The following is a 288,358-nucleotide window of genomic DNA, read 5'->3' as shown; positions in this document are numbered from 1 at the left end:
GATTAGCCCCTAGTGTTAGTAGGCAACACGGTAGCTTAGTGGTTTGTATTGTTGCCTCATAGCAAGAAGTTTCCTAGTTTGCCTCCCTGCAGTAGTCTTTCTGTGTGAAGTTTGCATGTTTTCCTTGTGCTTGGATGGGTTTTCTTCAGGTACTACACCTTCCTCCCATGATTCAAAAACATGTATGTTAGGTTGATTAATGATTTTAAAGTTGGTTGGATTATTTTACCTTTATGTGGCCATGCAACAGACTGGCAACCTGTCCACAAATGGATGGAATTTGGTTAAGCTCATGCTATGGTGCGTTGCTAACTATTGTCCAAAGTCGGTCTTCGAGTGCCGCTGCCCTACATGTTTTAGATCAGGAGTGTCCAATTTCGGTACTCGTGGGCTACAGTCCTGACTTCGGGCATCCCTGATCTAAAACATGTAGGACGGCAACCCTTAAGGTCTGACTTTGGACACCCCTGTTCTAAGTCATTCTAAGCTACCTCTGAACTGTCTTTGCCATGACCTTCCATTTCAACTAGTTAAACTCGGAGCTAGCGTTAATGTTAATATTGCTAATTAAAGTGTGTGCTAGTTTTTGTGTTTTGTTTTGACATTCCATTACGACTAGTAGTGAGTGTTAGATTTAGTGATTTTGATTTTCCATTATACAGTAGCTACTTAAAATAAGCACTAGCCTTTGTGTCACATTTAAGCCTTCTGTTATAGGGATTAAGTGTGCGTGCTAGCTACCCTGTTGTCTTATGACCTTATATTACAGGTAGTTAAAGTGATTGCAAGCTTTTATGTCGTCTTTTGACTTTATATTGCCGCTTGTCAAAATGAATGCTTCAGTAAAGCTTGTTAGAATGAGTGCTAGCTTTTGTGTGTTTGGCTTTCAATTACAAATCAGCTTAAAAGCTAAATGTTTAACCAATCTGAAGAACCATGGGTTTCTCAGTTTTATTTAGTGTATGAAACTAAAGTTATATCATTTACCATATTAAACATAATCTTACTGTTTCAATTCTAGCAAGCGGTGTTGTGGTTGTAGACACAGAAATAGAACAAGAGAAGACTAGTCGGGAAAAGATAATGGAATCAAAAACCATTGGAAGGTAAATCTGCAATGATGAGGTGTATCTTGACCCTTTCAAGGGTGTGTGATTCCAGTCCTTGGGCCACTATCTAGAATGTTTTAGGTGTTCCCCTGTTTCAACACACCCAATACAAATGACTGTGTCATAAATAGACTTTTGGAGACCTTGATGACAACCTGATGATGACCCATGATGACTCATGATCCTTTTGACACCTTTCTACTGGGTTGGCCTGCAGATAACGAGTTTCATGAAAAATCGGTTGAATACCTCAGTCTGGTTCTTCTGACTTTAAACTTTTAGAAAATGTCAGGAACATTTTAATGATTAAAACTGCAGAGATGTGATGGGTTTGACTTGTGAGCTTCAAATGTTAGCTTTAGCACACTGAAGCTCACAATATGCAGTATATTTTTTGTTTGAGCCCATATAGTTGTCAAGATATGAGACAAAATGTAAATCTTCTGTACTGAACCACTATCAGGCCTCATTATATACATGTATGTAAGATATCTCTAGGATCCTGAATCTCTCTTGATTAGTGGGACACTGGGCTACAATTATTGTCATTCTGAGCTACAGTTTTTGCTGTTTTATGGAAGAAAAACCTGGAGGAAAATTATGATAATTCTGAATACAAAACCATTCAGATTCACTGTTTGGAACCCAATTGAATAATAAAAGAATTACACTTTAATTTTGTATTTTTTAATTATATTTCCATTCTAGTCTTTCTTTACAGCATAAAAGACCTGACTGATCTCTGTCAGCATCATTGTTTCCACAGAAGAAGCCAGTAAAACTATGGGGGGAAAACCTGTCTGTGCTTCAGAGGGTTAAAACAGACACTGAAAACGTTTTACTTTATCCTGATTTTTTTCTTTCCATTCATTCTGCTGCTTCGATTTATGTCCCCATATGAAAAAAAATCATCAACTGACTTCAAAAGTTTCCAACTTCCTCCCTCAATTTTCCTGCCAACCCCAGCTCTGATCTTTGCAGCTGATAAGAGTACACAAGAAAAATTGGAAAATACTCTGAAGGGGACAGTTTCCGGTGAAGCAGTTTTGTTGATTCAGAGCTTCTTTATTCAGCTTGACATTTATAAGACCAGGCAGCTATTTTCCAAGATTATACCATGGAAACATGTGCAAACCAGAAAGAAGAGGAAAACCTTCCATTTAAGGAATCTAGAGTTATTTCAGTGTGTTAACGAGAGCAAGACTAAGATTTGTGTTATGTTTAGCAAAGTAAATGTTGTTATGTTAGGTTGGTTGTACCATGGTAGAGCTCATGATGTAATGTTAACTTCAGTGGACTAAAGCCCTGGGAGTAATATTAGCTTTACCATGCTTGAGCCCATGCTACAAAATTAGCTTCAGCACACATAAGCTCACAATGTTATAATAGCTTTAACATGCCAAAAGTCCCTAAAATCCGGATATGTGCCGCAGGTTTTTAATGCCATTTTAAAAACAGAAACTAATTCATTAATGTCAGGCACTGTTACTCTGGAACCAACTTCCAGTTTGCGTTAAAGAGGTTGACACCACCTCCACCTTTGAAACCAAATTCAAAACATTTCTGTTTATTAAAGCCTAGTCTGAGCTTTAGTGTGTCAGGGTCAGTAGTCATAGCATCAGCTACAGGACCAGACTAGAGCAGCTCGTCTTAAACATAGCTTCATCCTGGATATGCGGCTATATGCCGTTGCTGCTGGGGGACACCAACATGATCCACGTATTGTGATGTGTGTGCATGTGTATATGATGTATATTTTTATATACAGTTGAAACCAAAAGTTTACATACACAGCAAAAAGACACATTACATTTTTCGTCTCACTGTTAAATCAGACTAAACCTTTCCTGTCTCAGGTAAGTCAGGATTAACAAAATTATTTCACTTTGCTAAATGCCACAATAATGATAGAGATAATTTCTTAGAGAATTTTATATTACTTTCTTCAAGGTCAAAAATGTACATACATTTTTCTTACTATTTAGTAGCATTGCCTTTGAACTGCATGACTTGGGTAAGACGTTTTGGGTAACCTTCCACAAGTTTCTGACAGTATTCTGCTGGAATTCTGGCCCATTCCTCCTGACAGAACTGGTATAACTAAGTCAGGTTTGTCGGTCGTCTCATTTCAGATCTGCCCACAAATTTTCTCTAGGTGGTGATCTAGAGCTGCCGGCAATGAAGACAGGTAGCCAGGGAGAATTAGCAGCTCAGGTGTTAGGAAGGGAGGCGAGTCATCTTCTGTAGCTAGACCAGGGAGAGTGATGTGTCGTCATCGCTCCCTGTGTGGCCACTATAGCACACCACCAGCTACCAGCAGTTCCTGTCCTCACTGTCCAGCAAAGCCTTTACCCCGGGGAGTTGGACGGCAGCACAAGCTCGGACACCGGGGGAGGGTCTCGCCGAGCGGACAAGCTAAGTTCACTTGTCCATTTAGCTTTTGCATTTATTTATAGTTTTATGTATATAGGTCAGCCTATTTTTATATGGTATATTAAGTAGTGGGGTTGCTGAGGGAGGAGTGACAGGTCTATGGTTGGGTGGTCCACAGTTGCCATAGCTACCGGTTAGTCGTGTGTTACTGTGTGCCATTTAAAAGGCGAGCCTGTTGTTTGTTGTGATCCAAGGAGGTTTCTGCGGGAACTCTAGTTCCCTCCCACCAAAAAACATACTGTTTAGGGATATTTGGTAATACCTATGCCTAGACTTCACGATAGACATAACAATAATGAAAATTGATTTATATCGGTAATGATAAGAAAAATAGGAGTAACTATAAGAATAACTCGGTCTAGTAAATAAATTAATGTTATTAATGTGTGTGAGAGAGAGTGCATGTGTGGCAGTAAGATAAATCTGCCTGTGTTGTAAAAGCACCTTGAGGGATTGTTGAACTAAAAAGACTATATGTAAGCACGTTGTTGTTGTTAAAAAGGAAACCTTTGATTTTTGCCATGAAATTCTGGCAAACTCAACGTACATACATCATATATAAATCATTATATAAAAGCAACATATGCATAATTATTGCAGGAAAAGCCCATAACCCCACAATACGGTTTGACGTACATGCACGAAAATCGGTACATACCTGTATCATGTCGCAACTTAAAGAAAAGTCTCTTGGCACCATGGCCAAAACCGAACAGGAAGTCGGCCATTTTGAATTAATCATGTAATTTTGCCGTAATTTATGCCATGTCTTCGGCCGTTAATACAGCCCGAACCTTAACGTGCACCCAGGTGTGTTATACATCAAAATGTGCGTCTCGATCCTGCAACGATGCACATTACTTTTCTCAGTCAAAAGCATTACCATGGCGACAATGGATGCCAAAAAGCGCGCCCCCACTTCATTTGGTTGCTCCATATTTGATAGGCCCTATTTTCTGCTATAACTTTTGAATGGTTTGACATAGTCGTGAGTGGTGTCATCAGACTCGTTTTTGAGTACTTGACCGTCATTGGCATGAATTAGCCCCGACCGTTTTTCTGATTGGTCGATATGTGATAGTTCCCATTTTCTGCCATAACTTTTGAATGGTTTGACATAAAGAGTCGTGGGTGGTGTCATCGGACTCGGTTTTGAGTCCTTGAACATAATTGGTGCAAATCAGCCCTTCTTCTGATTGGTAAACATTTGATAGTGCCTATTCTCTGCCATAACTTTCGAATGGTTTGACATAAAGACTCGTGGGTGGTGTCGTCGGACTCGGTATTGAGTACTTGACCTTCATTGGCCTTAATTAACCCCACCCCTTCTTCTGATTGGTCAATATTTGATAGGCCCTATTTTCTGCTATAACCTTTGAATGGTTTGACATAGAGTCGTGAGTGGTATCATCGGACTTGGTTTTGAGTACTTGACCTTCATTGGCATGAATTAGCCCCGACCGTTTTTCTGATTGGTCGATATGTGATAGTTCCCATTTTTTGCCATAACTTTTGAATGGTTTGACATAAAGAGTCGTGGGTGGTGTCATCGGACTCGGTTTTGAGTCCTTGAACATAATTGGTGCAAATCAGCGCTGCCCCTTCTTCTGATTGGTCAATATTTGATAGTCCCTATTCTCTGCCATAACTTTTGAATGGTTTGACATAAAGAGTCGTGGGTGGTGTCATCGGACTCTGTTTTGAGTCCTTGAACATAATTGGTGCAAATCAGCAAATCAGCCCTTCTTCTGATTGGTAAACATTTGATAGTGCCTATTCTCTGCCATAACTTTCGAATGGTTTGACATAAAGACTCGTGGGTGGTGTCGTCGGACTCGGTATTGAGTACTTGACCTTCATTGGCCTTAATTAACCCCACCCCTTCTTCTGATTCGTCAATATTTGATAGTCCCTATTCTCTGCCATAACTTTTGAATGGTTTGACATAAAGACTTGTGGGTGGTGTCGTCGGACTCGGTATTGAGTACTTGACCTTCATTGGCCTTAATTAGCCCCACCCCTTCTTCTGATTGGTCAAAATTTGATAGGCCCTATTTTCTGCTATAACTTTTGAATGGTTTGACATAGAGTCGTGAGTGGTGTCATCGGACTCGGTTTTGAGTACTTGACCTTCATTGGCATGAATTAGCCCCGACCCTTTTTCTGATTGGTTGATATTTGATAGATCCTATTTCCACAATAACTTTTGAATGGTTTGACATAAAGACTCGTGGGTGGTGTCATCGGACTCAGGTTTGAGTGCTTGAACATAATTGCTGCAAATTAGCCCCGTCCCTTCATCTGATTGGTCGATATCTGATAGTTCCTACTTTCTGCCATAACTTTCGAATGGTTTGACATAAAGACTCGTGGGTGGTGTCGTCGGACTCGGTATTGAGTACTTGACCTTCATTGGCCTTAATTAACCCCACCCCTTCTTCTGATTGGTCAATATTTGATAGGCCCTATTTTCTGCTATAACCTTTGAATGGTTTGACATAGAGTCGTGAGTGGTATCATCGGACTTGGTTTTGAGTACTTGACCTTCATTGGCATGAATTAGCCCCGACCGTTTTTCTGATTGGTCGATATGTGATAGTTCCCATTTTTTGCCATAACTTTTGAATGGTTTGACATAAAGAGTCGTGGGTGGTGTCATCGGACTCGGTTTTGAGTCCTTGAACATAATTGGTGCAAATCAGCGCTGCCCCTTCTTCTGATTGGTCAATATTTGATAGTCCCTATTCTCTGCCATAACTTTTGAATGGTTTGACATAAAGAGTCGTGGGTGGTGTCATCGGACTCTGTTTTGAGTCCTTGAACATAATTGGTGCAAATCAGCAAATCAGCCCTTCTTCTGATTGGTAAACATTTGATAGTGCCTATTCTCTGCCATAACTTTCGAATGGTTTGACATAAAGACTCGTGGGTGGTGTCGTCGGACTCGGTATTGAGTACTTGACCTTCATTGGCCTTAATAAACCCCACCCCTTCTTCTGATTCGTCAATATTTGATAGTCCCTATTCTCTGCCATAACTTTTGAATGGTTTGACATAAAGACTTGTGGGTGGTGTCGTCGGACTCGGTATTGAGTACTTGACCTTCATTGGCCTTAATTAGCCCCACCCCTTCTTCTGATTGGTCAAAATTTGATAGGCCCTATTTTCTGCTATAACTTTTGAATGGTTTGACATAGAGTCGTGAGTGGTGTCATCGGACTCGGTTTTGAGTACTTGACCTTCATTGGCATGAATTAGCCCCGACCCTTTTTCTGATTGGTTGATATTTGATAGATCCTATTTCCACAATAACTTTTGAATGGTTTGACATAAAGACTCGTGGGTGGTGTCATCGGACTCAGGTTTGAGTGCTTGAACATAATTGCTGCAAATTAGCCCCGCCCCTTCATCTGATTGGTCGATATCTGATAGTTCCTACTTTCTGCCATAACTTTTGAATGGTTTGAGAGAGTCGTGGCTGGTGTCATCCGCTAAATGTCCAGGCCTGAAGACATCTACATGCAAGTCATACAAGCGCTTCCACTGCAGCATGCCTGAACGGGCACAAGGGTGCGAGGGCCCGTTCATGCTTGCAGCTTTAATTCGTTTTAATTTTTCCCATTCTTTTCTGTTCCCAAGATGAGGATATTTGCATATTTGCTGAACATTTGGGAGCTGTCTGATGAGTTCAAATGTGTGGCAAATGTCCAGGACATCTGCTGATGCCAAAATGAGCAAATGTTTGTCATGAAATTTTTAAATGTCTCACAATAAACATTGGTTGTTTTCTATGCTCAGTTGTCATTAAAATGTTGAGTTGCTTTGTTTTCCATTTTTATTTTACACCGTAATAATCATTGCTAGTAATGTTAAGATATAACTTTTTAGGATTAGTTTTATTTTAAAATGTGACACAAAATCCTCTTCAACACACTCAAAGTAATTTAAAGACGAAAAATGGTTGGAAACGCAGATGGAAATGAGGAGTTAGACAAAAAACAAGTGCCTTATCATGTCTACAGGCTGTAATTTAAGATAAAATAAGAAGATTTTATCTTCTTATTCTCTGTTTTTTTAGTCTTAATAAGGGGGAAAGAAAGCATTGATCCAGCATTAATCCATCTGTTTCCTGCAGATTTCCCCCCTCTTATTATATTTTCTTTTTGTTAAATTTGCCTGTAGCAGACGAACAATGGAGCACTAAAATCTGGGCTCGTTAATGTAAATTTAGCTTAAATTAAGTATCTCCCAGCTAACCGGGTGATCTGCTCAGACCTGTTAATTACAGCGTGTTCGTCATCCACATTAAACTAAAAGGCTTTCTGTTTAATTCTTCTTCATCTCCCTCAGATATAATTTCATGCTTGAGAAAGTGCCGCATCTTTAATTCAGCTTGCGAATGTAACCTCCAGCATTTTCGTCTCGTTTATGGACAGCAACAGGTTGTGAGTCGTAAAAACCTAAGAGGAGATCACAACAGAGTGAAAATTACATGACAAGGGTGGAGAAACGACCAATAGTCTTCATTGAGGGTGTTTTTGTCAGCTGACAGCAGCCTGCAGATGATTTAAACTCATTACAAAGTGAATGTGTTTACACACTCCAGTCATTCAGCTGTTTTCATTAGCTCATGCACACAGTCATGGGAAAAAGTTAGTATCCCCTGTTTTTATCCTGTGTTTTTTATTAAAAATATGATAAAAATAAAAATAAAAAAAAACATCTAGTCACAACGGGCCGGAGAATAAGATAATGTTGGCTCGGTCATGACAGGACCTGGTTGCTGGTGAAAACTTTCAGTGATCTTTTTATTATGTTTTTTTATTACCATATTTTGCGGACCATTATGGAGGACCAAAACTGACATAGGCTAATTAAAAATAAAAGCAGAAATGTATATTTTTAGTTTTTCCTCTTCCTTATACATGCATTCCTTGTTTTTTCAATCTCGTCTCCTCTTTCGAATTTAGATATGTATGCCATATGTATGTTTATACATTAAATACTTTTTACAGATGTGAAATCAATCAGAATGTTGCCAATATGGTTGAGGCAGGTACCGTATTTTCGCCACTATAATGCACTTAAAATCCTTAATTTTTCCTTATTTGACCTTAACGAATAACCAACGTCCATCCATCCATTATCCATACCTGCTTTATCCTTTCCAGGGTCACGGGGGTCTGCTGGAGTCTATCCCAGCTCATTTCAGGCGAGAGGCAGGGGTTCACCCTGCACAGGTCGCCAGTCCATCGCAGGGCCAATGGATAACATGGATGTGAAATATTGTTGTTGTTTGGAAGCATACACTTACCTCTGTCGCTTCTCTTCTTTTCAGAGTGTCCGAACGAAAGAGTTCCCCGGGGGACCATGCCTATTTATCAGTTCGTACCTTTTAGCAGGAGGTATCAAGTGCGAGGTAGACAGAGGGGTAGTTAACTGCTTATTTTAATTTGGTAAATATTTGTAAAGTGTTTATGGTTATTTATTCAAATGTTTTTTATTTGGATATATTTATGGCAGGGGTAGGGAACCCTGGTCCTAGAGACCTGTAGTCCTGCATGTTTTGGATATCTCCTTGCATCAACACACCTGATTCTAATTAATGATCGTCACACTTGTGCAGACCTGAATGAGAAGCTGGTGACGATCATTAATTAGAATCAGGTGTGTTGATGCAAGGAGATATCCAAAACATGCAGGACTACAGGTCTCTAGGACCAGGGTTCCCTACCCCTTCTGTATATAGAGCTCATTTGTTGGAGGTGAGGGCCTAGAGAGGTTGCATGTCATGTTTGAGGTGCTGCAAACAAAATAAATACAAAAAGAAATTCCTTTGCTGAATATTTCGTCTGGGTCTCCTCATTTTGGTCACCTCAGCCGCTCAGACCAGCTGACATAGAGTAAACCCAATTTTCAAATCTATATCATAATCCAGTTATATCAAATGTTGGAATACAAGGTCGTTCCAACCTCACACTAACTTCAGATGTCGCTGGCAATGATGAACCAATCAGAGAACAACGTTTACCTCCTCCACTTTTCATTTGTGGATTAGTGGAAGATGAATGATTTTAAATTGTTTTTTTTGTTAGTATTTTTCTGTTTTAGTTACAACTGAACAATATTCAGAGTTATTGTGAATGAGTTGAGTAAAATTCGACTTACCAGACTGTTTTGTTTCGCTTTATGTATGTTTTATCTTGCGCCTTATAACCCGGTGCTCCTTATGTTTGAAAATAAAACCGTTCATTGATATTGTGCCTTATAATGCGGTGCCCCTAATGGTCCATAAAATACGGTACATCCTAGGTACTATCCATGTTTTCACTAACTCTAATTAAAATCGATTAGCCTCCATTACAACAACATAAACATAGGTAGTTAACCTTTATATTGCAGTTTTTTTTCTCCTCCTTCAGACTGTTTTATTGCTAGACAGATAAATAGTTTTTTTGAGTCATGCTCTAAACCACAGCAGAGTTTTGTTTGACTTTTACTCTCAATAAACCTCAAAAAACTATTTGCTGTAAATGCCCTGTATGCCAGAGGTCACCAAGACACTGCAGGTATTGGTTAAAACAATATTATTTGTGTGCTAACAATTAATATAGTGTAAAATGTTTTTTATTTACATTATTCAATGATATTTTTGTAACTATTATACCTTTTTGAAACCAGACAATGACGTTTCAAGTGTGAAAATAGGCTTTATTTGCAATGGGGATGGGAAGGATTATGTTCGCCCCATTTTTCAAAATCATGATAGTTTTTACGCTTTATTGACTCTTTGAAAAGATTTAAATCATGACCACTGCATCAATACATTTTCCTTCAGGGATTAATTAAGTATTTTTGAACTGAACTGAGTGGAATTTGAATTAGGATTCTGTCTTTATTGTTAGTGGACAGATGAGGAGGAGCTGGATCAAAACACAGAGTTTGAAACAAGAAGAAGCAGAAGCAACAAAGTTATATTGACCCTTGCAAGTTATAATGCAAATTTTTAAAAAAAAATCGATTTCAACTGAATAAACTACGGTCAGAGAGATATGAGTGAAACCAGTCTTGGGGTATGTCAGTTATACCAATGGATGGTAATCTGTAAAGGACGATGGGATGTGACATGGTGTTGACGGCAGGGGCACCGGATTCATTTCAGAAGTGCGGGGGCCAAAAAGTGTGTAAGTGTTTGCGTGCGTGCGTATGTGCGTATGTGCGTGCGTGTGTGTGTGTGTGTGTGTGTGTGTGTGTGGCGGTAGATAGACCTCACTTAACCTCTGTGAAGTAACTATAGCTTGTTTGCATCACAGGGTGGCGGTATAACAGATCTTAAGAGAGACAGAAATTACTTTTCAGTTGCCTCTCCGCCGTCGTCCAGTTCAGCACCGCGGACAGCGCCGTGCTGCAACGCGGCGCTGTCCACGGTGCTGAAAGGGAACCTTGTTGCAGAGAAACCCTGGTAACACTTTACAATAAAGTACACAACATTTTGACTAGGCTAGTTACCAAAACCCTCATTAACATTAAGGCATTTTGCTTTGCAAATAAATGAATCTATTTAAACGAGATATTTGCAAAAAAACTATTTTCTGAACTGACAAGGAAAGAAATAATAATAATGGGCATAAAATAATAATAATAATAGTAAAGTAAGGAAATTTCACTAACAAAAAAGTCAAAACTAATGGCTTTTTACTGAATTATGATTTTCCTTGTGTTTATGAATTTCTTTCTCCCGCCGGGTCTGCTCTACCTAGAAACAGGAGTGTAAAGGTAGGTTTGTGATTGGCCAGCACACAGCATGCTCTCATTACCCCCGAATGGCAAGCACACAGAGAGGGCCGGTAAAAACAGGTTTTTGACCATATGCCCGATGGCCAGTACACCACTACTCAGAAATGAAGTTGCCACAGCACGTCAGCTGGTCCTCTCTCATGAAGAAGATGGTGAAGGAAGAAAATTATTCAGGTACGTAACGTATTTAACAACAAACTTTATCAAGCAAACAGAAATGGCTCATATATAGCTCATGGCTTATTTTCTAACTCTGCTGGCACGAAACCTCAATACTTTGACAACACTGGATATTACATTAATTAACAACACTGAAGAGAAAAAATAGCCTAACAGCATTTGTAAAAGTTCAAAGTGCCCCTCAAACTGGGGCATATCGCCAACTCTGAACTGTTACTAATAAAGTTTATTCATCTTCCCCTCAGACTTTGCCAAAGTAAACCTCCCTTCGCTCACTGGCAAAGCAGAAACTGCGGAGCACTTTTCGGAGGTCCAGGCCATCGGTCAAGTCTTTGTGGATGTGGAGGAAGAGGAGGTGATTTAGGCGTCGCTCAGACATTGTTGAGCGAAAGAAAGTTTTCAACCGACAGAGGCTGGAGAAGCTCCGCTCAGCTGTCGCATTTGACATGGGCACCGTCAAATACAGCCGAAGAAGCCTGTCCACTTCACTGAGGAGGGACTGTGTGCCTCGTCCCTGTGCTGCCAGCATGTTGTGGCCACTTTCGTCTTTTTACCGTAAGTGTAATATAGGGGCATTTGAGGAGTGATTCACGACTTAAAAAGAATGTGAGAGGAGGGAAAAGTGGGGGAGCCAATGGCCCCCTGGCCCCCCCACTTCCGGCGCCATTGGTTGACAGCCTCGCTCAAGTCAAGAAGGATGAGAATGGATAATAGTTCAGAGTCAGCTGCCATTAGGAGGTCATTTGTAATTTGAAGGAGGGCCGTTTCTGTGCTGTGGTGGGGGCGAAAGCCGGACTGGAATTGTTCATAGAGGTGATTGTTGGAGACATGAGCCTGAACCTGTGATGCAACTGCCTTTTCTGGCAGAGGCAGAGGAGAGTTGGAAGCATGAGAGAGGTGCAGTGAGGGGTGCGAGGAGAACTAGTGGAGATGGACAGCTGGATGTGACTGAGTTCAGGTACTGGTGGATAGTAGTTATTTTTAATAAAATATACATGACTTCCAGGAGTTACAGTGGTCAGTGGAGTAGAAGTAAGCAGGGAGGGAATCTGGGGGACAGAGTGTGTTGTTGAGCACTGAGAACAAGGCGCTAGTGTTCCCAGTGCCAGCAATGATTATTTCAGTGGTGTTTTGTGATTTGGCTGAGGAGAGGGCATCTTTTTACTGGAGAATGTGATCATGGTACATCTGCTTGTGAACAATGAGTCCGGATTTTCTGGAAAGTCGCTTCAGCTGACATCCTTTGGCCTTCAAAAGGGGAATGGGGAGAGTATAGTCATGGCCTGTGAAAATAATATACCAAATGTGAAGCCCATTGGCCAGTAGAGGGTACTATAATTAGAACATCTTGAGCTAAGTCTCTAGAGAGCTAGAAATGTGAGATTTGGGTGTTGTGTCAGCATGCGTCAGCTGCAATCAGTCATTGCCTATATTTAACAGGTATGCTGCGTACCTCGAAACCTCCCGTAAGATTTTAGAACTGAAGGATCTTTGCTTGGTTTAATTCAGGGCCACTGTCCTGCATGTTTTAAGAATTTCGGTGTTTTCGTGTGACCTGTGTTTTCCTGTGAGTCTCATTTTAAGAAATGAGACTCTCTAGCGCCACCCTTCACCACGACGGCCGTCGGGGGTACTGCAGCCAACAGTGGAGCCGGCACGGGAGAACGGGGAGAACGTGCATGCAGCGTCATGTGACGTCACATCCTCAGCCCAGCGCGGGAAATTCGGGACCGAATTGCAGCACATTTTGCAGCACACAGCCTGTTCAAGGCAACGGAGAGATACACTAGAGGGCTCATTCTTTTGGGTTTGGAACGCTTCATCTGACATTATTACTAGAAAACTTAAAATGTATACGGATTTTTTTCATAAATCTTGCCTCAATCCTGCCTCAAGCTCCTTTAATGCTCGTCATCAGCTTGACTTCAAGGTCTGCATAACGCTGTTAATGACACAGCCATGTCTGTCAGGGGGCTTTAAAGCAGGGGCTCTCAACACTGGGCCTCCAGACCCCCTGCCCTGCATGTTTTAGATCAGTGGTCTTCAACCCTGGTCCTCAAGTTCTACCGTCCTGCATGTGTTGGATGTTTCCCGGCCTCAGCACAGCTGATTCTAATTAACAGTCCTCATTAGATTGTCATCAAGGTCTGCACATCTCTGTTGATGACGCAGCTCCTTGTATCACGGTGTGCTGAAGCAGGGAAACATCTAAGACATGCAGGGCAGGGGGTCCCGAGGACCGGAGTTGAGAACCCCTGCTTTAAAGCATGAAAAAAGATCAAAAACCTTCAAGACGCCAGCCCTCAAGGACCGGCTTTGGAGACCCCTGGTTTAATTTGAAAAACATAAAAGAGCTAATGAATTAAATTAGGCTATTCCATAAACTGAATCAAATATTTACTCTCAGTGAAACAAACAACACTTTGTACAATCTGCAAAGACAGATCATAACAGAAGGGAGACATTTTATGAATTAACTCTGGTGCATCTTCCTCGTTAGCATGTAAGACTCTGGGGGGAGGCGGCGCTGTAAACTCAACTCTGACAGATGTTAGCTGCAGATTAAAGTCAACAACATCCTGAAATTAATTACTGCTGTAAATTAATTTGTAATAAATTAATGAACACTGGAAAAGAATCTGTAGATTAATTAGAGAACAGACGCCTCCTACATTAAACAATATAAACCGACTGAAAACACAACTTCAGCAGTCAGGAAGGTTTTCTTGATCCATACACTAAGTGGATTAGTGGATGGATGGAGTCTGACAAGGTACCCATTAATTCCAATAAAGGCACACCAAGACTCACTTACTGAACTGAGTAACTGAACCGAACAGTAAATTAACAGCACGTCAGTCATGCAGTACATAACTTTTATTCCTTTATTTATCCGTTGTCCTGATGTAGATTTACTGATGATCAGCACCATCTGGCTGCAGCTCTTTAAATCCTGCTCTGTTGAATTTATACCACCTCGAGTCCATCCTTCCATCCATTTTCTATACCCGCTTTATCCTTTGCAGGGTCACAGGGGTCTGCTGGAGCCTATCCCAGCTCATCACAGACGGTAGGCAGCGGTTCACCCTGTCACCAGTCCATCGCAGGGCCACATGTACAGACATACTCACACTCACACCTACACCTACGGGCAATTTATAATCACCAATTAACCTAGTATGCATGTTTTTGGACTGTGGGAGGAAGCCACGCAAGCACGGGGAGAACATGCAAACTCCACACAGAAAGACCCCCGCCTGGCCAGGGAGTCGAACCAGGAACCTTCTCGCTGTGAGGCAACAGTGCTAACCACTAAGCCAGGGGTCGGCAACCCAAAATGTTGAAAGAGCCGTATTGGACCAAAAACACAAAAAACAAATATGTCTGGAGCCGCAAAAAATGAAAAGACTTGTATCAGCCTTAGAATGAAGGCAACACATGCTGCATGTGTCTATATTACTTATAACTGGGGTAAGATTTTTTTTTCATTATGCACTTCGAGAAAAAAGTGGAAATGTCGAGAAAAAAGTCAAAATGTTGAGAGAAAAGTCGAAATGTCGAGCAAAAAGTTGAAATGTTGAGAAAAAAGTCAAAACTTTGAGAGAAAAAGGTCAAAATGTTGAGATTAAAAAGGAAAGGGAAAAAGAAGAAAAAAGAGAAAAAAAGGAAAAAGAGTGAAAAAAAGGAAAAAGGAAAAAAAAGAAAAAAAGGAAGAGAAAAAAAGGAAAGAGAAGAAAAAAGGAAAATAAGAAAAAAGAAGACAAAAGAAATAGAGTAAAAAAGAAAAAAAAGGAGAAAAAAAAAGAAAAAAAGATGAAAAAAAGAAAAACAAGGAAAAAAAAGGTCAAACATTTTTGAAAAAGCTCCAGGAGCCACTAGGGCAGCGCTAAAGAGCCGCATGCGGCTCTAGAGCCGCGGGTTGCCGACCCCTGCACTAAACCATTGTGTTGCCTCCACCTTGAGTTGTCGGGTCAGAAACAAATAACAGCCTTCATTAACTGCAGGTGTGAATGTAAAACAATGTTTGACCTTGACATTTCCAAGCAGAATACTGTCTTCTCGGTTGCTGACTTTAACACTCTGTCATTTCATCAGCTGTTTAATACTGTATGCTGTGTGTGAATGTGTGTGTGTCGTCTTGGAGCAAGATTGTAGCAGCCTTTTGGAGGCTGATAAATCTGCAGAGACGAGCATTAAACAACAGCAGAAGAAGATAAGTGAGGTCGGCGTGAAACGTGATTAAAGCACAGCCTTTGATTTAAAGGAGCAAACAACTCGTCTCCTCCACCCACACTCACCAATGAGCCACTTCAGAGGAAAAAGGATGAAACCCACCCTAAAAAAGAGCATAAAAGCAGTAAGATGAAAGAAAAACAGCCTTCTCAGCGATCTGAGAGGACAAATTTGATTTCAAGTCTCACTGTCGCCTCAAACATTGATAGGAAATGTCCCCATGGGAAACAAAGACAAAACAGCTAGTTTGTGAAACTAAAATTGTACAACTGTTTCTTGAGATGTTTTTCTGAAGAAAAAAATGCAGCAGAACATGAAATCTGTTTATGCGTATACAGAATTGATCCCTACAGATTGTCGTGGACCCGTGGATGACATAATATCCACCTAATGGAGTTCAGTCAGAGACATCACAGTCCATATTTCGGCTCTAGCAGTTCTTATTTCAGATGTTGTTTCACTAGCAACCAGTGCTTTAAGTGGGAAAAAATAAGTGTACTCTCCCCCTCCAGCCATACAAATATGGGACTATGTAAATTTGTATATATATATATATATATATATATATATATATATATATATATATATATATATATATATATATATATATATATATATATACAGTGGTGGACAGTAACGGAGTAAATTTACTTGAGTACTGTACTTAAGTACATATCCAGAGGATTTGTACTTTACTTGAGTATTAGATTTCTTTGGTACTTATTACTCTTACTTGAATACATTTCCACGACAAATATTTTTACTTTTACTCGAGTAAATTTCTAGGAAGGCTGAAAAGTACTCGTTACTTTCAGGTCTGCTCTTTTTTCTTCTTCCCTAAAATCCTATTGGACACAAGCTGTTTTTGTCAAAGGAGGAGACCTATCACAGTGCACGCTCTCCACTGGGATGTACGTAAAGCGGAAATACGTCAAGCCTCCTCAAAACGATACTGCCAAAGTAGCCTGCGTTTGTCAAGACAGAGCCGCAACAAGTCAAGACATACTGTAGCCGCAACAATGGCTACAACAGTGAGTTATTGAAAGCAGAGATGTAGGTTTTTGTAAACAGTGGTCTTTGAGGGGGATCCAGACTTAGTAGGATGGTGCAGGTTCATTTGGTTTCAGTTCATGATTGTTAATAAACTCTGCATCATCTGCTGTCCTCTTATGATGCCATTCATTTGATTTGTTTTTGGTGTTTCTGCAGGTTTTATATAACATTGTGGTTCTAAAAGCAGCACAACAGTGCAGCTGGTTTCAAAGAGTTAATTCTCAGAAACAAGAGTTAAAAGATCCTTAAATTAATTTAGAAAAAATATAGTAATTTACTGATGTGGAAAATAAGAAATTTACTCTTACTCTTACTTTTACTTAAAGTAAATTTAAAAGCATTTACTTTTGGATACTTAAGTACCTTTAAAAGCAAGTACTTTTCTACTCTTACTCGAGTAATATTTTGACTGAGCTACTTTTACTTGTAACGGAGTAAATTTTGACCAGTAGTATTTGTACTCTTACTCAAGTACTGGGGTCGAGTACTCTGTCCACCTCTGTATATATATAAAACTCTCCCACTCTGTTAAAAATCTCCTGTGTTTACCTTCATATTTCCGTTTGGCCGTGCATTTTGTCGCTCCAAGTTATTTCCGTCACAACCACGAGCGTGCCCGTATAGCTCAACGGGATGAGCGGGCGAACAGCGAACGCAGGTTGGATTCCAGTCGCGGCATATTTTGCACCCACTTCCTACGAGTCTGTCTTTCACTGCACCTATCAAATAAAGTTGCAAGAGCCGCATGACGCCGGCCAAAGAGCCGCATGCGGCTCGCGAGCCGCGGGTTGGCCAAGCGCGCCTTTACGTCTGTACGGCAAGCTTTGAGCATCAAAACACCTTAATCAACAAATCCAACCTGTAGACTTTGGGGAGATCAGGGGGAGGTTACTGACTGATGGGGAATCTGGGAAGAACAGTACCGGTACGCGCCGCACACAGTAAATAATTTCCGGTACGCTGATGGGTAAAATTTAGAAGTGCCGGTAATGCGTACCGCTCCGTACCGGCCCACTTAAAGCACTGCTAGCAACATCTGAAACAAGGATGGAGTCAATCAGAATGAATGTATGGTAATCTCAGTTAGCATCAGAGGTTAGCATAAGCTAGCTAACTTGTGGTAATTTAGTTTAAGTGGGTGTTTTCCAACGAACTGCCAGGTTTGTTTGTTCCTCCCATTTGGCCATTTTTGGATCAACCAGGGCTGGGCAGAGTTAGCTCCTGTCAAGAAAAAATGGGTTTCAAAAGCACTCTTCAGGAACCTGCATGTTGTCACAGAGGACTCGTCCAGTTCTGTTAATAGTCTGTTGTTGGTGTTGAAGAATAATATCAAATCCAGTTCAGAAGTTTGCAGTGGTGGAGTGAGTTTTATTCAGTTAGCCGACGGTGAGCAGACCCACACAGATCGTGTCTGGGTTGGTGTGCTGACCCAGAATGGCTGAAATCATGACTTTTTATACAGTAGGTTCAAAGCAATACACAAAAGGCACAAATCAACAAGCCAAAGGTGAAAGTAAAACAATACAATAAAAGGGTTTGAAGCAGATGTGATCTGTGGCCAAATGCTGTTCTCGGGCATTCGACATGAATATCAGTAAGTTGGAAACTACCCCATATGGCATTCCCGTGGTTCAAGTCTGTGGCGAGGCCACTTCAAAGGTGTGGGCCCTGCAGGGGGTAGGAAGCTGGGGCCTCACGTCTGCAACGGTGTCACAATGTCTCAACATTGGCATACGCCCACAAGTTTTCGGGGCACACCGTCCTTCATGTAGGACAGCGGCCCTCAAGGACCGACTTTGGACACCCCTGCTAGAGCATTTCCGAGCAAAACATGGACCCCCAACTGGGTGTACAACGTAGAATAATCAAGGTAATATTGTTCTGCTTCTGTATGCCTCTCTTCAGTCTTCTTATTATGCAGTAAACAAACAAACAACCATTACAAGAAAATTATAGTTGAAAAGGATAGTTTATATCCTTATAAGTTACATGATCTAATCATCAAAATGTCTGCTGCTCTGTAATCTTGCGTTCCTTTTAACTTCAGCCACTTTTTTTGAACGATGCTTCAGTGTTGGTCAGGGATTTGACTGCAGCTAATTTACGTTTAACAAAACTGTAGAAATGGAAGTTAGAACATGACTGAATACTTGTGAGGAGCTCTGCATCTCGCTGCTTGTGTGGGACGATGAGAAGCTGCAGTCTTTTTGTTGATGCCGTTTTCCCGAGCGATGGGAATCTGCCAGCTGCCGCGCTTCTCTTGGCTCTGTTTGAGCCTAAGTGTTTCATGTAAAGATTTCAGGCCCTCAACATGAGGGCGCTTCGGTTGCTCTTTACTTCATCAGAAAAACCAGTGCCAGATCCGTGTTTTATGTTTGTAGAAACCGAGTTTCTGGGCTTTTTTATTTATTTTTTATTCACTTCTCCTCCTCAGCTCCTCACAACCCTTCCACCCTCTTGCCTCCTCCCTTACCTACTCCCTCATTCACGTGTGGGGATGCTTCCAGTGAGCAGGTGAAGGGGACGATGATTGAGACGGATGTTCAACCCCAACGGCTGAAGGACAGAGACTCAGACCGACTGCGTTGGTCTCAGAGTCGACGCTTTAAGATGCTCATCAACTTAGTAGGTGAGTGATGTTGTTTGACAAAAGTGAAGAAAGGTGTGAAGACAGATGTCCAACATGGGACAGCAACCACACATGTTGGACTTCAACACAGACCAGAGTTCCTGTGTTGTTGTTTTTTGCTGTAAAGATATTTCTACATGGAGGTCAATGGAGATGGATTTACTTTAGGAGCCAGCTTCTAGTGATCATTCGAGTAACTGCAATTTCCTGCATTTCAATAAATGTTTCCACTCTGTAATGGTCCATCCTAGATCCCTCTGAGTCCAGAGAAGTCTCCACTGGACAAAGTTAAGGGTTCCTTCAAAACGGTTTTGAGCAGTGCTTCTCAACCCTGGTCCTCGTGGGCCCCTGTCCTGCATGTTTTAGATGTTTCCCTGCACCAACACACCTGATTCTAATTAAAGGTCCTCATTAGCTTGTCACCAAGGTCTGCACAGTTCTGTTTATGACACAGGTACTTTTATCACGGTGTGCTGAAGCAGGGTAGCATCTAAAACATGCAGGACTGGGGCCCACGAGGACCAGGATTGAGATGCACTGGTTTTGCACTGAGTGACATTACTGACAGAAATGGTCTAAAATTCCTCCTACATTGTTGAAGACATTGCTGTTTGTTTTATTGAGACTTACATGAAGATTATGTGACTTTTTTTTCTTTTATCAAAGCAGAAAAAGCACCGAATTCCAACTGGGCCCTACACTCTTTCTTGCTTCTTTTTAAATGATTAGATATAGAGGTCATACAACCTGTTGCAAAATAATATTAACTTCCTCCACTGTCAAATTTAAAGCATCTTTATCAGAAAAAATTTATTTTCCATGTGAAAAACTGAATGATAGTGAGCAGCTGTGAGCACAGACTAGATTAATTTTGCTCTTCAGCAGCAGAACTCAGACCTGCAGGCAGCTTTTGGACCTCTCTAAACTCTAAGATAATTTCAAACGTATGTGTCTTTTCTCAGTCATTTATATTTCTGACAGGTACATCAAGCTTTCTTGTATTACAGCCAGTGGAACGTATTCATCTCAGGGAACAATGAGTGTTTCATTTGAAATATATGGATTCTGGCGTGTCTGCACTGCTGCTTTTGAAAAAAGGGTTGAGGGGAGGAGAGGTGGCCAGCTGGGATCAAGGTGGCAATCATTTATTTCATGACATCCTATTCTCTACTAGAGAGGGTGAAGTTGTTGTGACAAATGGCTTTCACTGCTGTCACTCACAACAAAAGAAGCGCAGCTGGCATTCCTCCTCAATAAGCGATGAAGAGGAGGCAGCTAAGGTGATGGACGACCGGCACTCTGGGAGGAAGAGGCGGCATGAAAGCCACAAAGGAAGCCATAAGGAGGCTGGATGATGGCTGGGAAGAATGTTTTTTATTAATAATGGACATGCAACCCTCTGAAGCATGTACAATATGGTGGACTTGTGCCATTGATGGTCATGTGGTGAATGGACAGGTTTGCAGACGAAGAACAGAACACAAGAGTATAAGGATGTTTTCACTGCAATTTTAGAGAGTTTATGCATTAGCTTCCTCCTAACATGACCTGTGTTTGAGATTCCTGCTTGAAAATACATCATCTTAAATTAGTAGATTAATTTTTGTACTTACAAACCTAAACAAATCAGTTGGCTTCTGGTGAACCTACATAGAATATCTATCTTCTTGTTTTAATAAAAATCCTACATTTATTAGCTGTTTCCTAGTTGTCATTTAGAAAATGTTTGCAGATCAGCTGTCTTCTAGTGAATTTATATTGAATAAGTGTCTTCTAGTTGTCATAGTAGTGAATTAACACAGGTTAGCTGTCTTTTAATTCATGTATTAGTAGTGAACCTTCTTGGATTGGTTTTCCTGGTTCAGAAAGCGTTAATATTCTATATTCGCTAATATTACTGAATTGAAGCCAATGAGGAGCTTGGGAAAGTTGCAGTTCTATATGTGACCACTGGAGGCTGACTCTAAAAGAGAGTCAGTCTCTATTGACTGCAACTCTTAAATCCTGAGGGAGCAATAAGGTGGTACACAGGATTATCCACATGGTTGTGGCAGAGTTTTCAGTCACTAAAATGCTGCTTCAGTTCGTTGAGGTTGTTACGTGCAGACATTCTGCACTTCTGGATAGCCACTGGCTGTCCTTTTGATTACCTGGATGGGTTGCACCTGGGAACCCTACTTCAAAAGCAGCTCAATTGGGAGGCTGTCGTCATGGGTCACTCAAACATCTCTCTATGACAGTCTCCGTGTTTGATTTGGCTGTGCTGGATGCTGCTAAACACAAGCCAATCATGGTAAGGAAAAAGTCACCGGAGCCCCTCCCTGGAGCCAGGCCTGGGGTTGGGGCTCGAAGATGAGCGACTGGTGGCCGGGTCTTTTTTTTTGATTGATATATTTTATTTCGAACATAAGCAAAAAATAAATAAATAAAACAGCAGAACATTAAACCAGTACCATAGTATACAAAGTAAACGAGAATTAATAAATATAATAGCAAATGTGTTATGCTCAAAAAAGGAGTAGGAAGAAGTTAAAACTTATGAACTACTACCCCTTGAAGTCACAATTTTTTTCAGTTGTACCATCGTTGTTAAATACGAAAGAAAAGAAAAAAACTGGTTTATATCAATTGATGTTGTTAAGAAATGTTTGACATGGTTAAAGGTTGCACAAATTAACATTAAGAATTTTATAAATATAAATTGTGGTATACCCGAGTATTAATCACCTGAGTCCTTGTATTCATATACGAATGTGTGAATTTATATACACCCGTGTACAATCTTATTCATTACAAACATTCTTACTCAAAGATATATCAAGCAGACATACGCACATGTACTTGTTTCTGTTCATATATGTATAGATACCTGCGTTGGTAACACTTTATAATAACTATCCGTTATAACTAGTTAATGGATCAATAGTGAGCTGTTAATTGATGAGTTACTAATGACTTGTTAAATAACAGTTAACAGCTTGTTCAGAATTTATAACTCTGCTTATAGATGGACAATAGATAACTTACAAGCTGTTAGTTGACGAGTTATAAATTACTCATTAACTGTATTTTAATGTTACATAACTATACCTTATAAATTAGCAAGCTTGCTAAATTTGCAAGCTATTAGTAAATGACTTACTGATGACTTAAGTATCAGTTAATAGTTTATATATGTTATTGGGACGTTATTCTAAAGTTGCAACCTTTCCCCGTCATAACCCAAATGAGGAATAGCTGCAACTTTAAAATAACGTCCCTATAACATACATAAGCTAATAAGTAATACGTAACTCATACTTTACAGATCAATTGTTAACAGTTTAACCATCTAATACCAGTGAAACTTTGTAGTACAGCACATGAGTTGAAGGTATATACGTTTGATGTGAATTTTGAAAATATCAAATTTTTGTACCTCAACCTTGTTCCACCCATAGGCTTTTCTGTGTACTGTATTTTACCTTCTAAAAATCCCCACCATTGATGAAATGTTGAACACTGTGTTTAATGTATAGAAACACATACTGAGCCATCACATGGCGGAAGAGCAGTATACAATAGTATACAAAAGAATACAAACCCTGAACACTTTTTGTGCTAAACACTGGATAAATAGACTTTAAGAGGGACATTTAATGTCCATACATCACAGCAATGTCATGGATTATCCGTCCTAACGGCCCTTTGCGATGCTTACGGGCAAGCCACTCATGCCATTCAATAACTCTGAGATGGTCTACCAGTAACTCCTCTGTACGATTCCCCCTAAGTCTCAACACATTTTCCTTAACCGTTTTCCAGGCCCTCTCTATATGCTGAGTATGGGCCCTTGTTTGGTCATCGACATATGACACACTGTGATTGACAGTGAAATGGGTGTAACCTAGCTGAGGTAAAGCATTGCCATAAGACTGCCACTCATCACTTATTATTGTAGATCCCACTTTAACATGGTGAGCTATAAGTGGCACTAGATCTCTCCTTCTTCTCTCGACTAAGCGAAGAACAGGCTTTTAATGTCTTCTCCCTCCGGTTCACACCTGGCATCCCAAACACCCACTTCTTCCTCTTCCAGCCACCAGCCATTTGTTCCTGTCCGTACTGTTGAAAACATAAAGTATTAGGAATTCTTCTTCTTTAAACAACATGATTAATCTGTCATTCATAGGAAGTTGCACTATTATTTTGATAATAGTGCTTGCTGCTTACCTTTCTTTTGTGTATGAAGTGGCTCTCATCAACGGTGACAAACTCCTGCCGCCCCCCAATGCAGGGCCGGTTCTAGAAAATGATGACTAGGGCTGCATCTCAGATCACATGCCTGGCACGTTATTCAACACTAAATTATGCATTTTCCCATAATTTCTACTAGCAAAACAAGAATATTTAAAGTGTATTTCAAATGCTTTATTGCAGCAATATTGCTGAAGAACAAAGAAAATGCTACATTTAGTCTGGGCTACCTCACCCATCAGACAATCTAGCAACAGATGTTTCTTACCCTGAAAATAAAACATAGAAATTCAAACAAATTTTATCTATACAGCTCAAAACCATCACTAAGCATGACAGTCATTTCAAGTGGAATGATACCAGTCAAACAATAATATGTAAAGTGTCTTTCAAGTGCATTTTTGCAGTAATATCGCTGCAGAACAAAGAAAATGCTACATTTAGTCTGGGCTACCTCACCCATCAGACAATCTAGCAACAGAAAATAAAACATAGAAAAATAAATAACAAACGCAACCAACGGAGAGCCTACGGCATAGGTGCGCGTCGCGGCGTACCCTACGCCGTAGGCTCTGTTTCGATTTAACGCAGAACCATAATTCAGGCTTTAAGCCTGAATCACTTTAAAGCGCGCGCACTTGTCAGTTTTTTTTTCGTCTTTTCAACTGAGCATGCAAACACATAAACTGAGGGTGCAGTGCATGCTTATGCACCCTCGTAGAACCGGGCCTGCCCCAATGTACTGGCCTCTTGCTTGCTGGTATCTGTTCATCGCAGTAGTGCACACATCTCACAGCTTATGAGCCATCTTGGACAGGGTTGCTGAGCTTCCAGAAATGTCATCATGTCCACTTGACGTAGACTCAGGCCTTGTGCAAATAATTATTACAATAATTATTATACCACAGTTGTTTTGCTTTTTGGTTTGATACACAAAGTCTACTGCACCCCAGGATATATAAATTGTTCACTACCGTGTAGACAAAAACAGCAGTAATGATGGGAAATATGTTTTGTTGTATTTTATACAGAGCTCTGTCAATACATTTGGGATTAATAATACGGTAGGATATTTGTAAAATCCTATTTCTAATATTAACTGCCAGAGGCTATAGATTGAGAGAGCCAATTGCCACTGAGCTTCAAGAGGCACTCATGTTTCTCCCCCAGGCCTAAAGCTGACCAACATAGGATAGGCAGTATTCGCATATTAGCATTGATTTTTACAGAATGAATACTCGGTCTGGTAAAATGTCCGATACGAGTCTTCCCAGCGGGGATGCGCAAAATACCGAGATAAATCCGGGTACTGTCGGGAGAAAGAAAAATAAGTCAACAGCTGGTACTTCCAATAAAAAGAAAACTACACTTGTGGACCATGCTGAGCACATGGACAATAACGGTGACGTAAGCAAGCCTGCATGTTATCTAATAAAGGTGTTTGATCAAGATTACACGGACTGATATATTTGTAGCCTACTACATAATTCAACCAGATTAGGGAATTGTCCAATAATTAATTTTGTGTGTGTGTGTGTAAATGCGTGTGTGTGTGCGGGCGCGCGCGCACGACCAAACATGCACATGTGTGCGTGTTAAGCCTCTTGCCAAAAGAGATCTGATATGAGTTGTAAGACTATATAGTAGAATAGTAGAGAGAGCAACACAGGCTGCATACAAAGTATTAATCAATGTTCATTGAATGTTACAGCTGTGAAATGTATATAAGGGCTGAGTAATATATCGATATTGTTGTATAGCATGATAGTTTTCCTTTTTCTGGTTTTAAAAGCTATTACAGTAAAGTGATCTCATTTTCTGAATTTACTAGACTGGTCTAGCTGGTAAAACTCAGTCTACAATAACTGAATTGGCGACAAAATAGTCAAAAAGTCATCATACGTCATACAAAAGTCATCAGTCAAGAATCATCATACTGATGGGATTGTACACATCAAAACTTTAATTCAAGGCTGAGGCAGCATATCAAGATACATATCGTGCCATGACATAAGTTAAAAATATTATGATATTTCAAAAAGGCCATATCGGCCATCCCTATGTGTGGGTAAATATGTACAGTATATAAGCATAGTCTGTACATTATTGGTTGATGTTATACAATTATGTTCACTCATTCAGAGATCCAGTGTAGATATCAAAAGCGAGCTGCTCATTCTTTAATTTTACTTGGCTTTTATCATTAGAGCTTTTTTAATTCTCTATCCTATCGTTCCAGATACCGAAGCAACTGGAGCTCCAACAGCAGTTTTACATATTAAGAGGAAGCAGCCTAAGCTCCGCGAGGCCAACAAGAAGCACCACATAGTCAGTGACCTGACTAAGAGGAGAGACTCCCTACACCAACAAGTTGGTCAAAGTAAATAGGCCTAACACTTTCTTGGGAAAACATGTTTGCACAATGATGACAATGATGCTTGGGGGCTTTGTAATATATATATATATATATATATATATATACAATTGAGTCACTGAAAGACCAACATTTCACGATTAAAAATACCTTCATCAGAGCATGAGAATGTTATTACCCAAACAATACACATGTACACTCAATACCTTGAAGATAATATGTGTAGCATGGATGGACAGCAGACAAATATGTCCAACTGATAAGATCAAGATTTAATCTAGAGGGCTGCATTGGGACCCAACGCAAATCTCCCAGGAGCTGGCGGTTGGAACTTTGCTGCGGGCGGGAGCGGGCCTAGTGACAAGATGGAAATCAATGACGTGGAAAAGAACCTCAAACAAGGTCTTTACAAAGCAAAGACAAAGCAAGGCAAGTCAGATATTTGGAGAAACTGCGGTTTAGTGTCTGTGGCACATCTTGGAAGAGAGACGAGGGATTAGGACCTCAGTCGGTCAGCAACATTCTCTTCCTCCACAGCAATGTAATGGCAAAGCGTTTCATTTGTTGAATTAATTTGTTTCATTCGTTGACTTTGTTTATTTTATGTTATTTATTAGTGTTATTTGAGCCACTCACAGCCTACTCTCGTTGCTATAACCTCAGTCACATAATGTATGCGTGCGCGAAAGGCGAAATAGCTTGTGCGATGATGACAATGATGGATTTGCATCTAACTTTCTGTCAGACGGCCTATGAACTGTCAATTATCCATCAAGCTCCACAATTACCATGTTAACATTAACTCAGATAGATTTGTCCAGGACATTTCTCTTGCGGGACGGGAGACACAAAATCAATGCATCTCTATTATTGTGCGGGCATGAATTCTCAGAGTTTTGCGGGAGCGGGCAGGAGTGGAAACACTGCGGGAGCAGGCGGTAATTCAGCGGGAGCGGGATGAAGAAAACAGTCCCGTGCAGGGCTCTAAGTTGATCAATGGGTCAAACTGAAAGTCTTAATAAATGCAAATGTTGATAAGTTGTATGTGAGTTGACTTGTATCATCATAGTTAGAAATGCATTTGCTTTTGTATTTTCTATTTTGTTGTAGGTACAGACAGTGAGACAATTGACACGTCTTCCTCGGCCAACTCGTCACCTGGTGTATCTTCTTTCTCTTCATTCCCCAGTCCATCCAATTCCTTTTCATCCAGCTCCTCATCCTCATCAACAGATTCTTCCGATTCAGACAAGAAATCGAAGAAAAGATGCAAGAAGAAAAAGAAGCAACACCAGAGTCACAAGAAAAGGGACAAGATGAAGAAAAAAGAGAATAAAAATAGGCAACGTGGCAAACAGAGAGGTAAATGTGAAGAGACGAAGGCAATAAGGCTGCTCCTCTCATGTGTGTCAGTCATGTAGACATCACAATGTCTGTCTGTCTGTGTTTATGTCTCTATGTGTGTGTGTGTGTGTGTGTGTGTGTGTGTGTGTGTGTGTGTGTGTGTGTGTGTATATATATATATATATATATATATATATATATATATATATATATATATATATATATATGCTATATAAAAATGTACTTCCTGGTGGTACTTAACTAACTTTATTTATGTTTCATCATGTCATCTTGTACACAGCAACTCCTTGTATTGGTTACAGCTCCTTACCTTCCGCAGGGTGCTTGTGGGTTCATGGAAATTTGCCCAACCAGTCCACATGTGGTTTGTGGATTCCTTGTGCCATTCTGTGGGGGGCTCGGTGAGTATGGGTTCCAGGGCCCTCTATTAAGGGCTGTTTGGTTTGCAGTAAGTCAGACTTGTTCCCAGTGCATGTTGGACTTCGGCAGGGCTGCTTTTTGACACCAGTTCTGTTCATGATTTTTATGGACAGGATTTCTAGGCGTAGCCAGGGGCCGAAAAGCATTCGGTTTAGGAACCACAGGATTTCATCTCTGCTTTTTGCAGATGATGTTGTCCTGTTGGCTTCATCAAACTTTCAGCATGTGCGGGGGTGGTTTGAGGCCGAGTGCAACGCAGCAGGGATGAAAATCAGCACCTCCAAAACCGAGGCCATGGTTCTCCACCGGGAAAGGGTGGCGTGCCTTCTCCGGGTGGGTGGAGAAGTCCTGCCTCAGGTGGAGTAGTTCAAGTATCTCAGGGTCTTGTTCACAAGTGAGGGAACGATGGAGCGTGAGATTGACAGATGGATTTGTGCAGCCTCCGGTGTACCAGACCGTCATGGTGAAGAAGGAGCTGAGTCGAAAGGCAAAGCTCTCGATTTACCGGTCAATCTACGCACCTACCCTCACCTATGGTCATGAACTTCGGGTAGTGACTGAAAGGCCCAATCTCAATACTCCCCCTACTTTTCTTTTTTTTTTTTTTTTTTTTCTACCTTGTCTGCACACATATTATTGATTGATACCATGACGGTAGAAACCAAAAGTGTATATATGTGCATTATTACTATATGTAATATTATGTAATATATACATATATATACGCACACATATGCGTACACATACATAAATATACACATACAAACCCAGTGTTTTTTTTGTTTTTTTTTTTTTTTTTGGGGGGGGGGAGGGGGTGGGGGTGGGGGGTGACGACATCCACTGCCAATCCAGGAAGCAGGAACACACGGAGACACACGTCAAGCACTGGAAATCTGCAACAAAAAAACCACAAACAAAGCACGAAACCGGCACGGAGCCATCCAAAACACGAACAGCAATCGACCTAAATCTTGAGATCTGAACGCAGTCTGAGCTAAGCTATCGCTACCGCTACCTAAACCCAAAAACTAGAGAGCCAGCATGCAGGTGAACAAGCCAGTGTGTATGTCTATGTGTGTGTGTGTGTATGTATATGATCATGCATGTGTGTGTGTGTGTGTGTGTGTGTGTGTGTGTGTGTGTGTGTGTGTGTGTGTGTGTGTGTGTGTGTGTGTGTGTGTGTGTGTGTGTGTGTGTGTATGCATGTGACTAATAAACCAAACAAAGCTCCACCTGAAGTGTATCTATAGTGGGGGAGGGGGGGGAGCAACCCCGCCACCCGCGAGACCAGAGGCCGACAAGGAAGAGCCCGGAACCCAGGCCACCGGCAACCCCATAGAGGGGAGAAGTAGGAGGGAGGCAACCCACCGCCTGCGAGGACCCCCCCCCACCCGGCGGCGGCCGAGGGGGCCCGCGGGCGGGGCCCCCACGGCGCGGAAAGAAGCAGCCAGGGATCCCGCGGCGGCGGGCCGCGACCCAGGCAATCCCCGGCCACCCGGTCCGGGCCGGACACGCGGCCAGGAGGCCCTCACCCTTCAGGCCAACGACCCCCATCCAGCAGGGGGCCAGCCTGCCCGGAGAGACAGAGCCGCCCCGGCCGCCGACGCGGGCAGGCGCACCCGTCCCCCACGAAAGTGGCCCTCCAAGACCAGAGATTATATTTGTATAATATAATATTGATAAATTATTAAGTTTTTGATGTCCTGCCAATGGAGGCTCAAATCCTCCATGGCAGGACCCTTCCATACCGCATTCTCACCGACACAGACATACAATCACGCACCGTTTCCCCCTCCCCGGGGGGGTCCAGCACCGCCAGAAGGCACCCCAGGCTGCACGGCGGGCCCCGCCAGGCCCGGGTAACCCGACCCACCCGTCCCAGGCCCAGGCCGGTGAGGGAACGCGGGTGATGTGGGACCCCCTCCCGCCCCTTGTGTTGAGTGCATGTGATTAATGCCATAAAAACAGGGAGGAGGGAGGGCCAAGTATCGATTGACACCGACCCCCCCCCCCCCTCCCGAACTACGTGTCCTTGTCAAGTGTATTTATAAAGTGTTGAATGTGCAGTGTCTATTTTGCTGTTAAAACCGTGAGGCGGGGAGTGCCAGGCCCCACGGGACAGTGCCCCCCACGACCCGGACCCCCCGCCTTTCGCCTATGTGCGTATGAATCGTGTAGGGGGGGCAAGAGGGGGAGCGGAGGCCGAAGCCAGGAAGCAGGACCAGCAAAGCCGGCCCTGATAAGACACCCGCGTCCCCCCACCGGCCGTCCAGTAGACGGGGGCCGGCCCCCCGAGCCGGGCAAGGGCCCCACCGTACCTCCAAGGGCGACCCCGGCGCCGCCGGAGCCCCCAGACGGAGGGGGAAACGGTCCAACATCCTCCCATTCATACTGACAACATAAGACATAGATACCTGGGAATGGTGCCACCCCGCCGTCGCGCCCGCCCGTGCACCCCCCGGTCAGGGGAGGCCCGCTCCCCGGACCCGGCCCCACCCCCCCCCCCGAGGCCACCCCGGCGGACACCCCAAGGGTCCCGGAGTCCCCACATCCGCAGGGGCACTTGGCCCCCGCCCAGCGACGGAGGACCAAGGCAGCAATGCCCCCCCAGCGCAGACAGCCACCCCCCACCCAGGCAGGGCCGGGCCCTCCGGGTGGGACCCCCACGTCCACGGCCCCGCCTCCCCCGGGAGGCCCGGAGACGCCCCAGCCACAGTCCCCCGCCCGAGCCCTCCCCAGCCACCCCCCCCCACTGCCATGAGGTAACCCCCCCCACAGGCCCCCAAGGCCCCCACCGGCTAGGGACAGGGCCCCGCGGCCCCCCCCACCGCCCCCCAGGGGCCACCAGAGGCCCGCGCCCCAGACCCCCCAAGCCGACCCCCAACCCCAAGGGCTACGAGATCACCACCCCCCCGCCCCCACTAGGTAACGAAGCCAATAAACGGGGACCACAGAGAGTGCAATTCAGCCGAATGTTGTTCAGTGGAGGCAGACATTATCTCACTACTAATATGATCTGATAAAAGATTCCTAAAATGGTTGATACATAAACTGGATTTTTGTTTCCAATTTACTAGAATGGTTTTCTTTGCGATACATAAGGCAGTGAGAACCCGGTGTGTCCAATTAGGATCTATTTGAGTGTCTCCCAGGTGACCTAATATACATACCGTGGGGCACACTGGGATTCTGTGGTTGATCCATGTGGATAGATCCTCACAAATCTCCTTCCAGAACCTCTGTACCGGTGTACAGAACCATAAAGCATGCATATAATTATCTGGGGTGTTCTCTGTGCACTGTGAACAGATATTAGAGGTGACAAAGCCCATCTGGAACATCCTTTGTCCAGTATAATGTATTCTATGAAGAACTTTGTACTGTATAAGTTGTAGGTTTGGGTTTTTAGTCATAGTAAACGTATTTAAGCATATTTGTGACCAAGAAAACTGGTCGGTATTAAGAGAGAGATCCGCCTCCCACTTAGAGATCGGGAGAGAGACTGAATCGTCCAGTTTAGACACTAACCTGTAGAGTTTTGATAACAACTTTAAAGTGCTTAGATTCAATAAATCTATTATCTTAGCGGGAAGTTGTAAATCTAATTGGCTAATTTTGTATGTTTTATTTATTATTGCCTTAAGTTGTTGATACTCTAAAAATGTATTCCTGCTAACTCCGTATTGAACAATAAGTGTATTGAAAGGTACAAACTGTCCTCCTACAATTACGTGCTGTAAGTACCGTATTCCTTGATCTCTCCATTGAACGAAGTTAACCATCTTTTTATCATTTTTCACGATGTCTGGGTTGTTCCATATGGGTGTACGGTCACATGGAAAAAGTGAAATTTTAGCTATTTTAAGAAATTCCCACCAAGCTGATAAAGTTGTGCTAATATTAATGCTTTTGAAACATTGATGACGTTTGATACTTTGACTAATAAATGGTAACTCTGAGATTTCTAGTTCATTACAAAACACTTGCTCTGAATCCAGCCATTGACTATCTAAAGGATGATCTTTTGACCCTTTTACAATATACTGTAACTTACTGGCTATGAAGTAATACTGAAAATTAGGTAATTCTAAACCTCCATATTCTTTGGATTTTTGCAATGTCTTTAAACTAATACATGGAGTTTTATTTTTCCACAGAAATTTTGATACATATGAGTCCAACGATTTAAACCAGGAAAGAGGGGGTTTGCATGGTATCATTGAGAAAAAATAATTTACTTTTGGTAAAACCATCATTTTAATGGTGGCTATTCTACCCATGAGCGAAATGGGGAGAGAGCTCCATCTGGAAAGATCATCTTCTATTTTCTTTATAAGCTGAACATGATTTAATTTTATTAACTCTGACAGCCTAGGGGAGATGTTTATGCCTAAATATCTAATGTTCCCTGATTGTAATTGAGTATTTGTTATATTCCTAAAATTGCAGTTAACACACAAAACAGTGGATTTAGACCAATTAATAGAATAATCAGACAGAGATGAAAATCCCTCTATAAGTGCAATTGTCTGTGATAGTGAAGATCGTGAGTTCTGGAGGAAGAGGAGTACGTCATCCGCATAAAGACTTATTTTGTGCTCTAATATTTTACATTGTATACCTTTAATATTTTGATTTTGTCTAATAGCTGCTGCTAAAGGTTCAATAAATATTGCAAATAATGAGGGAGAGAGAGGGCAACCCTGTCTAGTGCCTCTTTGCAAGGTAAAACTTGTAGAGATTTGATCATTTGTCCTTACACGTGCCTTGGGAGAGCTGTATAATATTTTTATCCAGTCAATGAAAGATTCGCCAAATCCAAATTTATGCAAAGTTGCCAATAGAAACTTGCAATTTACCTTATCAAATGCTTTTTCCGCGTCTAAGGATATAATAGTAGTCTCCTGTTTATTGATACTCGAATAGTCTATAATATTTAATAATCTGCTAATATTAGTAGACGAATGTCTACCTTTAATGAAGCCTGTTTGATCCGGATGTATAATAGAAGGGGTGACTCTTTTCAGACGTTCAGTAATGGCCTTGCTAATTATTTTAAGGTCTACATTTATCAATGAAATTGGGCGGTAGCTCGATGGGAGCAAGGGATCCTTGTCCGGTTTTAATAAAAGACTAATATTAGCAGAGTTCATATTTAAGGGTAAGCTTTTATTCTCCCTAGCATTTAGAATCATTTTATAAAATGTTGGTGCTAATATGCTCCAGAATTCCTTGTAAAATTCGGCTGGGAAACCATCTGGGCCCGGAGCTTTATTATTGGGCATATGTTGAAGAGCTTCATGGAGTTCTCCTATTGAGAGCGGTGAGTCTAAATTCGTAACCTGTTCCTGATGTAACTTCGGCAGATTAATGTCTCCAAGAAACTCATTAATGGATTGATCAGATGGTTCAATTTGTGACGAGTATAATTTATAGTAAAAGTCTCTAAAGACTGAATTTATTAAACAGGGGTCATGTGTAACTCCCCCTGACTGGTCCTTAATGGATGTTATGGTTGTTTTTTCTTTGTTTATTTTTAATTGATTGGCTAAGTATTTTCCCGATCTGTTAGCATGTGCAAAGTTTTCCAGGCGAAGCCTTTGTACTAGAAACTGTGTTTTTGCGTCAATTATTTTATTTAATTCTATTTTAGTTTTCCTTATTCTGTTAAGGATACGTTCGTCTGCAGAGGTCTGGAAGGCCTCCTCTAGCGTCTTTATTTCACATTCTAATTCTTTTGTTTTTAAGTTGTCTTTTTTTTTCTTATTTGAAGAAAAGGAAATTATTTTGCCTTGCATTACTGCTTTTCCTGCTTTTCCTGCTTCCCATAGAATGCTCGCTGATATTTCCGGCTGGTCGTTATTTTGTAAAAATATATCCCATTCTTTCTTAAAAAAATTAATAAAGTCGGGGTCTTTGAGCAATGATGTATTAAATCTCCAAACTTTGGAGGATGATACGCTCCCCCTCTTCCCCAGAGTGAAAGAAACAGGTGCGTGATCGCTAATAATGATTGGGTGAATTTGTGATTCTGAGATATCTCTCATCAGAGAGCTACTGACTAAAAAATAATCTAACCTAGAATATGAGTGATGAACGGCTGAGAAAAAAGTGTAGTTCCTAAGGGTTGGGTGTAGAGAGCGCCATGTATCGCAAAGACCCAGATCATTCATGTATTGCTTAACAATACTTGCTGACTGCCAACTCCTGTGTCCGCCTGCATTACTGAGCCTGTCCACTCCAGGGTCCAGAACCATGTTGAAGTCTCCTCCGATGATGACTGTGTTGTCTAGGTGAGCAGAAAGTGAGGTGAAAAAAGAGTGAAAAAACGAGGAGTCATCAACATTTGGACCATATACATTAGAAATACATAAATTCAAGCTTTGAATTTGCAAGACTAAAATTAAATATCTACCCTCTGAGTCAATGTGAGTGTCCTTTACGGTGAAATTTACTCTTTTATTAATGAGAATTGCTACCCCTCTTTGTCTGGAGTTGTAACAGGCGGAGAAAACATGCGGAAATTGTGCCGTGGCCAATGCATCTACCGAAGCTTTAACTAAATGAGTTACTTGCAGTAGGACAATGTCTGCCTGCAGAGTTTGTATCTGGTTAAGAAGTTTTAATCTCTTTGCCGTGTTCCCGGCTCCGTTTACGTTCCAGGTGACAAACTTTAATTTATCCATAATCCAATCATTGAAAGTAACATTATATGTAAGTGGTAATGTTGCATGAAAAGCTGTTGTATGTGTGTGTGCCATGTTATTCTAGATGTGTGAAATGTGTGTTTGTACCAATTTACCAAACCGAGAAAGAAAGTGCAGCAGAGTGGGACATAGAGGGAAAAAAGAAAAAAAAAGGGGAAAGGGAGTGAGGTGGGGGGGAGGGAGATAATTCTAAACATGATAGAAAAAAAAATAGAGAAAATAAAAAAAAGAGAGAGAAAGGCAATCACCAGTGTGAGCCTATAACTTACCGAGACTAGCAGAGCAAGAATTATTAATACATTAATATATACCGAGAATATTTTATGAAACTATATCTAATCTAATCACCAAGTGTTTATGTAACTATATCTAACCTAATCACCAGTTAGTAAGAAAGAAAGAGAGGAAAAGAAAGTAAATTTTGTACTCATCCTTTTTAGAAGAGCCAGGGCGTGATGTTGGAGTCGCGGTACAGTTGTCCGTTCACGTACAGCTTGTCCACGGTGATGACAGCACGAGATCCCTCCGTCATGAACCTCCTCCGGACCGGGAAGAGGACTCGGCGACGGTCCAGGATCTCCCGGGGGAACTGGTCGTTCACGGAGAACGGCAATCCGCGTAGCTGTGGCCCCCGTCTTCTCACAAGCTCTTTGTCTTTATAGTGTTCGAATTTAGCAACAATGGGCCTGGGTCTCTGGGCTTCGGGTCTTCTTCCTCCTAGGCGATGGACGCGGTGAAACGTGATGGAGTTCGCCAGGTCTTCTGGAAGCTTCAGGTGGTTCCGGATGAAATCCTGGACGGATTGTTCAGGATCTTCATCAGGTTTCTCCGGGATCCCCGAGAACACCAAGTTGTCCCTCATGGAACGAGCTTGAAGGTCTAAAACGGCCTCCTTTAAAGATTTATTTTCATTTTGGAGTCGGCTAAAACCCTCTGACATGGATTTCATCGACTTCTTCAGATTGGTGTTTTCAGCCATCAATTTTTCCACCTGCTGGTTACCGTATTCCACAGCTTCTCTTAATGACTGGAATTCCTTGTGCAGGACTTCCACCAGGGATAAACGGGAGTCATGGGAGGCCAAGCGGGTGTCAATGGACCTCAGAATGTCCTCGGTGGTATTTCCTGGAGGAGAGATTGCTCCAGGGGAATCCTCAGGACGGCAACGCTTCGGCGTGGAGGAAGCGCCGGAGGACGCGCCCCCAGACTTCTTCACCATGACAAATCTCTCAAAATACTCGTCTATAGATGCGTCTAAAGATTCACTTTGCTCCAGGTTGGGTTCGGAATTATATAATCTAACTATAAACTACCCTTTCGTTATTTTAAACTGAGAATATAATCGTTTTTAAAGCATTTATTGAAAACGAAAGTATTACCTCGCCATGTTGAATTCTGCTGCCTCGTTCTCGCGATACTACCACATCTCGTGGTGCGTTCCCCCCTACTTTTCTTCACTCGCCCTTCTTTTCTCCACTCGCCCTTCTTTTCTTCCCTAACCCCTAAAAAAGAAGGGGGAGATTTTAGGGCACTTGAGATCTAGGGCACTTGGCCCAGGTGCCTGTCCCAATTCTCCTACTCCCCCTCGTTTTCATCCCTAACCTGAACAGGAAGCAGAGAGCCAAAAGCTGTTTTAATTTCAGCTGTAGCGCTGTTAATATGGCACTTTATTAAGTTTTAATATTTTTTCAGGTATAAAGGTAACCTTAAGATCCACAACCGGGGCTCAGTTTATCCAAATAACGCCTGTTAAGAAATTTGACCCGATGTTTTCGGAGATGAGAAGAGCCGCCGCCCCCGGGGAGCAGCCTCAGCTCACAGCCGGAGAAGAGACGTGTCACGCCGGCTGAAATAAATCATTTAGGAAGATGTTGGTTTAATAGATGAAATCTAACAGTTGTAGCTACGCCTGTTAAGAAATTTGCTCCGAAATTTAGAGATTTGTCTGCCGGCTCCGGAGCTTATGGGTCCGCGTTAAATAGACGCAGAGCCTACGGCGTAGGGTACGGCGTACAGCGCGCGTCGCCGCGTACATCGACGCAGACAATACGGCGTAGGTTACGTAACCTACGCCGTAGGCTCTGCGTTGGTGTAACGCGGAACCATAAATCTCTTTATTCTGGCGTGATTTTCGGCAACTTTATCTGAAAGTGTGTAAATTACCCAGATAACAGCTGGATTACTTTGTGGTTTCTGAAGACTATTATATCAGAAACATCCAAAACAAATCTGACGAGTCACAGGATTATTTCTCTCTATTTCTCTGAGACGAGTCTGCCTGTTTGCCTTCGGTCGGCGAGTCAAATCGACGCAGAGCCTACGGCAAAAGCATTCTGGGAAATCTTCATACCCCCTCGCTCGCCAAGTGAGCATCTGAAATCCCTCGATTTGAAGGGGCTATTCTCAGCCCCTAGCCCTCGTTATGCCCCCTCCCCCTAGGTGAAAAGAGGAATTGGGACACCACTACCTTCACGGGAACGCGCAAAAGTTAGGGTTAGTGGGGGCGCTGTTGAGCAGTCAATGGAGTGAGACGTACTTTTTTTTGGCTCCTGCCAACTTCTGATATAATTGTTATTTAGTAGTGCAATTTTTTGAAAAAAAATAGTGTTTTTGGTTGCTCCTTTTCATCGACCTCCACAAGATATTTTTTCTTCATTTTTGGATTGCGTTATGATGGCGGGGAGAGGAAAAAGCCGCACGATCCAGACGCAGCTGAGGGCTCACGCACAGGCCTCGACGCCCGAGTCACCAGCTCAAGATACCGAGCCAGCCCCCGTTTTGGACGCTGCGACCCTGAAATTGGAGCTCCTATCCTCCCTTAAAGAAGATATCGCTGGTATCATTAAGAAGGAGCTCCAAGAGGTTATCGGTGACGCTTTGGCCCCTCTTCGACTCGAGATGCAGTCCGTTAAACTGCAGATGGCGAGCGACAGCGCTGCCATCGATGCTAAGTTGGCTAAGCTAACGGCTACTTTGGGTGAGATGGAGGGGGCCCTGACCGGGTGTTCAGATGATGTGGCTGCCATGAAACCAAGCATTGACCGCCTTACTGCCAGGGTTGCCATGCTTGAGGACAAGTGTGAAGACTTAGAATCGAGATCGCGACGGAATAATATAAGGATTATTGGAGTGGAGGAGGGCCCTGGCTCGTGCTCTCCCACCGCGGTGGCTGCGCTGCTAAAGGATGCATTCTCCCTGGATAAAGAACCGCTGGTGGACCGGTCTCATCGGACTCTTCAGCCTAAACCTAAGACCGGGGATCGACCACGGGCCATTGTGTGCAGGCTTCACTACTATGGTGATTGTGTGGACATTTTGCGGCGGGCCCGGGAGCTGCAGCGGATCAAGGTGGGAAATGTGACGGTGTCGGTGTTTCCAGACTACACGGCAAAGATAGCACGGGCCCGGGCGGCGTTCAACGAGGTCAGGCGGCAGCTCCGTGGCATCGAGGGGGTGAAATATGGACTGTTTCACCCGGCACAGCTACGCGTTACCTACCAGGGGGCCGAAAAGAAGTTTACTTCACCAGAAGAAGCCATGGTATATGTCAAGACTTTGATCTCCAGCTGAGCGGCGGACTAATTGTATAATTAATATGTCGGCAGGGTCTTTTGAAGTTTTATTATTACCATCTGGACATTTGCGGTTATTCGTGATATGCTGGAGGTGATTTAAGGAGTGGTGAGTTTAATTTTGACATTACCAGCAATTTTTTCCTTTTTTTTTTTTTTTTTTGTTCAGATGGTTATACTGGAGCAATGCAGTATTTAACTATTTTTGCACACATGTTTTTTTTTTCTTTCTATTTTTGGAAGTTGGCGGAGTCAATTTCTTTCTGTTTTTTCGTTGACTCTTTTCCTCTTTGGGTGCTTGGCACTACCTCCGAGTTGTTCCTAGTTTATTGTGAACAACTTTTTTTTGGGGTATGTTTATCACTGCTGTCTCCGTTGTTTTTTGGTTAAATGGAGACTTTGGGTGTACTTTTGTTTGGGGTTTTCTTTTTTGTTTTGTTTTTTTTGGGTGGGTGGTGGTTTTTTTTTTTTTTTTTTTTTTTTTTTTTTTTATTACCTCAGCTCACAACAGCGGTTCTGTTTTTATTTTTATTTTGTAAATGACTAGTACCAATAAAGGCCCTGGTTCAACTCCATTAGGCGCATCTTTAAGATTCATCAGTTGGAATATCAAGGGCATGGGTCACCCTGTCAAAAGATCAAAAGTTTTTTCTCACTTAAAACAACTAAAATCTTCCATAGTGTTCCTACAGGAGACCCATCTTCGGATGAAAGATCATAATCGGTTGCGCTGCTCATGGGTAAGCCAAGTTTTCCATTCTGAGTTTAATTCTAAATCAAGAGGGGTTGCTATTCTCATACATAAAAATGTACAATTCTCAGCTAGTAACATCATAGCAGATAAAAACGGCAGGTATGTGATAGTTTCCGGGACTTTGATGCAGAAAAAGGTTCTCTTAGTTAATGTATATGCCCCGAATATAGATGACCCAGATTTTGCGAACAAACTACTAAGTAGCCTACCGTGTTTGAATTCATGTTTACTAATTCTTGGGGGTGACCTAAACTGTGTTTTTCAGCCATCACTAGATAGATCTAATCCCCGTAATCTAAATAAATCTTTAATGTCTCAAACATTTTCCGATTTCATGACACAGAATGGCCTTGTTGATCCTTGGAGATTCCGCAACCCAACTAGTAAAAAATTCTCCTTTTTTTCTAAGGTACATCACTCTTACTCCAGGATTGATTACTTTTTTATTGACTGCTCTCTGAATTCCTGTGTAGCTGCCTGCGATTATCAAAGTATAATAATTTCTGATCATGCACCACTACTTTTAGATATTCAGTTGGGCACCCATAAACGTAATCTTCCTTCATGGAGGTTCAACTCTCTTCTTTTGGCAGATAAAGAGTTTTGTGATTTTATTTCTAACTCAATTGACGATTTTTTATTGTTTAATAAGGATGAGTCTACCTCATATTCACTACTCTGGGAGACGCTTAAATCCTACCTCAGGGGGCAAATCATTTATTACACTGCACTTGCTAATAAGAGACGGTATGCTAGGCTTGCTGAACTCACTTTGGCTATAAGCAATATAGATCAAAGGTATGCTTCAAATCCTACACCAGAATTATTTAAACAGCGCATAGAGGTACAATCAGAAGTTGATCTAATTTCGACTCAAGAAGCTGAACGATTATTACTACAAAGTCGGGGTACTCATTATGAATATGGAGATAAAGCGAGCCGTCTTTTAGCTCATCAGCTGCGGCGTCAGGCGAACTCTCGAATTATTAGTAGCGTTCAGAATGCCCAGCGTACAATTACGACGGATCCTGGTGAAATTAATGCTGCATTCAGATCATTTTATTCTTCTCTGTACACGTCGGAATTTCCGAAAGATTCAAATACCATGTACACGTTTCTCAGGGACCTTTCAAATCCGGTAATTGACTCAGAGACAGCAATGGAACTAGATTCTCCACTCGGCCTGGCTGAAATAAATAATTCAATTAAAGCAATGCAATCAAACAAAGCACCTGGCCCGGATGGGTTCCCTATCGAATTCTATAAGAAGTTTATAGAGAAATTGTCGCCCTTGCTTTTAGCTACATTTGATGAATCATTAGAACGTGGTACCCTCCCTCCGACTTTAACGCAAGCCTCTATTGTTTTACTTCAAAAAAAAGACAAAGATCCAACTCTATGTGGCTCCTATAGACCATTATCATTGCTTAATGCTGATGTGAAAGTGTTAGCTAAAGTAATTTCTTCCCGGTTGGAGAAGGTTCTTCCCCTAATCATATCAGAGGAGCAGAATGGTTTTGTCAGGGGTCGACAGTTATTTTATAATGTTCGTACCCTTTTGGATATTATTTATACAAAAAAGCAATCTGATTCACCAGAAATAGTCATTTCGCTTGATGCGGAAAAAGCATTTGACAGGGTAGAATATGAGTATTTGTTTGCTGTTCTGAGGAAATTTGGATTCAATGAGAAATTTGTTACCTGGATTCGTCTCCTTTATACTTCTCCGAAAGCTAGAGTTCAAACGAACGATATTTTTTCTGATTATTTTCCTCTCGGACGTGGCACACGACAAGGCTGTCCACTATCACCCCTGCTTTTCGCTATTGCCATTGAGCCTTTGTCCATTGCTTTGCGCTCGCCTGATTTATTCAGTGGGATTGTCCGGAATGGAACCGAACACAAGCTATCGTTATATGCGGATGATTTATTATTATACGTGTCGAGTCCAGTTAGTTCTATCCCCAACGTTTTGAACATTTTAAATATTTTCAGCTCCTTTTCCAGTTATAAATTAAATTTGGAGAAAAGCGAATGCTTTCCTGTTAATACGACTGCCTGTGGTCTTCAACAATCTGATATACCTTTCAAACTTTGTCACTCGGGTTTCAAGTATCTTGGCGTAAATGTAACACGCTCTTTCTCGGGTCTAGCTTCAGCAAACTTTTCCCCTCTCATTTCAAAAATAACTTCTGACGTTCAGCACTGGCGAAATCTGCCTCTCTCCCTTCTGGGCAGGATTAATGTTGTTAAAATGAATATCTTACCTAAGTTTCTTTTTTTATTCCAGACAATCCCCCTTTTTCTGCCAAAAAATTTTTTTGATTCTATAGATAAGATTATAACTGGCTTCATTTGGAATGGGAAACCGCCTAGAGTTCGTAAAAAATTATTGCAAAGATGCAGACTTAGTGGGGGACTGGCACTGCCGGATTTTCAATCTTATTATTGGGCGGCACATATACAGAAAATTTGCTATTGGTTGAAGCTTCCTCTCTCCCCATGGTGTAGAATGGAACTGTCATCCTGTCATGGTTCATCATTACCTGCATTAATTTACTCATCACTACCTATAAAACCATCTTTGTATACGGACAGTCACGTGGTTCTCAACACTTTAAAAATTTGGTTCCAATTTAGGCGGCGTTTCGGCTTTGTAGCTGCCTCCTCTCTGTGTCCTTTAACTAAAAATCATTTGTTTCCCCCTTCTCTCTCAGATTCATCATTCACCATTTGGCATGACAAGGGTATTAAACAAATAAGACAACTATATAGGTCCGGCCTCTTTGATAGCTTCTCCAATTTATCTTCCAACTATGACTTACCTGGCACCCATCTTTTTCGTTATTTTCAAATCCGTAACTTTGTCACCAAGTGTTTTGCCAACTTCCCCTCTATACCTCCCCTTCAACCCTGGGAAAGTATGGTTACATATGGTCCACAACAAAGAGGGGTGATATCCAAGCTTTATAATTCTATTTTAATATTGAATGATGAATCAAGTCAGAAGTATAAAAATTCATGGGAGAAAGAATTGGGGATACAAATAACGGAAGAACTTTGGGAGGATGCCATTACGAGAATTAGAACGTCCTCTTCATGTGCTCGTCTTAGCTTGATTCAATTTAAGGTATTGTATAGAGTCCATTTCTCAAAATTAAGACTCTTTGAAATTTACCCGGGAGTGGATGGGAGTTGTGATAAATGTAAGGGCTCTCCCTGTCATCTTGGGCACATGTTTTTTTTCTGTCCGGAATTATATAATTTCTGGTCTAATTACTTTACAATTATCTCCACAGTTCTCAAAGTGACCCTGCTGCCTTCTCCATTTATTGCCATATTTGGAATTCCGGACTCCTCCTTAGTCTTGAGTTCAGCACAAAGGGATATTGTGGCCTTTACGTCCTTAATAGCAAGGCGTACTTTATTGCTGCGTTGGAAATCTGCCAGATATCCCTCGATTTCATTGTGGCTTAAGGATATGATGTTTTTTTTAAAACTGGAGAAAATAAAATATACAATGAGAGGATGCACAGAAAGGTTTTATCAGAAATGGCAATGCTTTCTATCTGTTTTTTCTGAGTTAAAAGTGCTACCTGACTAACTTTGACAGTTTGCGCCTAGTCATACGAATGTGTATATGCATATATATGTGTATGTATATATACATTTATTTATGTTTTATTTTTTGCAAGTTCTTTTTTTATCCTATTATACATTGTTTGCGGTACTTTCTTTGTTGTCTTGTTGTGAGCTGGGGTGGGGTGGGGGGGTTTTTCTAGGGTGGGAGGGAAAAAAAATTTTAAAAAAAAATGAACACAGTGGAATGTGAAGTACTGTATCAAGTGTTGCACTTTCAGACCAGATGCACGTATTTTTATTTGTGCTCGACGATTGTATTATTATTGTTTATTTGTATTAATACTGTTACTATTGATGTTATCTTTTTCTATAAGCAGTACACTTGAAGTTTTTTGTAATTTCTGAAACTGGTTCTAATAAAAACACTTTGAAAAAAAAAAAAAAAAGTTAGGGTTAGTGAAGAAAACGAGGGCGAGGGCGAGTATTGGGACGCAGCCAAATATTAGATTCCCTTAGCATTTCAGTAAACTCCCATAATACACTGCAACCTTTATTTCTTGCATATCAGTTGTTTAATTATTTTTAACTGATGTCTGTCTGTCTTTAATTACTGCTTTTAAACTCTTTGTTTGTTTGGTTCTATTTTGTTTAATTTTATTGCTTTTTTGTTTAAACTTAAATCATGCTTTTTATTTCTACTATGTGATGTTTTAATGTCTCTGTAAAGCACTTTTGAGTTTTTGATTGTGTTATACAAATTAACTTCCCTTGCCTTGCCTTGTATGAACCCAGCGTCGGCTAAGTGATACAAATATTTTTGATTTCACTGTTGAGTCAATATATCAAATGGTGTATCCCACTGTAAGGGTCTGACGGCATCTCTGCAGATATTTCGGTGGGATTCGGCTGAAGAAGCTGGAAACAAAGCTAACTTTAATTGATGTGCCCTGTGCTCTGTACAAAGGAAAACAGGCTTCCAAGCCGGTCTTCAGAAACCAATGGGTCATGTGACCAAATGCTTTGTCCATTGTTATATACAGTCTATGGTTGCAACTTTCTGCCTCAACGTCATGGTGGAAATTTTCTGAGCCAAAACACAAAGCGTGTACATGATGTTATCATGCAAATGCATCAGATACTGGCAGAACCTATAAACGGCATCATTATGCTGGTGAATTAACGATTCCACTAAATCCTACTACTGGGATCTGGTTCTATTCCAGGACCGGTTCATGATTGCCATCCCACAGCTGAATCTCCAGAACAGGAAACGGCCAAAATATCTGCTTTTATAGAGGTATGCCTAGCTGCTGAGGATTAGTTTATCAAGAGCAGGGGCCTCATTTATAAAGCTTGCTTGCGCACAAAACAGGGCTTGAAAGATGCGCAATCCACCTTCCACGCAGAGGTTGGGATTTAAAAAGAAAAAACTAACCGAAAAATCTGCGTATCTCTACGGCAACCCTGACCCTCCCGTAGGAACATACTTAAACGAGCATGAGGCAGGATTGAGGCAGGATTTATGAAAAAAAATCCGTACACGTTTTAAGTTTTCTAGTAATAATGTCAGATGAAGCGTTCCAAAGCAAAAACGAATGAGCCCTCTAGTGTATCTCTCCATTGCCTTGAACAGGCTGTGTGCTGCAAAATGTGCTGCAATTCGGAGGCCGAATTTCCCGCGCTGTCCTGCAGATGTGACGTCACATGACGCTGCATGCGCGTTCTCCCCGTTCTCCCGTGCCGGCTTCACTGTTGGCTGCAGTACCCCCGACGGCCGTCGTGGTGAAGGGTGGCGCTAGAGAGTCTCATTTCTTAAAAGGAGCCTCAAGCTCCTTTAAGACATGGGGAACTGGCAACGCAGGCTGTGAGGTGGTGAAATGAAGCCAGATTCATGTCATACTCTTAATAATGTCATCACATATCACAACATATATCATACTTATAATATAATAGCGCTGATCGTGTCCCTCTGTGTGTGAAGCTCAGCGTCAGTCAGGACTCTGGTGCTGCAGCCGCAGTGCCAGGACACGCCGGGAACCTCCTCTTCACCCACCGCTTCTAACCGTAGAGTGACTGAGGACAGAAGAAATGAGGGGCTTCATAGAGCGTTTAGGGGCTCTACAGAGTCCCTAAAGGGACACAGATTTTTCGATATATATAATGAGTTTTACGCGCGTGTGAAACCTTTACGTGCGGGTGTAAGCCTAAATTATGGTTCCGCGTTAAAACGATGCAGAGCCTATGCCGTAGGTTACGCGGCGACGCGCACCTACGCCGTAGGCTCTGCGTTGGTGTGACGCGGAACCATAAAACAGCCTTGAGCAGCACTGAGGGGAGACGGGAGGGAGGAGGGGGAGCGGGGCTGCCGGGCCGTCTTCGCATCGCCTTCGCACAGTGTCTTGATGATTTGCAATTACAGGCTGAGCCTACCGCTAGTTTTTAAACTGTAAAAAGTGGGGGTGGGCAAAAACATGATTTTGAAAAGACGGGGGGACATGTCCCCCCTGTTGCGCCGGGGCACTCACGGCGTTTAGCGCAGCAACGCCGTGCTGCCACTCACTCGCTTTATTTTATACTATATATATACTTTTTCTACTTTTACTGTGAGCCACCAAATAATGTGGTTTTCCTGTCCTCCACATCATCTACAACATCTCCCTCTCAGTCTCCGTGAAATTTAGTGGCACGGTGGCTCGACACGTTCATTCATCCTGACGCACAAACAGGCTACAGGAAGCCGCTGCGCATGCTCAGCAGGCTCAGCAGGCTCATTCATATGCAAATACTACTTTGCATTGCCCATATATGGTAAAAAGTGGCCGTGTAGAGGGCGGGATATGAGGCGAATTCAGCTGCGCAACCTTCCAGCTGGACTGTGATTTATAAAGCGAACATTGCGTGCAAGGGTGCGTGCACACGGTTTTATAAATCCGGATTGTTTTTGCGTCCGCCATTTTCGCCTTTTGGCTTTACGTGCACTTTTAGTATGAATCCTACGCACTCTTTTATAAATGAGGCCCCTGATGATTAGCTGCCCCCTAATTGCAGTTCTTAAATCCTATGAAAGCAGTCAGGGGGGTTTTGTGGTATTTCTTTACATGAAGACCCACTATGTTCAGATTAATTCTAATTACAAAAAAACAGGATCAAAATAGGGATTTCTGACTCATCATACCTTGTTAATCTCCCAGGTCTCTAACTTCTGCTCATTGAACATATTGAGATAAAATAACTGTTGACAAAAATAAACAAAAACATTTCTATGAAGCACAATGTTATTCAGTCAGAGAGTAAAAAGTTGGAAATTATGCCCTGAGAGACTGTTAACAAGGTCCGATCTGTGGTGTTGTTAATCGAGCTCTGAAGAATGGAACATTCAAGTCTTACAGGAAAATGGAAATACATTAACATTTTTAAAATGAGGCTGGGACTGATGAACGTGATCAGATTCTTTGTTCAGGATGTAGATGTGGAGTCATCCCTAAGGCAATGCAAACAAAACTGATTGGTTTTTATTCCAAATACGCTGGAAAGAAGCCAGGACTTTGAGCTGTTAGCACACCATTTCTGCCTCTGGTGTTTCTGACATGCTTCACTGATGCTTGTTCACTCATTCAGTCAATTTTCAAATCAATTTCATGTTTACATAACAACAAACATGAAGTTATTACTTTTGCTTGATCAGCTTCTACTCATTATTTCTCTCTTTTTCTTTCAATATCAAATTTGGGAAAACTGGCATGCTGGTCTGAATTTCCCCCCCGGATTTTTAAGATTTTAATGTTTGGGAAATGCAACTTCTAAGGTTCAACTCTTTGAAAAAATCTACATGAGAAACTGACATAGGTACAAAAATAGCTTGGCTATGTTAATCTTAGTTGTTTTCCTGTTCCAGATAACTAATCAATCTGGTTCCTCCGCATCCAACTTTGAGTTCAAAGGGATGGTACCAAAAGACGCAGAAGAAACTGAATGTGGCTACTGGCATAGCCACATGGTTGCCTGACCTCCTCCTCCCTGTTTTAACTGCATTAGTCACGCCCACACATACTCATCACCAGGGGGCAGGAGTGAGGTCCTCCTCCACCCATGTTTCCTGCATTCGGCCTGGGGCGGGGGGACCATGATGATAGCCAGACCCAGGTATGGGCCCGCCATGCTGCCTGGGGGTGGCTGTGCCGGGTCTCCGGGGGGAGATGGGAGTGGTGAGAGAATGTTTCTGCATGTCTTTGTCAGTGAGTGCATGTTAGTGTCTCTGTGTGAATGGGTGTCCGTTGTCTAACCTGGGTTTGGGACTCTTTGTTGGTTGTTGGGCGTGTCTGGGTGGCTCCTTGTCGGGGGGTTCTCGCGCTCCGTACCCGTCTCTGCTTCCCCCCCGCTGCCCTTGCAGCTGGGCACGGCTTTGGCTGTGGGGTTCCAGCATTCTCCAGAGCGGGTGTCGGCCTGCCGCGTCGACTGTCGGGGTGGCACCGTCTCTCTGGGCGAGCTGATCTCTTGCCGGGCGAGGGTTATGGGCCTGGAGGGTGTGGACCTCCTGGCCACATGATCAGCCTATGCCGGATGGCTGGTGCTTGGCTGGGTCCTGGTCTATCACCAGGGGTTTCTTGGCTGCCTCCTCCCGTGGTCATGGGGGCTCAACCAGGGCTTCCCTCTGTCGCCTGCTGGGAGGGGGCGGGGCTTGCTGGCGGGGAGTTTCCTCCTGCCCTCTTCTGGTCCTCCGTGGGGCTGCTGGTGGCCTGGGTTCTGGTTTCTTCCTTGTCGGCTTCTGGTCTCTTGCGTGGCGGGGTTGTGCCCTCCCTCCTCCACTATAGTTACAGTTCAGGTAGAGCCTTGTTTTTACTTTGCACACACACAGTTACACAGACATACACACCTGCTCACTCACCCCACAGTTTTGGGGACAGATAATTGCAGTAGCCAAGTATTGATTTAGTTTTAGAGACTTGGAATGGTTGCTGTTTGTGTCTCTGCCTGTTCCCGTTTCTGTTTGTTTGTTTTCTCTCTTGCAGATTCCAAAGGCTTGTGTTTTCCTATGTTTCTCTCATTTCAGACTTGAAATGATCCCCCTTATATATATAAATGTTTAAAAAAAAAGACTTCATACAATGATGAGAAAACTGGCTTATAAGCTTCTGGCTTGTTATTGCTGGTGCCTCCGAGTATTAAAAAAGAAAGAAATTGAGTGTGGACGCCTAGACCAGCGGTCTTCAACCTTGGTCCTCGGGACCCCCTGTCCTGGATGTTTTACATGTTTCCCTGCTTCCTCACACCTCATTCAAATTAATCGTCATCATCAGCTTGTCATAAAGGTGTGTAGACAACTCTGTTGATGACACAGATACTTTTATCATGGTGTGCTGAAGCAGGGAAACATCTAAAACAGGCTGGATAGGGCTCTCGAGGACCAGGGTTGGCCACACTTGTAATATAGAGCAAGTGATGTCGGTATTGTTTTACCTCCTTCTTCCCTGAAGGGACTGAAGGACTGAACATGGTTCAGTCCATGGTTCCATCAATTTATGCTCCTGATTTGGGTATTTTTGACTTTTCAGTTTCTGGTGGTCAATTATGTTCTGCTGAGGATGGTACAACAAATCAATTTAGATCCGTTTTCACACCAAGAGAAGATAATAACCGTGAATGGCAATGAAAGATTACTGTGACGCACAACAACACACAAAGAGAAATGTAATGGCATACAAAATGCAAAAAGAAAAGAAAAAGGCTTTGGCTCCGACGACACTGGGAAGCCTTCTTTTGTGTTTGTCATATTTTAAACACAATAGAGCCACAGCATCCTCCATGTGAAACATGGATGTTCTGATTAGTTTGTGCCACTTTTTTTTCTTTTTAAATAATTGTGTGCCAACAACAGCTTCTCATTTGTGTTTCCTTTTGGCAGCCTGGCAGTTTTTGATAAAAGAAAATATGAACCATTAAATATATAAAAGAATTCCAAAGAATGAGAGTCTTGAAAATCATTTAGCCATTTATCAATATACCTCATCTGGAGTGGTCCCGACTCCCTACTCCCTACCAAACAGAAACAGTGCCATGGACACTCCCATGGACGACGTACCTGTTGATAAACACTTATATTATATATTATTATATTTTAAGAGTTTCATCCTTGATATGCTGGTATAGACCTACGCTGCAGGGGGACACCAACATTATCCACTGAGTGGTGCCCATCACCCTTCCTTCTCTACCTTATCTTTTTTTTTCTTAAGCTCAATCCACAGTTATTAATTATATGTATCTTAATAACAATAAAGCTACTTTCACATAGAACGCGGCAACACCGCCGGGGTGGCGCAGACTCGGCACAGAGTCGGCGCAGGTGGAGCAGAGTCGGCGGTGAGTGGGCGCAGACTCGGCGCAGAGCAGCGCGCATATTCGTTGCAAGGTGCTTGGCGAATGAAAAAAGGTTTTTCTGGTCTGGCAACGTTTTCCCATTCATTGTGTATGTGCTGCCGCTGTGCACAGGGCTCTGCACCGAGGTCGCCGGTGCGCAACAGGGCGCACACAGCCGGGTTGCCGCCGGGTTGCCGCCGGGTTGCCGCGGCAGCAAGAGCGCAACACGGCGCAAGACGGCGCAAGACGGCCCAAGCTGCCGCTGCGAATTGAAAATTTTTTAATTTCACCATGCGCCCTGTGTCGGGCTTGTAGATCAGAGACGATCAAGATGGAAGAAAGAATGATCTTGGCTGTGAGTCTCTGTGAGGAGCTGTGGGATGCGAAACTGCAGGCCTATCGGGACATCAATAAAAAGGTACAAAAGTGGAGAGAAATCTCCCAGAATTTGGACATACCTGGTGTGTTTAAAAGTGGTAGAAATGTGATATTCTTTTGCTCTTTTAACAATAAAATGTTAATTTAAAATAAAATATAGCATTTCCATGACTCATATCAGGATCCATTGAATCATTTATCAATATATTTATTTTATCTATTTATTTAAAGGACAATGTGCAGGTACATTAAAAAGATGGCTGCACCAGAGTTAGCCACAAGCTAATTTCCATCTGTAGTCCTTGACAAACATAAATACTACACATTAGGGTTTACAATGACAGTGTTCAAATACAAATACAAGAGAACAACAGACTACTGTACAATGTCCTGAAACCACAATAAAAGGTTAACATTTAAAGCACTTAGTGCAAGTACAAAATACAGACTGATTAAAATAACATAGATTAGAATAATTGAACCTAAAATAAGGTTGGGTCAAGATAAATAAATCAGAAAATCCAAATGCCATCAGATGGTACCCACAAAGGAACCATCGGATGGCCAAATACCCGTACGGTATTGTCAATGAGAACAGGACTGACTATCCAAAAGCCACTTTTTGACGGCCCTAGAAAAACTACGGAAGTCAGCCATGTTCATTAGATTGTCCGGGAGCCCATTCCATTCCTTAATAGCTTTATATGAAAAAGCTGATTGAGAAAAGGTGGACTTCCTTTTTGGAACATTGCACTCACCCCTGGAGACAGACCTTAGCACTCTACTGGTGGATTGAGAGCGTGGCAGAACATAGGCCTTTAGGGGGGGTGGGGCAGCATCGTGCAGGATTTTGTGTACCAGGCGGATATTGGAGTACCTGATTAAATTATCAAAGCTTAAAATTTTAAGTTTTAACAATATGTGGCAATGATGGAAACGTTGTGGCTTTCTATCAACAATTTTCAAAGCCTGATTGTGCAAAGATCTAAGAGGGTTTAAAACTGATGATCTGGCCTGAGACCATGAAGACAAACAGTAAAAAATATGGGATAAAATCATGGAATTAAAATAGGATTTAGCTGCTTCTAAAGATAGGGAGTTCCTAATGTGACGGAAGTTGGCAATATTAAATTTTAAAATATGAGAGGTCTTTTTAATATGTTTCTTAAAACTAAGATTTGGGTCCAAAATGACCCCCAAATATTTAAACTCTTCAACATTTTTCACTATGAAACTACCCACCAATATACTGGGACGGACGCTATGGCATTGTTTGTTTGAAAAGTACATTGCAACCGTTTTTTCTGTATTCAGTGTAAGACAGGACTTGTTAAGCCACTTCATTGCCTTTTCCATGGCCACCGAGAGTTTCTGAGCGACGACGTTTGCGTCGGTGCCATGCGTGAAGAGAACTGTGTCATCTGCATACATTAGGACTTCCACACCATCACAGATGGAGGGAAAGTCATTAATATACAGACTAAAAAGCAACAGTCCCAGGATAGACCCTTGGGGCACCCCTGAAGTACAGGCTGTGACAGGCAAAATTTTGTTGCTAACTCTCACGTATTGAAAACGATCCGTGAGGTAAGAATTAATCCAGCTGATGGTGTTAGAGGAAAGATTGAAATTTTGTAGTTTCTCTAAGAGCACATAGTGGTGGACCGTGTCTGGTTATGAAACTTTTTTTCGGTCGCCAAGCAACTTGCAACAAATATGTACGCGATGCGCGCAGGCGCGCCCTGCTCCGCTCCCTGCTCTGCTCCCTGCTCTGCGCCGAGTCTGCGCCCACCCCGGCGGTGTGCGCGGCGAAAACCGCATTCTAGGTGAAAGCCGCTTTGCGCCCTTGCTGCCGCGGCAACCCGGCGGCGTGCGTCCACTTGCGCCCTATTCCGCCGCGCAAACCCGGCGGCGTGCACCCTGTTGCGCGCCGCCGACCTCGGTGGCAGACCCTGCGTCCTTGCGCGGAGGCAGCACATACACAATGAATGGGAAAGCCGCCGCCGGCTACCGCTGGGCGCCCTCTATGTGAAAGTAGCTTAATTATTCTCCATTGTTCCTGTAGTTTGTTGTGCTGGTCTGTCTCCTTTTCTCTACTGTACATGTTTGGAGGCCAGAGCCCCCCCTCTGACCACCACAGTGTTTGCTGTACACCTGTTTATATAGTCGTCTCTGTAGTCCATCAACTAACCATGTATCAGTCATATGTACATAGAACTTCTAGTTCTCCATGGATAATTTATAGTATGTCTTGTGTTTTGTACTTTTGACAATATATCTGTGTCTCTCCTTTTTCTGTTCTTCATTCTCTCTTTCTGATCTCCCTTTTCCTGCTCTACCCAGATGGTCATGGGGGATCAGGGGTCATGTTCTGGGCCTCTGGAAAGCGCCAAGAGACAACAAAATGAATTTAATTGAATGTGAGCTCCCATTAGAAAACATACTTTATCCAATAATAAGCATTAGAACATTCAAACAAACATTAATAAAAGCTAAATCTATCTTAGTAAGTTATGACAGAGCTATGGAAGTTTGCAGATTTGTACGTTTTCCACCCAGCAACAGCAGAACTGTTTATAAGCTTCCAACTGACATACAGCTTTTAAACTCTTGCATTTTGTGGACACTCAAATGTTAAACCAGATAAATTAGCTATGTTCAGGTATGTGTGAGGTGGGTCTTCCCCCATTCTGCACACTGCAGAATGATCTTACTGATCTATGTTATTGATCTCAAGCGGTTTGTAAAATGCCGCTGTTTGGTGTTGATATTTAGCTTCTCCCTGTAAAGTCCCTTTCTTTTAGTTTTTTCCTTCTACATTTCTTCCCAGGAAACCTCCGTATTGTAAAAAAATCAAAGAAATAACAAGATGTGAGCTCTCGCTCTTGTTGTCTCACTGTTGAAATAAACATGGCAATGGACACATTTCCTTCCCAAATAAAAACATCATATGTAGACTAGTCCTGTGTAATATTAATAAACATTCATGTTAAAAATCTCCATTTTACGTGAAAATGTCACAAATTACTTGAAAGGCTGCAATTGTACATGAAAAAAGTTGAGCTTTGATGATAAAATATAAACTATTTTATGAAAAAAAATTGCAATTTGATTTAAAAAGTCACCATTTTTTGAGAAAAAACGTTTCACTTTTGCATTATAAAGTCACAATTTTACAAATAAATTGGATTTCAGATAAAAAATACTTATTTACTAAGCAAAAAGGCTCAATTTTTATGACAAAAATTTTGGTTTGATGAGATTTTTGAAATTTTTTGTTCCCTATGAATCATTTAATTTTGGTAGGAAGGACATTTTTTACCGTTGATAAATCTATTGATCAAGCATCACAACAGAGTTGTTTTACTCTGATCATGACTCAAAACCCCATGTGGAAATAGATATAGGGTTAAACTGCTCATGGAGTTTCCAGAACTAATCTGCAGATGCAAATGGTGCATGTGTCAAAAAACAAAACAAAAAAAACCCTGAAAAGCAAATATATTTAATGCCCAACCTATACAGAGGACTGCTACTATTTAACCTTGGTGTGATGGAATACTCTTGTTTTGTTAAATATATACCTACATTGTCATGCTCAGAGTAGGTCTTGTTTGTTATCTAGTTTATTCAGATTTTCCGAGTCCACCTCCTCCCTCTCTGCAGCAGCGGAATTGATTTCTGCTTTAACAAAACACCAGCAGCTTGAAGTCTCGTTGTTGCTCCTCTGAAGTCACAATAAGCACAACAAAGTGGGCGATGGATGTTTCCTTTCATCAAACGACAACCTCTTCCTTCCAGCCACAGATCTGAATGCGAATAATCTGCACGTAACTTTAAAGGAATCAATTTCATGGTGCCTAATGATGCTCAGAGGGCGAAACTGTCAGACAGGAAGACAAAACAATGTAGCTGCAGAGTCATTATGGGCTGCCAGAGTGATAAAATCCTACATTTATCCATTTACACTTACCCAGGTTTGCACATAAAATGTTTGATAAGTTCTCTTTAGTACTGAGGAAGAAAGAATACAATTATTAAATCTGTTTGTCAGGCAGACAGATTGTATAACAACAACCAAATGCCCCGCACTGGTTCTGAAGAGAGCTTTTGAAGCCTCTTTTTGTCTCCCTGCACAGCGCCATGTTGGAGGATTCCACCCAACTCTACTTAATCTAAACCTAATTTATATAGCACAATTCAACAAGGTGAGTCAAAGTGCTTTACAGAGACATTAAAACATCACATAGTAGAAATAAAAAGCATAATTTAAGTTTAAAGATCTTAATCTAAAGCTATGATGCTAACTAATATAACCATACATTTATCCTGATAAATCCTTATTCAAATTTCACTACTGAAATGACATCCAAAGGAAGTGTTACTGGAACTGAAACAAGGACTAGCAGAGCTCCAATCAAGGACCAGTAGGACCTCTTGACGAGCTGAGACTGGCTTAAAGGAGCATGAGGCAGGATTGAGGCAGGATTTATGAAAAAAAATCATATACGTTTTAAGTTTTCTAGTAATAATGTCAGATGAAGCGTTCCAAACCAAAAAGAATGAGCCCTCTAGTGTATCTCTCCGTTGCCTTGAACAGGCTGTGTGCTGCAAAATGTGCTGCAATTCGGACTCCGAATTTCCCGCGCTGGGCTGTGGATGTGACGTCACATGACGCTGCATGCACGTTCTCCCCGTTCTCCCTGCCGGCTTCACTGTTGGCTGCAGTACCCCCGACGGCCGTCGTGGCGAAGGGTGGCGCTAGAGAGTCTCATTTCTTAAAAGGAGCCTCATGCTCCTTTAACTAAACACAACCTTTTTTACCTTGGTGCCTTTCTGAGTTGGGTCCATGTGAATGTCCAGGTGGACTCCAGGCAAAGTTCATCAGGCTGAAAGGGTGTAGGCCAGTGTTTCCCAATCCTGGTCCCCGGGGGCCCCTGACCTGCATGTTTAGATGTTTCCTGGCTTCAACACACCTGATTCTAATAAACGATCCTCATTAGTTTGTCTTCCAGGTTTGCATAACTCTGTCAATGACACAGCCATGTCTGTCAGGGTGCCTTATGCATGGAAACATCTAAAACCTGCAGGAAACCGGCCCTCGAACACCGACTTTGGAGACATCTGCTGTAGATGAAGATAGCTCCTGCCTGCCACCTAGCTCAGCTTCTTCCTCCCTTCCAGACCAACTCACAGTCTGTCGCAACAGTCTCTTGATATAATAAACGGCACAAAAAAACACATCATCTTTGAAATAAGAAGACAGTAGTCTTTTCAGCTCAGAAATCAAGACAGTGCTGATCATGGTCCACCAAGCCTTTAGTAGCCAAGTGTGGCAGAGCACCATCCGCTTCATATCCAGTTGTTCAACTTGGGAGGGTCTTCAAATGATCACACGCAGCTTCCGTGATGGCACCAGTAGGTTTGGCCTGCTGCCAGCTGCTGTCAGCCCTGTTGTCTCTGTCTGTGTTTGTCCTGGTTTTGACTCTTGTGACCAGCAAACGTTAAATGTCTTCGGATCTATGCCCGACAGTCAGTCCTCAGCATCCATGTGTCTTATGAAACCCTGGCGTATCCTGACCATGATGGTTAGATCCTACCTAACAGACAGAAGTTTCTCTGTCTGCCGGGAGGGATCGGTATCCCCCTCTGCTCCTCTCCCTTTTGGCGTTCCTCAAGGGTCTACTATTTTCCCTACATCACAGGTGTCAAACTGAGTCCACCTGAGTCCGGTAATTATCCTTTTATTCCTGACTGTTTCAGTTTTTAAATTGATTAGCGTTAGCGTCATAATTTTTCAAGTGTTTTTGATTTATATTTTGATTCTTTGTAGTAAATAAACATTTTAAAAACATCTGAGTCAGTTTCCAGAGCTGATCTTATCATTTTATTTTGAAAAAATGATGAATGTGCATTCCAGTGGAAATTAGGAAACTGACATTAATGTTTGTTTCCCTTTTTTTGTTTTAGATGACAGTCCTATGACACAGGCTGAGAGGCTTCCTTACAGATTCATCGAGGGAGATTCAAACATATTTTTCAAAGTATGAACATTGAAAAAAATTGAAAAATTAGGCAATTTTCCTATGTGCATCCTTTAAAGGGCATGAGGCTCCTTTTAAGAAATGAGACTCATTAGCGCCACCTTCGCCACGACGGCCGTCGGGGGTACTGCAGCCAACAGCGAAGCCGGCACAGGAGAACGGGGAGAACGTGCATGAAGCGTCATGTGACGTCACATCCGCAGCCCAGCGCGGGAAATTCCGGCCCGGAATTGCAGCACATTTTGCAGCACACAGCCTGTTCAAGGCAAAGGAGAGATACACTAGAGGGCTCATTCTTTTTGGTTTGGAACGCTTCATCTGACATTATTACTAGAAAACTTAAAACGTATACGAATTTTTTTCATAAATCCTGCCTCAATCCTGCCTCATGCTCCTTTAATCATTCACATTTAACCCCCCCGAGTCTCTTGAGGATAAAGTTGGACAGTTGGAGTTCAATGGCGTGCCTTTCAGAGCCAGCTCGTAGTGGTCAGTAAAGTAATTGTAATTTCCTTTTCTTTAGATCACAGGTGTCAAACTGAATCCCAGAAGGGCCGCTGTCCTGCATGTTAGATGGTTGTAACCTCTTGGACCAAACCCACTGGTGAGGGTTTCATGAGACGTGCTAATTCTGCTGAGTCAAAACACCAAAAAGAAACGGCAGGGTGAAGCACTTTTTCCTTCAAAGTCAAAGTGACAATGACAGAAACCAGATGGTGAGTCCTGCTGTTTCTGTTCTGCTCTGTGATTTCTGAACATTTTCCAGTGCAAATATTTAGCCTCTTTCTGCCAACAGTGCCTCATTTTTTTCCTAAGATAAGAGGACATAAGTAGTCCGTTCCAGCGGGGCTTTTCTGGCTTATTTTTCTTTAGCATTCCCCAGCTGTGGGAGTTGTTTAATACACTGCGCTTTCCTAAGGAATGAGTATTGTCCGTTGGCAGTCAGACAGAGAGGATCATGTTGCCTATACAGGCAGTATTCACCCAGATCACCTCGAACAGCCTTGAACTTTATCAGTCTACCCACCCTCCTCCACCTCAGACGTGATCCGGTAGGAGGGCCACTGGGGATTAATGATGGGAGGACAGAGACTTTGAATCTGAGCGGAAGAGGAAGAACAATCTTTAATAGATAAACAAGCCACAAGAGCATATTAACGAGACAAGAACAAACTGCCTCACGTCAGATCCAGGAGGAGTTTAGTTTGTAAATGAAGGTTCCAGAGTATGTCGAGGGGAGGACGATGACGGAAAGGACAGAGAGGTCTGCTCAATTCAATTCAATTTTATTTATATAGCGTCTAATACAACATATGTTGTCTCTAGACGCTTTCCAGAGACCCAGAACATAAACATAAACCCCCGAGCAATTATTACATAAACAATGGCAGGTAAAAACTCCCATAGTGGGAGAAAAGCCTTAAGCCAAACAGTGGCAAGGAAAAACTCCCCTTTAGGAGGGAAGAAACCTTGAGCAGGACCTGGATCATAAAGGGGGACCCTCCTGCCAAAGGCAGGAGGGTCCCCCCCATGAAGCATGCCACACATCAGCATGCTTCATGTTGCCAAAACCTTTTCAGGGTAGAGTGGTTAAGAAAATCTTATTTAGTCCTCAAATTTTACATTAATTATCTGAAAACCATACCTGTCCTAACTTCATTAATATACACTATATCAGTCATTTAAGACTTTTAAGCTGTGATCACTTTGAGAAACAATAATTAGGGCCCGAGCACTGACAGTGCGAAGGCCCTATTCAATAGGGCCTATTGTATGTGTATATGTTCTCATTCTCGTTCTCGTTTTTCTCGTTTTTCTTCTGACAAAATGAGGGCCTTTTTGCCCCCCTAAATGTGCCCCAAAAGTCACCAAAATTTGCACGCAAGCCAGGCCTGACGAAAAATTTTATATTTAACCTCTTCCCACACTTGTAAAAGTGTGTAAAAAAAAAAACGCCTATCCAAGGCGTACCTAAAGTAAATTGAAAGCTATTCTTGATCCGTTTAAAGTATATGGATGGTTCTGGTCTCTTTTGAAAGGTAACACTCTGAAGTTTTTTCTCCAACTGTCAGAATCACTGTAACTGCTACTATAATTGAATAATCTAACTTTGAACACACTGAAATAGAAGGTTTTTATTTCAGCCGGAAATTATTTTCGTAATCAGATGTCTGCAGATGAGTGAATCTGTTACTTATTAGCTGGAAAACACAATGGGACCAAAGCCTGAAGCCTTATCTAGTGCAACATCAAATTTGATAAAAAATAGCACAGAAAATGAGTATTTTACACTTGTTTTTGTCAGACTATGTCTAGGCGTTTCCAAAAATGCCCATTGGGAGACGCTCAGTTTTGCTCACTGAAAGTTTTCAGACTGCGCTCAGCGCTCAGGCTGCAGGTTTTTATACAGACCCCGTGGTGTCATACGTCGTTGTATTCAGGATCTCATTGGCTATAGAATGTGCCTGTCATCAGCATGATTGGCTGCAATTGGCTCATTTTTTTCATGACAAAAGGGGGGCATGAGCCTATTTCCAACACAGACGGTCATTGGCTGTTGATGGCTGTGGACGGCCAGAGGAATGGTCTTATTGGTCCAAATCGGTGTCAATCAATAGGACACGACCCCGACTCCATCTTGAGAAAAGAATTTCTATAGGAAAGCCCCGAAAACAAGAATTACAGTGAATTAAATTTGGAAATGTGGTAAATGGAGCGGCTAATTTCTAATGATGCAGCGGCTGTTTGTGGCTATTTACAGTTATAATGATAACCCCCCCCCGCCCACTGGATGAGGTTAATGGTTTGTATTAATGGGCGTGGCCTAATGGCTCAACAGCGCCCCACAATACGGTTTGACGTACATCGACGAAAATCGGTAAACACCTGTAACATGTCGCAACTTAAAGAAAAGTCTCATGGCGCCATGGCGGAAACCGAACAGGAAGTCGGCCATTTTGAATTAACCATGTAATTTTGGCGCAATTTATGCCATTTCTTCGGCCGCTTCTTCGCCTGAACCGTAATGTGCACTCAGGTGTGTTATACATCAAAATGTGCGTCTCGATCCTGCGGCGATGGGCATTACTTTTCTCAGTCAAAAGCGTTACCGTGGCGACGATAGATGCCAAAAAGCGCGCCCCCCCTTCATCTGATTGGTCCATATTTTTCCTACTTTCTGCCATAACTTTTGAATGGTTTGACATAAAGACTCGTGAGTGGTGTCATCTGACTCGGTTTTGAGTACTTGACCTTCATTGGCATGAATTAGCCCCGCCCATTCTTCTGATTGGTCGATATTTGATAGATCCTATTTTCTGCTATAACTTTTGAATGGTTTGACATAAAGAGTTGTGGGTGGTGTCATCGGTTTTGAGTCCTTGACCTTTATTGGTGAAACTTGTACGTTCGAGGGCCCGTTCATCGCTGCTTGCAGCTTTAATTATCATTGTTTTTTTTATTGGTTTTGCTTTGCTTTAATTGAGGTTATTTAGAATTGTACTATTGAAGTGATTTGTCGTGATTTGGTGTTACATAAATAAAGCTGAGTTTAATTTAATTGGGGGGGTAATTAGGGTGACTTGTTAAATTGGCTATGTTGTGGAAAAACCTGAAAAACCTGCTAAACAAGATTTTTCCAACTAGGTGAATAACTGGACTGAAAACTGAGTGTCTAAATTACCAAGAATAGAACTTGAGAGACGATCCAGATTTCGGTATATTTAATTAAGCAGTTCCATGCAAAAGGGTCAGAACATACATCAGGCGTCTCGATGCAGAATGACAATGAAACAGAGGAGTGTACTAATATTAAAGCGTAGACTCAGAGGATGATACATTGTAGTAGAGAAAACATTGGTGTTCCCACCGCTAATCTTTGTCTGGGCAGAGTACCACAAGCTTCATTCTTGTGAAATAGATAATGACGTGGTATAAAGTTGTATGTTGTTATTTGAGGTTATATTTGCCCCATACTAAGACCCTCTATGATGATTTTTACTATGTTTTTACACATAAAAGATCAAATAAGGCGGCACTAACCTTTGAACAAAACTGTGTTAAGGTTTAAGATGTCTTCTTTCAGAAGTGGTTTTGAACTTCAGTCTCACCCATTTATCTTAACCGAAACTCATAAAATATCCAAAAACTATGGGCTGAATGACATTAAGTATTTTTTTAAAAGGTACCACATGAACATAAATATAGTTTGTTAGCTATTGAGTTAGTTAAAAACAGAAAATCCAATTATATTAATAAGTTATACGAGGAAGATGAGAGAGGAAAAGGGAGGAGGAAGAGACAGAGGGTCTCAGAGTGTGGTGAAGACAGGGTCTTTCATGGTGTGGGTGGACATTGGGGTTGGTGGTGTCTGCAGAGCCTCACTGTGGTTCCTGGACAACATTCCTCCTTAATGGGCCCCTTAGGGAGCAGAACACACACATGTTGGTCTAATCACACAACTCCCTCACAGAAATGGCCAGCTCATATTGATTTCTGTACTGAGATGTTTACGAGGAGAACAGAAATAAAGTTCTTGTCCTGAGGGGCTGGGGTCCATAAATATTCTTTAACTGACTTTGGGGTTATTTTCAGCACCGCAGTGCTAAATAGATTGTCACAGACGTCAGTAGTGAGAGATCCAAGTTTACACAGTTAATGATCTATCTCCTGAGCGAGGGATACTGACAGAGGAGAGGGAGAGGAAAAGAGCGGCGTCAGGACAGCGAGTCCTAGCAGAGGTGATAAGTCCATCCAAGTGTGCAGCTCTGGAGTCGGTACTGGTGGCACGGTGTGATCATGTGACGACAAACTCTTTCCTTTTTGTGACCTAAAGTTCGATCCTCCGTGTTTTATTTTTTCATCATTGTTTTCTGCTCCTTTCTCTAGCTACCTTTTGTTCTGATTATTCTATAACTTTGCCTGTTCATTCTTAATCTTCTTCTAAATGTAAAGTATAGTGTAAAGTATAAGTGTGCATCACCTCCATTGTCATCTTTTTCTTTCCCACTGTTGTTTTCCTTGTGTTTTACTTTAACATCTTTGATCGTGCCTGTATTTTGTTCATCCTCATCTTCTCTGTTGTCATCTGTATCTTTTCATTTGTGGTTTTCTTCCTTCATCTTCTTTTCTGTATTCCATTAAGATATAGGCTATATTTTAAATATGTTATTTTAGTTCATGCTTACATAATCAATAAGTCAATCAATGAAACTGTTTCAATTGTAGAAAAATCGAATACAAAGACAAAAGAAAAGTGCAGACAAGGAATCTTCAAACACCAGCGATAGTCATGGTGTTCCACATGTAGCCCTGTGGAAATTCATGAGGGAAAAAAAGGCATGAGTTAACTTAAATAAGTTCGAATAAGTTTGAAAGATAAAAAAGTTCATGGTTAATAAATGTTATTTGTGTATTAAAAATTGCATTTGATATGTTAACTATTTCATGATTGTAAATGTTGTAAATGTTGTTAAAATGTTTAACTGATATTGAAAGTACAGAAAGAAACACACATGTTGGTTAATGTATTGTATTTGGAAAATGGTACGTTATGTTGTTTAGAAGTAAGCTTTCACATAGAACGCGGCAACACCGCCGGGGTGGCGCAGTCTCGACGCAGAGTCCGCGCAGGTTGGAGCAGAGTCGGCGGCGAGTGGGCGCAGACTCGGCGCAGAGCAGCGCGCATATTCGTTGCAAGTTGGTTGGCGACCGAAAAAAAGCTTTTCCGGTCTGGCGCCGTTTTCCCATTCATTGGCCCGGTTTCACAGACAAGGCTTAAGCCTGGTCTCAGACTAAAATGCTGTTTGAGCTGGCTTAACTTTAAGTCACTTGCACAGACATATCTTAAAATAGTCATAGATTTAGTCTGTTCTGGATTAAACAAAGCCAATTGCAAGAGGGTGGATTACAGCTACTCTAGGACTAAATTTAAGTTTATATTAATCCTGCAAAGAGGCAGGTTTAACTTCGGCTTAGTACTTTTTGTGAAAGGGAGCACAGATGGTTTGGGAGCATGGAGTATTTGGAATATCTAAATGAAGACCAATATTCGCTACAGAGGCCAGCCAGACAAATACTTGTGGATAGGAGTAATCCATTGAATCAGTTTGATGAAATAACTTTCCGAGACCGCTTTCGTATGTACAAAGAAGATGTACTGGAGATAATTACTTTGCTTGAGCCTAGACTTTCCTCCATGTCTCAAAGAGGAAGGCCTGTACCCAGTTCTCTCCAAGTTCTGATCACTTTGAGATTCTTGGGATCTGGAACCTTTCATCGTGAAACTGGTGATTTGTTAGGTGTCAGCAAAGCAACAGCGTGTAGAATAGTTCACAATGTCTGCAGTGCCATTTGTGAACTGAGAAATCTGTACATTAAGTTCCCTGATGCTGCTGAGCAAGCCAACTATAAATCGCGATTCTACGAATATGGAATATGGACTATGGAACTTCCCAGGAGTGATTGGCTGTATCGATGGATGTCATGTTGAAATCAAGTGTCCATCAACTCCTGATGCTGAGGAGTACAGGAACCGTAAGAACTGGTTTTCCATCAATGTTCAGGCTGTATGCACTCCCAATTTAGAGTTTTCAAACATTGTTGCCCGTTTGAAGGGAGCAACACATGACTCAAGGATTTTTCACAACTCTTCATTGTGTGCTCAGTTTGAGAGAGGGCAACATAGTGGAATACTACTTGGTGACAGTGGATATGCTCAGAGTTCCTATTTATTCACGCCTTGGCCACATCCCACAACAACTGAGCAGCAAAGATATAACAGAGCTCATATTTGCACTAGAGGGATGGTCAAGCGTAAGTTTGGAGTGTGGAAAAATCAATTCCAGTGTTTATGCAATACACTTCGTTTTGAGCCAAGAAGATGCTGCAAGGTGATCATTGCTACAACTGTTCTGCACAACTACCTAAAGCAGTATAATTGTCCTGACCCTCCAATGGAAGACCAGAATGATTCAGATGTGCCCATGCCAGTCCAATGAGGACTTGCACTCAGAGCTGCTTTCACATTGCAGTGCAATATTGCAGTGCAATAGTGTGCTGAAAAATTAAATGAGAAACTCAGCCAAGGCTGTCCTAAAATTTAGGTTGTGGTGACTACAATACTGACACTCTTGTCAAGTGTATTTCATTACATTACATAGCTATCTCATGCATCTTTCTTTGAACAACTCTCTCTTCTAATTTCATATCCAATTCGACCTGTAGAATTCTCATTTTCATGTCATGCTCTTCTTTCAGATATTTCATTTTCTGCTCATGAACTTCTAAGGTTAACTTTTCATGCATTGACATCCTTTTTGGTCTCTGCTGGAAGGTTTTGGCAGCATCTTTTCTCTGGGATGCCATGCCAGATGTGGAGGGTGCACAGTCATACATTTTCATTTGCATTGAATTCACTGCAAATGGCAGCCCAGGCATTGTTCGTCTTATGTTCAACAGCAGCACTATGCCCTTTACTTTCAATAACAGCATGATTTCCCAAAATTTGTTTAAGTAGAGTTTTTTTTCATACATAGTATAGTTCTTTGAGTGTGTTCTTTTAGCTTCAACCATGTTTGGTGTCAAAATTCCCTCCAGCAAAACTGTCCTCAATTCCGTTCCAGGTTTTTATGAACACCATTAGGCTAACAGACTGTGCTCCCACTTGGGCTAATGAGGCGTTCTCATTTAAGCTTACTCCAGGACTCCACAGTCTGGGACTAACTAAGACAAATATAAGCCACGCTCATGCAAGCCACTTAAATTACCTAGCTTTACTAGTCTGACTTAGGCCTACTCCTGGCTTGATATAAGCCTTGTCTGTGAAACCGGGCCATTGTGTATGTGCTGCCGCTGCGCAAGGGCGCAGGGATTTGCACCAAGGTCAGCGGCACGCAACAGGGCGCACACTGCCGGGTTGCCGCAGCAGCAAGAGCGCAACACGGCGCAAGACGGCCCAAGCTGCCGCTGCAAATTGAAAATTTTTTAATTTCACCCTGCGCCCTGTGACGACATCTCGGCGGTGTCCAATAGGAGAGAAGGTGCTGGAGGGAGAAAAAAAAACTGGTAGCTTGTAGATCAGAGACGATCAAGATGGAAGAAATAATGATCTTGGCTGTGAGTCTCTGTGAGGAGCTGTGGGATGCGAGACTGCAGGCCTATCGGGACATCAATAAAAAGGTACAAAAGTGGAGAGAAATCTCCCAGAATTTGGACATACCTGGTGTGTTTAAAATAGAAATGTGATATTCTTTTGCTCTTTTAACAATAAAATGTTCATTTAAAATAAAATATAGCATTTGAATCATTTATCAATATATGGTTATGAAACTTTTTTTCGGTCGCCAAGCAACTTGCAACAAATTGCAACAAATATGTGCGGGATGCACGCAGGCGCGCCCTGCTCTGCTCCCTGCTCTGCTCCCTGCTCTGCGCCGAGTCTGTGCCCATCCCGGGGGTGTGCACGGCGCAAACCGCGTTCTATGTGAAAGCCGCTTTGCGCCCTTGCTGCCGCGGCAACCCGGCGGCGTGCGTCCACATGCGCCCTATGCCGCCACGCAAACTCGGCGGCAGACCCTGCGCCCTTGCGCGGAGGCAGCACATACACAATGAATGGGAAAGACGGCCGCGGCTGCCGCTGTGCACCCTCTATGTGAAAGTAGCTGTAAACTGGGAGAAAGAGAAAAAAGATGGGAGAGGAAGAATGGACGACGCAGGAGACGAGCGAAGCGTGTTGTAACAGTATTGAAAAAAGACTGTCGAGTTTATATTTGTCACCAGGGTCGTACAAGAGTTCGACCAGGACTCTTCAAAAGACTGTGGGTGATTTTCCTCTCTGGTTGAGTGGAATATTCAACCTGAGAAAAGGCGAAGCAGCAAAGCTAGCAGCTAGTCCAGCAGCTCATAGTTTCCCGGGACTTTGCTGAGTTAGCGGCCAGCTACCTGGACGGCAGTGACCGCAGAAAGAGCAGCGTGGAGCTGCAGAGACGGAGCCGAGCAGCGCGGCATCTGCAGTGGCGTTTCCTCTGGGCCGGTCCTCTTCTCACCTCTTCTCATCCCCTCATCTCTCCTCCTGCCGTCAGTCCGTGTGTGTGTGGATACGACACTCGGGGGGGTAAGGTACCTTTTTTTCTTTTATCGCTCTGTTGTGGTGAAGCAGCCATATTGTTTTAGGCTTCACGAACCCGAGCTGCATTCAGGCCTGCAACGTTTGGACGGTAAATTGATAATGATTCACTTTAATTGCCAAGTTTTTTAGTTTTGTTTTCAGGGGCCCATTTAAAGTGTCATATTTGATATTTTTCATTTAGCGAAGGTCTGTGGAAAAGAAGTGTTGAATTCACCTGTTGAAATCAATCTTTGAGTAAAAGATTCATTTTTTTGATAAACTGGTTTGATCATTGAGTTTAACATTCTGATTACATTAAGGTGATAAGTTTGAGTTAAAAAGTGGTTAAAAAAAATATTATAGTTTAAAGGGTATTTCAGTTCATGAGAGTAAAATGTGCTTCAAAAAACTTGATTTAAAGGCGAAGTTACCTAATATTGAAAAATAACTTTTCACAAGCACTTTTGAGGTACTCTTTTAAGTTTATTATAAAAACCCAATAGAGTAAAAAAGACATCAGGTTAGGCACCTCTCACTAATTGTTCAATACACTAGAAAGGCGCTCCACTACTATTATAAGGCAGTATTTCTATTCAGATGATACTCAGCTATACCTAGCTAGCCAGATGAGATCAACAATCTAGCTTAGTGTTTCCCAACCCTGGTCCTCAGGGCACACTGTCCTGCATGTTTTATGTTTCCCTGCTTCAGAACACCCTGATACAAAGGACTGTATCATTAACACACTTTTACAGACCTGGATGACAAGCTGATGATGACCATTAATTACAATCAGATGTGATGATGCAAGGCAGCATCTAAAAAATGCAGGACAGGTCGTCCCGAGGACCAGGGATGAAGACCACTGATCTAAAACATGCAGGAGACTGAATTGATGACTGCTGATTTACTGCTACTAAACTCGGATCTGGGCACTTCAGAAGTACTAGTACCTTAGTAGCTCTCAATGCCACTACTTTGATTTCTGCTGTTACTGTGAGGAAATCTGATGTTATTTCTGGCCAGGATTTGTCCTAATGACCAGCAGCTACATGTTACAAAGACCAGCATGTTATCATTTAAAGCTCAGAATTCACAGATTAAGGGCGACCACTCCGAGACAGCCACTACAGAAAGCAACATCCCTTTCTGCAGCCCAGCCCATTGCCGTCTTTTGAGTTAGCTTTAGGTAATATTTTTAGTGTGTTGCTCTCAGGTTGCCATTTAATAAAATGTTTAATAATTTCCTTGTTCTGATTGGATAATGCCTGAAGTGACGTGGATTTGTGAACCATCTGTCAATTCTGTTGGCTGTATAGCTCCCATAGAGGTGTCGATCTACCAAGCTGTTCTTGAGATGTGACTTTGACTCACAGGTCTGAGCTGTGAGTCATATTCTTCATATGACTCACAGCTCAGCAGCTGTTTGCCATGATGGAGCACAGCCTTCATACTGACAAGGTCATCGGATACAAACAAACCCCAAACAGTTCTATTTGAAAGGTATTATTACATCTAGAGACATACTTATCAACTAAAACCAGTTTTATAGTTTGGTACCTCAAAAACATCAGTTGCACAGGTATATGTACTTATGTGGCTGATTTGGAGAGTCTGTGTAAACATTCCTCTTAAAAAAAAATCTTTAAAAAATGTTATTCAACAGGAAAATCTATCTTGGTACATTGATTTTGATTTGGTAAATTGATTTTGGCCAATAAGCCACTGTGGAAAGAGTAATTTCCACAGACAAACCGAAGCGCTGTAGCCAAGAATGGACTACAGCTCATGCCAAGTTCCTCTGAGACAGAATAAATCAGTATTATGATGTCAAATCAAGTCTTAACCAGCAACGATTTAGAGCTCCATGCCCAAGTGTGCCAAAATGGAAGTCTGTAAACCAAGAAGGGAGTCCGTCTCTATTGATCCCTGTGTGAAAATGTCCAATGTTTCAGCAAAAATAAACATACAGTCTGCTACCAAAAGAAAAACGTTCATATCCATGACAACTGTGTGGGTGTACATTTTTATGTTCCTCATCAGATATTTTAAAAAAAAGACTGCTTCTGGGTTGGCCCGTGAGGGTCCGGTGGCAAAGCTTAGCTAAGCCACCAGCTACCGTTGCCTCCTGCCTAAGGCAGACACACAGCTGGCTGCTCTGGCTGAGCCACCTTTTGGCCTGGACCCTAATGTCAGCTTCCATGAGTTCACTAAATTACTAAATACCTCTGCCTTTAGCCAAGGATCTCAGCTGAATTTGTTTGGATTTCAGTTAGAGCCATTTTAAGGCAGGGATCTCAAAAATTAGCCTGGATTGAAGGGGTTAAAGACTCAATACTGAGTACTTTCTCACATACATGTCAGATCTAGAAACTCAACTCTACTGATGCTTCTGATATTTTATCAATAACTGCCAATTTTTATGAAATTGGCATTGCTGTTGATGATATTGGTTCAATGTTGTTGAAGACATTGGACTATTGCTGGCTAATTATGTAAATCTACTTTGATTTAGTTTTTCCTTTCACTGATGCCAGTGTCAAGAATATTCTGGATGAAACACAGTTCCTCTCCATTGATCCGGGTTTCATTGATAAAATATATTTTGATTCATGTTTGCTGACAGGTGTTCTCTGGCAATCAAGGGATGTAAAGTCTGGCCAAAGAAGATGAGACGGAGAGCAATGACCTTCTTCCTGTCAGTTGGCAGAGAAACAAAGAGAAAAGGCTGCATGGATCAATGAGCTACTGCAGACGATTAGGAAATGGATACCAGACAGATGTACCTGCGCACACACACACACACACACATACCTGTTTGTGTGTTTCTTTCTGCTGACTCAGACATCAATAAACACAGCCGTGGGAAGAAATCTGGGCTTTTAAAAGATGGAGAAGATGGTATCTCCCTGTGATGTGACTGACTGAGACTGATGGTATCGTCCTCCGGGGGCTCTGATCTTTTTCAGAGTGCTGGCAGAGATGAGGATCAGTAAATGAGTCTGCATTTAAAAGAAATGTGAACAATTGGACTGCCTCACCACATCCAGAACCTTCTCCCATCAACAAACCACGACTGGAATCACAAAGAAGAAATCATTTACAAAAAAAAGCAAAAGAAGGGTCAAAACTGGAGTTGTTTCTCCCTAATGGAAAAAAAAACTCTTAACTACTAAAGTGAGTACACAGACTTACAAGAGTGCCACAGAAAGCGCAAGTCCTCCTCTTCCGGTGATACTTCTGTGAAAAATGCAGCCTTCACTGCCCCAGGGCGAGTAACACAAGCAACACTTGACAAGCTGGTGCTAAATTTTGTATGTGAGGCCAACCAACTATTTTCCGTGGTTGAGACACCATCCTTCAAGACTTTGATTGAAACCTTACAACCTCATACAGTATTGACAAGGAAAACATTATGCACAAGAATACAGGAAGCTGCAAAACACAAGAACAGCTTAATCATCAAAAAGCTGAGTGCCGTGAACTATGTTGCTACTACAACAGACTGCTGGTCTGCCAGACAACATAGCCACTTAGGTGTCACCTGTCACTGGATAGACAACACCTCACTGGAGAAGCACTCTGCTGCATTGGCTTGTAAACCTGTCAAAGGCTCGCACACCTTTGACGTCCTTGCTGCTGCATTAGAGGAAATACATTCTGAGTACCACATCAGGGAAAAAGTGATCAGGACGACAACAGACAGTGGCTCAAACTTCCTAAAAGCCTTTCAATTATATGGTAAGAAAGAGGAGGAAGCCACCGATGTACAAGAGGAGAGTGACTCCATCCTTGATGATGCGAGTGATGATGAGAGTGAGCCAGAGTTGGAGTTTCAAGATGTGTCTGCTATTCTGGATGACAACACAGGCCTTGAGTACCAACTTCCAAGGCACCAAAAGTGTGCATGCCATCTCCGCAATCTTATATCTACAGTCTACAGCTACTGCTACTGCTGCAGGAGGAGCTGCGAACGAAACCTACAAGAAACTGTTTCGGTCTACTTTTGCAAAATGTGCTCTGTGGAATAAAACCAGCAGATCAACCATGGCTCATGAAACAGTGGAACGTGAATGCAAGCTGCAGTTTCTCCGACCCAATCAGACACGTTGGACCTCCCTGTTCCTCACTGTAGAAAGGATTGTGCGTATTCATCGAGAGCAAGGAGAACAAGCCATTCGCAATGTCTGCACAGCATTAAAGATAAAGATGTAAGTTGACAAAATGTACAGTATCGTTTGTTTTTAAAGAATAATAAAAATGTATTAGCCTTGCTGATTAACGGGTGAATCCACTTGTCTCAAGTAACTAAGTTTTCTTTGCATGGTGGTGTAACAATGACTTGAATTAAATAATTTAACTATTTTTTTTTTCATTTGTGTATTTAACATGTACAATGCATAATAAAGACATTGTAAGTAATTTTTTTTATCATTACATCTTTTATAGGTTCAATCCGGCTGAAATGGGGTTTTTGGTGGAGTATGCTGCTGTGATGAAGCCTGTTTCCATGGCTCTTAATATCCTCCAAGGGGAATCATCTTTGCATATGGGCCTCCTGCTGCCAACGCTTTACCAGTTGCGGGACAAGCTGAAGAGGTTGGAGTCATCTTGCAAAATGTGTACACCTCTTGTTCACGCCCTGCAGCAAGGCACCCAGAAACGTTTTGATGACGTCATGAAAGAGCCTGAGCTGATTGCAGCAGCAATACTCCTACCAAGATTCAGAACCTCCTGGACTACAAAGGAGAACATCTTAAATTCTGGTAAATATAGTTTATCAATTCAAATGTGACTTATATACATTTTAGGATTATAGTGTGTCAGTGACCAACCACAGTGTGGCAATATAGTTAGAAGGTAGCCTTTAATGTCAAACATCAGCAGCTTGACAGCCTATACAGTAGAAGGGTAAGAATAATGTGCAGATTAATTATTTTGAAAACGATTTATCTTGCCACAGGTCTTGACTACATCAGAAATCACCTCGAGATCGACTTGGATGATGTCACCAGCACAAACAGCAGCTTCTCTGATGAAGATGACTTCTTTGCATCCATGGAGTTGGGAAAATCAGAAGTAGGAGAGCTGGAGAGGTACCTTTCATGTCTGTCCCCTGCAGGTAGGGATCTACTCCACACCTTTCCTCACATCAAGAAGCTGTCACTCAAAGTCAACACAGGTCTTCCTGCATCTGCAGCCTGTGAGAGACTTTTCAGTCATGCTGGACTCCTGTTCACTGCTAAAGGATCACAGCTTCACTGCAAGAACCTTGAGAGCCAACTACTGTTGAAGCTTAATAGTGACATTTGTGTGATGATGCCGGAGATCCATGGTCATAGTGGCTGAGTCAATGCTTTTCCAGCTCCGGAAAGACATTTGACGCTTGGGTCTAATCTAGTCTAGTCTAATCTAATCTAATCTAATCTAATCTAGATCTACTGCCCTTCCACCACTAGGAGTATCAGACCACAACCTCATCTGGCTTGCACCATCATACAGGCCTCTCATCAAGAGACTGCCAGCCACCACCAGGACCATCCAGCAGTGGTCGGAGGAGGTGGAGGAGGAGCTGAGGTTCTGCCTCAGTACAACCGACAGGGAGATGTTCCAGAGTGTCCACGGGGAGGACATCGATGGTCTTGTGGACTGTGTGACGGATTACATCAGGTTCTGTGAGGCGAGTATAGTGCCCACTAAGAGAGTAAGGTGTTTTCTAAACAATAAACCGTGGATTACTGGACACATCAAATCCCTGGTGAGGGAGAAGAGGAGGAGGTTCAAGGCGGGAGACACGGAGGGAGCCAGGATGGTACAAAAGCAACTGAAGAAGGAGCTGAGGGCGGCAAAAGAGGAGTATGAGGAGAAGCTGGAGGGAGGACTTGTGGCCCACAGCTCCAAGGAGTTGTGGGGAGGGTTCAGGAAGATAACTGGCTATAAGCAGCTTAGGGTTGCTGTGGAGGGAAATCTAGAACGGGCAAATAAGATGAACTCGTACTTTAAAAGGTTCGACCAACCATCCAACAGGGAGCAGCCCGGGTCATCAACAGGACAGTCAGGGTCACCCTGTGTAGCCCTCTCAACAACAGGACAACTCTTTTTTTTTTTAATATTTCACATCACACCTCTGTAAATTGTAATATCTGAAATCTTTTGCTGCCTCTTGGCCAGGACACCCAAAATAGATTTTTAATCTCAATGGCTTTCTTTTCCTGGTTAAATAAAGGTTAAATAAAAAAATAAAAATACAATAAAGGTATTCATTCATTCATTCATTCATTCATTCATTAATAGTAGGCAGCATGAAGGTTAAGGTCATTGAGACCACTTTGTGGTCGGACACACCGAGATCATAGACCTGTAGGTTACTGATGGAAGTAGAGTCCGTGAAAACCAGATCCAGAGTGTGCCCTTTGGTGTGGATAGGAACCTCAACATGCTGCTGCAGCCCAAGGTACTCAAGCACACTCAAGAAATTGCTGTAAACTGACAGGAGGGGTTGTCGACATGGATATTTAAATTAACAACAATGACAATGTTAGTTGACATGGTGCAGAGAGATGTAAGGAGATCACTTATCTCAGGTAGAAAAGATGGGTTTGGTTTTGGAGGACGGTATATGAGAAGCACTGTCATGGAGTATGGAGATATGCACTTGAAGGTCAGGCATTCCATAGAGGAAAGATTAGGCATTGACAAAGGAGACAGTTTTAGTTCAGCCCGGTGCATGATGGCTGGTCCACCACCATGACCAGAGCAGCGGGCTTTCTCCATGTAGTTATAGCCAGGAGGGCATGCTTCATTAAGCATAGAGTAGTTCCCTGGTTTATGCCAGGTTTCGGTTAGGCACATGAAGTCAAGCCCTTTGTCCAGAATATGGTTGTATATGAGGGATTTATTAGTGAGGGATTGTGTGTTTAGCAGCTCCATGGTAGTAGGAGACAGAGCTTGAGTTGGAAATCCCTGAAAGCTCCGTAATACACTGCGATCCTCTCCGTGTCTTCTGTTGTGTCTAGTATTGGGTAGTCTCGCAATGTTTCCGATGATGACTCCGAGGCTTGTTTTATTTTCTGATTCCATGTTGAAGCCGCGGCACGAGCCTCTATGGATGTAGCAAGGTCTGTTTTTCAAAATCCCACACTCTTGACAGCAGGCTATAAACCCTTTGTCAGAGGGAGCCATGAAGCTGCGCCAACGCCGTAGCTGCGGGGCGGTGTATGAGATCATTTCCAGCACCGATGTAAAAAAAAAAACACAAAACAAGCAGTGCCGTCTGGCTACAGTCATCATAGAATCAGGTTTCCAGTAGAGCAGGTAGGCTCTATTAATACAAAGTCTGTCGAGTGAAGTAGCTTTAATAAGTCACATAAATCACAAAAACTGTAACAAAGTGTCAAGAGGAGCTGCAGCCAGCATGCACCAGCGTACCCTCGTTAGTTGTCTCAACTTCCTGCTTCCTCCTTCCTCCCCGCCATGTTTCTGTGTTCTTTTCAGACAGAAGAGGCTTTTTTCTCCTCCAAACATTCTTGGCTGTCTGTGTATTGAGTGGCAGTCAGCCTCAGACAGACAGATAATGTGGTAAAGTGGCTGAATGACTGCTGAGGAGCACCTCAGTGATCACTAACTCATTAATAAAGCTGTGAACAAGCAGTGGAGGTAACTGACTCCCTCTGAAGAGCTCCATCAATTAATCAATCAGTTAAATGTTTGGGACTCAGCAGGAGTGGTTTGGAGTGAATGTTCACTGCTCACAAATACACTGAATTACCGACTGTAGACGGCACAAGCCCGTTTCTATATCAGACTTTATCCACCCACCCGTCCATCCATTAACTCAGCTTATCTGAAATCGGGTCCAGGAGTAGGCAACCCTGGTCCTAGAGAGCCACAGTCCTGCATGTTTTAGATTCTACAACATGCAGGACTGCGGCTCTCTAGGACCAGGGTTGCCTACCCTGCCATAGCCCATCCCAACGATCTTCACATGAAAGGCATCTACATTTGTCACTGAAAAGAAATGTTCTGGAAAACGTTGTCTGGCATATTTATTTTCTTTGGTCCAAGTCTGCTGGATGAGTGGGATGAAGACAGCAGCAAATGTGGTCCATGTTTAAACTGAACAATCTCCATCTTCCATGGATCAGTAATCTTCCAGAAACACAGGTGTGCATGCATCTCTGTGTACGTGATTACCGGGGAAACCTTCATGATCAGAATCACAATTCAGGACTGAGATGAATCAAACACACAAACTATCCAATCACTGCGTGTGTGTGTGTATGTGTGTGTGTGTGTGTGTGTGTGTGTGTGTGTGTGTGTGTGTGTGTGTGTGTGTGTGTGTGTGTGTGTGTGTGTGTGTGTGTGTGTGTGTGTGTGTGTGTGTGTGTGTGTGTGTGGTGTTATGATGTGTTTAAAGAATGAAATGAGCTGTCAATCTGTCATTTTAAGATGCTTTGCAGAGGAAGCATCAGAGGAATGAAAATACGTAAAGCCAAGAGATTCCAACACACACACACACACACACACACACACACACACACACACACACACACACACACACACACACACACACACACACACTCTCACACACACACACACACACACAGTACAGCCATTCAGAATAATTGAAGCTTCTCTTCAGTCAAGCTCAACACTTCCTCCTGCTGGTGGGATTATGCAAATACTCAGACACACACATACATATACAAACAACATTTATCTTTAAAGTAATTTCTTAAATATACTGAAAGGAAAAAAATTACACCAATTTCTTCAGAACTCACAATTTGGAATAAATTAATTGGAAAAGGGGGAAAAGAAAAAAGAACAGAAATGCTGCCTTACCCATAGATCAGTCTTTCCCAACCCTAGTCCTCAGGGCACACTGTCCTGTAGGTTTTACATGTCTCCTTGCATCAACACACCTGATTCTAATTAACGTTCATCATCAGCTTCTCATCCAGGTCTGTACAAGTGTGTTAATACCACAGTCCTTTGTATTAGGGTGTGATGAAGCAGAGAAACATCTAAAACAGGGGTGTCCAAAGTCGGTCCTCGAGGGCCACAGTCCTGCATGTTTTTAAAACATGCCGGACTGCGGATCTTTAGGACCAGGGTTCCCTACCCCTGATCCAAGACATGCAGGACAGTGTGCCCCGAAGACCAGGGTTGGGAAACACTGCCATATATTATGTCACGTAAGACAAACAAGAAATACTTGAATGCCGCCACCTTCTGGAACAACAGAAGAAGTAATAATGATTAATAAAAATAATGTGCAAAGTACCCCCTTACTGATTCAGTAGGTGTAGCGATCATCAGCACTTTGTGAATTCAACAAAGCTGACATTTTGGAAGTTTAACGGTGAGGGGCATTCAGGTCCATGTTAACACCATGGAGCTCCGAACCCAGGGCTCCGGGGGAGCCGGCGGCTCAGTACCGTAATACATTTTTCTTCTGTGGTTTCAGATCTTTCAAGCACCTGGAGCTGTTCACATTCAGAAGACGCGCGGTCCTTCCTTGAGCCAGCAATAGTGCATACATTTTATTTATATATTTTAACAATAAATTATATTTGTGCATGTTAAATAAATAAGAAATAATAATATAAACCTAATGGAATACTGTAATCTAAGTCTGAATGTGTAAATGCTCCCGGGGGAGCTGCGATGCGGAAGCGGGCTGAAGGCTGGAGGAACCAAGGATCGAGCGGCGGGGACGCGTCCCCGCGGGCTGGGAGCAGGCTGGAAGCGGGCTGGGAGGCATTCCCGCGGGCCGGGAACCCGCCGATCGAGCGGCAGCCCCGCCTCCAAGCCCGCTGGGAAGCGTCCCAGGGCTGGAACGCTTCCCAGCGGGCTGGGACGCGGGCTGGGAGGCGTCCCCGCGGGCCGGGAATTTTTATTAAATAAATCTGCTAAATAAGTCTGCTAACTTAACCGCCGTCTTCAACGCTCGATCGGCGGGCTGAAGGCTGGAGGACGGATCGAGCGGCGGGGGACGCGTCCCCGCGGGCTGGGACGCGGGCTGGGAGCGGGCTGGGAGGCGTCCCCGCGGGCCGGGAACCCGCCGATGTTACTGTTGATGGATTGTACCGTAGACCACTGCTGCTTCTGTTTTACATCCATTATTAAATAAATGGATGTAATAATAAAAGAGTCTGCTAACTTAACCGCCGTCTTCAACGCTCCGTTGTTTAAAAACGGCACTCTTCCGTGTTTATTCTGCTTTGGTTGTTCAGTAACACCGTCCCCAGCCCTTGACGTAAGCACGTAGCCCCCAACGTAACGTGGTTCTTAAGTTGGACCAGCAAAGAGTTGGTTCTTGTCTAGCACCAGTTTTGAGAGCCAGGAGCCGGTGCTTAGGCTGTGTAAAACCAAAGAACTGGTGCTAAGTCTGGCTCTAGCCCAGAACCAGCCCTGGAACGAACTTGGTGTAAAAGGGGTATGTGAGCTACAAATGCCACATGCTCGCCCACACGGAGATGAGGAGAGCACGTATCCTCCACCTGTGTTACAACGGAGTGACCCACAAACGTTTAGATGCTTTGACGAGCGGAACGGGGAGCCGTGTGCAACGAGAGCTACAATGACCAGGAAAAAGGGGACAGCCCGGCTGCCAGCACCGCTGCATATGCCGTCCCCGAGAGGCAGAGAGAGAGAGAGGACAAGGGAGCCGCTCACAGCTGAATCACCAGCGGACCATAAAACCAGCAACCTGTGGACCGAGACCAGAACCAAGAGTTCCACAATCACCAGGAAGCTGCCGACTACCTCCAGAACAGCTCAAAGTAAGAGGCTTGTATCTGGGCAGAGTTAGTTAGCGATACCGTTACCTTTGTATTATTATATCGTTACGTTTGTATTGTTATATTGTAAGTGGACCCATATAATGTGTTCCCTCACTACCGAAGCGGTTTGTGCTCCTGTTTCCCCGCCAAAGGCTTAGAGGGAGTGTGTTGGATTTAGCTCCACACACAGGCTCCTGAGTGGGAAACAGCAGAACGATAAAGGTACCGGTGGTGAGAGATCATGCCAGTTTTCCTTCCCTCCTTATTAACCCACACGAACAAGTTGGTTTCCCGGCCATCAGGCGTCCAATACTTCCAGTTACCACTGGGCGGAGGAAACCTCCCCCGAAGTTTTGAAAAACCCAAAGCCCCCAAAAATGCACAGAAGGGCACGGTAGAATGCCTTTTCCAAGTCCGCAAAACACGTGTTAACTGGTTCAGCAACCTGACAAGGCCCCTCCAGGATCCCAGTGAGGGTATAGAGCTGGTTCAGTGTTCCACAACCAGGGTGGGATCCACTTTGATCCTCCTAAATCTGAAGTCCACTCATCGATTGGGCTCTCCTTTCCAGTACCCATGCATAGACCTTTATTAGGGAGGCTGAGAAGTGTTATTCAGGTATAACATAAAGCATACTCTGGTTTCCCCTCTTAAAAAGGGGTACCACCACCCCTGATGGGCTGCTTCCCATGTCCATGCAATGTTCCAGAGACATGCGAGCCAAGACAGCCTTACAACATCCAGAGCCTTAAGGCCGGACACACCAACCCGACAGCTGACCGTTGGCAGAAAAGCTGAAAGTCGGCTCGCGTTTCCCTGAGTTGATCAAAAAAATACTCCTGAACACACCAACCTAACGCTGACTGGAGCATACATTCTGCGCATCAGAACGTACGCCATGATAGAGTGTAGTGTAGCGTCTGTGCCATCCCTGTTTATCTAGTATGTTTACTATCGTCATTTCCGGTGAACTCTGATTCGCTAGTCAAGGGCTAGCACTCCACCAATCAGATTGGTCGTAGAGGCCGACAGCTAGTGGCCGTCTACTGTACATGTCGAATCAGCCATGCTGACGCAGACGGACGACTCCAAAATGACATTTGAAACAGGATATTCTGGTGCAGTGTTTGCTGGCAATTCTGCAGCAGAAAGTTATGACTAACTTTGACTGACATAAGGTGGATGTGCTCCAGCTGGCTTCCCGGGCCTGTTTGTTCTGCCTATTTACATCACTGCATCATGCAGAAGGAGGAAAAAGAGGGTTCAAAAACACTCTTCAGAAAATCTATGGGTGATGTCAGGGAGGGTTTATATAGTTATCATATTCATTAGATTTATGTTATGTCTGTAATTTGACAGGTATAAGGAAATGGATATTCTTAAAACCCTCAGATGAATCTGGAACACGAAAGAACTTAAATTTAGCTAAATGATCACATTTTTTTGCTGCATTCACAGGGTGTTTGTCTGAGATATCTCAGCCTGTATGGGTAAATGTGTACACTGAAAAACTACATCATGTAAACCAATTAAAACTTTACCACTGGGGGGCAACATTTAACCACAAATATCCACTATTATCCTGTCGTCTCTACCAGTGTGGTTGATAAATTAATCCTTTCTAACAAGGCTTATTTTTTAAATTTCTGCCTGAAAATGACATGGTTAATTTAAAATGAGCTCATCAATAGCTTCCATGCTAAAATGTTGAATGTTATGGACACTATTGCTGCCATTAAAGTGAAGGTTATCTCTGGAAGGAAGAAGTCTCCATGACGAAATTGCGCACTGGAAAATGGGAAAAGAGTGTTGGAAAGCGCAGATGGAAAAAAGGTCCAGGTTCATTATGACATCTATAAAGAGAAACTCAGTGTCATCAGACAGATCAGAGATTGCAAGTGTTGAGGTTAGACTTGCATCCTGGTCCTTCACATACTGAAATTCTTACAGATTCCTGGATTAGTTCAATGATATTCTGAACTGTAAAAATAACACTGCAATTCTTACTTTTTTATGATTATGATTCCTTGATTAAACCCAAGATGTTTTTTTTTCTCATCAACATTTATCAATATAAATTCAATTTAGCATTTCTGAGTTGTAAATTATTCAACAAAAAGTTGGAACTGGTATTCATCATTTGGTGGTACACGCTCAGGTTCAGAAATCCTTTTTTTATGATTTAGCCTTTAGACCACCACAAATAATTTAAAATTAAACAGTCATGAAGTTATCACAGTGTACGAACTTTCACTCGTACACTGTCACTTCTTATTTTAAAAGATTTTTAAAAAATGTGGCAGTTACTAGTAGGAATTACAATCATTTTAAGCAAAGTATCTTCAGGGGCTCAAAAGAATTTGGACTATTAAAAAGAAGTTAAATAACAAGGTGTGGTCAATTCCCTCATTACTTCAAGCTCAATGAAGCAGATAAAAGGTCTGGAGTTGATGTTTGTTTGTTTGACTACTAGAGCAGGAGTAGGTAACCCCGGTCCAAGAGCAGGGGTGTCCAAAGTCGGCCCTCAAGGGCCGCAGTCCTGCAGATTTGAGGTGTTTCCCTGCTTCAACACACCCTGATGCAAAGGACTGTGTCATTAACAGACTTGTACAGACATGGAAGAGAACCCGATGATGGCCATTAATTAGAATCAGGTGTGGTGATGCAAGGAGATATCTAAAACATGCAGGACTGTTTTACGCTCTCTAGGACCCTGGACTAGAGCTACCAACAGGAAGTCCAAGGAGATGTCAAAGCAAGTGACAGAGGGCATCATTAAGCTGATAAAACAACATAAATCTGTAAGAGAGAAAGAGTTCAAACCTTAGATGTGGTCATTTCAACAGTTTGGCACATTCGTAAAAAGTAAAAAAGCTCTAGTGAACTCAACATTAAAATACCTGGAATATATAGCAAACAGATGATCACAGAATCCTTTCCTCGCTGAAAAAAACTCTTCACAACATCACAATTCAATTCAATAAAATTTTATTTATATATTCTATTACAACAGAAGTTGGGGGGGCGCAGGACAGGTCACCATGCAGCTCCCGAAGCTCTGGCCTGCAAAACATACACAAAAGAGGAAAAAAAGGGGGCCAGCACGGACTTCCGGTGACGTCATGGAGGTGCTTGCAGCATAGCAGCCGAGCTCCGCTGGATAAAATTATAGATAAGAGTGACAACAATAGTATTTTGACCCTGAAACGCAAAATATATATTCATGAAACATGAGATCCGCCGCGGGTCAAAGGAGACAGGATCAATCTGACTCCTCGCGAGGAAAAGAAGAAGATAAGTCAAAACAACCAAGCCCAGCTAGCGAAAACAAGGCTAGCAGCAACATGTGTCAGTCTGATACACCGGTACCTGAGGAGCTGAGGAAACTCCGAAAGGAAAACCAAGACGTGCACAATTACACCAAACTGTCCCTTGGGCGAGTTGAACAAACTGTTTCAAACGTAAAAAGACCAACTGGCCGAACACGAAAAGAGAATCGGAAAATTGGAGGAGAGAATTAGTGCGACCGAGGATGCGGAGATGCGCCACCGCGATATCCATCTCTTGGCAAAATGCGACGACCTGCAAAACAGGCTGAGAAGAAAAAATATCAGGATTTTTAAAATCCCGGAAGACAGTGAAGGGAAAGAAATGGCTGGATTTCTTGGTGACTTGCTTCAGAAGGAACTCAAGTTACCACCAGACCTGGACATGAAGATTGAAAGGGCATATCGTTCCTTTGTGGCCAAACCTAAAGACGCTACTGCTCCCCCAAGATCGATCATTGTGAGGTTTCTGAACGCAGCGGCAAAGGACACAATCATGAAACAGGCATGGAACCAGGGTCCAGTCCTCTTTCAAGGCAAGCGGATCTACTTTGATCAGGACTACTCTCCTGATTTACAGCAGAAACGAACGAGAGTCCACGAAGTTATTAAACTACTTAAAAAGAAAGACATACAGGCGAGATGTCTATATCCAGCACGACTGGGAATCAAGTTGAACGCGGGAAAGAAGACATCAATAACGGGCACCACAACGTTGTTAAAGGAGCTGGGGGTCGACGTGCGCTGAGAGGAGAGGGAGCGCATCGAGGAAGAACTGAAGGATGGATGGAAGAGCCAAGAGAGGAGAAGGAAAGCGTTTCCGTCACCAGCTGATTTCAAGGCCCTTCTGCAGGAAGAGGATTGAAGGGACTATGCCATTAGGAGGGATAAAAAACTAGTTTCAGCTAAACCAGGGGTAAGGTTGCCAGCCTCACTTCAGCCTATATAACTAACGGACCTGTAAAAATACCACAAGCTAGGTTTTCTTTTTGTAAGTTTTACTTAAATATACATTGTTGTCATATAATAAGGTTATGTAGTGTATGCAAATACATAAAAGTAAATAAAAGAAAATGTATTTGAATTTTCCATATAATCACAAACTTTTTTCATTTGGGTTTTTATTAAGTTCTGCAGCCTTAAGCTGTTTGGGAAAACTGAAATGTTTTCCAGTGTGTGTCATTGACCCACTTATTGGATCTCTTACACACTTGTCTGTTCATGTGCTGCATCGATCAGGGCAGAAATGAAAGCTTCTGTTCTAGTATAAATATATTCATGGCATCAGTGTCCTTGGCAGCCCGCCTCCTTCTCCTCATCTTCATCTGCAGGTCTCTCCGGTGCAGCTATTTCTGTCTCAGTCTATACTCTGATCAACTGGCCTGGTGTCAGGTTGTTGGACTGAACTAACGGATGAAAGATACAGAAGTTTACACAGCTATCCGTATTAGGACTCCATTTGCCACACATTGCTCTGTAGTTTTTGGGGTTAGTTAGTCGTGGTAGCTTAGCTCAGATTGTGATTGGATCTCGAGATTTGGGACGGTTGCTGCTCGTGGTTTGGCCGGTTCCGTGTCGGTTTTGTGTTTCGTTTGTGGTTTTTGTTGCAGATTTCCAGTGCTTGACATGTGCCTCCATGTGTTCTTGTTTCCTGGGTTAGCAGTGGATGTCACCCCCCCCCCCAAAAAAAAGAAAAAAAAAACTCAATGGGTTTGTATGTGTATGCGTATGTACAGTATGCGTATGTATGTATATATATTAAATATAGTAATAATGCACATATATATGCCTTAGGTTTTTACCAGCATGGTATTAACCATTAATGTGTGTGCAGACAAGGTAAAAAAAAAAAAAAAGGATGTAGCGGATGGGAGAGAGGGTCATACTACTGATAAATATATTTAGGCTAGCGTTAACTATTGTGACACTACCACAGGTTACAGTGAGGGTGGCGATGGTTATAGTTAGCGTTGGGGGTCACGGCTATGTGAGTCTTACGATCCAAACACATGTTGATGGCTAATTAAACCAAACTAGCTTGCATAAATTTGGCTAAGACTTGCACGCATGATGGTGTGGAGTGGGACAACTTGAGGGAAAATGCACACAAGTTGAATGACTGTAGACTGGACTGGTTATACCACTTTTACAAAAGTAGAGGTTGTGAATACTTCTCCCAGCTCTTAGGCAGATCCACCAAGGCAAGGTTTGATAATGTTACAGCAATTTAAAGATTTTCAAGTATCTCATTTCTTAGTAGTGAATACAGTTCTGCTTCAGCATATGCATCCAAAGGAGCATCCCAGCTATTTTCATCCATAAGGAGAACGCAAAGCTCAAGAAGTTTCATCCCCTCGCCCACGTACCACACACAAAGTGTAGAGTAACGGGCTAATAAACATTTTTTTAATGGCAAAATAAGTGCTTCCCTCTGTGGAAGACCCTTGCCTAATATGTGTGGTTCATCACATAAATCTGCCATAGTCTAAGAAAACAATAAAAGCCCATTAAAAATCAGTGTCCACAAGCACTGTAAGAGAAACCAGACACTTTTAGGTGACAAGGCACATCCACATTTTACCAGGTTTTCTTTCCATCTCTACTCAAAACAATTTGCAGTATTGATGCCTGTCCCTTGTATTTATTGCTGTTACTTTCTTTTCTTGACATCTTTAGCTTGCTTTTCTGGAGAAAACAAAAACAGACATTGGTCTGGAAATGCACAAATATTTATTTACTATCCAGACAATAAGCATCCTGTCGTCATGGCTACAAAAGATTTAACAGCCCTTCATGCACACACCAGCACGCTTTGTTAAGTACACTCAAGTAGTAATAGTCAATGTTCTGTTGACAGTCAGATTGTACATTACATTTGTACATGTTTCCCACTTAGTTCAACTTCCATGTCTCAATTATTTCACTCACACCATTTTACAATTTTCATTGTTCTGCCAACCTGTGTAGGCATCATAAGAGGAACATTTAGAGACAACTAGTGAACAACAGCAGGGCACAAGGGAGGCAGCACAACCTGAGCCAGTAACACCAGCTCCTGAGCTCCTTTACTGTCTTTATAGAGAAGGAAAAAAGAAAGATTCAGGAACAGTCTGTGCAGCAATTTGCCAGCTCATCCTGGACTCTTCTTCAAAACAGGGAGATGACAGCCCTAGCAGAGGGGATCCTGAGTGGAGCATCCATTCATTTGGTTTTGTGCCTGAATTATGATTCATGGAAAATAAACATATTCTTCATGTGGAACTCGCTTCCCTGTTTCTGCATTGGCTTCTTTGACCCAGAGAAAAGCCCCGGATCAATACTTAATGAGGCCCAACTCTGCACCATACAACAATGACGCAAAATTATAATGCACTGAAGAATGCACAATACACCTATAAACCTGAATGAGTAAAGTAATCTTTGTTTCTCTCTCACTCACTCACACACACAAGTTTCTTTCTTTTTTTTAAATATGCATATCCATGAATGTAAAGAAATGCATATGTGCCGACAACGTGGTGTCCTAATATCAGTCCTCTGCGGCCAATGACCAGATTGTGCATAATCATATTAATTACAAGACGTGCTGTGCCTGTCAACTTACCAGTCAAATTAAAATCTGAGTTTGATCAAACAGAGGTGAAAGAGAATGAAATGAAGGGAAATGAATAAAGTCATGGATGAGTGAGCGAGAGTGGACCGAGGAGGAAAAACTGGACTTAGGAGAAGGAAGGAAAGGAGAACATGAGAAGTCAGGAAAATAGAGTGCAAGAGAGCAAAGGGAGGAAGTCTAATCAATTGTTCATCTTACAAAGTCACTGAGATGTGTCAGCAGTGTCAATTAATTAATTCATCTGTGAGTCTGTGGAGCATGACACCATCACCCTGTTCCCTTTAGGCAAGCTGGACCTGTCTAACCTAACCTTCTAAAAACCGTCCCATACAGCAGGGGTCTTCAACCGGGGGTCCCCGGCCCCTAGGGGGGCCGCGGAGGTACTACAGGGGGTCCTTCAACTTAAAAAGAAATAAAGTGCAATTTTAACCAAAATAATTTGTCAGAGTTAAAAAAAAAGGCTATATATATATATATATATGTATATATATATATATATATATATATATATATATATATATATATATATATATATATATATATATGATTGAGAAAACTCCATTAACAGGCGATAATAATCTAATTTTCAAAATAACTATTTAGTCTACAACTCTACATAAATGATTCCCACGTGAGTCATGTGACTAATGTCAACTTTAGAGTGGAAAAACGAGCTAGCTAGCTGTTTAAGAAAGGAAAATTCGTTGCGAAATTGACTTGGCTATTTCATATTTAACGCTAGTTAGACCTGATGGATACATTTGTAACAATAACAAAGCGTAAAGCTGGAGATTGTAACATTACAGCTCAGCCGTAATTTATAGTAAAATGCAGTTAAGTGGAATACATTTTCTCTATGCTCATACACAGGCACATATACACAAATATGGTGTGCCTATTATTATCCTTCTCCATCAGACCACCATCCAGGGGAAGGCAGTTGTTGGCTGGTGCTGACATCAGTTAGCCACAAAGAGGGACCCGCAACCACTGGTGCATGTGGTTGATGCTTATATGAACTTATATGAACTGTGTGCATGTGCAGTACACACCTTTACTTTTATCTCTAAGAGTTTCACCTCAGCCCCGACTAACCAAGGCAAGTTTATTTGTACAACAAATCAATTCAAGGTACTTTACATAATGAAAACATGTAAAGTAACTAGGAAAAAAAAGATGAGTGACAGTGCAGTGGCATAATAAAGAAAAGTTAAACTTAAGCTAGAGTTACAATGTAGTTAAAGTGTAGTACTGAAATTAATGTTGTTTAAATTTAACTTCAGAATGTTTTAAATAATTCAATCAAAGGCGGCTGTAAACAAATGAGCGTTTAACCTCCTCCCACACTCCTCCCTGCAGAAACTTTTCTATTACCCGCTGATACAGTCGTGTTCTCAACTCAGTTAACACAAACATTGTGCCCTGACTTTATTTCTTGCATTTCTCTTGTTTTTTTAATCTACACCTCCTCTCAACGGTCCACTTCCACGCTTCCATGCCCTCCCTCACGTACGGTTAAAGCCACTTCCCCTTTCATGAGCTGCAGCCCTTTTGGGAGCTGGTGTGATGACGGCCCCAGGCTCTGCCCCCACCGCAACGCTTCCTTGTTTCACGTTCAACTTGGACCCACGGAGCAGAATGGAGCTGTTCTGAGTCCCACAAACACACTGCCACTGTTGCTCATGGCTACCAGCACATCTGCCAGCTGGGAAAGAGACAGGGATGCACTATCTCATGAAGCAACACACAGAAATGGGCATTTACACACATAAATGCATGTACAAAAACATGAATGGAAGCAGCAGATTGTATCCAAGGTGACGGAGCATTGGAGGAAGAAACGCTGCCTCTTCAATTCATCAACCACCGTTACTATCACTTATGGAGATTTGTCATGGACAAAGTGAGGCAGTGCTGATGAGAAAATCACCTTGAGGCCTGGGAATCACTGTTTTTTTTTTTCGGGACATGATTATGACACTAAAGACTTTCTTTTGAGTGGAAAAGACTCACATCTAATATGAATAAATTCCATCAAATATCCCTACAGATGTTTAAAAAAGGGGGGGAATTAACTCAGTGATACGTTACTGACTCTGAATCTGTTGAAGTTTTCCAAACCAGCAGTTGTTTTTTCTCTATGTGGAAATGTGTGTGTGTGCAGAACTGTGTGCGTGCAGAAGTGTGTGTGCACGCGTGAGTCTGCGTTTACATGCACTCAATAACCCTTTTAAAACCCGAATATTGGCAATAACCCGAGTTTGCACGGCCATGTAAACACCAATAACCCCTTTGAATAACCCGAATTTGCTCATATTCTGGTTTTTAAAAACCTGAATATGACCCCTGGGTTACTCCTTTTAAAACCCGAATATTGGGTCATGTAAACGCCAAACAGAATATCCCCATCAAACGGAACATGAATTTGTTTTCTGTGCATGCTCTGTTCACAAGGAATCCTGGTCTTTTGAGTCCAGGAAGTTCTTATAAACACGGAGAAACACAAGACCAGGAGGAGACTAATCACTTCATAAATGTAATGAAGGATATGAACATTTCTATATTTGTAGACGGTAGAAAGTACGGGGATAGCCAGATTTACAAGAAGGTGAGTGAAAAGTTGCGCGAAGCAGCATTTGTTTTGAATTTGGATACAGGAAGAGGAAGCGGAAATGACGGTAATTGCGTCATCCCGTTCTCTGTGCGTCGCTGGTTTGATCCAGATATACCAAATGATTAATTACCATGTATACAGGGATAACCCTGTTAGCGCACGCATGAAAACGGAATATTCCGAATGTTTCAGTAACCGGAATATTAGCAATAACCCAAATTTTGACTGCATGTAAACGTAATCAGTGTGTGCATGTGTGTGTGTGTGAGTGAGAGAGAGAGAAAGAGAGAGAGTATAGTCAGAGTTGAGAACTATTCAACCAATTCTTAATTACTAATAGAGAGCAGAGGGTAAAACATACATTCACACTCACACATATGTGAGGTTACCATGACAACACAAGAACTCTACAAGAACTCTGCTGTGGACGAGCTGGAACCTGTGTTTGAATTGTCTCACAAATGTTGCTACAGGTACCTTTTATTGTGATTTGAGGGTTTAATTGAGTCATTTTTGAATACGTACAGTGCTTAGTCTAAATCCTCTCATGTCCCCACTGTGTGTTGGTACTGATGAAAAGGAAGATGATGATATATGTGTTTCTTTCATTGTTAATAGAAGCCTACACTTGAAATCACACACAGTCAGCCAGGTATCACATCTTTTACTCCTGGCTACCGCAGATCATGACCCTGTCGAGCTGTGGTTTACCCATTGTGACTAGAAGCAAATATACACCCCACACTCACTCATAGATCCATTAATGCTCTTTCTACGATTTAAGTCATAGATCTACTGTTGTAGATGTGACTTCATTTCTTTCATGTTTATTTTCCTCTTTATTTCTATTTTTTTTAGCCCATTTCCATGCAAATGAGTGGTATTTTCCACTGGTATTGCATGATACAATGGTAGGTCTCGGATTCAATACACCCAGAAACTCTGACATGAAAGGTTGTTAAGACACTGTCATTTCAAAACGTGAGCCCCCCCCCACCCCCCTTACTTCCTCCCTGTACATGAAATAATTACTTTTTCTTCCACCCTTCTCTCATTCCTTTTCTCTTTGCCTCTTTATTGTACTGCTGCCACTTCATCAATCATCCGTGACCAATTCCTGGTCATTTATCTAGTGTATCACCTACAGAACCAATTACTCACACATAAAACCATCTAACGTTTGCACTGTTTCTTTTTCTCCCACCACAAATGTTCCAGGGTTTAGAATCTTAGATATATCAGCCACAAAGACACACACAATTGGGGTGTGAGTGTGTGTGTGTTCTAATAAGATACTGAAGTAATTATGTGTATTACTTCAGATATATCTGTGCCACACACAGACACTCCTACAGGCACCAGAATCTGTGTTGTGTCTGAGAGTGAGTTTTGATGGCTACAGCTGCCAGGGCGTCCGGTTGGAGAGAACAGCCTTATCTCCCAAGGATTAGTGGTGCTCCTCTTGCGTTAATGTGGCTGTCAATGAGAATTAAGTTTGTGGACCGATCCTTTCTACCCGCTTCTCTTCTTCCCCCTGTCTCTCCTCCCCCGCCCTAAGGACACCACTCTCTGGGAGAGAGAGAGAGAGAGAGAGAGAGAGAGAGAGAGAGAGAGAGAGAGAGAGAGAGAGAGAGAGAGAGAGAGAGAGAGAGAGAGAGAGAGAGAGAGAGAGATGAGGGGTTGGAGCTGGAGGGAGGAGACAAGGATGACTAACAGTTATAATACAATAGGTGTTGGGCCTTATTACTGAGCCCATTAACGTGCACTAAGTTATTTTCTCCTTTCAGTGTGTGTGTGTGTGTGTGTGTGTGTGTGTGTGTGTGTGTGTGTGTGTGTGTGTGTGTGTGTGTGTGTGTGTGTGTGTGTGTGTGTGTGTGTCAGTCACAGAGGACAAGTGTGTCCGTCTATGGCTAGCCGTTTTAACATTTAATCGTGTTACTACCCGTAATTAACATTGCAGATATCTACAACTGCATTTTGACTAGTGGTAATTACATTGTGACTAGTCAGAATTGTCATTCAAGATATCTATAACGTCATTTTTACTAGTCAAAACTCTAATTCAAGATATCTGTAATTACATTTTGACTAGGCAGAATGGAAGTTAAAGATATCTCCAATTTGAGATATCTCTAATTAAAATTCATTTCAAGATATCTCAAACTTGATTACAGATATCTACAATTAAATTATGATTATCTACAACCTCATTTTGACTAGTCATAATTCCATTTCAAGATATCTACAACTTCGGTCTGAATAGTCAAAACTTAATTTAACATATCTAAAAAGGACGATGTAGATGTCTTGAACTGAGGGGAATTAAAGATATCTTGAACTGGAAACATGAAACATGAATTAAATTGTAGATATCTGAAACTGGAATTACAGCTAGTCAAAAGTGACGTCATTTGTCCTAGACAGAATGACATTGTGGTGTTGGACTACCGTCCATATGATTATGAATTCATGACATATGTGAGTGGGTGAACATTTCTCTTGGGCCAGTAAAGGGCCGAAGCCAAGCCAAAGTTTATGGGCCAGACCAGAGAACAGACTCCCTGGGGGTTTACGACACCTGGGAGGGGGGTCAGATGCAGTATAGCCCCCACAAAATCAGCAGGGTTCCTGGAGGAACAAAGGAAAAGACAACGCAAAGGGACCAAAGAACAGACTCCCTGGGGTTACGACACCAGGGGGGGTTCAGACGCAGTGGAGCCCCCAGGTAACCAGTCCTGAAGGGGGGGACTGTCCCTTACAGTAAAAACCGCCCCCAAGCCCAAAAGCGGGGAGCACCCAATCGCTGGCCACGGGCTGGTGACGTCACGCAGCCCGCGGAACTCAAAGCCCGCTCCTGCCCAGCGCTCGCTCTCTCTCCCTCAGCCAGCGGACCGGACAAGACGTGCCTGCCGACCGAGGCAGCCGCGGCCGCATCTACCCATTTATTCCTGAGCGCTGCGACGAGAAGGGGGGGGGAGCCGCTTCGAGCCTGGAGTGTCCGGCGGAGCGTAAGACCCGTTACCACGGAGCGCACTGCGCTCCCAACTTTCTCTCCTTTCTAATTTATCTCTCCGCTCTAAGTTCTCTCCCGAGGAGGGCCTGATCCTCCGGTCAGTCTGCCAGCTCAGCCCGAGAAGCACCCAGCCACCTGTGTCCGTGAGGCCCACGCGCTCATCAGCCCGGACGGGAGCCCGCACGTCCGACGAGTGGACCGGACCCCGCGCGCACCGAGACGCCCTGATAGGCTCCGTGACCAGGGCGGGATCGCCCGGCTGCTGCACGCTGCACCCCTGTCTTTTTATTTCTTCAGAGTCGAAGGAGAAGAGAGAGAGACGAGAGACTGCTGGGACTGAAAGCCGAGAGAAACGAGGCCGCATCGGACTGGAACCCCCGACAGAACCCGCAGCCCAGATCCAGAATCCAGAGGAGACGTGAGGCTGTGTTTGGGCGATCAGTCAGTTGGAACGGTGTAAAAGCTGAATTTATGTTTAATGAGATTACCGTATGCGTATTACTGTACATTATCATTATTGTGTTCGTTATTGTGTTTATTATTGCTTTGATTTCTTTTTTTCATTCCATGCATTTAACTTTCATTTCATTTTTATTGATTGTTGTTTTTCTAGTTAATTAATGGTTTTATAATAATGTAGTGTGCCATCAGGATTGATTGGGTATTTATTTACATCTGCTTTGATACCCGTATGTAAATAAATTCTGATTGATTTTAATGAGTGGTTTTTGTTGTTTCATGCAATTTGGTCACATTTGATCGTTTGAGCAGAGCCAGTGTTCGGATCTCACTCCTTCAATTAATAACTGGGTATAGTAATTACTTTGAGACTGATATTCTGCTGTTAAGTTATCATTTTCCCTGGACTAAGGCCCCAGGGTGGTGCCCCGAGGATTTTATTTATCATATTGGTCATTCAATTTGATAAATAGTCGACTTTATTAATTATTAATAATTCTTGAATAAAATGATTAATAAGCCTTCGATAACTGATCAGCTTAGCTACCTGAGTTGCACAAGAGTGGATATCTGAAATGAAAATTGTGGACAGGAAGAATGTAATTGTAGATATCTGAAATGATCTTTTTGACTAGGAAGAATTGAATTGCGGATATCTGCAACACATATCCAGTCCAGCTGTTGAATATTAAAACGGCTTGCCATATGCGTTGGATAGAGTAGCATTGCACCTCCCAGTCTCCGTGCGTAATTTCCGCCTTTCCGATCCGTGCGCAAAGATTTATGGTTGCGCGTTAATAAATAAATAAATAAATAAATAAATGAGTAAATAACCCTATAAGCAGCCAGCAGTTGATGTGCAGAACAGAGATCTAACTGATCACTTATTTAACCTCCCAGGGATGAAGCACTGCCTTAATCTCCCCTCAGACTCCCTCAACAACTCGCGCAACACACAGTTGGGGAAATGATTCAATTGATCCTGATATGAGGCATTGAAATGCTACCGTATATTTTATTTTAAATTAACATTTTATTGTTAAAAGAGCAAAAGAATATCACATGTGTGACACAAAGTGTCACATTTCTAACACTTTTAAACACACCAGGTATGTCCAAATTCTGGGAGATTTCTCTCCACTTTTGTGCCTTTTTATTGATGTCCCGATAGGCCTGCAGTCTCATCCCACAGCTCCTCACACAGACTCACAGCCAAGATCATTCTTTCTTCCATCTTGATCGTCTCTGTTCTGCAACAAATATGTACGCGATGCGCGCAGGCGCGCGCTGCTCTGCGCCAAGTCTGCGTCGAGTCTGCGCCCACCCCGGCGGTGTGCGCGGCGCAAACCGCGTTCTATGTGAAAGTAGCTTACCACACACCAAGTCTGGCGTACGCACTTTTCTAAGGTTTTGTCCGTTGCCGACACTCACTGGTGATGCAGTGAAGTCCAGGATATGAGGAAACGTGACGTCCGCAATAAGTTCACGACTACACATGAAGGACACGACAGTCCCCACATTACCAGATGAGTAACACAAGAGTGGAACTGCAACAATCTCACAAATAACCACATGGTCTGAACATACAACTAAAGGCAGGAGCTCAATGATGGAACCCACAAATCCCAATGGCAGCCTTAGCTCCGTTAGAAGAACCTGCTGATGCATCAGATCACACTGATCTGCTGGTCCAGGACTAAGACTGGACCATGATCCATGCATTATATTTATATATATATATATATATATATATATATATATATATATATATATATATATATATATATATATATAGCCCGAGAAGGCCCGAGAAGACTAAGAAAAGGGTTACACTGGGATGTCTTTTGGACTCTGTGGTGGTGGGTGGGAGAAGGATGTTAACGAAGCTGACACCATCATGGACAACCCACATCACCCACCACTACATGAAACATTTGGTGCGCTGAGCAGCTCCTTCAGTCAGACACTAAAACATCCTTGATGCAGGAAGGAGCGCTTGCACAGGTCATTCATCCAGGCAGCAGTTAGACTCTATAGCAAATCTTCATTTTCTAAAGTCACTTGGTCACTTTACCTCCACTGTCTTCACTATGTGTAGACATGTGTAAAAATACACTCACCAGCGACTTTATTAGGTACACCTGTCCAACTGATCATTAACACAAATTTCTAATCACGTGGAAGCCACTCAATGCATTTAGGCATGTATAATGGTCAAGATGATCTGCTGCAGTTCAAACCAGCATCAGAATGAGGAAGAACGGTGATTTAAGTGACTTTGAACGTAGCATGGTTGTTGGTGCCAGACAGGCTGGTCTGAGTATTTCAGAAACTGCTGATCTACTGGGATTTTCACGCACAACCATCTCTAACCAAAAAGGCTCAGCAGCGGCTGCACTTCCTGAAAGTCCTCAGGAGATACAAGCTGGACTCCAACCTGCTGCTGGCCTTCTACAACTCATCCATGGAGAGCCTGCTGACGTACTGTACTACAGTCTGGTACGGCAGCGGCACTGCTGCGGACAGGGAAAGACTCCAGAGGTGAAAGCAACGCAGATCATCGGCTGATACCCTCCCCCCCCCGAAGGACATTTACACCTCCCGCTGCCTCAGCAGAGCCACTAAAATCAAAAAAGACAGCTCCCACCCCGGCTCTGACCTGTTTGACCTGCTGCCTTCAGGAAGACGCTACAGTCATCAGGTCCAAAACCAACAGACTGAAAAACAGCTTTTTCCCTAAAGCCAAATCTACCTGAACAAAATGTGAATGCCTTCATGTGCAATTACTGTTTTTACCGTGCAATACTTTTTCCCGGCCTATCTGTGCAATATTTCACCACATGTGTAGTTATGTTATTATCTGTAGATAGGATCTCAGGTCTTGATTTCACTATTCAAAATGCACCTTAACCTTTTTATATTATTTATTTATATTTCTTATCTGTTTCACTGTCTTGCACTGTCGAGGTGATGCTGCTTTTAATCTCACTGTACCCATGTATAATGACAATAAAGTATTCTATTCTATGGAGAGAACGGTCCGAAAAAGTAAATATCCAGTGAGTGGTAGTTCTATGGGGAAAGTGCCTTGTGAGTACAGAGACCTGTTGGATTGCTCTGTGAAGTTGTGTGGGGAGAACCACCGAAGATGATGGAGATGGTGGTTGACCTCAGAAGGAACAAGCACTTGCCCTCTCCTGTCAGTGTCAGTGAGACAGATGTGGATTTAGTGGACATACAAGTACCTGGGTGTAACACTAACCAATAAACTGGACTGAGCTACCAACACCGAGACCATCTACAAGAAGGGGCTGAGCCTCAAGGCCCATTCATGTCTGCAACAAGATGCTGCAGATGTTCTATCAGTCTCTTGTGGCGACCACCATCTTCTTTGCTGCAGTGTACTGGGGGGTGGGCATTAAAGCAAAGGATGCCAACAGACTGAACAGATTCATCAGAAAAGTTATTGTCTCTCAACTTGTCATCCTGGAGCAGGTGGTGGAGGAGAGGATGCTGGCAAAACTGCTGGCTATCATGGACAATCCCTCTCACCCCCTCTACAAAACACTGGACAAGCTGAAGAGCTGCTTCAGCAACACTCATCCATCCTCGCTGCTCTAAGCAACGATACAGGAAATCGTTCCGACCGACTCTAGACTTTATAACTCACCCATCTCTGTCAGAGTCACGATCACACACCTGCCGTCACCTTGACTCTGACTCTCGCCACAGCACCTTACCTATTTATCTTGTGTTTTTTTAATTGTCCTTGTTCCATTCTGTGTTTTTATCGTATTTAGATTTTTTTCCTTTCTACCTCAGTAATTTATTCTATTGTACTTTTTATTGTATTTATACCAGACTGCTGTTAACAAAATTCCCCTTGGGAAGAATAGTCATCTCTCCATCCATCTATCCATCCATCATCTGTCTGTCTGTCTATCTATCATCCTTAATGCATACTGTGTATGCTTGTTCATAATACTAGCCACCGTTGTATATAGTATTGTATTTTATCTTTTTTTTTGCTTACTTTTGTGTTTTTGTACTTCAGCTGTAGTAACACACACATTTAGCCTTGTGGGATCTATCTATCAGTCTAAATATTCAACAAAATGCAATTCACTTCAACAAAAGCCTCAATTGAGTGTGTTGTTAATGTCATCGCTTTCTATGCAGCAAACTCAACATCACAACACCCCTAATTATGCTAAATTCTTTTTGGTTTTAATATAATTCAGCCTGATGGGTGCCATAAGAATCCATCCCCCATGCAGTTATGAGAATAAAGATATGTGTTGAGTCAATCAGAAAGTAATAGGAGTTTGGGTTTTATGGAGGTTTAATTTAGTCTAGTGTCAGCATTAAAAGCAACGTGTTTAGCCAGCCAGAACGAATACAATTAAATCTTCATTCTCCCCTGTGGAGGGACAGCTCAGGCAGAGGATCGTCTAAATGTGTCCTCGTTCTTCTCTGGTAACTACAGCAGATCACTCTATCATGGCCACGTCTCTCCAGACTCTAGTGTTCTGGTCTGGGATTGATCCAGGATCAAGAACCAGTGAGGACCAAGACACGGGGACGTTAGCTCAAGATCATTTGTCATTTCAGCCCATCAGAGTCAAAACTCTGAAGAAAGAGATGACACAGAAAGAGAAATTATCTTTTTTTTCTTCTAAGACTTGAAGAAATTCAAATTGTGCTTTTTTTTATCATTAATATGAGAACAAAATTGTTTGTAAAATTGAAAAAAATTCTGGAAACTTCCCAATACATTTTAAAATTGAACTTATTTGTAATGATTTATTTATTTTTAACGAAACAAATTCAACAATCATCAATGACATTTTGATGACAAAAAATGTATATCAAATTGAAACTTAAAATAATTATTCATTGCATAATAATAAACTGTATTACAAAAAATATGTAAAAAAAAAAAAATTTAATCATGCACCGGATTAAGTGGGTATGAAAAACGGATGGATAAGGATTCTTTACACAATGCTCTATCATTTAGGAGTTAAAATTCAACGAATGAAATAAACATTTCAAATCATATTGATTAAAAAGAAAAAAGTACTATTGTCAATTTTATTTTAAATTACACTGTATTGAACCACAACCAACCCTGGAGATTTCCAAGGCTGTAACTTGTCCGTGTATTTTGTCAACAGTCTTTTTGGACTCGTTGTGGCCGTGTTATACTGCGCAGCTCATTTATTTGCTCCCTCCTTCCTACTTTAGAGTCTTTCTTCATCTCTGAAAAACTCTGAAGATGTTACAATGTCAGGTTTAAAGCTCTATCTGTAACACACTCGTATAGCTTTTCTGCTCTGCACCACCAGCTATTGTCGATGTGATGTCTGGACCCCAAAAATAGGTTTTAGAGATGTAAACACAGGAAAAATAATGTCTTATGTTCTGGTCCACACTGTATACATTTAAAATTTTCAAATATTTTCAAAGGACATGACAATTTACCCTTCCTTTAATAAGTTTACATACAAACTGAAATATAAATGAGCAAACGGAGCCTCCTGATTGGTTGCGGATAAATAATTTAATGAGGTTACATCGTGAACATGTTTCACACCAACTGAAAACAACAAACCTGTAAACGCACACAAACACACACACTCGCACTCTCACACACACACACTTCCTCAAATACACTTGAATGACGCAAACAAAAAAAACATCAAACATTTTTTGTGTTTGAGTGACAGAAAGTTTCATATATTTCATAATAAAACACAGCTGAGAGGATCTTTGGGTTCACTGACGTGGACAGCTGCACGTTGGTTCTATCTAAGCTGTGTGTGGCGGTCGTGGTGTGTCTGTTAGGAGGAGGCGGGCTTGCTGTAGTCTTCAACCCCGGTGATGGTTGCTTTGCAGAAGAAACAGTCTTTGTTGTTCATCAGGTGCTGGTTGATGCAAGCTCTGCGGGGGAAATGCAGTCGTCAGCGTACAGAATGATTGTGTGTGTGCTGCGGTGGGATGGGATGGACTCACTTGCAGGACTTGTGTGAGCAGGGCTTGAAGACAGCGGAGATGGAGTGGGCGTAACAGATGGGGCAGAGGTCTTCCTCGCTGGTTGGCTGAAACAGAAACAACGTTTTCAGAACAGAAGAAGAGCAGCTCAAGAGCTGGTTGAATTTTTCACTTATCCACATGTCTACAAACTGAAATACAAGAGAGCGGATGTTCATCTTTTAGCAGCTTCTATGATGCTAGCTGCCTTACATTCATTCTTATTGAATCTATAAATACATAGTTTCAGATGATGTTTCAGTAGCAACAGCTGAACTGGGGATACATGGCTTTGAACAGAATGAATGTAAGGCAATGTTAGCAAACAGCCAAAGTTAGTGTGAGCTACACTAAGCTAAACTGGCTGATTTGATCACCTTTGCTCATGAAGCCTTAATTGTTTAACTTCAGTTAAGCTCCATGTGCAGGACTGTCTCCGAAAATTAGAATATTGTGATAAAGTTCTTTATTTTCTGTAATGCAAAAATGTCATACATTCTGGATTCATTACAAATCAACTGAAATATTGCATAAGAAAACTCAAATATCATATCTCAAAAAATTAGAATATTCTGGGAATCTTAATCTTAAACTGTAAGCCATAATCAGCAATATTAAAATAATAAAAGGCTTGCAATATTTCAGTTGATTTGTAATGAATCCACAATGTCAGACTTTTTTTTTTTTTTTAATTGCATTACAGAAAATAAAGAACTTTATCACAATAGTCTAATTTTCTGAGACAGTCCATTATATAGCGCCATATCACAACAAATGTAATGTCAAGGCACTTCAACAATATAGTTCAACTCATTCCAAATTAGTCCAAATAATACAAACCCAGAAAAATAACAATGACAATTATTGCTCTTCTGAGAAAACCAACAGATTGCATCAAAACACTTTCTTTGATACAATCCTCCACCCTCTGCGAGCACTAGGTGACTGTGGAAAGGAAAAACTCCCCTGTAACAGGAAGAAACTTTTGGCAGAATCAGACTCAAGAAGGACGGTCGTCTGCCTTGTCCAGTTGGGGTTTGAGAGGAGAGAGGCAACAGGTTTAACATGGTTTAATACATTAACACAAAAACACTTTTTTGTACCAAGCAGTATGTTGGTTTTTCTTACTGTTATGTTGTATTTCAATGTGGAGGTCAATTGAAATCGACTCACTTTGGAGCCCCTAGTGGGGAGTCATGGAATGGCATCGTATTGCACTTGCAATATTGGCCCTGAAGAGGGAAACTGGAGATTTCCCCTTGGTCTACTCAAGTGGATGCATTGATGATAAAATGGAGGAAACATGAACACATCTGAGGATTTTCATCGTACTTGACTAGATAAACATGCATTGGTCCTTTTTAGACTTTTTTTTTTTTTCGATGTAATGTTAAATAAAAATAAGTGTAGCTCCTTTTTACATTAAGCAGAAAAATACGTGAAACAAAGCACCTTAATTCTAGTTTCATTATAAATGTATTATTTTCACTCGGGGACATACCAATCCACACCTGTTCAATGCAAACTCAGAGTTGTGGTGGTGTGGTACAGTAGCAGAGTGTGTGTGTGTGTGTGTGTGTGTGTGTGTGTGTGTGTGTGTGTCTGTCGCTGTGGGAGCCCTGTCAGCCCGTGATAAGTGACCTTTCTGTGAGTCGGGGCCTGCGGGATTTCCTGATTCCAAAACAAGCATGTTTGTGTGTCTGTGTGTGTGGTCATGTTGTGAGGCCATAAATCTGTGCACACGGTGGCACTGAAGGGACTTGTCCTGGTTATGTAAAAGAACACTTGTGTGGGCTCAAAAGTCAACAGAATTTCCTCTGAAGGGATAGAAATGTGCGTGAGGAACAGTTTTAAGGTAATGGCCATGCTGTGTGAGGATGATCAACTTCATGGTGAAGAAGAGCTTGAGGATGAAATGAACAACAATCTGACTACCAGAGGGTAAAACACTAAAAATCATCAAAATGGTAAAAAGATGAGCTCCACAGAAAACTGGAGATCGTGGCCTGCTGCTCTTAACAGCCATCACTGTAAAACTAAGAGTTGACATACTGAAGCAGTGTAATGACACAAGTGGCAACATCTGACTTGCTAAAAGCTTGCAACTACAGAAGTGGTAAAACCTATAGTTCATCTAATGACCACAAGGGGTCATTCCTGTTTCAGATGTTGTTAGCAAAACCATACCCAAGATTGACTGGCTGGCTCAACCCATGATTCTAACTAGTGCTGGGCGGTATGACCAAAAATTTATATCATGGTATTTTTCAAAATTATATTGGTTTCATGGTATATCACGGTATTTTTTTTTTTCATGCACAACTGGGTGTTAACCAAATTTTTTATGATTTGGAAAGGAATTGCTGCAGTAAATTGGCTTAGAATGGCCTATTTAACTGTCATGAAGAGGACGCATAAATCAAATAAATTTGATTTAGGCATGCTTTTCAAAGAAAAAAATCTTTTACAAAATTACAAGGTAGAAAATATTTATTGAACATAAAAAACTGAAAATTTTTTAATTTCCCAGCATTATGTTGTTTTGGTTCCACCTCCTGGTGAATGTAAAAGGTAAAATTCTTATGTGGTTACTTTTTGGTTGGCCAACGATTTATGTTTGTGGTGCGCAACCGGTACGGGAGCGGAGCAGAGTCTATTTCCTTATTTTACAACGCCGTTATTAATTGTTCGTTTTTTTCCCCACTTATTCCACCGAACACCGAAAGTGTTTTTTTTGCCATTTTCGGCCGAACAATTTCGGTTACCGAACAATCGGTGCATCACTACTGCTAAACAGTCCCCTCACAAACAGTGTCCAGCGGCGCGGCGTTCCCAACGTTGTGTACGCTACTGTACATACTCACCGGTATTAGGGTATATGAACAATTCATATCATAAGAAAAATAAACACCGGTATTCGGTATGAACCGGTATACCGCCCAGCACTAATTCTAACATAAGTTTATATTCCTTCAGATAGAGCTTATTTCCACAACGAGCCCCAGCTATGTTAAAATAGCTTGTTGTAATTGAAATAATGTGGTCTACAAAGACAGTTTACCAGTGCCAATGCATGGGCAGTTTACGCCCCGCCATCAGCTAGGACAGAGTCATAACAGGAGAAAAGGCACTTGTGCATCCACATGAGCTGTGTCTCCTGCTATAGGACTACTGTATGTAACGCCCAAAAAATGAACCGCCTCCTCCCAGCTGTCAATCAAAGTGTATAACCTGGTTTGCAGCAAATGTCAATCTGTTTACGCGTAGAAGAAGCGGACAAGTCAGCACACGGCTAACTACAAGATGAACCTGTATAACTTTCCAGTCTTAAAAAACAACTCGCAGAAAGCAATGAGTGTTTTGTCAAAGGAAGTGAAAACAACAGTAATTTAATTACATTTTTGTAATTTAAGTATTTCTGAATTATGAATTGAACTGAATTTTCATACAGAGATTTAGACCAAAGAGATCTAAGTCTTTCAGGGGTCAGTGTTGCTGTAAAAGGCCTGGAGGCTGCATCTTCCAGTTGTGACGGCAGATGGTTTGAGAGTTGAAGGGTCCGGAGGAGGATAGGGGATGCCGCTGGTGGAGGCGCTCAGGGAGCTGCCGATCATTGAAACATTGAAACTGAAACTTCAGAGTGGACAGAAAAATGGGTCTGAGCTCTGGTGAGCCAGCCAATCTAAAGAAATGCTGAGGGATTGGCTGAAAGAGGCAGCGAAGTGTTAACACAACAGCTAAAGAAACAAAGATATCTGGAGTTTGCAACAATAAGGAGGGGTGGAAGTGGGTCATCATTATCATTTCTAGATCCACTGTAATGGGAGTTCATGAACTGTTGAACACAGTAGGAACATATCAGAGCCGGGCCGGGGGGCTGGAGCCTGGAGCCTCTCGTCATTCATCCCCAGGGATGAATCGCTGCTACCACCGTCAGGTTCAGCTCCCACAGGAGGAGGATTAGAGCCAACAAAATATGTTTCTAGCTTGGGCAATTTGGCTTTTTCTTGCTCCCTTTTTTCTTTTTCTTTGCGTTTTAGTTTTTCATGTTTAGGCTGTAGGATTAAGCCTGGATTATGGTTCTGCGTTACACCAACGCAGAGCCTACGCCGTTGCCGTGACGCTGTCGTGAACCCTTTGGACTTCTCCGTCACTCTCTGCGGTGCAATACCCCCCCAGACCGCTAAGGGGGTGCGTTCTTTTCCTGAATGGTTTATCTGATTTTTCCGGTCACAGTGAATCAAAGAGATAAGGACAACTATTGTGCAAAAAAAAAAAATCATACACACACACACACGAAGAAAAGAGCGCTGAAAGTTCACGACTGCTTCACGAACCAGAACCGGAAATGCGTTGCTACCAAGCGAACCAATCACAGCCCTCTTGGTCTGTGTCACTTCGACGCGTAGTTACAATTTGTGGGAGGTGCACGTCAGGCACAGCGTGGCGTGGGGTGCGCGTCGCGGCGCAACCTACGCACGCTTGGCGTTGATTAAACGCAGAACCATAATGCAGCCAACGTCAGGTTCATCTCCCACAGGAGGAGGATTAGGGCGAACAAAATATGCGTCTAGCTTGGGCAATTTGGCTTTTTCTTGCTCCTTTTTTTCTTTTTCTTTGCGTTTTATCGCTCCACTTTTGTGTTTCTAACTCCCGCTCATATTTAGGCTGTAGGATTACTGAGCACTGTTGACAAATGATCGATGATGACGTATGACGTTGATGGACGGCTGTTGATGACCAACGATTTTACCCAAAATACATTTGGAGATTCAATTGCAATTTTTGTTTTAATGTTAGCTGTGAGTGTGAGAATCTCAGCACAACAAATTATACAATGCTTTATACCTAATATGAACCAAGTGGTGCCACAAAAAAAAAAAAAATCTGGCGGGCGGGGCCTGCTGCCTCAGCCCCCGCCCCTGGTTGAACTTTGCTGAACTCGGCTTTGAGGCTCAACACATGATGTGTGCAGACTTATTCTGAAGCAGATGCTGCATTATGTAACAACCGTAATATCTGAGCATCAGGGGTGATATTTTTTAGACCGTTTCTGTGCACTTGTTAAATTTGTGGTGGAGTCTGGCAGCATGGATGGATTCAGTTTTTTCAGGTGTAAAAGACGAGTGTGAGCCTGCCCTGTTGTTTTGAGGTCAAACCAGCAGGAATGTTAAAATCCTGATCATGTTAGATCATGCATGAGCCCTGAGGTCCAACACTTCATCCTTGGGGTAATATGACTTAGCAATATCTGTGGGAGGGCTAAGAAGTCAGCCCCGAACCAATCCTTGTTCTTTTAAAGTGATTAAAGTTACGAAAAACCCTCTTGAAAAGTAAGTTACAGATCACCTTACTGAACACACTGAAAGGGATTTTATGATACTGCTTAAACTTTAGGATGTATGGCCGGTTAAGAGTGTGGTGAAAACAATTTTCTCCCTGGGTGAGGAAAGATGAAAACAGTTTTGACGTATATACATGGAAAATTGGCTGGTTTCCTTCCATTGAAGAAAGAAAAACCCACAATGGCCATTGAAATTATTTGAAACTGACAAAATAAATAATTCAATAAACAGACTAATGAGAACCAGACATTGTTTTTGAATTGTGGTTCAACAGAATCAGTTGTGGGTGAACTAACTACTAACTAACCACTAGGGGAGTTTTTACCTGCCATTGTTTATGTAATAATTGCTTGGGGGTCATGTTCTGGTATCTGGAAAGATCCTAGAGACAACTTCTGTTGTAATAGACGCCATATAAATAACATTGAATTGAAAAATAATATATTCCTCATTACAAAAGCAACGTCTGATTTTCACAAAATGATTACTTTTTATTACTTCAGTCAGTTTTAAGTTATTGCACAGGGAATTGTGGGTTTTTCTTTTGTCCATGTGCATGTTCAGTCTGTGACACAGCTTCAGAAATGTATTTATGACCTGGTAAACTGTACCGTGGCTGCAAATGTTCAATTAAACTGTAAAATCCAACATTTTTGGCGTCTAACAGGCTGGTCAGCTAGGACAATGAAGTGCTAACTCCTGAGTTTTCTGCTGCATTACGTACATTTATTTTCCCTTTGACTTGGTAAACTTTTTCAAATAGCGCCTACCTATATACTTAATAAGGTTGCTCATGTCATCTTTAGCAACATGCCTGCCTCCTTTGGAAACTGCAGCCTTGCATAATGAGCATGTCACAGTTTTCCTGGTGGGATTTGCCAGCCTTTAAATAATGCCATGTTGCTGAGATAATTCTACTGCTAGTTTGTTTTTTAAAAAGATTCTGCTGAAGCTAAAACGCAATGTCTCATTTTCATCGATAAATTATTATTTGGTTTTACTTTTGTCTGTTTCGAGTTATTTCAGTGATAATTGTGGGTTTTTCTTTCATTAATGGAAGGTTACTAACAAATTTGTCCATGTAAATAAAAAAGAAAATGGGGTGAAACAAACAAGAAACAGAAATGTTCTAATTACTTTACAGTTTGAGAATTTCAGGTGGGTGACATCGCATCACTACAATCACTACAAAAAGAGCCTGATGGGAGTAGAGTTCCAGTAGGTTTTAGGCCAAAGTCTAATTACCAACCTAAAGTAGTTAGAAGATAAATGTAGTTTGAGACATGCCGACTGATCAGAATCAACTGGTTAACAGCTTCCCCGGTTCTGACAATTAACCAGTCAATTTGGGCTCCAACTGTATACAACACACAAAGCTGGTTGCCTTGACATCACCGCCCATCACCATGGCGATCAGAAGCAAACAGACCCGGCGGTTGCAGGAGAGTCATCTATGGAAACACTGCGAGGGAAGAGTGATCAGACAGCCGCATGCTGACAGCTTTTTAAACAGTTGGATGATTTAATCTCACTAAGGTGGATTAATGAGGGAGACGGAGAGGAACATAAACAGACCTTTGCTCTCTTGTGTTACAGAGCCACTGCTGATTCAGCTGCAACACCAGCGTTTTTTTATTATTATTTCTTTATTTGGTATGGACATCACAGTTACATAGGACAAACCAAATGCACTGTTTGAGTGTTTTAGCATACATGCTAATTTGCAACACAGTTGCTGAAGGTTTATTAGCAGTTGAAAGTTACAAATGGGATCCACTAATGGACCGCTGATGAACCATTAACGAACTTTGGTTCAAGTGGTGTAAAACTGCAAAAGGGAAAAAAAGAAAAAAGGAAAAAATAAGAAAAAAAAGAAAAAGGAAAAAAAAGAAGAAAAAAGAAGAAAAAAAAGGAGAAAAAGAGAAGAAAAAGAAGAGGAAAGAAGAAGAAAAAAGAGGAAAAAAAAAGAAAAAAAAACTGCAAAAGGTTCTGTGCCTAAAACTCTTTTTTGAGTAAGTTCAACTACTCACTCCCCAACCATAGACTGTACAAGAAGAACTGGACGAACCCCTGTGACATCACCCCCTAAGTTTGTGAAGACTCAGTTTAAAACCTTGTTGGGGACTGAGAGCTGACTCTAGCCAACCATGGTTTATGCCAAACAGGGATAAATGGGGGAATGAGCAGGTCTGGAACCTGACTGAAACATACTCAGCTTAGCTCAATAACCATAACTTAGTTATTTTAGTTTTGCTGGTTTACCTTATCCTAACCTATAACGTTAATGGATGATGCTACTGAAACTATATTTGACACAAGTGGGCCAGAGCTGAAACAGCAGCTAGCTCTCGTCTGTTGAAGAGGTCTGTTCCTCAGCCAGCAACTAGACAGAGCTCCTGGAGAGACATTTCCCCTCCATAAATGGCTTAGTTAGGGTGTAGCCAAAGCTTACCAACTGACATACGTTGAACCTCAAACAGGGCTGAAACAGTTATCCCATGAGACTGGTCTGGGAAAAACAAACCCGTCCCGTCTTCAACATCTGGGAGAATTCCATGTGATGGTGTTTTGTCATTAGAAGCTACTGATGGGTTTGGTGCCATTTGAGTTTATTGGAAGGACACCTATTGATGAATTGTAAAGGCAAACTTTGTAAAAATGAGGGCCTCATGAAATCATGTGAAAAAGCATAGAAAATTAAATAGGAGATCAGGAAAATAATGGTGGACCTTCACCAGTCTGGTTTATCTTTTGGTACATTTTACAGATGACTGAAGGTCGCACCTTTATTTCCTCTAACCCAGGAAGAGAGTATAACTATCCACATAAAAGATAAAGCACAGTCATGAGATGAAAGCCCATAAAGCAGCAGAAAACCACTGCTCTAAAACCTCCATAAAAATGCCAGAATACAGTTTACAGCCTCCCAGAAATGGAAATGTGTTCTATGGGCTGATGAGATTAAAACTGAACTGCTTTCCATAATTATTAGATTTGGAGGAAAAAGGGGGAACCTTGCAGGCCTTAAAACGCCATCCGAACAGTGAAGCATGGGAGTGGCAGCATCATGATATGGTTTGCTGCAGGAGGGACTCAAGCTCTTTAACAGATGGACAGCATTATGAGAAAAGCAGATCCTGTGGATATATTGAAGCAACATTTCAAGTGTCATCATGTCACAGAACAAGTTACAGCTGGGCATGGGTGGGTCTCCAACATGGCCCAGACCCCAGATAAACAACCAAGTTAGCTGGAAAACAACTTAAGGACAAGTTTGAGAGTTCAGATCATCACTGTTTCAGATGCAACAGTCTAGCTTGATCTTCCTACTTGAGAAATCAATCAGAAGCATAATTTCCTCCCTCGTCAGAGTTTATGTTTTCTGAACACTGTTGCTCTTTTACTTGGACCATCATCTGTCATATTTACAGTCCAATGAACACAGCAAGAGCTCCATTTCCGAACCTATAATAATATTGTTGAGAAAGTTGTTGTGCTTCTTTGATTTACTGGTTCAGGAAGCATGACTGTGCAGAAAAGTGATTTACACAGTGCACCTCTCTCCTCCTCATCAATAATACATGGAGTCGCTCAGCTCCGAAGTGAAGGCAGAAGCAGAGGGGGGAAGGATCGAGTTTCCTCGCTGAGAGGATGAGCAGAACGGTCAGCACACAGGAAATGGTTTCTCCTACCACACTCACTTTTATTCCATCACAGTTTGGGTAGTTTTCAGATTCACAATGTTTGGTTTGTTTTTCACTTAAATCCTGTTTTTTTTTCTTGTCTGTGGGCGGAGTTATCATGTACAAGGTTAAAATTAGTACAGAGTACAAAAGTACAGAAAGCCTTGCAGTTGGTTGAAGCACAGCCACCTCAACTCTTTACCACCAGCTAACGTGGCTCATGCTAACCTATGATGCTAGCTGAAGTTGGCTAAGAATCATTCTGACAGAATCCATTTCATGTGTTTGGATAGCAACATCAGCCCTCTGACATGGAGGCATTAGACTCCTGGAATCCGTGTTTCAACACAGTTCAGGTGGACAGCCAACATTGATGCATAATTTGAAGCCTATTTTGCATCTTACTGCGTGGTGCCCTGTTGTTACCCGACCCAAGTTGATCTAGAAATGGACAAATGGGTGAAACAAGCAGGCCCCCGACACTCCCTGCTGAACTAATTTACCACAAGTTAAAACCTGTTGCCACTCCTGTAAAAGTCGCCTAAAACGCCTATATAAATTGAACCGTTTGAAGTGCATGGATGGTGTTGGTCTCTTTGAAGTTTTTCCCCCCCAACTGTCAGAATCACTAATTGCTACTAGCATTGAGTAATCTAAATTTGAACACACTGAAATAGAAGTTTTTTATTTCAGCCGGAAATTTGTTTTGTAATCGGATGTCTGCAGATGAGTGTAGCTGTGACTTATTAGCTGGAAAACACAATGAGACCACAGCATGAAACCTTATCTAGTGCAAGTTCAAATTTGATAACAATACTACAAAAAATGAGTATTTTTATATGCATATATATATATATATATATATATATATATATATATATATATATATATAATCACCTTTTACATTTTAAGGCTGTGTAAGTTTATTGGAGCCCCAAGTTTATTGTGTTTATTTCAACTCCTACAGCATCCCTTGGCTGAACCGACTCCATGACACGGGCTTGGAGCAGTTGGTGCCCTTTGGTGGCAGCAGAGGAGAGCTGTCCAGCTACGCGGTAATATGTTTTAAACATATTTTATTCCTTTAAAATAGAACACATCAGTTCAAGGTCGTAGAGACGCTGCAGATCAACTCACCACGGTGGAGGCCGCTGCTTGTTTGGATTCCTCAGTGAGGAAAGCCAACATCTGCTCCACCTTCTCCTTTTCCTCCACACTGATGTAGTCCGTATCTGTTGTGAGGAAAACACACACAGTCTTGTTAGCACATATATTTCTTTGTTAGTCAGCTGTTTTTGTTACAGATTCTTAGTATCTGCAAAAGTCCACGGGCAGCAAAAATCATTCATTGTACATCCAGCCAACTTGGAATGCAGGTTCCAATCTACAACATGGCCTGTGAGAACTGAAATGATCTGAAAACACCTGTAAATGAAGCTGTAATAAAAGGTTATATATTTTTCCTTGTATTATGAGAACATTATAATTTGTTTTTTTTCCCAATTTCTTTTTAACCCTCCAATAGAATGTGAGAAAAATGTACCAAATTCCACACCAAGGGCCCGATTTACTAAGATCCTAAATAAAGAGTACTAAATTGCGTGTGCACTGAAAAAGTTTGCGCGTGCTGTTTTTGTGTGGTTTGCGGGTGATCAACTAAGATTGCTTGCGCAATTGATAACAGGTGCAAACAGCAGTATTTAAATGAGGTGTTGCGTGTCTTAAGGTTTGCGAGCACAAACGTTGCGCCATGGAGAGTCTGGAAAGCACAGTCACAAGTCACAAGCGCAAAATGAAATTTGACGAGTTGGAGTTAGAGATATTAGTGGAAGAGGCAAATAAACACATTCATGAACTACAGCAAATAAATTTAAACATTACCAAAAGAAACGCAATATCAGAGAAAACCTGCGATAGAATAAATGCAGTTGGTAACACAAAAAACGGAAAAACATCTGGTTTTTCATATTTCAATTTTAGGCACAGATCAAAAATACGAAATAGAAAAACGGGCCACAGGACTGAATTTGATTTTAATATTTAATTGGTCGGGTTTGCGTGACCCGGCGGTGCTCGGCATGATCTGAGGAGAAAAAGACAATACACAGAGCTGGAGAGCGCTTTGATTCATCTATTTATGAGTTAAGTTTTTATTCAGATGTCCACAGTATATTGCAAATATTATATATTATATAGCAAACACTGACAGTAAATGTGTGACAGATGGGACCATCATATGGCCGAAAGAAGAGAAGTGTTCAGAACAGTGCACAGAGCGCACACTAAAGGCTGATTTATGGTTCCGCGTCACACCAACGCAGAACCGACGGCGTAGGGTACGCGGCGACGCACACCCCACCGCGACCCTACGCGTCGGCTACGCCGTCGATTTAACGCAGAACCATAATTCAGGTGAAGCTGCAGTCTCTGCGCTGATCCTGACACAGCGGGTCGGAGCGGATTTGGTCATGATGTTTAACCTGTGTTTTGTGATTAATAAGCACGGGTTTTAATTAAATGTAATTTACGAAGGATGATTTCACGTTCAATAAGATAAATAATCAATAAAATACAAAGTTTTGGCACAAAGGCTTGGCCTGCTTGTGGGCGAGTGGAGGGGGGCACATTAAAAGAAGGTGGCAAGATATAAGGCGGAGAACTAAAGAAAAAGTGGCCTTTAATAAAACTTGTGCAACCATTTTTAAAATAGCATGCAGCAGAATAAAGACTCTCTCTCTGCGTATTCTTTGATTTTGGATGTCGCCTCCTTGCCACAATAACGGCAGCAGCAGATTAGCACCTTCCTTTCGAACGTATTAAATACAGACGCAATCACAATACGCGCAATTACTTTCAGGCTTGGTAAATGTCATTGCGCGTGGTAAATGGAGCAATTTGCATCTTCCCCTCCCAGTATTTAGGATTTCTGCCGGGTACGCCCCATATTGATTATTCATCAGGGCAAAAGTACTAAATGGATTGCGTGTGCAATTTTGCGCATTTGAGAGACGCAGTCGTCTTTGCACGCTGTTAGTAGATCAGCTGGCACTTTGGTTTGCGGGTGCTGTCAAGTTTGCACAGGTTTTAACACACGCAAACCTTTAGTAAATCGGGCCCCAAGTGGCCAGTAGGAGGGGAAAGAATATTTACATGCAAGTTAGAAGTAAAAATTGTTGCACGCTATGGTTACACATATTTTACGAAATCAAAAGACTTCACAGCAACATTTCTTTGCCCTGAATGTTTCTAACAGTTACAATTTCATGAAAAGGGCAGGAAAACAAACAAATCTTAGGCTGTTCATCTGATATTCATGTAACTTGATCGTCTACAGGCTACTGTAATACAAAGCTGTTACAAGACTTGACTCTTTCCAGCCTTGGTGACAAGTGACATGTCGGCTTCACATCCCTTGTGATGAAGCTGCTAAAGAGGCAGGTCTTGGCCCTGCTCAGACTACAGCAGAAAATATCACATGACCCTCTGCAGTTTGCATTCCAGCCAAGCCTGGGTGTGGATGAAGTGGTCAAACAGCTGCTGCTTTTCTTTTTTTTTTCTTTCTTTTTTTTTATATTTTCCAGTTCATTCAACAGCATCCAACTTCCCCTGTTTGGTGTGAAAGTGTGAGTGATGAGAGTGGACATGTTCACCATCTCCTCAGATTGCTGATTACAGTCTGATTACAGTTGGCCTGTCTCATGTGGTGAGCGCTGCAGGGGACTGTGCTTTCACTTCTCTTGTTCACTTCATACACCTCTGATTTCCAGCACGACTCTGGGTCCCACCTGCAGACATTCTTTGATGACTCTGCAAAGGTTGGGTGTATAAATGATGGATGGGAGGAGGAATTCTGGGCTGTGGTGCAGGATTTTATGAAAATATCCAATTTAAAAAAAAAAGTATCGATTATGACCAAGACCAAAAAGATTCAAATTTACTTCAGGAGGAAAAAGTATGTATGTTTACTCCTTTAAAGACTAAGGTCAGATTCAGGGAAACTTTGACTTGTGACTCCCAGATCCTGTTACAGAAAAAGCTCCAAATAAAAACCACAGAGACGGAAATGAGCTGGAACATTAATCTTTAGCATCGACTTTTTATCAACCAGTAAACAAACAGAACAGAAGTGCGGTTGCTTTCATGCACACGACCGAGTGCAGAAACCCCCTCATGCTGCTCTCAGATCAGCGGGTGGAAGGATGTTCAGAGGACATTTTGTTATCGACCGTCCACTCTGGAAGCGCTGCTGTCCCTTTAACCTGTATTACATTACAAGTTCACCGGAGCTGCCAAACTTCAGCTAGCTTGATTATCATTACAGATTTACTCAATACAGCTAACTTAACTTGCTTGACATGAGATGATAAAAAGAGCCAGCTAACTTTGACCAAACCTAAATTGTTTTTCAATACAGATTTACTGGGGCCAGCTAACTTTGGCTAATTTTGACTTCATTAACATTACAAATTTACTCAAGCAAGCTATATTTAGCTAGCTGTAATTAGCTTAACATTACAAGTTTACTGAAACTAGTTAACTAAGTTTAATCTGTTTAACTGTACAGGTTAAAGTTATCTAACTTTAACTTAAGAATACAAGTTTACCAGAGCCAAGTAAATTTGGTTAGCTTTAACTTGTTTAACTTGTTTATTGGAGTTAGCCAACTTTAATATGAGTAGCTTTATCAATGTGAAACTGGAGTTGAAGATGTCATCATACACGTACCAGTACTTCAACAAACTCACAGTCATCTGGACAAAGCAGGCAGCACAGTGAGGACCACGTTCTTTGATTTCTCCAGTACATTTAACTCCATCCAGCCTGCATCACTAAGTAAGAAACTCCAGAAGACACATGTGAACGTCTCCACAATCACCTGGATTACTGACTACCTGACAAATAGACCAAGTTGGTGAGACTGAATGGTTGTGTGTCTGAACAGGTGGTCAGAAGCACAGGAGCACCACAGGGAACTTTACTCTCACCACTCCTCTTCATGCTGTACAACTCAGACTTCCAGTACGAGTCAGAGTCCTGTCATCTATAGAAACTCAGATTTTTCTGCAGTTGTGGGGTGTATCAGTGATGTACAAGAGACTGAGTACAGAGAACTGGTGGACCGTTTTGTGGCATAGTATGGGAACACTCATCTCATCTCGAATGTCAACAAGGCAAAGGAGATGATTGGGGATTTGGGGAGAGCTGGGAATAAGTCAAATATTGTTTCCATCATGGGAGACGAAGTGGAGGAGGAGTGTGTAACTGGACAACAGACTGGACTGGAGATACAACACTGATACTGTTAATGAGAAGGATCAGAGCAGAAGTTAACTCTTGAGGAAGCTCAGGTCTTTCAGCATTTGTCGCAATATGTTGTATATCTTCTATAAGTCTGTTGTTGAGAGTGAAATCACATCTGCAATCATCTGTTGGGGAGCAGCATCAGAAACAGTGACTAAAAGAAACTAAACAAACTGATAAAGAATTTTGGCTTTGTTCTGGAGCCTCTGCAGCTGATTGTGCGGAGGAGAATCCTTCGTAAATGGAAGATCATGGACAAGCCCTTCACAACACAGTGATTCAGCAACATAGTGTCTTCAGTCAGAGGTTCTTCAGATCCGCTGCAACACAGACCGCTACAGGAGATCCTTCCTGCCCACAACTATAAACCGCTACACAATGACTCTTTTCAAGGCACTTGAAATCCTGTTTAATATTAGAAGTTAACTGGAGACTTTCTTTACATTAGGAGATGGGCTAACATATATGATCTAATGTGAGAGTGCATTGCTAGGAAGTAAGTAATTGTCTTTAAAGATGCAATATTTGTTCTAAGGGTAGTCCCCCACCCCACCTACAGATCTACTGAACCTTATAGATGTCCAGCCTGAGTGCAGCATTAACCTCCAGCTGATGGAAGGACATTTTATGGTCACAATGGAAGAAGTGGGAACATCTGAGTGCCTCCATCAAAGAAAAGAAAGCACAGACTAGAGCCCGAACAAACCTCAAATTCTTTCTAACAGCTTTGTATTCGAAGAGCATTTATTACAGTTCCTGTATTAGTTATTGGTTATGAAGATTGTGGCAGGGTGGAGGAGCAGCCACTCAGGAGAGGTACAGGTGTATCCAATCAACCTCTCCACCCTGCCTCCCTTCATAAGGAGCAGCTGCACTCCAGAGAGGGGCTGCTGCTGCTGGAAGAAGGTTCTGCTGCGCACGTGTCTTGGGTGTGTCTGGAGAAAATAAAGAGTTCCTGCACTGAAAACCTGTGTCCTCTGTCCTGTCGGTTGGCCCCCGTAGCACTAGCCCTGCTACAAAGATGAAAAAATAAACTGAACCTTAATAGTATACTTAAAAGTCTCGAGGTTCACATCTGATTACCTGACAGATTTTTATTTTAACAAAGTAATACTGAGCTTTAGAAAAATATATGTGTTGCCCAATCACCTTTAGTAATGAACCAGATCAATATTAAACTGTTAATTCTTTCACCTCTCACCAACAGACCTGTGTGGGCCAAAGGCCGGATCTCTGTTTCACCAGCCACACAGAAACACGAGTCTTAAATCAACCACAACACTTTCAATGATATTTACTCTGTCATAGACTCTGGATTTCAGCCCAGTGGAGCACTCGACTCTCGAACACATGATTCATCTCGTCTGTCGGCCTCTTTACACAGCAAAGATTTGCATTTCATTTTCAGTGCTAACACCTCTGTAATAAGTCTGTCTGTTCTGCCAGAAATGATCAATGGTTTTGAATTTATCGTTTGTGCCACCAGCAGCACAGTGACAATTCCCATGGTCATAGCCCAAATGTCTTTAGTTTCTGCTGAAAACGCAGTGGTAGGGCTGTTCCTCCAAACAAAAGCCTGACAGATGGAAGAAATCAGGTTTGGTTTTGCTTCATGTTGTAGCTTAGGGACTTCTTTCAAGGGCATACCAATAATCCACCGACTGGACTGACATTTGAAAGACTACATTTATATTCCACATAAGCAAGTTTCTGTAAGTGGGTTAGTTTTATCAGACCTTTATCATTGGCACTTCTCTCTTACCAAGAACCAAGCTAGGTCCATTCATTTGGGTAGGTACTTCATTGCACCCCAGAACAACAGTAAGACAGCAAAAACATTGGCTTCTTCGTTGAGTAACCAAAGGGATAACTAGCACCACAGATTGTCACTTAAAAAACAAAGTCTTTAAATGTGCATACATTCATTGCTTGATATAATTTAACCTGATGAAGTACACAAATATTCACCAAACGTAAATTTGTCATTAACGCAAAATCTAGCTATGGAGACCGAAGGCATTTTTTTTGTTCCAGTCTGCACCTTAATTTCTCCTGTAAAGTTGGACATTTTAACATGGAGTTGAGGAGACTCACTTTTGGAGCCATCCTTAGTGGTTCTTAGAGGAACTGCACTTTGGTGTACTTCTGGTTTTGCTTCAAAAGGGAAAAACAGAGGATGCCCCTTAGATAAACTCTGAAAATCGAAAACCACTGCATGGTTTTCGATATGTCTTTCCATTTACTTCACCAGTAACCCTCCCTCTCCTCCTCCCTCAACCAATACGTCTGATCCTGTTTCCATGGGGAGGAGTGTTTACCGCCCAGCTGGTTATGTAATATGGGCTCGTTTGACTGATGCCACACATTGGTGGGGAGTAAGATCTCTACTTGGATGAACGGATGGGCAGTGCAGATGGATAAAAGCAGACTTTTAGCAGGGCTACACTGAAAGCATCTGCAGCGGGAAACGTGATAAAAGAAAGGAGACAATTATGGACAGAAAAAGTTTACCAGAAACCAGTGCTTAACCCTCTAGGTTTCTGCTGTTTCTTTGATACAGGCAGGGGAGAAATTAATGGTTTATCGAGCACAGCAAAATAAGCATATGGTCCTTACAAATTTGTAAAAAGAGGTAGGGTAAATACAACTAAAGAGGCAGTTTCATAAGCTGAGGGTGAGCATGCCAAACAATCATGACCCCCAACCCCTGTGGTCCCTCGTGCAGGTGATAACCCCACAGGAATTCCACAGACTTAAATAACAACAGTCCAAAGTCCAAATTGTACATTCTGGCAAAGATATTTGAATCCCTTGTATGAAAACAATTGAAAGATAGAATATATAATTTTAAGTCAGGACTTCCCCAGAAATCCATTCTGGGGCTTCCTATTTATTTTAAATTTTGATAAGTTACACAACCATGAAATCCGTAAAAAACTGTGTGAAACCTAAATATCTCAAGAAAAATCTGTAATGGAAATGTATCAAATCCTCAGTTAGTCTGAGCACCTGTAAAATGACACATTTAATGTCTGAACATGTGTGAGGCGTAAGTACTTATCTGCTTTGGATGTGTCCTGGATATTTTATTACCAAGGCCACAACCCTCCAGATGAGGTGTGACTCTAGCTCTGACAGAAAATGAGGTTTCAGTTTATTGAAGCACTGAAACAACTCGATTTACCCTCTGAGCGCTCAGACAGACACTCAGAGATCATCCTCATTACATTCAATTCCTGAAAGTGAAATTGAAAACATGAAAGTGTTATTATTGCAGAACAGCAGCGGGGCATTAATGAGCTGCTCGAGTGGCTTGCAGCGATAACGGAGGGCTTTGTAGAACGGGTGCAGTCCAAGTGTGAGTAATCCAACAACCCAGCAAAATATGAAGGAGTGTGAGCTCTTTACGGTGCTTTAATTCATAAAGTGTTTCCATCAGCTGGTCCCAAGAGAATAAACCAGTATGTGGCAAGATTTCCTTTAGGATTTTCTTTTAAACGGAGGAATATTGTTCGAGGGGTTGGGTGGTACTATGGGGCAGATTAGATCAACTACTCAACACAATATCTAGGGTTAGGGTGTGTCCGTCCAACTATAAGAAGTTTGCTTTAATTTGATATCAGCCAAGCTAATATACCGTCAATGCCAAAATTATTACTCCCTTTATGGAATGATGCAAAACTTCTATTGAAATATAGTAACTTTAGACCCACAAGAACAAAAACAAATCTCCATTAAGTTATATTATGATATTAAATACTGATGTGTTTAATTTTGGCCAATTTAACGCATCTTCTGGCAATTAATAATCAATAGTGTCACTTCTGTGATTACCATCTGACAACTGTCTCTTATTCTAGCTTCTGGCTAAGTTGTCTCATGTCTATGGAGGGATCTTGGTTCATCTTTCCTTGGATAATAGTTGTAGCTGGTTTCTGAGCATGGACATCAACCTTGAGCCTCCTCCACAGATTTTCAACAGGACTCAGGCTCAGATAGCCACTCTGGGATCCTTATTCTGGTTCCCTTCATAATCCTCTTCTTTCATGATCCTATGACCTGAACATTCTTCCCACTGCCTGTAGCAGCAGAATATCCACATATCATGATGCTCCCACCACCCCGTCTCACTTTCAAAACTATGTTTAGTGGGTTAAAGGGCTCTGCCTTCCTTCACAAAACAAAATCTGCATCTATGGCCAAACAGCTCCAGTTTGGGCTCATTAGATCAAATGGGAGCTTTCAAAAGTGCAGCAGTCAAAGTGTTGCCGAGAACAAATCTCTCAGACCTGTAACTAGGGGTGCACATAGTTGGTCGTCGAGGGCCGGTGCCCCGTACATCTTTTAGATGTTTTCCTGTTTCCGGTTGTAATTAAGGGTCATCATCAGCATGTCATCAAGGTCTGGAAAAGTCTGTTAATAACACAGCCATGTTTAACAAGGTGTGTTGAAGCAGGAAAACATCTAAAACATGCAGGACACTGACCCTCGAGGTGCACCCCTGCCTTTAACACTACTGCAAGACAGAAACTAATTCTCCACATGATGCCATGCAGGGTGGTCATGGAAACTACTTGTGTTCTCATGGCAACGAGCAAGTTGCCACACCAGCTGGGCAGTCCCCCCTCCGAAGTGATAGCTCGAAATTCAGTTCAATCAACAGAGGGACAGAGCAACAACAATGCTGCAGGTCACATGACTTGGAAGCGAGACGGCATCACCTCCGAGTGTCCGTGGGAGGCTGGACAAGTGGAGGGAGGTTATCTTTAATCAGAGTTGAGCTGTGGAGAGGAACTACACGTAGTCATGATGAATTCACTGAAAGCAGGTTGGTGATAAATGAGCAGCGAGTCTGAATTTATCACTTCAACTCCACACTCAGTCACACGAATCAAACATTCAGTCTTCTTTGTTTGACCTTTACTTTCCGTTTCTGAGAGAAATCGTCCTGATTCCATACTGGCATGAAAAAAACCAAATACATCTATAGGATTATCAATCGTCTCACCAACGAGTGGCAGCTCAAACTATTTTGTTTGACTCTCAAACCGGCATCTCTGGAAGCTGGTCCTCGCTGAACACAGCTGCGATACTGAAAACATTAACATTATTGGAAGCCATGATCATTAGAAGATCCCAAAACAAGAATGGATCCTTGACTTTGGGGCCTTGATTAACCTGATGTTCCATGATATTTTTATATATCTTGTATGTCAGCGTTTACACAACTGAACAGTTGTAGATTTCTTCAAAAGCTCAGTTTCATTTCTCTAATGGTCGGACACATGAAAAATGATAAGCGCCTTAATTTTAATCTTGATCCAAACACTGTCGTTTAAACAAAAATAAAGGTCTTCTTTCTGCGTGTAATGCTAGTGTCTTAGCATTTCATGTGCTAGGATTTTAGCAGTGAATGAGCTGGTGTTTAAGCTCTAAGCAGTTTTAGCACCTAATGAGAGCGTTTTGACATTTAGCCCAGGAGTATTTTAGAAATTGATATGACCTTACCGAGCATTTAATGCACTTGTACTACAGAACTGAAGGCTGGCGTTTTTGCCTTCAAGTACCACCATTTTAACATTTAACGAGACAGTATTTAGCATAAGACACCAGACATCAAACTACTGTATTTTTAGCAGTACTAGCATTTCTTATTTCTACACAGATCCTGGACTGTCAGCCACTGATATTTCTAACCCTTTCTGCCGTGAATGAACATCACAATGAGCAACACTTGAAGACCTTCAGTTCATGTGTGATGTCACGTCCCCAAGCTCGATAGCATCAGAACACTCCTCGCATCAAACATGGAAACACCACTGAACTTCTCCCATAAGCAACAGCTTCTCTGTTCACTGATATGCACTCACCGTGTGCACGTGACAGGCCCCTCCGCAGCAGAAATCTAATTAAGACCATACCCGGCTCATCTCCAGAGAACACACTCTCCCTCAGACAGGACAGACTGACCTGAAACCGTGTCTGTCCTCTGCCTCTGTCTGCCTGATCAAATCCAACCTCATCCACCCACCTGGTGTGCAACAAGGTTACCAGACGTTTCAACCGGGACGTCACCTAAAGTCGGAATTCCAACTTCCAAAATCCAAAAGTCAGAAAAACCTCACCGGGGAGCAGCATATGCTACTAGCATTATTAAAGTAAACACTGCTTATTTTAATGTTATAACAGTTTAACCAATCGCGCTTTTCCACTAGTACCTACTCGGCTCGACTCAACTCGGCGAGTTTCTTTTCCATAACAATTCAGCACCTGGAGCAGAAGTAGGAGGTTGGAGTGAAGCTGCTCTGACGTATTGGATTGTGTGATCTAAACGAAGAAGATAACAACACTAAAGATGTAGAACCTGGAGGAGATGATAGATGTGCTGCTGGATCTGTGGCTTGTGTTCAATATCAAGTTAAAAAATGCGAGTGAGAGAAACTTCAAGCGGCTATCTTTTTTTTTTTGTTAGTTTGTCTCTGCGCTGCTGAAAAGTCAGCTGGAGCCGTGAGCAGCTATGAAGAGACAGAGCTCCTGGTAGATCTGGTCGTTCCTTATCTCCCGTCTAGATCCCTTTTTAATTCTCTCCTCAGCACCAGGTTTATGAACAACAAAGAGTTGGATCATGAAACAGAATTTTGTGCTGCCGTTGCCTGTTGAATAAAATGAACAAGAATCCGTCAGTCTCTCTTTCACTGATTTCCACATCCTGACTCAGACGTCTGACTCCAACCCCCCGACCAATCGGTGGCCTGTAGTGTGATGATGTCAGATTCAGCCGCTTAGAACCTCGGCAGAGTAGTTACAGAAAAAGTATCTACTCGGCACTCCTCCACCTTAGTGGAAAGGCGCAAATCCGAGGCGAGTCGGGCTGAGTAGGTACTAGTGGAAAAGCCCCATAACTGAGTCCCACATGAACCACAATGCACCTTCAGCTGTCTGATGAGTTTTTGAAGATTCAGTTTTGTAACTCGGACCGACCTTTCTCCAACTGTCCACCAACCTCAAGCAGGTGTGAAGGTTAAACTCACATGCATGCAGGGAGAAGTGTCTGCGCTCTGAGGCCCCTGGGCCCCCGGCGGCTGCAGGGGCCACGGTGGACGCCAAGGACCCCACGGCTGGACGGGCGGCAGCGGCAGCAGCAGCAGCAGCGGCAGCAACAGCTGGGACGGAGGAGTCCCCCGCCTCCCCTAGCAGGTGCTGGATGGAGTGAAGCTGGAAGCACGGATCAGAGAGGAGGACGGAGGCGGCCCGGGACATCCTGGGAAGATACAAGGAATGCTTCAGTATAGAAGAAGAAAACAATGCAACCCTGTAAACCGCTGTGAGGAGAACAGAAACCAGAGAGATGGTAAACAGAGATGTGTATGGAACACCAGTTTGGACCATGTTTGTTTCCACATCCAGACTGTAAGGATGCGCAGAACCTCTGCAGCCACTTTGGGGAAAAGTTACATTCAAGGCACAAATAAGGACTTCAATAATGACTCAGATCTGCACCGTCTGGGTTGATAGAAAAGGATTTACTAGAGAAATGTGTGTATCAAGTTAGAAATTGAGTTTTTTTTCTTTAAAATTAACAAAAAATTATAAACCCAGAAATTAAATGTTTTGCCTTAAATATTTGCATGTTTGTTGCCAGCTGTCTCTTTTTTTACTTAGGGTTAGGGAGTGAATTTTTGCAAATTTGTGAAGTTCATGAAGTTTTTTTTCTTGAAAATTGGGTGAATTTTCGAATGTTCAAATTCATGGAATATAATCTTGCATGATCACAGGGCCCCCTGATGTCGTTGCTTTTGATATTTTAACAGTCTTTAGGTTCTGAACTCATTCAAAATTGTAACATTTAATTGCTCGGGGGTCGTGTTCTGGGTCTCTGAAAGCACCTAGAGAAAACTTCTGTTGTAATACTAATAAAAAGAGGAAGAAAAAAAAATCTCATATCTAATTTAGCCACCAATTCAGGGTACCACGGACTCTACTTAGAGATAAATTCTTGTTATTGATCCAAATCACATTCTTAATGGATTCCCTCCACCTCTCACCAGACCTGAAACCTCTGTGTTCTCCGTGGACCGGCTGGCATGACTCAGCAGCAGAGCTCCACATCACGGCGCTGTATAATCGTTCATCACAGAGCTCAGTCTGAGCCTGTATTGATCAGGTTTAAATCACAGCTCTGCTACAGATCACAGCTGCTGCTGGACTCCCAGATCGCAGGTCATCTGCTGTTCAGAGACAGAGGCGTCCCAGAGCAGCTGGCCAAAGGCTGCAGACAAAAGGATGCCAATCAGCTGAGCTGGCACTGGGAGGCTGCACAGCAGCTGCCAGGTGTCAGCCAGCTGCTGGTGCTGCCCATCAGCCAACGGTCAAGCAGTCAGCGCCCCCCACGCCTGCACCTTCCAGCCCAGCCCAGAGCCGGGCACAGTGTTCTGTTAACAGCAAAACAAGTCATATTAAACTTTTAAGGGGACCTATTATGAAAAACACGTTTTTTCTTACTTTAACATATATAAAGTGGTCTCCCCTCAGCCTGCCAACTCAGAAAAGGAGGAAAGCAACTAAATTCTGCAGTGTCTGTACAGCCGCCCGGATGAGCCGTCCAGTGTGATGTGGATCTACGAGCCGTTCAGATTCTGCTCCCGTCGTTACGTAACGATGGGAGCGATTTACAGAGGTTGGCCTCCGATGCGTGAAACCACGGCCACAACTAACTCTGGCCGGAACAACAACTCTGCCGGCGGGGGCTTCCGCCATTTTTTCGTAGCGGTGTATCGTGATGGCATCTGTTCGAGCTAGACATGCAAATTGCTCTGTTGTTGGTTGTAAAAACCAACACAAATGTCTGTATTCTGTCTTTGTGCCCTCCCCTGCTATGCGTAATTCAGGCAGCCAATCAGCACAGTGCCTCATTATCATAGCCCCGCCCACTCAGAATCCCGCATAGATAATGAGGTTAGAGAATAGGATGATACAGACATGGCTCAGAAGCTGAATTTCTCATTTATTTAGCAAAAAAAAAATCAAAAGCTTGTTTTTAAGACATTCAAGGCCTGTTTAAAATAGGTATTAGATGCCACAATAGGTCCCCTTTAAATAAGACTGACTGCAAATGTTAGGTATTTATTTACACCAGAGTTCAGGTTCACCAAAACTTCTCAGTGCTAAAAAGCTAAAGTGATGACAGCTTGTCGTTATCATCAGTGTTCTCATCCATGCGTTTATCTTCAGTTGATCCAAAATGCTGCTTCCCCGGTTCTCACCAGAACTAAAAGTGGACCACATCACTCCAGTTCTGGCTCCCTGTAGCTCAGAGAATAAACTTTAAAATACTTCTGGTAGTTTATAAATCACTGAATGGTTTAGGACCAAAATATATCAGAGACTTGTTGTTGCCATGTCAACCATCCAGACCTCTCACGTCTCCTGGTTCAGGTCTGCTCTGTGTGCCCAGAACCAGAACCAAACGTGGAGAAGCAGCATTCAGCTTCTATGCTCCATAGATCCGGAACAAACTTCCAGAAAACTGCAGGAATGCTGAAACCCTCAGTTCCTTTAAATCAAGCTTAAAACTCATTAGTTTACAGCTGCCTTTGACTGATTTATTTAAACCATCTGAATTTAAATGTAAACAATGTAAAACATTTTTTACTTAGTTTTTTTTTTATATATATTTATATATTGCCTTTGTGTATTCTGCAGCATCAACATTGTGGTCAACGGAGTTTGACTCTCTTTTGGAGTCAGCACCTAGTGGTCTTTCCACAGATTGCAACTGTTGCCATTTCCTCGCCCACCGTCACACCCTCCCAGTATGTGGAGTCTGGTAATGCATTACATCTTTCCATTTCTATGACACATGTGATTGGTATGCTGCATGTGTCCTAGCTTTTCTGCATCGATCTTTGACGATGGGGGTCTCCACCTCTGATCTCCAAACCAGCCTGCTACCTTTTGTCTGAGCACTCACGCGCCACTCTGCTTCTGATTATCAGGGATTATACAGGCGCTGCTGCCTCCCTCTGAGTGCTAATCAGTAAACATACTTCCTATTAATATTTATCTGCACCACAGGACCCCCCTCCCCCCCAAGTTGATCCCTCCCTTTTGGCATTGAGCGAGTCTGAAAGCCTTCTGTGACTCTGTTAAATTAGAGAAAGGAGTCTGACAGGAAGTGATGGATCCAAACATTTCTTCATTACTCGTGTCTGAAACTGATTTATGAATCATGGAAACATTCAAGTCCCAACTCTGTCAAGTCTGTCAGCCTTAACAATCACCATGGTTACAGTCTCACATCATGTTTTGACATCCAGGAGAGACGGTAAAAACTTCTAGCACGAGTAATGTTGTCTAAGATCCAGTAAATCTCTCTTTCCAGTTATTATAGTACCGTAAATGAAAACTAAGACTAAAACTGAAACTAACCAACTAATAATCCACTTAACTGACATGAAAATAAAAACTAAAATGTGTATAAAACTAAAATTAAACATTAAAAAAAAAAAAATTATCTAAAATTATAAATGTAAAAATAACTGAAATTAAATAAAATTGCAGGTAAAATGTAACGGTTTTCATTTTCATTTTGCACCTTGTTTTTTTATTTTGGCACTTCATTTTTCTAATTTTCCTAATTACTAATTTTATTTTTATAATTCTAATTACTCCAAGGATCCTTGCACTGCATAGCTTTGTTAGTGGGATTGTTTCACCCTAGATGATTTTCACAAATATCTGTAAATCAATACCTTAAAAAACTGAATCTAAGACTAAAACAAAAATAAAACCGATTTTAAAAACTGAAACTACTGATACGCTTGTGTAACTAAAGCTAAACTAGAATAATCAAAAAACTGAAAAGCAAATAAAAACTATTCAAACCATTATAACTAGTTCAAACACACCTGGTCAAAGTCTTAAAACATCAAATCCACCAGACACTTGAATCCCTAAAACGAAGCTAGCAGCCTCGGCCATCTTTACTGGTGATTATATTTCTCTGTGCAACTGATTGCAACTCTTAAAAAGAAATCAGCAGGTCAGACCTTCAGGTAAATCTGCATAGATTTGTGTTCCCTCTGGAGTGTAATGAACCTAAGTATCCTTGAGATGAAACAAATCTCAAACAGAGAAGCTGGGAGCCTCAAGTGGTGATTATCAGCTCAGAGGGACCACAGAAGAAAGATAATCTCATTTAAAGATAGTGTTGTTTACTGAATGTGTAAGATGCCATTTGAGTCTATTTGTTTCCACAAACTATAAGGAAGTAGTAGACCGTCTGCAGCGGAGCTGCTGTTCACCTCCATGTCCTCACAAACATCTGGAAATACGAGGATGTTGCTGGATGTGTGCTGGGAGAACTCACACTCCGAGCTTCTGTGTCTTTGCTCTGGTTTTATTTACCAAAGAACCCTGCAGCTTCACCCACGGGAGGGTGTGTATGTGTGTGTTTGATCGTAATCCTCTGTGCCATCAGATCAGCATGAAACACACGCACACACAATCTTGTCCCGCTCTCCTCATGAGGACGACATATCTGAGCCACTCAGCATCACTGCACCACTTCAGCAGAGCCGGCGTCTCACGCTGACCCTCACAACTCAAGATGAGTCCCCATTACTGACCTGATATGTGCAAATGGAACACAAGCTAAGATTAACTGCGATCTAAAGTAAGCTTAACTGAAATAAGAAGAGATAAGGAATGTTAAACTAGGTTTACAATAAATTACGCCACAATAAACTAAGCTTTGCTAAATGAAAAAAGCCAACTAAGATGTGATAAACAAGTATAAGCTAAGCCAAACTTAAAAAAAAAAAAAAACATAAGCAAAAACTAGGCTGTGACAAACTTAGCTAAGCAGAAGTAAGAAAAGCAAACCAACGATAAACAAAAGTAAAATTAAATAAGATAAAATAAATTAAGCTACACTTACACACAAAACACCACTCACGACAACTGCTGCATGCTACAAACACTCAGCCTTACATCAGTTTAAAGCTACTCTATGTAGCAATAGTATTTCTGACCAAATGAGGGCAGCGTGTCACCAGAATGTTTATGCAACAGCCTCTGGTGTAACACCGTATCCTAACTGCATGCGAGCGTCCGATTATCTCGTCGCACTGCGTGACATCGAACGCTCTCCGTCCACACTGAAACCATTAATATGCATTTCTGTTACGTCACGTACCTATCAGCACTCGACAACATCAGACTGGATGACTTGTTATCTTCCTACGTTTGTACTTTCTAAACAGAAAACATGCTTGATATTGTGATATTTAGATGTTTCTTTACCGGAAATTACATACAATGTAGCCAACAGCAAGTCGGTTACTAGCGATGTCAGAAGCGCTACACTGTAACCGTGGACATCTGTGTATGTAACTAGGGGTGTGGCTAGAGTAGGCTCGCCGTCCACCAATCAAATGCTAAACTTCACCCAAAAAGACGATTTACAGTAGACTTTGTCTTTCTTTTCAAACAGGACCCTCTTACAGATGGCAGGAGTTGAGGAAAAGGAAAGTGGCTGCTATTTTACTCCTCCTCCTATTTTACCAGAAACTTCCAGCTCCCTCCCTCCCAACTTCCCTGGCGATCTCCTTCCAACCAGCTGCCAGTTTATTGAGGTTTTTGTAGTGAAATGAGGAGGTATCATAGAGATAACTTCTCATTTCAACTAACTGGATCAGCCGTTCCTCATCATGACTGTTTCCTACAGCGCTTTCAACCGGCTTTCAACGCGAGCGACAGGAAGAAAATAGAAGCAGGGTGTCCGACAAATGTTCAGCTCAAAACGGCCAGTTAGGACAGTCCAATAGAAAATAAAGCAATGGAATTAATTTTGACGCTGACGCTCGCTCGCAGCGTATGCAGTTAGGACACGGTGTAAGAAAAGTGCACCTCTAAGAGGTATTACAACCCATGCCTGACCATCCCCACTCATTACTGCAGTATTCAGCTCTCGGTGCAGATCTTATCAGTGAACAGAAATGCTGGAAAAGTCCAGGAGTACCTTCATAAACATGAAAACGCATAAGTATGTGTTAGATTATTTAAAGGTCACAGAAAGGTTGAGAGAATAGTTAAGAAAATGTGGAACATGAAAACATGAAAATGACAAGTAGAAATTATTCAGAGGATTACACTGACACAACGCTGCTGTTGAAGCAGAATTCCTTTCAATTCAGATCTCTTTCAGCTTTATTTATATTGCACTAAAATCACAATAAATGCTGTCTCAAGGCACCTCAACAATAGGGCTTAGTCGGCTTGACGTCATCACTTGGCGGAGCCGCCATGTTGGAAGCTACCTTAGCTGCTCTTCGGACCACTGCGCACTGTGTACAGAAGTTCTCCCTCTTCATCGTTCTTCGGTCCCTGGCTTCCTTGTTTAAGGTATCCCGGTAAATCCCAATTCCTTTGCGGCATTTTAACTTTTTTTTTTTGCGTTCCGTCTGTTCACTTGGTGCTACCACACTGCTACTACACTGCTGTTTGTTTACACTCACGAGGCTGCCAACATGGCCGCCGCGTCCCAGAATGCAACTTGGCGACCAAGTCCTATACACTTCAACTCATCCAAATTAGTCCAGTTAATACAAAGCCAATAAAATTACAATATTAATTCTTGCTTCGCTAAGGAAGACGAAGAAGCAGAAGCTGCTGAAGATGAAGTTCACGAAGAAAGAAAGAAAGAAAAAAATTTTATCAAAAAAAGTAGAACAAATATTTTGAACGAAACAAGATACAGAAGCAGCAGCCGCCAAAGAAGAAGCAGAAGAAGTAGCTGCTGAAGAAGAAGATGAAAAAGAAGAAGAACAACTTCAACGTGTGAGGTGTGAGGCAGCTGGTATTTAGCCCAGGATCAGACTGAAACCTCAGACCTTCACACAAACGCAATACATTCTGTAAGTTGGTCAGATCAGGAACCGCCATCATCAGCTGCTGGATCTGGACAGTCACATGATTCCAGCCTTCCATCCATCAGCCGCCAGCTGACGGAGAGAAAGTATGTCAACTTCCAAGAATGATCTGGTTTTCTGGGCTATGATCTCTATCCATGTTATAATAAACGGACAAATAATACCTGGCGTCACTCATTAAATCTTCTAATCTGTTAGATTGGCACATGAATCACCTCTTTACTAAAAACCTATTTCAGATTAATTTACGCCATGTAGCAGCTGGATTTGACCAAAGGAACTTGTGCAAGTTCATGAATGTAAGAACCACTCAATGACGGGAAGCTCGCTCCAGCAGCTCATTAGCTTAACCCCCTTCACAATCACAATGCAAGAAGGTGTAAAAGGTACATCCTCAACCTAAATGTCTACCTGATAGAGTTATTTCAAGTAAAGAAAATAAATATAGCAAAATAAAAATGTTATACTCTGCTCTGTTGGCGATGTGTGACAGGACCGGCAGGGCCTGAAAAGAGGTGACTAATGCAGTCAATGCCTCGTCTTCTGCCCAGCAAAGCAACCAGGAGGTGAAGTAAAGAGGTGCCTCGATATGAAAGTGGATGTAAAAAGAGGCAACGCACATCTCCCTAGATTATTGGCCCACAAACTTTGTAAGGACCCTTTCCACAGATTACATTTTTCGTCAGGTTCTTAAATCACTGTTGACATTGCTCCACTGCTCCCTGGGCTAACATAAACGATGTCCATTTTGCCCAAAATACATATTCCAGAACAAGTTGTCTTGGTCCTAAATAAAAGTTTAGACTTCTTACCTTCTAACAATAGACCGAGTGTTTACCTTTGAAATGTTCCTTTAACTGATTTTTCTGCATTTTCTGATTCATCAAAGAATTCCCTCCTCTTTTCCTTTGCCTTTTTTCTTATCTTTTTTATAGCACTGTGAACATTTATGGGTACTTTCAATAAAGACAGAAATGATAATGATTTGTGTATTTTGAACTGAATAACATTGTATTCGTATAGTATTGCAACGAGATGATCACAGGTTCACATGCTTTTTCTTTTACAGCAGCCCTGAACACATAATCTCCATCATGGTTTAGTGATTTAAAAGATTATTTATATGCTGCTTCAAGTATTTTTGCTGTGCTACAGAACTGTGTAACGACTCAGAGAGACTGCACAGACGAAAGCACTTCTGAAAATCAGTCAGCACTTCTGCTGACAGATCAGTTCAACACCAACTTGTTTATTTTACGCTGAATGTGCTGGACATCAGAACTGAGATGGAAAACAACACTCTGCATGTTTGCAGCCAATCACATGCCTGAGATATTAGCTTCACTGAGCTCCTTCTGTGGAAACATACGCCGTCTGAGAGGGTGAGGACGAAGTGTGAGTGGAGCAGGGAAAACAAGCGAGGAGGAGGAAGTCTGGGGGAGGAGGGTGAAGCTGAATAGGAGGAGGAGGAGAAGGAAGAGGAGAGGTGGAGCTGGGAAAGCACCAGAAGCGGCAGACACAGCTCAGAGAAGAGCTGGAAACAGACGGCGGCAGAATTAAGGGTCTTTCTGCTCCGGACGAAGAGTAATTGCGATCTACAGGACGGATTAACAGATAGACGCCCGGGTACGCAGCAAAGTGGATGTTTAATGAGTGGAAACCCTCAGCTACCAAACACAGAAAAAGAAGCAAAGACAGAAACAAGAGTGGGAGCTCTGAGTAACTGCTGTCCCTTCACCGACAGGACGCCCATCCTCAACTCAGGGCGGGGAGCAATTGACGGCTCCATCTCAAAACAAGGAAATAAAGTTTCCAAAATCAGGATCTGACAGACAGAAAGGATACGGCAGCTCCGGGATTGACAGAGAAACAACAGCTGAGAGGATCTCCAACAGTTCTCTCTTCTTTTTCTTCTCCATCTCTGAAAATACCAGGAGTATTCCCCCAATCCCAACCCTGACCAATCACAATTTTAATGCTAACATGTCTTGTTTTTGTCCTCAAGTGGTTCGATGATGGATGCTGAGGTCCCACCGCTGCTGCGCTGACGGTTGTTTGTGAATGCGTCCCGCACACAACTAATGAAATGAGCTCTTGGAGTTAGAGGAGTGTTAAAGGAGACAAGCAAATTAAAGACTTGGAAATGAAAATCAGCCGTTTGAGGAAGTTTATCAGGAATTTAAAAGCATCAAAATGAGATAAATGGGTGAGCCATGATGACTTGAGGAGTAACGAAAAGAGCTTGATCTTCCAAAGTAAGCGGTATACGTTGGAGATCAGAAGCAGCGTCATGGTGGATGTTGGTGGTCTCGCTGGTTTCCTGCGATCATGCTGGTTTGTGATGGTGCTGGTGTTTTTTCTCAGACCAGTCCAGGCTGATACTGGCAACTGCCTCTGTGCCTCAGACATTCTGAGCTGCACAGCGCTGGATCTGGACCGGGTTCCCAGACAACTACCAGTCTACACTGTCATGCTAGACCTGAGCCACAACCACATTGAGCGGCTACAGCTAGGCGACTTTGAGGGACTTGCTCAGCTGGAGACGTTACGTTTAGCACACAATCGAGTGAATGGGATCCTGCCGGGGGCATTCAGGAACTCTTCAGGAAGTCTGCTGCGACACCTGGACCTATCGTCCAACCAGCTCCGGGTCCTGGAGCAGCACTACTTCCAGGAGCTTAGCGGACTGGAGGAGCTGCTGCTTTTCAACAACCAGATCACCCATGTGGAGAGCCAAGCCCTGGCTGGACTAGGAAACCTACGGAAGGCCTACTTCAGCCACAACCGACTCACCGACTTCCCCTTCTTCAGCATCCAGAAGCACAGTCACCCCCACCTGACCATGCTGGACCTGTCCTCCAACCGCCTGCCCAAACTGCCCCTGGAGGACGTCTCTAACCTCCCCCTGTCCATCCAGGAGGGGCTCTTTCTGCACAACAACTCGCTAGTGTGTGAGTGCTCCATGTACATACTGTTCCGATCGTGGGAGCGGCGTGGATTCGCCTCCGTCAGACTCTTCAGACATGAGCATGTGTGTCTGATCTACGGGATCCAGAGAGGCAGCATTCGCTTCTTCCTGTACAGGCGTTACTTTGACAAATGCAACTTAATGGCAGCGGATAACGCGCCCCTGGAGCAGGAAAGCAGCGTCTCAGTAAAAGCTGGAGCAGCTCTGCTGCTCCACTGCATCACATCCCTGAGCGGTCAGGGAACCACCTTCTTCTGGATGGCACCTCACGAGGACTATGTGGTACCGCCAGGGAATAATGTGTCCTTGAAGATGTTTGCCAATGGCAGCCTGGAGATCATGGCGGCACAGGACCAGGACTCCGGGATCTACCGGTGCATGGCTCAAGACCAGCAGCGGAACGAGACTCGAGAGGTCAACGTTACTGTGGTGGTGCACTATGATAGTGATGCCCATGAGAGCTTCAACACGGGTTACACCACCCTGCTGGGCTGTGTGGTCAGCCTCGTACTAGTCCTCATGTACCTCTACCTGACACCCTGCCACTGCCCCCCCTGCCTGAAGGGCCAGTCCCTGGGGACAGCCACCCCTAGTCATGTTCATGAGGCTGGGGCAGAGAGTGTTCACTCCTCCATTCTCACCCCAACACCACCAACAACCACCGAGGGCCCCGGCCGCAAGGTCAGTACCAACAAGCATGTGGTTTTTCTGGAGCCAATCAGAGAGAAGCAGAATGGCAGGCTGAGGGCGGGGTCGGGACACGTGGGGCCAGGTTTACATCTGGGGGCAGAGCAGCAGTCGCAGCAGAAGGCAGGGGAGGTGGACTCCTATGTGTCTGTCTTCTCGGACACACCCATCATGCTGCCATAACAACAGGACTTCACTCTCCTGCACTATCACCACCTCACTGCCCTCCTTCCCTCACCACCCCCACAAACACCTTCACCAGAGTGAGGCTTTTCCACCCAAACAAGTGCAATTTTTTGACCACGTGTTCACCCCACTCCAACAACTCAGCCAGGAACCACTGTGACGGGTCAGCACCCCACTCCCACCGGCTTGACGACCATCCAATTTTAGACCAAAGATAAGAAATGTCTGAGTGATACGAGGTTAATGGTGGAGATCTCCATGAGCATGCACCCTTTAAGCACGGCATGTACCTTTAATAAAAAGGCAGGTTTCAACTAGCAGGGGTCCAGGGATAGTTTTATGGGGCCAAGACCATTGGCATGTTTCCATTACCAGGAACTGTCCCACAATGATACACTTTTGAGACAATAACGGTTTCCATTTGTGCTTGGAAATTCATATTTTAAAGTACCTCGTTGAAAGTTTCAATTAGGAGGCCACATAGATGTCAGAATCACGGATGGCTGCCATTTGCATCAATAAGCTCAGGCATGCAGATAGTATTGTTGGCGTTTCATCAATGGAGGAGTTGCTGGTTGGGCATACTAAATACCATATGCAGTGTTGTAGAGCATAATTGTTGGTCATAGTCAGCGATTAGTATTCCAAACTATGGTTAATGATGGCAATGAACAGTCTGTCATTTGAAAAGTCTTGCAAGGGGTGATTTTTTTTATGACCTTTGAATTTTAACACAGTCAACTGGGATGCAATGTAATTTCAAGTTCCCGTTTTCAGTTTTGGAGGTACATGGAAAACAGTATCTGCCTGCCAACTAACTTTTACACAATACCCACCTACATGTGACGATGTAATGACAGACAATCTTAGCTCAGCTTATCCGACTCCAGTGAACTTGCAACATTAAGCTGGTTAGTTAAGTTAGTTAAGTTAGTTAAAGTTAACTGGCTCTAAAGGCATACAAGAATCCATATCAATTCCAATTTTGAAATTAGAACACAGTCAAGTCAGCTGTGACATCTTTACCCGTTCCAACTTCCAAGTCGAATGAAACAAACAAGTCCTACCCTTGGTCCCTAGGCTGGTGAACCCTACTGGGTCTGAAAATACCAGGAGGACTGATCAGGAAAAGGTTCACCTCCTACATGCAGACCCTACCCCTGGATCCCCACTTACGGAAACCTGTCTGAACATTTACTACTAATGCCTTCATGTCTCTTTCAGAGACGCAGGCTGAAACAATGCTGTTGTAGAGCTTTTTAGATGTCTATTTTTGTTTCCAGTGTGCCAGTTGATTAGAGGCAAACTACTCAGTGAGTGTAGCTCTGTCACATCTGAGACGTTTTTGAGTAGACCAAGAGCTGTTAACAACTAAAATTAGAAAGCATTTCAAAAAGGGTCATCTTTCTCTCCTTCTCCCCTGGAACTGAATTCCTGTCATCATCAGACAGAGCAGAAGTCTAAGAAAAAAGGGACATAAATAAATCAATAAAACTCTAAATATAAGAATAAGTTGTTTATGTCTGAGAAGAATTGTTTGGAGTGGTCAGGAGGAAGATTTTCATCAGCTTTATCAAAGTGTAGCACAGAAAAAGCTCTGCTTTGTGTGAGGAAATGAGAGTAAGACTGAGTGTCCAATCAGGGCTGTTTGTGTTTTATTGTCTACACTGCACTGACCCAACCTCCTCCCCACCCCTCCTGTTTGTCATTTGTCTGTATCTGTGTTAATAAAGCTCCATATCTGCACCGCCACATCTGCCTGGTTTCTGTCTCCGAGGGAGCAGTATTCATCACATTAGTGCACAACGAAAGGGAGTGACTGGGGAAAAGTGTGCATGTAAATGCACAGCCACAATGCTTGCATGTCCAACCTTGACCAGATGAACGAGCCACTGTCCAGCTGCATGTTTGACTCACATGCACTTCTGGTTTCAGAAAAACCAACAGAAAACCACCTCTGAGCTGAAGTCAAATGTTTTAGTTGTGTCCACAGATCCTGTCCGTGTGGCTGTTGCCATGGAAACTACTCTCCTTTGTTTTGGGTACTTCAAGGTTCGGGCAGTAGCACACTAGTTTTAAGAGTTCATTTTTTATCTTACTTTATTTATTAAATTTAATTAAACACATTTCAGATCAGTTGAGTTGTGGCATGAGGTTTAGAAGCTTAATGTGCTATGAGCATGGAAAAATAATGAAGACAGGAATGAAAGAAGGACGCAAAGAAGGAGATCATATCAGATTCACAATTCATTTAAAAATAAATGACTGACGCTACAAATAAATCCAGAAATATAAGTGATATAAATACAGATCTATGCATTTTATGAAAAAAGTTAAATAAAATATTTATTTTAGACTTTTATTTTGTAAGGAAACATTTATTTTAGGCTTTTATTTTGTAATGTCATACATATTCATGTCAGGACTTTTATTTTGTAGAACTTGATTTAATAATTTCCCAGTTATTTTTTGAAGCAACATCTAATTATTTCAGAGGAACTTTATTTCATATTGTCGCATGTATTTGAGAGGTGTTCTATTTTGTATTGCCACTTTTTTGTTTTCTCAAAAGAATTCTATTGTAATGCCACTTTTTCCAGATACTACATATCACATAATACCACTTACATATATTTTGTAACACATTTATTCTTTTCAAAGGATTTTTAATTTGCAATGTAATTATTTTCTTTCTTTCTTTTTTATTTATTATTTATTTTTTGCAGGACCTTTATTTTGTAATGGTACATTTATTCTTTTCAGAGGGCTTTTTTTCTGCAATTTCATATGAATTTTAGGCAACTTTTATTTTGAAATAGTGCATTTTAGTCATTGCTAGAATATCAAGGAGCATCTTTTGTTTTTTCAGGAATTTTATTAATGGCACACTTGGCTCATTTGTGTCCAAAAGACTTATTTTGTAACAAAACTTTTCACTTAATGCCCAGCAGAAATGTTCCATCAGTGAAAAAACTGGAGGGTTTCCAGGAAACCAGCGAGGCATACAAAGGACCATCACACTGAGCCTGTTGAGTATTTCTAATGGTTATGAAGACAAATGAGAGAAGATTGTTAAGGAAAGATTCATATCAGAAGGGTGATTTCCTGCCATTATCAACACCAGCATCCTTCCGCAGTCAAATGTAAGATTCAGAATTTAAACAAAATTACCAGAGGTACACAAGTTTACTGTCAGTGTCGATGCCTCTGCAGCTACAACAGTTCAACCCGGAGAAGGTGGTTGGACGTCATGTAACATGAGGGTTCATGTTTTCAGCCCAAACAGGGACAGGAATAAATGTATTTTAGTTTCTTTAACGTGCATTAAAACAGAAAAGCCTTTCACTTAAAAACAGTAATGAGAGCAAATATGCTGGTAAATAATGTTTTATTGCAAGTCAAATTCATAATTTCCTTCTATCTATCCATCCCTCACTCCATGCTTCCATTTACCTTTCCCAGGTTTAAGTTTTGACAACCAAGCCAATGTTTCAAATGTTAACTCGAACGTTGTGTTGGTGAATCCCACATTTTTCTTACAATATCCAAAATTCTATATTCGAGATTAAGCCCGATCGTCAAATCAAAAAGGTTTGTATTGCTCTAAATCCCGAAATTCTGATGGAAAAGCTTTTAGGTTTGACGTTAATTTATTAACTGAAGTCAACTCCAACGAGAAGCAACAAAACAATCCATTAAGACTGAAAATGACGGAAGACATAAAGAACTTCAATACAAGGTCCAGAGTTCATTTGTCAGTCTTCCCAAGATCAGACCATGAGAAAGATACAAAATAACCTACAATCTACATCACAGAGCCATCTCTGGGCCTAGACCATGGTACTATTTCTTGAAGCAGAAATGACAACGACTGCAATATTTTCTGCATGACTGAGTTCAGACAACTGCTTGAGTTGAAAATGTAGAACCATTGGAGTTAGGAGCTAGTTTTCTCCTTTGGCATCAATGACTTCAACAAGCTCTATGATTGTCCATCACAGACTATTCTGAACCGAGAGATGCCATCTCTGGACAAGGTTAACATGAGGCTTCTTTTTTAGATGGTATAGTTTTAAGTGTACTTTGTACGATCTGAAATACTGATTGGGAACACAAATCAGAGTGTCATCTGTATATTAACTGACATTTGTATTAATTAACCCAAAATGGTGTCTGGTAGGAGAGTACAGAATTAAAGAAGCAGAGGTCCTCATACAGAGCCATGTGGTACTTTTCAGTTACTTTTTCCACTCTGTGATGGTCCACCCCAGATATCCCCTCTGGACAAGGTTAACATTTGGACAGTAATGTTGCATCATTTGTGAATGTAGCTCAGAAGGACTTTCTTTCAGTATCATTGGATCAGAACTGCTCAATATTCAGGAGGAACTCTTGACAATTCCTCTTTCAAGAACTGCTTAATTAGTAGGATGTCTGTGTTGAACAGCTCTCTTGAGGTCTGGGCTGTGACTGGGCCACTCCAAAAGGATTTTGATTGAATTTTCCCTATTCAAGTCCTGACACATCAAAGAAAGCCCAGATCATGATACAGTGTGCTTCACCACTGGGATGACATTTTGATATTAGCAGCCATACAGAGTGCTTTCACTTTGTTTCATCACACCATGAAACATTTACCCATTGGCATTGGGTGCTCTTTTGAACTTTGCTTTCCTCTGTGTTCCATCCGGCCTATTCAGTATCTTTAGGCCTTTCGCTGCTACTATTAAGTTCTTCTTCACATAATTGAGGATTCTGAGTCCTCTTGGACAGTAGCAACAGAACTAAACTGTCTATATTTCTAGATAGTTTGTCTAACTGTGGACAGATTGATGCCTAAACACTCAGATGACTTTGTATGCTTTTCCAGACTAATGCCAGATCAAGAGCATACATCTTCAGAGAGCATCTTTCCATCATCGAATTCTTCTTATGAACACCAAACTTCAAATGTTTGTAAACTCATTCGTCTTTAGGTTCACGTCGATAGTACGATGGGTTTCTTGAAAATGTTCAAACTGGCTGCACTTTCTTCCAGTTTTCACGTAACAAATCCTCTGCATGTCAGCTTAGTAGCCTCTTCAATCTGATGTGGGTCTGTCCCGTCATAAAAACATGTTCAGACATCCAGGGTCTGATATGATCTGAAGCTTTGGGATCATGAGATTCTGAGAGGCTCCACTAAATGTTTAAAGAGAGCCTCTCCAGCTGTGCTTGCTTCAGATAAACAGCCTCAGCATGGAGCAGCTGCGTCCAAAAGGAGACAAATGAGCTCGGAAAAAGCAGCTCGGACAGAAAAGCGTGGCAGAAGGCTTCGAGAACTGTAAACAGTTATTGTTGGCCGAGTTAGCTCAGTGTCCGTAGACAGGGTACAAACACCATGAGGTATTATGAGGCCTGGGAAACAGGACTGCACAACAAGGAGTTTTAACTTGCACGTATAAAGTCAACTCCTTCGTCTGCTCATGAATACACAACTCAACTCCGAAGGAAACATCCTAAGAGAGGCTGAAGAGAATATTTGAGCATGCAAGAGTTTCAGCAGCTCACCACTGAGCCAGAGGAAAGCCCTCCATTAGTCAAATCCAATCTTCCTGCTGCCAGAACATGCTGCATCAAACATTCATGAAAGCAAACTAAATAAGAGTCACATAGAAGAAAGGCAATCTCTGCTCAGCAACCATTCACCGCTCTAAAAGATGTGAAACAGTACAGGAAACAGGAAAAGATTCTTGTTAAATCTTAAAATGCTTTAAGTTTCAGGATGTTTCATCAGCGGTTGTAGTTACCAGTCAGAAACTGGTTCAGCCTCAGCCCACTCACTGAAAACAACATGAAAAAGCCTTTAAGATACATCCAAAAACCTATGTCCTGGCATTATTTGTATGCTTTTATTTTGAGAACATAGTTAACACTACAACATCCACTGAGACCAACGACCAACAAAAATGACACCATCCAAAAATCCCACATTTACAGCAAAATATAAAATAAAAATCAGGCTGACAATGCCATACATTCCTGGTCTAGTAAATCAGCTATTTCAACCTACCAGGGTCATTTAATGCAACATTAATAACACATTCAATAATTAAAACTCACAAAAGCTGCATTAATAAAAAATAAAAAAACAAGCAGTTGGAACAAAAACAGCACTGTGGTCACTGAACATTGAAAAGAAAACCATTCAATGTCCACATACACTTTTTAAAAACTGGTTTCATAACTTATGATAATTCCTGCTCGAGCCTCCAAGACTCAACTCTCATTGTCCAAATATTTCTAAGATATATTAGCCAGGCTGGATTTCTTTTAGCTCATAAGCTGCATTTGTTTTAGTTTGCTACCTCCTTTCAAATAAAATAGTCAGACAACTTCCTGAAATCAGAATAAATGATATCAAAACTACTACAGCTATTTCGGTGGTGCCAGCACCACTTCCACAAACCTCCGTCATTCTTTAACAGTTCCTCCCCCTGTGTTAGTTCTATTCAGCTGGCAGCACACACACATTGCAGCGGCTACTGTTTAAATTGAACAGTTTCCCCAAAGATTTTCCCAAACAATGAACAGGCTCTTCAATAACCTGGGAGTGGTTCATGTTTGATACTTCCAATGTTGTGTGAACAGCTGCTTGTTAAAAAGGTTTGTATACAATTCTTTAAAGTAAAAGGCAGCAGCACAACTAATTCCTCCCAACCTTAAGTATGTGGCACTCAATTCGAGCTGCACAGGATTAAAACACTCAGATAACACCAGCAGTATCATTTTCCTGCTGTATCCCATGTCACAAAAATACGGCCTGGTCGAACGACATTAAAGATCCAGTGGTGTGTCACATAGCTTAACATATAGCGCCCATTTACAGTTGAAAAGTCTGGATTGGTTCACATGGTAAAACAGTGCTCAAGTGCTGAGAACTCAATTTTATTGGCCGGGAAAACTAAACAGCAGAAGTCAGTATACTTGAAGAATGTGTCATTGTTTAGGTATATTATAGTTATATATAAAAAAAAAGGTTTTTAAATTTCAGAAGTTATGCAAATTATGTTTTCTGGGGAGCAGTGTGGGCCTTCACCTCAGGAAAAAATAGCTTTCGACATTTTAAACAATGTTTCTGCACCTGTTCACAAAAAGTGTTGAAATTTTAGGACCCTTGTTGAGCTTCATTAAAAGACCAGGAAATAACCTTTGCTGAGACTACCAAAACTGGTATAAAAAGTGCCGTTTGAAAAGAGAGAAAGAGATTCTCAATTTGATCAAGCTTTTGTTGACGTCAGTTCAGTTTTAGGTGCAAAAGTTTAGGAGGAAACCAAAGGACAGGGTTTTATCATACCTTACAAAAACTTGTTTTTTTTGGCTCTAGTGTCCTTTACTTGAAATCAATTTGAGGGAGAGAGGGGTGGAAGACAACCAGTAAAGAGTATTAACTCAAACACAATTTTAATGCAACATTGAGTGTTAAGCCCACTCTAGCCATTACACAATTTTTTTAATTTTTTTGCATGTGGCAAGACCAAATATAACTACTTTTTCCACTTCTTCTGAAAAGCAGAGTCATTTTTGGCATTCTAAATCATGTTTTTACAACCATTTTTATTACAGAACAGAGTATTACTTTAAAGTAGCAATTTATTACCAGGATGGTTTGCCATACAGGTGGTTTCTGCAGGGACTTTTCAGTGGAGATGTGGCTGTATAGCTTCAAGGATGAATTTTGAGGAGTCGTCGTGACTCTGAAGGGAACAGTTTCTCAGTTTCAAAAGATGAGAAGCTCTTCTCCTCCAAAAGTTATTCAGTCTGAATGTAGAATGCACCCCAGGCCCTCAGAAGGTGGTCATTTTCATACTGACTGTGGTGTTATAGAGGACGTGAAGTATCCTTAACCTCAAGCACCTGGAATAGTCATTATGATCGAAAACTGTTCGGCTGATTATCCATTCATCTATGAACTTCCCTGGATCACTTTAGTCTTCTCAGAAAATGGTGAGTTTTAGATGGATGGTGATGAACACATCAGTGAGAGCTGCAGGATATGATCACTAATCGAAGCTCGCAGCAGGTGAAAGATGATAGAAGTGGAAGGAAACAGCAGAAAAAGTGAGGCATAAATGGAATCAATGATTAAATCAATGTCAATGGCAAGAACTAATGAATCAGTAGCTTTAACAAGAGTCCATGTGATCTTGTCTTCTCTTTTTCCCTCCTGACCCCGCCCCTCCACCTCAGATCTATCCATCAAACTTCTCTGCACTTCCTCCCTACAACTCCCATCCTTCCAACTCCCTCTATCTTTAACCATTTATTTTCCCCCAGCCTACCATCCATACCTCTGCCCCCAACACTCTCTTCTCCTCCCAACCTTCCTCAGAACTGAACGCCTGCTGCCTGTCCCTGCTGCCATGCCAGCCGGCAACCTGAAGAGGATGGCGACCTCGTCCAAAACCCTTCTGTGGTGTCAACCATAGGTTGTTGAAGACTTGGAGCTGTTGGGCCGTCTTGAAGAAACTAACACCTACACCAGTTGATCCAAACATGGGCGAATGGGCAGAGAGAGCAAGCCTGGAGTCTGCTTGGAACACCTTATGGTAACTGAGCTCACCTTAGCACAGTTACCAAAAGGTAGATATTTTAAGCTCACCTTATCCCCTGCTAACCTATAATGAAAGCTAATTAGGGCCCGAGCACTTACAGTGCGAAGGCCCTATTGTATCTGTAGGAATTTTCCTTTTTTTTCCCCCGACGAAATGAGGGCCTTTTTGCCCCCTAAACGTGCCCCAAAAGTCACCAAATTTTGCACCCAAGCCAGGCCTGGCAAAAAATGTGATATTTAATGGTTTGCATTAATGGATGTGGCCTAATGGCTCAACAGCGCCCCCTAGAAAACATTGTGCCTCAAGCCCCACAATACGGTTTGACGTACATGCACGAAAATCGGTACATACCTGTATCATGTCCCAACAAAAGTCTCTTGGCGCCATGGCCGATACCGAACAGGAAGTCTGCCATTTTGAATTAATCGCTGCTTGCAGCTTTAATTGTACTTTACATTTATTTTAACTGAAACTTTTCATTAATCCAGATCCAGCAGGCTCCTTGTATTTGGAGGAGCTAGCTGTCGGAATATAATTAACGCCACACCAAGGCTCCAAGTAATTATTGTTTTGATAGTCAACTAATATGCCAATTATTTTATCATGTATTGTGTCAACGATTATTTCTGTCATGCCCTCCATGTGCCTCACCATGATGTGTGCTGAGAAATGACAGCAGTTTTCTGCAGCTCAGACAGGGAACTCGCCACTCACACATCAACCGTTGAAGATATGCACACTAGACGAGTGAGGTATCCAACCTCAAACACTCCACTGAAAAAACTGCACAACTTTCACTGTTTGCTTGTTTACATGCTTGCTACATCACATTCCCTCATTGCTGTCCGGCGCCAACCATCTAACTTCTAGGTTGATCCCCCAGCAGAACAAAGATTTGTTGCAGTTGCCCGACTGCCCATGGCTGCAAAAGTGGGTGAATTACCACTGACCGCCATGTTAAAGTGTCCAACGTGCTGTCCTGAAAACATATTTACAGCCTGGTTCAAATAACTGTTTAGGGGGTGAATTTATTTGTACCATGCCAAGAAAAATATTTTAAAGCAGTACATTTAATGCTTATATGACTGATTGATACACGGCTCAGCCAATGGCTAACTATGAGCACTTCATCAGTAATTGTCATGCTATTGCGCTGAGGGAATCAATCAGCAGTTTGCACTAACCCAGCGGCCCAGAGTGTGTGTGTGTGTGTGTATATATATATATATAAATAAAGGTTCACTTTATTGTCATTCCAAAAGTCCAAGTACAAGTGGAACGAAATTTTGTTGCCACTGGCTCAAAGAAAGCAATACAAACAATTAAAACACTAAAAACTCTAAACACTAAAAAATAAGGAAACTAGGCTAAAATCTAAAACACTGCGTACTCAAAAGTGCATAAGGATATACAGAGATTAAAGAGCTTGGTGCAGTACACATACACACACACACACACACACACACACACACACATACATATATATACACACACATTTTGGATGGCAATGTTTTGTAACATGAGTGAAAATTCATTGTAGTTAAATGAGTGTGAATTTTATTTTATTTGGGAAGATACCAAAATTATGTATACAGATACATAAATCTATTATGTTTAATCTGTTCAACAGCGATGATACACTGAACAGTAACAACAAAGTTAATGCAGTAGTCTCTAAAAGTTCATGCAGCTGATTAACTCTATGACTCCCTACATGGCAACAAGAGGACTGGATAGTAACTAGGGGGTGGTTTTGGACACAGCCACATTTGCATTAGTTGTAATCACAGAATAATTTATTCTTCTATAGTGCATGATGGGACATTTTTGTCTACAAAGTCACAATGAAACTGAAATTAACTGAGTGGAGTTGAACTGCATAGAACTGAACTGTACTGGGTTGTTCAGACAGTTTCAGTGAGTTCTGATGGGTTGTGATCTGTAAACAAGTTGCATAAAAAACAAAGAATGAACCCTTAAATAAAACATGAATGAAAGTAAGTGTGTTTGAGTATTTCTGAAGAATTTCTTCTGTTTGCAAATGAAATGCAGAAACTCACATCCATGCTGCAAATCCGCTCAGAGACGTTGCTGTGTCGTCATGGCAACAGCAGTGTTAAACGCAGTGAGGCATGTCAGTATGGGCTGGCACTGAACTCATGGAGAGCAAGAGCAACGATTCTGGTTCTCAATATTCTGACTGTTTCACGGCGGCTGATTGGAAACAAACTGAAAAAAGAAACATCTGAAGAACTGATGTAGTCGCTGGCAGAACAACTGACTGAACCAACCGAACCAAGCAAGGGTTGAATCGACGAGACCAGACCAGACCGAACAAGACTGGATCAGATCGGACCAACTAGACCAAACCAGGCGGGGACAGAAATAAATAAACCATAAGAAAACCAAGCCAAGGCAGATTGGACTGGACCAAGCCAAGTCCACCAACAAAACTAGCCCAGATGAAACTAAAATGGATCGGACTGGTTAGAAACTACGACTTTGCCACCTGCTGATTCTGGGTGTTCATTGATGTGTCACCTTGCTCTAAATCTATTCAGAATGTATGTATTCACCCATATACAGTATCATAGACTTGTTTGTTTCAAAACAGAGCTGAAGTTTGTCCAGATCATCAGGTTTGAGGCAAATTTCAGATTTACTTCAGCTGGTTCCAATAGAAGTTCGTAGGAAAATATCTAAATTCTTTTTCTTTAAAGGAGCATGAGGCAGGATTGAGGCAGGATTTATGAAAAAAATTCGTATACTTTTTAAGTTTTCTAGTAATAATGTCAGATGAAGCGTTCCAAACCCAAAAGAATGTTTCCTCTAGTGTATCTCTCCGTTTCCTTGAACAGGCTGTGTGCTGCAAAATGTGCTGCAATTCTGGGCCCAAATTTCCCGCGCTGTACTGCGGATGTGACGTCACATGACGCTGCCTGCACGTTCTCCCCGTTCTCCCGTGCCGGCTTCACTGTTGGCTGCAGTACCCCCGACGGCCGTCGTGGCGAAGGGTGGCGCTAGAGAGTCTCATTTCTTAAAAGGAGCCTCATGCTCCTTTAAAAACGGGACAGAAACCGTTTAGGGAGCACTGTGGCATGAGTCATGACGGGAGCGAGAGGCTCAAATTAAGCAAATACAGAGCAGGTTCTTCAACGCTATATAATTTATCAAACGTAAAAACAAGAAACTGTATGGCCTTAATGTTCAGGTCCATGTTTGGAAAAAGCCAAAGCCAGCATCTCAGCAGAAACACCTCCCAGCTATTGTCAAGCACTGTGTTGGATGGGCAATGTTTTGGGGTTTGTATCCAAGAAGGTTGTAGAGGGAACTGAGAAGCAATCTGTCTGGTTTTTGTTGCTGTTCATCTAAGGTTGTATATGTCTAATTTTAAGACCCAATACGATCAGATTTGTATCTTTTTACACATAAAAACATTGAATTACAAGAGTGCAAGACTGTGAATTTCTCCCTTTTCTGATTTGTAACCTGCTGCTGCACTCTACGCCTCTAAAAAGTGCTCGCCGAGGTTAATATATCAGTCACATTAACATGTGGAGAATGTTTCATCTCAAAGTCACAGAAGACGTCCATCAAGGGAAACCGTGATGAAACCATCCAACCCTCCCCCACCCTCAGCAGGACGTGACTACTGTACGTCCTGAAACTCTATCTCCTCGGCTGATGGATGGGGAAAGCAGCGATCACAAAGAAACACGAGGCTGAGCTCATTATCCTGGCCTGAATCTGATCTTTGGAGGCTGTGAGCTGCTTCTAGTCTCTGCCGCTGTTAATGGACCGTAATTAACTCCATCGATTTCCCTCACTGGGGGGAGGCAGAGACGACCAACGCTGAGGGACAGATGAAATCTACTCTGAATGTCACAGACAAGACGGAGAGGAAGACTCAGCCACAGAAGAAGCAGGGAGGGGGTGAAATTGCCGGGAGGCATAACAGTTTAAATAATCCAAAAGATCATTCAGAGCAGTTTTAATCTCACAAAGCATGGCATGATACACACATGCAGCACACCAAATTAATGGAAAAAAGCTCAGCTTGACTTCTGTGAAAACCAATTCCATTGAAAAAAGAAACATCTGAAGAACTGATGTAGTCGCTGGCAGAACAACTGACTGAACCAACCGAACCAAGCAAGAGTTCAGAGCATTTTTAAACCAAACAAGAGTTCAGAGCATTTTTAAACCAAGCAAGAGTTCAGAGCATTTTTAAACCAAGCAAGAGTTCAGAGCATTTTTAAACCAAGCAAGAGTTCAGAGCATTTTTAATCTCACAAAACATGGTATGATACACACATGCAGCACACCAAATGAATGGAAAAAAGCTCAGCTTGACTTCTGTGAAAACCAATTCCATTCCACCCAAACAATTTCAACACCAAGTAACTACATACTACAAACACTAGCCTGGTATCAGTTTAATGCTACAAGTCCACAGATTGCAACAGTGTAAGGATGACCACTCAAACAAGAAAACTCACTCAGTTAGCATACGAAGAACAACGTTTAACTTTCCTTTCTACAGCCCAACTCAGAGTTTAGTTTCAATCATATTCCACAGAAATATTTGACTAAGATTCACATAATCCCAAGAAACAAATCCACATCTTTATGGTATCTTGGATCATTTCTCTTGATTGTTGGCTGGATAAAAAAATGTAATAATGTGGATTTGTGAACTTGATTGCCCGTTGATTGTATTAGCTGTGATGGTTTCACAGAGGTGTCAGTTAGAGGGCTGCATTGGGATTGGGGCAGGACCCAACGCAAATATCCCAGGTTTTAACTCTCCTGTGGGCGGGAGCCGGCGGATAAAAAAAACACTGGGGAATCAGGATGTAGTCTAGCGCCCAGATGGAAATCAATGACGTGGAAAATAACCTCAAACAAGATCTTTACAAAACAAAGACAAAGCAAGTCAGATATTTGGAGAAACTGCGTTTAGTGTCTGTGGAGCATCTTGGAAGAGAGACGCAGGGATTGGGACCTCAGTCGGTCAGCAGCATTCTCTTCCTCCACAGCAATGTAATGGCCAAGTGATTCATTGGTTAAATTCATTTGTTTCATTCATTAACTTTGTTTATTTTATGTTATTTATTATTGTTATTTGAGCCACTCACAGCCTACTCTCGTTGCTATAACCTCAATCACATAATTGATGCGTGCGCAAAAGGAGAAATAGCTTGTGCGATGATGACAATGATGGATTTGCATCTAACTTTCGGTCAGGTGACCTATGAACTGTCAATTATCCATCAAGCTCCACAATGATCATGTTAACATTAAATCAGATTTGTCCGGGACATTTCTCTTGCGGGACGGGAGAAGACACAAAATCATTGCATCTCTATTATTGTGCGGGCTTGAATTCTCAGAGTTTTGCGGGAGCGGGCGGGAGTGGAACACACACGTTGCGGGCGGTAATGGTCAGAAATTCAGCGGGAGCGGGATGCAGGGCTCTAGTGTCAGTCACCCAAATAACTCAAGCTACTCCTGAGATATGCCCTTGTGTATCTGAGTTCAGGTCACTGGGGCAGCAGCTTAAGCCAAGAGACTCAGACTTCCTTCTCAGGCCACTTCTGGCTGGGCGATATGACCTCAAATCAATATCACGATAAATTGGACAGTTTTACTTCGACAACGATAAATGTACGATAACCCTTATCCTTCAACAAAAAAGATCTATTTTCTTATTGGCTGGCAGGTCGGTAACTCCAGACAGTGCTCTGAGTTGAGAGCTCAGCGCACAGTAGCGTGCCGTGACTCGTTTGTAAGATAGATAGGCCGTTGGAATTACTGTGCGCTGAAGTTAATTTCTCAGCATAAGAAATGCCATGTGAAAAGAGAGAGTGTGAACTTGTTGAAATGCACGAGTCTCACACTAGCTTCTTCCTTTGAACCATCAGCCATTTTCTTGGGTTTCCCTACTCGTTCAGACTGGATGGGTGGAGTCACGTGAATACAGACACGCCGTCTTAAAGGGAAATGAAATAGCCTATCAGCACACACTCAAAAAAGACAAAGAGACATGTATTTTCTTTTTTTATCAACACACCGAATTAACCGCCATGGGAAAATTGACATTGGCCGTCGCAGTGAATGTCAGTGATGGTACATTTTTGTTTATTGCCCAGGCCTAGCCACTTCCTCTAACACTTGGGGTTGGAAACAAAGGCGTTCCCAAGCCAGCCAAAAAAATTTTACATTACATTACATTTTCTGATGATCTAGGGCCGATTGATGTCCTTTTTAACTTGATTTGAGATATTAAATTATGAATGGAGGAATATCTATGTGCTACAAACAATTTTCAAAATGATGACAATACAGACAATTATCACAGTTCCAACATGGAGCCAGGACTGGACGGTCTAATTTGAGGTAGGAAAGGTCACACATGGGGCCAGGTTTGGTTTAGCCCCAAATGACAGACATGAGTCCGCCCTCACAACCTGCAGGAGGAGTCATACACACCTGGTGTTGTGCAGGAGACGTGGCAGCCTCAGCATCCCAAGCCTCAGTTACAGAAACTGCTTGAGGTATGACTAAATGTTAAAAATTACCAATTTGGAAAGTCTGTCAAAACATTTCTCTTCACAGTCCTCTAACAATAAGCCCAAGGTGACCAATTAATGCCAACAAAAAGAACTAGGTCCACACTGGATGAGATGAATTGAGATAAAACTATGCCCAGGGCCAGGGTCAATACCAGATTCATTCAAATACACCTTATACTCACTGTGATGAACTCATTTTACGGTAGATTAGCTATGTCATTTTAGAGCAGGAATATCAAAAATAGATCATGTTAGGAAAGGGTTGAATCACTGATGTTCAAGCATCACTTGTTTTAATCTGCTCATTTCTGTCTCTTGTGTATTTTTACACCCTTTTGACCTTTTACTTCTACCATTTATGTAAATATTTTATTGCTATCTGCATATTCCTTTTATAAAAGCTTATTTTTTAATGTTTTATGTCCCTCTCTGTACTCCAGAGATGTTATGGAAGGGGTGAATGTAAGAATGCAAATGTCTTGCTCAGTTTTAGGAACTCCAGAGTCTAATCTCTATACACTGTTCCAACTGGTGAGGTGATCTGTACCCATCAGTTTCCACGCTGATGACACACAGCTTTACATTGGTGTGTTTTCTGATGATCTAGTGCCGATTGATGTCCTTTTTCAATATATTTGAATACCCAGTTTCAAGCCCCAGAATGGAAACCAAGATGAACCAAGATGGGCCCCTGAGCAAGGCCTTAACCCTAATTGCTTCCTGTATGTTTTTTCTCTCAGGTATAAGTCGCTTTGGATAAAAGTGTCTGCTAAATCAGTGATTCTTAACCATAGGGCGCCATCTAGTGGGCCGCCAAAAAAAATTCAGTTTTGTACGTGTGGGCCGCGAGGGCCGCGGGACTGCATAGCAACTCCCAACCAAATGAGGAGAAGACACTCAGCTAGCTGTACGTGTAATAGTAAGAGAAATGGTGTGTATTTACAGAGAAAATCCTTCATTTTGCACAGAGTAGGTTTAGATCCGCCAGTATCAGGGATCGATTAATTGGGTCTGCGCCCAGAGCAAGCGAGCACGGCGTGCTCATTTATCCCGGCGCGTCCCCGCGGCTGGGGAGGTCGGCTGAGGCTGCCGCTCGGGCGGTGGGCTCCGTCGTTACTGCTGAAGGATGGTAGATGTAGATGCGTGGGCTGTCGTGTCTGCTGGACTGGACTGTTCGGGCTTTCGAAAAAGCATCGGAAAGTAACTGCTGCAGCGCGACCAGAGAGCTGCGGTGCGGGCTGTGCCCGTCGCAGCTGATCAGGCTCGGATGAAACCCGACACACTGAGTCCTGACAACTTATTAATGTAAATAACTTAAAGTAAAATCAAACTAAGTTTTGTCCTCGCTGTATTTTTAAATATGCAACCCGGAATGGACAAATTAATCCTGTTCAGTCTTCCCACTGGGACAAAACCAGTGTCTCATACGTTCAGAGACCGTGGCGTTCAAAGTGCGAAAGTGAAACGCCACTCAAACAAAACACAAAGTTTTTCATCAAACATATCCACTCAAGTCTGAACTGAAGTCAGAGAAAAATAAACTCACCATCTTAAAACATCCTGCCCATGTTTGAGTCCAGATACAGCTGTGAAGCAGCTTTCTCCACAATGAACATAATTAAAACTAAATATAAATGAACACCTCCACATGCATATGAGAACCTGACACCATCCAGCCCAGATTTAAAGTCCTGACAGAAGAAATTAGAGCTCAGTTCTCTCACTGAACAACAGAAAGTGGGGGCATAAGATTATAAGAGGGGAAGAAAGAAAAACTGCATCACTGTTAAATTGTTAAGATGTGTTTATATTAATTTAGTATAAAAATGTGTTGAGACAATTAACAAAGAAAAGGGGAAATTCAAACTGCTGGTAGAGAAATAAAATAAGATAGCATTTGAAAAATAAAATCTACTTTATTTTTAAGAGAAAAAAATATGTTTAATTCAAGTTAAACATGTTAATTGGCAAATATGTACTTTTTTTAATATAACAGTCAGATGCAGATGTTGATACAACTATGAGGCTACTTGAATATATACACACACACACACACACACACACATATATATATATACATTATATATATACACACACATATATATATATATATATATATATATATATATATATATATATATATATATATATATATATATATATTATGATGTTCTGGACCTTCGCTTGAGTAAATTTTCTCTAAATGGACCTCTTAAAGTTTTAGTTGAATACCCCTGCTATAGAGTGTTTATATTTAATGGGCCCCGGGCCACTCTGTACTGAAAAAATTGGGCCCCAAGGTCAGAAAGGTTAAGAACCCCTGTGCTAAATGACATTATTATTATTATTATTATTATTATTATTATTATTATTATCATCATCATATTTTAGATATTAAATCATGAATGGTGGAATATACTCTACACTTTGCGTTACAACCAATGTTCAAACTAGAGCCCTGCACTGGAGTTTGGTTTTCTTCATCTCGCTCCCACTTAATTTCTGACCATTACCGCTCGCACCTGCAACGTGTATGTTACACTCCCACCCACTCCAGCAGTGTTTATATGCACTCCCGCCAGCTCCCGCAAAACTGAGAATTTATGCCCGCACAAATAACAGAGATGCATTGCTTTAGTGTCTTCTCCCGTCCCGCAAGAGAAATGTCCTAGACAAATCTATCTGATTTAATGTTAACATGATCATTGTTGAGCTTGATGGATAATTGAGAGTTCAACATCGGTCAACATCCAGTTCTATTTCGCGTGATTGAAGTTATAGCAACGAGAGCAGGCTGTGAGTTGTTCAAATAACACTAATAAATAACATAAGATAAACAAAGTTTAACGAATGGAACAAATTAATTCAACAAATGAATCACTTGGCCATTACATTGCTGTGGAGGGAGAGAATGCTGCTGACCGACTGCGATCCCAATCCCTGCGTCTCTCTTCCCAGATGCGCCACAGACACTAAACGCAGTTTCTCCAAATATCTGACTTGCTTTGCTTTGTCTTTGTTTTGTAAAGATCTTGTTTGAGGTTCTTTTCCACGTCATTGATTTCATCTTGTCGGTAGACTACATCCCGATCCCGCAGTGTTTTTTTTAGCCGCCCGCTCCCGCCCGCAGGAGAGTTCAAACCGCCCGCTCCCGCGATATTTGTGTTGGGTCCTGCGGGACCCGGCGGGACCCAATCCCAATGCAGGCCTCTAGTTCAAACCAACGACAATACAGAGTTGCCAAAACACGCAGTTCCTGTAACTACCACTAGGACCTGCTTTCAAAAGTGAGTCAATCTCCATTAATCACCATATCAAAATGTTCAACTTTACAGCAGAAATAAACACATTTACAGCCTCGTACAGACAACAAACAGTTTTGGTCTAGATAGCCACATCTCATATCCATGACAACTTTAGAAGGTTGAATTTTTGTGTATCTCATAGTGTAAAATAACTTAATAAAAAAAAACAAATGTAAACACACAAATGTATGCATAATCACAGGCCTGGTTGTCAACTCTTTAGCTACTGTACTTGGCAAGGTCAGTGAATATTACTTCTGAGCTGTGAATAAAGAGCTAACAGAGCATAATCATTCTTACTCTAAACTGACCAGTAGCATCAGCCTCAGATTTTATCCCCTGAACTCTCCAGAACCCTAACTCATCTAGAAAAGAACATATCCTTTAACACAGTGGTCCCCAACCCCCGGGCCCCGGCCCGGTACCGGGCCGTGGGTCATCTGGTACCGGGCCGCACAGAGAGAAAAAATTATTTCTGTAGCATCCCCTGATGATGGATGACTCTCAAACTGATGGTTCACAAGGTTTTTATTCCTTGGATGTACAAGAAATACACTGCAAACACACCGTAAGAGCTATAAAGGAATAAAATAAAATAGAGTTAGTCTTTCTACATTCATATAAGTTTCATTTAACTTAAATACAGACCGACGCAGCTGCTGCTCGCTCGGTAATAACAGCTACAGGCTGATTTATGGTTCCGCGTTACACCTACGCAGGCGCCGTACGCTACGCCGTCGATTTAACGCGGAACCATAAATCAGGCCTACCGCTGACAGCAAAACTCAATATGTACATAAATACGGCATAACATTTGCAAAGAAAACAAATCCTTATCAGAAGGTGCTTTTTGTGTCAGTTGGGCACCACTTTAGCATTCCCGACACTAGTTTAGTCTTTCAGACCTACTTTCTACTGCCGTTAAACTTTTACCATCAAAGTCCGAAGCTCAGGATGTTTACAATTTCTCGGCGAGACGCCTTCAAAATAAAAGCACTAAATATCGGTCTCCTTAATAAATAAAATAAAAGCCTGGCTTTAAATAACGTTAATGAGACATAAAAACATAAAAAGACATTTATAGAAATACTCGTATTAAAAGGTAATTTACAATTTCCCTTATTTTATTTTTTCGAAAATTAAGTTTTATTATTATTCATTATTATTATTACTATAGAGAAAATATCACAGTTTTTAATGCCGATCTTGTCATTTTATCTAGTTTTTATCAACTACACCTTTAGATTGGGCCGTGAAAATATTGTCAGACATTACACCGGTCCGCGGTTCAGAAAAGGTTGGAGACCACTGCTTTAACAGATAGTCAGAACTACAACCCTTGGGAGGCGTGCTCTTCTTACGACAACCCAGTACTGAAGAGCAACGTTTCTGAACAACAGGGGGCCGCAAACTCAAGACCTGGTTTTTAAACTGGATTTTTTTTTTTTTTTTTTTTTTTTTAATTAAATGCATGGTTTTTAATTCTGCTGTCCAAACATGAATTTCAGTTGGCTTTAGTCCTTGGTCCTGGTCCTTCAGTTACAGTCAAAACTTCTCCTGTAGGTTTCTGAATGACCTATGTCCTTTAAAAGCCAGGAAATATAGTCAAACCAACTTTCTTCTGATCATTGTGGTTATTTTTTACTCATATTTCATAGATGAGCCAATATCAGAGTCTCAACTGCGGTCTTCAGATCAAACATCAGCCCATAAACTCAACACACAAGCAGATGTAAAATAAGTCCTTTCAAGAATACGTCTGATGTTCAGAACCTCCTTAATAATGTACAGTTGATGATGTATTACAAATTCTTTTTCTAGTTCTTCTTGTAAAGTTTACTGTTGGTTTCAAAACTACAGGCCAGGGAGATCTCAGTGTGTGTTGGAGTTCCCCAAGGATCCCTACATGGGCTTTTTTATTTACTTATTGTATAAGTCAATTAATAATTTGTATATGTTTGATGAAAATATAAATTTTTATACTGATGATGCTGTCCCTCAAGCTGCTGAAAACTGCCTTTGTTCAACATTCTTTGCGCAATTTTTCTTTATTTTGAATGCCAACAAGAAAAAATATGATTTTTAAATGAAAATGAAAGGCCCTTATCCATGGAATTGGCCATGTCTAAGTAATTTATGGGAAGCGGGGATTCAAAATTTCTGGGTGATTTTTGATGACTTATGCAAAGCAGTAACTCCTCTAGTAAACCTACTACATCGTGACCATGGGAGCTAGTTCCTACAGAAAACACAGTGGGATTATTTTTGGTACCCCATGCAACCTGGAGATGTGAAAAAAGTTGTTTACTTTCTCAATTTGGGAAATATTTATGTTTCAAAATTGCCAAGAAAGCCACCTCACGCGAGTATAGCAACCTTTTTGAAATGTAAGGACATTTTTAGGGGTTGACATGAATATATTAGGTGTATTTTCATTTTTCAATTGCAATGCGAGGGACTGTCCAGCTGACAGGACGTACATCATCTGGACGACACCCTTAATCAGACACGTGGGAACTCAGCTGGAACACGGCCCTGCCTCGTCCTCTTTCACCTTCTGAGGATTTATTATTTCATGTCATATTTTCTCAGGAGTCTATGTCACTGATAATGGGTATAGTTGTGAACTGGAGTGGGGGTTGGACCTAATTATCTCTCAGACTCAGCTGATGCCGATCCACCTTCACAGTGTAATTGGACCTGAAACTTATGGGGAGTCCGTGTCTCCAGACCCGTCTGTGCAGCCAAATCAACAGAGGAACGAATGTGTTAATTAAAGTTTGACTAAGTGTCAATTAAAAAAGATAATCCACATGACCTTGCTGTGTTCTGAGAGAACAAGATGAGAGAAACACATTCTAAGAGATGGTTTCCATCATCTTAGAGGAGCTGGCTCCTCCCAAGCCCCAGTTAATCCAAAACTGGGTGACACGAACACTCCTGACAGTTCATAGAGAGATGCCCGTCTGACCTCGGTAACCACAAGCTTACTATTTTAGCTCATCTCATGCTATCCTATGATGCTACTTAACATTGCCTTACATTGATTCTCATCAAATCTTTCCATCCATCCTTCATATGAAACGAGAATGGATAGACAGATCCGATGTTGATCTGTCTCTGTTCCAGTAGTTTTGCTGGTTGGACTCCTAACAACAACAAGACAAAAAAAATCCTTTGGCTTATTACTATTTACTCAAGCATGGCCACAAATATTATGATCCTGAAACTTGGAAGCCATTATTTGAAGACTTATGTTGACCTTGCTCTTAACGACTTTACAAGCGATTTTCTTGATCTGATGTCAGGTGTTTGGTATAAACCATCCCTCTCTGGGGATCCACTCCCCATCTGAACCAATCAGCTTTCAGATCACGGCACAGCTTCCATTTCCCGTCATAGTTTTGGCTTGAAAACTCTTGGTTCAGAGTTCTTGTTCATAAATAATATGGCAACACACACAACAGCAGCAGAAGAAATCAGCCTTTTCCTGAGTCTGGCCGCCCACCAAGGACTCATTACTGGGTATCAGTTAGAGCAGTTGCAGAGAACAGAAATGGTCTTACCCCTGCCTCTCTCCGTCCACCAGGACTCGAACCAGGATGCCTGTAACAGCCACCAGGATGGGGTAGTGGTCCACACTCTCCAGACCTGGAAATGGCAACAACAAAACAAAGAACATTCTAATTAATTATGTTGCCAGTCTTAACTCCGGCCTCTTTTTAACCATAAATGAATACCTTTTATCAAAAAGAATCTCTTACAGTTAGCCAAACTAAAATGACTAACTGACAGAAATAAGGTGGTCATAATCTAGGTTATACCATCCGGGCCACATCAGAAACATGCAGCACATGCCATAACCCAGGTTAAGCCCAGTTAATTAACTTTGCATCACATCTGGTTCAAAAAACATTTGCCAGGGCTCCAATTGGGCTATAAGTGGCTAAAAGATCCTGGATTAGGCATAAAAATAAGCTGCTAACTGGAAAGGTGTTGCTGTAGGTTTCCCCTTGGGTAAAATCTCCTGGGAAGATTAACAACTATCTCCATAAATCATTGTATTACCCTGCATAGTTCAATGTGCTGCAACAACTGCTCCTCTTATACTATTGCTAATGTATTTTCCTCTTGGCACCGTGTTAATACACAATATTAACTACTAGTTCATACTAGGGGGTACTAACTTTTGAACATAAGCAAATACTGTCTGTTACTTTGTAAATAATTTAGACCTCAGCGTCTGTAGTCTTTGATGGCTTTGTCAATAGTCTTGTGGTCGATGTGTAAATATTTTAATTATATTTTAACTCTTGTTGCTTTTAGATGCTGCCTTTCCTGCTGTCTTTCTTTCAAGTTTACACCAAAATTGAATTAAAAAAGTCCACAGTATACGAGCGCACTCATTATAAAGCTCAACAGATCTGCTTTCCTACTGCTGACAGAGACATGACATGCTGCGATGCTCAGCACTTATCAGGAGCAGCAATCTTCCTATAGGTGAGTTCACAGCTGGCAGCTGCTGATTTCCTGTCTGATCTCTGCAAGTGTCTTTACAAGTGAACAAACAACACTTTGAAGGAAATGCAGGGACGCGCTATCCAAAAATAAAGCATAACTTCCCTACTGCAGTTCAGTGAATTTTATTTCTTCCTACTTGTGAATACTTCCCAAGTACATTTGTATGTTTTCAGAATTTGGGTTGGATAATGGTAAACAACATTGTAGCGATCAACAGAAATATTGGCACCATGCCTCACCTTCATGCAGCACCAAGCTAAAACGTTCACAGGTAAGATGGAAGTGATATTCATTAAGGAATCAGTGAGCCTAGCCATCTTCGCCGTTCCCCCAGACACAATTTTACTTTCAAAGGCAGAGGCTTTCAGAGGCTGACTGCGTCGCTTTCGCCACTCTGCTCGCCAGGCGACTCATTTTACTCAAATGGAAGGAGCCACACCCACCCACCGTTACTCACTGGATAAGGGATTTACTCTATTTTTTGAAACTAGAGAAAATAAAGCATTCCATGAGAGGATCTGCTAAAACCTTTTCTAAATTGTGGAACCCTTTCCTGAAACACATTAAAGAAAATATTTAATTGTCTGCAGTCCCATAATCACTTAATCCTGCCTACCAATTTAAAAACCACCATGCTTCGTTTCTTCTGATCCCCATGCGTCATGTGTGACAGTGCCTAATTGTTGTTTTTTTTTGTTATCTCTGACTTTACATTTTGCTGAGGGTATCACTTACTTTATTGTACATACCATGTTTTATATTGTAGTTCATGCATGTTCTGCCTCTACCTAGATGTTGACCATAATCTTGTTTTTTTGTCTTTTTTGTACCTGTCTTTATAAAAAACACAAAATCTTAATAAACAAAGTTTGAAAAACAAAAAAAGGAATCAGTGAGCCCCAGTGACCCACATACCCACCCACGGACACAGGTACACAAACCACCACCACACCCCCTTACAACCTTGATGACATAGACTACGTTTACATGCAGTCAAAATTGGGGTTATTGCTAATATTCCGGTTACTGAAACATTTGGAATATTCCGTTTCCATGCGTGAGCAAACAGGGTTATCCCTGTATACATGGTGATTAATCATTCGGGATATCTCGATCAAACCAGCGACGCACGGAGAACGTCATGACGCAATTCCCATCATTTCCGCTTCTTCTTCCTGTATCCAAATTCAAAACAAATGCTGCTTCGCACAACTTCTTGTAAATCTCGCTATCCTGGTACTTTCTACCGTCTACAAATGCCAAAATGTTCACATCCTTCATTACATTTATGAAGTGATTAGTCTCCTCCTCACTCCAAAAGTGTGGTGTGGTCTTGCGTTTCTCCGTGTTTAGAAGAACTTCCTGGACTCAAAAGACCAGATATGATGATGTCCAGGCATTATCAGGGCCTTCACTTCAAGTTAATTCAAATCAGCAGGTAATCCATCAGGTGTGCTCAGCTTCTTGAAGCAGAGAAATCTTGGTGACAGGCCTGTCCAGACAGCTCGCCCTGGTCTTAATTTTGACCCGTCGTTCAAGTCGTCCTTTGTCTTGAACAGGCCTGACGATTGTCCCCATGAGCCAACAGTTGTGTGTTGCTGAGTCATCCACAACGAGCACAATGTCTGGCTTCCATCTACGTACTGCATACACGTCTTCCTTTTGGAAAACACCAGGTGGCAAAAGCAGCTGACCTTTGAGGAGGAGTAGATGGTTTTGAGCCAGAACCTCCAAGTCATTAGGATCATTGGATGACTTCGTTAATGGTCTGCTATTTAGAATAGCTTCAGTTTCACACAACACAGTGGAGACTCTCATTATCCAGGGTTTTGCACTCTCAATGTAGAGTTTAGAACTTCCCTGATTGAACAAATCAATCTCTCCCAGCCCCCTGGGTCCAGTAATCCAATATTTATGGCGTAATCTTGCCAACATGTGAGTTCTTCCACCATGGCCAACTTCTTTGTGTATTTGCCTTAAAATTAGGTCAGAGATATGCAGATCAGTGGCCAATATGGCTGGATGCTTTTACTCTTCAGACATTGCTGCTCTACTGAGCCTACCACCAACTCTCAAGATGCCATTATCAAGCACTGGATTTAGTTTGTATATGCATCTTGTCTGTTTCACATTCCTACACCTTAGGAGGCTGGGAGACTCCTCTGGGAATCTTTTCCTTTGGCAGAATCCAATTTTTCAAGCTCTGCCTCTCCTACTTCCTCCCCAGTGAGAAAATCATGGAAGAAATCCCTAACACTCTGCAACTCTTTCCTTAAGATATCCTTCTATTCTCTCTCATCTCTCTTTGAGTACGACAGTTGTACTTTGACCTCCTTCACCCGTTTCCAGAAACTTAAGAGTCCCTTAAGATCCCATCAATCTCTGTAGACAGGGATGAGGTACGTTCAATCAATTGAAACATGGCATCAGCTTCTTCTTTGACTCAAACAGTATTAGCTGAAATTACCACTTTGACCTCAGGATCATGTTTCTGATGATTCTTCTGAATCATGTTGGGTTTGTTGGCCATTGCTCCCCTGATAGCAGTACAAATTGTGGACCACACATCCATTTTCTATCCTTAAGGAGTAACTTTACCCCAACTGCCCTGGAAGCAAGATCTGCTGTGTTGGACAAGTGGCTCACACATCAATCAATGAGCTTGTAAGATTGGGTCCTTGCAGCAACTGCGTGTTCAGTAACGTTCCTTGGAATGATGCAGCATAATCGAACAACACTCTGATTTTTTTCTTTTATGGGTGGTATACACCATGATGCGGAATATACCAAATTCTGCCATACGTGTCAGATCTTCAGTGAGCACCTTTCCAGCATAGTTGATAGAATAAAGCCGATGTAATCTGCATGAAATTTTGAATCGTTCTGGAATTTTCAGATTCACAGCTCATTGCTCAACCAGCTTGCAGTTGTTGGGTATGCACACTTTATATTCTTAGCAGACCAATGGTGTAGTGACCATGCACCAGCCCAACTGTGTTCTTTACAGCCTCCATAAACTGGCAATCTTCTCTCGGAAGACCCAGTTCCTCTTCATGGCTGCATTCAGGAATGTCCAGTTGAAACTGCTGCCTCCACAATTCATCCAATTTCACCACAGGGATGCGGTTAGCAGAGATACTGGGTTGCTCAGAGTCTGCTCCACAAGATATTGGCCCATTAACTCTGAGCAGCATATGGCCCTCCAACTTCACTTGGAATCACTTTTATTAGTTTCAATGCTCTGGGTGCATTCAAGCCGATCAAAAGCTCAATGTCTGCGTCAATTTCAGATAGATGTACTCCTCTCAAATATGGCCATCTAAACAGATCCTGTTCCCTTGGTATGTTGCTCCTACACACAGGTATTTTCTTCCGTGTGAAAACATCCAGCAAGTCACAAGCCAGCTACCTCCAAATCAGATACAATGCAACTTCCCACAAGCCTTTCCTGTCCCATAGTAAGCAAGAGAAAGTTGTTGCTCTCGCTGAAATGTTTAGCTTATGCATCAGACTCAATGTACAGAAAGAGCCGGAACTACCTTGATCCAAAAAGGCCTACGTTTCCACAATTTTGTTATTCGTTTTAGACTTAACCTTGACTGGCACAATAGAGAGCTTGCAGTCATGTTCCCCGGCCCGAATGGGAAAACTACTTTGCACTGCCATTACAAAGCTGCCCACTGCTGTATTTGTATCTCCTGCAACTGCTTGAACTTTATCCTGGTCTTTGTTCTTTTGGTGAATAAGCAATATGCTAGGATGCTTAGCTCCACATTTGTTACATAACAATCGCCTCCTACAGTCCTTACAAAAGCAAAGGACGCTCCATGCTTTTTCAATGTCTAAGTTGAATTATCTTTGTATCCTGTATATTTGCCAAATACTGGGTCTACTGCGATTTTAACCTGGCGCTCAATGAAGCTCACAATATCAGAAAAAAGTAGCTCTTCAATGACGGGTTTCCTGAATGCCACAACTATTGACCTCTGAATGTCTTTCAATTTATATGGCAACTTTTTGAATACTATCTGCATGTTTGAAGGTAAATTAAGCTCAGAGATGTATTGCATATCATCCATCCCATTACAGCAGCCTCTTAAAAATAGACCATAGGCCTGCAGGGAGATTTGCAGGCAGATCCTCTGCCTTAACTACAGGCCACGATAGTGCTCTGTCCAAATAAGCTGAAGCAATCCTTTGCTCATTTCCAAAGTGTTCTTCAAGCAAAACCTTTGCCCTTTGATAGCCCCTGTGTACAGGCATTTGTTGACAGCAACAAACAAGTTATTTTGGTTCTCCCCTTGTATTCTGTCCCAAAAACTGCAAACAATCCGCAGCATCATCAGTCTTTTCTTCCACATTGTGCTCAAAAGCCCTTATAAAAGGCGTGATAATGAAGAGAATCTCCATCAATGGGTGCATTCAAGCTGATCAAAAGCTCGATGTCTGCGGGTGGATGTGTCTGTTTGGCAAATGGAAAATGTTATTCCATCAGCTGAGCAGAAATTTCATTTTGCCGTGCCATTGCAAATAACAAACTTGTACAATCTTCAGTTACTGGTACCAGAGCATGTGGGTTAACTACAAACTGAGAGGCTGAAACATCATTCTCCATGTTAGGGGTCATCCGAAGCCTAGACGGCCTCTCCTGGACTATTTGAGCTGAAATACGATTATCCTACCCTCCTTTGCCATCTGGCACGAATGATTCAACCTCTGCATTAAGAGCAGTGCAAACCCCTCCGGCCATGTAAGATTCCATACCATTAGAGATTTTACATAATTGCCACAACATTTTCACATTGTTTCCCTAGGCCCTTAAGACCTCCATCTTAGCCTGAACAGCTGTTTTCTGCACTTAAAGCTTAAATCTCTTTTTCCTTTTCTTTGTCCTCTTCTTGCTGATCCAGCTCATGTTTCTGTTTGAATAACTTCTCACGAATGAAAAGCACAGCCATTTCAGCCTTTGCTTTGACCTGAGAAGAGGATGTAGAAGAGCTTGAGGTTTGTGAAATTCCAGTATTGAATCCATATTGTCCGCTTTCAACATTTGGCTGGATATCATCACGCACCACTGCAAACAGGGCATTATCCTAAAAGTGCAAGTTTTGAGGTACAGTATATAATTGTGTTCCACGTGATGAGACCCTTTTGGCAGATCATTTTGTCCCATATCAGTGAACATTTTACTATCCTGTTGTGGTTCGTGCAGTGGCAAAGTTTCAGGATTTTGACATTTCTTGTTACTCCTTTCACATCGTCCTTTGTCAAATGGCTTGCAATTGGCCTGTCAATTTCAGAAAGCCATTCTTTCAAATCCTCAATAAATACTTGTTGTACTTATTGATGCTTATAAACCACACCCTGTTTATCCTTTTCCATTTCAGATATGGTTTCCATTAGTGACTCATGGAGGGATGTTACCTCTTCATGCAATTGCATAGAAATGTTCAGTTGACTTTGAACTTGTGAAGCATTATCATCATTCTCCATGAGCTCATTTTATTCACTCTTGCTTGACATTCCTTCTGAAGCTTCTCCTTTTTAGTCGCCAAAGCCTTTTTCAGTAAGAATGGTTTTTCCTTTTAACAATTTCCTCATCATGAATTCTTTTTAAAAGCAGACTTTGAACCATTCACATGTGAACCAGTCTTTGATCCACTCTTATTGACATCCAGCAGAATATGCACCACAAACTCAAAAAGGAAGTGTCACATCTACATCCAGCTTTGTATTGGCATAAATCTGACTACATACATGAACAACTTTTATTTTATTGTCTCCAATTACACGGTCCACTTGAATTCAAATTTAATCATCAGCACTAAATGGGCATTACTCCACATCCAGCTTCCAACCTTTATTGGATACTAGCAAGTGATCCACGATCCTCAGGTTATTCAGTCTTGAGTAATACGCTAAGAAGGACATAAAACAACAGCCACAGCATCCATGTGCATCCAATATGCAGCAATAGAAGACTATTTCTGTTGACAAATCGTACAGTGAAGCCAAAAATAGCTACTTTGAAGGGAATGCAAGGATCTGTCCGACGTGCTATCCAAGAATAAAGCATAACTCCCTTATTGCAGTTTAGTGAATTTTCTTTCTTCCTTCTTGTGAATACTTCTGTAGTACATTTGTATGTTTGCAGAATTTGGGTTGGATAATGGTAACAACATTGTAGCGGTCAACAGAAATATTGGCACCCTGCCTCACCCACTCACTGCACTAAGCTAAAACATTCACAAACATTCAGGTAGATGCAGGTGATATTCATTACATTACATTACTGTGGTGGCTTTCAGTGGACAGTGAGTGTATGTGCTGCAACATTTAATGTTTAAAAAAAAAAAAAAAAAAAAAAAAAAAAATCAAAACAAGGATGAGTATTAAGGTCCAGCCTTTGTTGCAACTGAAACAACATGTGAAAGAGGAACTGTTTATTTGTTTATTTGTTTATTTGATTGGATCCCCATTAGCAGCTGCACAGCAGCTACTAATCTTCCTGGGGTCCACCATAACCTGTCAGAGCTAACGCAGCCATCTGTTCCTAGCTGACAACCAGAACTAGTTCGCGTCCAGCCAGGGCGTTGCCTGCAGGCAAAGGCACCAGGCAGACCAAGCTGCCATCAAGTTAGCACTGACTAAAAGCCTCCAGTCTGCAATAGAGCTAGCACTCATAACACCACAAACATGCTAATGTGATGTAATGTTCCTTTACCTTATGAGCTACACAAAAGTTCACCCTCAAGCATTTTTCATGGATGTGAAATGTAGCTATGAAGACCAGCCGTTCCCAATCATAGTCAATCATGGTCAAATGTCTCCGCTGGCCAAAGCTAATCGTAACCAACAAATCGATGCTAGCCTATGCTATTTTAGTTGCAGACAGTGGTCAATGGTAGCCAACACTAGTTCAACCAATCATAGGCAACAGTTGATGGACAATTCTTCCCAATGCTATTGTAGTTAATCATAGCTGAAAGTTTGTGAAGTTAATCAAACTTCTGAACTAGTTAGTCCTCATGAAACTATCACATGTTAACAGATGACCGGGCAGCCCGTCCTGAGTTCTGTCAGGGGGGTCGACTGTCCCACAACTGTCTCATTGTTAGCCTGGACCATCTGTTAAAGACCCCCATGAAGTTCCTGTTTTTAGTCAGGAAGGCATTTGACCTATGTGACCCGTTGCTTGTAAAGACTTTAAGTTAAAGATGTCTGTTTGTTTCTGCATACCACAGATTAGTTCATCTTTAACTGAAATGTCAGATGTGTGACCTTTTAACCTCGATGTCTGTTCCTCCGTCTGTTTCCTCCCATTGTCCATTCAACTGTCTACTATTGGCTGTCTTAAAATGGTCATGTTCCTGTCACAAATTCTCAATAAAAAGGTGATGCTGCAAGAAGATTTTGAGAGAAGAGCTTGGGAGTTCTCTGTGAGGGCCTGCGGGTCCTGCACTCCTCTGCTCTCCTCTCCACCTTTCTGCAGAAAGCCTTAAAAATAATTCTAACAGTCTCTGTGTCTTTCCTTGATTATGAATTTATGTGATGTTGATTTAGGGACCCAACATAGTTAATACTAGTCAACGCTGTCGTAGCCAATGGTAGCCAATAACTTACGCTGTTGTAGCCAATCAAAGACAATGGTCAGTGTTAGTCAACAAGTATTGTAGCCAATCATTGTCAAAAATCAACTATGGCCAATACTCTTTTAACCAATCACAGCAAAGAGCCTGTGTTACACTATGCTAAGCAATAGCCAGCAATCAACACTGACAGTGGTCAATAATAGCAAACATTGTAAATATGAACTCTTTGATAAATCAGATGTTTTTCCTGAATGAAAGCTTCTGAAATGGTTCTAAATGTTCTTGAGAGCGCATACCTGGCAGTCTGAGGTTGACAACTCGATCAAACAGGTTCTTCTCAGCAGTGACTCTGTTCAACACCTGGTTCAGCAGCTGCAGAAACACAGACATTGTTCACCTTGTGCTTTTTCCAGGTACACGCCCTTAACTGCTCAGGTGTAGAGCAAATGCTTCACCTGAGCGAGGCGTCGCAGCAGCAACTCTGCAGATGGTCGGGTCCAGTCCAGGAAGATCTCCGGTACTAAGGTAACTGTCATCTCCAGAACCCGCAGCAGGCTGACGGACAGGTCAAAGCAGGTTGCACACACCTGTAGGCAGCACAAATCAAAGAGTTCATAATGGAGGTGTGGAGCTGATGGTTCTGGGTCAAATGACAGTGGGATAAGGTTACCTTCAGCTGACGGGTGTCCACAAAGTTCCTCTCTGGACGCTCTGCAGCCTGCTGGATCTGAAGGAGAGAGAATCAGAGACATCAAATGAAAGTCCATGTGAGAGGTTTCCCTGTTTCAACATACTTGAGTCAAGTAATTATGTCATTAACAGACTTGTGCAGAGCTTGATGACAAGCTGATAGATACTGTCTGCTACTTAGCTATGCTTCATTGTCTAGAAAACCACCAACGCTCGCCAACACTAGAGATGACCAGCAAGACTGCAAGCCAGACTGTTCTCCAGTATTGGCGTTTCACACTCCAACATGAGTGTCAGTCAATCAAATTGCACATATACAGCTAGAGCTAGCCAATGAAAGCTTGCAGGACTTTCCTGCATCCAAAAAATACAAGTCCATGATTTCTAAGCCATTGTTCTGACTTTTGCCTTGTGACAAGGAGCTTGTACTCCTTGGAAGATGCACGGATCATCACCAAACTGATCCTAAGCTGTTGGGAGAGGTTGCTCTTGGAGGACATTTTGATATTTGTAATTCTGCGCTTGACAGCTAGGGGCTGGCTCCAAAAGTGAGTCAATCTCCACAGACATCCGGGTTATTATGTCAAACCCTAAAGCAGAAATAAACTCATAGCCTGGTACAAAAAACTGATTCACCCCCTTCCAGGACCTTAGTTAACTCTGCCAAGATGGCAGAACTTTTAATAGACGCAGTTTGAAGCAGTCTGGCCAGAGATCTTGTTGGCCAATGCTAGTTGGAGGCACTGGTCATTAGGGGTGTAACGATACACTAATCTCACAATACGGTACGATACACGAAATTGAGTTCACGATTACGATACGATACGATATTATAGCAGTATTTTTTTTAACAACCTTGAATGAGGAACATATGACTGGAAAAAAATGTCTTTTATTTGAAAGACACATAATACAAAACAATGCTGTGCATTTGCCCTATTGTTACAGTTTGTAATGCTTTATAACTTTCAGTTAACTTAACAGTTTCATACAAGTAAAAATATTTTGTCACAAACTGAATAATTTCTCTCATGTATGATTTGACTTTTTTCTTTTCCAGAAAATTAACAACTAAAATTAAATAAATAAATAAAAGTAAATAAATACATACAATTTTACATCATAAAAAAGATTGATTCATGCTCACCTTATAAGTGCAAGAGGAGATTTATTTTTGTTAAGAAGGTTATTTTGCCAAGACAACACAGTCATCATCGGAGGAGACTTCAACATGGTTCTGGACCCTGGAGTGGACAGGCTCAGTAATGCAGGCGGACACAGGAGTTGGCAGTCAGCAAGTATTGTTAAGCAATACATGAATGATCTGGGTCTTTGCGATACATGGCGCTCTTTACACCCAACCCTTAGGAACTACACTTTTTTCTCAGCCGTTCATCACTCATACTCTAGGTTAGATTATTTTCTAGTCAGTAGCTCTCTGATGAGAGATATCTCAGAATCACAAATACACCCAATCAATATTAGCGATCACGCACCTGTTTCTTTCACTCTGGGGAAGAGGGGGAGCGTATCATCCTCCAAAGTTTGGAGATTTAATACATCATTACTCAAAGACCCCGACTTTACTAACTTTTTTAAGAAAGAATGGGACATTTTTTTGCAAATTAACGACCAGCCGGAAATATCAGCAAGCGTTCTATGGGAAGCTGGGAAAGCAGTAATGCGAGGGAAAATAATTTCCTTTTCGTCAAATAAAAAAAGAAAAGACAACTTAAAAACAAAAGAATTAGAAGGTGAAATAAAGACGCTAGAGGAGGCCTTCCAGACTTCTGCAGATGAACGTATCCTTAGCAAAATAAGGAAAACTAAAATAGAATTAAATAAAATAATTGACGCAAAAACGCAGTTTCTAGTACAAAGGCTTCGCCTGGAAAACTTTGCACATACTAACAGATCAGGAAAATATTTAGCCAATCAATTAAAAATAAACAAAGAAAAAACAACCATAACATCTATTAAGGACCAGTCAGGGGAAGTTACACATGATCCCTGTTTAATAAATTCAATCTTTAGAGACTTTTACTACAAATTATACTCGTCACAAATTGAACCATCTGATCAATCCATTAATGAGTTTCTTGGAGAAATTAACCTGCCAAAGTTACATCAGGAACAGGTTACGAATTTAGATTCACCACTCTCAATAGGAGAACTCCATGAAGCTCTTCAACATATGCCCAATAATAAAGCTCCGGGCCCAGACGGTTTCCCAGCTGAATTTTATAAGGAATTCTGGAGCATATTAGCACCAACATTTTATAAAATGATTCTAAATATTAGGGAAAATAAAAGCTTACCCTTAAATATGAACTCTGCTAATATTAGTCTTTTATTAAAACCGGATAAAGATCCCTTGCTCCCATCGAGCTACCGCCCAATTTCATTAATAAATGTAGACCTTAAAATAATTAGCAAGGCCCTTACTGAACGTCTGAAAAGAGTCACCCCTTCTATTATACATCCGGATCAAACAGGCTTTATTAAAAGGTAGACATTCCTCTACTAATATTCGCAGATTATTAAATATTATAGATTATTCCAGTATCAATAAACAGGAAACTACTATTATATCCTTAGACGCGGAAAAAGCATTCGATAAGGTAAATTGGAAGTTTCTATTGGCAACCTTACATAAATTTGGATTTGGTGAATCTTTCATTGACTGGGTAAAAATATTATACAGCTCTCCCAAGGCACGTGTAAGGACAAATGATCAAATCTCTACAAGTTTTACCTTGCAAAGAGGCACTAGACAGGGTTGCCCTCTATCTCCCTCATTATTTGCAATATTTATCGAACCTTTAGCAGCAGCTATTAGACAAAATCAAAATATTAAAGGTATACAATGCAAAATAGTAGAGCACAAAATAAGTCTTTATGCGGATGACGTACTCCTCTTCCTCCAGAACTCACGATCTTCACTATCACAGACAATCGCACTTATAGAGGGATTTTCATCTCTGTCTGATTATTCTATTAATTGGTCTAAATCCACCGTTTTGTGCGTGAACTGCAATTTTAGGAATATATCCAATACTCAATTACAATCAGGGAACATTAGATATTTAGGCATAAACATCTCCCCTAGGCTGTCAGAGTTAATAAAATTAAATTATGTTCAGCTTATAAAGAAAATAGAAGATGATCTTGCTAGATGGAGCTCTCTCCCCATTTCACTCATGGGTAGAATAGCCACCATTAAAATGATGGTTTTACCAAAAGTAAATTATTTTTTCTCAATGATACCATTCAAACCCCCTATTTCCTGGTTTAAATCGCTGGACTCAGGTGTTTCAAAATTTCTGTGGAAAAATAAAACTCCACGCATTAGTTTAAAGACATTGCAGAAATCTAAAGAATATGGAGGTTTAGAGCTACCTAATTTTCAGTATTACTTCCTTGCCAATAAATTACAGTATATTGTAAAATGGTCAAAGGATCATCCTTTAGATAGTCAATGGCTGGACTCAGAGCAAGTGTTTTGCAACGAACTAGAAATCTCAGAGTTACCATTTATTAGTCAAAGTATCAAACGTCATCAATGTTTCAAAAGCATTAATATTAGCACAACTTTATCAGCTTGGTGGGAATTTCTTAAAGTAGCTAAAATTTCACTTTTTCCATGTGACCGTACACCCATATGGAACAACCCAGACATCGTGAAAAATGATAAAAAGATGGTTAACTTCGTTCAATGGAGAGATCAAGGAATACGGTATTTACAGCACGTAATTGTAGGAGGACAGTTTGTACCTTTCAATACACTTATTGTTCAATACGGAGTTAGCAGGAATACATTTTTAGAGTATCAACAACTCAAGGCCATAATAAATAAAACATACAAAATTAGACAATTAGACTTACAACTTCCCGCTAAGATAATAGATTTATTAAATCTAAGCAATTTAAAGTTGTTATCAAAACTTTACAGGTTAGTGTCTAAACTGGACGAGTCAGTCTCTCTCCCGATCTCCAAGTGGGAGGCGGATCTCTCTCTGAATACCGACCAGCTTTCTTGGTCACAAATATGCTTAAATACGTTTACTATGACTAAAAACCCAAACTTACAACTTATACAGTATAAAGTTCTTCATAGAATACATTATACTGGACAAAGGATGTTCCAGATGGGCTTTGTCACCTCTAATATCTGTTCACAGTGCACAGAGAACACCCCAGATAATTATATGCATGCTTTATGGTTCTGTACACCGGTACAGAGGTTCTGGAAGGAGATTTGTGAGGATTTATCCACATGGATCGACCACAGAATCCCAGTGTGCCCCACGGTGTGTATATTAGGTCACCTGGGAGACACTCAAATAGATCCTAATTGGACACACCGTGTTCTCACTGCCTTATGTATCGCAAAGAAAACCATTCTAGTAAATTGGAAACAAAAATCCAGTTTATGTATTAACCATTTTAGGAATCTTTTATCAGATCATATTAGTAGTGAGATAATGTCTGCCTCCACTGAACAACACTCGGCTGAATTGCACTCTCTGTGGTCCCCGATTATTGGCCTCGTTACCTAGTGGGGGCGGGGGGGGGGTGATCTCGTAGCCCTTGGGGTTGGGGGTCGGCTTGGGGGGTCTGGGGCGCGGGCCTCTGGTGGCCCCTGGGGGGCGGTGGGTGGGGCCGCGGGGTCCTGTCCCTGGCCGGTGGGGGCCTTGGGGGCCTGTGGGGGGGGGTACCTCATGGCGGTGGGGGGGGTGGCTGGGGAGGGCTCGGGCGGGGGGCGGTGGCTTGGGCGTCTCCGGGCCTCCTGGGGGGGGCTGGGCCGTGGACGTGGGGGTCCCACCCGGAGGGCCCGGTCCTGCCTGGGTGGGGGGTGGCTGTCTGCGCTGGGGGGGCATTGCTGCCTTGGTCCTCCGTCGCTGGGCGGGGGCCAAGTGCCCCTGCGGATTTCGGGACTCCGTGACCCTTGGGGTGTCCGCCGGGGTGGCCTCGGGGGGGGGGGTGGGGCCGGGTCCGGAGATCGGGCCTCCCCTGACCGGGGGGTGCACGGGCGGGCGCGGCGGCGGGGTGGCGCCATTCCCAGGTATCTATGTCTTATGTTGTCAGTATGAATGGGAGGATGTTGGACCGTTTCCCCCTCCGTCTGGGGGCTCCGGCGGCTCCGGGGGCGCCCGTGGAGGTACGGTGGGGCCCTGGCCCGACTCGGGGGGCCGGCCCCAGTCTACTGGATGGCCGGTGGGGGGACGCGGGTGTCTTATCAGGGCCAGCTTTGCTGGTCCTGCCTCCTGGCTTCGGCCTCCGCTCCCCCTCTTGCCCCCCCTACACGATTCATACGCACATAGGCGAAAGGCGGGGGGTCCGGGTCGTGGGGGGCACTGTCCCGCGTGGCCCGGCACTCCCCGCCTCACGGTTTTAACAGCAAATTAGACACTGCACATTCAACACTTTATAAATACACTTGACAAGGACACGTAGTTCGGGAGGGGGGGGGGTCGGTGTCAATCGATACTTGGCCCTCCCTCCTCCCTGTTTTTATGGCATTAATCACATGCACTCAACACAAGGGGCGGGAGGGGGTCCCACATCACCCGCGTTCCCTCACCGGCCTGGGCCTCGGACGGGTGGGTCGGGTTACCCGGGCCTGGCGGGGCCCGCCGTGCAGCCTGGGGTGCCTTCTGGCGGTGCTGGACCCCCCCGGGGAGGGGGAAACGGTGCGTGATTGTATGTCTGTGTCGGTGAGAATGCGGTATGGAAGGGTCCTGCCATGGAGGATTTGAGCCTCCATTGGCAGGACATCAAAAACTTAATAATTTATCAATATTATATTATACAAAGATGGTTATTATTATTATTATTATTATTATTATTAGTATTATTATTATTATTATTATTATGTATAGTATATTATATTATTATTAGTATAGGTATCGGATAGGTGAATGGATGAATGAATGGGATTCCTGGGTCTGGGGCCCTCCGTTGTCGGGCCTGCGCGGGTGTCGCCTTGTTGGGGGGTTCCCTCTCTCCGGGCCCGTCTCCGGTCCCCCCCGCTGCCTCTACGGCGGGGCGCCCCTCTGGTCTTGGAGGGCCACTTTCGTGGGGGACGGGTGCGCCTGCCCGCGTCGGCGGCCGGGGCGGCTCTGTCTCTCCGGGCAGGCTGGCCCCCTGCCGGGTGGGGGTCGTTGGCCTGAAGGGTGAGGGCCTCCTGGCCGCGTGTCCGGCCCGGACCGGGTGGCCGGGGATTGCCTGGGTCGCGGTCCGCCGCCGCGGGATCCCTGGCTGCTTCTTTCCGCGCCGTGGGGGCCCCGCCCGCGGGCCCCCTCGGCCGCCGCCGGGCGGGGGGGGGGCCTCGCAGGCGGTGGGTTGCCTCCCTCCTACTTCTCCCCTCTGTGGGGTTTGCCGGTGGCCTGGGTTCCGGGCTCTTCCTTGTCGGCCTCTGGTCTCGCGGGTGGCGGGGTCGCTCCCCCCCCTCCCCCACTATAGATACACTTCAGGTGGAGCTTTGTTTGGTTTATTACACACACACACACACACACACACACACACACACACACACACACACACACACACACACACACACACACACACACACACACACACACACACACACACACACACACACACACACACACACACACACACACATAGTCATTTAGTCACATGCACACACACACACACACACACACACACACACACACACACACACACACACACACACACACGCATGATCATATACATACACACACACACACATAGACATACACACTGGCTTGTTCACCTGCATGCTGGCTCTCTAGTTTTTGGGTTTAGGTAGCGGTAGCGATAGCTTAGCTCAGACTGCGATCAGATCTCAAGATTTAGGTCGATTGCTGTTCGTGTTTTGGTTGGCTCCGTGCCGGTTTCGTGCTTTGTTTGTGGTTTTTTGTTGCAGATTTCCAGTGCTTGACGTGTGTCTCCGTGTGTTCCTGCTTCCTGGATTGGCAGTGGATGTCGTCACCCCCCCCCCCCACCCCCTCCCCCCCCAAAAAAAAAAAAAAAACAAAAAAAAAACACTGGGTTTGTATGTGTATATTTATGTATGTGTACGCATATGTGTGCGTATATATATGTATATTACATATAGTAATAATGCACATATATACACTTTTGGTTTCTACCGTCATGGTATCAATCAATAATATGTGTGCAGACAAGGTAAAAAAAAAAAAAAAAAAAAGAAGGTTATTTTGGTAATTCAGGGTTCATTATTTTATAAATATATTCTTTATATTCTGATGTAAATCAGGGACTATAATGACACTAGTCAGTTTATCTGTAGTGATTAGTCTGTTTTAGATTGGGCGGAGTGATACAGCACTAGGTGCTGTGTTGATGTTCTAAAATCCTACACTGTTGAGGGACATTAAAGTACACTGGAACTCAGCAGAAGTTGTCCCCGTGTTTATCCTACTCACGACCCCAAAAAGGTTTAATTTAATAAGGTAAGGCTTAACTCTACACAAGCCTTACATAAGTAAAAGTTCAGAGCTCAAAACCCTGCAAGAGTCCCGTGATCGGGACCGCAAAAAGGTACTACTTTCTTCTGAGCGGAGGAAGATTTTGGTCCGCGGGTCGAGGCGCGGCCCGCACGCGCGGTCGGATGCGCATTACTAGTCAACACAATAGATTAATATTAATAATATGTGTGCAGACAAGGTTAAAAAAAATAAAAATAAATAAAAAAAAATATTAATAACCCAATATTGCGATACAGTTTGTCACCTCCACGACACGTATCGTGACGTTTTTGTATCGCGAAATTTTGTGGCACGATATATTGTTACACCCCTAGTCATTAGTTATGGCTAGTGGATATAATCAATTAGTCTAACAGACGACCATGACCAACTCTATGTTGGACGATCATTAGCTTAAGCTAACCTGTGCATGCTAACTAACGTTAGCTTACATTTTCTTCCATCATCAACTCTGTCCTTTCATCCTTGTTTCATGTGTTGTTTCTGTTGGTAAAAGTTGTGGGTTGGGCTGGACGGGTCTGGGGTCATAGCTCAGCAAAGCAGCAACTATCTTCACCATCTGTTGGAGCTGCTGGCCAAGGTTAACCAGAGGTCACCAGCTGCACGGCCTCTAGCTCATCAGCAACCTTTAGGAGCAGCTGGTGCTGGAGCCGAGAGATCTTCACCTCGTATTACAGAATCCTTCCATGCTGACTAACAGGGGCCACAAGCCAACTATCATATAGGTTTAATTTCAGCTCTGGCAGCACTTCTTTCAGGTGCATTTTCTGTGGTGAAATCGGAAATGAGAATCTTTGAATAGATCTGACCAGAATGAGTAAGTAGCATTAGTTTGCAACTTGGGGTGGCATAAGCAACCAAGCTAAAATGGCTACATGTAACTCGAACTAACGCGGCTGAGCTCCCAGGCCTGTTCATTCAGACTTGTTACCCTGAACCAGAGAGGGTTCGGAGAGTTAGCTGCTCCAAGATGGCGTCCGTCGGAGCTTCCACAATTAGCATCAAAACATCTTCAGACGTCACAGAAGTGTGTTATACAATCTGGATCCTCTGCATCTCACTAGAGGATGTGATCAGGAGCTGCAGGTTGCTGCTGCCCTCTCCCCCATCACCACTTCTCTGAAGCTCAGACTACTGTCCACTCCCTGATAATGTTATGTTACTTATCAAGTTACTGCTTTGAAAATGAGATTACATCTCCAGTGAAACCATGAGGATTCCATCAAAGGTTTTTCTTTTCTAATTATCCTGGAGTGTCTTGCAACATCAGAGCCTTCTGGTCACTTGTCCTCTTCTTCAGGAAGAATTAACTTCCTCTAAACTGGCTCAGGCTCATTCTCTATATCTTCACGCACATCTTCAAAGATGTGCTGTATATGAAATCTGGAATCAGTTCCAGTTGTCGTTCATGTCCAGTTCTGATGCTGCTCATTATTTAATTAGGGCCTGAGCACTGACAGTGCGAAGGCCCTATTGTGTCTGTAGGAATTTTATTTTCTTTTTTTTTTTTTTTTCTTTGTTCCAATGAAAGGAGGGCCTTTTTGCCCCCCTAAACGTGCCCCAAAAGTCACCAAATTTTGCACGCAAGCCAGGCCTGGCGAAAAATTTGATATTTAATGGTTTGCATTAATGGGCGTGGCCTAATGGCTCTGTAGCGCCCCCTAGAAAATTATACAATCGAGCCCGTCGCCCCAGATTGACATAGAAAAACGAAATTCGCTACACATGTACAACATGTCAAGACGCACCAAAAAGTCTCTGGACCAATACCCTAACACCAACAGGAAGTCGGCCATCTTGAACCAAATGACTGATTGTTCGCCATTGTCACACATCATATTTGAACAAACTAGTCCTAGGGATTTTATCACACAGACTGTTAACGATGAAAAATTATCAAAACCGTGAGTTTTCGTGAAATGGCGTTGCCCTGGCGCCGCGTCAAACTTCAATGTTAAACAGGAAGTGATACTAGTAGCTGATTGGTCAATATTTGATAGATCCTATTTTCTGCCATAACTTTTGAATGGTTTGACGTAAAGAGTCGTGGGTGGTGTAATCGGACTTAGTTTTGAGTCCTTGACCTATTGGTGAAAATTGCACACACGAGGGCCCGTAAATCGCTGCCTTCAGCTTTAATTTTAGTTTTGTTTTTCTTTAAAACAAAAAACAAAAAAAACAAAAAAAAGTTAGTTGGAACTCAAGTCTCTGTGCAGAACCTCAGGACTCCGTCCTCGGGTACCTCTTACTCTACATCACCAACGGTCTCAGAGAAGCAATTGTTCCTGTGCACCAGTCTGGAAAAGCAGGGACGTAAATGAAGAAAGACAATAAAAACAGGAACCCTTGGAGCTCTTACCTCCTGTATCATGCCGATGAACTCAGAGAAGGCCCAGTTGAGCTGGTTCAGGACGCTGTTGAGAAAAGAGGCAGCCATGTCTTTGTCCGTGGTCAGCAGGGCTGCCATGTGTCTCTGCAGCAGCAATGACGGACACGGCTCTGGACAAATCAGAGAACAGAGGGTGGGGCGGGAGAGGAAGCACGATGAGAAAAACCAGACTGGACTGAGAAGGAGGGCCATAGAAGAGGATTTCTCCTCGGTCGGAGCACGAACAAAAACACCGGTACCTGTCCAGACTGAGGCATACGGAGCCAACAAGCCTCTGAGCTGGCGCTATAATAGGATTTTAAGTTTGGTTTATGTAAAGAACTGTACAGACTGGAACATATCAAAACTTATCTCCCCACATGGGTCCTTTCAGGCTTCAACTTCCATCTTGAGAAATGTTGCGACAATCAAAAACCGATACTGGCAGAATAGCAACACAGGCTGAGGCCGATTCGTACACTTTTTACAGACCATGTTAATGAAAAGTTGGTATAGAACTCTGATAGGACAACCCGTCCAATCAAAACCAGATTTGCAGTTATGTCGCCTCACAGCTGATCATCTTCAACTAGGCGCCCAGTGGAGGAAATTTTAGCAAATTTGGCAAACACTGAAAGAAGATCATAGTGATCATCTGACTTGAGTTGCTTGAAATGTTAACTCGTATCAAAAAGTATTGACCATAATGCTGTAAAAGGGCCAAGCCTCGACATTCTTTGCATGTCTGCCATATCTGGTAAAGTTTCATCCATTGCCTTCGCGGGTCCAGATATACTTGTGTTTTCTGGGTTGTTTTTCAACAAATAAAACTGATCAGATGAAAAAAGAAGCTGAGAGGAAAAAAACAAGAGCAAATGAAACAACAGATATCAGAAGTGACAGCTGAAGATCTGAACTATTGATCCGTTGTTAGCTGACTTGAACTGAAACCTCCGAGCAGGAAGCACTACAGATAGCACAGATGGATCAGACCAAACAGAAGAGTGAGAAAAAGAAAGAAAGACTTACTTTGGAAACTAGCAATGGACAGATCTCCTGAATGGCATGCAGATGGAGAAGATGGAGGTCAGTTAGCATGCAGGACAGCACAAACTCACTCTTTTTTCAGGTGGAAAAAAAGAAGAAAACAAAGAAGATATCGATGTAGACACAAAATAGATGAAGCCGGACCGTCTTTGCCTTTTCTGCCAAAGGGGTGTTGGATTTGGTTCAAAGCCAGATCCTAACTTTGAACCAATTTGTTGTTTAATTGCTTTTAATTTATATAGCATATATTACAATGCAAATTGTCTTTAGATGCTTTAGGGACCCAGAGCATAACCCCAAGCACTTATTAAAGAAACAATGCAACGGCCTGACGAGCCACTGGTGAAGAAATGTGATCATGGTGACCAACCAGAGAACACTGCAATCACGGTTGTTAGCTCCATCTGTTCGTTGCTGGTAGAAAATAAATCACCAAAGAGCTGCAGCAGCAGTCCTGAAGACAAACTACTGTCCCCCTGAACTTTGTTGTGTTCATTTTTAACTGCAGCTGCATATACGAAGTCTGAGATCCAGCAGTGACATCTGGGCCGATGCTGCAGAAACAATCACAACCATAAAAACACAAGAGTCTATGTAAGTTTTGATCTGTTCTGCTGCCTGAGAATGGAGCATTTCCTCTATGACCTGCAGAACCTTCCTCAACAACTTCAGATTCACCTCTCACGGCCTCATTCACAACAAACTATTCCAACAGAGCTGCAGTAAAAACCATTACGGCCTCAGTTTATTGATATAAACTTAAGGACAACAGAAGCCGAGAGTTGAAGACGATCTGAAACAAATGAGTGTTCCCCTGAGATAAAAGCAGATGGAGGGAGTTGTGGCAAAAACATCTTCCTCAGCTGAGCTAAATGCCAGGAAAGGATCAGGGCAGCACGTGTGCATACAGCGAGAACAGTCAGCAGATCAAACGTACTCTGCAGGCTGGGCAGGTTGGCATCCTCGGGTTTAGTCTTCAGCAGGTGAGGTAGACGCGTGTACCTGTAGCCGAAACCACAGCCCTGACAGACGGGAAGGAGACAGCAGTTAGAGAAAGAGAGGAAAGGAGGAGCCAACCAGCTGAGAGCTAGCAATACTGAAACATCTGTGGTAGGATGTCTGCACAAAGGCCACAAATAAACGAGCAAACAAAGATTTCTTCAGCATATTATTTCTTCTTTATCTCCCAGGTCAATACAAAATATTGGCATGTTTCAAGGCTCGTTTTGGGAAAACCCCAACAAAAGATAGCAGCAACAGCAATAACCAGCATAGTGAGGAGCAGAGCGGTTAGACTGGGCCAGGTTTATGATTAGAAACTGGAAAAAAGTCCCATCGGAAATAATGACATTTGACTGAAACCAACGAAAAACAAAGCCATCTTTGGACCTCTGTAACTCAGGATTAATGTATTACAGAAACATAATTCAAACTTTAAACAAGGCAAGACATTGGACTACAACATAAGTTTTTTTGGGTTTAAAAAAACAACATTTAAACTGGTGAAAAATCCTGAAAGAAATCGGTTTCAAACGTCTTTCTAACACGTGTACACTCACCCTCCACAGTCGGACCAGGATCCAGTTGGTCTGAGCCCAGGGTCTCTGCTCGTATGGAGCCAGCAAGTTCTTCATCATCGCCATCCGCCTGACAACACAAATCAACACAGCTCATCCCTGCAGGTGAGGGTTTCTGATTCTGGTTCTGCTCAGGTGAACTCTAGAGGTTTCACAGGAACCAAATCCAGTAAAGCATTAGTGGCAGTGCCTCAAAATGCTTTACCACCGACAGCCACTGCGGTAAACTGCGTTTACCGTATTTTCCACAATATAAGGCGCAACTTAAAATCCTCCATTTTTCTCAAAAATAAGCAGTACGCCCTATAATCCAGGGCACCTTATGTATGAATTGTGTTGTGCTTATTGACCTCGAACCAGTTTAATGTGGTACACTGCACTCAGACATTTGTTTAAATGCTTACTGTAATTAGACGTCAAGCCAACATTAGGTTTTTAGGTAAACCCAATTTTCAAATCTATATCATTATCCAATTATAATCAAATGTTGGACTACAACGTTGTTCCAACCTCATACTAACTTCAGGTGTCTGTTATTGATGGCAACGCTGAACCAATCAGAGAACAGGATGTAGTACGGCACTTACCTCCTACACTTTTTATTTGAGGATTAGTGGAAGATCAATGATTTAAAATATGATTTTATTTTTCTGTTTAAGTTATAACTGAACGATATTCTGAGATATTGTGAATAAATTGGATAAACCAGACTGTTTTGTTCCGCTTTATATGTTTTATCATGGGCCTTATAACCCGGTGCGCCTAATGGTAACGGATCTTGCTCTGCCTTGCCTGCCTCTCCTGGACTGGCCCAGCAAGCGACTGACCAGCAGTGATCTGGGCATGTGGTCACCCCTGTCCCGCCCACCTAGCACAGGTCAGCAGACCCCAGTGGAACCCCGCTAGTCATCGTTTCAAGTCTGGCAGCACTTGTTTTGGATGTTGTTTCCATATTGTATTTTATAAGCGTACAGACGGATTCGATCACATTAATGTAAGATAACATTAGCATCGTGGGTTACCAATAGCTAAGTCAGCAAAGGTAAAAAAAGGTAACTTCCAGTCAGTGAACTTAGGCCGGCATGTTCCAGTCGGCCTGCTTGTTTTATCAATTTGCCCATTTTTGGATTAACTTGAAAACAGCGGCGTCAGTTCTTACCAACATGGTGCCGTCTAGTTAGACGTAGAAGAGGCTTTAAAACCACGCTTCAAAAATGTGTGGGTGGTTGCACAAGAGGTTGTTAAGTTCTATTTACTTGATTTACTGTATACGTGTACATAAAAGTCTTTTAACCACACAATGAAGGTTCTTAAACAAATAACATCACTGACCCAGAATGCATTGTGCAGGAAGCCTAACGGTGAGAAGTTCATAACCTGTGACAAACTGTGAGGGTTTTTGGATGAACTGTGTTTTTGGAGACATATTGTTTCTAACCAACCCAGGAATAAAGCTAAAGACTCACTGTTCGTCTGGGATCCTCTCGACTGCCCTGAGGGATTGTGGGTAGCAGACGTAGCTGGCCAGCGCCTGCATCAGAGAGTCCTTGATATCTGAAAACAGAGAAGGATTTTATGAAGGAATCCCATCAGGGAAGTCTTCAGTGATCTGTTCAGGTGCAGTTTTGCAAACCTCAGTCATGCCTTCGCTGGTTATATATATTTTCATTTATTTTAAGACAGAAGAAGCTTTTTCCCGGCAACCTCGTGAAATTACTTGTTGAGCCTTCCTCTACTCATGCTGTCATGGAGTTTAACATACACAGCAAGGCCCCCGAGCTCTGAGATGAAGCTCTTGGGGTTTTTGGGCATAAATCTGCTGGAATGCTCACTCTTGACACCCGTCTTAAAAAGTTTTCCACTTGTGAATAATCTTTTTCATTGTAGATCATTGAATAGTTTTATAGCCTTCTAAAACTTCCTAAACGCTCTTCTCTCACAACTGCTGACAGCTTCCCTTCTTGGCATTGTGTTAACGTCCCCTGAATACTCCAGACGGCAAAGTTACTGAATGTCTGCCTTTATAGACACCTCTTGGACGGTTTCCTCCATTTTGCTTTGACGAGAAAGCTAATGTGCTAATAAACGCTCACTTCACAGAGAAATCCTTATACTGAAATTAAAAAGCCATAAATGTTTTGATTAACTGGTCGTGATTAGCAACTCGATACATAGCAGGGCTGAAACGATTTCTTGAATAATTCGATTACAAAAAATGATCGAGGAATTTTCTCTGCCTCGAGGAATCGTTTAATTTTTCCAGCTCAAAGCAGGTATTTCGCCGGCATCTTCACTGTAAAGGCTGAATTATGCTTCTGCGTCAAAATGACGCCGTGCCTACGGCGTGTGGTTTGGATCGACGCAGAGGACACGCCGTCACCTGCGCCATCACTGACGTGCACCTCCCGAAAATTGTAACTACGCGTCGAGGAGACGCAGACCACACGCAGACCGAGAGGGCTGTGATTGGTTCGTTTGAAAGCGAAGCATTTCCGGTTTCCGGTTTGAATCAGTAGTGAACTTCCAGGGCTCTTTTCTTCGTTTATATGTGATTTTTTTTGTTTTGGTTTTTTGCAGAATAGTTGTCCTTATTTCTTTGATTTACTGTGACCGGAAAAAGTCGGATAAACCATTCAGAAAAAGATCGCTAACTAGTGGCCACGGGGGGTACTGCACCGCGACAAAATGGAGTGACGGAGAAGTCCGAAGGGTTCAGCACGGCGTCACGGCTGCGGCGTGTGCTCTGCGTTGGTGTGACGCAGAAGCATAATTCAGCCTTAAGACAGAGCTTGATACCACAACAGTACGTCCTCAATGCTGCAGCATCTCCACCAACACCCTGTTTACTCCCAGAGCGGAGGACCGTCACCCGAGACGCGGTAAAATTAAGTTAATGTAGCGCTAATTAATGAGATTAACGTTACGGTACCTTGCTAACATAACGTTATTAATAATGACTACTGTCGATGCGTGGCTAACGCATTTAATCTGTAAAAACGTAATAAAGTGGAAATAAACTGGGTAGTTTTCAGTTTTATCTCTGTATTCATTGATGGATAAAACATCAAGTAGCGCTGGTGCCTAATGTGCTCCAATACAGCAGGTCTCAGAATTATATTTTCAACACTGCCAAAACTCAAAATCTTATCAAGACTTTAACTTAAAACTTAACTAAAACTTCAAATTTGCTTGACACAAATGAAAGTTCAATTGAAACACGTGGGAAAAACACCTAACCTTTTAAGTGATGTGTGTTATCAGGTGTAATGGCATTTTTAGGTTAGAAATAAGACATTTTCTTGGTAAGATCCTTAGTTTTTTGAGTGAAGGCAGTGAATTTGGTCAACTGGTGTAAGTTCAGGGTTTTTAAATGCACAGCCATGAACCTACTGTATTATATAATTTAGTCTTAGTGATGTCAATTAACATCTAACATGTTATGTATATTTTACGGAAGCGTATTAGGGCCATGTAGGAGAAAAAATATTTTAGAGGCGGAAGATTTTTTTTTTATTGTGCACTTAATGTCGAAGTACAATTTCGGAAAAAAAAAGTCAAAATGTCGAGAAAAAAGTCGAAATGTCGAGAAAAAAGTCGAAATGTGGAGATTAATGTTGAAATACAATTTCAAGAATAAAGTCAAAATTTCGCCTTTTTTCTCAACATTTCGACTTTTATCTCGACATTTTTCTCGAAGTGCATAATGATAAAAAAAAATCTTCCTCCTCTAAAATATTATTTAATTTATTTTTCTCCTGCCTGGCCCTAATACTCTTCCGTAGTATTTATAATTGCTCTTTAACAAAAAAAATATTTTTTATCCGATTACTCAATTAATCAATGGAATTTTCAGTAGAATACTCGATTACTAATATATTTGATAGCTGCAGCCCTAATACATAGTTTTCCCTCCAACAGATAATGAAGCCATTGGGAGACTAGCACACCTGCTGGTGATCAGTTAATCAAGGACTGATGATTAACGCCACCTGCTGCCACTGGCCCTCTCAAATCCTTTGGAAGCAATAAAGGGGGAACTTAGGATTTTATTTTTGGCTTGATTTTTCTCAGATAAATAATGGGACTCCTTCACGGCAAACAGGATTAATAGAGGGGGGTAGTCACTTTGCAGATGACTTTTTATTGCTCTGAACAAATTAAATGACTCCTGTTTATAAACTTAAGTTCCGTCCAGTTGCAGGTTCTTAGAGGTTTGTTAAAGGCTCTTAAGTTCACCTTCATACACCACTTTACCCGTCACCACTAAAATATACGACATCCCTGCGTCTGCAGGCATTTGAAACAGCTCATAAATGAGGTCCTGCTTTTATCTCATTCCTCAGAAACACTGCAGCAGAACTTTGATGAGCCCAGAAAGTGCGTCCCTTTCAGGGAAGTAAGAGGAAAGTGATTGATGGCAGGTTTGGGTTGATTAGTGGGAAACATGTCGGAGCAGATGAACAACCACCACCGACAGCAAACATAACAGGACACTTTCTGCTGGAGTCATCAGCTGTTGCTGAAATTGAAAAGCGGGACCAGGTTTACCAATTCAAATTAATTATGTTAATAGCTGCGCTGTTTAGTCGAATGAGCTGAAAGTCTGCAGGGAATCATCAACAACAGATAAAACACTGCAACACTTTCCCTCTTTACTCCTGAGTAAAGACAAGGTTTCAGCTATAGCTTCAGTCAGGAATATGTCGCAGGAATTATAACCAGAATAATCATTTTAATTTTCAGAAGAACATGAAAATGCAGCCTCTGCGGGAATGTGAAGGTGACGTGCTGAAGGTGACACGATCAAAGCTGTTGGACCTGAAGAGGAGTCTGAAGCGCCCGAGGAAGATGAGGACACACTAATGCTGTTAATTTCACACATAAGTGCAGCCGTTAATGGTTCTGAGAGACACATTTGTGACATCTACTCTCCATTTCTGTACAATAAGCCTTCTGTGTAAAGTGTCGTGTGACTAAATATTACGCATTAAAATCAAGGAAACCCTGAAATGTATGAAGTGATTTTTTTATGTTTAAATTAGTTGATTCATTTTAATGAATGCAATGTTTTATTTCTGTGGGCCATTTTTTAATGTCACACTCATTAACATCATCCAAACATTACCCCACCTCTTTGAATCCTGTGGTTTTTGTTACGTATAAAAACATATTAAAAAAAAAAAAGCATCTTTTTTCTTGTAAGCGTCTCTTCTACTCTTTTTCTTGTGTCTTAGCCCCACCAGGGATACAAGCTGAGGAGTTGAGGAAACAAAGTGGACGAGGAGGATTAGATTAGACAAATAAGATGAAAGATGAAAGATGAAAATTGTTAAGATTATATGAAAAACAATATTTTTTCACTGAAGTTATCTATACATTTATTTTTGTCAACCTTCTAAGACCTGAAGGGCTTCATGTTCAAAAGTTGTGTCGTTTCATCTTAAATTCTTGCATAGAAATCCTGCCAACCCAAATACATTTGTTCAAAAAAGAAAAATTCAAAACTGCGCATACGCCCAGATCCATGCACGTTTTCACTCCTCCCCATCTCCTCCCTCAACTAGATATGAGTAAAAACATCAGTAAAAAAATAAATAAATAAAAGCGCTCATGCAAACCAGGAAATGGCAAAAGCGAGTGAAAACATCAATTTAAAAGAAAATAATTACGATCGACCGTGAGCTCGAGGCACTCCTGTCTACTGGAAAATAAATAATTTATTTGGTGGCATTTCCTGCAATGTAAGTCATTAAACAAAATAGTGTAGTGTAGTGTAGTGTAGTGTGCATCGTGGGTGCTGTTGTTTCTTGCTTTTCTGGTATTCAGAGCAGGGATGTGGGTTTATTGTGTATGAATGGTTTTATGCGAGTACATGTATGGCTGTAGCGTAGCATTGGATATTAAAAATTAATAGCAAAACTGAAGGTTGCGGGATCAATAATGACTCATAATGCCACATACCTAATGTTACTACTGCCGGTGGGAGCTGCCTACTGCCTCGGCTTAAATTGCTATTGTATCAGATGTGTTGCTGTGGTATAACGAAGCTGGAAGTTGGGTGCCATAAGTGATAAGTGTGGCAGCGCGCTCCTCAAGCTGAGAAATAGCAGGATTCAGCATTGCTGAAATGAAGAAAGGTTTGGCTGACATGGATGTGAGAATTGCAGCCACAGGAGGAGAGAGCAACTCCCGTCATCAGAGAATCCTGCAGCACCTGCTGCTGGAAACCAAATACAACACTCTAAAAGTATACATTAGATTTTACATTTTGCTGAGTCACATTAATTTCGTACAAAGCAAACTTTCAGTGACATGTTAGATTTATGTTAAAAAGACTACATTAGTGAACCTGTTCTTCGCTGCAAATGGCATTTTAATGTTTGTCTGTTCAGCCACAGTAATGGGATATTTCACGGATCTAGGGTTCATCCCGATTAGTGGTCCCACGCGGCTGGCATGAAGCTGCTCGGGGAGGACAGAGATGTCTGACGTGTCAGCAGCTCAAGCTGGGTTCATGTGGCTCAGCAGAGAATAAATTACCCCCATGAATAAGGAATGATAAGCAAACAGGACAACCAGTGGCTGCTCAAGACAGCCGGCTGCTATCCACTTCAGGTCTGACATCACTACAGGTAGAATAGTACAAAAGATCTAGGAATTTCATTATTATTATCATAATAATGCAAATAGAAGGGACGCAATCATATTAATAATAATAATAAACTATGAATCTAATGATTTCAACAGGACCGAGAGAAACAGTAGGTTTACCCACGAGCACTCACACGCCACCTATTCGGTGTGTTCCGGTTGTCGGTTGTTTGTTGTTCATTTAGTTTGTTAAAAACATGTTCTGATTAATACGTTTCATACATCTTGAAACTGAATATTTTCTACTTTAAAGTATACCTGTAATACATTTCAACAATTGTTCATAATTACTTCCGCCCCTCCCATCCTGCAGGGCAACAAAAACAGATTTCTGAGCTTAAATATGAAACCATACCTTACGGTCCGGTCGACTTTCTGATTCTAAATAGATTCTCATATTAATTCCTAAAAATCTATTCGTATGTCTAAAGATTGTTGTTGTTTTTTTTTTGTTTTTTTTTTAAATCCCAGTAGTCACGTAATTTACATCAACAAAGCGCTGGTTTTGAAAACTCCTGAGAGGCTTAAATCTCCTATCTGGTGCCATTTGGGGTTCAGAAACGACGGCAAGGAAGGTGAGCTGGACAAAAGCAAAGCCATTTCCAAGGCATGGCAAACGGACGTAAAATATTGCGCTAGTACAACCAATCTCAGGAACCGTATGTTGCGACATCACGGAGATCTCCTGTCCAAACCATCCCCCGGACCGCAACAGATTCAACTCAAGCAAATTCCACAACTACAAGCCAATCTACACGTATTGCTTAAAATAACCGAGGCGATTGCAGGGGTAATTTGCGAAGATATACGTCCGTATTCTGTAGTTGAAAACGAGGCGGCTAATTCAAGTCACGGACCAAAACTACGTGATGGCGCCTCGCAAACGTCTGTCCGACTGTTAATAAACATGTACCAGTCGGTCATGAAAAACAGACACAGTTTTAATAACACTAACCCAAATCGATATTGGATCAAATTGAATCGAATCAAAATGTGATTATTGATTCTGAATCTTAAGAATCAGAATCGATACTTGACATTTGAATTGATCCCCAGCCCTACTTTCAACAACTTTTTATTATTTACCAGACAGGTTTTTAGTATTGAGAGCTAGCATTTTAGCATTGAATGTGCTAACAGTTGAGTATGAGAATACAGTACATCACATTTTGTTAAGCCTTTTTTGTTACCTGATGCACATGCAGTGTCAACAACTTCCTTTGTTTGTTATTCTTTGAAGAAGAGTAGCAAGAACCACAATGACAACAATTGTCAGTCAAAGGATTCACACTTTCCCCCTGAAAAACTGTTCTGGGGATTGGGGTCGTTGAATTCTAACATATGAATGTGGGTCTCAGGTGTGTGTTACCTGTTCCAACGATGCGTGGGTCTGCAAAGTGCTTTGCAAGAATGGCAGCGAGCTGAGTCAGGGTTTCTTCGTAGCCTGGGAGTGAAAGAAAATGCGGCAAACTGTCATCACTTTAGCAACTTAGCATTTAACGCTGACTTCCTGACTTCTGAGCCTTTAATAGAGAGCTAACGGAGAATAATCATTCTTGTTTTAAAGATAATATGGCTTTGCTTTGCTGTTAATTGTACCAACTGGATGTTGTGACCAGTTTTGGGTTTGCCTAGAAGGTTTCTGAGACAAAGATTAGCAAAGCAGAAGTTTGTCCAGTTCTTTTTATACACTCTATGGATCAACCTCAGTAAGTGTGGAGAAATAAAATGATCCATCTTCTTTTGTAGCTTCCAAAATAAGAAAATGTTAGTGCTTCTCTTGGAAGATCTAAAACGATGATTGAGATATACACAATTTGTGCAGCGAAACTTTTCAAAGTCACAATCTGTTTAGTCTGCAGAGCTGCAACCTGATCAAGTCTAGTCAGCGAGTTCAGGAAGTTCATAACACTTTATCTAGAAAATCTGCTCAACTTTTATTTTCTTATGAAACTCTACCTCCCCCTTTCTAAACAAATCTCTAACACAGTAGATCATCATGTCCAGAATATTGATTTGGTATAAGATTCTACATGAGATGCTCCTCCTGAAACAAACGTGGACATTCCGGGACTTGAAACCAGCACTATGGGCTGCCTCCATTAGCGGCATCTGGAGTAGTTTCACCAGCATAAATCATTGATGCTCGTCTCCATTACCAGGAGTGGCCCCGCAACAACAACCGCCAGAAACGGCCACGGGGCTGAGATAAGGCTGAGATAAGGCTGAGATAAGGCCGTGTCCGGCCAGTGGTCCAGCCGAGGTCGTCACTGTGATAGAGACAACATGGCTGAAAGGACCAGAAGTGAGATCGCCCGTGTTTCATTTCCAGTATCTCAGGTTTGACCCCAGACCTGCAGTAATGGAAGTTTACAAGGTAACTGGATTGTAATTCTTAATGGCTGGGGCAATGGGGACAAATCAACCTTTACTTACTATATAGAGCACTATGTAGCAAACTACAGGCTGGTCCCAATTCAGGGGCTGCGTCCTTCGTGGGCTGGATTTGAAGGCCGATTAAGTCACAGCGGCGCGCCAAAGGCTGTCCCATTTCGAAGGCTCCTTCAAATGCAGCCTTCTTTTCCCGCTGTTTGAAGGATCCATCGGTTGTATCCTCCGCAGCCCACCATATCCCAAGATTCATTGCGCACAGTCAGAAAAATATTTAACAATAAGGAGTATAGCTCTGTGATTGTTTTTTTTCCATAATCTCAAATGGTTTTCTTACCAAACGGACAGGGAAGCGGGAGAAGCGGAGAAAATTATACTTTTAAAATTATACTAAAATTATACTTTACACGCCTCTCTTCCTCTTCCAACAAAATGAAAAACAAAAAAAAAACAAAAACAAAACTTCTGGCTCCATTTCTTTTTTTTTTTTTGGTTCTTTCTTTCTTTTCTATCGTGTTTTCTTTCTTTCTTTCTGTCTATCTTTCTTTCTTTCTACTTTGTTTAGTGACGTATGACAAGGGCGGGAACAGCTGGTGACGCAATCAGGAAATCCCCCACAGGCTAGACCGTCTCATTTCACTAGCGTCCGTCCAGCCTTCGGTACGGCCTTCTTCGAAGTCTTCGAAGGCGTGGCCTACGAAGACCGCGTCCTCAGAAGGAAGCAGCCCCTGAATTGGGACACAGCTTACGTAGCACCATCGTCATTTAGTGGCTAGAATCATTGTACTGTTCAGAATATTCACTCTATGCATTTACATGCAGTCAATAACCCTTTTAAAACCGGAATATTAGCAATAACCCGGTTTTGCACGGCCATGTAAACACCAATAACCCCTTTGAATAACTGGAATTTGCTCATATTCCGGTTTTTAAAAACCCAGTATGACCCCTGGGTTACTCCTTTTCTAACCTGAATATTGGGTCATGTAAACGCCTAACAGGATTTCCCCATCAAAAGGAACAGGAATTTGTTTTCTGCTCATGTTCTTTTCGCAAGGAATCTTGGTCTTTTGAGTCCAGGAAGTTCTTATAAACACGGAGAAACGCAAAACCAGGAGAAGACTAATCACTTCATAAATGTAATGAAGGATATGAACATTTTGGCATTTGTAGACGGTAGAAATTACCGGGATAGCCAGATTTACAAGGTGAACGAAAAGTTGTGCAAAGCAGCATTTGTTTTGAATTTGGATACAGGAAGAAGAAGCGAAAATTACGCTAATTGCGTCATCACGTTCTCCGTGCGTCGCTGGTTTGATCGGGATATCCCGAATGATTAATTACCATGTGGGATAACCCTGTTTGCTCACGCATGGAAACAGAATATTCCCAATGTTTCAGTAACCGGAATATTAGCAATAACTTGAATTTTGACTGCATGTAAACGTAGTGAATGTAAACCATAATGCATCCTGAGGAGTGGTACAACTGACAAAATAACAGTCTGTAAGTCCACTCTCCTGATGAGCTCACTTCATAGTTCCCTCATCATACATACAGACAATGGACGCAGTGCACTACGTAGTGCACTAGAGGCAGCCTTTGTGAGCCGGACAGGTTTCTTTTGTTCGCTCGACTAGATTTACAAATCTAGCCGACTTAAAGTGCAACAGATTAATGCATCACCATGAACAGTTCAATGGGCTTGAAGTCCCACATCACTCTGGACTTTTACAAGTAAAAAAAACCTCCCAGCAGAATCCTGCTTCGACCTCTATGAAAAGCTCTACTGCCTCCCTGTTTGTGAACCAGTCGGAGCCCAGTGAGCCTGTTGTACAGTACGTGATCTCATGACTAATGTAAGGTTCTGGTTATCAGAAACCCTCAGCCTTCGGGCTGTCGGGATGGGGGGTTTCACCTGGCAGCTCCTCCATGCTGTTGGAAGGGCTGAAGTAGTTCTTGAGGGCGCTGTACGCGTTCATGGCCACATTGAGGTAGAACTCCGGTGTGAAGGCAAACAGCGAACCCGTGTGGTCGGCGTGTTCGATGGTGCGAATGCAGACGCACAGCAGCCAGTACACATCCAGCATTTTCTCCTGCGCAGACACACATCAGAGAGGTGAAGTGAGCAGGAGAGGCATCAGGAGAGGAGCAACGCTGCAGAGGACGGCTGAGCGGAGCGGGTGATCACCTTGGCGTAGATGGTGGCGTTGATCCAGGCCAGTCTCCGGCTCAGGTGGTTCAGCTTCTCAGCAAAAACCTTCTGACTCTTCTGGAGCTCGTCCAGGATGTCTGCACGCTGAAACAAACAACAAGCATCTAAATCTGCTTTGGTACTGAATTATTATATTATTAGAACCAGGAACCATCATCATCATCAGAAGTGACAACTTAATGATGGAACGTTCACAAATCCATGTTACTTCAGGCGGTATCAAGAATGGAGCATCGTTTTCCACTGAAACATGATTGATGATGATGAAATAGACTTCATTCAGAGTTGGCCTGTAGAAAAGGAAGCTGTTTGTTATTCTTTAAATAACTTCTTACAGCTTAACCAGGACAAAGCTGAAGTCTTAATCATCAGTCCTGAAAACAAGAGAGAGAGCATTTTAACAAAACTGCAATATTTTAAATCTTCTAAATGTGTGAGGAATCTGGGTCCTTTTTGACTCCGAGCTGGATTTGGTTTCACAAAGACAGGATTTTATCATCTTAAAAACATTGCCAGAGTCCGTCCATTTCTCTCTCTTGCCAGCACAGAGGTGTTGATGCTTTTATTTCTAGTAGAATAGACTACTGTAATGCCCTGCGCTCTGGTCTTCCTAAAAAGAGTACTTCAAGTTTACAACTACTACAGAATTCAAGTGTGCTGACGAGGACCAGAGGGCAGAACCACATTACACCAGTCTTAAAATCACTGCACCGGCTCCCTGTGCGCTTCAGGATTGATTTTAAGGTTCTTTTATTAGTATATAAATGTCTTAAGGGTCTCGGGCCTTCTTATTTATCTGATCTGCTTTTAAATGATGAGCTTTCACGGACCCTGAGCTCCTCTGGTACCGGCCTTTTAATGGTTCCTAAAGTTAGAACGAAGACTTTTGAACTCGTTCCACTACTACGGTCCTCACCTGTGGAACAGCCGACCAGAAAACCTCAGGGCCGCAGAGACTGTTGACATTTTTAAAAAGAGACTCAAGACCTTCCTTTTTAGTTTAGCTTATAACTGAATTTTATTCATTTTATTAGTGTGGTTTAATTTATTGTTATTATTTGAACTACTTATTTTTCAATTATTTTATTATATGCTTATATGCTGGATGTTTTCTTTTATTTTTATGATGTTTGTGATGATGTGTTAATGTCTATGTGGGGAGGGGTATGTGTGCTGTGTGGGTATTAAAGTGAGGATGTGTGTTTTTAACCATGAGTGTGTAGGTTTTTCTATGTTAAATGTTGATTTTATTATGTAAAGCACTTTGCGTTACTTTTGATCCCTACACGTTACGATCTTAGTCAAGTTATGTTAGTAGGGTGGAGACCGTCCCTGCATCGTCCATTCAGGCTCAACAGAACTGAAACAATACAGGAATGATGCCATTGGCCCATTTGTTGGACCAAAGACCCCTCTGTACCAAAGTAGCGTACTATTAATCCAGGCAGCTCCCATTTGGACGTCCTGGTTTGTCAATTACAAAAATGAGCAGCAGAACATTCAGTTAAAGAAACTAGGGCTGGGTATCAATTCAAATGTCAAGAATCAATTCGATTCCAATTCTTAAGATTCAGAATCGATTATAATGATTCGATCCGATATTGATTTGGCTTAGTGTTATTTAAAATGTTTTTTGAGCTGTTGCCTGAATTATATGACTGTAAAATAACTAGTAAAATAATAATTTCACAATAATTATTGTGAAATAACTAAGAAATAAATGACTCAAACAGGCCTTTCAATATCCATTTAAAGTGCAAAAAAGAAAGAAATTGCAACAGTTCATGCAGTAAACAAATCATTTTAGCTTATCTAATTTATTCTGTCACCGCGCACACATGTTGCCATGAAGCACCTGGCATTTTTCAGAAGTGTCATGACAAACTGTGTGTCCGACTACTGGGATTAAAGTTCACCTGGCGAAAATGGGAGAGAAAAAAAACAAAAAAAAAAACGATCTTTAGACATGAAAATCGATTTTTAGGAATTAAAGGAGCTTGAGGCTCCTTTTAAGAAATGAAACTCTCTAGCACCACCCTTCACCACGACGGCCGTTGGGGGTACTGCAGCCAACAGTGAAGCCGGCACGGGAGAACGGGGAGAACGCACATGCAGCGTCATGTGACGTCACATCCGCAGGACAGCGCGGGAAATTCGGGACCGAATTGCAGCACATTTTGCAGCACACAGCCTGTTCAAGGCAAAGGAGAGATACACTAGAGGGCTCATTCTTTTGGGTTTGGAACGCTTCATCTGACATTATTACTAGAAAACTTAAAATGTATATGGATTTTTTTTCATAAATCCTGCCACAATCCGGCCTCCAGCTCCTTTAATATGAGAAGAGATTTAGAATCGGAAAATCGATTTTTTTCAACACAGGCCTAAAAGAAACTAACACGAGCAGAGGGAAATGTGTTGATCTGAGAGTTGTCCTCAGCAAACCCGAGGACATCCACCCCAAACCTCAGATCAGAGGTGTGAGCTCTTACTCTGGCGGGGCATCGAGCGATCTTCTCCTCCGTGTCCTTCAGAGCCACGGCATACTCATGCACATCGTCCGCCACCACCACCATCTGCAGGAGACGAGACACGCATCAGAACCAAACGCTGCAGACTCCTTCTCCTTGCATGAAAACATGCTTTCCAACAGTGTAAGATTTGTTCCCAAGAAGCATTTTTACAACATAGAATGTATCTACCAAACACAGATTTGCTTTCTTTTTGTGCAAAATTATTTCACCAAGATCATTCACGCATGGAGTCTCAACAAATACTCTTCAGTGTTCCCAAAGAGTGACCTTCTCCTGTGTATTTGTGGCCAAGTTTATACTCCCATCACCATTGGAATGACTCCAACAGTTATCTGCTGTTCTGGTATCCTGCAAACTGAAACCTGCCGCCTCACTCTGGACTGAAAACAGCAGTGTCTGGTTTACGGTCTGTGATGACCAATCAAACTGCACATCTGAAGTCACACTGCTCATTTCTGTATCATATTGAGGCCATAAAGGTTTCAGCCGATTGCTTGAGTTGAGTTGAGGAAGCAGGTCCAGCACTAATGACGAGGTCAAAAGGCAGAGCTGTGAAGAAGAGCTGCAGTACGGAGATTACTGTCACACCAGAAAGATGAGACAATCATCAGAGAGCAGGACACAAATGGGTTTTCATTCCCTGTAGCCGAGATCCACCCGGACGATGTTAAAACCCACCTACAGTTAGTTTATCAGCGGCCCTTAATGAACTGATCTCTGCAGTGTACAGACTCCATAAAAAACAGGCTTGTTGGCAAATGTTAGGAGAGAGACTTTCTGTTAGGAGAGAGACTTTCTGTTAGGAGAGAGATGTTTCCTGTTTACAGAACGACCACTCCATGTAGCAATACCACTTCTGACCACATGGAGGCAGAAGGATTCACTGTGGTGATCAAAGAGCTAAAGAAATCCTTGTGTTAATGATTGGGGTCGGTCTAGAACAGGGGTCGGCAACCCGCGGCTCTAGAGAGGCTCTTTAGCACAGCCCTAGTGGCTCCCTGGAGCTTTTTCAAAAATGTTTGACCTTTTTTTCCTTTTTTTTCCCTCTTTTCTTCTTCTTTTTTCCCCCTTTTTTTCTTCCTTTTTCCGTTCCTTTTTAATCTCGACATTTCGACTTTTTTCTCGACATTTCAACTTTTTTCTCGAAATTTTACTTCAACATTAATCTTGACATTTTGACTTTCTCGAAATTTCAACTTTTTTCTCGAGATTGTACTTCAGCGTTAATCTCGACATTTCAACCTTTTTCTTGACATTTTGACCTTTTTCTTGACATTTCAACTTTTTTCTCAACATTTCGACTTTTTTCTCGACATTTCAACTTTTTTCTCAACATTTCAACTTTTTTCTCAACATTTCAACTTTTTTCTCAACATTTCAACTTTTTTCTCGACATTTTGACTTTTTTCTAGACATTTCGCCTTTCGCCATTTGCCTTCATTCTAAGGCTTATACAAGACTTTTCATTTTTTGCGGCTCCAGACATATTTGTTTTTTGTGTTTTTGGTTTAATATGGCTCTTTCAACATTTTGGGTTGCCGACCGCTGGTCTAGAAAAACTGAATTGTGGTTTGCATGTGTAGCGGTAGCAGCGTAGCATATGTCCACAAATGTGGGAATTTTCAACTTTTCATGCTTTAATGCAAGCATCAGCAAATGAAATCATAAATGGGTGCAGGACTCTTTCAAAGCATGTGTCAGGAGGACCTACCGCCAAGCACGCCGCTGTGTGAGCCCGTTATCTACAGAGCCCTCCGTGTTTACTGCTCACACGTGTTACAGGATGCTGCATTAAACGTAGCAGCAGAGACATTTCCTAAAAGCTCACAAGTTAAACACGATGCGAGCAGCGTCGCCGAACAGGTGGACCCACCTTGCCCAGCTGCTGGTGGACGCTCAAGTTGTACATCATCACAATCCCATCTACGATTTCCAGCAGGGACTTGTCTGCGATCAGCCGGTCGGGCTCCTCCTGCGGTCGCCCTAGCAACAGGCCGTCGTTACCGACGCTTCCCTCGACTTCAGGCCAGAGTGAGGAGACAGAAAGCAGGAAGTGAGTGAGGATGGAGTACATGTCTAGGTAGCTGCTGGAAAACTGGCATTGCATAGGTGTGTCACTAGTTTACAGTAACGTAAACATCAGTCAATGATCACGTGTTGAGGCTGAGGGAATCTGATGCAGCAGAAGAGGCACGCCAGTAAAAACTGATTAACAAGACAACACAGCGTCTCTGCCAGCAGTCCTACGATGTCCCTGGAGCTCAGCTGGTCTGGAGAACGCTGAGGAAGAAACCTGATGCTCCATGAGTCGTGACAACAAAACTACAGCTGATTAAAGCTCAAATGTAAACCATACAACGCTGAAATAAGCTCCAACACTAAGCTGAGTTAAACCACACACAGTTAAATTACAATAAAACCATGCTAAACAATTATAGACTAAACCAGACTCCGATTCTGCTGGATGTAAGGATATCGGGATCTGTGAGTATCTTAGTCCACCATGTGATACCACGTCATTTTTATGCTCCAGCCAGCACAGGAAGTCTCACAGCCCCGCCTTACAACTTCCTGTTTGGAGTCAGCAGGTGGACAAGTGCTGGCCCCGAGTTGTTGGACTGAGGTAGATGAGGAGTATTAGCACTAAACGTCAGCAACTGGCAGCGAATCAGCACTCGGCATCAGCCGATTCCCAGAGTCCAGGTACTGGAGTGTGTGCAGGAAAGGACAAGCTTGTGTGATGCGTTCAGGGACTCACTGTCCTCCTCGGTGCGCTGCTCCACAGCCAGGGTTCGCACCTTCACCTTCTCCGGCTGAGCCAGCGGCCGCCTGGGCGTCATCAGGCTGACAGCCGCCGTGCTCAGGAAGCGGTTGGCCCGACCCAGAGTGGGGGAGCTGAGCCAGCTGGGCCTCACCAGAGCCCCGCCCACCGCCGCCGCGCCGAACGGCCTCTGTCACCACAGAACAGGAGATCAGCACAAACCTTCGTACACATACACTAAAATAAAAATATCAGATGAGGATATTTTTCTCAATCAGCTTTTTCATATAAAGCTATTAAGGAATGGAATGGGCTCCCGGACAATCTAATGAACATGGCTGACTTCCATAGTTTTTCTAGGGCCGTCAAAAAGTGGATTTTGGATAGTCAGTCCTGTTCTCATTGACAATACCGGACGGGTATTTGGCCATCAGATGGTACCCTTGTGGGCATTTGGATTTTCTGATTTATTTATCTTGACCCAACCTTATTTTAGGTTCAATTATTCTAATCTATGTTATTTTAATCAGTCTGTATTTTGTACTTGCACTAAGTGCTTTAAATGTTAACCTTTTATTGTGGTTTTAGGACATTGTACAGTAGTCTGTTTCTTGTATTTGCATTTGAATACTGTCATTGTAAACCCTAATGTGAACTAATTATGTTTGTCAAGGACTACAGATGGAAATTAGCTTGTGGCTAACTCTGGTGCAGCCATCTTTTTAATGTACCTGCACATTGTCCTTTAAATAAATAAATAAATAAATTGGTCAAACATCTGTAAAACCCAATTGAGGACTTCGAGTTCAGGTCTATGGAGGGAATTTAGGTGGAAAAATATGGTAAGATTTTTCAATCCTCCAAAAATGAAACATCCACAGAAAGATCATTGGAAACTGTGGAAACTCCCATGCAGATCATTTCCACATCTTCTGGGACTGCCCAAAGATCCAGCCCTACTGGGGGGATATAATAAATATAACCAATTCAATACTGGGTTTACAGATCACACAAGATTTCAAAATAATATATCTTGGGAATATCCCTGCCACACTTGACCCAAGTGACAAATACCTAATTAAAATAATGTTAGCAGCCAGTAAAAAAGCTCTAACAAGGAGGTGGCTGACCAAAGAGCCCCCGACAAAAGAGGAATGGACAGGAATTATAAACGAAATATACATTATGGAAAAGTAACCTTCTCCTTGAACCTCAATATGGGTAAATGTAATACCTACTGGTGGAAGTGGTCATCTTATTTTGATGGGTGAAGAAGAGGGTGTGGAGTTGTGTGTACATCTTTGTGAGAATGTGAGGCAGATGTTTATGAAGATAAACAGTTGTACAGGTTCTTCACATCCCTCTGTGTCGGTATATATATATATATATATATATATATATATATATATATATATATGTGTAATTGACGGCCTGGGATTTATGTTTGGGACTTTTGATGGAGGTGAACTTCCAATGCTGCCATGCGGCTTTTCCTTTGCTGTTGATTTCAGAGTGGCTCACTGACCTGACCTGTTGTTACAATCTGTGCACTTTTGTTATTTTTCCTTTCTTTAATTTGCTTTGCTTTTGATTTTATGTCACTGTTACATTTTAGTTGTAATGTCCAAAATTAAAAAATCTTTTTAAAAATAAAGTAAAAAAAAAAACAAAACCTTTGTACACGTGAAAGGCCCCCGTGTCACGGACTCCTCAAACACACAACGAGGATCTGGAGCAGCCAACACCAACCTGAGCCGCTCCGCTCTCCTCATCCTCGTCCAGGTCGTCCATGGAGGCGGCCTGGATCTCTGCAGGGTCGATGATGATGTTGGCTTTGGTCGCCAGATCATCTGGTGGTCAAAAACAAACACTGGTCACGTTTTCATCCGTGCTTCTAAGACGGGATAGTCGGATTGGGAGTGAAGAACCTGCTAAAAAACAACATGCCAGAACCAAAACATCAGATGAACAAAAACGCACGAGTTGTATCACCAACACCACGTGTGAGGAAGACTGAACTCTGCAGAAATGTCTCGTACCCAGTGCCAAGGACGGGGGTGGAGCGGTAATGATTGGGTTTTTCCATCTTACAGCCACATGACCTTAGCACTTTACACAACAGCAAATCTATATCAGAGTCAAGGTTTCTGAACGAGGTAGTCACGGTCCACACGATCCTGATGTCTTCACTGGCTTACGTGACGGATGAGGAACCTTCATGTGGCTCTAAATGAGATTAAATCGTTCATGGAAATGGAAATGCACGGGTTCATTGATTTGAGCTCCTCACTGGCAGTGATGCATCAGCACCTGCTGCACAATCAGGAAGGATCTTACTGTTCTGTGAAGAATATCGACTCCTTCTAAATCTGACGGCAGCAAAACATCGAAGAAAGAAAACAGTTGAACAACTAACGTCTGAAGAAGCAAAACGTGTTTTTGGGCAGTTTGAAGGAACGGGTCCCAAAAGGGAGGAAGGAGGGAACGCTTCGAAACGTTGAAAACCTGCAAACTGTTCATGAAAAGTTGAAAACTTTACACACTTGCTGATTTTCTTTTTTTTTTGTATTATTATTAAAATTGCCAAATTAAAATTAAAACTAAAATTAGCAAATTCTTCCAAGAGCAAATTCTGAATTTCTGATCTTATAAACTCAAGTAATTTAAGGAAAAACTAGTTCTAATTTCATAAATGAATTGAAAAAAAAAAAAGAATTCAAGATAGATTATAAATAATTATTAATAGCTATGACTTTATATAAACTGAACCTTTTAAATAAAAATGTTTTCCCATTTGTTGTAAACGTACAACAACATTAAAAAAAATTACAATTTGGGGCATGATAACCTTTTAAATTAAAAACGAAAATAAAACATTTCTCATTTCGAACCTTTGTCGTGAAATTGGGGTTCATGCGGTTTGTAGATCTCTGAATTCAGTTTTTTTTTCACTTCACACAGACTCAAAACTGTTTCGGAGCTGAGGAAGCGACATCCTCCACCAGGTCAAATATCCTGAGTTGTGCCGTGTTTAGTTTAATCTGCACGTGAAAGCCAAGCTTTCTGTGTCCAAGCTCCCGGAGCAGCAATGAACCTGGAAACAACCTGGAAACCAAGGTCACAACCGGAGACAAACCGACCTTTGAGCGTCTTCTTCAGGTGGGACAGGAGTCCGCCGAGCCTCTGCAGGTCAAAGTAGTCCACCTTCCCGTTGTAGAAGATCTGAGGGGGGACGTAAGCTTCTGGAGATGCAGAACATGATGGTCAGGACAAATGGACTCGTGCTACATGATTATTCTATAAAGATCCACTCGTCCTGACAGCATGACTGCGCTGCAGCGATTCACCGTCCACAACAAACCCCAGAAATCACACGCAGATGATTTAAGATCTGATCAGGACTATTGATCTGGTCTCATTTGACCGGGTCAGGTTGTTCTTGATGGATTGAATTAGCTGCACTGGACTGGGTGGCCGACTGATCGGGTCGGATCGGGTAACACTAAAAACTGCACCTGATGATTACACAAAAACTAGGAGCTGAACTTTCTGAAAGCTGAAAGAGATGGAGCAAAGAAAGCTCATGAAAACTTTTAGTGCCTATTAAAATGTCCCTAAAAGTGAAAAAGTGCAACGTTGGTGTTTGAGCTCGTGTCTCATCAATCCAACCAGACATTTTAAAATCCTGCGGCTGTACTCTTCTGTCAGTCCTGCAGGTGTGACTCCAGGAAATACTGGTACCCATAACTGAATCCATCTGATCATTACACCGGTCTGGCTCATGATCCGACAGTGTAACCCCCCCACCACACACACACACACACACACACACACACACACACACACACACACACACACACACACACACACAAAGTGTGAGTAAAAGCGAGTGTTACCCTCGCTGCCGAGGCTGCCTGCCGTCTTCCTGCCGCCTTCGTCCCAGCAGGCTCTGACTGCGGTGATGAGGCGGTGGAGGAAACACACCATGTACTCCGGAGGACACAGAGCTGTGGGATGCTGCTCAGAAACACCACAAACAACAAACAGTCAGGATTCAGAGTCGTGCTGGACCACAACGAGGCGCTGCTGCGGAATACATCGATCATGACTGATCCAGAACTGGATCAAATTCACACGTCAGAAAATGATCAAAGACCCAGGACCCTGGAGGAACCAGGACCAACTGCAACTACGTGCAGTACGTCAATCATTTCAGGATTCATGGTACTCATGGTACTATTAGCTGTGACCTGGAGGTCTGTTGGATCCTCCAACAACTGTGGGAACCAAGAAGCCAGGACCCAGGGTTTAACGAGGTACACAACACCCAGGAGGAACCTGGGTCTTTTCACTGCAAAAACTCAAAATCTTAACAATATTTTTTCTTATTTCTAGTTAAAATGTCTCATTTTTAGTCAAACAAATCTCATTACATTTAAAACAAGACTCGTCACTGGAAGAAACAACAATTTTCGCCTGTTTCAAGTAGATTTTCACTTAAAATAAGTAGAAAAATCTGCCAGTGGATTTTTTTGCTTGTACCGTATTTTCGCGACCATAAGGCGCAACTTTTTTTTTTTTTTTTTTTTTTTAATGTGCTGGGCGCCTTAAGAAACGGTGCGCCGTGTCTATTACCTGAATTACGGTAATGTCAGGCCGGCCACCATGAGAACGGTAAAAAGAGAAGGGGGCGGGTGAAGCCCCCGTGAGTTACGACGTGAATGAGACTCCACTGAGCTGTTTAATGCGAAACAGATGATGAAAACTTTTAAGGATTTGCTTGATGTGTAAAGTGAAATAAAATACAATCAAACTAAGTTTTGCTCCGCTCTATTTAAATAAGCACACTTGTGTGTGAGTGTTCTGCAGCGCGCGTGTGTTTTGCATGTCGGGAACCGATCGCACCTGCCGTGGGGTTGCGGGTCCGATCGCCGCATCCCCGCGGCAGATCCGGTTGAAATGCCGGTGCTCTTTCCCCGGGAGCCCCTACTACAAGTCCATGTGGGCTCCTCCGGTCCCAGCCGGTCGGAACCGGTGACTTTCCCCGGTTAAAGCAGCGGCTGGAGCAGCGCGGTGATGGTCGCTGCTGCAGCCGACTTCCTGGTTCCCAAAGCGGTCCGATCGACCTGGTTCCCGGCCGCTTTAAGAGCAGAGATTTCTGGGGTACGTCTTAGGTTGGATCAGCTTCACCCTCCGAAATTTGCAGCCAAATCTGTCGGTTACAAACCCGGTACCGGATCCCGACATGCACGGGTGTGTTCGCGGCGCGGCACACACTTACTGGTTTATGTGGTGCTGGACTGGCGCAGCTGATGGACAGAAACTGTATGGTGAATTTTAAAAGAAAAACTTTGCATAAGACGTTTCCAGCCGGAGTCATTATAAGGGTGAATGAAAAGAGGGGGCTGGATGAAGGGATGATGATCAAGTGGCTGAGACAGGTCTGGAAATTCGGACTGGCGCAGCTGAATTAACGGAGCTCAGTCGGATACAACCCGGTACCGGCTCCCCGACAGCGCGTGTGTGAGCGGGACCAGCGCGGGGGGGGCCGGACCGGGACCGGGACCCGGTCCAGCGCGAGGGAGCAGACGGGGAGCGGACCCGGTCCAGCGCGAGGCAGCAGACGGGGAGCGGGACCCGGGATCGCCGCGGTCGGGATTTTTAAAAGAAAAGCGTTCCCTAAAGAGACTTTTCCAGCCAGAGTGAAATGAAGGGCTGGATGGATGAGGAGATGATCAGTGGCTGAGACAGGTTTATGTGCAGCAACCCGTGGTTTTTTTAAATTCTTTAATGCAGAAACAGAATATGAACCTTTGAAGGGTTTGATTGATGTGAAAAGTGAAATAAAATATCAAACTAAGTTTTGCTTCCGCTGTATTTTTAGCGCGTGTGTTTTGCAACGCCTGTGTGTGCAGCTCCGTCTCCGTAGACGGCGCCTTTTGGGTCGGTGCGCCGTATGTGTGTTTTAAAACCAAAAATGACACACAAAACTGAGGGTGCGCCTTTCCACACAGTGCGCCATATGGTCGCGAAAATACGGTAATAAGAAGATAAATCTTGTCCCACTGGCAGATTTTTCTACTTATTTTAAGTGAAAATCTACTTGAAACAGGTGAAAATTGTCAAATAAGTTATTTTTCTGGTAATGACTCTTGTTTTAAGTGTAATGAGATTTTTTTTGACTAAAAATGAGACATTTTAACCAGAAATAAGACAAATATTCCTGGTAAGATTTTGAGTTTTTGCAGTGTAAATAAGGGTTTTTGACCTGGAGACGGGTTCCAGGGTTCGTCCTTAGACTCCACAGGCCTGCACACTTGCAGGGTTGTTGAAGCGTAAATGTTGCAGACACCACCCAAGCCTCAGTCAGAACTTTTCAGAACTTTGGAGGTCTAATTAAGGACGCTGAACACTGGAGTTCTGCTGGTTCCGGCGCGGACGTCTTACCCCTCTGTTGCTGGCGTTCTCCTGCAGAAACTTCCTGAACTTGTTGAGGAAGATGTAGCGAGAGGCCTCTCCCTGAAACAGATGGACAGAGACTTTTAAACGACCCAGCGCTGAGCCTGACCCACTTTAACACTTTCACTTTCACAAATACCAACAATTGTGGCATCATAATCACTGACAGGCATCAACACCACTGTGCGAGGTCGGCTAGCCCGAGTAAAATGACATTAGCTGGCTTTATTTCACCCGCTGAAGTTGAGCTTGAATTTTACAGTCATAAATGATCCTGTTTTCTTTCTTAAACTAACATATTCAACATAACATATTAGCTGTGGTGCTACTAACGTCATAAAGAAGGTTTGAACCCCCCCGTCACACTCTTATAAAAGCTAGAAACGGCTCTGGGTTTAACAGCGGGTTAAACCAGCCTGTGAAAGTGCAAAAGACCTGAAATATGTGTTAGTTTACCCAAAGCTGATGAAACATATGGGCTTGACAGAAATAATCAGAATTAATAATGAACTGATAGAATTATGGACGGATTAGTCGGGTTCCTGCACCCACCGTTGTCTTGTCTTTGTTGTTGAGCAGCAGCCTCAGAATCTGAACCTGCAGGTCTTCCACCACTGAAGAAAAGCAGAAAAGGTTCAGTCTGCAAGAGGTCTGACAGTAAATCCCATCAACGCTGGAATAAACACGATGACAGTTGGAAGACGGGAACTGGGCTCTCACCTTCAATCCTCTTCTTGAGCCTCAGGCAGCCCCTCTCGTAGGCTCGGCGCCTCAGTCGCTCGTCCGCAGTCTCGTCTCTGGGCTCGCGCTCATCTTTACCCTGCGGCACAAGCAGGACAAACACGTGACTCCAAACAACCAGTCAGCTGCAAAAACACGGCTCATGACCCGAGAGGAGCATCGGCGATGGTTCGCTACCTCCTTGTCAAAGTGCGTGGGCCACCAGGTGGTGGGGATGAGCTCCTCCAGCCCCGCCTCCTTCACTCTCAGGGGAGTCTTGATGTAGAAGAAAACCACGGAGCGCAGGACGTCAAACGTGAGCATCTGTTAAGGAGACAACAGGAACGCTTGTACGGATCGCGGCATCGCGGCACTTCAGGCTTTGTGAAGGATATAAGACGTTGTTGAGCAGGTATTTCCTGGACTTCTCGTGGCGGAGGATGGCTGTGGTCAGGCGCAGGTAGTGAATCTGAAACAGACACAAGAACCCTCAGTAGAGGACAGAACATGCAGCCGAGTGGGATCATGGACGGGGCTGGACGTACCTGGAAGCCCAGGTCTGGGATGATCGGGGAGAAGCGGTACGCCCTCAGCAGTGACATCATCAGCTGCTTCAGACACTCATTCACCTCGTGTTCCTGCAGAAGACACAAAGACTGAATGTTTTCAGACACAAAAAGAAAACTAAACAAGGATTTTATTCAGCGTGACACACTGAATGGCTGCAGGATGACTCCCGGATGTGGAGTGGCTGAACTCCTCAAACCCATCCAGATACGATAAAAAAGCTTTTGAACTGGCTGTTCAATGTGGTGACCATCATTTATGAAAAAAAAAAAAAAAAAAAAAAACCTCAGTCCTGACAAATTTTAGTTGATTTCTAGGGGCAGTATCTGGGTTTCCTTTCAGAAGTGAACCAGGACATGTAGAAATGTCTCAGTCAGGTCTGGACATGACCCCACTAGTCCTCATTCCAGCCATGGCAGCACTTGTTTCAAATGTTATTTTAGTAGTGGCATCTGAAGAGAGGATGGAAAATACATCCAATAGAAACATGTCCGTTTTGAAATCCCACAAAAATGATCTAATATATATCACAAAAAAAGGTTTTTGCCAATGTTGAAAAGGAACATTTCCTAAAACTGGGATAGAAACTTTTTTTACATCCAAAAGTCAAACATCAGTCCCATGACGTTCCAAAGATCTGGAACAACACGTGTGGACAGAGAACGAGACGAAGGTTTTCCTGCCGCTCGTTCTGGATAACAAAGTTACAGTTTTTTCGGTTCTAAGCAACAAAGCAACTCTAACACTCATCAAGAAGTGGTGTGACCCGTCCAGCTGCCTGACGTCTCATTTCCAGCAGTTTCTGTGCACGTATGCGTGGCATAATCCTGTGATGCGACGGTCCAATCCCTTCTTTTGTTTCTCACAGACTAAAAGTAAAAGGTTTGTATGTGCTTGGAAGTTTAAAGGAGTTTGTGTGGCTAAGCCTGCGTGACGCTCACCTCCATCAGCAGCCAGAAGAGGTTGAGCAGCTGCTGGATGAGCGGATGCTCGTCCACCGAGCCGCCTCCTTCCAGGATTCCCAGCAGGAAGCTCATGAGCACGTCCTCCACCAGGTACACTTTGCACTACAAACAAACACACACACACAGTCGCTGAAAGCTCTGCAGAAGTATCAGCAGTTACCGAGTCGTCAGACTCTCACTCCCATCATGCCGTCATTCGGCCTGTCATAATTAAATATATATTGTTATACATCATATAATTATTCAACAGAATCATAATATAGCCGAGTTATTGAATATATGAATCATATAGAATTATTATAGTTATAGAATTATGAATCATATTCATAATTGAATATGGTGACCATCTATCATAAAAATCATGTTTATACTGATAAAATTGGAAATGTATATTCAAAAACAATGTGAACATGAGTTCACATGTGTTATGAAGCAGTTTACACAGCGACGTCACTGAACCGCCAGCTGCTGCCAACATTCTGAAGGTCGATTTCATCTGTTTTCATGAGGAAACCGCGTCCGACTGTGACTGTAGAGCAGGGGTCACCAACCTTGGTCCTCCAGAGCACCTATCCAGCATGTTTTAGGCCACGTTTACACATAAACGGGTATTTACAAAAACTGACATTTCCCCCTCTACGTTTTGAAAAATACCATCATTTACACGAACACGAGCTGTTAAGGTGCTATGAGCAGCCAAACCTACAAGCAGCAGTGTAACGACAAGCATAAAATCATGCTAGCCAATCAGAATCCTGGAAAAAAAACCTCAACAAATGACACGAGTAACTTCCAGTTACTTCCAAGATGAACGAGAGTCTTTCGTTTGAAGTGACAGAGAAGTGGAGTTACTTTTAAGCGTGACTTTAGAATATAAAACAGGTAAAATACAACAGAATATTGACGGTGGCCAAACACATTGTAAACACAGGTCGCACACATGGTGACGTTTCTGTCACATAACGTGACGTTCTGAAGCCTAAATCTCAGTTTCTCTCTGTTTACAAGCAAACGTGAAGACGGAGTTTTTGCAAATCTCCACTTGAGTTTTCAGAACTGATGGTTTTTGGTGACTTTGAGCTTCATTTTCGTGTAAACGAACGGCCAAAACGCATGAAAAGACCACCGTTTTTGCTACGTGTAAACGGGGCCTTAGATGTTTCCCTGCTTCAACACACCTGATTTAAATTAAAGGTCGTCATCAGCTTGTCATCAAGGTCTAGACCAGGGGTGTCCAAAGTGGGTCCTCGAGGGCCGCATTCCTGCATGTTTCAGATGTTTCCCTGCTTCAGCACACCGTGATAAAAGTAACTGTGTCATCAACAGAGATGTCCAGACCTTGATGACAAGCTGGTGACGACCAGTAATTTGAATCAGGTGTGTTGAAGCAAGGACACATCTAAAACATGCAGGACACCGGCCCTCGAGGACCAACTTTGGACACCCCTGGTCTAGACAGTTCTTTTGCTGACACAGCTCCTTGTATCACAGTGTGCTGAAGCAGGGAAACATCTAAAACCTGCAGGACAGGTGATCTCGAGGACCAGGGTTGGTGACCCCTGCTGTAGAGGATTTATTAGTTTACTCAGTTGATGGAGGTGTTGTTCTTCTTGTGGCCACCAGATGGAGCCAAAGCTTCAGATATCTTAATTTTTTTCCCCTCAGACACTTCTTGCTCTGAGCCTGGTTGCTCTAAACCAGGGGTTTAGAGTGAGGGCCCCTATTCAGCATGTTTTAGATGTTTCTCTGCTTCATCAAACCCTGATACAAAGGACTGTGTCGTTAACAGACTTGTACAGATCTGGATAAGAATCAGGTGTTGTGATGCAAGGAAACATATAAAACATGCAGGAGTGGGGCTCTTTAGGACCAGGGTTGCCTACCCCTGCCCTAAAGCATCAATAAAAGCGAAAAATGTTGGGTTTAGAGAACTTAAACCCACAAGCAGAATCAGACAACCATCAGGTCTCACCATGAGAGGAGCGAAGTAGTTGAAGATGTGGGCCATCGTGATGAGGACTGTCGGATCTCCATGAAGCCTCCACAACGCACACTCCCTCTCCAGCAGTCTCTCGTCCTGCAGAAAAACAAGACGTCATCTTTAAAGCTGAGTGGTTTCCAGTTTATTAGGTGTACTGCATGCATGTATTTTATCATGCATATTAAGCTCCTCCCACCTGAATGTCAATGGAGGTAGACAGCACGTTCTTGATGTAACCCAGCAGCTTGTGAGCCCTGGCCAAGTCTGCAGACGGCGGGTCCTGGAGGGGCAGGTAGCCGTCCACGGGGTACGTGAGTCACAAACCGGTTAAAGACAAAGTCTGTGTCTAAATCCACACCCTAGTCACTACATCGTCTCTAAATATATAGCGTACAACCGATGGTCACTAGCAAAAGCATCCTTTCTGTCATTCATTATGCAAGGGGAAAAAAAAAAGAAATGGACTGAGATCAGCCACAGATAAACTCTGCAGGTTTTACGCTTCAGTACAGTTACGCTGAAAAGCTGCTTCCAGCTCTCGGAGTTTAAAGGATATCTAAGAGGCCTGCTGCCGAAGTTAAAGGCCACGGACTCTTTGAAGGACAGGCTGATGGCGGGGAAGTAAGCGACGCCGGGACCCGTCTTGATGTCGACGAAGGCCGTCCCCAGAGACTGGCCGTTCCTGCAGAGAGAAAGACTAGTTAGCTTCTGTGTGAGGAGCCCTGAGCTCAGCCAGGTGTCATAAAAGTAAACCTATAAAAATGAAAAGAGCTAAATAAAAAGTCATAATCAAAAGTTAGCAACTACTGAAACAAAACTTGGCAAGTGTGGAAGGCTCAGGGATAGAAATGAGGTTGGCCAACTTCTGTTGAAATTTCAGTTTGTGCACAAAGTGCACGTGCTAATGGGTTTTTCTTTACAAACTGGATCCATGTGGGATTCAAAGGTGAACTAAATTATAATCGATAACACCACCAAGTGTTTGTATGGTGCAACCGCTACTGTTTGATCGCTGAACGTCAGAACAGAAATGGATGATTAGCTCCTAAACCAATGGGCATCTTTAGAGTTTTGGACGTATTCATGTCTAGATTTGATGACCTACATTCATCTATAAACTCTACAGGACCATGGTCCTGGTCGCCTTCACTCCGTCATGACGTGATGACAGTGTCATCTCAAATTTAATGATGTGACTCAACAGATCAATGATGAAATATTTTAGATGGGACTCACAGACAGAAGGTGATGTTTCCTTCATCCAGGTCTATGAGACAGCTGACGATGTCTCCGGCTGCCCACGACTGCTCACAAGAACACAGCGTGTTACACTTTCATCACACTCACTCTCTCTCTCACACACACTCATTGATGAACAATTGTCATGGGAATCACAAATAAACAAGATAGTTAATAAAATGGGAAATGGTATTTCTGTCATAAGACATAAAAAAATGTTTAACTCTAAAAGCAATTAAAATAGTAATTCAGGCCTTAATTATATCAAATCTTGACTATTGCCCGGCAGTTTGGTCAAATGCAACTGCAGACATGATTGCAAAACTACAAAAAAAATACAAAACAGGGCTGCGCGGATTGTTCTTAGTTGTAACTGGACCACAAGCGTTATTAAAATGCATAAGAATCTTGGTTGGTTAATGACAGATTACTTTACTCATTATTATCATTTATTAGAAATATGTCCATAAGAAAGACTCCTCAGGTATTATACCAGGATGTTACAGCTCTGACTATCATAAATAAATCTCCAGACCTGCAGCTGGAGGAGATTTTGCTGCTAAATGTGAATTCTAATGCTGGTAAAAGGACTGTTGTGTTCAGGGCCATGAGTGAGTGGAATTAATTTCCCAAACACATCACAAAAAACATCATAAGAACATTCAAATTATGAGTTAAGCAACATCTTTTGAATCAGTATAAGTAACAATTATAGAACATTGAAATAGAGATCCCTTAAACCAGCAGCTGCTGAGACTGATTGTCTGACCTGCTGGAAATTGAGACATAGTTGGTTATGACTGTCAAATGTATTTTTTTCCTTTCTCTTTTTCTGTATTAGATCAGTTGTGAAGTTTTAGACTACAAATGAAATGAAATTGTGGACAGCTTTTCAGACTTTTTCACGACCTCAGATGAATTCTAAACTGTGCAGTGTTTTTGTTTTGTTTTGTGTTTTGTTCTCATTTTGCCATCTTCATTTTGTGAATGTCTCTGCTTTTTTTTTTGCAGAGTATTTTTAATTTGTTATTCTCTTTATCTAGTGGAAATGTATTTTGTTTGCTTTTATTATGTGATGTTTAGTACTGTATTATTTTAAAATGTTGGCGGCCCCCAGGAAGAATAGCTGCAGTCACATGCTGTAGCTAATGGGGATCCTAATTAAACAATTAAAACACACACTCCAAAGATACTGGATCCTAGTTCACCTTTCCATAGTTGGTGGTTGTAACGTTCCACTTCCTCACTCTGTTCCCATCATAAGCGTACGAGTCGGGGGTGTCACCAACACCTTCCTGAACGAACAAACAAACAGCAGAGGTCACACATGTTAACAGTCAAACTTAATTATGACTTCCATTAATGTTGTACAGCCGAACCCAAACAGATCTCTGTGAAGAGCAGACCTGAACTACATGTTGGGTGAGCAGCCTGCTGGCTGTCGACAGCTGCATCACCACCGGCCATGGAGGGAACGTGGTAGTCCCTTAAGTGAACACTAGGAGCGGCCTTCAAAAGTGAGTTTGAAGGCCACTGGTGTCACTGACCGCCGTGTTAAAATATCCGACTTAGCAGCAGAAATAAACATATTTACAGCCTGATATGAAAAATAAATAAAATACAGTTTTGGTCTCCAAGCTGTCATGACAACTGTTCAGCAGTTAACTTTTTCTTCTTGTTCCCCATCAGGTAAAATTATATCAAACCACAAATTTAAGCACAACGAAGACCATGTTTGTTTGTTTGTTTTAGTGAACTTGACATGCGAGCTGTGATTTAAGAGCTGAGTGAGCCGGATAATTTATTTTTAAAAACATGTGGTTGTTCTTCTAGTCTAGCTAGCTCTGGCTAGTGGCCTTCGACTAGAAGGCCACTAGCCAGCTAGCTGGGCTGGGCTGGGCTGGGCTTAGCAACATGTGAAACAAGGATGGAGGGACAGATCTGACGCTATCCAACGTTGGAGAATCAATGTAAGTTTACACTAATTATAGCATATCAAGAGAGCTAAGATAAAATTGCTGTCTTCTGGCAACTGAGGAAAGGTGAATGCTTTGTTCACATCTTACCCTGACCCTGAGTGTTGTTGGAGGAAGGATTCACAAACCATCCATTAATTTTTTAGAGTTGCCTTCTCCTGTACAGGGTCCCAGGGGTCCTGGCTGTCGCTTGTAATGAGCTGGGATAAAGCAGACCCACGTCTTCTAAAATGAAAGTCCAAACTAAACTGGAAAATCTTACAGAACTCTCCATATTTTTCCAAACTTCAGTCCAGCTAATCTGGTCCTCCCGTTTCTCCAACTTTCTTGACCAGAGGATTAAAGACCCATAGACAGGTCTGGGGTAGTTGTTAGGGGCCTCAGGTTATGACGAATGGCCCTGCAGCATTTAGGGGAACTTATCGGGCCGAGACAAGTTCTTGAACATGGTACTGAAAACCTGCTGGCTGGGGCTGGTGTTGAGTCCGTGCCGATAATCCAAACAAAACAATCAGAACTAGAAAGACTGTGTTCACACGCACCTCCTGGTTGAAGCGGCAGTTGAGAGTACACCAGCCAATCTGCATCAGACCCTGAGAGGAGATCAGAACCTCGTAGGCCCATTTCCCTGAAGACAGACAGACAGACAGGAGCTGTTTAATAAGAAGTTTTGGTGATGTTAAGATTTACTTTAACTTTTCTTTCCTGACTGAAGACTCAAGATACACCAGTTTTTTTTTTTTAAATCAACTTCAAATTATTTGTTAATATACATCAATATTTGCATTTCAAGCCAACAGCAAAAGTTTTGACCTGTTTGTAATGTTGTCAGCCCTTCTTATAACACTTAAGGTGTTCTGGTATTGAAGATGCCAAGTGATGAAGAGTTTCAGGAGTTATTTTTACCGGTCTGACCACAAAACCCGTTTCCACCTGGTGGTGTTCCATCCCAGATTCCTCAGAGTTCAGAGATGTTGATCTGACCTCTGGAGGTTAATTTGATCCAGTTTTTCACTACCATTCTTAACTGGAACGTACCTTTAGTAAGAAAACTGATGCGCCTCCATACCATCACTCACCATGTTTCTAAAAAACTAATTCCTGCGTTAGTCAAACTGCAGTTGAACTTCTCTGGTTGGATAAACACCCAGATGATGTGGCTGAAAGTGGAGCTGATCCCGCCTGACACTAATCCACTGGTCCAGTCACTCTGCAGTGACTCGTACGTGTATAGTATGTTATGTAAAGAACGATGTCTGCTGTAATTTCATCATTGCTGCCGAGCATATGAAACAGATCACCGCAGGTGCATAATCAACCCTGTATGGCCTATTTATATCCTATAAAGTCAAAACAGTAAAAGAGGGTTTCAAATCTTCTCAAGTAAAATAAAAATCACTGTAGTAGAGGAGGCAATTTGTATTGTAATAGATGCTATATAAATAAACTGAGTTGAACAAGGCTTATTTTTCCTCACAGTAAAGCAATACAGTTGTTAAAGCTAATGTTACATAATGAGGTTTACCATGTTAAAGTTAATGCTGCATCATGAGTTCAAGTAAGCTGAAATTAAAGTTATATCATGTGCTTGGACGTGCTAAAGCTAAAACTACATCATGATCTTCACCTTCCAAAATTAATGTTGCATCATGAGGCTCAGCGTGCTAAAGTTATACCATGAGAAAGCGTTCATAGTCCTAAAAGTCAGCAAATGTCAAAGTAGATCCCAGTGAAAGTACATTACCTTTGTAGATGCACGTGGTCGCTCTGATAGAACTGAAGTTGCTGTGGCCGATCACCTGCAGAAATCAGACATTTAATGAGAATGTGATCATGGTCACATCATGGTACGTTGTTCCGACACGCCTCACCCCCAGCAGATCGTCGTCCACAAACAGAAGTCCTTCAAAGCCACTGGTGTGATCCAGGACGACGGGCTGAGGGCCCAGGCGACCCTCCACGGACTGATCTGCACACAGACACGTCCATCACCTTTAGAGAACACATGGCATCCCAAACACTCCAGAGTGTGGACCGCCCCCTTACCTTTGCCATCGTCAGCAGGTTCTCCCTCAGACAGAAGCCTCTCCAGGTGAGCGCCGAGATCCTGGAAACTGAGAGGCTTCCTGCAAACAGACCCAAACACAAAGAACACGTGAAAGGCTGATTCAGACTTAGGAACAAAGATTCAGCCTCAAGGACAGAGAACAACACGGTCTCAAAGACTATTATTATTGCGAAGATGATACTGAAGGTTGCAAAAGGCCGGTCCATCCTAATCTATGATGCTAACTAATTTTACCTCATATTCATTCTTAACAAATCTACCCAAATATTATAATTTCAGATGTCGCTAACAAAATGAGATTGAAAATGTGGACAGAGGGAGCAGAGTCGCCCCCCCGGGCCTTGGCTGGTCAGCTGGAAATTTGACCAAGCGTCTAGAAGTGCTTCCACTTAATGTGGACTCACTTCTGCACGTGCACACCGAGAAATTGTCTGTTTATATCAATCTTTTTTGAATGCTGTTTTTTTTTTTTGTTTGTTTTTTTTTGTTCTTGCTATTATTTCAATACAATCTATTTTTCCTGGTGAGAACTTTGAATAAGCCCATTTAGGGCTTCCTTTCTCACCTGCACATATTTTCATGTTTTTTTATGTTCATTTAAACTTTTGTACCGTTTTTTTATGTTGTGCAAATAAACAAATCAAATCAAATCAAAAAGAAATTCTTGGGTGACTGTGGGCCGAGGCCGTTCCACTGAGCCAACATGGATCCACGTAGGTTACCTGTTGGCTTAGGATCAAGTTAGTCAACCTGGAATGGTCTGGAGTTAAAGTCGCGGCTCAACCAAAGGACCCAACTGATGCAAGCAGTAGTAAAGGATGAGTTTGAAGCAGGATTATTCTGCTTCTCCCTGGATAGTAGCCTTCAACCAGTGATGAAGATGACCTCTTCACAGTGCAGCTGCTAGTCTCCTTCCCTACTTGATTTTACTTGCCATTTTTAAAGGAATAATTGCTCGGGGGTCATGTTCTGAACTTCTGGAAAGATCCTAGAGACAACTTGTAAAGTAAAGTACAATTGCGGAACACCATGAGTAACCTAAAGACTCCTCATTCACATGTACAACCTGGAACGTGTCAGATAAATTCAACTTTAACCATGCTAATGTGATTCCTTTTACATTAAGCTAGGCATACACTGTGCGATATTTTAAATCGTTTGATTCAGCCCCATCTCAAACTGCACGACTAGATCGCTGAGTTCGAAAGTTCGCAGCTCACGATTTATGGTCTCACACTGTACGAGCCGATGCTCTGATGCACCGTCTGCTCACACTATACGTTCATAATCCTCACGTTGGACTTCTGTTACTGGAACTGCAACGTCAAAAAGAAGTGGAAGAGGAGGAACCCCGAAGTGGGAGACACCAAAGATGCTCAGCAAAAACAAACGTGCATTTGTGCCATTCTGTGTGGCGATAAATGAAAAAAGATTAGACAACGTCGTGATTGGACAAGGAATAGGCTGGGCAGACGTGGGAATTGCGGCCTTCTTTTTTTTTCTGCTATTAAAACATGATTTGTAATGTGAATTTGCAACACTTTAAACTACAAATAATAGTTTTTGACTTGACATCAGAGATTGTGCATGCTCTCTGTGAAAGGATGAGGCCAATCGGGTCGTAGCTGCTTCAACTGTACGATTCCTTCACGAGGAGCCACCAGGATTTCAAAACACGTAAACACGTAAAAAAAAATAAAAAATAAAAAATACTATGATCAATTGTATCCTCTAATTCTGTAAACCCCGTATCCAAAGACAATAACTTCAGTCTTATTTGAGTTTAGTGGAAGGATGATAGTCATCCAAGCCTTTATGCAACTAAGACATGTTTGCAGTCCGGCTATCATAAAAGTCTCTGTCTTCAGGGATAGCTATAGCTGAGTATTATCTACATAGAAGTGTGGTCTAATAATAGTAGCTCATGGAAGCATATTCAGTGTGTCCAGACTGGATCTATCTATAGAAGTGCTGAAGGAAACATGAACCTGCCGGCTTAAAGAGAAGAGGCCACTAGAAGGAACGACTGAAACACAGTCCACACTGTTTCCCAGCAGGAATCTAAATAGTAACAAATGTTATGTGCTAGAACAGCAGAAATGTAAATGCTGAAATGTAACAGGGCCATTCAGCTTCCTCCGTCTGTTTATCTGCTTGTGTTAGACTTTCAGAAGTCATGAAAACAAGGACAATGTGTGATCAATGAAAAGTTCCACCTGATTACTGAATGTCAAATCTAACAGTTTTTCCTCAGTGGACGTGGCCACGTTTGGCTCAAACAGACCGGCAGTTTAAAGTTTCATGTTCCAAACTAGTCTAAATGTTCATTATAGCAGTCAGTGAACAGATTCAACAATTACATCTAATCAGTTTAACTCATTTATACCGATTAATGAAGTTAAAATAAGTATTGACTGAACAAAAAGAGCTGTATGAAGAGGTCAATGACATTTCCTAGTTGTTTATGTCACATCTCACTACTGGCCAGTGCAGTAAATGTGTCCAGACTATAACTGTAAACTGTAAATCGTCTTGAGCAAAGGTTTGTACCCCCTTATTTTATTCTCATGTTCATTTGTCTTTAATGTGCCAGTCTGTAAACATATTAAACCTTATTTCAACGTAGTGGACCTTAGACAAATGCAATGACTACGAGGTAGCCGGGTCCTGTGGCCCCATCATCACACCTCCACCACCATGCTTGGGAGTAGGTACGAGGCGCTAAAATGCTGCGTTTGGGTTTTCTGCGAACACAGTGACTGCGTTTACATGCAGTCAATAACCCTTTTAAAACCTGAATATTATAGGCAATAACCCGAATTTGCACGGCCATGTAAACACCAATAACCCCTTTGAATAACCGGAATTTTCTCATATTCCGGTTCTTAAAAACCTGAATATGACCCCTGGGTTACTCCTTTTAAAACCCAAATATTCGGTCATGTAAACACCAAACGGAATATCCCCATCCAACGGAACAGGAATTTGTTTTCTGCGCATGTTCTGTTCACAAGGAATCCTGGTCTTTTGAGTCCAGGACGTTCTTATAAACACGGAGAAACGCAAGACCAGGAGGAGACTAATCACTTCATAAATGTAATGAAGGATATGAACATTTTGGCATTTGTAGACGGTAGAAAGTACCGGGATAGCGAGAATTAAAAGAAGGTGAGCGAAAAGTTGCGCGAAGCAGCATTTGTTTTGAATTTGGATACAGGAAGAGGAAGCGGAAATGACGCTAATTGCGTCATCACGTTCTCTGCGCGTCGCTGTTTTGATGACGAATGATTAATTACCATGTATACAGGGATAACCCTGTTAGCGCACGCATGTAAACGGAATATTCCGAATGTTTCAGTAACCTGAATATTAGCAATAACCTGAATTTTGACTGCATGTAAACGTAGTAAGTGATGGACATCAAGACCAAACAACTCCATTTTGGTCTCATCTTTCCATAGGACATCGTTAGACTAGCCTTGAGGTTTGTTCAGTTTTGTGACCTTCAGTTGTCCTTTAGTGAGGTACATTTTCTGGCTCCCCAGCCCTTGCAGGTTATGTAGTGTTACGGTCTCTTACCTGAGCGGGGCCGGTGGCGGCGCTTGTTTGTTCAGAGGAAACACATGGTGCAGGTAGTCACTCAGCAGCCTCTCGTTGACGATACCTAACAGAAGGACGAGGACGATGAGGATGGAGTGTGACTCTGAAAAGTTTAGTCATACTAGAGTCCATAAAGTCCAACTTCAGTGGAAATCATCAAAATCACTTGTATTTTTCACCTGACCGTAACCAAGTTTCTTGCAGAATTCTCAGATTTTTTTTATTTAATCTAATTCGATACTTGATAAAGTCATCTCAGTGAGACACGTCCATACACGGGTAGGAGCCCAATTTTCAAAGAGTACAAATCTCACAAACATACTATATGAGTCATTATAGAACACTGAAAATAAAACATAAGAAAGTTGAAATGTGGCCAACAAAAGCAACAAGACTAGAAAAGAAAGTGGGGCTAAAAAGAAACACCTGGAGGAACGCCTACAATTAATTAGGTTTTCAACAGGTCAGTACATCATTGGGTATAAAAACATCAACTTAGAGAATCAGAGTCTCAGATGTCTTTGAATATCTGCAGCACATAATATCAAAAGATCCACAAATGCAAGTTGAAGCTCTGACAAGAGAGCAAGAGATCAAATGTTAACATGTTCCAGGACACCGTCCTCTTCTCTGAGCTGACTGACTCACACTGGATTGGCTGCTTGTTTGGCTGACACGTGCACTGAAATGGGAAGAGGTGAAAATCATCCCAACTTTCGGCAGATGCTGCTGTGGGAATCCAGCCTTAGAGTGTGGTCGTGGGGGGCATGTACGCTGCATCTTCAGGACTAAACAGTAGTAACTTCCTGTTAGTGCCTACAGAAACAGCAAGACCTTTCACTAAATTAAGACTTTTGGAGCATCTTTAAAGAACTGAGCCAGAGCTAGACCTGTTGAACTCCAATGCTGTATCAGACAAGAATGGGACAACTGTAATCTCCAAAGACTCCATCACCTGGTCACGTCAGTGCCCAGACGTATGAGAACAGTTCATTCCAAACTGCATCACTATATGGTTAAACGTCCAACAGTAAACATCTGATGTTTCCTATGTTCTACCGTGAATAAAATATGGATTTGTGAGATTTGGAGAATATTGCATCCTGTTATTACATTTTGCTTTACATTTTGGTCCCTACTTGTTTAGATCGGAGGTTGCATTTCCTGTAGTCAGGATAGTCCTTTCCCCACTTCCAGCCAGTTTCCGTACCTGTGTTTCTGGGTTTGTCGGTGTCTGAAGACAGCTCGTAGTTGCGGCGGGTCAGAGCCGTTCCACCTCCCTTCGTGCTCATTCTGTCAGTCAGGAATTACCGCTCCATACACTGCTGACAGAAACATCCATCATCTTTAGCGACTGGTGCTGGCAATAGTGTAGTACTGTACAGGACTCACATGTGAACCACAGGATAAGACCTTCCCTCATGACTTAGTCACAGACACTAACGTTTTACTGGCTATGAGAACATAGCCACACCTCCCACCACTGCCTTTTCCCCATCAATGGCTTTACCTTTAAAAGCACAACAGGTCATTAGAGCACGTCAGCAAACTCATGTTTATTTAAATGTATGTTTACTAAGCTTTATCTCTCATTGCCACAAAAATAATGGACATTTATGTGCAAAACTTTGCTCCAACTGCAACTTTTCCCTGACCGTCTCCATCACTTGCCTTCTGTCATGTCTGTGTGGAAATCTTGTGCTGCATCTTCTTGTTAGAACAGCCAAGGATGTCTTAGTATTTATTAATTAAAAATAATTCTTCTAACCAGCCCAACCAAAACATTATTAGGCATATTTTTGTATGAAGCCGTGGTCGACCGCTGAGTTTGGATCATTCCTGCATCACTGCCACCCAACCACCATCATGTTTATGCTATGTTTATGTAATAATTGCTCAGGGGTCATGTTCTGGTCTACGGAAAGATCCTAGAGACAACTTCTGTTGTAATAGCAATGCAATATAAATAAAATTGAATTGTACTGCTTGACAGTGAGTGTGTGACATTTTCCTGAAGTGGTGTGTGTGTCACTGGCCATCAAGGCCAAACAACTAAACTTTGGTCTCATCTGTCCACAGGACATTGTGGCACAAGTCCTGTCATTGAACTCCACATTGTTTGTAAAAATGGTCTTGCAATCGTTTCCAAGCTTTCTAAGACTAAATGTGATGCTGTTCCCTTTGAGGTCTGCTCAAAGTGTTAGCTCCTTTCAATCAGGGTTAAAAACATTACTGTTTACTGAGGCGTGCTCTTAAATTAAATACTTACCTGCTGTACTCTACTGCCCTTACTTTTTAACAACTTGTGCTTTTTATTATTTTACCTCTTTTCTTATCATTTTATTTCATTTTATTTGTTATTTACTGTTTAATTGTGTCTTGCTGCTTTTAATGTTGATGTAAAGCACTTTGAATTACCTTGTGTTGAATTGTGCTATACAAATAAACTTGCCTTGCCTTTTAACTAATGTCTGTCTGTCTGTCTTTAATTACTGCTTTGAAACTTTTTTTGTTCGACTTTGTTTTATTTTATTTCTTTTTTGTTTAAACTTAAATCATGTGTTGTAGTGGCCACTCACTAGCAGGACACGGTGTAGCTTCAGTGGGTTAGAATTCACAAGAATCTAGCCATTAATAACGATGATGACGGCTTTTCAGTTAGTGTTCTGTTACTGTTAGTTAAGGAGAGACGGAAATAAACAACACAAGTTTTTCCTTCGTCCACAAAAAGCATTCATCAGCTGTTTTGTTCCCAAACTCCTACAGTGTTTTATTTCTACTATGTAATATTTAAATGTCTCTGTAAATCACTTTGAATCCCCTTGACTAATTGCAGGGTTCCTACACATTTTTCAAGGTCAAATTCAAGCACTTTTCAAGCACTTTCAAGGGACATTTTCAAAATCTTCAACCACCTTATTGCTGGGGTAAAATATCTACAGGAATATATATATATATATATACATACATACACACACACACACACACACACACTCAAATTATTTTTTCTGCTTCTTATCACAGTTATGTACATTGTATTGTGCTGTAAACATCTAGTTATGTTTCATCTTACTGATTTTATTTCTCCTTGTAATAACTAAAGACAGTAATAATTTCAAGCACTTGCACTTTAAACTAAAATTCAAGCACTTTTCAGGCCTTGAAAACACAACATTGAAATTCAAGCAGCTTTTATTGGCCTGCAGATAACACTATTGTGTGAATGGGTAGATTTGTTTATATTTATGTTCAGAAATGGGCAGCTAATTATATGTGTGTATGTATGAATGTGTATATATGTAGGTATGTATGGGTGTATGCGTATATATATATATATATATATATATATATATATATATATATATATATATATATATATATATATATATATATATATATATATGTGTGTATGTGTGTGTAAGTAGATATATACATAGATATAGAGCAGATGCAGTTAATAGAGACAGTATAGTGTAAATAAGTATATTTATATAAATATTTATATGGGCATGTGTGTACAAATATATAGAAATATTCAACTATGTGTATGTATGTATAGGTATGTGTGTGAGTATAATTACAGTATATAATAATAATAATAATAATAATAATACTGTTATTTAGCAGTGTTAGTACAGTGTGTGAGTATTTATAAATACGGGTTAAATGATTAGTGAATGGGGGTAGGATTAAATAAGTTTACACTTCTTCCTACTCCTTTTTGCACATGTAAATTAAGATATCAAGTGTTCAAGTATGACATTCTTTGTTTTGTTTTCTTATCTTCTCTTGAATTATTATTGATTTATTTTTTACATGTAAAAAATAAATCAAATAAAAGCACTTTCAAGGATTTCAAGCACCCGTAGGAACCCTGTTATTTATCCTTGTAATAACTAAACTATACAGTCTGATCCCAATTTTGTGAAAGACACAAGAGTTATAATTTCAAGCACTTTTCAGGTCTTGAAAACACAACATTGAAATTCAAGCACTTATAAGGATTTCAAGCCCCCTAAGGAACCTGTGATTGAGATGCTGCTTTCTCTCGATCAACAACCTGACTGTCCCAGAGCAGAACCTGCCCAGGAGAGTCTGGTTTACAGGTGAACACACCTGCTGGTGATGGGGACACCTGGCCACAACCAGCCCTTTACATCCTAACAAACCAGTACTGGGCTACTCGGGATTGCGGGGATTAAAGCTTCTCTTTTGTTTAATAAAATGGTGAGCTGACTTGTGCGCATGCCTGTAGTCCCCGAGTTAAACAGGGAGCAGTGGTTTGAAGGCTGATTTATGGTTCCACGTTAAATCGACGCAGCGCCTACGCCGTTGGTTACGCGGCGACGCGCACCGTACATTGCGCGTCGCCGCGTAACCTTCGCCGTAGGCTCTGCGTCGATTTAACTTGGAGCCATAATTCAGGCTTAACTCTGCACCTGGCAGCCCTGTTAGCCCGCTAACCCTAACCCCGCTGGCCCAGGACCAACACAGCACCCTCGGCCGGATCAGGGCGCGGGTCAGCGGGGTTACTAACAGCCGCCCAGAGCAGGAGCGGGTCCCATCCCGGCTCAGCCCGGCTCCGGCAGGTACCGGTCAGCCACGGCGGCTAGCAGGCTACGGTTCCCCTCACCCAGCTCTCCCAGCTCTCCCAGCCGCCTGCCCGGTCCTCTGCTCCAGCCGAGACCCGCCGAGCACGCCGATGATCCAGCTGCTGCAGCTGTGGTGAATCACTGTTCCGCAGATCGATGGTTTCCAAAACAAGCTCTTATTTCTGTCAACACCCCTGCCGGTACGGGGCGCCGCGAGGGCCAGGAGGGACAAACGCAATCTCGCTGCTGGAAAAAACGCGAGAGCGGAAATATGGCGGGATACTTTCCCCACTTTATTATCATTATTAATAATAATAATACTAATAAAAAATATTATTATTATAATTAATTAAAAAATACAGACAATGCGTTTTTATTTTTAACTCCCTCAATTAAATGTAAATGAGGGAGTATAAAAATAGAACAAGAGGCAAGGAAAAACTTAAAAACACAAGCATACAGGGTACATCTACTACTACTGTCATTTAGCAGACACTTTTATCCAAACCGACTTCCATCTGAGACAGACACAGAATAATAATAATAATCTATACCCAAGGGGCAACACCTGGCCTTGTAGTATTTCATAAGACCTGTTTGTCTTAGGGACCATATCCACTCTATGCATTTTTGAGTCTTGTCAGAACTTTTAACCCAAGAATGCTCCTTTAAAGCTACAATTACCTTACTTGTACAGTATGCCTTGAGGAAGGAATCCATCATGATTTACTTTTCACCCTTGACTGAACCGTTAACTCTTCTTTGTTGTTTTCTCTGTAGTTTGGGAATTAAATGTCAAATCACTGATTTTTCCGTTTCGCTGTCACTGAAATTTGTTGTTAGACGACTGCAATAGCATTGCATATATTCCTGCAACAATTATGCCTATTTAGTGTTACATGTACCAGCTGCTGTGACTTTCTTTCATCACCACACAGCTGACATGACAATTGAACAAAAGATGATTTAAATGCAGTGGTGGAGAGTAACGGAGTACATTTACTTGAGTACTGTACTTAAGTACATATCCAGAGGATTTGTACTTTACTTGAGTATTAGATTTCTTTGGTACTTATTACTCTTACTTGAATACATTTCCAAGACAAATATTTTTACTTTTACTCGAGTAAATTTCTAGGAAGGCTGAAAAGTACTCGTTACTTTCAGGTCTGCTCTTTTATCTTCTTCCCTAAAATCCTATTTTTAGACGGATATTGGGAGACAGGCACAGAGACAGACATTGGGAGACAGTTTGTTATGCTCTATATTGCTATATTGTGCTGGTACATGTCCTTCCTGTAAAGTTAAGTGACTTCAACATTGAGTTATTGAAAGCAGAGATGTAGTTTTTTGTAAAGCAGTGGTCTTTGAGGGGGATCCAGACTTAGTTGGATGGTGCAGGTTCATTTGGTTTCAGTCCATGATTGTTAATAAACTCTGCATCATCTGCTGTCCTCTTATGATGCCATTCATTTGATTTGTTTTTGGTGTTTCTGCAGGTTTTATATAACATTGTGGTTCTAAAAGCAGCACATCAGTGCAGCTGGTTTCAAAGAGTTAATTCTCAGAAACAATAGTTAAAAGATCCTTAAATTAATTTAGAAAAAATATAGTAATTTACTGATGTGGAAAATAAGAAATTTACTCTTACTTTTACTGAAAGTAAATTTAAAAGCATTTACTTTTGGATACTTAAGTACCTTTAAAAGCAAGTACTTTTCTACTCTTACTCGAGTAATATTTTGACTGAGCTACTTTTACTTGTAACAGAGTAAATTTTGACCAGTAGTATTTGTACTCTTACTCAAGTACTGGGGTCGAGTACTCTGTCCACCTCTGCTGGGCTCCTCCCCACTCATAGCAGTATCTACAAAAGCAAGTGATCCCATTCATCAGCCTTACTTAAAGTATAAAAGTAAAAGTAATGTAAGGGGGAAAAAAGCCATTAAGGACAAAAGACATTGAAAATTAATGCATCTTAGTATAATGCAAATATATTAAAGAACCATATATGTGTACTATTGAGCATTAACATGTGTTTCAGAGAGCAGGAGATATGATGACTAGTTGTCTATAAGTATTGTAAAGTCAAACTTCAGAGGCATGTTATCATTTATCCTAACCTTTATTGGAATGTACATCCAAGTTTAGTTGCAGGAATCTGAGGGAACGGATGTAAGAACAAAACTGGACAAGAACATCTGAAACAACCACAACCAAATTCACTCTATCCGGATGGAGCAATTTAACTGGATAGTTTTTTTTAAAGGCCGAAATGAAATAGAGTAACGAGGCTGTTTTTAAAATGTAAGGAGTAAAGAGTACACATAATTGCGTGAAAATGTAAGGAGTAAAAGTAAAAAGTCGTCTGAAAAATAATTACTCCAGTGAAGTATAGATAACCAAAATGTCTACTTAAGTAAGGTAACAAAGTATTTGTACGAAGCATACAAAGTGATTTTTATTTTCTTGGCTGTTATTGGTGGTGCTGTTTCAGCACATGCTGCCCCGTTTACTTCACGTCTGCCTGGCTCTCAAATGAAGATCCAGTGCCGGGGCTGAAAACTAACGCGTGTGGTCAGAGGAGGCTCGAGACCTCTGAACACGTGCTGATCTCACATCTTCCTCTTATTACATCCGCCATATGAAAACCAATGTCAGCGATGAGCTAGTTAGAGAAGCATGTAATCCAAGCCCTCTTACTTGATAAGTAATCAGTTACAACACAAAGTAACTGATGTTCTTTTGCTGACTGCTGGATAGAGAAAAGACTTTGAGTTGTTCATATATTTTCCTCCTGCTCTGTAAGCTTCAAAAAGCTGTCAATAACCCTTTTAAAACCCTGGCAATAACCCGGATTTGCACGGCCATGTAAACGCCAATAACCCTTTTGAATAACCCGAATTTGCTCATATTCCGGTTTTTAAAAACCCGAATATGACCCCTGGGTTACTCCTTTTAAAACCCAAATATTCGGTCATGTAAACGCCAAACAGAATATCCCCATCAAACGGAACATGAATTTGTTTTCTGCACATGCTCTGTTCACAAGGAATCCTGGTCTTTTTTTTTTTTTTTTTTTCTGGTCTTTTGAGTCCAGGAAGTTCTTCTAAACACGGTGAAACGCAAGACCACGTCACACTTTTGGAGTGAGGAGGAGACTAATCACTTCATAAATGTAATGAAGAATATGAACATTTTGGCATTTGTAGACAGTAGAAAGTACGGGGATAGCGAGATTTACAAGAAGGTGAGCGAAAAGTTGCGCGAAGCAGCATTTGTTTTGATTTTGGATACAGGAAGAAGAAGCGGAAATGGCGGGAATTGCGTCATGATGTTCTCCGTGCGTCACTGGTTTTATCCAGATATCCCGAATGATTAATTACCATGTAAACGGAATATTCCGAATGTTTCAGTAACCAGAATATTAGCAATAACCTGAATTTTGACTGCATGTAAACATAGTAATTGTCGTTGCCCACACGACACTGCCGGGCCTCATGGCTGCAGGCCGTGGTTACTCACGCCCAGACAAGGGGGACGAGGAGGACATGACATTTATATCTGTAAAAAATGTTATAGTGCAAACTGTAGATGCTGCAAGGTAAAAGCTGAAGGTCCACAGAGTAAAAAACCAAAATCCCAAACTACAATAAAGAGTGTGAGTGACTGTCGTTCCTGTTCTGAGTAGCCGTCCACTTGTCTCATCGAGCTAAATGTCTCTGCAGGGAAGAAAAATCACTGATGAAACAGTTTGGACGTGCAATCTGAAGACGGGAGACAGGATGTGTTTCAAATATCTAAAATGTCAAACATGAGTACCGGCATCGGAGACGGGGATGAAGGCATCTCTTGTTTTAGTTGCTCAGTGAAAAGTTCAGGCCTAAAAAACCAACACGAGTTTTGACACCCAGGTTCAAATGTACCATAAATAAGGAAATATTACTAAAAGAGGAAGCGATATCCATCTGCATCATGAAACTCAGGTCTGTGAAGATTATTGGGTTTATATTTTACTCAGCTTTTGATAACTAGCTGGATCTGACTGCTGGCAGACAAGATGGTGCATGGTGTGGTCTTCCCAGGGAGATCCTCTCTGGCAGCCCCGTCATGAACAGATCTTATGGAAACATCAGGAACTTGGAGTACGGCAGCTTGGCTGCTTCACGAAGACTTCAGCCGGGGAAGAGGAGATCATTTGTTTATTGATTAAAATAAAAAAGTCAGGCTCTCATATTTAGTGTGTTTGGCCTGATTTCAATGAGCAACCACAAAATGGTCTTCTATGCAGTAAGTCTGATTTTTAAGTTCTGGGAGCATATACTGTACTTTTCGCACTATTAAGCATGCTTAAAATCCTTCAGTTTTCTGGGTCGCAACTTCAGACAACGTTAGATGACTAATTATGTAGTGCTTGCAAGCAACCATCATCCAACATCTAGTCAACGTCACCTTAAAGTTTGAATGACCTGACTGTTTTATTGCGCTTTATATGTTTTATCATGTGCTTTATAATGCATTGCGCCTCGTGGTCCGCAAAAATCGGTATTCACCGATGCTCAGGTTAATTAATGACCATCAATACTTTTCCCTCAATGACAGGTTTCATATCCTGTTTGTCATATCCAAATAAACACACAAATACATCTCACTCATTTGATGAAATCAGCTCCACAATCAAGTAAATATCAACAGTGAAACAACATCCATACGCAGTACTCGAGTTGTAAAAAAATCAGGGGGGATGGTGGATTTTATCATATGGGGACAGATACTTTGTGCTGATTACAAATAATATAATATATTACAAATAATAGCAGTGACCAAAACACCTGCAGAAATACTGCAGGAATGACATAGCAGCAGTTAAATGCAGCCTTCTGTAAGCTTTAAATATCCACTGGGCTTACATCAAATACATCAAAACACAACAATAAAAAACACTTTTCTGAACTTATCAATATGACTCTGTCCTTCACAGGATAAGTAAAATGGATCACTGCAAAAACTCAAAATCTTAACAAGAATATTTGTCTTATTTCTAGTTAAAATGTCTCATTTTAGTAAAAAAATCTCATTACACTTAAAACAAGACTCATCACTGGAAAAAACAACAATTTTCACCTGTTTCAAGTAGATTTTCACTTGAAATAAGTAGAAAAATCTGCCAGTGGAACAAGATTTTTTTGCTTGTAATGAGAAGATAAATCTTGTCCCACTGGCAGATTTTCCTACTTATTTCATGTGAAAATGTACTTGAAACTGGTGAAAATTGTCACATTTTTCTCGTGTTATTTTTCTGGTGATGACTCTAAATGTTGAAATAGCAGTAAAACCACATTCATTGATGAAATGACATAAGGGATGGAAAGGGGGGATGGCAGTTTTACAGGGGGGATGATTTTGACCATTTTTATTTCAGGGGGGAAGCCATCCTCCCTCATCCCCCCTCAACTCCAGTACTGTCCATACGGGAACATATTCCCCCATCTGGGAGGATGTATGTTTATGTGACGCTGAGCTGTGGAGTCACTGAGCTTCACTGTAACTCTCTGTGTTACCAGAAGTTTGACAAACCTTTGTACACGAGACTAAATGCTCCTGAAATGATTGATGGAGAGATGCAGCACTTCATGTCTGATTCTGGAGGGAGAATGTCAGAGGGTCAACTACCCTGTTACGTCACAAGACGTATTGTCTGCTGAGTTACTGGGTTTGGTCTGGTTTGATTTAAACCTGCATGTCTGAACATCATAAACATTTACTGTAATTAGCAGTGAAAGATATGATCAGTATTTCAGCGTAAAACTCTGATCGATGTCATCAATCACTAAATAAAAGGAAAATAAATCCAGTTTCACCATCAAATAATGTGAATATCAAACATTCCTCCCAGTTCAGAGAGAATGTCCATGTGTGTGAATCCTCCGTTATAATGACATGTTTATGAACCTCATGTCTGCATGTGAAAGATCTCATTTGGTGCTTTTAACATGTGTTACATTTTTAATATCTTTAAAATCTGTAAAGGTTCAAATCACATTTATTGACATCTTCATCTCATGGATTATTGTTAAAAGCTAACTTGTGTTTGCTCAGTGGTGGGTGTTGCATCATAAGGAGGTTCAGCGGTCACAAAGGCGAACATTCTAGAATCCGGTGCCCTATAAATACCAGCATGGAACTCTGCACTGATCTGTAGTATCTTGTACCTTCAAGACGCTGCCTGTCGCGAGCTTCTCTGGTGAAAACGACGTCTAAGACTCAGAAAACACCACAGAAAACGCTTCAGAACCTCTCACCAACATTTGATCCACTTCCTTCTGTGCACGTTGTTGAAATGGCTTTTAGAGGACGTCCAACAACGAGACCGGGATTTGTGAGCTCTGCCAACGACAGCGCTCAATCCCAGGTCTCGGACGGTCTCGGCCAACTCCAAATGGAGGAAGAAGACTGCAAAGCAGAAAACGATTTCCTGTCCGACTACAACAACAAGCTCCATCTTAAGGTTGTTGAACTTGAGGAGGAATTGAGCATATTTTTGATGATAAACCAGAACCTGTACTCACAGAGAACTGAACTGGAAGAGCAGGTCCAGCAGCTGCAGGAGGAGAACAAAGCCCTCTGTGAGACAAAGAGAAACAACAAGAAGCTGGGCCTTAAAGTTGTTGAACTTGAGGAGGAATTGGGCAGATTTCTGCTGATAAACCAGAAACTGTACTCACACAGAACTGAACTGGAAGAGCAGGTCCAGCAGCTGCAGGAGGAGAACAAAGCCCTCCGTGAGACAAATAAAAAACTGTCCAAAATGGAGATTAACCATGATGAAAAAATGGAACAGGCAAGATCATGGTTAAAGCTGAAGGAGGCTGTAACGCAACTGAAAACTGAAAAACAGCTGTTGAAAGAAAAGGAGGAAGAGGTTGCAAATGAAAAAAGGATACTGGAAGAAAGTAAGAAGCAGTATCGGGGGATGACATCCAAAGTAGAGAATGATGAGAACATCCTCAAAGAGAAACAGCAAGGTTTGGAGGAAGAGATGAGGAAAGTTACTGAGAAGAACAGAGACCTCCAAAAACAGAAAGATGAACTGGAAAATGAGAAAAAGAAAGTGGAAGAGGTCAAAAGACAGGCTGAAGAAATGAAACAAGCAATGGAGAGGGAGATGGAGTATGTGAAAGATAAGAAAAATGACTTGATAAGACAAGGATGGCAAATGTGTGAGGACAAGAAAACACATAAGATGGAAATAGAAGCTTTCCAAGCAGCAAAAGCTGATCTGCAGGAGAAAAGTAAAGACCTGCAACTGCTGTGGCGAACGATGAACGAGGAAAAGGCCCAGATAAGATCGATGAAGGTACAAGAAAAGGAAAATTCTCTAAAAGTACAGAAAGAGAAGAAGAGGCTCTTGAGAGAGAGAAAGTTCTCAAGAGACTACAGGAAAGAACTGGAAATGGGACTGAAGGAACTGGAGATGGAAAAGACACGAATCTTTGGCAGCACACAAGGCAAGGCCAGACAAGGCAAGTTTATTTGTGTAGCACAATTCAACACAACGTAATTCAAAGTGCTTTACATCAACATTAAAAGTGGCAAGACACAATTAAAACATAAATAACAAATAAAATGAAATAAAATGATAAGAAAAGAGGTAAAATAATAGAAAGCACAAGTTGTTAAAAAGTAAGGACAGTAGAGTACAGCAGGTACACATCATATTCTTAAAATGGCAAGAATTACGTTTCTATACGGTCAAAACGTACAAAGACCGGGTCAAATACAGTATTACAAAAGTAATCTGTCACAATTCGTACGGTGAATTAAACCAATTTGACAATTCTATGCCACAATGCCTGTTTCCAGGTCTTATTTCACACAACAGACGGGAATTACGTTTCTATGCGGTCAAAACTTACAAAGACCGGGTCAAATACAGTATTAGAAAGAAATCTGTGCCGTTTCGTGCGGTAAATCGAATCAATTTGACAATTCTACATCAAAAAACCTGCATTCAGGGCTTATCCATAACTTTGCACAGTTTTCAAAAGGTATTTAATTTCAGAGTACGCTTAAATAACAAATAAAATGAAATAAAATGATAAGAAAAGAGGTAAAATAATAAAAAGCACAAGTTGTTAAAAAATAAGGGCAGTAGAGTCCAGCAGGTAAGTATTTAATTTAGGAGTACGCTTCAGTGAACAGTAATGTTTTTAGGCCTGATTTAAAGGATCTACAGTTGGAGCAGACCTCAGGTCTACAGGAAGTTTGTTCCACCGGTGAGGAGCAGAATAACTGAACGCTGCCTCACCTTGCTTGGTTCTGGTTCTTGGAACCACAACAAACCAGATCCAGATGAACCTCAGGGGTCTGGGAGCTTCATAGGGAACTAACAGATCCAGGTGAACCTCAGGGGTCTGGGAGCTTCATAGGAACTAACAGATCCAGCATGTATTTTGGTCCAAGACCATTCAGGTCTTTGTAGACCAGCAGTAAGATTTTAAACTCTATCCTTTGACTCAGTGGAAGCCAGTGTACTGATTTCATGACCGGTGTAATGTGGTCCAGTTTACTGGTGTTTGTAAGGACTCTCAGCGTTCTGGATCAGCTGCAGCTGCCTGATAGATTTCTTGTTAAGGCCTGTAAAGATGCCATTGCAATAATCCAACCTACTGAAAATGAGTGCATGGATAAGTTTTTCCGTGTCTTGTTTAGACAGAATCCCCTTAATTCTAGCAATGTTTTTCAGGTGGTAATAGGCAGATTTAGTGATAAACTTTAGATGGCTGTTGAAGTTCAGGTCTGAGTCAATAATTACACCAAGATTTCTGGCTTGATTTGTAGCTGTCAATGACATAGAGTCAAGGTGATGTTTTCCCTTTCACTTTTAGGGCCAAAAATGATCACCTCTGTTTTTTCTGCATTTAGATGGAGAACATTCTGGCACACAAGACACACAAGACCAAGAGTGTGCAGAACTCAAGAGAGAGGTGGAAAACGAGAAGGAAAATGAAGCCGCACAGAAAAAAGAGCTGCAAGAGGAGACGAATCAATGAGATGAACAGGAGACGAAAAAACTGGAGAAAGCGCTTGGGCGTCTCCGGGTCTCCCGGGGGGGGCTGGGCCGTGGACGTGGGAGCCCCACTCGGAGGGCCCGGCCCTGCCTGGGTGGGGGGTGGCTGTCTGCGCTGGGGGGGCATTGCTGCCTTGGTCCTCCGTCGCTGGGCGGGGGCCGAGTGCCCCTGCGGATGTGGGGACTCCGTGACCCTTGGGGTGTCCGCCGGGGTGGCCTCGGGGGGGGTGGGGCCGGGTCCGGGGATCGGGCCTCCCCTGACTGGGGGGTGCACGGGCGGGCGCGGCGGCGGGGTGGCACCATTCCCAGGTGTCTATGTCTTATGTTGTCAGTATGAATGGGAGGATGTTGGACCGTTTCACCCTCCGTCTGGGGGCTCAGGCGGCGCCGGGGGCGCCCGTGGAGGTACGGTGGGGCCCTGGCCCGGCTCGGAGGGCCGGCCCCCGTCTACTGGATGGCCGGTGGGGGGACGCGGGTGTCTTATCAGGGCCGGCTTTGCTGGTCCTGCCTCCTGGCTTCGGCCTCTTCTCCCCCTCCTTCCCCCCCTACACGATTCATACGCACATAGGCGAAGGGCGGGGGGCCCGGGTCGTGGGGGGCATTGTCCCGCGTGGCCCGGCACTCCCCGCCTCACGGTTTTAACAGCAAAATAGACACTGCACATTCAACACTTAATAAATACATTTGACAAGGACACGTAGTTCGGGAGGGGGGGGGTCGGTGTCAAATCGATACTTGGCCCTCCCCCTCCCTGTTTTTATGGCATTAATCACATACACTCAACACCAGGGGCGGGAGGGGGTCCCACATCACCCGCGCTCCCTCACCGGCCTGGGATAGGTGGGTCGGGGTACCCGGGCCCGGCGGGGCTCGCCGTGCAGCCTGGGGTGCCTTCTGGCAGTGCTGGACCCCCCCGGGGAGGGGGAAACGGTGCGTGATTGTGTGTCTGTGTCGGTGAGAATGCGGTATGGAAGGGTCCTGCCATGGAGGATTTGAGCCTCCATTGGCAGGACATCAAAACTTAATAATAAAAAAAATAAAAAAAACCCTCCAAAAAAAATAAAAAATGATAAAGATCAGTCCGCTGAGCATCTGTTCTGTAATGTTAATATTACGGTGTCATGTTAAGCCATATCTCCTGGGATTATTACAATATAACTGAATGTATTTACACAGAAACAGGTTTGATGTGAACTGGATACTAGATATCTCTCATAATTTTCGCTAACTTCATTTTTATTTTGCTCATGTTTATGCAACTCTTGGGGCCACATTTTCTCTGGTTAGCATGTTTTAGCCACAATATTGTTGACTTACAGATTATAACAACCATTGCAACAGCAGCTGAGTGTCTGTAATTTCTGAAATAAGCCCCGAAATGTGGTCCATCATTGTTACAAGAGGGGAGGGAAAAGCAGGAGTTCTTGTGGTTGAGGAAAGAAAAAGTTCTCTGATATCTGCAGAGAAGCTGAGATGACAACAGGTCTGTCTGAGGGAGCACGACGGACCGATACCGACGCTGAATGATCGCAAGAACTCATCTGGGCTCAAACAGAACCTTTAAGGAAGCTTCAGAATGAGGAGATGTCGATTTCGATAAACAGAAATAAACACTGATGGAAACTTTAGATTTCTGATTCTGAAATGATGCTATCTATTAAGAAGTACAACCAACATGCATTACATGGATGTTTGTTCATGCAGTAGAAGAAGAACAAAATGAATCAAAACGTTTCCTGAAAGCAGCGTTTACTAGAACCGAGATCATTTTGAGTTGACTCTTTGCAGAAGCAAGCACCTTCTAACGTTCAAGAACAGTCTGTTATATATGATATATTACCTATGATCATTTAATATTAACAGGGAGCAAGAAAAGACATGCTGTTCAAGGCTGGAAAGACGTCCCAAAGATGTATTTCAGTGGATCAGACACATTGTAGCTGCTGAATGAGGGTGCTGCATGTTAGAATAAGGAATTGGTCTACTCATGTTCCTGGTGATCTTTCACTGTTCACTTACGTTTCAGGGAATGAGAAAGTTCTGTGTGGAGGGGCAGCGGGACTTTAGGGAGTATTTTAACACAAGACCTAAGTGTCATGGGCAGCACTAGAGGAGACTCGAGGTGTAAATGTGAACAATGCACCGTTCATAATCACTGACAGAACCAAAGTTACAACTTTCTATGTGAGCTCACGATGACACGAGTCTCAAAACCAGCGCCTCAGACGAACAGTTGCTGCTGATGTGTTGTGGCTTGGACAGATCGCAGCTAGTCCTCAGAGGAGAACAGCTATGAGAGGTTTTATTGTGGAGGAGGGGTATTTTTAAGGTTGAGGTTGTGTGTAATAGTAATTAGGGTGGAGGTTGAGTTAAAGAATCTAAGAAACATGGTTTCATAGATGCAGCAGCTCATTGAGCTCCCTAGAAGAGGCCAGAGTGTGAGGAGGCGACTGGGAGGGAGATCCAGGAGCTGCAGTATGGAGGTGTGGACTGATGAAGAGGAGGTTACCTGAGAGGGGGAAGAGGGCGAGGATCTGGCTGGACCCCGCGCAGCTGCCGCAGGTTCCACCACAGACTCACTGGGCAATGGGACCTATTATGGCATTTAATACCTATTTTAAACAGGCCTTGAATGTCTTGTTATTCTTGTTGTTTTTGCTAAATAAATTAGAAATTCAGCCTCTTAGGAATATCATTATCTAATTCAGGGGTTCTTAACCTTTCTGACCTTGGGGCCCAATTCTTTCAGTACAGAGTGGCCCGGGGCCCATTAAATATTAACACTGTATAGCAGGGGTATTCAACTAAAACTTTAAGAGGTCCATTTAGAGAAAATTTACTCAAGCGAAGGTCCAGAACATCATAATATATATATATATATATATATATATATATGTATATATATATATATATATATATATATATATATGTATATATATATATATATATATATATATATATATATATATATATATATATATATATATATATATATATTCAAGTAGCCTCATAGTTGTATCAACATCTGCATCTGACTGTTATATTAAAAAAAGTACATATTTGCCAATTAACATGTTTAACTTGAATTAAACATATTTTTTTCTCTTAAAAATTAAAAATAGATTTTATTTTATTTTCAAATGCTATCTTATTTTATTTCTCTACCATGGCTGGATGGTGTCAGAACTTAAATCTGGGCTGGATGGTGTCAGGACTTAAATCTGGGCTGGATGGTGTCAGGACTTAAATCTGGGCTGGATGGTGTCAGGACTTAAATCTGGGCTGGATGGTGTCAGGACTTAAATCTGGGCTGGATGGTGTCAGGTTCTCATACACATGTGAAGGTGCTCATTGGTGAACCTGGAACAATATTTAGTTTTAATTATGTTCATTGTGGAGAAAGCTGCTTCACAGCTGTATCTGGACCCAAACATGTTTTAAGATGCTCAGCTTATTTTCTGTGACTTCAGTTCAGACTTGAGTGGATATGTTTGATGAAAAACGTTGTGTTTTGTTTCAGTGGCGTTTCACTTTTGCACTTTGAACGCCCACGGTCTCTGAACGTATGAGACACTGGTTTTGTCCCAGTGGGGAGACTGAACCTGGATGAATCTGTCCATTCCGGGTTGCATATTTAAAAATAGAGCGAGGACAAAACTTAGTTTGATTTTACTTTAAGTTATTTACATTAATAAGTTGTCAGGACTGCGCGTGTCGGGTTTCATCCGAGCCGGATCAACTGCGACGGGCAGAGCCAGCACCGCAGCTCAGGTCGCGCTGCAGCAGAGTCACTTTCCGATGCTTTTTCGAAAGTCCGAACAGTCCAGTCCAGCAGACACGACAGCCCACGCATCTACCATCCTTCACCAGTAACGACGGAGCCGCGACCCGAGCGGCACCGACCTCCCCGGCCGCGTCAGGATAAATGATCACGCTGAGCTCGCTCGCTCTGGGCGCAGACCCAAGTAATCGATCCCTGATCCTGGCGGATCTAAACCTGCTCTGTGCAAAATGAAGGATTTTCTCTTTAAATACACACCACTTCTCTTACTATTACACGTACTAGCTGAGTGTCTTCTTCTCCTCATTTGGTCGGGAGTTGCTATGCAGTCCCGCGGCCCTCGCGGCCCACACGTACAAAACAGATTTTTTTCCGCGGCCCACTAGATGGCGCTCGCGGCCCAAGTGTGGGCCGCGGCCCTATGGTTAAGAATCACTGATCTAATTAATCTGAGTGGTGGGCTATGATAATGAGGCTCTGTGCTGATTGGCTGCCTGAATGACGCAATACACCGCTACGAAAAAATGGCGGAAGCTCCGGCCGGTGGAGTTAGTTGTGGGCGTAGTTTCACACATCGGAGGCCAACCTATGTAAATCGCATTTTCGTTACGTAAGGACGGGAGCAGAATCTGAACGGCTCGTAGAAACCTCATCAGACTGGATGGATCATCCGGGCGTCTGTACAGACACTGCAGAATTTGGTTGCTTTCCTCCTTCTCTGAGTTGGCAGGCTGAGGGGAGACCACTTCATATATGTTAAAGCAAGAGAAAACATGTTTTTCATAATAGGTCCCCTTTAAGTCTTTTTAAAGTAAATATTTGAGGCAGTTTTCCATTAGCAGTGGTCTGGGTACAGCAACAGTTTGAAGGACCAAGGAGAAAGTTGGCTTGTCATGATTAAGTTCTGTTTTATCCCTAGCCCCCCCTAACAAAAACCCACCAAATACTGGCATGAAGGGTCCAGTTTGCCAGTTGCTGAGCTTCCTTAGGTCCCAGAATGCTAGTACATAAACAGAGAAAGAAACTAATTAGACATCTACTGCAGTTGTGTTCGTTTAGTTTCTTTGCTCCGTGAAACACCAGTGAACATCTCTTTCCACAGCTGGGAAGGCATGATTGTAAAGAAATCATGGTTGGGCTTAAAATTTAAAAAAAGAAAGAAAAGAAAGGCCATTCCCAAAGTTTTAAAATTGCCCTTGAGAATATTCTGTTTTAAAACACCAAGTGGCCCGGCCTACTTTATTATGTGGAGACGACACGTAAAGATTCCACGTTTTGGTTAAATGGTGTGTGTAAAATGTAGTTGTATTGATTCAAGGCTACACATATCTGCAGAGGCCAGAAGGTAAGGATGTCATATCCACTAAGTTTGAAAATCTCTTTTACCACTTATTCTTAATTATTTGTTGTCCATTTTCCATTTTATTTAGTCATGATTAGCTACTGTTTTAACATTTCAATCCAAACCTTGATTTAAGAAATTTGACTATTCAAAGAACATGCTTTAAATATAAATGCACATTTTCAGACAACTGTTTGCTTTATGGCTTTGTAAATCAGTTCATTATTTGATAAATGATGTCTGGGGGAAAGTCTTGAGAGATGAAGGCATAAAAGTTGGATCATAGAAAATTATACTTTGATTAACAAAATCTATGTACAGTCATGTGAAAAGAATTTCACCCTCTTTTAATTCATTTTTTCCCCCACAAACTACACAATAACTGTTACTGCAAAATGTAAACTACCTGTTGGTTGCAGACTACACGTGTCTAGTCGATGTAGCCTTTAATAATCCACCCAACATCCATATAAGATAAGATAAGATAAGATAAGATATTCCTTTATTCGCAGTGTACAGCAGCAAAGGGGATAGTGCAAAACAAGAGGCATCAATAGAAATAATAATAAAACAATAATAATATCGGAGTATGACACACTATAAACAGTACTGGTATATACAATAATAAAAAATACAGGTATATAAAATAAGATAACAGACGGATATTTTAATTGCACGTTGCAGTGAATGATAAACATATAAATGATTTCAGTGTCCATGGCCAGATTTCACATGCATGACATCTGTACATCTGTACCTGTACCACATCATTTGAAATGATATAAAGCAGTGATTCTTAACCATAGGGCCGCGGCCCACACTTGGGCCGCGAGCGCCATCTAGTGGGCCGCCAAAAAAAAATCAGTTTTGTACGTTTGGGCCGCGAGGGCCGCGGGACTGCATAGCAACTCCCAACCAAATGAGGAGAAGAAGACACTCAGCTATTTGTACGTGTAATAGTAAGAGAAATGGTGTGTATTTACAGAGAAAATCCTTCATTTTGCACAGAGTAGGTTTAGATCCGCCAGGATTAGGGATCGATTAATTGGGTCTGCGCCCAGAGCGAGCGAGCGCCGCGTGTTCATTTCATGGATGTATTGGTTCATTTATCCCGGCGCGTCCCCGCGGCCGGGGAGGTCGGCTGAGGCTGCCGCTCGGGCGGCGGGCTCCGTCGTTACTGCTGAAGGATGGTAGATGTAGATGCGTGGGCTGTCGTGTCTGCTGGACTGGACTGTTCGGGCTTTCGAAAAAGCATCGGAAAGTAACTGCTGCAGCGCGACCAGAGAGCTGCGGTGCGGGCTATGCCCGTCGCAGCTGATCAGGCTCCGATGAAACCCGACACACTGAGTCCTGACAACTTATTAATGTAAATAACTTAAAGTAAAATCAAACTAAGTTTTGTGCTCGCTGTATTTTTAAATATGCAACCCGGAATGGACAAATTCATCCTGTTCAGTCTTCCCACTGGGACAAAACCAGTGTCTCATACGTTCAGAGACCGTGGCGTTCAAATTGCGAAAGTGAAAGGCCACTGAAACAAAACACAAAGTTTTTCATCAAACATATCCACTCAAGTCTGAACTGAAGTCACAGAAAAATAAACTGACCATCTTAAAACACCTGCCCATGTTTGGGTCCAGATACAGCTGTGAAGCAGCTTTCTCCACAATGAACATAATTAAAACAAAATATCGTTCCAGGTTCATCAATGAGCACCTCCACATGTGCATGAGAACCTGACACCATCCAGCCCAGATTTAAAGTCCTGACAGAAGAAATTAGAGCTCAGTTCTCTCACTGAACGACAGAAAGTGGAAGTGGAAGACGGAAGAAAGAAAAACTGCAAAACTGTTAAATTGTTAAGATGTGTTTATATTAATTTAGTATAAAAATGTGTTGAGACAATTAACAAAGAAAAGGGGAAATTCAAACTGCTGGTAGAGAAATAAAATAAGATAGCATTTGAAAAATAAAATAAAATCTACTTTATTTTTAAGAGAAAAAAATATGTTTAATTCAAGTTAAACATGTTAATTGGCAAATATGTACTTTTTTTAATATAACAGTCAGATGCAGATGTTGATACAACTATGAGGCTACTTGAATATATACACACACACATACACATACACACATATATATATATATATATATATATATATATATATATATATATATATATATATATATATATATATATATATATATATATATTATGATGTTCTGGACCTTCGCTTGAGTACATTTTCTCTAAATGGACCTCTTACCCCTGCTATAGAGTGTTTATATTTAATGGGCCCCGGGCCACTCTGTACTGAAAAAATTGGGCCCCAAGGTCAGAAAGGTTAAGAACCCCTGATATAAAGCAACTAATGTGTGTATAGAGGCGAGGTCTTGTGATTGGCAGCTGGCTGAGTTTAATGGCTAGTTGTCACCACTTAAGCTAAAGCTTCTAAGTTGTGAATAACGGTGAAAAGTTATTCTGTTAATTGTACAGCTGGCTGTGAGGTGACCTAGACGGGTATGATGATGAAGCTTAGCTAAGCAGGGGGCATTTTGACCACAGACGAAGGCTGATACCTGTGCTAACTGGTGCAAAAACAGCCCTCCTCCAGCCGAGCCACCATCCACGTTCACCTGAAATCTTTCCCAACAATTAACTTTACTTTGACCTCTGCTTGGATCCATCTGACAAACCCCAAAGGCTGTGGCAACCATCAGCTCATCCTGGTCCTTGTTCTGCTCAATCAGAGCTCCCATAGCCCTCGTCTCAGCCCTGGCAGTACTTGTTTTTTTATTTCACATGGGTAGCATCAACAGAAATGAGGATGAATTGAATACATTTAATCAGAATGCATGTAAATTAACATTAGTTGACATCCTGGTTCATAGGTGGAGCCCTGTGAAGGTCAAGGTTCTCTGTTGACGCACACACACACACACACACACACACACACACACACACACACACACACACACACACACACACACACACACTGTGTGTTTGATAATTGATGAACATTGATAATCAATCAAATCCACTCAGAACCCACAATATCTAAATGTTTAACATAAGTGTAATTGTTCCATGATAGTAATAGATTACAGTGATTCAATCTAAGAAATAAGAAATTACAGGTTTTATAATCACCAATATATTATTTCAATCACCGGTTAAAAACACTTTTCTCTCTTATACAAGGTCATGTTTTTGTTACTTCTTCATTATTTACGCACTTGTTCATTAAAAACCACAAACTTGATTTTCTTCATCAGTTTAGTTTTTGTTCTAACCATATTCTTATAACACATTTTGATACACTTTGATGGTTAAATTACTTACTTAACATTAACAAACTGGGCTGAACTGCTTCCATCAACCCAAAGTCCAGCGTGGAGCGGCTGGGTGAAGGTGGTCTGGACTGTGTGGAGGAGGGTCATGGTCTCAGAGACGCTGTAGAAGGACAGAAGACCAGCTCTGTGGTCCAGGAACACTCCAACTCTGGAGGAAGGAGGACCTGAAACACGAGTTTTAATGTTGTTGTACCAAAATGTGTAAATGTCTGTGTCACAACGCAAAGTCCAGCATTTGTTGTTGTGTCCAAATCCAGAATCATTTGAGTTTCCTTTTCTGCTGATGTTCTTGTATGCGACTGCAACACAAACTGCTCTTCCTCTCCACTCCACCTCCCAGTAACACCGACCAGTCAGACTCTGCTTACTCAGGACCTGAAACCAATAATTGAATCTGTCTGGATGACTGGAATATGACTGGTTTTCTTTCATTACTGTTACTTTTCTGTTCCCATTAGACAGTAACAGTTGTTCGTGAGCTGTGTTTGGATCCAGAGTGATGTCTCGTGAATACTTCAAGAATCCATCTCTGGTCTTTGGTTCTGGTTCCGACAGTAAAACATCTACTTCAGCCACTGACAGTGAGATGTTTGTCCACGACTCTCTCAGAAGGTCCTGTAGTTTATCTGTGGTCTCTGACACAGCTGCTGTCACATCCTCAAAGTACCTCAGAGGACGAATCTGGATGCTGGATGAGTGTGTGGACCCACTGAGGGGTGACGGTGAGGGGTAGTTGTGGAGGAACTGGTTGTGGTCCTCTGTGTGGCAGAGCTTCTCCAACTCAGCTTCTCTCCTCTTCAGGTCAGTGATCTCCTGCTGCTTCTCCTGAAGATCTTTGACTCGACTCACTTCCTGTTCCTGCTGGGATCTGACCTGCTGCTTCATATCAGAGCTTCTTTTCTGGAGGAGACGGATCACCACGTTGAAGCTCTTCTCACTGTTCTCCACTGATTTATCAGCAGAGACATTGATGTTTTTCACCTCCTGCTGAAGCAGCTCCACGTCTTTCTCTCGGTCCTGGATTCTCTGCTGGATTTGTTGTCGACTCACCTCCAGCTCCTTCTGCTTCTCACGTCTTTCCGCTGTAGCTGAGACTGTTTCATGACCTTTATGTTCATCCATTGTACACAGATAACAGATACTCTGCTGATCAGTACGACAGAAGATCTTCATCACCTCATGGTGGAGAGAGCAGATATTCTCCTGGAGCTTCTTGGAGGGATCCACCAGCTGGTGTTTTTTAAAAGCAGGAGCATCATAGTGAGGTTGGAGATGTTTCTCACAATAAGAGACCAGACAGACCAGACAGGACTTGACAGCTTTAACCTGCCTCCCAGTGCAGACATCACAGGTCACATCTTCAGGTCCAGCATAGCAGAGATCAGCAGGAGCAGCTTGGAGTCCAGTCTTCTTCATCTCCTCCACTAACTCTGCTAACATGCTGTTTCTCACCAGGACGGGTCTCAGTGTGAAGGTCTCTCTGCACTGAGGACAGCTGTGGACTCCTATGTGACTCTTTCCATCCCAGCATGTTTTAATACAGTTCATGCAGTAGTTGTGTCCACAGGGAATCGTCACCGGATCCTTCAGTAGATCCAGACAGATGGAACAACAGAACTTCACAGAGTCAAGCTGGTTTCCTTGTTGCGCCATTTCACCTCTCAATAATGGCTTTGAGTTTCGTTTCCTTAAAAGCAAATACAAACGTCACAGAACAAACCAAACCCACGTTTCTGTCCCCTCCTCGACACGCTGATCTTTAGTTCAGCCTTTGCAGCTCTCTGTTGCATCAGCAGTGTGATCTCAGCAACCCCTAAACTGTCAGATCTGTGAAGGAGGAGGAACCAGGAAATAAGCTGAACTCTGCTGTGGAGAAGGGAGGAGTCATGAGTGGTTGTTTTCCACAGGAAATGGAGAATTTAAAGGAGCAGGAGGCAAGAATTATAAATGAGACTCATTAGCGACACGACGACCGTCGGGGTTACTGCAGCCAACAGCAAAGCCGGCACGGGAGCGCATGTGTAATCTCATGTGATTTTCAAATCAAGCTCTAAATATGACTTACAATGTTATCTTACCTGGTCAGTAGGAAATGAGCCATGTCAGCATCTGTTTTCAGTCCCAATTCAAATTGAAGCTGCCTCCATGACTCACACGCGTATCCAATGTTTACTCGTGCGCCGTCGAGAACGCGCATGCAGCGTCATTTGACGTCACATCTGCAGGACAGCGCGGGAAATTCCGGCCCAGAATTGCAGCACATTTTGCAGCACACAGCCTGTTCAAGGCAACGGAGAGATACACTAGAGGGCTCATTCGTTTTGGTTTGGAACGCTTCATCTGACATTAGAAAACTTGAAATGTATACGCATTTTTTTCATAAATCCTGCCCCATGCTCCTTTAAGAGGAAACAATAAATTCACCCAGTCCTATTTGGATACAAACTTATTTAAATCACATTTCAAAGTAGCTCCAGCTGTTCTGCATGTTTATTCTTTCAAAAGTTCCTTGTCACGATCTAATTAAGAAATGATGGTTTATTTCGTCCAGACTCTAGTTTATGATTTTAAATGTGGCCCTTTGCTCCCATCAAGTGTCTGATTGGGGGTACTACAGGTGATAAAATAGTTGCAGTGCGTTTTTCTCTGAACTTTCTATCCATCTGGTTTTTCCTGCCCCTGTATCAACACGGTGGTCTGCTGCAGATGACATGAGTTGCCTTTGTGTAAAAGTTGGAGGTACACTTGGACAGGTTTTTAGTCTGTAGCCCTGTGGTCTAAACAGCCATTCTAGTAAAAGTACACACACAAGGTGAGTTACAAGTCCATCACAGGCCTACAAACAAGCAACCACACACACTTCCAGGTTTGGTTTACAACTATCACTTCATCTAACACAGAAGTGTGTTGGGCCACAGTCCTGTGTTGAACATGGAAAGACTTGATTTCAATTCTGAGGCAAAACTCTGAGGCCAGCCTCGATTTCTTAACGTTGACTGCATGGTTTGAAACAAAGGAACCTCCATAATGACTCAAGGCCCCAGCAGGCTTTGCATTTATGGCCATTTGGTGATAAGGAATAGAACCCTCATTGGACATAGACTCCAAAACGCAGGAGGAGCCGTTGTTGATTTATGGCAGCCCAGACCCAGCTATAAAGAGCTGGCTCCCCCTCTTCTCTCTGTTGTACCTCGGACCTGTCCACGATACAATGGAGTTGTCTGTGAGCTTTGAAGAAGGCCACAACTCCTATTTTATCATGAAGAGCTACTAGCTATGGGCCGGCCTTCTCAATTATCGTGCCTGAAGAAACGCCTGGTTGCCTTGAAATGGCAACCATAGTCTGCAGCGCTGCAACGAGTGACCCGCAAACATTAAGAGCCGCAGATGAGCCGAACGAGGGACCCTTGCATGCCCCGACGTGAACACCTTTGGACTGAACTGGAGCTGAAGGAGGCCCAGCGCCCCCCGGAAAACTTTGTGCCTCAAGCCCCACAATACGGTTTGACGTACATGCACGACAATCGGTACACACCTGTATCATGGCGCAACTTAAAGAAAAGTCTCTTGGCGTCATGCCTGAAACCGAACAGGATGTCGGCCATTTTGAATTAATCGTGTCATTTTGGCGAAACGTATGCCATTCCTTCGGCAGTTAATACGGCCCGAGCCGTAACGTGCACCCAGGTGTGTTATACATCAAAATGTGCGTCTCCATCCTCCGACACCACGCATTACTTTTCTCTTTCAAAAGCATTACCAAAAAGCGCGCCCACCCTTCATCTGATTGGTTCAGACAGAAAAAACTTTGCGCCTCAAGCCCCATAATACGGTTTGACGTACATGAACGAAAATCGGTACACACCTGCATCATGTCGCAACTTAAAGAAAAGTCTCTTGGCGCCATGGCCGAAACCGAACAGGAAGTCGGCCATTTTGAACATTCTGAATTAATCGCGTAATTTTGGAGCAATATATGCCATTCCTTCGAGAATTAATTCAGCCCGAACCGTGTCGTGAACTCAGATGTGTTATACATCAAAATGTGCGTCTACATCCTGCGACTACGCGCATTACTTTTCTCTTTCAAATGTGTTACCGTGGCGACGCTAGACGCCAAAAAGCGCGCCCCCCTTCATCTGATTGGTCCATATTTGATAGTTCCCCAAAAGTCACCAAATTTGGCATGCAAACCAGGCCCAGCGATAAATTTGATATTTCATGGTTTGCACTAATAGGCGGGGCAAAATGGCTCAACAGCGCCCCCCGGAAAACTTTGTTCCTCAAGCCCCACAATACGGTTTGACGTACATGCACGAAAATCGGTACACACCTGTATCATGTGGCAACTTAAAGAAAAGTCTCTTGGCGCCATGGCCGAAACCGAACAAGAAGTCGGCTATTTTGAATTAATTGTGTAATTTTGGCGCAATTTATGCCATTCCTTCGGCAATTAATACGGCCCGAACCGTAATGTGCACCCAGGTGTATTATACATCAAAATGTGCGTGTCCCTCTTGCGACTACGCACTTTACTTTACTCTTTCAAAAGTGTTACCGTGGCGACGCTAGATAACAAAAAGCGCGCCTCCCCTTCATCTGATTGGTCCATATTTGATAGTTCTCCAAAAGTCACCAAATTTTGCATGCAAGCCAGGCCTGGCGATAAATTTGATATTTCATGGTTTGCATTAATGGGCGTGGCTTAACGGCTCAACAGCGCCCCCTAGAAAACTTTTCTCTGCCATAACTTTTGAAAGGTTTGACATAAAGAGTCGTGGGTGGTGTCATGGGACCTCGGTATTGAGTCCTTGACCATAATTGGTGAAAATTAGCCCCACCCCTTCTTCTGATTGGTTAGCCCTATTTCCTGCTATAACATTTGAATGGTTTGACATAGAGAGTCGTGGGTAGTGTCATCGGACTCTGTATTGAGTCCTTGAGCTTCTTTGGCCTTAATTAGCCACGCCCCTTTTTCTGATTGGTTGTCCCGATTTTCTGCTATAACTTTTGAATGGTTTGACATAGAGTCGTGGGTGGTGTCATCAGACTCTGTATGGAGTCCTTGATCTTCATTGGCCTGAATTAGCTCCGCCCCTTCTTCGGATTGGTTGTCCCTTTTTTCTGCTATAACTTTTGAATGGTTTGACATAGAGAGTCGTGGGTGGTGTCATTTCTGATATGCTTATTGGGGGCGGTGGCCGTGAGTGCGAGGGCCCGTTCATCGCTGCTTGCAGCTTTAATTGACATTGTAAGTGGATATCTGGAACTCACTCTGAGAGGAACGCCCGTGTGCAGTTGTTTATGATGATGATGACAGTGCCAAGGTTGGGTGTAGTACTTGCACAGTACTTGTAATACTGCGTCTAACTGTATTCCCAAGAGGAGCCCTTTGGAGACTGTTGGATGAGACTTTTTATTTTGTCTGTAAAGAACCGGTAGCAGTTGTTTCATGCAAGAATGAGTGACTTCCTCATCGAGGCAGCACTGGAAAGAGAGGCGTTGTTCCTGGACAGCAGGCTTCCTCCCTCCACTGAAACACGATTGTCATAACATACACCTGGCCAGGGCTCAGAGAGTAAATGTATCAGGGCTGCAACGTGGAAAAACCCACCTTGGAAGGTGGGAGCTCCATTTCCTGACCCTTAATAATGCTGTTCCAGGATGACGTAGGTTTCGTCCAAAACTTCAGATACATGTCTTTTATTTTCAGCAACAATGACTTCAACTACTCTTGCAGAAATTCATCAACAGCAGGGCCGTGATAGTTTTCACTGTCATGGAAAAGACCGCCACAGAACTGCCAGAAAATGTCAAATGTCAAATTTTCTCAGTGAGCTGCAGGGTGGATTCATCCTGATCCTTTGTTGCAGATCTCACTGCTGATTCCATTTTTCATCACAGGAAATGCCTTCATGTGATTTGATTGTGCCAGTGGATTGTTTAAAGGTGTGCTGTGGGTCTCCTTCTTGTTCCAGATGTTGCTTCTCCATTATTGAAGTTCACATCATGAGTTCCAATCTTTTAGAGATGCTTGTTGCTTGTGCTTTGTCCAAGCTCTTGGGTGAGATGCTGTGTCTTCTTTGCGGGAGCTGGCTTCGCATGATCCATTTTTTATAACATACCTTTGAGTGGTGTCTTGCTTCACTTTTATAATTTTTATAACAGTACAGATGTTGCATCTTCTTTATTGGAGCTTGTTTCATTTGATCACTATTAATATTTTTAAGTTGTTTTGGATTACTTTTGCCCATGTTCTTCGCACATATGTTGCTTTTCCTTTATTAGCGCTGGTTTCCTATGATAATTTTCTGTCAATCAAAGGTTAAGGGATATGTTTTATTGTGAATGTTTTTGGGGCTGATGTTACTTCCTCTTTATTGCACTGGACCTCATATTTTATAGTTTCCATCCACCGGGTTTTTTGAGTTACCAGTCACGGCCATCACAGCCACTTGGCAGGCCCAAACGGACAGAACACAGACACGAGTCAAAGTCGAATTTTAGCTCTGTGCATTTCCTCAAACTCTGGCTTTGACTCACTTTTGGATCCAGCGCCTTGTGGCCACTAAAGGAACTGAAGTATTTTCCACTTCCTGGACAGACTCTAGTAATCCAGATGTAGTTGGATCAGGAGAAATAAAACAGAAAAAAGCAAACATGCAATGATGTTTCCTAGGTCTCCCTGAGAAATGTATGTCTCCATCTTGTGGCCATTCTGTGACATCACAGACTGATAGAACATGAATCACATCTGCATCTGTTCCTAGCAGTGTACATCCTGGTTGAACACAAATGAAAACAACATAAGCTTCTCAGCAGCAGGACTTCATGAGGATCATGGTGGTATAATGGTGTTTCTAGCCGTGTAGGGATACTTGTCATGATTCTGATAATCTGTTTCATGTTGTAAAACAGTTTGATGGGTGAGTGTGGACCCTGTAAAATGAAGTGTGGTTATAAATTAATCTGTTAAACTTTTTTACAGGCACTTACATGTTTTGACAGGCAACACATGTTTGTTCAGATGGTTTAAACTCACAGATTTGCAAGGAAACTCTTTCAGATTACAACAAACATGTTTCATATCTGAGTTTTTTCTTTTTTTTTGCCAATGGATGACGCTGTCCTCCGTATGTCGATACCAAAACTATCCTTCCAGATCATTCCATGCTTGTCTTGAACGGTTAGAGGGTGACGGCGTCTCGCCTGGACCAGGCTGCAGAAGCAGTGACCAACTCGGCCCCCAGCCAGAAACCAGCAGGTTTTCAGTGGTCTGATCTGACAAAAGACCTATTCAGGCACCGCCTTGGCTGTCAGCCAGAGTTCCTTTAGTTTAGCTTAGTTCATACTAATCTATGATTCTAACGTTAACTTTTTTTTTCTCATCAAATCTGTTTATCCGTCCTTGTTTCTCTTGTCAGTACTGACACATCTAGCGAGGACTGCCAGACCAGACAAGGGTTGGCCACCTTCACCCCCAAACCCTTTGAGGCAAACCCAGACCAGTTTGCAGTATCATTTTAGTGAAAAATAACAGCACACGGAGCCATATAATCCTTAAAATATATTTATTATACTCTGTAGGGATGGGAATTGATAATATTTTTACAATTCCATTTTTGATTCTGCTTAACAATTCAGTTCTTTATCAATTCTCATTTGTTTTAAAGATTTTTTTTTGGCTCTAGTGGCCCTTTATTCAAGTTGCAGACAGGAAGGGGGTAGAGAGAGAGAGAATGGGGATGACGTGCAGCAAAGGTACACAGGCCAGGATTTGAACCTGCGACCGCTGCAGGAGGACTGTAGCCTCAGTATATGAGTTGCTTGCTTACCCACTGTGCCACCGAGCGGCTCAATCAATTCTCATTTGTAAAAAAACGACAACAATGAGGCAAATGGCGCTAATATGATAGGCAGCATTCGTTAGTTAATTAGTTACCTGCAGTATTATTAGCCAAGGACATGCTAACGTTACTGCTGCTGGTGGGTTTAGAATTACTGACGTTGGTCCGGAGCGGATCAAAGAGGCAACATCCATTGATTGTTATTGCATGCTGTGTTGTTCCAGCATGTTGGTAGTGTTTCCTCCCTTTGATGAAATATTCACTTGGCAAGTATTGGAAGACGCTTTGTTGTCGTCTTTTTTACTGAATATTAACCAGACTCTTGAGCGTTCGTATCGCTTGGGCGCCATGTTTACTATTGACTGCTGGCTTACGCACGTTGCGTAGCATAGCAACGTGAGTAAGCTACGCAACGTGCGTTACGAGGTCATTCGTGCCCACTGGAATCGAAAAGGGAATCGTTTGCAAAATTTGCAAAGAATTCCAAGGAGTTGAACCACTGGGAACCGGTTCTGAACAAGAACCAGTTCTCGATTCCCATCACTAATACTCTGTTATGTTAGGTTACAGTCGGTAAGTGTATTGTGTTGAAATTACGTCTATTTTCTGATAATATCACATGAACAAGTTTCCACTGTTCCCATCACAGCTCATCCAATCAGAGCCTGGGGGTGTGTTTACTGAATGTCAATCAGAGTCACCCAGACTTCAGACAACCCCCCACCCCCTCCACTCCAGCCTCACCAGGCTTCAACCATCCAACCTCCATCTAACATCTAAGGTTGAGGCCCACGTGGAACGAAGAATGGTTGCAGTTCCTCGACTGACCACTAGAGGCTGGCTGCAAAAGCGACTCAATCTCCATTGTTCAAATGTCTAAATTTAAAGCAGAAATAAACAAATGTACAGGTTCAAATGGTTCAAAGAGCCATTTTGGTGTTCAATCGTTGGATTTAACATCGATGACACCTCTGAGAGGAGTGAATTTTTTTGTACCACCCGGAGAAAGTTTATATCAAGCTACACAATGTATTTCTAATAATATTGATTGACACTCGGATCAGCCAATGGTTATCACTTCTTTATCCATAATCATCATGCCTAGCAAAGCAAGCACCTGTTTGTGAGTGGAGAGGTTGGGAGGAGCATGAACATTGTATGTGTTCAAATTTTCTAGCCTGTCACTGAATTTTTGGCAAGTTCCCGACTGCAGCTTTAATTCATAGCTAAGCTGTCACTGAAATGCTAAACACTTAGCAGGTAAAGTGATGACAGTTAGTTATTTTTGTCATGTGCCGTATTTTCACTGGACTAGAATTATCTGGGGACCTGCAGTAATACCGGTATGTAATGATTACAGAGGACCTCTGTAAGCTGAATGTTGTGCAAATGCACCATGACTGTGATTTGAAAAGTAAAAGTTCAACTAAAAATGACCTTCCCTATTTCAGCGAAAACAGACGAAAGGATTTCAGTCCCTTGTGGATGTTAATCTCAGTAATTCAGTGATCTGCAGGCTCGAGTCTTTGTATAAAGTTTCCTCTAGTTGCCTTTTCTGACGTTTTCCTTGTATAATATCACATTATTATGTGATTTTTCAATGTTTCAATGCAATTTTTTGAATTATATAGCATCTATTACAACAGAAGTTGTCTTATAAGGGGGGGCCCTCCTGCCGGAGAGCAGCTGGGCAGAGCAGGAAAAGAGAGAACAAACAGAGAAGATGAAGAACAGAGAAAGGAGAGACACAGATACAACTGGTGCACTACAGGAATGACTATATAAACAGATGTAGACAGCAGACACTGAGGTGGTCAGCATGCAGCTCCTGAAGCTCTGGCCTGCAAACATGTACAGAAGAGAAAAGGTGGGGGGGGCAGCACAACAATTTACAAGAATAATGGAGAACAATGATGGTAATTATATACTTAATATACTATAATAATAAAGAGAAGGAGGGATGATGGGCACCGCTCAGTGGATCATGTTGGTGTCCCCCTGCAGTTTAGGCCTATAGCAGCATGTAATATAACAACTTTAAATTCTATATACTTTAGCCTATATCCACATGGCGTAATGATCTGATATTTTTTGAAGATAACAAAGACATTAATCAACATAAATCTTCACACACAGACTTACAAAACAAGACGCCCAGATCAGTATAAGAGCGACAATGAGATGATGACATGCATGGCGGCCTCATGAAAAACTCTTTAATCTCACATTATGCTCAAAGTCTCTCTAACAGCTAAAAACGTTCAGGCTCCAACAAAAGCTCGGGTTACATTTACCAGTAAGTTTACCGTTACCTTGACAGTTTAAGGACTATTTTCAGATTTAGTCATTTGTTGAAATTTTACATCTAGTCACTAAACTCTAAATTTAGATTGTCTGATTGGATGCTTTTATCTCAATATTCAAAGTTTATGTAAATTAAAAGGTAATTGTTTAATAAATCCCAAGGCCTCCATGTCACTTCCAAGTATCAATGTCTTTTAAATTACAGTAAAACACAGACTTTGCTCATCCATTGCAAATGCGCTGCACAAAACCGGTGTCAGGGTCTAATTTGCTGCAGCAAATTTAATTCTAGTCAAGTGTGAATAGTACAAAAGACTGCAATACACCTGTTACTCACATAAATAAATAAACTAACTATGGTAACTAATTATGCCAAATTTTGTAGATGAAGTAATTTTACCTGCTCTAAGTATGTTTAGTTTTTTTGCTGTAAACTTGGGCATATTGACTTTGGGGGTCAGTGGAGGTTGGCTCACTTTTGGAGCCAGCTCCCATTTGTCAGTCATGGAACTGGAAGTTTATCAACTTCCATATTGATGATAGACTAATAAACCGGATGCAGCCCCTAGGTGGCTCTAAGAGAAGACAGGTGGTTTTATTTTTACACAAATACTGCATATAAAAGTTGTTTCTCATACACAGGTCAAGCCTATGAACGGACTTCACTTCTGCACCTGTTTTACTGTCCTCCCTGTTCATGGTATTTAAGGCTAAGGAGGGGGGGCGCTCTGATTGGCTACCAAGTTTGTTCTGCTCACTGATTGGCTAATCGCTGACCCGCCGCTGGAAGGTTCCATTCTGAGGGGGGTGTCAGACTAGTAAAGTGAACGTTTCAATGTTTTTGGGCCGCATTTTTCATTTTGTGGAGTCATATTTGTGTATAAACTCAGTGTTATTGTCAGTGTTAGGATAAAACTTGTGATTTCTTTTACATTAACAACAGTAAAATAAGTAATTAAAGAGCGCCCCCCCTGTCCTCGGGTCTGTCTTCAGGGGTAGCGACCCTGCTGTCAGATCACCTCCGCCAGTCCTCCCCAGGAACTGCTTCTGTCCGGTTATTCCTCCGCACATCAGCTTTGTTCGGGGCTGTGGTGGCAGTTTTCTCCTGTAGTGCTGGTCCTTGGCTCGTGGCGGGAACATGCTCCACGTGAGGGCGGCCGTGTACCGGTCATGGAGGGGGTAAGTCCCGAGACGGCACTTCACATGAGTGGGCATGACTCCGCAGCCTCCGCGGTAAGGCCGATTTATGGTTCCGCGTTACACCAACGCAGAGCATACGGCGTACGGTGCGCGTCGCCGCGTAACCTACGCCGTACCCTACGGCGTAAGGTTATGCGTCGATTTAACGCGGAACCACAAATCAGGCTGTAGTAGCTCCAGTATTTCACCGCCTCAGGCTGCTGCTGAGCTGCCCTGCAGCCCCCAGTGAGCCATTCACTCTCATCGATCACCTGTCAATACGATTGACCCGAGTTTGCCTGGAACCCCGGGTTTAAATGAGCCCAGGGTCGCCCTGCTTGTCCTGCTCAGTGCGCATGTCACGCCTCCTGTGAGAAAGCAAGTTTCAGGTTGGATAACTGAGATCTCGAGGCTCAACCTTTACCCCATTTACCTTTCAGTTCTGAAAGATCTTTCAAGAGCAAAACATCTTGAGAAAATCTCAAGCAAAGTGACCCAATAACTTCAAGCCGGGGCCGAATTATACTGCAAGAAGTTAAAAAAAGTTAAAAAGATAAGGCATATAGCGTATTTTACTACATTTGAAGGTTTCTTCTCTTTAATATTGAAATGCACCATTTTTTTTAAAGATCCCCTCCACTTTTTTTTTAAGGTTTGTTTATTCAAAAAATTTCTCACAATAGAGTACAATACAAATATCTTTTTTCTTTTTTTTATAACCTCCCAAAAACACAAATATATATACATATATAAAATAGTAACATATTACAATAATATATTATAAAGGTAAAAAAAACAAACTGCAATAGACAATATTACCCCAAAAGGAATAAAATAAAATTGAAAAACTAGAAAAAAGAAAAAAAAGCACCCCTCCCTCCCCTACACCCCCACATAGAATAAGATTCCCCTCCACTTGACAGTTCACGTTCAGAAACTGAAATAGTATTCTGTAGAAAACAACAGAGAATCTTAAAATAACCTTTTTGATTTTAGTGCATTTAAAGACTGGATAAATACCTTCTTCTTTGTAAAATTTGAGGTTTGCAGAGACTGGGTTGTTCATCTTTGAATCTTTGCAGAAGAAAAAAACATTGCAAAATAGAGGAGGGTGTGTTGGATATCCAACCTGAAACCAGCTTCTTTCTAGTTCATGCTGCACGTGTTATGTAATGACACCTGATCAGGAGCTGCTGCTGAGGAAGATCCAGTAGGAAGTGATGAAGATCACGCTGAATGTGACGTCACTTCAGGTACTGGAATACAGTACTCCCCTGAGGTCCTGTGGGACGAGCTCAGCTCCTTCACCGACAGGGTTAATGCTAAAGTCACGTGACGTATAAGGACCAACACCTGAACCATCTGTCGCTCCTAACCCTGCAAGTCTGAGCATGAAGTAGGGCTGGGCGATATGGACCAAAAGTCATATCTCGATATTTTCTAGCTGAATGGCGATACTCGATATATCGATATTTTTTCTGTGACATAATTGGGGTTTCTCCCAAAGCATTATAGCATAGCATCTCTGTTAGCTTAATTTTTTTCAGTTTTAATACAAAGCCTCCTGCCAAATGTCACACAGGGGTCTGCACAATATCAAAATGTATAAAACAAATGTATAAAACAAATGAAATAAAAATAAACTGCCTGCATATATAGAATAAAAATGCTTCTTGAATAAAATAAAACAAATATCCCTTTCCTGCATAAAAATTAAATTATGTAGACAGTAACGGCAGACTTTTCCACTGAGGTTGACAGTTGTGCAAATAACAAAACATTTGTTCAAATCTCAAATAAAACATGTAAACAGATATTGCATCTCTTTGAGCAAATCTCAAATAATTACAACAAGTCAACTACTGTACATTTTACAGATTTTGTGCCAGGAAAACTAACCTGTCAACACTGTCAGGTTTCAGCACACAAAGGTACTTTCCTGCAAGCGCGATGGGTCAGCGTTGATGTACAGTCAATTTGTCACAAAATAAGCTATAACGATATAAACGATATTGTCTCGTACCATATTGCATTTGAAAATATATCGATATATATTAAAATCTCGATATATCGCCCAGCCCTGGCATGAAGTCAGAAAAATAAAGATGAAAAACCTGCAGAAGCTCTGCACTGGTCAGAACTGTTGATGATTTATATAGTCATGCACCAGGGAGGGGGTCTGAGCTGTTGGTTAATTTTAAATTAGCTGATCATAAAACCGTTTTCCCACTGCCTAATTATTTGCTGAACAAAAATAAATCCAAAAGCAGGGATAAACAACAAATGTGGGTAATGGTAAGAACAGTTGTGGGTGAGCTGCAGCCAGGTCCTGCTAACAGTCGGTGCTTGATGGATCGATCAGGTTTTCACACTGGACGTTGCATTCTTGACTTCATAATTGATGTTAAGAGACTAAAGCAAACAAAAAAAAGCATCAAAAGAAAGTTGACAGTTGTGTAGTTTGGTGCTGGGGACCTTTGGGGGGACTGGGGACCCTTAGCAATCCAAAAGAATTCAGGAACATCTGAGGCGACTTTGTCTGTAGTTCTTTGTGGACTCAGGTTGTGAAATGAGCAGATGTTTGTTTTTCCTGCAGCAGCTGTAAGAGCAGCAGCTGGGTGGAGGCTGGAGGGGTCTGGGCCTCCTCCTCCTCAGTTCACAGGTTTATCATACACAAACAAAGGACGGGACTGGACCAGCAAACTGCCAAAGTCTCAGCTGATATAGATGTCTGCGACTCGAGCACTCCAGATAAACTCATGTCCAGTTACTGATTAGCAGCTGGAGGTCAGTAAACCGAGTGGAACTGAAAGCAGCTGCAGAGTTCAGCTCTGTCCACTAAACGTCGGTCAGACACCGGTTTAATCCTGTCATCCCCGACGCCCGCCGGTCGGTGCTGGTCTTTACAGAGGCTTCAGGCGAGCACGATACGAAGGCGTGGCCTTAACAACTTCTGGGGAGACTGTTAAATAAATGTTTGTACTTAAACCTTTATGAAAGAGGAGCTGGTGACCCGTTGTGAGTTCCTGTGTTGAGGTTATGTGCAACATTCTCTACGAACTGAAACCGTAAAATCACTCAAACTAAATCTGCAGCTGTTTGAAGCAAAACTCACTCACTCACTCATCTTCTTCCGCTTATCCGTTCCCGGGTTGCGGGGGCAGCAGCCTCAGCAGGGATGCCCAGACTTCCCTCACCCCAGACACTTCCTCCAGCTCTTCCGGGGGGAGTCCGAGGCGTTCCCAGGCCAGCCGAGAGACATGGTCTCTCCAGCGTGTCCTGGGTCTTCCCCGGGGTCTCCTCCCGGTGGGACATGCCTGGAACACCTCCCTAGGGAGGAGGGACATGCCTGGAACTCCTCCCTAGGGAGGAGGGACATGCCTGGAACACCTCCCTAGGGAGGAGGGACATGCCTGGAACTCCTCCCTAGGGAGGAGGGACATGCCTGGAACACCTCCCTAGGGAGGAGAGACATGCCTGGAACGCCTCCCTAGGGAGGCGTCCAGGAGGCATCCGGTACAGATGCCCAAGCCACCTCAGCTGACTCCTCTCAATGTGAAGGAGCAGCGGCTCGACTCCGAGCTCCTCCCGGGTGACCGAACTCCTCACCCTATCTCTAAGGGAGCGTCCAGCCACCCTGCGGAGGAAACTCATCTCGGCCGCTTGTATCCGCAATCTTGTCCTTTCGGTCACTACCCAAAGTTCATGACCATAGGTGACCGGTAAATCGAGAGCTTCGCCTTTCGACTCAGCTCCCTCTTCACCACGACGGTCTGGTACATCGACTGCATAACTGCGGACGCTGCACCGATCCGTCTGTCAATGTTTGAAGCGAAACCGTAACTCCAAATCAAGTTTCTTGCCACCATGAACTCCACCCAACACCAACCATCTAACTTTTGGTTTGAGGCTCATGTGTAACTACGTTTAGTTGCAGTTCCTCCACTGACCACTAGAGGCTCCAAAAGGGGGTCAACCTCCATAGACTCCAATGTTAAAATGTCCAGCTTAAGAGTAGAAATAAACATATTTACAACCTGTTTCAAAAAACCGTTTTGGTCTCAATCGTTTGGATCCATAGCCATGACTAATCTGGGGGGGGGGGGGGGGTCTTTTTTATACCACACCAGGAAAATGTATAAAAAAGCGTTACATTTATTTCTAATATAACTGATTGACAGCTGTCTCAGCCAATGGGTAGCCGTTATCACGTCCTCATCCGTAATCCTCATGCTACCGTGGTTAGCCAAGCAAGCAGCGGTTTGTGTTAACTCAGCATCGGCTAAATGTGACAGTAATATTTGGTTTTGCTGTTGAGTCGACAGGTGAAGTGCTGTATTCGTCCAAACAAACCTTTGGTGCCTGAACATAAGAGTTACCAGAACAACTCTTATATCATGAACAGTCATGACTGTCCAGTCATACTGAACGCACCAATGAAATGTTCATGATGGAGCTGTTTACTGACGTCAGATGATGCTCTTGAGCTGCACTTTCTTTCTTTCTTTCTTTCTTTCTTTCTTTCTTTCTTTCTTTCTTTCTTTCTTTCTTTCTTTCTTTCTTTCTTTCTTTCTTTCTTTCTTTCTTTCTTTCTTTCTTTCTTTCTTTCTTTCTTTCTTTCTTTCTTTCTTTCTTTCTTTCTTTCTTTCTTTCTTTCTTTCTTTCTTTCTTTCTTTCTTTTCTCTGGAAACAACTTGCTATTAAGCGTTTCCTCAAGTCATAGCAGGCCGGTGGTGATTGTCACGACCTTTGTGTTTCTGGTTTGGTAATCCCATCAATGACGTCGGTGTTTGCAGGTTCAGGACGTCCCCGTGTGCTGCCGTGGAGGTGCAGAATGAGCCCATCCTGGGCTTCAAGGAGGGGAGTCCAGAGAGAGCGGAGCTGCTGAAGGTCAGACAGTTAGATCTCTGTTCTCAGCATCACCCACCACCGGAGCTGTGTCTCTAACTGTGTGTCATGGCTGCAGGCTCTGGACAGTCTGAAGGGGAAGACGGAGGAGATCCCTTGTGTGGTGGGAGACGAGCACGTTTGGACCAGCGACATCAGATACCAGCTGTCCGTGAGTCTGATCCCCGCCGCTCAGAATCACCTTCCTGGTTAAACCTCACCAGGCTGCAGCTCTCACTGTGACTTCTCTGTTTCTGTTTGCAGCCTTTCAATCACTCGCATAAGGTGGCAAAGTTCTGCTACGCTGACAAGGTGAGTTGGTGTTTGATGTGTTTGCTGCTTCGTCCGTCCCTGACCTGCAGCTGCGTGAACCGTAGCGTCCAGGCCAGGGGTCGGCAACCCAAAATGTTGAAAGAGCCATATTGGACCAAAAACACAAAAAACTAATATGTCTGGAGCCGCAAAAAATGAGTCTTATATCAGCCTTAGAATGAAGGCAACACATGCTGCATGTATCTATATTAGTTATAACTGGAGGAAGATTTTTTTTTTTTCATTATGCACTTCGAGAAAAAAGTCGAAATGTCGAGAAAAAAGTCAAAATTTTGAGAAAAAAGTAAGAATGTCGAGAAAAAAGTCAAAATGTTGAGAAAAAAGTCAGAATGTCGAGATTAAAGTTGAAGTACAATGTTGAGAAAGAAGTCGAAATGTTGAGAAAAAAGTCGAAATGTTGAGAAAAAAGTCAAAATGTTGAGAAAAAAATTTGAGATTTAAAAAGGAAGAAAAAAAAAGAGGGAAAAAAGAAGAAAAAAAATTTAAAAAAGAGAGAAAAAAAAAGACGAAAAAAAGAGGAAAAAAAGGAAAAAAAAGATAAAGAAGAAAAAAAGGTCAAACATTTTTGAAAAAGCTCCAGGAGCCACTAGGGCTGCGCTAAAGAGCCGCGGGTTGCCGGCCCCCGGTCCAGGCGGTGTAGTCCTGGTTCAGGAGCTGCAAAACAGTCTGCTGTAGACCTGAATGTCCCTGGATAACCGACTGCTCTCTGACTCTGATGCAGGAGCTCCTCAACAAGGCCATCCTGGCGTCGGTGGCGGCCAGAAGGGAGTGGGACCTAAAGCCTGTCCAGGACCGAGCTCAGGTCCTCTTCAAAGCTGCTGACGTCCTCGCCGGACCCAAGAGGGCTGAGATTCTGGCCAAGACCATGATCGGCCAGGTAGGAGGAGTCTTCACTGAGCTGTCTTTGACCTCCAGTATTTCTGGCTGAAAGGGATGGTCTGTAGTCGTGCCACTGTGTTTCAACGTCTAGTAAATGAAACCTGCAGCTCTGGACAGGAATGAAGCTCTGTCCCTCTGTCCTGCCCGTGTCCAGGGGAAGACGGTGGTGCAGGCGGAGATCGATGCTGCCGCCGAGCTCATCGATTTCTTCAGATTCAACGCCAAACACGCGATCGAGCTGCAGGAGCAGCAGCCTCTCGACGCCGGGGGAAGCACCAACACCATGCTGTACCGGGGCCTGGAGGTAGGAACCTCTCTGTCCACACATCAGACCTCTCTAGTCTCTCTAGTCTCTCTTCAGCCTTGATGAAGCCGGCAGAGTCATCGGAGACATCTCAATCTGTTCGTAGATAGGGCCCATGTCCAGCTATCCAAGCCTGGAGCGTCTGCAAAGGCAGCAGAGATTCTGTTAGTAAATCTGGTAAAGTTGTCATTTCAAACAGGTTAAAGTTGGCTTAGTTGAATAGTAGCTGTCTCCTGGTCTTAAAAGTGTGAGTCTCCCGAGTCTTCCAGGTCCACTGTGTCTTCAGAGCTAGCAGGAAGTTCCTAACAAACTGAGCCGTGATGTCACAGCAGTCCCTCTGAAGCTTTGATCTCAAGAATTTAAACCCAGCAAACGCGTGACTGGAGTTGTGGAGCGTCCTGAGGAAGACGAGTTGCTCTGCTGTGTCTCATACGTGTCCTCCTGTTTCTGCTCTCAGGGCTTCGTCGCCGCCGTGGCTCCCTTCAACTTCACAGCCATCGGAGGAAACCTGGCAGGAACGCCGGCTCTGATGGTGAGTAGGTGTGTCCACGTAGATCCGTGTGTGTGTCTGATCTGTATTTATTTCTTCATATTTGTGACTGTTCTCAGGGAAACGTGGTTCTGTGGAAGCCCAGCGACACGGCCATGTCTGCCAGCTACTTGGTGTACAAGGTCCTGCGGGAGAGCGGTCTGCCCCCCAACATCGTCCAGTTCCTGCCTGCTGACGGGCCCGTGTTCGGGGATGCCGTCACCGCCTCGCAGCACCTGGCGGCCATCAACTTCACCGGCAGCGTGCCGTAAGTGCTGCTCCTGTTCGACGGCGTGGGTTTTTTTAATTATTTTTTTATAGTTTATAGTTTTTATTTGGATCCCCATCAGCTACAGCAAAACTGCAGCTATTCTTCCTGGGGTCCGACACATAATACACAGAACATTACAACGAAACATTAAAAGCAAACCTAAAGAGGTAGTATTAAAAAAAAGAAAGGAAAAACAGAAAATAAAGAAAAAATAAAAAGTCATTCCGCTTAACATTTGGATATGAATAAAAACAATACATATTCATACATTTTATAACATGAACAAATTCAAACAATGTATAGTTATCATAGTTTGCACCAGTAACCATTTTTAATAAATATTCATCTATTTATATATTATTTATTTATATATATATATATATATATATATATATATATATATATGTACACATACCATATCTATTATTATTTATTTAATTATAATTAAATACATATAAAACTTATCTATTCAAGAGATGTTTCTTTACAAACCATTTGACTTCTTTTATGTTAATAGTTTGCTTCAAGTGTTTGGGAAGTGGGTTCCATGCAGACATCGTTCTCTACATCACTGTTCTTTTACCAGAGTTTGTCTTTATTTTTGGCAGTTAAATGACCTCTGAGAGCACGTCTTGTGCTGCAGCTATGATTTCCTGAACTGTAACATAAGCGTCTGTGCTTTCAGGACATTCAAGCGTCTGTGGAAGCAGGTGGGCCAGAACCTGGACGTGTACAGGAACTTCCCTCGCCTGGCCGGAGGTGAGCAGCTCCAGCTCCAGCTCTAGCTCTAGCTCCGTTCCGCCGCTTCCTCCTCCAGCAGCGACTCACCACCTCCCTTGTGTTTTCAGAGTGCGGCGGGAAGAACTTCCACTTCGTCCACTCGTCGGCGGACATCCAGAGCGTGGTGAACGGGACCATCCGCTCGGCGTTTGAGTACGGGGGTCAGAAGTGCTCGGCCTGCTCCAGGATGTACGTCCCACAGAGCACGTGGCCCAAGATCAAGCAGCAGCTGCTGGACGTGCTGAAGAGCGTCAAAGTGGGCGACGTGAGTGCAGCAGCAGCAGCGACACACAAAATCCCTCCAAATGACACCAAACCTTGCACACAGATTCAGGATCGCCTGAAGATCTGTCAGTTATGTGACTGGCCTCCAGGCGGCGCTGTGATTTACATTTAGGCTCATGTCTGGAGTACGGAAGAGTCTTAGGGCCATGCAGGAGAAAAAATATTTGAGAGGGGAAGATTTTTTTTTTTGTGCACTTCGAGAAAAAAGTCGAAATTTTGTGAATATAGTCGAAATTTCGCCTTTTTTCCTCAACATTTTAACTTTATTCTCGACATTACGACTTTTTTTTCTCGACATTTCGACTTTTTTCTCGAAGTGCTTAATGAAAAAATCTCCCTCTAAAATATTACTTTTATTTTTATCCTGCCTGGCCCTCATACTCTTCCGTACTGGAGAGCCTCGTCGACGAAAGTTTCTTTTCACTCCCGTTTCCGTTGACACTCCTGAATCACATCCACCCTTTTATGGCGACATTTACATGGACCACAATACTCTGATCATAATCAGATTAAATCAGTAATCTGATCGAAGAAACTGACGTGTAAACGGCAACCTTAGTGTCATTTAGGTCATAGGCGAAGTAATCAATAATCACATTCAGGCAGATGGAGATACCGATCATAGTCGCATTATGAGACATTGAAAGCAGCTTTATTGAAACCTGACGTCCTGCATCAGTGGAGACATTTCTGTCCCTCCGGTCTTTACTTCTTATTCTTGAAACTTTAATACGAGCTGAAGTAAAACGGAACGGTTTAAGGTTTCGTTACGTAACAGGCTTTTGTGTTATTTCGTTTTCTGGAGGGAACGAGAGCGTAAGTCGTAGTGAGCAGGGTTAGTAGATCTCAAGAACGATAAGTGGGGGGGGGGGGGGGGGGGGGGGGGGGGGCTGGCTATGTTAATTTACTTTATTTTTAAACTATTAAGGAACAATAATGGCAGGTAACATGAACGCCTTCAGCTCAAACAGACTCATTATTATGTAGAACTGACTTCAACTCACTGGCCACTGAAATGAGTCAATTAATTCCTAAAATTGATAGTTTAAAGTCCCTGTGGAAAAGCTCAGAGTAGGATCAGGGAAGTGTGCGTGCTGGCTGGAGAAAGTGTAAATAATACTAGCACAATGTCGGGTTTTGTTTAGAGGGATGTGTGGTGTGTAGTGTGTGCAGTAGTTGCAGTACAACGTGTGAGATTTAAAAGCCACGGTGTAATGAGCCGCCACGCGCTGCAGGGATTTATATTTGCCTTTTTAAGCACTAACACTTCTGGCCACATGGGGGCAGTACATACCAGGAAGGTTAAAGTATAAAACCCTTGACCAGTAAAAAGCTGGGAAAACCCTCTGTGATGTCACAGGTTTTTAGGGGCGAGGCCATGATTGGCTCACCGTTGACTCATGAAAAGATTAACCGGCCTGGAAGGGTCCCGAAATGATCCAAGGTGAAGTTAAATCAACTGCTGCTGCGGTAAAGGTAGAAGTCGTTTAGTAGCTTTTAAAAAAATTAAAAAAAACTTTAAAGCGAAATCGAGAAGGTCCAGGTTTTATTTATAAAAACGAACATCAAGACTCCTAAAGAAAGCCAGTGCTCTGGCACGGCTGCAAAACCAGCAGGGATGCAGAGGAGCATCACAAAGGATCAAGACGTTTTACCCTGTAGGTCGAGTTAAGACGGGGTTCAGGAGCTAAAGTGATGACGGCTCAGCCAGGAATCCAGCTGCGGAGACCAGCACCATTTATGTAGTTGGTATCAGGCTTCTGGGCCCCTACTGGTCCGTTGAGGAACTGCAATATTTCATATTTCTGCATTCAGGACAGCATGGGAAACTGCTCCTGTGCACCTCTAGTGGGACGAGGTGGTATTACAAGACGTGTTGACTCCACCCTGGTTGGCGTCGTTATTTTGTTAAAACGGCAGATGTTTGTCCAAATGTGGTTTAAATAAGAGTAAAATCTGGGAGGCTTCATCTACAAACTGTGATGCTGAAACCTGTTCAAACAAGTTTGATCAGTCTGTTTCAAAGTCACGTGTCAATCAGACATGTGGGTGTGGCCTGTATCTTGTGATGTAATGATCCAACGTTAATGAAACTTGGTTTTGCCCATCAGCACGACGTTCTTTAGCGTCGTACTGACAGATGGAACCTGAGAGGAGACTGGTTTAAATCTGATCATGTGTTCTCTCCTCAGCCCGTGGACGACTTCAGCACCTTCTTCTCTGCCGTCATAGACGATAAGGTACCGGCTCGTCTTCCTCGCGCAGCCATCCTCCTCCTCCTCCTCCTCCTCCTCCTCCACTCCAGTGTTTTTCTGTCAGTAACTGTTTTTTCTCCCCTTCTGCAGTCCTTCGCTCGCATAAAGAAGTGGTTGGACCACGCCAAGTCATCTAAGAACCTCAAGGTCATCGCCGGCGGCAACTGTGACAAGCAGAAGGGCTACTTTGTGGAGCCGACCATCGTGGAGACCACAGACCCGCAGGACCCCATCATGAGCGAGGTCTGACCCGCCGGCCGCTAGGGCTAGTGGACCACAAGTCAGTCCTGATGTATTCAGGCTGAATATCGATATACGATATATATCCCCATGTTTTTCCTGCAAAGTGAGAGTGAATCTGGACTTCAGCCAGATGTCTCCTTTTCTTCCAGCTGTACGAAAAACAGTTTACAAGTGACGCCCGGGTAAAACGCTTATCATTCATGCCACGTCCGTCAAAATTATAAATTGAAATTTTTGTATTGTGATTTTACTTTTAGCACTTTAAGTTTAGTGTATTATTAATTCATTTAACTTATTTTTATTAGTTTTCAACATAGACGTGACAGCAGCATAAAACACAAAGTTGCAAACAGACACGCAAAGGAAAAACTCAAAAAACTAACATTTTATTTTTGTTTTAAAGTGAAATATCTTAATACTCCTTACAACACTGCACCCACCATCAGCCAAGTGTAATCTGTGACTGCAGCATCCTCAGCCCGTTGTCTGTTGTCATAGCAACCTGATGCTTTTCCTGGAGTTTCCAGCTTGCAACTGTCCCTTTCGGGCCTCAGCTATATGTTCACCGGCGTGATCATAGGGGAAATTAGTTGTTAGACGTGCTGCTTTCATCTCCCAGTGTTCAATGAAGTGCTTGTGTGAGGCTCACATGTCCTGCTCGAGCTCGTATCACTGGTCAACGGGAAATGGGTGTTGGCGAGTTCTGCCGGACCTCGGTAAACATTTGTGGCAGTGCTTCTTGACTGAGAAGATCGTGTCTTGGTTCCATAGTTTCAGTAGCTTTTTAAATCCGAGTTGTTCCACAGTTTCAGATGGGACCACATCTTTAGCGACGTGATAGGTAGTCGCTTTAGTTACAGTACACCACTCGTCACTTTTCTTTTCATAAGGCACTTAAGGAAAACGAAGCAAGCAAGGACATTTTGTTTCGAACTGGACCTTTTCGGGTTGTGGATGTCTTGCAGCTTCTGCAGCGATTCAGTTTGTTTGCAGCTGTTTCAGGTGGTGAAAAAGATTTGTAGTGATTCATATTCTCGTTTGATTTGTTTGATTCCTATTCCCTACAAATAACTTGTAGCTCATCTGACACTTTTAACCTGAAGCATCTCCAAATTCCTGAGCCACTGCTTTTTCTTTTAGCAACCAGTTCCTCCACACGCGCTGCAGGCGTTGCTGCTTCCAACATGTTTCTGGAATAGCGTCTTTTCCCGCCCTCCCCCTCCTCCCCCGGGCATGAATGGGGGGGCCGGGGGCACGAGGGGCGGTGCAGAGAGCTCTGGCTCAGCAGCCTCGGATCACAACGCACATTTGAACTATATCGATGTATATTTTTGTTATATCGCTATGTCGCCCTAGCGGTCGCTAAGCTGCTCTGTCAATTATGTTAGACAATATTACCAATAAATGTTAGTCTAAAGTTAGCTGGCTAACTCAGATCTTTCCTCTGGTCCTGTAGGAGATCTTCGGGCCGGTTCTGTCCGTGTATGCGTACCCTGAGAAAGACTACAAGAAAGTTCTGCAGCTGATCGACAGCACATCGCCGTACGCGCTGACGGGAGCCGTGTACGCCCTGGACCAGTGAGTGGCAGCACCTGCACATACGTGTAGGGATGGGTACCGGATACCGGTGTAACGCTGGACTTACTGGGCTGACTGGACGGCTGGTCTGGATCAGAACCCGCTCCAGCGTCCGCTGTCTCCACAACAGCTTTTCTGACCTCAAGTTCATTTTAATTATCTTAATTTCACTTTTTATCGTGTGTTTTCCAAAGTAATCTAGACTGTAACAGTTTATTTTCCCTTCAGTTAACCTCAGTTCAGTGTAACAGGTTCTGAGACCAGCTGACCTGCAGGGACTATTGAGCTGTTTGGAAACATTTATTCCTACAGAGCAGGATGGAATATGAACGTTTGAATTGACAACGGTCGTTTTTTTTTTTGTGCTGTATCAATAAAGTTTGTTGTTGACAGGAAGGTGATTGACGAAGCCGCCAAAGTGCTGAGAAACGCAGCGGGAAACTATTACGTCAACGATAAATCCACCGGCTCCATCGTGGCCCAGCAGCCGTTCGGAGGCGCCAGAGCTTCAGGTGAGGCTCCACAGGCCACGCCCCCTTTCACCTGGAGGTTTCTCCTCAATAATTTAAGATTTAATCAGGGTTCATACATTTTGAAAAAACCTGGAAAAGTCATGGAATTTGAAAATGTCATTTTCAAGGCCTAGAAAAGTTTTGGAAACATAAGTTCAATTGTCATTAGATCTCCACTGTAGTGACTTTTTACATAGTTTTACACTGCAAAAACTCAAAATCTTAACAAGAATATTTGTCTTATTTCTAGTTAAAATGTGTCATTTTTAGTAAAAAAAAATCTCATTACACTTAAAACAAGACTCATCACTGGAAAAAACAACAATTTTCATCTGTTTCAAGTAGATTTTCACTTAAAATAAGTAGAAAAATCGGCCAGTGGAACAAGATTGTTTTGCTTGTAATGAGAAGATAAATCTTGTCACACTGGCAGATTTTTCTACTTATTTCAAGTGAAAATTTACTTGAAACAGGTGAAAATGGTCAAATAAGTTATTCTTCTGGTAACGACTCTTGTTTTAAGTGTAATGAGATTTTTTGACTAAAAATGAGACATTTTAACTAGAAATAAGACAAATATTCCTGGTAAGATTTTGAGTTTTTGCAGTGTATTCCTATATTTCATTCATACATTGATGTTTTAGAGGTCATGTATAGCCATGGAAACTTGCTGCCAAGTCATGGAAAAGTCATGGAAATGTGTTGGTTAAAATGTGTATGAACCCTGTTGAATACATTTCATAACCACTCAGTGGAGTTTCTGTTTGGTCCTAAACCGACATCAGATGAGTTTTCATGCTTTCATGGTCTTCTAAGACGAAGCGGTGGAGCTCAGGTTTCAGCTTCTTCATGATTGGACGATTGATGATTGTTTCCTTTTCATGAAGGCACCAACGACAAACCCGGAGGCCCTCACTACGTTCTGAGGTGGACGTCGCCGCAGGTGGTGAAAAAGACTCAGCTGCCGCTCACAGAGTGGAAGTATCCGTACATGGGCTGAGACCTTCGTCCATCCATCCGCCGTCCGGCTGTCCATCTGTCCATCTCATCCCTTTGTCCACTCTCGTCCGTCCTTTCTTTTCCTCTAGCTGTACATGCAAAGCCATTTCTGTCCATGTTCAAACTGTAGAGATGCACAGACTCCTGGAGCCACAAGGGGGCAACATGTCAGCCTGAGGGTCCAGGGTTTGTGGAGAGAAAAAAAGAGCCGTCTTCATTTGTAGCCACTTACGAAGAACCCGTCAGTGCCTCGTGTGTGTATCTGTGTGTGTGTGTGTTTTGTGTTCCGAAAGGTTTGTCAGAAATGTATTTTATGAATTCTGTATCTTAAATAAATTCAGAATTTGTAGGTTTATGATGTAAATTCAGTTGGGTTTTTTGCCTCTGAGTTTGAGAGATTGTGAAGCCAGAATTTTTTTTTTTTTTTACAAACTTTTAAGGTCAGGATTCTGAACTGTTACTTTCAAATTTACAAGGTTATAAATCGGGCAGAGACTCAAATTTTTTGTACAAATTTGTACAATTACAAATTTGGATGTCAGGAAGACTTCCATACACTCAATGTTACAAGTTAAAGTCAGAAATTCAGAATTTGCTTGTAAATTTCCAAGTTTCTAAACAGAATTTTTTTTTTCTTTCAAATTTTGTTGGTTTACATTTCATGAAGTCACATTTTAATTTTCAATTTTTAAAGTAAGACATTTTGAGGTTCTTTTCATGCAAATTTGTGAATGAGTCCAAAAATGCAGAAATGTTTTCATGTAAATTTTACAAGTGGTTAACCTCAGAAATGTCTTCCCTTTTTATTTATTTTTTGGGGGAGTTTTCTTTTGAAAATTGGAAGTTCATACAGTAAAACATTCTAAGTTTTGTTTTATCCTGCAAGTTTATAGTCAGAATTTTATTACTTTATTTAGAGTTTATTTAGGTCAGAAATTAATTTTATAGGAGGTTTAAGCACCCTTCCCCCCCTGAAAACTAAATCATGCACTGGCATCGTTTCCTTCAGCCTGCAGAGCTGTGAAATGATGATGGATCCCTCCTCATCCTCGTCTTCATCCTCCTTTCCGTCTGTCCCCGTTTGCACTGAAGCAGGACTTGAATGTGTCCTCCATCCACACCTCCATTAACACCGAGGCTGAACGACTGCTTCCTGTTTGAATGATGTACCTCTGATTTATTTCACTCGACTAAACCAGAATGTTGTTTTAGAGAATAAACAATCACTACCTGATTAATTATTGTTGATCAATGAGGTGAAGTGTGTGAGGACAGAGAACCCGCTGATGTTGATGGGTTTTTTGGAGACAGACTTGACTGGTCCTGTGGGTTTGGTGGAGGCGTTGCGGGTTTTTCCAGATCATCAGTCTTCTTGACGTCTGCTAAAGAACATTTGCAGGTGTTTCAGCTCTGAATGTGTCTCGGTTTGTCTGTAAATGCAGATATTTAATTTTAAACAATAAAGTCTAATTTCTTAATCAACTTGCGTTTCCACTCCTTTTAGAATCAGAATCAGAACGGGGGTTTATTGCCAAGTTTGTTAACACACACAAGGAATTTGTTGTGGTGATTGGTGCAATACAGTAAAAATAAAAGTATAAGAGGAAACAAATATATGGAGATAAAATAAGAGATAGAATAAAGTAAAATGTATAAACAGAAATAAACAGAAATGTACAATATGAGGAAAGTGCCGGATTAGCAGTTGTATGAAGTGTGAGAACTCACTTGGGCTGGCCATATTTCCCTTTGGGATAATAAAATATTTTTAGGGCCCGAGCACTCACAGTGCAAAAGCCCTATTGTATCTGTAAGAAATGTTCTCGTTTTTTTTTTTCCTTCTTCTGATGAAATGAGGGCCTTTTTGCCCCCCTAAACATGCCCCAAAAGTCACCAAATTTTCCATGCAAGCCAGGCCTGGCGAAAAATTTGATATTTCATGGTTTGCATTAATGGGCGTGGCCTAATGACTCAACAGCGCCCCCTAGAAAACTTTGTGCCTCAAGCCCCACAATACGGTTTGACGTACATGCACGAAAATCGGTACACACCTGTATCATGTTGCAACATAAAGAAAAGTCTCTTGGCGCCATGGCCGAAACCGAACAGGAAGTCGGCCATTTTGATTTAATCGTGTAATTTTGGTGCAATTTATGCCATTTCTTCGGCTGTTAATGCGGCCCGAACCATAACGTGCACCCAGGTGTGTTATACATCAAAATGTGCGTCTCCATCCTGCAACGATGAACATTACTTTTCTCAGTCAAAAGCGTTACCGTGGCGACAATAGACGCCAAAAAGCGCGCCCCCCCTTCATCTGATTGGTCCATATTTGATAGTTCCTACTTTCTGACAACTTTTGAATGGTTTGACATAGAGAGTCATGGGTGGTGACATCGGACTCGGTTTTGAGTCCTTGAACATAATTGGTGCAAATTAGCCCCGCCCCTTCTTCTGATTGGTCGATATTTGAAAGTCAATTTTTTGTAGATCCAGTCACAGTGGAGATTAGTCCAGTTAACAGCACAACAAGCCATGTTATTTTTTATCTTTATATTTACTACGCTCTGTTTTGACTTTAGTTGCAGGTGTTGTTGCCAACTCCCTAAAAAATAAATAAGGGACACCTCATCGATTGCCTTCACCTTTCCTGGCGTGGTCAATTTTTTTAGCCCCTATTTTTGTGAGGGAAACGATTTTTTAACTATTTGACTCAAACCTGAATTGAATTAGATGCATATTTGAATGCCATGAACACATGGAAAACAAATTATTACCCCGCATTTCACTTTAATACAAAATAACAAAATGAACTGAATAAAATAAGTATCTTTCTTAAACAGAAACCTGTCGTGCTTAACTTAAAATTGTATAAAATAATATAAAACAATAGAAAGAAAGCAGAATTCCGTAATGTACATTTTTAGTGCAATAACAAAAGTGTAAACAGAAAGTCTGTAGAAAACTTGTAAACATATTTGTGCCTCAAAAGCCATGACTGTAGGCTACAGTTGTAGTAAAACAGAAAAAAATAACTTGTGAACTCAACAGCTTAATGTAATTTTCCATTGGCATGTTATGACTATTTTTTGACTCTCACAGTAATACGGGACAAAGTGCGTCCCTTTTCAGCGCCATACGTACTTTAGTTTATAAATACGGGACGATTACGTTTTTCAAGGGACGGTTGGCAACCCTAGTTGCAGATGATTAACTAAGTCTAAAATGATGACAGCATAGTCTCTAATGGCACTCAAGACCATAATTATGCATACATTCGTGGTTTTCTGTAGTTGTAAGTGATGAGGTTTATAAAAATCCCACATTCATCATGGACGTCACGTCTCAGGTGGCTCTTGCTTGAACCGGAGGAGAAATCTGAGTGAAGTTCAGAGGGTCACGTCTGCAGACGGAGCTGCAGCAGCTTTGATGCTGCTGAGACGACTGAGCCCAGCGCTGCTGCTAATCCAACCACACACCTGTTTGTTGTGGCTTCATCAGCGTGTGTGTGCACAAGACAGAGCAGCTTCCTCCTCCAGGAAACACACACACACACACACACACACACACACACACACACACACACACACACACACACACACACACACACACACACACACACACACACACACACACACACACACACACACACACACACACAGCAATGACTGCAAACACCAAATGATGACTTAAAGTACTTTGACTTAAATTTTAACTTAAAACTTTCATTTTTATCAACTTTATTATCCCACAAATTTGCAAAAAAAAAAAAAAACCCTCAGACATTGGCTTAATAAACTTGCAAACTTCTGACTTTAGATATTCACATTTAACAAAATTCAAGTTGAGCAATGCAAATTAAACAAAAATAAACTTAAATTCTATTGAGAACATCTATGACAGAACAATTATTCATGAGGGCCATTAGAGGCAAATAATTAGTATTTCATGGTATTATTGTAATAATAATAATAATAATAATAATCATAATAATAATATACACGCCCATTAATGCAAACCATTAAATATCAAATTTTTCGCCAGGCCTGGCTTGCGTGCAAAATTTGGTGACTTTTGGGGCACGTTTAGGGGGGCAAAAAGGCCCTCCTTTCATCGGAAGAAGGAAAAAAACAAGGAAAAGAATTCCTACAGATACAATAGGGCCTTCGCACTGTCAGTGCTCGGGCCCTAATAATAATAATAATACTAATCTTTTGTGGTAAAGTAGAAAGAGTGACCTGTTCAGGGCTGCGAACGCCCTCCTGCAGGACTCATGACTGCTCAACAGCTCAGCGGCTGAAATTAAAGAGGCGTCCTGAGAACAAACACAGCTGCAGCTCAACCTGCAGCTGCTCTTCAACCTGTTATTAGAGCCGCTGCAGTTTGACACGTTTGTCTACAGCCAAACTGAGGGCATGAACGGGACAAAAACACACCGGAAACTGTGGTAAAGTCCAGGTCCAACAGCTCATTTCACTTTTGAAGACTGAAGCTCATCGCTCACTTTTTACTGGGATGTGTTGATGAAACTCTAAACTTTTGTTTCTGACTGTTTCAACAGAACAGTCAAACCCTTTTCAGATCCCCACAGATGAGCCTTTTATGGGTTAAGACAACAAGCCAGAGATTTGAATCTAAAGATCTAATTCAGGTCAAGCTGGCAGAATAAACCTGGCGAGCGATAATCAACTCTGATTAGAGTCACTAAATTAGTGATGCGCCATTTTAGAGCCATTTGAAGGCAAAAAATTGAGATGGAAAGGATAAAATAGAGGATAAACTTCATAAACTTAGATCATTTTAATAGAAAACTGAACATTTTAAGAAAAAACTCAAAAATTGTAGTTTTAAAACAAATTTGCAAGAAAAACTATTCAAGATATTTCGTAAACTGGCTGTTTTGCAAAACAAAAAATGAGATTATGAATTTATAAACTAGCAAATTGAGGAAACACTTCAAAACAGTTTTAGATCATATAAATTGCCTTAAAAAATAAAGCTCAGTGTTTCTGAAATGATAAATTTGCCATTTTTTTGGTTAAAAAAAAGTTAAGTTTCAAATTTAGCTAGAAAATAAACCAAGCCACCTAGCATCAATTTTATTGCAGCTCAGAACTTTTTCACTGTTGCAAGAGAAAACTCAGGTATGGCATCTGGTGTGGGGGTAAATCAGTGGCAAAAATCTTTATTTCTGGCTTTTCAACGTTTAAAATTTGCAACAGAAAAGTTTGTATTTGTTACTGTAAACTTGGAATTTTAGAGAAACCTTTTGCGTTCACAATTTAAACTTGATAACTACAAATCTACAAATTTGCCAACAGATGATAAATATTTTTCTGATTCCATGAAACGTTTTCAGAGGTTCTTTCTCTTTAAACATGCAATAAAAAAAATCTGAAATTGTAACTTTAAAGCTCATAGATTACAGATTTCAAGTATTTATGACTACAAATCTATCACTTTAAAAGAGCTCTTCGGTCTCAATTATATGCTCACAAATTTGCAAAAAAAAAAAAAATAAATAAAAAAAAGGAGATTTTGAATTTAAAAGTTGATAAATTGTTAAGAATCTTTTTTCAGATCAATTTTGCTTTTTCAGCTCAGATTTCTAATTGTGTATTTACTAAATACTAAATACACTAAATACACTAATTTGTCAGAAAAACACTCTTTATGACATTATGAACGCGCAAATTTAAATTAGTGAATACAAAGTTCCAATTTAATTTAAGATAACTCTGACTGAAAATTTATATTTGGGGTTCATCTTTACTGAAGCGTACTCCTTAATTAAATACTTACCTGCTGTACTCTACTGCCCTTATTTTTAACAACTTGTGCTTTTTATTATTTTACCTCTTCTCTTATCATTTTATTTCATTTATTTGGTATTTAAGCATACTCTTAAATTAAATACTCTCTGAAAACCGCAAATGAGATGTGTACCTGCGGTACTCTACTGCCCTTAGTTTTCAGCAACTTGTGCTTTTTATTATTTTACCTTCTTTTCTCATAATTTTATATAATTTTATTTGTTATTTACGGTTTAATTGTGTCTTGCCGCTTTTAATGTCGATGTAAAGCACTTTGAATTACCTTTTGTTGAATTGTGCTAAACAAATAAACTTGCTTTGGCTTGCCTTCATCAAACAATTTTTAAATTTTTAAAATGTATTCAGTTTTTAAAAGTTAGACTTTTTTTTGTTTCACTAAAAACAGGCCCCGAACACGATGTTGCCCCAGAAAACTTGAGCCAGGGCTGTTCTGCAGCGTCACAGGTGAGTTCAGCAGCAGATCTGCTTCTGCTTGGTACCAGGAGTCCGGTCCAGTCCAAAGGTCAGGTGACCCTTCAGCTGACGGCAGACCAGGTCAAAGTTGTGGCTTAAACCCGGCATGTGGACGCCGGACCGAGCTCGAAGCCGACCGGAGTAACCGTACAAGCAACAGGAGTCGGTGTGTTCATGTGCAGATTCTTCCTCGAGGGTGACTCTCAGGTTACAGGTGTGTGGTGTGTGTACGTGTAAACAGTCATCAGCGTGTGCGGTGTGATGACGGCGGACAGGAAGGGTGTGTGTCGCCTTTCATCTGGAAGTACAGGATTTAGGAAGAGGAAACACAAACACTCATTTTTGTCCGTCAGCACTCTTTGATGTGAACGCCGCTCATGGACCCTCCACATACCTGCATCGCTGGGAGCTCTGGGAGCTCTGGGAGCGCTGGTCAGGATAAAGCAACGCTTGGCTCGCAGGCACAAGCTGGAAGCGTTCCATCATTTAACGCCAGAGGAGGCTGCGTTTGTTTGTCCTCCCGGTTTCTCTCCCATCACACACCTGTGGGGGCGGAGCCTCGGCAGGTAAAAGCAGGCACAGCCTGAGCTTTTCATTGTAGCACTGGTGTCTAGAGGAGCTGGAGGACGAGCGACTGCAGCTACTTCAGGAGGGGAGCTTCCGGACATCTAAAGACTCTGCAGGTTTTTATTGTTCAGAGGAAATCTTCAGGAACTGGACCGGTAAGCGCTTGTTGGAAACCAGTCCTCCCAGCTCAGATCTGGTTCTGGTGGCTGATCCAGGCCTTGCATCTGCGTCTGATTGTTGATTTTAACACTTTTGATTAGCTGTTTCTGAGCATCACATTTGCCCAGTAGCCACTACAGGGCCTCGAACTGCAAGGTCAGCCTCAATAACTGGCATTTTTGGAGAAATTAAACAAGCTACCTTTATTCAGAACATTTAAAAACTTAACTATATCATGTAACTGATATTATGAGGGTTGCAAAATTCCAACATTTGTTAATACATGCAGACAAGCAAAACCCGGTCCAAGATTTCCTCTTCATCTTCCTCTGCCCTGGTCCTCGTTGGTTTCCTGAATGTATCGAGTGGTGAGCCAGCTAGCCTCTGTCTGGCAGAGATGCTGATGTTTGACATGTTAACCCGAGAGCCATGGATGTTCCTCCGAGGTGCTCGGGACTTATCCAGAGTGATCTCCAAACGCCAACAATCTAACGTCACAGATCATCAACTGACCGCCCGGTGAAGGCGGGTCAGGCGTGAATCGATCTCCACTGACTTCCATCTTCAAATTTTGATTGGTGGCTGGAACAGCAGATGGCTAGCTGTCACCATTTTTAACCTACTGCTACTAGCTACTTACCAATAAAGCCCTAAAGTCGGGCATACACTGTGCGATTGTGGGCTCGTTTTGAACCGATTTTCCACTCGTGCAACTATTTTTTGGATCGGGCCAGATTTCGACCCAATCGTTGCTCGTGCAGTATACGTGGGGTAACGACGAGAGAGTAACACCTCACGACGAGCTCCCGATCACAAATCGTGTGCTTGCAAGAAAATCAAGCGTGTTTGAAATCCTGGTCGCTCCTCGTGAAGGAATCACAGTTGAAGCAGCTACGACTCGATTTGCCTCATCCTTTCGCAGAGAGCATGCGCAATCTCTGATGTCACGTCAAAAACTATTATTTGTAGTTTAAAGTGTTGCAAATTCACATCACAAATCATGTTTTAATAACAGAAAAAAAAGACCGCATTTCCCACGCCTCCCAGCCAATTCCTTGTCCAATCACAACGTTGTCTAATCTTTTTTCATTCATCGCCACACAGAATGACAAAAATTGCCAAGGCAGCACGTTATTTTTTGCTGAACATCTTCGGCGTCTCCCACTTCGGGGTTCCTCCTCTTCCACTTCTTTTTGACGTTGCAGTTCCAGTAACAGAAGTCCGACGTGAGGATTATGAACGTATAGTGTGAGCAGACGGATCATCAGAGCATCGGGTCGTACAGTGTGAGACCATAAATCGTGGGCTGTGAACTTTTGAACTCAGCGATCTAGTCGTGCAGTTTGAGATGGGGCTGAATCAAACGATTTAAAATGTCGCACAGTGTATGCCCAGCTTAACAGAGCATAGTCACTCACATTTTAAAGAGAATTCGTTTTGCTACACTATTTACAAACGGACCAGCATGACTGGCTGTTGGTTGGTTTGGACGGGTCGGAAAATGAAGCTTAACTAAGAGCAGGCAGCTCGTGCTGACCAAGTGTGTCACCTAAACGCAGAGGTCATTTCTGATTCTGCCACCAAAATAACGTTTGAAACGGGAGGTTCTATTGGAAATGTTCTCCAGCATTTCCACCGATCCTCCAGCATCGATCTGGTAGCCACAGCTAACTTTGATTGACATATGCTGGCCGTTTTGCCATCGGCCTCCTGGGCAACAATGCAACTCGCGGTACAAAGGAAAAGAGGCTTCAAAAATCACTCCTCCAAAAACCTGTAGGCTGTGTGACTGATGCTTCGTCCATTGTATTTGCAGTATATCATGCCATGATGCCTGTAGGCTTGGTCGACAGCCAAAAGCTCTAACCCCGGTAGGGGCAGGGCCAGCCGACGTCTGCTGGTCCTCGAAGGTGGAGGTATGGTGACATCCGAATCTGAGTACTCCAGGGGCACCGTCCTGCATGTTTTAGATGTTTCCTTGCGTCAACACACCTGTTTCAAATGAATGGATCATCATCGGCTTGTCATCAAGGTCTGCACACGTCTGTTATTAAAACGGGGATTTGTATTATGGTGTGTAGAAGCAGGTAAACATCTCAGACATGCAGGACAGCGGTTTGGAGCAGGGTCATGCAGATATCAGAGGCTGCCTGCACTACGCTTGTAGCAAGCTCGTTGCCACTGGGGCCGACCGACAGGACAGAGGACACAGGGTTTAGTGCAGGAACTCCTTTATTCAATCACACCGCCACACATGCACCAGCAGAACCTTCTCCCAGCAGACCTCTTGCTGGTGTGCAGCCACTTCTTATGTAGCCAGGCAGGGTAGAGAGGTTGATTGGGCACAGGTGTGCCCAATCGGCTGAGTGGCTGCTCCTCCACCCTGCCACAACACTGAACCCTCACAGTTCCCTGGTTTTCCATTCAGCTCCACACAGATCCCTGTTTCTGTGGTAGAACCTGCGACATCTGCAGCAGCTGCACAAATGAAACCAGCGGGGAGTAAATGCACCAAGTGATGCTGCTCAGATCAGATCACAAACCTGCAGCATCCACACTTTCGTTTGTTTGTTCGTTCGTTCGTTCGTTCGTTCGTTTGATCGTTTGTGTTTATTTCGAACATGTATAAAAAACAAGAAAAAAGAAAACAAATACAGGCGGACGTTCCATCACATAAAAAAAAAAACAACATCAAAACATATTTTAGTTACATGTTCGAAAAGGAGTGGGAGGAAGTATAAACTTATTTAATCCCACCCCCTTTCCACAACTAAACATAAATTATATGCCTGTATTATTTTTTATACTATACACTTATTTTTATAAATATATATAATTTTTACAAAAATAACCTGTTTAATACAAGATATAAGCTCTATCATAAATATAATATAACTATGATATAAATATAATATAAATATGATATAAATATAATACGTATATCTAAGTATATAAACATACAAAGACAACATGACAAAATAGCAGAACACACACAGCTGGTGATCTTTAAACACAGTCTTCACTTTTATACCTCAAATAAACTATTTCTTTATATTTCTTCTTAAATTGTTTTATGTTTGTACATTCTTTTAACTCCAAATTCAAACTATTCCACAGTGTAATTCCACAAACTGATACACAAAACCTTTTTTTTGTTGTACGCACAAGTAAAGATTTGAAGTTTAGGTTACCCCTTAAATTTTAACCCCCTTCCCTCCCAATAAATAATTTCTGAATGTTATTCAATTCAATTCAATTCAATTTTATTTATATAGCGTCTAATACAACAAAAGTTGTCTCTAGATGCTTTCCAGAGACCCAGAACATGACCCCCGAGCAATTATTAAATAAACAATGGCAGGTAAAAACTCCCATAGTGGGAGAAAAACCTTAAGCCAAACAGTGGCAAGAAAAACTCCCCTTTAGGAGGGAAGAAACCTTGAGCAGGACCAGGCTCATAAGGGGGGACCCTCCTGCCGAGGGCCAGACTGGGGGTCGGGGACGTCAACAGCACAGCAGGCAGGTGGAAGCAGCAGCGGGATGACCGGGGGTGGGGACAGCAGGCAGGTGGAAGCAGCAACGGGATGACCGGGGGTGGGGACCACAGGCCAGCACGCAGCTCCCGAAGCTCCGGCCCAATCAGCAAGCCCCAGGTTGGGGTGCAGGGTCGGGGAAAGGTTGAGAAGGGGCAGGGCCAGGGAGAGGAGTCTTGAAAGACAAATGTCTCCCCCGCCTGTGCATTCAGAGATGCTCTTCGCCACCGGCAGAGGATGCTGCACCATGTACAAAAGAGAAAAAAGAGGAGAAAAAGGGGGGGCCAGCACAAGAAACTACAGGAGCGACTCTAACACACTAGAGTTTACACTACCTAGAGATTTACCAACACCAGCTAGAGGTTTGCTAAACACTAACTATAGGCTTTACTAAACAGAAAGGTTTTAAGTTTAGTTTTAAAGGTGGAGGTGGTGTCAGCCTCCTTAACCCAGATTGGAAGTTGGTTCCATAGTAGTGGTGCCTGATAGCAGAACGCCCGCCCCCCAAATCTACATTTGGATACTCTAGGAACTACGAGTAAACCTGCACTCCGGGAACGGAGAGCTCTGCCAGGAACATAAGGCACTATCAGGTCTTGCAAATAATGCGGAGCTAAGCCATTTTGGGCTTTATACGCAAGTAATAAAAATACATTTTATTAAATTTTATTAAATTGGATTCTGAATTTTACGGGTAACCAATGGAGCGACGCTAACACTGGAGAGACGTGGGTACTCCTGCTGATTCCTGTCAGCACTCGGGCTGCTGCATTTTGGATCAGCTGGAGCCTATTCAGCAAATTACAAGTTATCCGGTAGCAAATTATTTTTTTGCTTTAAACATTACTTGTGCAGATTGAAATGCCACTAAATCCATGAGTTTTAGTACTTTAGACTGTAAGAATAGTGAGTTAGTGTGATCTTGATATCCAGCCTTATGAATGTATCGTATTGCTCTCTTTTGAAGTATGAGTAATGAGTGTAACCTGGTTTTATAGTTATTGCCCCAAATTTCTGCACAGTAAGTGAAATATGGAAGAACTAGTGAACAGTAAAGAATGTGGACTCGACCATCAGATCAGACATACACGTATGCAGGAATGGGTATCATTTGGACTTTACTGGTACCGTTCTCTCCCATTTTCCCTTGAACATCTCTCCTCCTTTGTATCTCCACAGGTCAGCAGGATGAACTTTCTCTGACCCAACCAGGCGTCCTCTTCACTCATTGGTCAGTCCAGGTCACATGATGAGCTCATCCTTCTCGCATTCCCTCCTGGATCGTTTTGGTTTTTCCCCTTCTGGACTCTGTGAGGACCACGGCCTCTCTCAGCACCCCTCGGACCCTCTGTCCAGCCCCGTCCCCTTCCTCTTCTACCCCCCCGGCATGGACCACGCCGGCCTCGGCCTCTACAAGGGCCCTCTGAGGGCTCCGGCCGGCCCCGGGCTCCTGCCTTACCTGGCCCCGTTCCACCACCACGGACACTTCAGCATGTACGAGTGTCCGTTCGAGCCGGCCTTCATCCAGAAGCGGAATGAGCGCGAGCGCCAGAGGGTGAAGTGTGTGAACCAGGGTTACGCCAAGCTGCGGGACCACTTGCCCGGCCAGAGTGCGGACAAGCGCCTCAGTAAGGTGGAGACGCTGCGGGCCGCCATCAAGTACATCAAATACCTGCAGCGGCTGGTGGAGCTGCAGGACGGCGGAGGAGCAGAGTCCACCGGAGCCTCGTCACCCGGTCCGGACCCCCGAGGAGACATGGAGGCGTTTGAGTGTTGATCATCTTGCACTGCCTGGTTCAGAATGATCCGAGCCTCCCATGGTGATCCAATCAACTTCAGTCTGATGTCATCAAGGAGGAGGAGTCACAGACAAATTGAACAAAGCACATGTCAGAGATATCTGATAGAGACTGAACAAGGTGTATGGCATGGATGGGCCGTGCCCTAGAACGTCTTGTGGTTACAGTCCCTATATTCGTGGAGATCATTTATAGAAAACATAGAGACAGAGAAGGTCAACAGAGACATGTTACGGTTTAGTTGGGACAGCCTGAAGTGTGAGAGATGTTCATGATTATGGTTCTGCGTTAAATCGACACCAAGCCTACGCCGCAGGTTGCGCCGCGTCACGCACCGCACGGCGCACGTCACGCCGTGCCTGACGTGCACCTCTCAAAAATTGTAACTACGGGTCGAGGTGAGGCAGACCCAATGCAGACCAAGAGGGCTGTGACTGGTTTGTTTTATAGCAACGCATTTCCGGTTCCGGTTCGTGAAGCAGTCGTGAAATTTCAGCACTCTTTTCTTCGTGTATGTGTGATTTTTGTGCTCTGTGTTGGTGTAACGGAGAACCATAACCCAGCCTTCAGTCCCAGAAAACCATCTGGTCCTGGTCCTGATGTCTACTTCCAGTCCCAGTCAATCCTGACATCCAATCCCTGTCTGAATCTCTAATTCCAGTCCTAATGTCCCATCCCAGATGAAAACAGTGATTCAAGTCCCAGCATCCAGTTTCCCCCGGTCCCAACACCCATTCCCAGTCTTGATGTCTGCCAGTCCTTGTCTCAGTCCCAATATACATAATCCCATCACCAATCACCAATCCCAGAAAGTCCTGATGTCAGGTCCAGTCCTAGACCCAACATCTAGGCCTAGTACTGATATCAAGTCCTGATATCCTGTCCCAGAGTAAAACATTGTTTATTTTTGTTTTGTTTCACTGGAAATGTTTTTGTTTTGGTCGTTTTTTTTCAAGGCTTCACTCCTGTTTCTTGTAGTTCCATGTTTGACTTTTACCGGGGTTCAGACAGGATCCTGATGACTCCCCTGCAGCCACTAGGGGTCTCCCATCTGCAAGGTCAGCGTCAAGATCTGTTTCTGTGGAGGAATCAAATGAGCTGCCTTCATTTGTAGCAACGTGTATAACATTTGAACACGTAACTGAGACGGTTGAGATATGCAGATATGCTCCGTCTATGTTTAGATATGAAGCGCTCTTTTTCATGGAAGTATGCTTGTTCATAAAATTGAGAAAGGTTTTTTTTTTCTTGTGATTTATAGAGGCTTGTCTTCACAAATATGTTGTGTTTTGTCAAAAATTGATATTTTACTCTTGGAAATTTGAAAACCGATAAAGTCAGAAATTTCTTAGTATTTTTTGTTATAAAATTTCAATTTTAGTCATAAATTGTCCTTTACTCATAAAATTTGCAATTTTAAGGTCAATTATTATTTTTTTTTAATTGAAAATGTACATGTTTATAAACTCAGTCTGAGTTGGTTTTATTTCCTTGAAATTTTGTCAGTTTATAGAATCAGGAAGAGCATAATTTCCCTTTTCTTTTTTTCTATAAAGTAAAAAAAAAAACAATGCTGAAAGATTTGCACTTTTAGGCCATCAGAAATTCTGAGTTGAAAATTTGAAAGCTTAGTCAGGGAATATGTTTGGAATAATTTGGGATTTTATATCCAGAAAGTATTTTTCTTTAAAAAAAATTGCAAAGAAGTAATAGCAGCAGTAAGAATTTTTTCTTTTAAAAATGTGCAAATGTAAGTATTTATAAAATCAGAAACTTTTTTTAATTTGCATGTATAGTCATAATTGTCGTGTTTTTGAAAACTTGGGGAACTTTGTCAGATATTTTCTTTACAAATTTGTGTGATAATGTGCAATTAGTCTGAAATCTGACTATAAAGTTCTCTTAAATCATGACTTTATAAAGTCAAAAACTGTTTTCTTGAAAATGTATGCCTTTATAATTTTTTGATGTTTGATTTAAATTTTAGAAAATGTTTTTCTCTTAACTGCTGCCTTTTATTCATTTTTGTCTTGAAAATTTAATCTTTTTTAATGCCATAAATAGTGCACTTTTTAAAGAATTACATAATGGAAACAAGACGAAGTGGTTTATTTTTCAGTCTTTTAGGAACATCGTTTTTATGAAGGAAATTTTTGGTAGTCTAGGAATCTAACTGTAAAGTGAGCAAATATAAATTTGCTTTGCAGGTACGTCTAGCTACCACCTGTTGGACCTCATCAACTATGCCCAAAAGTCTCGGGATCAATCAAATCAGTGTCCTCGCAGAGAGGGTCTCTGGGCGGGTTTAACACGATGATGACAGAGCAGCAGCGTAATCTGGATGTAAACATGTAGAAGAATGCAGCTGTTTAAATCAGTTTAAGATTTACACGTTTTTTAAAGAAAACTGAACAGAAGATGGCACTCAAAAAATGTCTTTCCAAGGTGATGTACTTGTTGTTATACCAACAGGTTTACAGCAAGTTTAATCTACATAACATTTCTGTTAACTTGTCTGTCGCTCTGCATATGTCATCTTAATTGCTGCTTAGATTGGATGCAGCACTAACCACCTGTGTGCAAAGACAGTTAAGAAGCCACCGCTGGTGCCAGCCCTTGGACGGGGAGGCCCTATGAATCATTTTCAGAGTCTACAACTTTGTAGACGCGGGGTCTGATCCATCAGGCTGTTTGTGGCATTTCCGTGTCAGATCTCAGGTCAGAGTTCCCAGTTGCTTTGAATACGTCACATCGTTCAGTTTGTTTGGTGAAGAAAAAATACCCGAGACTTCCACGATCATCAGATACTGATTTATTAGATTGTTATTCTGTGAGATGAAGCAGCAGGATGAACGAGCACCAATCAAACGATGAGTTTACAAAAATAAAATGTTTCTTCTGATTAAAACACTCTTGAATTATTATTTTTTTTCCATTACCAGTTCAGAAACTTCCTCGCCTATACGCGCTCATCTTCCTTTATCCAAGATGTGTCCATGGAGACAGACGCCATCACAGGTCCCTGTTGTTGATGAAGATTCTGGAGAAATCTTTTCTGGTTTCACCCCACAGCTAAAAGAATATGCTGAATAGGCTTATTTTATTGGTTGAGGGCTGTGACATCACAGATTCGGATCACAGAATTACCCAGCATCCCTTGCTTTACTCACCCTTCACATCTCAGTGCATTTACTGCTTCTCTGAGGTGGGAGCTCAGAGCAGAAGCAGTGACTTCAAAAGATGCAGGCTGCACATACAAGAGGGGGTGGAGTCAATATTAGGGGCTGACTCCGCCCCCTGTAACCTGCCACCTTAAGCAGAGCTGTGAAAACACGTTCAAAGCAGAGACACGTCCCCATGTGGGAAGAATAAATAAGTAGACCCCAGGAAATTGGCAACATTTGGGGGAATAAAAATGATGTCTCCTTTAATACGTCACCTGTATAAGGTCACAATTTTTGGTAAATGTATGCAGAAAACCAGGTAATTCAAAGGGTTCAGTTTTTCCCCTGGCTGCTGTATTTTAAAATAAAGAAACAGTCCAATACATTTTTATCTGTGGGTTAATAGGATGTTTTTCATTTATGAAATTAGAAAGTAATGTTTAAGTAAAGCCTGATGCCTTCAGCACCCCCTTCATACCAGTGGTAATTAAATGGGCATCCAATACTGAATAAGTATCCGATTACTACGGAGTACTGGGATCTATACTGACTGAGTGTTGAGCATCAAATTGGCAGCGAGTCTTAGATTAGTATTGGTACGGAGCATTGATCGGCACCAAATCAGCAATGATTATCAGATCAGTATGTGTAACAAATCTGAATCAATATGGAGCCTTGATCTAGATTTGATATGGAGACTCAAGACTGGATCAAATGTGAAATCTGCATGAAGAATCAAATCATCATCAGGTATTGAATCAGCACTGGAACAGTATGGAGCATCGGGTCCATATCAAGAATCAAATTGACAATGGAGTATTGGATCACCATCAGATCAGTACCGAGTATCAAAGCTACGTCTGGTATTGTAGTGGGCGTAGAACCAGCTCGGAGTCAGTACTGAGAAGTGAATCTGCATCGAATCGACACTGAGCAGCGGATCATCTGGGTTGACAAATCTGAATACCGGATCTGTATCAACGGCGAGTCAATACTACACATTAATACAAACTCGATGTGGAGCATCGAATATGGAACTGGTATCTAATATCGAATCAGTATTGGATTGGAATCCGTATGGAAATAGGGACTGAAGAACTCTGATCAGAGCATCGCTTCTTGTCAATTTACCTTGTTGAAAACCGGCCAGAGGGCCTTGGGTTGGTTTTGGTCCTGTGGAAGACCCTCTGACTGGTTTTCTAGTTCCTGTACGGCCTCAGAGGGTCTGGAAACACCTCCAGACCACCTCCAGTATGCTGGTGTGGCCTGAGCGCATCCTGCTGGACGCTCCTCAAACACCACAGTGACCCTGAACCTCATTGGTTCACTGCTCTTCTTCAACACTGGCGGGTCTTTGGCTTCAAGAGCAACAAACACTGACATCACTGACTGCACACCTGTTGACCTGCAAACGCTGGTTCCTCTGCAACTCTAATGGACGACTGTTCAGATTCTTTCCGTGGTAACTTTTTAATATGAACGGGAAAACTTGAGTCACTCCGTTTTTAAAACTCATCCAGAACCAAACATGGACCAAATTGGCTCAGTAGAGTCCGGCTGGTCTCAGAGCGTCCGTCCATCTCAGTTCATGTTTCTGGACGTGCTCAGGTGTTGTGTATGTGGAGGATGGTGAGGCGCTGAAACACCCGGTGGCGGTGCTGAGGCTGCAGACAGTAGGCGATGCTCTGCTCTACGTCCTGGCAGCGTCGCAGGAAGCGGAAGCGATCCCGAGCCAGCTCCTCCCACGGGCCCCGCCGGTCCTCCTCTTCTTCCCCACAGCTGGCAAAGAACTCCTCCACCTGGTCACAGAAACGTACCTGAGGAGGAGAGATGGAGGTCATGATTCATCTGGGATTGAGGACCATTAATTCATTTACTATGCCCAAAGGTTTGGGGGAGCCAATCAAAGTATATCCTTGTGGGGAGTCTCTGGGCGGTCTCAACACGATGACAACAAAGCAGCCACAAAGTCTGGACGTAAACATGTAGATGCCTGCAGCTGAGGAATAGCTACTTTGGCATTGGCAGGTGAAGATTCACACTTTTTCTGCAAAAATTGAACATAAGACGGGACTCAAATCGTTTCTTTACAAGGCAGATATATCTGCCGTTTTGCCGACAGGCTTATGGCAATGTTTACTTTACCATCAGTGAAAACCCACTGGTGGTTGCCGTCTCTCCCGTTAATCACACTGATGGAGGACCACGTGAGTGAGATTCAAAGTGCCAATTGCCAGCTGATATTCAGCAGCCCTGAATCCCGGCTTCTGCAGACAAAATGGTGAGACATGTTGGCCATGTAGGTCTTCTGTGACAGTCTCTTAGGGATTGTGGTGGATGAGACCCATCTCAATTAAAAATAGGAGGCATCTTGGTAAACTTGCTGTAACAATATAATAAGCTATTGTCTAAGGTTAGCTTTAACCAGTTGTTATCCATGGTTCCTGGTGTGAAAGACATTGAGTGCACCAGTTATTCTCAAGTTTTAATATTTTTTTTTTTAAATACCTGCACTCTTTCCTGTAAAAATATGCAATTGCGTTTGTTATTTTAATCTACGCTTTGTCCTTTATCAAATTTTAGTTTCATTTTTATACATTTTGTAACGCACAGAGTTGGTTCTGTGTACAAGGTGCTACACAAAAACTTGCCTCTTACATGCCAATCCTTTATGAAGTTATGACAAAATTGAGATTTTAGCTAAAGCGTCCATTTTATGGCCCTGGAGGGTTGCCATACAGAGGGTCTCCTGACCCATGTGCATTACATTGACATTTATGACCCTGGATCTCAGTTTCAAGTCGCTGGCTGCTCAAGCCTTTCTTGGACAGCAAAAGTTTGTGATCCAGCAAGTTGATCTTGCAAGGCAAAGTTTTCCGAACCCCTGCCACTGGTCTCTCTTATATTTATAAATAAGTTTGATAAAATAAAAAGCATAGACAAATGTTTCTCTGTTTTCAATACCCTGTTAGCATGGAGAGATTATAGGAAAAAAAACAGTATTACCACTTGTAATTCAATGCATTCCACTATTTATCAAAATCCAGATCTGAATATTAAGCATATCAACATAGTCGAATGGGCAAACTCTGGTTTAAAACAGTTCAAGGATTTATTTAATTCCAACATGCAATTAAAACCATTCATTGACTTAAAATGCCAGGAGACAGGTTGTCTCCTCCACGGACCACTGCTGCTTCTGTTTTACATCCATTATTAAATAAATGGATGTAATAATAAAAGAGTCTGCTAACTTAACCGCCGTCTTCAGCGCTCCGTTGTTTAAAAATGGCGCTCTTCCGTGTTTATTCTGCTTTGGTTGTTCAGTAACACCGCCCCCAGCCCTTGACGTAAGCACGTAGCCCCCGACGTAACGTGGTTCTTTCCTCTAGACCAGCAAAGAGTTGGTTCTTGTCTAGCACCAGTTTTGAGAGCCAGGAGCCAGTGCTTAGGCTGTGTAAAACCAAAGAACCGGTGCTAAGTCTGGCTCTAGCCCAGAACCAGCCCTGGAACCAGCTTGGTGTAAAAGGGGTATCAGTGGTGTTTGAAGAGTTTGTTGCTATATTTATGTGGGGGGGGGTCACGTGACCAGATGCAGAAACTCAAGACAGAAATGTGAGATGCAAACTCAGCAGTCAGAACGTTCTGTGACTTCAAGTTGACAGTAAACAACCAGACAGAACCAGAACGGTTCTGTGAGGTATTCAACTCCAATCAAAAGACACAGTAAGTGAAAGTAAAATAACATTCACAATGAATCAGGACTAATAGCTACTTTTTTTTTCCTTCAATCAAATGACACATCAGTCGTTTCCTCATTCAACAAGATTAATTTTATAGCTGGTAGAGGGCAGGTTAAACGAGGTTTGTTAAACAAACTGGTTCTCCGGATCATTAGAGGACGGACCAGTCTGGATGGACTTCCTGTTGGAAGCAGGTCCTCCCAACAGTCATCCTCTCTAGCTACCAGTGCAGTGGTGCAATCTGTGTGTTTTAAACGCAGTATGACTGCTGGTGTTTTTGATAAATATCCTCCTTTCAGCCTGATCTCTATCTCTTTGCCGTTGCTTGATTGCTAGATGAAGCTTGCGCACCAACCGCCAAGCAGCTGCCTTACAATTCTTCTATAGCAAACCCCAAAATAGGGCTGGGCGATATATTGAGTATACTCGAGGTATTGCGGCTTCTACTCTGTGCGATGTACAAAATGACTATATCGTGAATATTCGAGTATACATTGTCACGCATTTGCTTTTAGCCACGCGCATTAAATTACAGGCTTTTCTCACTCTCTCGTCTCGTCTCTCCTTCTCAGAGAGATAAAACAAGCGCACCTAGTTACATACGTCAGTCACGTGCTGTCGTGCGTGCATCATCATACGTCCAGCAGAAAGGTGGCAGCAGCTGGTCCGGTCCGCCGGTGAGTTCCAACTAACTTTCCCAAACTCGGCCTGTTTGAGTTCATCCGCGCGGTTACTATGCGCGACGGACTCTTCAAACCACACTGGGACGGTTTAGTAAAGACGGGATGGGATGTTTTCTCGCCAAGCCTTTCTCTTCCACAGCTGAGAAACGTCACCTAGTATTGCTTAAATGTGGCCACATGAAATCAATCACTATCATTGAAACAAAGTCAAACAAGACAATATGACGTCATATTTCTAAAAGTAAGTGAAAGTGATGCAAAATAAAGGAGGAGAGGATGAAAAATTGCAGTCCCTACACCTACAATTAGTCTTAATATAAAAGGTGCTCTAAAAAGGGCCCCCCTGCTCGAGAGCAGGTCATCCCAGATAAAACTGGGACCAGAAGATGTTCTTAAATGAACATTTTTATGTTTGTGCCACTCACTGCTTAGTAACTGTTTAATAAATACAGTTTTGGTAAATTTGACTTAGTTGTGATTTCCCCCTTTTTGCATGAAAGTTTAAAATTAGCATATATTAATGCAGTATGAACAAGAATGTTTTAATGTAGACATATAGAATCATCATATTGGTGTGATTGTAGCATCAAAGTGTTAATTCAAGGCTAAGGCAAAATATCGAGATATATATTGTGTATCGTGACATGGCCTAAAAATATCGAGATATTAATAAAAGGCCATATCGCCCAGCCCTACCCCATCCTACCCTTGGATAGTACGTTTTTCTTAAAAAGAGCAGAACTAATTATCTACGAAGGATAGTCTGCTCCTTCATTCTAAGTTCTTAACACTAAAAGCTGCCTTTACAGCTAAAATAAGTTATCTCACTAAGTGAAACAACTTATTTAACAAACTACATGCACTTTTTCCCCACCATTACCAGCAACATGGGTTATCGCAATCTCGTTTGACCTTGGTGGTTTGCCATAAACCTTTGACATGATTACGTGGTGTTCTAGTAAAGTTGTATGCCTCGTGGCCACGACTCATCACTTCCTCCTGCGGTGTTTGACTGACTTCATGACTGTAGCTGTAAATACAGTAAGCTCCACCTCAGGCTGGAATGACTCTTTCACTTTCATCTGCTACCAATGGAAATTCTATGATTTGAATTTTGAAAGCAGTGTTGGGTGTTTGTATTGTATTTTTTGTTTTTAAATACAAACAAAAAACAAAAACAAAACAAAGTAGTCAATATATATTAATAAAAAACAACAGCAGAATAAGACTGACCTTCTTGTTCCTTTCGCAGGTCTGTTTGGTGGTTGGGGGGCTGCTGCAGGAAGGGAGCTCAGAGAAGCCGCTGTCCAGCCTCTCCTCGGCCTCGTCCCTCCTGTAGTCGGGTGGAGACACAGCTAGAAAAGTGGGGACCTGGGGGGGCTTTAGGCCTGTGCGACAGGGCCGTTGAGTCCTGAGGGGGGCGGTGAAGTTGAAGGGGCTATAAGGGTCTGAGGAGCAGCTGAACGTGCTCCACAGGCGGACACTTTCTTCGTCCACCTCGCTGCTGGACGACGAGTCGTCCCAGGAGTCCTGAGAAGAGCACGGGGGAGAGGTCGCAGGGCTGGACTGGGCCGAGGAAGGAGGCGTAGAAGCGAGGACGCCGCCGCCGCCACCCGTGTGCTGGGAGGCGGTGAAGTTCTGTGGGTTGTAGGGGTCGACGGAGCGACACAGGGAGCTCCAGAGACGCTCCGAATCCCCGTCCGCTTCTTCCTCTCCCTCATCTTCCGAATCCGACTCCTCCTCCTCGTCCTCATCTGAGGAGAGAGTCAAGTTCGATGAGCCGTCGCTGTCGAAGCCATCGTCGCCATCGCCTCCATCGTCGTCGCTGCACTCTGATTGGCTGTCGTCGCTGCAGGGACACCCCATGATGAAGGCGATGGCTTTGTTCTGACAGCTGGGGGCCGCCGCCTCCTCTACCTCCCCACTCGCCCCACTAGCCTCCGTCTCAGGTGTGTCGGCATCTGGCCTTGGCGGGGATTCCTCCCCCCTCCTGGGGGGGGTCTCCAGGTGATGATCGCCTGTCCTCTGGGGGGGTTTCTCCTCCAGACTGTCAGCTTTCTGAGGATCCGTAGACACCTCTGTGTCACCGTGGACTACCGTGGGGCCTCCTTTGGGGATCTGTTTGTGCAGGGATGGGGGTCCACCAGAGTTTTCTCCCAACTTCCACCCCCCGTGGACAAAAACAGCTGTTGTTTCTGGATAAATCTGCCCCCCCTCGGGGCAGGACAGCTTGGACAGCAGCCCTCTCTGGGAGCTGGAGAGGACCAGAGCCTGGTTGTTCAGGAGAAGCGACTCGGTGGGGAACCAGCCGCCGAGGTGGCGGGCGCGCTCCCGGGGCCGCGGGAGCGCGCCCGCCGCCTCTGCGCGCTCACACGGCAGGTAGCCCAGGTGAGGCGGCATCCAGTCGTCCAGCTGTCTGAGAATATCGCTCTCCTCAGGTATTAAACTGCTCCTGAACTCCCCTGAGAACCAGCCGGCCCCTGCGTCGCTGAGCGGGGAGCCCCGTAGCCGGCCCGGCACCAGCTTCTGCAGCAGCGCCAGGGCGGGCCTGGACACCAGGCCGATCCACGAGCTTTCCTGAGCGCCCACGCCGGCCGAGGCCACCCCGGGCCCGGCCGCAGGGGAGGAGGAGGACGGCGACCCCCCCGTCCTCGCAGATAAACGTCCGTCGCCGTTCACGTTCCTAAACATGTTCTCTTCGCTTAGAAGTGCTTAAAAAAGGTATAACCTCGATTAAGCACACGGACCAGCGCCGCCGAACCGACCCCAGGAAATACCGTCCAAGTGTCTCCGGGAGACGGTGGCGGGCCTGCGGGGGCCGGAGCCGGGGCTGGGGGCGGGCAGGGACCGTGCCCGGGCTGGAGGACACCACCGACCCATTATATCCACGGTTAAGGTGGTTAAGGAGGTGGAGGCTCCGGGGCTGCGGTACCTCTCTCTCTATCTCTCGGTGGGATCAGGTCTCGTCTCGGAACAACTCCGTCGGTGGTGGGGGGTTTATTTCCGAAGATAACGCTGTTAAATATCCGCCGAGAGTGTTCGTATCTCCGTGTGTATCTCCGTGTGTGCCTCCGTCGCCCCGGTGTGAGATTTCATCAGAAAGTCCAGCTGTCTTTCCTCTTCCGGTGTTCTGCCGATCCTCGCTCCCCGTCCACAACTGATACTCTGAGCTTCTGCGCATGCGCACAGTTGATTTTCAAAGTTTGATTGACACGCCCATCATTTCTTGGTGTAAAATGGATAATATGTTGAGGATTTGATCCTTCAAAATACTACCCACCATGACATGAATTGCATTACACTTTGTGAACATTATACGGCAAGGCAAGGCAAGTTTATTTATACAGCACAATTCAACACAAAGTAATTCAAAGTGCTTTGCATTAACATTAAAAGCGACAAGACATAATTAAACAGTAAATAACAAATAAAATTAAATACAATTATGAGAAAAGAAGGTAAAATAATAAAAAGCATGAGTTGCTGAAAACTAAGAACAGCATGTACACATCTTCGCGGTTTTCAGAAAGTATTTAATTTAAGAGTACCCTTAAATACCAAATAAATGAAACAAAATGATAAGAAAAGAGGTAAAATAATAAAAAGCACAAGTTGTTAAAAATGAGGGCAGTAGAGTACAGCAGGTAAGTATTTAATTTAGGAGTACGCTTCAGTAAACACAACAGTAATGTTTTTAGGACTGATTTAGAGGGGGAAAAATACAATTCTGTCGCTTTATTTGATATTCATTCAGTCATTCGCCTTTACTTAACCAGGCAGGTCATTAAGAACACATTCTCATTTACAATAACGGCCTGGCAAGCGACAATGACCACTTGGGGGGAAAATGAAGTGGGCTAGGGAGTAAAACACAGTAAAATTGTAGTTCTAAAAAGGTAGAAAACCATTAGGTAGCATTTTTCGACGAAGCAGCAGAAATCGGCAGAACACCGGTAAGAACTGCTGGAGGAGCGGCGCAGTGACGTGGCGTGGCCGCGGGGCGGCGCTGTGGCGCTGACAAGAGCAACCAGTTTATTCACAAATAATTAAAAAAAAAAAAAAACACATATACAGATAACAATCTATTGAGGTACAGTAAGTTTGTAAAATTGGACTCCCCAGAAGCTAACTGTAGCTTATGAATAGGGGCCGTCACACAGCAAAACAACTATAAATTACACAGATACATATAATAACCTTATTACCTAAAAAAACACACACACAATAAAACCCTGAGACCTCCTCAGATTTCCTTGATACAAAGATATTCTTGTAAAAATAATACATCAGGTATTGGTACATAAACATTCACAGATAGTTTTAGAGTTAGACATAATTTGAGAATTAGACATAATTTAATAACAATTTTTGTTTTAGTCTCTTTTTGAAAATTGAGAGAGATCCAGACTCTTTTATAGCACTATCAATCTCATTCCAAATCTTTGGACCTTTACAGGTTACACTGAAACTTGTACTTGTTTCCTTTTCGTTCCATTTAAAAGTTGTTTTCCCCTTGTGGTGTGTTCATGAGTTTGGGGGAATTGGGATGAGATGACAGAGTCTGTCATTGAGTTTAATACAAATTGATTGTCTTCAAGTGAAACATTTACGTTTTATTTTTATTTTGTCATTTTCAATCATGTGGCTCTCTGGTATTCACTGAATGATTGTTACACAGCGCTGGTGCTGCTGACGGACATCGGTCCTTCCCCCGTGAGAGACACAAAAATCTTAGTTACACATCTTTCAGAACGGAGCCCTAACTGAGCCCCATCTTCTCCTCTTGAGGAAAGTAAATCCGGTTTTCCATTTTTAGAAATATTTACATGAAGTCTTCTCTTTTTTGGCAGAAATGTCTTCTCTCTCGTTACATCCATCCATCTCTGGTTTGTTGTTCTGAGTTTGCTCCCGTTGTTGCCACTAACCTCGCGAGAACTGCCTCCCAGGGTACAGCAGGTGAAAGTTCTCGCGAGGCTAGTGACAATTCAGTTTGCAGTTTAAAAATGATTATATTATAGAACGGGAAATTTATGGGAAAATACTAATACAGGAGGATGGCAGGAAAGAGTGGTAAAATACGATTGTTTCCCGGCCAAAACGGGAGACTTAACAGGTATGATATAAATTGTCAAATTAGATTGTACAGTGTGACAGGGATACTTAAAGTGCATTAGAAGGACTGGAAACCCCTCCTGTTACATCATCCATTCTGAAGAGTGCTTTTGAAGTGTTGTTTTTTAATTACGGTAAGTACGGTTCACTAATTGAAAGATTGGCGGTTCGAACCTCGATGCCCCCAGTTTTCTGTCCTTGTGTTCTTGTGTGATAGAAATGAAAAAAGTCCATAACCCACTAAACTACAAAAATAAAGGAATATTTGTAAAACACAGTTCATCTTCTGACTTGTGCTCAGAACAGATCGGATTTGCCTTCCAGTTTATATCCGGAAGGGAAGTTGTTGGGGCGGTAAAAAGATTTGGAGCCATCGGGAAAGAAGCATTAATTGCTCTCATAATCATCAAACTTACACATGAAATCACACAGCAGAACAAAATGCAAATCATACAGATTATAGTAAAAAATGGAAAGCACAGTTTCGGCATCGCAGAATACCAGGAGCCCGACATCAACCACTGCCACGCATCAAACCCGCAGGCTCCACTGGAGTCGCAGGTTTTTTGGGTCTGTAGGAGGCTATTAAGATGGGACACTACATGGGTCATGTTATCAGAAACATCTGGGACTTGTGTGCAACATGTTTCTCCAATAACCTGGAAAACCAAGACTTGATCTTAGGCCAATCTGTTCTGTAATGCAACATTACGCAGGGCCTTCTCCTCAACTGAGAGAGTGGAGAGCCTCAGAGGTCAGCGCTGTTTCAAGATCCAGAGCTAAATCATCAACACGATGAGCCAAGTTAGCCGTACCCCGCCAGGGAACGGGACCCCCATTTCACCCCCATGGAAATACGATGAGTAAGGCTGGAAAGATCAGATTAGAAACTCGAGGACTAGAATAAAAATGTGGATAATTAGTGTGATGGTACGACAGCTTATCTTAAAGGCGGGATCAGTCACACCACTTTCTTCCAAATAATTGTTAGGATTTTATGAAATAGTTAGAAGTATGAGGTTTTTTTTCTATAGGATTGTTGGTTGATGACTGATGGTTGCTCTCAGTGCAGAACCACCTCCTGTTTTTATGACCAGACTGATTAGCTGAGTTCTTTAGGTGAGGACGGTGAAGAGGAACGGTTGTTTAAGATTGATGGTTCTCCTCCTGTTTTTCTCTGGGTTTTGGTCGTCGTAGATCTTTGCTGGGTTGGCATGTCGGATTAGAGATATACAACAGAAAATATATGGCTGAAAGTGTGACGTGTTTAAGTTTCTTTCACTGCAGTTGGCCTCCCAGATAAGGTTCAACAGATAAGGTTCAACATCGGCTCCTACAACGTACAAAACACCTCCCTTTTTCAGTATACAGGACTGTCTCAGAAAATTAGAATATTGTGATAAAGTTCTTTATTTTCTGTAATGCAATTAAAAAAACAAAAATGTTATACATTCTGGATTCATTACAAATTAACTGAAATATTGCAAGCCTTTTATTATTTTAATATTGCTGATTATGGCTTACATTTTAAGATTAAGATTCCCAGAATATTCTATTTTTTTGAGATAGGATATTTGAGTTTTCTTAAGCTCTAAGCCATGATCAGCAATATTAAAATAATAAAAGGCTTGTAATATTTCAGTTGATTTGTAATGAATCCAGAATGTATGACATTTTTGCATTACAGAAAATAAAGGACTTTATCACAATATTCTAATTTTCTGAGACAGTCCTGTATATTGACTGGATTATGACCACAGTGTGCATTTCTCTCCTACCTATGTGGTTTGAGAAAAGTGTACCTCCGACTGGAAAACGTTGTGCATGATATAATAAAAGCTTGATTCTTTTCCCTGGTTTTCTTATGGTGCACCAGACAAACGAACACGAGGATCTTTCATAACGCTCATCTCATTCATAATATTATTAATTAGTTCCTGCACGTTTTTTTGAATGGTGTGAAATGGCTAATAAAAATATGTGATTAAAAAAAACAATAACTGTTTGGTCTTGTCTTCTGGTCGTCCATGACCAGAGTTTTGGGGAATCGTGGGAAATCTAGTTTTATCGATTATCGAGTGCCAAATAAACTCAATGGACAGAAAAAGGTCAAAGCCATTAGGTGCTCAAATTAGGGAAAAATGGAAAGAAGAAGAGAAGAAACCAGTAAATAATAAAGGTACACAACTATATTCTCTGTATCAATATGGTATCCATGCCATGAATGAAGGGCTGTTATTGGTGGTAATAACTCTTACGTTTGTTAGCCCTCTTGCCACGATGTTTGCTTATAAAGCAATAATAAGGTCTTAACAAACAAAATATTTAATTTTTACCATTGTAACTCCCTCCAAGCACGGCAAACACAAGTGGTTTCTTGACTGATTTAATGAAGGCAATCTTCATTACTCCTCCATTACACCGTGAAACTAAAAACAAACATATAGCAAATATACATGAAGTTAACAATACAATTACAGAAAAAATAAAGACATGTACAAATACCTCGTTGGCTGCATGCACAAGAGGGAATTAAGAGTCCTTTGCACGTGGTGAGGTTGTGGACCTTATCCTTGCAACTTGGGTGATCAGCTGCCTTTGTTATCAGCATTAAACTATCATGACCGCAAGGTACCATGAAGTCCATCCATGCTCCCATTTGTTTGGAGCCGAAACCGGAAGTTAACAGCCGGAAGAGGTCCCAAACAACGCGAGGCTTGAAAACCCGCGAGACTTGAAAACCCGCGAGACTTGGAAACCCGCGAGACTTGGAAACCCGCGAGACTTGAAAACACATCACAGAAAATAGTCCCAAATAAACTAATCACGTTTTCTTCAAATTACAAATAAATACAGAAAACAATGAAAAAAAAAAATAATAATAATAATGTTAATAAATTATATGCACCGTTACATACATTTCATGAATGCATTTACACTCCCACCAAATCACACAAAACTAACAGTATGTGGGATTTCTTAGAAACCAAATAATCTCATCTCAAGGATATTTCTTAAAAATGTAAAAGATACTAAATAGATAGCCTAGGTAGTGAATATGCAAGTGCTAAACTAGGTCTAGTACTTTACTCTGCTTTTATCAAAGTAACAATTTTGTGTATCGGTCTTTCTAGATATACTGTACCAGTTGTAGCTTTCCCTTTACTATCGTATGATGTGTGGCTAACTAGCAGCTTCAGCTTTCTGACCCGACCATCTAGCCCTGGGTAGACTTCAGTGACTCTTCCCAGCTTCCACTCATTACGTGGTGTCTGTTCGTCTTGAAGAAGGACGATGTCATCGACCTTAGAGTTCCTTCTGCTTTTACACCACTTCTGTCTTGATTGCAGGTTCAGAAGGTATTCTTTCCTCCATCTGGTCCAAAACTCGTTGGCCAAATACTGGACTCGGCGCCACCTCTTTTGTAGATAGAGATCTTGTTCAATGAATTTTCCAGGTGGGGGCAGAATGATCGTCGACTTCATCGTTAGAATGTGGTTGGGGGTTAACGGTTCAGGTCCAGCTGGGTCATTTAAATGCTCAGCGGTAAGTGGTCGACTGTTGATGATAGACATGACTTCATAGAGGTAAGTTCGGAGAGAGGTGCAGTCAAGCCTTTGTGCAGAGTGGTCAAGAATTGCGCTAAGAATGCTCCGTATGGTTCGGATCTGCCTCTCCCATATACCACCCATGTGGCTTGCAGCTGGAGGATTCATAAGAAACTCACATCCTAGAGCCTTTAGTCTTTCTTCATCCATTCCTTTCATGAGTTCCGCAAACTCTCTTCTTGCACCAACAAAATTTGTTCCTTGGTCACATCTGAGCTGGCGAACATTTCCTCTGATGGCAATGAATGACCTGAGCGCATTAATGAATGCATCAGTTGTCATGTCATCAATCACCTCTATGTGAATGGATCTTGAACATAGACAAGTGAGTATGAGTCCATATCTTTTCAGATCCTTTCTTCCTTCCTTGATGTGGATAGGGCCAAAGCAATCCATGCCTGCATAGGTGAAAGGTGGGGTTGCTTCCATGCGATCTGAAGGTAGGTCGCCCATTCTTTGTTCTTCAGTGTGTCGTCTGTATGTTCGACATTTGATACATTTGTAAATGTGCGATGAGACAGCACTGCTGCATCCCAAGATCCACCATCCATTAGCTCTGAGTGTATTTGTAGTCATTCCACGGCCTTGGTGTTGTATCTTTTCATGGTGGTGCTTGATGAGCAAGGATGATATGTGGCCTTTTTGTGGAAGTATTGCCGGATGCTTTATGTGCGGGTGTAGTGCAGCTTGACCTAGACGTCCTCCCACCCTGAGGATTCCATCTTCATCAAGGAAAGGGCTTAACCTTTGTTGCTTGTTTTCCTTTGTCTTGACAATTTCCTGCTTTTGCTTGAGTCTTTTGATTTCAGCTGGAAATGCTTGTTCTTGAAGTTTCTTAATGATAGCAAGCTCTGCTTCCTTTCGTTCTTCTATGCTTGTCCCTTCATTGGTGTGTTGCTTCAGACCTTTGTATTCCTTGACCACACGCCGTAATCTTGCCACTGCTCTTACAGCTCTTGTCCAGTCAGAGAACTTCTTCAGGTTATCTAGTAAAGATCTTGCTTCCTTTGTCTCAGTCTTGAAAACAAGAGTCTTTCGGAGTTCAGGGTCATCTTCATTGACTTCTCCCACCTTGCATTCTCTCTGAATTGGCCCTTTCTGCCAAAGAAATCTTGGACCAGTGTACCAGTTTGACGCCTTAAGTTGATCTGCAGTCAAACCTCGAGAAGCGTAATCTGCAGGATTATCCTCAGAAGCAACATAGGACCACTGTTCAGCTTTTGTACTTGACTTGATTCTTTCGATGCGGTTGGCGACATAAACTTGAAATCTCCGAGCATCATTATTTATGTAGCCGAGAACAACTTTGGAATCCGTCCAGAAGAACTCTTGTAGATCTTCAATTTCAAGCTCATTCCGGACCATGTCGCTGGTTCGAACTGCAACTACTGCAGCGGCGAGTTCGAGTCTTGGAATAGTTGTGACTTTCGTTGGAGTAACTCTTGCCTTTCCAATTACAAGACAGCAGTGGACTTCATCAGCTTTGTTGATGGAGCGCAGGTAGGTACATTCGCCATATCCTGAAATGCTTGCATCTGCGAAATGATGAAGTTCACAGCCTTTGACATCGCCAAAATCTGGAGGTAAGTAGCATCGGTTGATGTGTATCCCAGAGAGATTGGGCAAGTCTCTGAGCCATGACTCCCACTGAGGTCTTAGGGCTTCTGGTAGATCTTCATCCCAGTCGACTTTGTCTCTGCACATCTGCTGGAGAATTTGCTTCCCCACAAGGACAAAGGGCGCCACAAACCCCAAGGGGTCATATATGGAGGCCACGGTAGAGAGCACACCTCTTCTCGTTAGTGGATGAGGCTTTACTTGGACTCTGAACTGGAAGGTGTCAGATGTGATGCACCACTCTACTCCAAGAGCTCTCTCCACATGTTGTCCTCCAAAGTCCATGTCTTGTTCCTTCACTGCAGCACATTCCTCTTCTGGGATGCTCTCCATGACAGTTTTGCTGTTTGAGACAAATTTGTGCAGTCTCAACTTCCCAGTGCTGCAAAGTTCTCTTGACTCTTCGACAAGTTGCATAGCTTTCTCTTTGTTTTCCACACTTGCCAGACCATCGTCCACATAGAAATCTCTTTGGATGAAGCGTCTGGTTTCTTCATTGAACTGACCCTTTCCGTGTGCTGCCAAATGTTTGAGGCCGAAATTGGCACAGCCAGGAGACGATGCTGCCCCAAACAGGTGAACCTTCATTCTATAGACTGATGGTGCAGAATCCATGTGGCCATTCTCCCACCATAAGAAGCGGAGGTAATCTTGATCTTCTTTCCGCACTTCAAACTGGTGGAACATCCTTTCGATGTCACACATGACTGCAACGTGGCCTTTACGGAAGCGGCAGAGCACACCAACCAGTGCGTTGGTCAGATCGGGACCAGTGAGCAGATGGTCATTGAGGGATGTTTCTTTGAACCTGGCAGAACAGTCAAATACAATGCGTATCTTTCCTGGCTTCTTCGGGTGATACACCCCGTGATGAGGTATATACCAGGCTGGGCTGTTGTCGATTTCGTCCTCAGGGACTCTCTCAGCATCACCACGGGAGATGATATCATCCATAAAGGTGCAGTAGTCCTTGTAGTATTTAGCATCTTTTTTCAGTCTTCTTTCAAGACAGTTCAGACGGTGTATAGCGCTGACCTTGTTGTTAGGTAGCTCAGGTCGTTCCCCTTTGAACGGGAGTGGCATCTCATAGTGACCGTTCTCCTTTTGTTTGATGTTGTTCTTCAGCTTTGACAGGAACTTCAGGTCGTCTTGTGAGATGGGGTTATTTTCCTTGGCTCTTTCCGAGAAGTCAGACTCGAGGACCTTGATGATTTCCGTGGCAGTGACTTCTTTCACTTTGATCCGGCTTACATAGTGTACTTCTGTCCGAAGGTTGATAGAAGACTCAGGAGTGACCTGTCTCACTTCTACATGATGACTTGTACCAATGGCATCTCCATATTCTACACAAGGACTTCCACATCCCACGATGCTCCACCCTAGGTCAGTACGTTGTGCGTAAGGCTGGTTGGCTTTGCCAGATACAATGTTTCGTGGTAAAAGTGCTTGGGAGCAGTTGTATCCAATGAGCAGACCTACCTCGCAGTCTAGTAGGGGCGCGATCTTCTCCTGAAGGTGTTGCAGGTGAGGCCAGGCTTTAGCCTTTTCGCAGGTTGGTATGTGAGCTCGGTTGGCTGGAATGAACTCCCTTGTATAGGCTGGGGGTAGCGAGATCTTCTCTTTTGAGTGGAAGCCACGTACTTGTAGTTGTTTCACTCTTTGTGAGTTGACTGTGGTAGTTGCGGTCATCGTGGTGAGCTTGAGCTTGATCTGGTCCTTGTTAGCCTTTAACTTGTCGGCTACTTCACTTAAAATGAACGTCGAGTCGCTTTGGGAGTCCAGCAGCGCATACACAAGAAATTCGTCTTCTGGAACCGTTGTAGATGAGAGCCAGACGGGAAGTATTGCTGACGTATGTGTGCCAGGATCACCAACTATTGCTCTGTGTGAAGTAGCTGCTGTACTTTCTTCAGGAGGCGACGATTCAGGCTCCTCTTGGCTTTGCTTTTCTTTAGCTTGAGCTGGTCTGTTGTCTCCTTTGGCTCTATCCAAGTGCAAGCAGGTGGGGTGCTGCTTGTGGCACACATCACACTCACTTCTGTTGCTACATTTCTTCGAATGGTGTCCAGGCCTGAGACAACCAAAGCATAACTTATTAACTTTGACAAAGGTTGTTCTCTCTTGAACTTCTTCCTTCATGAACTTCCAACATTTAAGCAAGGTGTGTCCATTCCTCTTGCAGAAGACACATGTGATGACCTCTTTGTCATCTGAGCGTGTAGCCAGGACCTTAGCTCCTACCATCCGGCTCCTACTGCCTCTTGCTTGCTCTGCGTCGCCTTGCTTGAGTGACTGCAAAGAGGTGATAGGATGACAGGTGATCTTGACTTCTTTGTTAAGGAATGCAACAAACTGACTGAAATTAGGGAACTGGCCATTGTGTTCTTCAATTTCTGTCGACTTGCGATTCCATCTAGCCGTTAGCCAGTCTGGTAGCTTCACTAGAATCTTCCTGTTCTCATTGCTATCATTCAGGATTTCCAGAGTCTTTATGTGAGTCATAGCTGCTTCACAACTGCGGAGGAAATCTGTGAATCTTCTGAGCTCAAGGCTATCTCTGGGTCCTATCTTGGGCCACATGTGGAGCTTGTCGCGATAGGACTGTGCGATGGTGAATGGATTCCCATACCTCTCATCCAAGAGTTCCCATGCTGCAACATAGGCTGAAGGGGTGCCCAGCAGGAAATAGCCTTCAATCGCTTTCTTTGCATCTCCATTCACATATCTGCGGAGGTAGTAGATCTTCTCATTTTCTTGGATGTTCTTCTGATCTATCAGTGTTTGAAATGACAGTCGCCAGTCGTTGTACATCAATGGATCCCCACTGAATACTGTAGGTTCAGGAATTGGGATTCTACTGGTACTCACAGCATCTGCTAGCATTTTGACAAGCTCTGCTATACCATCAGCTGGGGAAGGGGTCATGGTTTTTTGGGCAGAGAGCACATACGGCGAAGTAGGACTTGTGGGAGCAGCTGCTTGTTTTACTGTTCTCAGCCGTCTCTCTAGTATGTCTCTCTTTTCTTCTGTGACATCCATGTGATCGTAGACTTGTATTCTTGCTTGGGCTGCATTTAGGTTTTTGATTGCCTCCAATTGCTGTACCTTTCTTTTCTTTTCATCCAGCGTTCTTTGGAGAGCAGCATGTTCTTCCATCAGCTGAGCTTTGATCTTAGCTTCGTTCTCCTCTCTTTGGATTCTAAGCTTAAGCTCTTCAGCTTCTCGTTCCAAGCGGCGTTTTACCGCTGCTGCCTCTTCCTCAGCAATTCTTTTCTGAGCTACTTCTTCCAGTCGCTGTATTTCCTGACGTTCACGTTCTTGCTCTTGTGATACTTTCATAACGGCTTGAATAGCAGCGGCCTCGGCGGCAGCTTCTTGACGTCTTTCTATAGATCCAGACGTACGTGACGAGCTTCTTTTTGAGCCAGAGATGAGAGAATTGACACTAGAAGCAAACAGAGATCCTCCTTCGGGCCAATCGTCTTCTTCGGGCACATGTCCACCAAGTCGTTTGGAGGCTCTGTTGAAAATTAGATGCGATACTTGGATGCACTGATCGGCTCTTCGACGTGTTTCCTGGTCTGGTGTAATTACTTTCCTTAGTTCTTCATATGCACGCTGCACATCTGAAGATAGACCTTGGTCTTCACTAATTATTTCATGGAGCTCCTCATCAGTTATTGGCTCTTCTTGTGAAAGTGTCTTCTTGGCAAATCTCATGCTGAATTTCCATTTCTCATAAGTGAAATTGAACCTTCTCTGAAGACCTTTAATCTTCTCCTCCAGCATTCCCTTGCCCTTCTCTGTCAGAGTTTTTGGTCTTTCACTCCGTCTTAACTCCTCATTTTCAGCAATGTCACCAACTTCGCTCCTTTCAGGAAGTTCTTGGGAATCATTTTCATCACTAGTGGCAACCTGCTTTTGAACTGTACGTTTTCCTGTGCCTGACATGTTATAATGCTTGCAAATGTAGACTAAATTTATACCCGTTACTATGTAAACCTAAAGTGAATAAAGGATTTATAAATCAAACCTTTTATTGCTATTGTGAATTTTTTATTTTTTTTATTTTTTTATTTTTTATTTTATTTTGTTTTTTATTTATTTATTTATTTTTTTACTTTATTTTTTTTTTAAATATTTTTTATTTGTATAGGCTAGACCTATGAAGTTGTATACATCAAACAAATATACCCAATAAATTATACCAAACCTTAGAGGACAGTTGTTTCAATGTATGCATCAAATGGATTCAGTCAGCTTTGGCTATCATAAAAGTCGCACAAAACACAGGCTGGTGACGTAAATGCTTCAAAACGTGGTAAATTGCACCCTCTAGTGGTTACTTAAAATTACTGCCTTCTTTTAACAACCCACACTTCGCAATACACAATTCAATTTAGTACATTCATAAAATCGCCCTTTTACTTGGTTCACAAACTTGATAAGTGTCCAAGCTCCTTATGGCTTCTTATGAAATGTAGTTCCTTTGCAATCTTCTTGCCTTTATTTGTGTGTTTGAAGTGTGAAGTCAGCTTAGCTTTCACTTGTCACCGTAGTCCATGCACCGCCGCATAGCCATGAAGAGCGAT

General features: G+C 42.4%; 6 protein-coding genes across 8 annotated transcripts; 3 read left to right on the top strand and 3 right to left on the bottom strand.

Annotated features, from left to right (window-relative positions):
• Positions 1 to 93,511: 93,511 nt before the first annotated feature.
• LOC133449533 (E3 ubiquitin-protein ligase RNF123) lies at positions 93,512 to 207,499 on the bottom strand. The gene is made up of 40 exons (XM_061728697.1): positions 207,381 to 207,499; positions 206,150 to 206,234; positions 202,549 to 202,628; positions 202,374 to 202,471; positions 202,247 to 202,301; positions 201,045 to 201,130; positions 199,735 to 199,821; positions 198,524 to 198,591; positions 197,844 to 197,969; positions 197,484 to 197,598; positions 197,279 to 197,383; positions 195,283 to 195,408; positions 194,320 to 194,412; positions 194,170 to 194,243; positions 193,973 to 194,090; positions 193,775 to 193,874; positions 193,607 to 193,668; positions 193,043 to 193,114; positions 190,492 to 190,612; positions 189,736 to 189,837; positions 188,345 to 188,445; positions 186,593 to 186,785; positions 185,708 to 185,853; positions 183,793 to 183,876; positions 181,277 to 181,384; positions 181,004 to 181,181; positions 178,064 to 178,138; positions 171,510 to 171,597; positions 170,026 to 170,113; positions 169,404 to 169,488; positions 168,449 to 168,475; positions 167,411 to 167,550; positions 157,533 to 157,589; positions 157,318 to 157,449; positions 157,159 to 157,234; positions 148,316 to 148,400; positions 115,535 to 115,764; positions 104,340 to 104,434; positions 94,157 to 94,242; positions 93,512 to 94,084 (listed from the first exon to the last, which is right to left on the bottom strand). Exons 1-40 carry the CDS (start codon positions 207,460 to 207,462, stop codon positions 93,985 to 93,987), a joined length of 4,029 nt encoding a protein of 1,342 aa, XP_061584681.1. The 5' UTR covers positions 207,463 to 207,499; the 3' UTR covers positions 93,512 to 93,984.
• On the top strand, positions 123,937 to 135,085 carry amigo3 (adhesion molecule with Ig-like domain 3). 2 transcript variants are annotated; one of them, XM_061728696.1, is made up of 2 exons: positions 123,937 to 126,083; positions 134,647 to 135,085. In XM_061728696.1, the coding sequence occupies exons 1-2, from the start codon at positions 124,725 to 124,727 to the stop codon at positions 134,650 to 134,652; spliced, it is 1,365 nt and encodes a 454-aa protein (XP_061584680.1). In that variant the 5' UTR covers positions 123,937 to 124,724; the 3' UTR covers positions 134,653 to 135,085. The 2 variants fall into 2 exon arrangements, with proteins under 2 accessions (XP_061584680.1, XP_061584679.1); XM_061728695.1 differs by having other exon boundaries at positions 134,505 to 135,085.
• Positions 207,500 to 227,672: 20,173 nt separating the features above from the next.
• On the bottom strand, positions 227,673 to 230,092 carry LOC133448947 (tripartite motif-containing protein 16-like). The gene has a single exon (XM_061727972.1). It carries the CDS (start codon positions 229,960 to 229,962, stop codon positions 228,295 to 228,297), a length of 1,668 nt encoding a protein of 555 aa, XP_061583956.1. The 5' UTR covers positions 229,963 to 230,092; the 3' UTR covers positions 227,673 to 228,294.
• Positions 230,093 to 239,476: 9,384 nt separating this feature from the next.
• On the top strand, positions 239,477 to 254,976 carry aldh4a1 (aldehyde dehydrogenase 4 family, member A1). Of its 2 annotated transcripts, XR_009782987.1 has the most exons (16): positions 239,477 to 239,639; positions 244,436 to 244,529; positions 244,606 to 244,698; positions 244,791 to 244,838; positions 245,581 to 245,736; positions 245,893 to 246,042; positions 246,500 to 246,574; positions 246,652 to 246,839; positions 247,528 to 247,601; positions 247,691 to 247,887; positions 250,100 to 250,147; positions 250,253 to 250,405; positions 251,862 to 251,983; positions 252,377 to 252,495; positions 253,383 to 253,867; positions 253,905 to 254,976. XR_009782987.1 is itself a non-coding variant. In XM_061727971.1 (15 exons), the coding sequence occupies exons 1-15, from the start codon at positions 239,599 to 239,601 to the stop codon at positions 253,493 to 253,495; spliced, it is 1,671 nt and encodes a 556-aa protein (XP_061583955.1). In that variant the 5' UTR covers positions 239,477 to 239,598; the 3' UTR covers positions 253,496 to 254,976. The 2 variants fall into 2 exon arrangements, 1 of the variants encoding a protein (XP_061583955.1); XM_061727971.1 differs by having other exon boundaries at positions 253,383 to 254,976.
• Positions 254,977 to 265,289: 10,313 nt separating this feature from the next.
• Positions 265,290 to 265,817, top strand: LOC133449175 (achaete-scute homolog 5-like). Its single transcript, XM_061728309.1, has one exon. The coding sequence runs from the start codon at positions 265,290 to 265,292 to the stop codon at positions 265,815 to 265,817; it is 528 nt and encodes a 175-aa protein (XP_061584293.1).
• Positions 265,818 to 268,636: 2,819 nt separating this feature from the next.
• On the bottom strand, positions 268,637 to 276,581 carry LOC133448944 (protein phosphatase 1 regulatory subunit 15B-like). The gene is made up of 2 exons (XM_061727970.1): positions 274,663 to 276,581; positions 268,637 to 270,820 (listed from the first exon to the last, which is right to left on the bottom strand). The coding sequence occupies exons 1-2, from the start codon at positions 276,118 to 276,120 to the stop codon at positions 270,608 to 270,610; spliced, it is 1,671 nt and encodes a 556-aa protein (XP_061583954.1). The 5' UTR covers positions 276,121 to 276,581; the 3' UTR covers positions 268,637 to 270,607.
• Positions 276,582 to 288,358: the final 11,777 nt, after the last annotated feature.

This window comes from Cololabis saira, chromosome 8 (genome assembly GCF_033807715.1).
Source record: "Cololabis saira isolate AMF1-May2022 chromosome 8, fColSai1.1, whole genome shotgun sequence".
NCBI lineage: Eukaryota > Metazoa > Chordata > Actinopteri > Beloniformes > Belonidae > Cololabis > Cololabis saira.
This window is presented reverse-complemented; position numbering and strand designations above follow the sequence as displayed.

Coding starts and splice junctions, on each gene's coding strand:
- LOC133449533 (XM_061728697.1), bottom strand. CDS start 207,462: ATGAGCACGAAGGGAGGTGGAACGGCTCTGACCCGCCGCAACTACGAG. Junction 181,385..183,792: donor TCGCTCGATGCCCCGCCAGA/GTAAGAGCTCAC, acceptor TGTTTGTTTCAG/CGTGCAGACATCCTGGACGA. Junction 104,435..115,534: donor ACACTTCTCCCTGCATGCAT/GTGAGTTTAACC, acceptor TCCTCACAACAG/ATACGGACTACATCAGTGTG.
- LOC133448944 (XM_061727970.1), bottom strand. CDS start 276,120: ATGTTTAGGAACGTGAACGGCGACGGACGTTTATCTGCGAGGACGGGG. Junction 270,821..274,662: donor CCTGCGAAAGGAACAAGAAG/GTCAGTCTTATT, acceptor TCTCCTCCTCAG/GTACGTTTCTGTGACCAGGT.
- amigo3 (XM_061728695.1), top strand. CDS start 124,725: ATGGTGGATGTTGGTGGTCTCGCTGGTTTCCTGCGATCATGCTGGTTT. Junction 126,084..134,504: donor CCGAGGGCCCCGGCCGCAAG/GTCAGTACCAAC, acceptor CCTCCACCTCAG/ATCTATCCATCAAACTTCTC.
- LOC133449175 (XM_061728309.1), top strand. CDS start 265,290: ATGAGCTCATCCTTCTCGCATTCCCTCCTGGATCGTTTTGGTTTTTCC.
- aldh4a1 (XM_061727971.1), top strand. CDS start 239,599: ATGCTCCACGTGAGGGCGGCCGTGTACCGGTCATGGAGGGG. Junction 246,840..247,527: donor AACTTCACCGGCAGCGTGCC/GTAAGTGCTGCT, acceptor CTGTGCTTTCAG/GACATTCAAGCGTCTGTGGA. Junction 247,602..247,690: donor CTTCCCTCGCCTGGCCGGAG/GTGAGCAGCTCC, acceptor TTGTGTTTTCAG/AGTGCGGCGGGAAGAACTTC.
- LOC133448947 (XM_061727972.1), bottom strand. CDS start 229,962: ATGGCGCAACAAGGAAACCAGCTTGACTCTGTGAAGTTCTGTTGTTCC.